This window comes from Delphinus delphis, chromosome 6 (genome assembly GCF_949987515.2).
Source record: "Delphinus delphis chromosome 6, mDelDel1.2, whole genome shotgun sequence".
NCBI classification, from domain to species: Eukaryota; Metazoa; Chordata; class Mammalia; order Artiodactyla; family Delphinidae; genus Delphinus; species Delphinus delphis.
In genome coordinates this window covers 66,475,228-66,763,585 of record NC_082688.1, presented here as the reverse complement: position 1 = coordinate 66,763,585, position 288,358 = coordinate 66,475,228, and the positions used below count along the sequence as shown (strand labels likewise).

Genomic DNA, 288,358 nt, shown 5'->3' with positions numbered 1-288,358 from the left:
GCATGAGATGCATATAAGACAGAAAAATATAGGGAACTGAGAAGTTCTTAGGCAATTCACAAAGTTGGCAACCAGAGTGAATACCTGAGCATGTACTGTACAGTGAGTCCCCTACATACGAACGAGTTCTGCTCTGAGAGCACTTTCCTAAGTGCATCCAATTTGTTCATAAGTCCAACAAAGTTAGCCTAGGTACCCAACTAACATAATTGGCTATAAAGTACTGTACTATAATAGGTTTATAATACTTTTCACACAAATAATACATAAAAAACAAACACAAAAAATAAAGAAAACATTTTTAATCTTATAGTACAGTACCTTGAAAAGTACAGTGTACAGCACAACAGCTGGCATACAGGGACTGGTATTGAGTGAACAGGCAAGAAGAGTCACTGACTGGAGGAGGGAGAGGAGGTGGCAGATGGTAGAGCTGGAGGATCATCAGCAATAGGAGACGGAGGGCAAGCTGCAGTTTCACTCATGCCTGACGTTGATGGCAGAGGTTCTGGTTCCTTGCTGGGTTCAATTCTATCTACCCCCTTGAAAAAACGATCCAGTGATGTCTGGGTAGTAGCTCTTTTTTTCTCATTGGGTCCCAGCCTCAAAAACTAACAATGCCTCCTCAAATAAAGAAAATCCCCTTGCCATTTCCTGCGTTGTGAATCTCTTTGGTTCTTCAGTTACTTCTTCTTCCTCTTGTCTCTCTTTGTTCTTTCTCTGGGCCTCCGATTCCATCAGGTCTTCATTAGTAAGTGCCTTGTGTTGCACAGCAAGGAGTTCAATGAAGTCCTCTTGCAGATCTAGTTCCACCTTCTTGCTGAAGGTCACCAAGTTGCTGAAGACCTCTTTGGACTCCTCATCCACCTTCTTAAATACACGAAAATTGTGAACAGACTGTGGGCACAGCTTCTTCCAAACTCCATTCATGGTGACAGCCGTAACCTCACACCAAGCGAAGTCAATGTTTTTTATGGCCTTGTAGATGTTATAGTCCTGCCAAAATTGTTGCAAGGTTGTTCCTGATTTGTCACTCACCTTTACTGCCTGATGAAAAGTGTGACATAAATAATATTTCTTGAAAGTCGCTATAACTCCCTGGTCCATAGGTTGGATGAGTGACATAGTATTCTGTGGCAGATGCACCATGCTGATGTTGGGATGAAACTCGTTCGTGAATGGGGAGTGGTTTGGAGCATTGTTGAGCAGCAAAAGAACGTTGAATGGGACATCCTTCTCCAAGCAATACTCCTCTACCTCTGGGATAAAGTGGTGGAAAAAACAGTCCTGGAAAATGGCCTGTGTAACCCAGGCTTTGGGGTTACTCTTCTACATAACAGGAAGAGAGCCCTTGGCTATGTTTTTAAGGGTTCTTGGGTTCTCTGACTGATAAACTAAGGGAGGCTTCAGCTTCATCTCGCTGGAAGCATTGCCACAAAACAACAGAGTTAGCCTATCCTTTGTTGCTTTATATCCTGGCATCAAGTTTTCCTCCTTACTGATGTAACTTCAGTCTGGCATCCTCTTCCAGTACAGTCCTGTCTTATCCACACTAAAAACCTGCTCAGGTAAATACACACCTTCATCAATAATTTCTCAGAGTGTTTCAGGAAATTCCCGAGCAGCTACCCTATCGGCACTTGCTGCCTCTCCACTTACTTTTATGTTGTGAAGGTTGGCTCTAGCTTTGAACAGATGAAACCAGCCATGGCTGGCATTAAAAGATGCATCCTCTGATTCTTTGCTGTGTTTCTTCTTCAAGTCTTCATAAAGCCTTTTAGCTTTCTCTTGAATCAACATTAAGCTGAGCAGGACTTGACGCTGATGCTGATCCTGCATCCACACACTGAGAAGGTTCTCATCTCCTCCATCGCTTTTCCACATTTCTTCAATATTATTGTTGACATCATTGGCACAGCAGACTTCACATGTTCTATGATCTTGACCTTGTTCTTTAGAATCATGCCGATGGTTGAATGATTCATGTTATAAGAATAAGCGACGTCTACCATCTTTTCACCTCCCTCCACTCTCACAGTTATTTTCACTTTTGTTTCCATCGTTATCACTTGATGCTTCTTAGCAGTACCAGCTACATCACCACTGCTTTTATGCTTACTTCCAGACATCCTGGGCTTGAAATAAAGGTACTGTACTCTATACAGTACTGTACAGTAAAGTACACAAAAGCACGGTCACTTGTAGAGGATGCATGCACATGACGATGTCTGCCAGACATGTGAACTAACTTACATGACTGGATATGTGAACTCAAGTTCACATCTTTGAAAGTTCACAACTTGAATGTTCATGCATAGGGAGCTTACTGTACTTTTAGAATCTGCACACACATACGGAAACAAGCATACACGTTCTAACTGCTACAAATGATTCCTGTGAGCACACTGTTTTAGTAACCGGCCACACAATCTTGAGGCCAACCCTGGTCTAATTAGCATTCTGTCATGTGTAATTCTCTACTAAGGGTTGTGTAAATGATGAAGTGCTAGTGAACAGATAGATGACTACCAACTTCTCGTTAGCACAACCCCAAGACCTAATTACTTTAATGCAGTTAGAAGTCAGCCTGCAGCCTCAGCAAAAAGACTTTTAAAGACATTTTAACAACCATGCAAAATCAATGGGATATAGCAAAAGCAGTCCTAGGAGGGAAGTTCACAGTGATACAAGCCTTCCTCAAAAAACAAGAAAAATCTCAAATAAACAGCCTAACCTACTACCTAAAAGAATTAGAAAAAGGAGAACAAACAAAACCTAAAGTGAGTAGAAGGAAGGAAATAATAATTATCAGGAAGGAAAGAAATAAAAGAGATGTAAAAAATATATAGAAAAAAATCAATAAAACTGAGAATAAACAAAATCAAAGTAGGACAAAGTAGGACCCAAATAAACAAAATAAGAAATGACAAAGAGAAATAACAACCAACACCACAGAAATACAAAAAACTGTAAAAGAATACTATGCATAATTATATTCCAACAAATTTGACAACCTAGAAGAAATGGACAAGTTTCTAGAAACATACAGCCCACCAAAATTGAATCAAGAAGAAAGAGATAATTTGAACAGACTGATCACCAGAAGTGAAATAGAATTTGTAGAAAAAAAACCAAAACCTCCCCACAACAAAAGTCCAGGATCGGATAGCTTCACTGGGGAATTCTACCTAACATACAACAAAGAATTTATACTGATCCTTCTAAAACTCTTCCAAAAGACTAAAGAGGAGGGAACGCTCCCAAAGTCATTCTATGAAGCACCATCACCCTGATACCAAAACCAGACAAAGACACTACCAATAAAGAAAATTACAGGCCAATATCTTTGATGAATATAGATGTAAAAATCCTCAACAAATTATTAGCAAACCAAATCCGGCAGTACATGAAAAGAATGATACACCACGATCAAGCTGGATTTATCCCAGGGTAGCAAGGATGTTTCAACGTATGTAAATCAATCAATGTGATACACAACATCAACGAAAGAAAAGACAAAAACCACATGATTATCTCAATAGATGCAGAAAAAGCATTTGATAAAATTCAACATCCACTCTTGATAAAAACTTGTACCAAAGTGGGTATAGAGGGAATATATCTCAGCATAAAAAAGTTACTTATGACAAACCCACCGTCTATATAATACTCAATGGTGAAAGCTGAAAGCCTTCCTGCTAAAATCTGGAACAAGACAAGGATGCCTCCTCTCACCACTTCTAATTAACCTAGTATTGGAAGTCCTAGACACAGCAATCAGAGAAGAAAAAGAAATTAAAGATATCCAAATTGGAAAGGAAGAGGTAAAATTGTCATTATATGTAGATGACATGATACTATGTATAGAAAATCCTAAACACTCCACACAAAAACTACTAGAACTGATAAAAAAATTCAGCAAGCTAGTAGGATACAAGATTAACATACAGAAATATGTTGCATTTCTTTACAATAACAGTGAAATGTAAGAAAGAGAAAGTAAAAAAAAAAAATCCCTTTTAAAACCACATAAAATAAAGTAAAATACTTAGGAATAAACCTGGCCAAAGAGGTGAAAGACTTATACATTAAGAACAATAAAAGAGTGATAAGTGAAATTGAAGATGATTCAAAGAAATGGAAAGATATCCTATGTTCTTGGATTGGAAGAATTAATTTTGTTTAAATGGCCATACTACCCAAAGCAATCTACAGATTTAATGTGATCCCTAACAAATTGTCCATGACATTTTTCACAAAACTAGAACAAATAATCCCAACATTTATATGGAGCCACAAAAGACCCAGAATTGCCAAAGCAATCCTGAGGATAAAGAACAAAGCTGGAAGCATAACCCTCTCAGACTTTAGACAATACTATAAAGTTACAGTAATCAAAACAGCATGATATTGACACAATATCCATATTGACATATGGATCAATGGAACAGAATAGAGAGCCCAGAAATAAACCCACACACCTACATCAATTAATCTTCAACAAAGGAAGCAAGAATATACAATGGAAAAAAGACAGTCTCTTCAGCAAATAGTGTTGGGAAATCTGGACAGCCACATGTAAATCAATGAAGTTAGAACACTCTCTCACACCATACACAAAAATAAACTCACAATGGCTTAAAGACTTAAATATAAGACAGGACACCATAAAACTCCTAGAAGAAAACATAGGCAAAATATTCTCTGACATAAGTCATAGCAACATTTTCTTAGGTCAGTCTCCCAAGGCAAAAGAAATTAAAGCAAAAATAAACAAATGTGACCTAATCAAACTTATAAGCTTTTGTAGAGCAAAGGAAACCATAAACAGAAGGAAAAGACAACCTATGGAATGGGAGAAAATATTTGCAAATGATGTGACCAACAGGGCTTAATTTCCAAAATATACAAACAGCTCATACAGCTCAATATCAAAAAAACAAATAAACCAATCAAAAACTAGGCAGAAGACCTAAATAGACTTTTTTACAAAGTAGACACACAGATGGCCAATAGGCACATGAAAAGATGCTCAACATTGCTAATTATTAGAGAAATGCAAATTAAAACTACAATGAGGTATCACCTCACACCAGTCAGAATGGCCATCATCAAAAAGTCTACAAATAATAAATGCTGGAGAGGGTGGGGGAAAAGGGAACCCTCCTACACTGTTGGTGGGAATGTAAACTGGTTCAGCCACTAAGGAGAATAGTATGGGGGTTCCTTAAAAAACTTAGAGTTACTATATGATCCAGCAATCCCACTCCTGGGCATATATCTGGAGAAAACTCTAATTCAAAAGATACATGCACTCCAATGTTCATAGCAGCACTATTTACAATAGCCAAGACATGGAAGCAACCTAAATGTCTATGACAAATAAATGGATAAAGAAGATGTGGTATATTTATACAATGGAATACTACTCAGCAATAAAAAAGAATGAAATAATGCCATTTGTAGCAACATGGATGGACCAAGAAATTAACATACTAAGTGAAGTAAGTCAGACAGAGACAAATATCATATGATATCACTTGTATGTGGAATCTAAAATATACAAATAAACTTATTTACAAAACAGAAACAGACTCACAGACATAGAAAACAAACTTATGATTACCAAAGGGGAAAGAGGGGGTGGACAAATTAGGAGCTTGGGATTAACAGATACACACTACTATATATAAAATAGATAAACAACAGGGTCCTACTGTATAGCACGGGGAATTATATTCAATTTCTTGTAATAACCTATAATGGAAAAGAATCTGAAATAGATGTGTGTGTGTGTGTGTGTGTGTGTGTGTGTATGAAACTGAATCACTTTGCTGTACACCAGAAATAGAACATTGTAAATCAACTATACTTCAACAACAACAAAGTATATGAAGAAAAAAAACATACATTTTATACTTTTTATTTGATCCTGCCTCTCAGCTGTTCTACTAAAACTACAAAGGACCTGGCTCAGAGCCCTTGAGTTCTGGTGAAAGAGAAGTAGGGCAATGAGAGGAAAGCCACTCACACATGCCTTTTTGTTCCACCCAACCGAATGCATCCTGAGGCCCTCACAAGAAATCACAAGTGTGTAGACAGTCCATCCAACAGAGTCTAGCCTGGCACTTGTTCAATTCGGGTTTTGTAAAGGGAGCTGCTAGGACTCTGCAGTTTTGGCCGCAGAACTGTGCCGGGCTTTAGCAGCTCAAATGTTGGAGCCCAAGCCCAGTTCCAGTGCCAAACATTTGTCCACACGCTGTTCCCGTGCAGCAAAGACTCTGCTCTGTCAACATCCCTGTGACTGGAGGAAGGCACCCCTCTCCCCATCCCGCAGTGGGACGTGTCCTGTGGCAGTGAAGTCAGTGAGGCTGGGCGCACATCTTGAAGTGAGCTTCAGGGCCGGTCCTCAGGGAGACAGGGAAATTGGTCCACAGCCAGCAGTAACAGACCCCTGAGCATGGAAAGCACAATCTCACAATCTGCTTTCAGGGCTCTGTGGATTTTCATTCAGGTGTTTCTAAGCTCTGCTATTAGATCATTAGAATTTACAGGATCTCTCCACATAAGGCGAACGGGTTAAAAGATCAGATGGTTTTATCAATGTAGGCTTTCTGTCAATGCAGTCTCCCCAGACAATGAGAAACTTTGTTACAGGAAACCTATTCCTCAATTAGAAGTCTCCCTGCCTTAGAGAACTTGTCTCAGCTGAATAGACCTTTCTGTCCTGTCAGGTACATGATGCTTTATCTACAAGGATATCAACATAACCATATTTTGGACTAAAGGGCTTTTGACTTTTAAGAAATGAAGCCTGGGAGAAAGTTGGGTTTAAAATGGCATCTGGCTTAGAGGCCCTTTTTCGGCCAGTCCCAACAGTTCAACAAAATACCTATAAAGACACAGAAAAAAATACAAACGTATGCCGCCACCAAAACTGGAACAAAATAACCTATTTTCAGAGTCTAGGATCAATTTCCATTAACCGCAAGACAGGCAAAGTGGGATTAAAACCACAATCCATGACTCCCTGTGCTGTAACCACGAGAAATAGAGCTAGCTTCCCCCTCCCACCCTGAAAATAGATGGGAGGAGGTAAATGCTGCCTGCCCCTTCTTGGCATCCGATCCCTGGCTCGGACATGCAAGAGATATGCTAATGGGATGACAGAGGCCATCTCTCTATGTGGTGATGCTCTCTGGGGACTCATGCCATCCTCATCTACCTCTCATCCTGGCCCAACTCTCTTTTTTATATTTAGTCAGAGATGGGAATTCCCAGCAAATGCATGGAAGGTACAATTCTCCAAAGTAAATCACAACAGGCAGCACTGCTTTCTGGAAGCACTCCCAGGAAGGGCACATAAGGAGGGATGATAGTTTTTTAGGATTTTCATCAGGGTCAGTGTCAGGAGGTGGGAGTGAGGTAGAATGAGATGTCCAGGAGCCCTTGAGACTTCTCAGCCTAGAGTCTGAGGAGGGTCTAGTAGCTGTGCATGTGAACATCCTCTTCAGCTGCTTATCTGAAGAATGAGATCAAACCACAAACTCTGTCTATGGAAAATATTGTATCTTCCCTTCTTTAAAAATAAGAAAAATGGAAAAAATACTAACATCAGGCCTATTTAAAATGCCAGACCAAAAAAACAAAACAAAAGAAAGAATCCTGACTCTGAAGACTTACAGGACGAACCAAAATTTGAAAATGATTTATTATAGTAACTAGTAGAAAATTTTAGAAAACCATCTTATCATCCTTAGTAAGCAGATAGAGGGGAGCAAAAATCCGCCTTGAAAACTGGCTAAAGTGATAAACCATAAGAGGAAAATGAATGAGAGTAGGGAAAACAGAGACTGCCAAGAAAGTAAACATTGAACAGCAGAATTTCAATCAGTAATAAAAATAAAGAAAACTTTGACACCTACCAAAAATTAAAACAGTTTAAGACAGTGTCATGTAATACGGGTTCAGTGGATGATGGTTAAATATGAAATGAAGAGGTCTAAAAGAATGCTGACAGAGCTATGACCTCTCCCAAAACACTAGTTTGTTCAGTGGAACTAAATGGAGGGAAAAAAATGAGCTCTTCCAAAGCTGCTGAGCTCGCCATTTTCCTTTGGGAAAGTTAAGTAAAAGGCTCACAGTGTGGGGAGGGAGAAAGTCAAGAAAGCACTGGGTCTGTAAACAGGACGACTAGAATGGACACACACCTCTCTAACTAGTGGGTATGAGGTGCCCCGAGACCAGGTCTGTGTGTACTTCCCAGGCCCAGGTGGAAATAAGGGTATGCTGCAATGGGAGTCTATTTTGCAATTCTATCAAGGAGTTGACAGCAGATCTCCTTATAACTCTCATAGCAAATATGGCGGGGGGGGGACCCAAATAGTGATTCCCACTTTCATGGTTCAACAGGAAAAAACTTATGGGATGTCGATGAACATCTGGAGAGTCAGCCAGCACAAGCAGCCTGCAGGAATTTGCAGGGATAGCTGTGTTCTTGGGTGGGCAACTGCACATTCCATGATGTGAAGCATCTAAATTTAGTTCCTGGTGTCATGTTAGATATGATTTATTCTGAATTCCTCATTATGCCTCTCCCACAAATCAAATCATGCTACAGTGCGCACTTAATTGGGGTTGAAATCCTTCCAAACACGTTGGGTGCTTGTTAACTTCCTCTTTCTTTGAGGTTAACCAAAAGACAACCATGAAAATCTTCACCACCAGCCATCTAAACCGAGATAGATGAATTGCTAAAACAATAACACCCAGCTTTAGAACCGTGACAAATATCCATCAAAGCGCTGCAGGCCAACCACACCTCTAGCTGTGAGGCTGGCAGGCCTCATCATCTCCGTAGGGCTGGGCTGGAGCAGCGGGTCAAAGGCAGGTTTCCCAAGACTGCCAACCCACTGACTCATAGGTTGGTCCTCTTCCCCTTCTATCAGACTCCAGCACATCCATGACCAGGAGGCTGGGGAGGCCTCCACCAGGGAGCTGACAGGCTGCCTGCACAGGGGAAAGGTTTCCGCGTCATGGGTGATGGTTGTGTGGGCATGTGTGTGGTGAAGTGGAAAGATGAAAGAACTGTAGACCCTTGGTCAATTCTAGCCTGCAACTTAAGAATTGTGTGATTTCATCTCCCTGAGCTTCTGTAAAAGGAGAATATTAGTAGTTACCTTGCAGAGTTGCTAAGAGGAACAAATAAGATTTTAAAAAACAAATAAGATTTTTTTTTAAAAGAGAATTGAAGCTGAAGAAGTAAGCAGGAGTTGGAGGCTGGGAAAGCCTTGAGGAACAATTAAGATAATCTACATAAAGTGATTAGCAAAATATCTGGTACTTAACAAGCATTCAATTCAAATGGTCTTTTATCATGAAACAAACAAACAAACATTTAAAGTTATAGTCAACATCAAAGCTCCTTGGAGGAGTGTAAAGCTTGTGAGTGGCAGCCTGGGGACTAGCCCAGCAAATAAATAACTAGTGACAGAAACAGTGGTTTTTACAGAATCTGGTCACTGGCTTCGAACTCTGACACACTTGAGTTCAAAGCCTGGCTTGTTCAATTAGTAGATCTGTGAGCACAGGGAAGATACTTAAGGCAAACACACACATACACACATACACACACACACACACACACACACACACACACACACACAGAGTCTATTGCCCTATCTATAAATCAGGAATAACTGTAGCACCTACTGTTGTTGTAGGATTAAATGAGATCATCTTTGTGAAGTGCTTTGTGTAACACCTGGTACATAGAGCTCCACAAAACAGCTATAATATTTAAAATGATTAGTAAACACAGCTTGTTTTCATTTACATATACTAATATATTATTAATTTTATTCTACACATGAATATAATAATAATATATATTTTATCCTGTGTATAATATTATATTTATTTCCTATGACTTGCTTAAAAATAGAAGCCTACGGGCTTCCCTGGTGGCGCAGTGGTTGAGAGTCCGCCTGCCGATGCAGGGGACACGGGTTCGTGCCCCGGTCCGGGAAGATCCCACATGCTGCGGAGCGGCTGGGCCCGTGAGCCATGGCCGCTGAGCCTGCGCGTCTGGAGCCTGCGCTCCACAACGGGAGAGGCCACAACAGTGAGAGGCTCGCGAACCGCAAAAACAAAAATTAAAAAAAAATAAATAGAAGCCTACATAGTGAGTTTAGGAAATCTTCCACCCATGTTTGATGTTGGCTAACTTGTTCAAATGTATGTGGGCTTACAGACACATGTATCTATTACAGTGAAGTTCCAAGAATCTTTGTTTATTTTTATTATTGAACACTTACTATGTGTCAGGAAGTGTGCTATGTGCTTTGTATAAATTATTTTAAATTAATCCTCACACAACCTGACTCATCGGGATATTTTACTGAAATAATAAAATTATTCGAATCATAGGGAGAATGGATCCAGACTTCAGGCTTGACCTAGTCTACCTCCATCCTGTCAAATAAATTACATCTGCTTAGAAATATCACCCATGGTGGGATGAGCTACTTAACTGGTGGTATGTACTAAGAGAATATGGAATTTTTTTCAGGAACTGTTTACTCAGACTCATAATCTTGTTGATGGTGTCTGGCAAGACACAAAACGATCTTTTAAGAGAAAGGAGTCTCAGATATGAAATGCGTGACTGGTAGTCCGTGAAAACCTGACCAGGCCACTAGATTTGCCTGAAAGGATTCTCAGAAAGCAGGTGAATTCTCAGAGGACAGGTGAGTGGCTAGATGCCCAAGGCCCTTCTTCTTACTGACCGCAAGCACCAATCAGGGGCTTCTAGCCCCCTATCACAAAGAGGCAAGAATGCTACTGAAGTTCAAGTTCTTGGCAGACTCAGTCTTTGGGGAGAAAAACAAACACAGTATTGCCTGTTCAGTCACCCAGGTCATCCAGGGGAAAGTCTCCAAGTGCAGTCAAGTGAAGTGATGAAGGGAACTCTGAAAGGCAGTCCCAGGGGACCAGATCTCATGGGCACCCCTCTGGCAAGCCCCAGCCAGAGCCAGCAGAGCAAGCCATGGGGGACCAGAAATTTTTCCCTTTGTCAGAGCTCTATCTGAATTTTGAGGACTCTGAATCTTTCCAGCATGTTCAAAATTCAGTAATTTATGACCCCAAAAGGTGAAGATAATTCAGATACGGTAGATCACTCAGGTAGAGTATAATTTTCCTCAAATATCAGAAAAGTTATTTTAACATTTCTTTCTGGATCAGTGTGAACATTTTGGTGCTCTTTGGTATTTGTGATATTTTAGTTGTAAGTGCTTGGGCTCTTCTGTGAATCAAAAGCACTTCCTTATTTTCTTGTTCACAAGACATACAGATCCAGATATCATGAATCATTTCAGATAGAAAGACAAGCCCTGTCGAGTGGTTAAAATAATTGATAAAAATGGGTATCTAATCACATACAAGTGTGACGATGCCGTGATGTTCAAAAGAGATCTATTCTATTTCTGCAGTGTACACTACTGTGACAAAACTTCTTGTGGAGTTGGGCCCAGACTGAGCAGGATGGAAGAGTACAGGAACGGAGGGCAAAAGCAGCAGAGGTAGATGTGAGAGGAGCAGGCAGGTAGGGGAGTAAAACAGAACACGGGCTGCAGAGAATCTAGCTTGCCCCACTCCCTCAGGAGCCAGAGCCCACAACACGCCCTCCTGCAGCCCCTCTCCTGCCGACCAGCCCCCAGGGGGCGGCTGCCCCACTCCTCAGCCAGAGAAATCATCTCCCACCTACTGCAGCTCCTCAGGCTGAATTTCCTCCTGACCTCACCTTCTCTTCAACTCTCCCCATCAATAGAAGAAGAAAATGGGGTTTCAGATATTGGCGAAGGAAAAAGGCCCTCTCAAATTCCACATCAAGCCCGAGAAGTTAGCATTTGAAATAAAAAAGACAGGGCCCTCTCTTGATCCATTGGTAGAAAGGTTCTAAGAGTATCTGAAATACACTAAGTGAAAAATATAAGGTCAGTGTAGCTGACACCAGTTCTAACAAACATCCCCTTGATGCCAAAGAACCACAAGCTTTGTTTCTTTTTAGAAGGCAGGTAAGGCTCTTCACAGCCCTGGAGCAGAAATTCCAAAGACATATTGAATTTCAGGAAAAGACAGCAAGACAAATCCTGATCAGAGTATCCTCTTCTTCTGGTACCTAAAAAAATGCATTAAAAATCATGGGGGGCTTCCCTGGTGGCGCAGTGGTTGAGAGTCCGCCTGCTGATGCAGGGGACACGGGTTCGTGCCCTGGTCCGGGTAGGTCCCACATGCCGCGGAGCGGCTGGGCCCGTGAGCCATGGCCGCTGAGCCTGCGCGTCCGGAGCCTGTGCTCCGCAACGGGAGAGGCCACAACAGTGAGAGGCCCGCGTACCGCAAAAAAAAAAAAAAAAAAAAAAAAAAAAAAAATCATGGGGACGCTCCTAGCAATGCCCCAATCCGCCTACACTAGCAGTAATTCTACATGAAAGTTATACCCTACAGAAATTGCTGTTTCAAAAATGACAGTAATATCTTTAAGACTGTCTAGAAAGTTGTATGTTTTAACAGTTGATAAATGTGGACTCTTAGCTGATAGAAAATTTAGTCTTTATATCAACTGCCCTTTCTTTTTTTTTTTAACAAATTTATTTATTTATTTATTAAAAGAAAAATCGTGGGGATGTAAAGGATAGCATGATGACTAAAGTTAATAATACCATATTGCATATTTGAAAGCTGCCAGAAGAGTAGATCTTAAAAGTCTTCATCACAAGAAATAAAAAATATTTTTAAACGGATGTATGGGGATGGATGTTAACTAGACTTGCTGTGGTGATTATTTTGCAACGTATACAAATATCAAATAATTAACTTGTACACCTGAAACTAATATCATGTTATATGTTGTTAATTATACCTCAATTTTTTAAAAAAATTAAACAAAACAAACAAAAAAACGAAAAGAGGTTAAGCTTCATGATATGAATGTTAAGAAAATGTCAAGGGAAGACAACAAAAGGTTCCTTTGTGGCTTTCTTTCTAACCCCACCCTTCTAAAAATTATACTACAGAAAGAATTAATAAAATACTTTCCAATTTGAATGGAGGCAGGTTATGGGAGAGAGTAGGCAGCTCAGGAAAAAGTATTAAAGGGTAGAAACTCCTACAAGCCTGAAGGATCCAAGTCAAGGGAAAAGATGCTGATTGGGGGAAACAACCCAAAGCAATGGGAGTGGGGTGGGTGTATTCCTGAAGAAATGGGTCATAATACATGGCGTTTAATGGACTCTTAAAACAGAGAATTCAAGTCCTTTGACAAAGATTGCATCCAGCCCCCAACTAATTTCTCCCTGCCTCCCTGCTGCAATTCCTTCAGGCTACAAATAAATGGACAGAAATCTACATTTATCCCTCAAAATGCAGCTGAGAAAAGAAAAACAGTAGGCATAGAAAAAGAAGGACGCATGACAAGGTGTATGTATCATAATCTCTCAGAGCAAAGAGAAGACTGGTTAGAGATGCCTGTATTATACATTAAATATAAACAAGAGGAGAAGTGGCATGGCAACTATATAAACATGCTAAAAAGAAAAAAAGAAAAGGAAAGGAAAATAGCAGGCAAAAGACATAATGAACCCAGTCGCAAAGAAAATCTGTCTCAAGGGACAGAATGATACTCCTTGGAAATGTTTTGAGGTATAACATTTTAAAAATATCTGAATTCAATAAAGGAGTATCAGAAAACTACAGAATGAGTTGAAAATGCATGATGCAAAGCTAAGGAAACTAACAAATCATCAGAACAAGAGCATAATATATCTAATAAGTATGTAACAATATATCTAATAAGTATCAATCTAGCTAAATTCTTTAATTTGAAAAATCTGAATTAATCACAAAGAATATAGGTAGGAGTAACAAAAAGATGATAGCAAATAGAGAAGAGATGATCTATATAGAGAATAGATCAAGAAGTGATCCTTATACGCATTAGGACGGCTATTATAAAACAAACCAACCAGAAAACGAGTGCTAGTGAGGAGAGGGAGAAATTGGAAACTTTGTGAATTGATGGTGGGAACGTAAAATGGTGCAGGCAGTATGGAAAATGTACGGCCGTTTCTCAAAAACTTAAAAGTAGAATTACCATATGATCCAATAATTCTACTTCTGAGTATATACCCAAAAGAGTTGAAAGTAGGGACTTGAACAGATATTTGTGTACCTATGTTCATAGCAGCATTATTCACAATAGCCAAAAGGTGGATGTGATCAAAGTGTTCATCAGCAAATGAATGGATAAACAAAATGTGGTATATCCATACAAATGAATATCATTCAGCCTTAAAAAGGAAGGTAATTCTGACACATGCTACAACATGGATGAACCTTGAAAACATTATGCTAAGTGAGATAAGCCAGTCACAAAAGGATGACTATTGTATGATTCCACTTGTATGAGATACCTAGAGTAGTGAAATTCCTAGAGATAGAAAGTAGAATGGTGGTTGCGAGGCGTAGGTGAAGCAGGGGATGAGGAGCTATTGTTTAATGGGTAGAGAGTTTTCGTTCTGCAAGATGAAAACTGTTCTGGAGTTGGATGGTGGTTACGGTCGTACAACAATGTGAATATACTTAATGCCACTGAAACCATACACTCAAAAATGGATAAAATGGTAAATTTTGTTATGTATCTTTTACCACTATTTTTAAAAATCCCAAAGAAAACATGTAGATGGCCAACAGACACATGAAAAGATGCTCAACATCACTAACCACCAGGGAAATGCAAATCAAAACCACAACGAGATATCAGCTCACACCTGTCATAATGGTTATTATCAAAAAGACAACAAATAAGTGTTGGCAAGGATACAGAGAAAAGAAACCTTATGCGCTGTTGGGAAAGTAAATGGGTGAGAATATTATACCTAGCTAAGTTGGTATTCAAGTAGACAAGGGCCACAAGAAGGTATTCACAAACTTGAAAAAACCCACAGAATAGGGCAATCTTGAACTGTTTTAGAAAAATGTGTGTTATGATAAAATCTACTCATCAAGATATGAATCAAAATAAATCATTCAGAAATGGAGATGCTTTAAGTACAAGAACTGGTGCTAAATACTAAATCCATTTAAATACAAAGCTAAGACTAAACAACCAGAACAAATTGTGTTTACAGGGCAGAATATAAATACATAAACTTTAAAAAATGTAGTTACTATTTTTGATGCTATAACTCACAAACTCAATATCCTACTGGCAAACATTTGTATCTTGCTCACATTAGATAAGGGCTGTGGATCAGCTGTGGCTCTGTTGGGTCCATCTCCACATGTTTTCTCCTTGCTAAAACCAGACTGAAAGAGTAGCGCCTCTTCAGAACATGCTGTTTGCATCGTGGAGGGCTAAAGCCAGATGTCTCAAGCCAAAACACACATTTGAATTAAAACTTTTTGCTCCGAAGAGGCAAATGTCACGCTCCATCGCAACTCATAGGCCAGAGTAGGTCACATGGCCAAGCCCAGAGTCATAGAGGTCAGACTTTAAACTAAATTTGGGGGCAGTAGAGTGGGAAGAAGTACAAAAACACTAATCTCAATTTTTCTATCAGGGAATCAATTAATATTTTATTAAATCAAAAGGTGCTGTTATAAACAAAACGTAATTATTTAAGCCTCATTTTCCTCCCTTAACTTTTAAGGAATCTTATGCAAACTAGTATCTCTTATGGTAAAGAAACAATTATGTGAAGAATAGCAATTCCTTTAGTTTTGCTTCAATACCGTTTTTCCTGTGTTAAATTCAAGTAAAGTATAATCCTTCTTATTTAAATATATATATATCATATATAGTATGATCCCACTTTAATAAAATTATTTCTCTCTCTCTTTTTCTCTCTCTATCCATCCTTTTACACCTGATTACCCATAGAAATGTATCTAGGCTGAGGTTTACCAACTGTCAATATAGGTTATCTCTAAGGGAAGGTATTTGGTAAGATTTTTTGCTTTTATTATTTATTTAATATTAAACATTTATTGCTATTTATCATTATTATTATTTTATGTTAAGGATTTATCACTTTTATAAATTAAAGTCACTGTTGTTAAATTGCAACAAAATGCCAAACATATGAATGTAGTAAGTATATGTCTTATCTACTTCTAAGATATTTTTAAAAAATATTTTAACCTTTTTTATCCAGCAAAATTTAATTTCATTCTCAGGCTCCCATAATTCCAGCACCATGTGCCAATACAATAAGGGAGGTCTTTGTACTGGGGGAGGGTGGGAACATTTGACCCTTGACTCATCTCTCTGTGCTGGTTGTCACCCAGGTCCACATGGCCCAGGCAGTCTGGAGGCTTTCTCCCCTTCTTCCACTCTGCATTCGAGGCACACAGACGTCAGTGAGGCTGACCACAGCATCATCTGCCTAAGTGCCTCAAGGAACAGTTCCCTCCCTGGTGTCTTGACAGCCTCCTGGGAGTCTACTCCAAAAACAGGGAAGTCAGCCTACAGAGAACCCCCAGCTTGTTCTGAGGGAGACGCAGCTAAACATAGGTAAGCGATAATGTGAGGCCTGAGTCCCCTCTTGCTCCAGGCCCCGAGCACAGATCAGGAAACTCCAGAGCTCTGGTAACAGCATGCCTCTGACTCCAGCCCCGCCCTAATGCATGGGAATATTTTCTTGCCTAGGGACACTGGGAAGACGGAAACTGCTCTCTGTTTCTTAAAGCAGATATCAGTAAAGTTACCATCTGACACTCCTGAACCATGTTCCTTCACTCTCTCTCAGAGGCACCTAAAGTAATCTTGTTAATGTGCCCAGGTGTTTGGAATTCATAGCCAGGGATGTCCCAGGGATGTAATGTACAGCATGAGAAATACAGTTAACACTGCTGTGTGTTACATATGAATGCTGTTGAGAGAGTAAACCCTAAGAGTTCTCACCGCAAGGAAAAAATATTTCCTATTACTGTAATTTAGTATCGATATGAGATGGTGGATGTTCACCAAACTTACTGTGGTGGTCATCATTTCATGATGTATGTAAGTCAAGTCATTACGCTGGGCACCTTAAACTCATACAGTGTTGTCTATCAATTACATCTCGATAAAACTGGAAGGAAAAGAAAGGATTGCTTTGCCATTTTAACATTGGATTCAAAAGCTTTGGAATCTCAACTTAGAAGGCAGTGTACCTGCCAGGTTAGGGGCTATTATTTTTGCTTTTGGAAAGGAGATGCTCACAGATGATGATGAAGAGGTTGAGAGTAAGAGTGATTTGCTGGAAGACCGTTCTCAGTTTACCTCCAAAACAAAGAGAAACACATTCTGTCTTCCTCTCCAACAAGCCAAGTGCTCCGCAGACCAAGAGAATGCTGGGGAAGGGTCTGAAATATTGAAGAGGGGAGTGAGCAGGATGTTTGAGCAGGCCAACAAGAGGATTTATGGCTCGTGGGATACCACAGCCAGCAAGACTCTCATTTAGAGGGAAGGGAAAAAGGAAGAAAAGAAAAGCAAAAACAACACAGCAAAAGGAAGAAAGGAAATGCGTTAATAAAGAGGAAGGAAGAAAAAAAGGCAATTAAAGGTCTGAACTGAACTTGAGAAAATCCTTCGGGACTAACACGTGTACATACTGCAGGTGAAATCAAATAATTTCCAGGTCTTTCCTGAGAATTAAAGGTACATGTGTACAGCGCATGCAGGATGACTCATCTAATGTGCATAAAATTTTGAAAACACCTTTACTTTCTACTGGTATATTAATCATAGGGCCATTTAAAATGAAGGGAACATCTGCTTAAAAACATGAGTATCCAAAATTGTCCACGGAGAGCATATATGCCCCAGATGATGCATCTTCCCTCCTAACTACTGAGGACATTTTTCTGTATTCCTACAGGGACTCGGTGGAGCATATCACATTTCCCAAACAAGTAATGTTGTTTTTAATGCAGCTAAAATAGGAAAGGTTGTAAAAAAAAAAAAAAAAAAAAAAAAAAAAACTCACAAGTAAACAAAGTTTATAAATAAGTAGAAATCTAGAAATACTGTCAGAGAGGAATATTTTCTGCAAACTAATTTTATGTGTGTGAAACAAGACTTTGCTCAATTACTCCTGAGTATTTTATTAAATTGTGTCTATGCTCCACCTCATTCCAAAAGAATGTGAGACATGTGATATGTGCAATGTAAGGAGTTGTGACATAAACACTGGCAACCTTCCATAATATAGGTCTCACTCTTTTCCTTGATATTCATATCCAGAGGATCAAGTTTCCAAAATCACTAACACCTACTAATTGAAATGAAGGAGGACTTTCCTTCTTGTCAGAGGAAAAACTGTTGAAATGTATCTTACCATTGATTTTAAGAACATCAATTATCAAACGGTTAGTGGCTAAACTATGTATGAAGAGTAAAATGAGTTATAGTTAAACTTTCCAACACCTTTGAAAGAGCTACTGCTGTATCCCCATTATCCCTAACGCTTTTCTTCCCCACGCTTCTTGTGGGTTCAGAACTACACTGATAATCTATGTTATAGGCCCTAATCCCTCAGGAACCTCTAGGCAAAAGAATTTTACTTATCACTTGGGACTAGCGTCATCTAAAGTTTACAAAGGACCAAATACCAACATTCCTGAATATATTTAATCTTGAAGCAGGAGCTCGTGGACTGTATTTAGAAAATTGTCACCAACATTATCAGCTACCTTGAAGGGTTTTTGACGTGTTTTTTAAATCTATGTCTAAAGGGGGCTCTTTTCTTTCACAGTCATTGCCATACCGTTTTATGCTTTATGTTATCCCCATTCTAAAGCTTAGGAGTTACTTGATTAAGAAACATGCATCATACAATGATCTTAGGGAATTTTAGAAAATGGAATGCTCAGAGTAAATACCCTGGACAGAATATAAGAATGTGTTTTCATAGTTACATTGTTCCTTGTTGGAGTTATGAAAATCTTCCAGTTTTTCTAGAGCTCCAAAAAGGATACAGTCTTTGGAGTTCATCTTGACATTTATAAAAGATTGGTACCTGGTTTATAATTGTGATCTTTACGGAGCATAAAATGCATATTTACCTGATTCTGCTCTTAAATGCATTTGAATTTTAAGTTAGACTCTAGTGCTATAAATAGCACTAGTTTCTCTTTTGAGGAGTTCACATCCTATGCTATAGAACTGCAATATTTCTTAACCAACCCTAAATTGTTCACTGGTTTTATACACTACGTAAGAATGAGAGTATATTTCTTGGTACATAGCTGTCCAACCTCCTGAACACATTTCCTAATCAAATCCTCATGTTCTGCTCATAGATACTCTTTATATGTGGGTGGGGACAATCTCCCCAAAGTTCAAGTCTGAGGTCACAGGCCTCTGTTTAAACCACAGGGACCGAGGGCCTGGCAGGAGTTGGGGAAACAGAGTAAGCCACAGGCATTTAGGGAGTTGTGGCTGCTTTCTTGCTCCCATGAATTTCATGATACATTTGATACTACAGAGAGCTTTTTAAAGAATGAACAATGTTAGCTCCCCGTATATATATCTGCTGCTGAGAATTCGCCATGATTCCTGGTTGAGAATGAAAACATGGATCTATAAGTGTGCAAGATTAATAGTAAAATTGGTTTTCCCAGGGGCTGGTGAAAGGAACACTGAAATTGGGAAATTGCAGGGGTATACAAGACCAGCATGCTACGCTGGAAAGTATTAAGAAAGGGGTTTTAGAGCATGTGAAAGTTAGCCCAGTTTTTAGTTTATGTTCCTTCATGGAGGAAAACACTGTTACATCATTTTCTCTGGGGACAAATCACCCATTTGGGCAGAAAGAGTCACAGCATGAGTGAGGGGCAAGAAAGCCTTCATCAACACGACGTCTTTTTTTTTAACTAGCGAAAGGGAAATGCTTTTTTTCAATAAAGTGCACTTTGAGATCTAATCTTTCAGAGGGTCATTTCTTAGGTGTAAATTGTATGACCCAAATAGCAACGAATTCTCACGTTAGAAAGGAACATTACCAAATGCATAGTTGAGTCTCCAGAAGATACAGGACACTGACATAAAATAAGTGAACAGAATTCCCTTCCCAGCCCATAGGCAAGAGAGAGGCTTGTTAATAATGCTGGGGCCATTGGAAGGCAGGTGTGAGCCAACTTCCCCTTGGGGAAGTTCCACATCAGAGACCACAGCATCACACCTGGAACTAACTGGCCTCCTTTTTGGCAAATTCAATAACTAGGCCAAAGATTAAATAGACCTTGGAGATTGTACAACCACTTCCGTTTCTATGTGCCGTCAACCCCAGGGCAGGAAGGAGGGATGCTGTCCCACTGGCCTCACACCTGCCCCAGGCATACACTAAACACACTTCAGTCTTCAAAGCCCCCGAATTAAATGCCTCTTCATCATGTTGACGATTTCTTTCAGGATGGCGAGTTATATTTTCCTGCATTATGTACTAGAAACATTCACTCTTAAGGGCAGGTATGGACACATATAGAGAATAACACCGGCAAGAACAGCACATACCCTGGAGCAGTAGCATGTAAAATATGAAATTGTTAATTAGGAAGGAAGTTATTTTTATCTAACTTAGTTTTTTTCCTATATGGTAAAAGATTATTGTATTTTCCTTCCAGTTTATATGAATGAAATCAATGTGTATGTTAAAGCTGTATTCATTCATCACCTTTTCAACCAACATTTCCTCTGTGGTCCCCATGTGCAAGCCTCCTTATGAGACTGAGCATATAAACCATACATAAAAAAGTGCACTGAGGGCTTCCCTGGTGGCGCAGTGGTTGAGAGTCCGCCTGCCGATGCAGGGGACACAGGTTCGTGCCCCGGTCCGGGACCCGCGTGCCACGGAGCAGCTGGGCCCGTGAGCCATGGCCGCTGAGCCTGCGCGTCCGGAGCCTGCGCTCCGCAACGGGAGAGGCCACAACAGTGAGAGGCCCGTGTACCGCAAAAAAAAAAAAAAAAAAAAAAAAGTGCACTGGAACTCACCATCTGATGGGCGAGAAAGATTAACAAGCAAACAACTAAAATGCAGTGTTATACTTGCATACGTGGCAGAGGGAAGCACCGAGCCCTTTTTGAATATAGAAGGGGGTAGGCTGAAGAAGCAGAAGCTTCAGGTGTTGTTTGTGGGCTTGGAGTCTGTGAAGACTCTCAGGTCAGAATAGCCTCTCCCAGTCCACACTCCCCTCTCTGTCTGGAATGTGCTGGTTGCTGAAGCAGGTGGAGGGGCTTGGGTGGCTGTGGAACACTGAGTCCAGGGGAAAAGCTGCGAGAGGCAGGGCTGCTCAGTGCCGTGGAAGCCAGATCTCAGGCGTTGTGTGTGCAGAAGAGGTTGGGTTTCCCCTGGAGGAAATGAGAAGACTTTGAAGTCTTTCAATCCAGGGAGTGCCATTAGCTGCTTTGGGTGTCGGCAGCACCCTCTGGCTAGGTGGGAAGGATTATTTGGAGGCGGGAGCTCTAAAGTCAGAGAAAACAGGCGTGACAGCTTGGCTGTAACTTGGTGAAAGATGATGTGGCTCTGGACTGGGAATGAGGGCAGAGAGATGGGACTAAGTTCAGGGACGTCCAATAGGCAGAACTGACTGAGTGATACTGAATGTTGGGGAGAAGAAAGAGCCGAGTGTGAACCCCAGGTTTCTGACTTGGTTTATCTGGAGCAGTTTAAAATCTACTGCTCTAAACTACTTATTCTCATGAGAAGAAATATCATGATTCATTCATTCATCCATTCATCCATTTATCTGAGCATGCCAGGCCCTGTCTGAGACAGGATACAGCATTGAACAAAGCTGTAAAAATCCCTGTATTGATGGAGGTTATATTCCGGTAGAGAGAGGAGGACAATAGACAAATAGATTAAAAGGTGTCAGATGGTGATAATTGCTAAGAAACAAAAGGCGGGACACCAGATAAGGGGAGGGAGAGGACTGAAGGGTGCTAGTTAACACAGGCGAGCCTTGAGCAGAGGCCTGCAGAAAGTTGGAAGAGGAAAGGAAAGAATGTTCCTGGCAAAGGGAACTGCTAGTACAAAGGTTTTGAGGCTAGATAGAGCTGGTGCTGTCAGGAAGAGTTACCCCACACAGAGGCTGCCATCACCCAAATGTGGTCAGTACTGTGTTCCCGTGACAAGGCCTCAATGAGGCAGTCTCCTGCCTCCACCCCTGGCCCCCCAGGCAAATCGTGCAATTCTCTCTGAAAGGGATGCTGAGACCTCAGAGAACAAAACATCTTCAGCTGGCTGGACAGGAGAACGCTCAAGCTGTCGGAAACGGCTGAGTTGTTACCATCAGGGAGTGGATAATGAATGAGACCACGTTTACTCTTGAGAGAAACAGTGGGATGGAAACAGCAGGATCCAAGGTGGGTTGATGACAAAGAGAGGCCTCCCAGAGCACAAAGAACACCCCTGCCAGCAGACCCCCGCGGCGCTGACGAGCTGGGCACTGACTGCCCAGAAGAGGGGCACGCCACCACATACACAACCTGCCTTCCATCAGAAGGTTAAGCTTGAGACATGTGTTCAGGAGCAAAGAAGAAACTCAAAGGGCTGGAAGACAGATGTGAAGGCTGTATCTGGTGGTCTCTAAGTCCTTGAGTGAGGATGTAAACAGAAAAAAGAGCCTTGGGCAGAACCCAGGCAACAGCAACCTCAAAAGCATGTGCAGAGGTGGAGGGACTCACTAGAGAGGCAGAGAAATGGCCAGAGACGTGGGAGGAACCCCAGGAGAGCCTGGGCCAGGGGAGGAGAGAGCTTTGAGAGGCCAGCGGTCAATGCGAGCAAATCCTGCAGAGAGGTCAAGGGAGATGAGGCTGACATGTGCCCACTGGACTCGGGAGCAAAAATGGAAGAGGATGGGAGTGAGGAATGGATGGTGAGCGTGCTCCCCTTTCAGAAAACCTGTGGAGGAGACAGACAGACAGGGACATACAGTAGGCAGGGAATTTTGTGGACTTTTTGTCTGTAGGTTTGTTGGAGGGGACTTTTTGTTTATAGGTTTTTGCAGGGGATGTTGAAAGATCAACTGAGGCGTATAGAAAACTTGAAGAGTTTATGTGAGCAGAAATCTATTTGAACTGGGAAGCCCCAAACCGGAAGTGGTTAGGAGTGCTCCACTGGCAACAGCTGGGTCAAGACTTTTATAGAGAAGATGACCGAAGCTAAACAAGGAAGTCATTTGATTGGCTCTAGCTTAAGCAGCCACCTTATTTGGGAAAGGCTCGTTGACTGTGCATGACGGGCTGTCCTTAGGTTTCATTTTCTTAACCTTGAGGCATTTCAGGCTTAGGTTTTGATTTGCTTACATAGGCTGCTAAGGCATGAGAAGCCCCTCAGTCTTACGGCCTCCCTGTTTAATTAATTTCACAGGGAAAATGTAAAGATGATGTAATGATGAAGACATAGGAAGCAGTAAAGAGGGAGATATTGCAGAAATGGGAAGGGAATGAGAGGCAAGGCCAGGCTGGGACCAGAGCTCTGATGGCAGATGAGGCAGGGCTGGGTATGGGTGCGCAGATGTAGGGGCGGGAGGTTGCAATGCTGAACAATGTTTTATTTTTTTAATGTTTTTTCTATTTCTCTTCCTCTACCTGCCAGGCAGGAGAGACGGCTTTCTTACTCACTGTCCTCAGTGGAAAAACTCAGCTTTCAGTTTCAAAATATAGCTCCTCAAGTCCTGGGCTAGTCTGAAGGCTGAGTATTTTTGATTTGTAAGAGCTGGGCTGGTTGAAAGAGAAAAGTTTGAACTGTTTACAATAGCCAAGACATGGAAACAACCTAAATGTCCATAAACAGATGAATGGATAAAGAAGATGCAGTCTATTTATACAATGGAATATTACTCAGCCATAAAAAAGAATTAAATAATGTCATTTGCAGCAACATGGTCGGACCTAGAGATTATCATACTAAGTGAAGTAAGTCAGACAGAGAAAGACAAATTTCACATGATATCACTTACATGTGGAATCTAAAAAATGATGCAAATGAAATTATTTACAAACTAGAAATAGACTCACAGACATAGAGAACAGACTGGTGGTTGCCAAGGGGGAGGGATGGAGTGGGAGGTTGGGATTAGCAGATCTAAGCTTTTATATATGGAATGGATAAACAACAAGGTCCTACTGTATAGCACAGGGAACTATATTCAATATCCTGTGATAAACCATAATGGAAAAGAATATGAAAAAGAATGTATATATATGTATAACTGAATCGCTTTGCTGTACAGCAGAAACTAACAGAACATTGTAAATGAACTATACTTCAATAAAATGGAAAAAAAAAGAAAGAGAAAAGATTGGGCTGGACAATGTGAGGCAGGCCTGAAAGGGGAGAGCACAGGCCTATAAAACCAGCCATAGCATGGCAGGAGGGCAGGAGGAGGCCATAGGAAGGAGACAGGATATGACGTCAAAGTAAGTTTTCCCATCACACAGGAAGGAGGTAAATGTCCTCTTTGGCTGAGAGGAAACCTTAGGATTAAGAGAAGAGAGCCTGAAGGTGGGCCAGAGGGCCTGCTCTTTGCCTCACTCCTCAAGGTCAAAACCAGCAGGGGCATGGAGACAGGATGGAAATACCCAGATAGGCTTAGGGAACTGAAGTGCCTCCGTCACCTGGGAACAGAGAAAGTATGGTAGCAATAATGGCACATTAGGCTGGGCAGGGGTGGGGAGGGCCTGAATAGCTCCCCTCCCCCAACCCTAGAAGTATTCCTGTCCTCCAGTGGGGCACGGGAAAAATGTGAAAAAAATTCCTATAACAAACAGCCCTGAAATCTAAGAAACTTAACAGACTTATTTTTTTTTTGTACATAATATACGACCATCACTAGTTGGCAGGGAAGTCAGTCTATTTCAACAGTCGGGGACGCAGAGTAATGACGCAATGGCCATCATGAATACAGACGATCACTCTGGAAGAGGAAGACGATTCAGGAGGGTCTTGTCCAGACAATTAGAGGTTCGTCTTGACTCACCTCATTTGTGCTTATTGTTCAAATGAATTACATGGCCCCAGCCACCTATCAGGGGCCCAGTGAGTATAATTCAGAGATTATTGGCGAGCAACACTAAGAATTACCACATTTTCCGTGGTAAAAGGGAGTCACTGTGCCAGCCAGAGCCCTGGGAAGACTGGGGAGAGGTGACAATCCAGAGAAGCCTCAGGAGGGCAGAGGTGAGTCTCGGGGCAGCAGCATTGCTAAGCTGAGGTGGAACTGAGCTGCAGGGGTACGTGAAGGCCAGGAGGAGATCCACACACCACACCAGCCACAGATGCTTCAGCAGAGGGTACGGAAAGCATGGAGGCCATGGCCATGGCTTGGAGGCATGGGGCAGCAGAGCCACGGTGAGTCAAGAACACACGTGGACAAGAGCAACTCCCCCAGGCAAAAGAGCCACCAGGAATTCAGATTGCATTGAAAGAACTAAATTCAGAATTGACTGTATGTAAAACTATAAGTGACTGAGTTATCCTGAAGTAACAAAAGAAGTGTATGTCACCATCAGAGGAAAAGGGGAGGCGGTGAGAAATTCCAGCCCAGTTTCGGAGTAATATATAACGAGAGCTATATGGCTGTACATCTAAGCTGTGACTGGAACCTTTCTGCTACGACGAGTAAGTGTGTGGTGGGAGTGAGGGGGATAGAGATTAGTGGCGCTATAAAGATCAGGACGTTCATGTAGATAGGCCTCTATTTTCTCTGTGAATGAAGAGGCATGGTCATCTAGGACTCTGCTCCAAGTAACCAAACCCTTGGAAACACGATCGTGGCCCAAGAGCCAGTAACTCAAAGTGCTGTCCAGCTCAGGGACCAGCAACATTAGTAGATACCCATGTTCCCGCCAGGGCAGGAACACAGCATCCTGGGTTTGGATACAGGGGAGACTAGAGTGTAGCACAAGCTCTTACCCGTGCAGCACACGTTTGGTTCAATGACAGCCATGCAATCCTGGAGACAAGTCAAAGAATGGCTCCTGCCTCAGGGAGGGGCAGAGGGAGGCGGCAAAGATCCATTCATATTGCTTTGACATCTGCACTGAAGTCACATCGGTTGGCTCTGTGTAGCTGATGCTAATGAGTAAAAAGAGAACAGACACTGGAATCAGACTGAATGTTCAAGTCCTAGCTCTTCCAGCGACCCCCGAATTACAACCTCTCTGAGTCAGTTTTCCCATCTGTAAAATGTGGAGAAGAGTAACTCCCTTAGGTGTTTGAATGAGGATCAAAGGAGATAACTCATGGACAGTCCCTGACCATAGGAAATATTTGCACACATAGGAAGCATTTGTAGAATATGATTTCCCACTCCCATTTTTGTCTACTAGTGATCTACTTGGTCATTCAGAGAATTTACACCCTGCCTTCCTTCATGATGTGAAGTACCCTTTAGCAGTCATGGTCAATCATTTGGAATGTCAAATTCACAGGCACATTGGACACGTTAGACGTATAAATGTCAAGTGATGAACTACCGAAACAGTAATTGAGCTTTGACAATCCTCTCTCCTCTCTTCCTCCCAGGCAAGACCTGTTCTGTTGCATTATGTGACAACATAGGAGTAAAAGGCTGTTACGGAATTTCTTAAAGCTCCAATCACTGCCCTTCAACCCAATGACAACAAAATTTAATTGAGTGGTCCTCTGTGGGTTTGGAACGTTTGGGGATTTTTTCTTTCTTTCTTTCTCCTTTTTTTTTTTTTTTATGTGGGAGGTTGGAGATATCTCTGCAAGATATTTCTGCATTAGACCGTAGGTACTATGGACCTTGAGTGAATTAGAGAGAAGACGGACTGATTCACTAACTGCAGTATTCTGGTTGTCTTTTTCTGCCATAACAAATTTCCCAACACTTTGTGGCTTAAAAGAAAAATTTAGTTTTCTTTCTCATGGTTCTGGGGTTGATGGGCTCGGATGGGCTCACTTGGGGTCTCTCCATGCAGTTGTGGTCAGATAGCGGGGCTGGGGTCCTCTGAAGGCTGGACAGATGCCTGGGTGGGGACGCTGGGGATTGGGTGAGCATCTCTCCACTGGTAGGGCCTCTCCTTTCTCAGAGAAAATGGTAGGACTTTCTTCTTAAGCTTGACAATTCATTTCACTGGAGCCAGCATTAGGTGATAGGGGATAATCCCAACACTTAATTTGGATGGGAGGCGGGTGGGCAGGGATAGGGCACAGGCGTGAGAAGGTCCCGTGGAGGCAGTGGGGCACAGCGGTTAAGAGAAAGGGCTTTAGAGATGGAGACCTTAGGCTCTGTTGGCTGCTTGGCCACTTTGTCAGCTCTCCTGCTGATGAGCTGCGTGTAAATGTAAAAGGCCTTGGAGCAGATCCTTCTCCTCTTTGAGCTCCATTTTTCCCATCTCTAAAAGAGGCTGACGATGCCTACGTTGCCTTGCAGACTGAATAAGACAGTGAAGTACAATAATGCCGCATGTTTAGAGGATGCTTAGTAAGTGTTCGATGATGGCAGGAGGAAGTATTTCAGGAGCCAAAAGTGGAGATGCAGCCCAAGAAATCCCAGTGCTAAGAAATTCAGTCGGTTCCAGGATCTCTGGCAATGACTAAAATCAAATATTCCCTGTACTACTTTAATCCAAGAAGGAAAACCACACTTTTGATGAGCTAACTTGGTTATGGTTACTTGTTTCTACCTGCATTCATGTCCTTATACGGTGTCCCCAAAAGAAAACCATGGTTGGGGCTATTCTGGTGCTTTATAAATGAGGGTTTATTGTTATTACTATTATTATTCTTAAATTATTATTATTCTTAAATTATTTAATTATTTAAATAATAAATTATTTAATTTATAAATTAAATATATAAATTTATAAATATATTTATAATTTATATTATTTATTATATTATATTATATTATATATATTTATATTTTATTACTATATTAAATATATAAATTTATAAATATATTAAATTTATAAATATATAAATTAAATATAATTATAAATTAAAATTATTTAATTCTTAAATTATTATTATTATTACTATTATTATTAAATTATTATTATTATTAAATAAGAGGTTGTGTTTGGCTCTGGGGAGAGGGGACCCTCAGATCACAGCATACTCTAAGTGGGTGTGTGCTGGGAATGCCCACTGCTGGTCCTTTGTACACAGCACCTTTCCCATAAACTGTCAGATCTCTCTGTGACAGCTAAATACATGCTTTAGACATGTTTTAAAAATCAGGCATGCCAGGCCCAGCTCGGATTTCATCTCACTGAATCACCTTCTGCGTTGGGCTGTAGGAAGAAGGCAACAACCTCAAATACACATTAAGTTGCTTTCAGGTAGAATTACAGGACAGGGGCTGGGCTGGGGAAATGTTCCTATGATTTAAGGACATCAGGGAGGACCCTACTGCTTGAGTGTTTCAAGAACTATAGAAATTGGCAAGCATTTTGCTTTTTTTTTTTTTTTTTAATCTTTGTAGGGCTTTAAAACTCCACTTCAAGTACCAGTTAATAACTAGATAGGCAGCAACAATTTATATCTCCATCAATATTAATGCTGGGGACAAGCCCTCCACCCAAGTGACAGGAAAGCATCCAGAACTAATTTGAGTCCCCAGGCAGATTTAGAAAATTATTATGCCTCAACAGGGGGTAGAATTGAATCTATCTGCTTTTGGCCCACTTTGGAAGATGATCTCTTCCCACTACAAATAAACAGATGATGGATAATGCAGGCCAGGGGTGGAGAGAGCCTGAGTGGGTAATTTTAGCCATTGACACATAGATATTTTTGCTGCTCAACAAGATCAAGGCTAAACTTAGAGTGGGCAGAGTTCCTCAGCATCTTCCGTGGTCAAATATGCAACTTGGCCATCAGTTGGGAGAGGAATGAGCACAGAGGATGCATCCCTGTCAGCTCAGCCACATGGCTCAGCCAGGCTCTTCACGAGAAGGAGCTGTTTGTTTTTTTCTTCTTCTAAGGGAAAGGGCATTTTTTAAAAAGACTGGCAAAAATCCTTGGCCAAATTTGGATTATGAGATCAAGGAATAAAATCATCAGCAAGATTAAGTGGAACTAGACATTAAGGCAATCAGTTAATCTAATTTAACAAGTATTTCTTGAAGCCTGAAGTATGTACTCATCTGTGATTTCTAAATCTATTTTATTTGAACCATGTAGAGATGGAAATGGATTTCCCAGGGTAATTAACCACCAAAATAATGTGACCATCAAAAATTAAGCAAGGCTTAGGCAGCATTAAAAGAAGTATAGAAACCAGAAAGGGGAAGGTGATGTCATTGCTCCTTCCTGTGCTGTGGGCTCCACACCACATTTTAAGAGGGAGGAGTGATAACCTGGGGCATGTGCAAAGGAGAGAAGCCAGGATGGTAGGGAGGTGCAAAACCCTGTCACATAGAGATTGTTCAAGAATGGGACTATTTGCGGGGGGGGGGGGGGGGCGGTGCTCAAGGGGCAAAGGGACATGATGCTTCTTCTTGTTTTATTTTTTTTTAATTTGAAAGTCAGTCATGTGGTTTTAACTTGTTTGTGTAGAAGTTCCAGGACAAATACTGAACATAAGCTGCAAAAAGTCCCTCAAGTACAGAATGGGGTGCCCCAGCGGCTGTGAGTTCCTTGCCATGGTGAGAATGGATGGTCCATTGACAGTGGTATGGTGGAGGGATTTGAGCAGTGGATGAAACTGGATTCAGATGAGATGGGATCCAGAGGCAGCGTGGTGCAGTTGTTACATTAAGAGCTCAGCTCTAGAAACAGACAGACTTGGGAGCCTCATCACTTATTTCACATGCCCCTGACCACTCTACCTATCTTCTCTGAGCTTCAGTTGCTTCATCAGGAAATGAAGAGTGCCTGTCTCATAAGGCTGTTTTGAGATGTAAACACATTAATGCATATAGAGAGCTTGACATGCTGCTTGGAACACAGTGTTTAACAAATGGCAGCTATTCTTACAATTAGTCATGAGTATTAGGCGTTTTACTACCCTGATAGTCAACTTTCCAAATTCTCTAGATTCAAGGAACTTAACCTACAACATTATGTTTCCAGCCACAAGGCAGCAGACAATTGATACCCTAATTCACCCTCTGGGATCTAGCTTGGAGGTGAGAAGCAGTAAGAAAGCAGTAAATGATGGAAGAGGAGAAAGAAATGAACCTGGACCCACATGCTCACAGCCAGAAACAAAGCAGGGTGGGACCCATGAAATCAGGCCATGAATTTACAGGGAGTTCACTATACTTTGACTTTTATGTGATTACTTTTTTGTCTGGCTTTTGTAGGAATAAAATATCTGTTGAATAACAAATAGGGGTTTTCCTGAAAGCTGATGCTTGTGGTGATTTTACTCAGTGACAGGGAGACTACTGGGGAAAAGGTGGTTAGAAAAGGGAAGAATGTGTTTACAGTTGTACAAGGAAGATACTAAACATATAAGCAACGCCCTTCACACCATCCTCAGACCCAGCCTCGCATCTATTTGCATGAAGGTATAACCCATACATACAGGCACCAAACAGTCCTTTCTCGCCTACTCTTCCTCCAAGCTCTGCTCCCCAGCTCTTAGTAAAATAAATGTAAAAGGACAGCTTTGCTCTGGGAAAGGACATTGGCTTTCCCTTGAGCAAGGACTTTGATTTGAGGCCCAGGTGAGTGGATTCTAGTCCCACTGGGCTGGTTTGACTTGAACAAGTCACTTAATGTGTCAGTGTTCTCATTTACATGGCAAAGGGGGTAACCTAGCCCTGACTGATCTTCAAGAGGTTCTCCCATCCTAATGGTCTCTTACTCTCTAAAGCAGAGCGTAACAGCTTTCTCTGAAGTCTAGCATCTAATCCTTAGTTACCTGGCCCATGAACCACAATTCACATGAAAGCACCCAGATACTTATGATGTTAGAACTGGAAGAAACCTTGGAAATCAAATAGCCTTGCCCCTTCAGTTTATAGGTGAAGAAACTGAGACTTGGAATGATAAAGAAATTTTACCAAAGATAGACAGCTAATTAGACATCAGGCCAGGACTAGGGCCTAAGTCCTTAGAAATTCAGATAATCATTCCCACACATGTGTATACACATACACCATACACCACACGGTGATATTTTAAGAGTGATATTCGTTGAATATAACTTAGATACCATAAAATTCACCCATATTAATTGTACAATTCAATAATTTTTGAGTAAATTTACAGAGCTGTGAAACCATCACCACAATTCAAATTTGGAATATTTTTATCACCCCATAAAGATTTCTTGTGCTTATTTGCAGTCATTCCCCATTCCCATCACAGGCAAACATTGATCCATCTTGTGTTTCTATAGATTTACTTCTCTGGACATTTTATACATATGGGGTCATACAATACATGGCCCTTTCCCCAATTTTAGAGGGAAAAGCAGTCAGTCTTTCACCAGTAAGTATGATTCTAGCTGTAGATTTTTCAGAGAATCCCTTTATCAAGTGGAGAAAAGTATTTTCCATTTCTAGTTTATTGGAAGTTTACATCATGAGTGGGTATTAGATGCTTTTTGTGCATCTATGGAGATGATCATATAGGTTTTGTCCTTTATTCATATCATCCTATTAATATGGTATTACATTAATTTTGAGATATTAAGCCAACCTTGTATTCCTGGGAGAAAACCTACTTGGTCAAGGTGTATAATATTTTTATATGTAGACAAATTCATTTTGCTAAGATTTTGTTGAGAATTTTTACATCGAGACTCGTAAAAGATATTGGTCTGTCGTTTTTTTGGTGATGTCTTTGTCTGGTTTTGGTATTAGGGTAATACTAGCTTTATGGAATTAGTTGGGAAGTGGAAGAGTCTGTGGAAGACTTTTTGGAAAATTGGTATTATTTTTCCATTGAATATTTTATACAATTTGCCAGTGAAGACATCTGGGTCTAGACTTTTCTTTGAGAGAATATTTTCAATTACTAATCAAACTCTTTGTTATGGGTCTATTCAGATTTTCAACTTCTTCTCCAGTCAGTTTCATTCATGTGTGTCTTTGTATGAACCTTCGTATTTCATCTAAATTGTCTTATTTGTTAGCATAAAGTTTTTTCATAGTATGCCCTTATAATCCTTTTAATTTCTATAAGCGTGGTAGTGATGTCTCCTTTTCCCTTCCTGGCTTTGATAATTTGTGTCTTCTCTGGTTTCTTTGTTTGTTTTTGGTTTGGGGTTTTTTTGGTTTTTGTCAGACTAAATCAGGTTTCTCGGTATCAATACTATTGATATTTGGGTCCAATAATTTGTATTACGGAGTGGGCTGTCATGCATCATAGGATGTTTAGCAGCATCTCTGGCATGGGCACGCACACATACACACACACCAAGGTATGACAATTAAAGATGTCTCCAGAAGTTGGAAAGTGTACCCTGTGGTGCAGAATTATCCTCTGTTTAGAACCACTGGTCTAGATAAAGTTTTAATTTTGTTGATCTTGTCAAATAATCAACTTTTGTTTTCATTGATTTTGTCTTTATTTTTTGGCTGGTTTTTCATTTCATTAGTGTCTGCTCTAATCTTTAATTTCCTACTTTCTACCTGCTTTGGGTTTAATTCACTCTTTTTTTCTAGTTTCTTAAATTAGAAACTAGGTTATTAGTTGGGGGTATTAATAAATCTAGCCTCTTAGCTTGAAGAACTGTTTGTATATTAATAAACAGAAAATGGTAAGGAAAAGCTTTTCCCCAGCCCTAAATCTTGCCTTCCCTAAGCAAAATATAAAGTAAAATGAACTTCGATATAGTGCATTTCTAACCAGCTCTCTTACCTAATAATGCTGGCTTCCCTAAATGACATGAATTGTCAGCTTTTTCTTGAAACTTCTTTTTCACCTCCCATCTACATCCTGACCTCTTTTCATTCACTTATGCTGATTAGCTAACCTGATTGAACAATTGCTGCTGATTATGTAAAAGGATATTATCTTTTCTAAGCGCTATAAATAATGAATGGGACATGCAAGTGATTAATAAACAGTGATTGCTAAAGTAATCACTATCATAGTGGTGGAGATGCAGGCAATGAAGGAAGTACCTTGTGGGACAATTAGACTTTGAAACAAGGACATTTTCAAATCATGAAAGGACAGAGGAGACAGCATCAGGCACATTAGAAAGGAAAACTTAGTTTAGTGGCCAGACTGATGGTCAACCTCCATTCCAAGAGCAGGTGCTAAAGCTGGGATGGAGTTACTGCCAAGAGCTAAAGGGAGAGATGACTTTAAGCCTCCTTAGCAAGCATCAGAGCCAAGCCATGGAAACTAAACATAGTCAATGAGCATCAAGGTCAGAGCAGAGCTGACAACAGGAAAGTGGATAAAGGTGAGGAACAGGAAAGAATGTGAATATCTGGGACAAAATAAAGAGGGCTCTGAGTAGAGGATACTTCCAGTTAGTTTGTAGGTTGCCATTCTGGTTCTCCAGGCGTGGAGGGTGTGTGGATGGACTGGCAGGCTCATAGGTTACAGGAAAGCTGCCATCGGTTAGCAGCCAGTTCTGCCTGTGTGCTCTTATGCTCTGTCTACCTGTGGGGCACACGCATGGTCTAAAGGGCCAGTCCCAGTGCCTCTCCCTCTCTCAACCCCTATCCTTGTCCTAGTCCTTTTACCACTCCCAAGTCATCTTCCTTTAAACTCCACCCTTTTAGTTCCTCTCCCTCTGTCCAGACCCAGCTTCTCTCTCACACACTGCATTACCCAGGCTAACTCCATGGCTTTAGGAAATATTCTTTCTCTACCTCAAACCCTGCTTATTTACACAAAACATCAATTCTTCCTGTTTCAGGACATCCAGGGTGTGGTGCCTCGCTGTTTACAGTACAAGAACATATCGTAGCATTATATAGCCACACAACTTGGAAAACGTGTGTTGGAGCTGAGATCTTGTAGGTACCCTTGCTTTGGGCTATGAGACGTGTCTGTGAGCTGGCCAATGAGACATGAAAATAGATCAATGTTAGCAGAACGAGGTTTAAAGAAAAGGGAGAAGGGAACCTACAAGGTACCACTTGCCTGTGTAGGGGCTTTGCATGTAATACCTGGTTTAGATTTTGCAATTCTGTAAAGGAGCTCTCATCTTCCTTATTCTATAGAGGGGGAAAGTGAGGCTAACAGACTCTAAATAACTTGCCAACTACGGGTATGTGGAAGAGCTGGGGTTCCAACCCAAGTCTGGATTACCCCAAAGCTCTCCCCTTACACCACACTGCTTCACACACCACTCGATGGGGAACATGATGGTTACCTCGGTAATCTCTGTGGTCAGTTTTCCTTTGTCTAACAATAGTCCCTAGAATAGAAAATTCCTGAAGAATGGCAGCTTGACTATGTTCTGACTCCCTTCACTCCAGTCCAGCTACTTCTACTGAGTCAAGCACTGCCATGACTGCAGTTGACAATGATATTGATAAAAGTAGAGATGACTAAGTGCACAGGACTTTTTCCACCTGAGCAAGGTGAGAACCTGGAAACAGCAATGGAGACCTTAAGGTCAAGGATTAGAATACTGTGGATCCATGAAGGGAACTCAGTCCACTGAGATCCATGGAACCCCACCTCTCACCCCAACGACACTACCAAGGGAACAGCCATTAGGCCTGGGCTCCTTGACTCTGAAATGCTGAGGAGGAGCTGAGAACAGGGATTTTCTTCTCTTTGCTCCTAAGACAGGAGAACCCAGAGAGGCTGAGAAACAGAACGGCTTCTTCCTGACACTGACACTTCAGTAGAGGATAATGAAGTGCCTGTTGTTCCACTACTGGCTCAAAGGAGCAGAGACCACCAAGTTTTTCATCACTCATAGGACAGCCCTACTTCAGGTGCGTCAGCAGCTGAATTTGAGCCTAAGTGAGCAGACCATCAACTCAATTACCAATTATATGTAATGGTGTCTGGCAGGCAGAGAGGGGAAGAACAAAAAGAACCATTCTGAACAGGCCCTAGTGAAACAGAGCTGCTGATGGAGACTAACAACAAATTGAACAGGACAGACAGTATTAAAGGTAGTCAAGGATAATACAGAGATGGCTGTTAGTACTAAAAAAAAACACTATTTAGAACTGAAAAAGTCAAAAAATGAATTGACAAAAGAATCACTATGAGATTCAAATCATAAGCCAGACAAATGGAAGAAATATTTCAAAGAACTGAGCAAAAATACAAACAGATAAAAGCCATGAGGTAAAAGATAAAAGGCTTGGAGAATATACTGAAGCAACCTGAAAAACAAATCAGTCCCAAAATAAGAAAAAATAAGAGAAAGAGGGGAGGCCATCATTAAACATAATTAAGTCATAGAAGAACACATTTCTGAGCTAAAAAATGAATATGTGTCTTCACAGTAAAAGGGTTCACATAATTATATGTATAAAATACAAATTAATGCAATGCATTGTGTGGTTTATACATACATAAAAGTAAAATGTTATACAACAACAGCACAAAGGAAAGAGGATGTACAGGGAAGTATGCTGTTAAGGATCTTAAGTTGTATATGAAGTGTTAAACATATTAATTCATGGTAGACTGTGATTAGTTGAGAATGGATGTTTTAATTCCTAAAGCAACGCCTAAAAAATAAAGCAAAGAGGTATAACTAAAATCCAACTGAGTATACAGAAAGAAACACTAAACAATATTCAATTAATCCAAAAGAAACCAGGAAAGAGAGAAAAGTAAACCAAAAATAGATAGGACAAATAAAACAAACAGCAAGACAGTGGACTTCAACCAAACCATGTCAATAATTACATTAAATTTAAGTGGACTAAAAACTCTAATTTTTGAAAGTGATTGTCATATTGGCATTCAAAAAAACCCAAAACAACCCAAAAAACAAAAACAACTATATGCTGTCCACAAGAAATGCACTTTAAATATAAATCCACAGACAGGTTAAAGGTAAAAGGATCAAAAAATATATATTGTGAAATCATTATTTATACTTTTTAAAAGATAGAGTGGCTATATGAATATCAAATTGGACTTCAAGACAAACTGCATTGACAGAGATAAAGAGGGACATATAAAAGGATCAAATCATTGAGAAACATAAATATCCTAAATGTGTATGCATGAAATAACAGAGCTCTAAAACATATGATGCAAAATCTGACAGCACCAAAGAAAAAAACCCTGTAATCAGACTTAGAAATTTCATACTCCTGATAGAAAAGATAGACAAAAAAATCAGTAAAGATATAAAGTACAGGATCTCAAAGTGTGTTCTGGTTATCACTGGGGGCTCCTGAGACCCTTTCAGGAAGTCTGTGAACTCAAAACTGATTTTATGATACTAAGAGGTTATGTGCCTTTTACTCTTACTCTATACTAGAATAAAGCACAAGAGGTTATCTTCATAATCAGACAAAGTTTCTTAGATGGGATACAGAAAGTACTAACACCACAAGAAAAAATAGATAAAGTCTAATTACCAGAATTTAAAAGCTTTACTAAAATTAGAAACACTACTAGAGGAATGAAAAGGGAACTCATAGACTAGAAAAAATATTTGCAACAAATATATCTGATATAGTACTTAAATGTAGAATATATAAAGAACTCCTACAAATTAAACAAAAGTCAATCAATTTTTTTAAATGGACAAATGACTTAAACAGATCCTTCACAAAAGCAGATATACAAATGGATAACAAGCATATAGAAAGGTAAAAAACACCATTAATCATCAGGGAAATGCAAACGTAACCCAAATGAAATACCATCTCACTACAATGACTAAAATGAAAGTCTGACAACCTCAAATGTTGGCAAGGATATGGAGTAACCTAAATTCTCATAGACCACTGGTGTGAGTAAAAAATCATACAAACACTTTAGAAAACAAATTGGCAGCTTCTTAGGAAGTCAAGCATATACCAGGTCACATCATCACACATGAATCCCAGTCCCAAAAGCATTATGGTAAGCAAAAAAGGCAAACACAAAAGAGTATATTCTGTTGTTTCTATTACTTCTAGAAGTTCTATAAAAGGAACAACTAATCTATGGTATATTTCAGTTTTATAAATTATGTTTCAATAACAAATTAAAAGGAAAATCATTTCATTATCTTCACCATCCAAAAAATCCAGGTAGTACGATCTCTAAATTCACTGAGCCAGGCACACCTGGATCACACTTGGTCAACTCTTTCCCAATTTGGAATTCTATCTCCTCCTTCAGACTCTTAAACCTATGGAAGGTTTGATGTCTTACTTTTAAGAAGTTCTAATATTTTTTCCTTGTAGTCCAATGGGTCATCCTGCACACACTCTAGACATGTGTCTGCCACTTAGGAAATCACTGGTTTAAGTCCTTTGCATCAGGATTTTCTGCCACTTAAAGCTGAAAGAATCTTAACTGATAAAGCTTGACATTGAAGAAGGGGCCAGATTGTGAAGGTGATTCTATCATGCCAAGGAAATAAGACTTTATCCTGACAACGAGTAGGTTCCAAAGTCTTTCAGAAAAGGGAGAGAAGTACCTAACAGTATTGTGCAGGGACTAAAGGCAGGGCCATCAGTTTTAAGTCTGGAAGAGGATGGTGGTCTGAATCAAGAGAGTGAGAATGGAGAGGAGATAAGGAGATGGAATTAAGAGGCACTCAGCAAGGAGAATCCAAAGATGTTCAGGTGAAAATACTGACAGAGCTTGATAGTGTATCAGATGTGGGAAGTGAGGGCATGAGAGGCACCAGGAATGATACCCAGATTCCTGGCTCAATATGTGGTAGAACCCTCACCAAGGAAGAAGCCTAGGAGGTAGAGAGGATGACAATGATTCCCAGCTTTGGGCATCCCGAACCTGCGGTGTCCAGGATATCGCCAGTGAGCAGCTGGGAAAACAGTTCTGGCGCTCAGCAGTAAAATCCTGGCTACAGAGTTGACCCCTCGGGTGTCCTCTCTAGGCTGAGGCTCCTGCCTTATTGGTCTCTGTGTTGCAGCTGTTCCTTAGCACACATTGGTGTCTGAGAAATGCCCCATCTTTCCTCCCTGGCATCATTGCTGGTCCCTCCCTGCCCCTCACTACACTTGAGGAAAGCTGACATGGATGGCATCTCCCTCTCCTGCTCCCATTTGTTCTGTCTCGAGGTTTGGTGTCACCCCACTTCCAGCGAGAGGGCCCTAATGGAGCCTTCAATTTTGTATGCCTGGTGACAGACTTCCCAGTTTCTTCATCAAGAGCACAGACCTGTATCCATTCAACATTTATTGGGCTTTGCAACGTGCCAGGCTTTGTGCTAGACATGAGATACACAGAAATGCAAGGGCATGGCTTCAGCCTTTAAGGAGCTTGCTTTGAAGAGACAGATATATTCAACTATAATGTGATATAGTGATTAGATTGACATGAGTATGGCTGAAATTCAGGAGGGCTTGAAGGAAGGGAGAATGAGTCAGGCTGCAGAAATCAGGGAAGGTGTCCAAGGGATGATAGTCTTTGGCCTGACATTGAAGAATGTGTAAGAATAGGCTGGATACAGCAAGATGTATTCTAAACAAAAGGCCTGTGTAAGGACCCGAGGTATGAGAGAGCCGGGTGTGAGAGAGCCTGGTGTATTGGAGAGCAGGTGGTTGCAGACAGCTCAGTGTGGCTGGAGGGGAATGGGCAAGGATGGGAAAGTTTGCAGTAGGTCTGGAAGGAGAGTAAGTGATTTGTGGAGCAAGTGCTAAGCCCTGCATGGTGTTTAAAGCTTCACAGAACAGTAGGGACAGGCTTTCTCTCATCAGGACTATCCTCTAGGAGAAGATCATTAACAGTCTAGAGTGGGAGAAACACAGCCTCCTCAGCATCATCATGGGGTGCTGGAGGAGGACACTTTGCTGGCTAGCCAGGGTATTGGTGGCTAGAGCAAAACAGGCTATGCGGTCAAGGTGGCGCATTACTGGGAGAGTCTGGCCAGGTGGCAACCAGAATTGGGCCCAGATACCAGCATCAGCTGGGGCTCCAAACAGCCAGACGACCTGCATCAGAGCTGTACCAGGGCTCAGGCTGAGATGAGGCCATCGGACCCAGATCCCAAGCTTTGGCCTAAGTGCGGTTCCTGCCTGGAATAGGGGTAATTAACTCTAGTGGACATGGCACGGAGACCAGGGTCCCAGGGGAAGCAGTAGTCATGGCAAGAGCCACGGGACCACCAGGACTCAGACAAGCAAAGAGACTTTGGCCCCAGGCATTGCAGCAGCAGTTACAATGGCCATAAGATGGGGGAGGAATACAGGACAAAGAGAGAGGGTCAAAAGTGATGGCCAAGGATGGACACAGCTCCCCCTATACACATGCAAATGGCATAAACTTGGCCCAACAGTGCCCACAAAGACATCCCGTGAGTTTCTGCATTAGTTTATTGGCTATGAGTGTTTTTATGACCATAGTCTTTGATTTTTACCCCATGTGTTAGTGGGGCTAGGAAGAAATCCTGTTAAAAGTCTCATACTATCCAAAAAGTAGCCATATTTCACAAAATTTGAGAGGGCACATATTGTAAGAAGCACCACTATTTTACCTACCACTAATACGGTAAAATATTATAAATATCAATTATAAGATACAACCAATTGTAAGGCATTTTGTTGTCATTAATCTTGTTGCCAAATATTTCCTGTTTTCCCCCCATTCTGGGTACATGAGGGGACACTTCCTGACAGCCTTGTCATTGGATGAAGTCATGTGACTAATTCTGGCTAATCAGTTGTGAGTGCAAGTGACCAACTAATTACTTGTGAGTTTGAGACCTTTTAGGCACCTTTTTCTAATCCATGCAAAGTTACCACATGGGCTAGAGGCAACAGTAGACACAGTACACAAGATGCGTGACTTGCTAAGATTACACTGAAATCCAGCCCTGAGCTGGAAGTCAGCTCTGACAAGTCCTCCTTTGTGCTTCCGCTTCCCCAGCATTAGAAAAGGCCATGGTTTCTGAGATTAATGAAAACTACTATGACTCCAGGAAGATGTTTCAGAATATACAACTAGCATCAACTAACACACATTTTTAAACAAAGACATGTGTTTTCAAATGAAATGATAACAAAGCACAACTTTAAGACATAATAAAAATGACAGACTTGACCAGGGAAAACTTTCAGGACTGGGAAAATAAAACATATATGTTATGTTAGTTACTTTTCCTGTCCACCATCACTCACTGTATTTGGTCTTCTTTTGGCGAGTTGATATTTAGAGCATTTGGGAATTCATATGGAGAGCAAATGCTTTGACAGGGTTCTAATTCAGTCCTGAGATACCCAAGATTAGAGACAGAAAAGGATTTATGAGCTTTAGTTCCAAGAATTAAAGAGGCATGACTGACAAAGACCCTCCCTGAAACTTCTCAGAAGAATAGTTGGGAAATATAGACCAGGGAACAGGCTACAGGTTCACAAATGACGTTTGGAAAGGTTGAGCTCTACCCACACTTACCAATTTTGTTTCCTCACATCTGTGCCCCTATTTGAAGAAGAAGAGGGAGGTCTTTGTACTTGTTGATGGATAGAATTTCCAGGACTTTCCAGATTTCAAAGGCCTTGTTCCATTCTATCCATAAGTATATTTAAGCTTGGGAGGTTGTGTGTTGAAATTTCCTAGTTTGGGGTTCAGAATACATGGTTGCTATAGGAATTGGTTGGACAGATGGGCTCTGGGAAGCTTGCATCCAAATTCACAGCCACTGGGAGAACAGATGTTACTAAGAATATGAGAACAAGCAGGTGAAAGCTTCTTCTTGGAAGACAGAAGGCAGCACCAGGACAGGCCTGGAAGTGGAAAATTGGACCCTGGGTCTTCTAGCAAAAAGGCCCAGCAACTTTCATAGAAGTGAAATGACGAAAATAGTGCTTGCAAAAGTGTCATTTGGGACATCCCAGTACAAATAAGCAAACTTAGCACCCAGATCTGGGATTCTAAATACCATGCTCCACTGAAAGGAATCAGTGTTCTTTGAAAAAATGGCTGCTTTTAGGGGTGGGATTGGGAAATTACTAGATGAACCTGGAACATCTTGCTGCACCAGAAAGTAGAGATGTGTTAAAAGAATATGGGGACATGTCAAAAGGAGAAGGAGTCAGTTTACAGGGACTCAACCTAGGACAATTTGAGCCTCAAAATAAATATTGACAGTACAGATTATAACCCACTGAATGCAATAAGACTCCATGTGTCTGTACTTATGTAAGTATATAAATAAATAATGAGAAAGAAGAAAAAAATCTCTTCCTTGCCTTAGAATGGTACCTAACAGATATAGATACAGATATAGAAGACATGATGGAAACAAATATGGAAGGAGTGGTGGAATTAGAAAATAATTAGCATTGGGCAGCAACCAAGAATCACCATGCTGCTAAAACCAATGAGTGAAACTTGGATAAGAAACATAATTTTTACATAGTCTGGAAGTATCTCCCACAAGACTCTTCTTAATTACAAATGGGGAAAAAAGTTACTTTACAGTGTACTAATGTCACAGACACCACTTTCCCCAATTGCTCAGTTATAACCCATAATGGGCAATAGGTATCATTTGCCTTTTGAGATAATGTACTGAGAAAAACACATCATTATTTCTGTGATGTTACTTCCAAAAAGGTATAAACTAAATCTAATTGTGGGAAACAATTTTTTTTTGCGGTACGCGAGCCTCTCACTGCTGTGGCCTCTCCCGTTGCGAAGCACAGGCTCTGGACGCGCAGGCTCAGCGGCCATGGCTCACGGGCCTAGCCGCTCTGCGGCATGTGGGATCTTCCCAGACCGGGGCACGAACCCATGTCCCCTGCATCGGCAGGTGGACTCTCAACCACTGCGCCAACATGAGATAAAGCAAAAATTAAAACATTCTACAAAGTAACCGGGCAGTAATCTTCAAAAACGTCTAGGTCATAAAAAAGACTGAGGAACTTGAAGATTACAGAGACATGACACCTAAATGTATCATGTGAGCCTAGACTGGATCCTAGATCACAAAAATACATTCACACATTAGTGTGACAATTGATGAAGTGTGAAAGTAGATTAGATAATAGCTGTATGAATGTTAATTTCCTGGTTTTGATAACTGTACTATAGTTTTATAAAAGAATATCATTGTTTAAAAAAATACACCTTGAAGAATTTAAGCATAAAGAGGCATTATATCTGCAATATACTTTCAAATGATTCTGAAAGAATGATAAGTCAAACTGGTAAAACATTAACATGTTGAGAATCTGGGTGAAGGGTATATAGGAATTCTTAACAATATTTTGGCAATCTTTCTACATGTCTGAAACTATTTCCTCAAAAAAAGTTTTTTTAAAAGAATGAATGAAAGAGAACCTTCTTACACTGTTGGTAGGAATGTAAACTGGTACAGCCACTATGGAGAACAATATGCAGGTTCCTTAAAAAGCTAAAAATAGAGCTACCATATGATCCAGCAATCGCACCCCTGGGCATATACCTGGAGAAAACCATAATTCAAAAAGATACATGCACCCCAATGTTCATTGCAGCACTATTTACAATAGCCAGGACATGGAAGCAACTTAAATGTCCATAAACAGAGGAATGGATAAAGAAGATGTGGTACATATATACAATGGAATATTACTCAGCCATAAAAAAGAATGAAATAATGTCATTTGCAGCAACATGGATGGACCTAGAGATTGTCATACTGAGCGAAGTAAGTCAGACGGAGAAAGACAAATATCATATGATGTCACTTCTATGTGGAATCTAAAAAATGAGTACAAATGAACTTATCTACAAAACAGAAATAGAGTTACAGGTGTAGAAAATAAACTTATGGTTACCAGGGGATAAGGGGGGGATGGTAAACTGGAAGGTTGGGATTGACATATACACACTACTATATGTTAAATAGATAACTAATAAAGACCTACTGTATAGCACAGAGAACTCTACTCAATACTTTGTAATGGCCTGTATGGGAAAAGAACCTAAAAAAGAGTGGGTATATGTATAAGAGATTCACTTTGCTGTACACCTGAAACCAACACAACACTGTAAATCAACTGTACCCCAATAAAAATTTAAAAAAATAAAAGAATGAATGAATAAAAAGAAGAATAGAATTTTCCAGGGAGTTTCTACAGAAGAAAAAAATTGTTGCAGAGCATCCCATGCAGGGGGGACTCAGCTAAAGCTGGAGGCAGGGAGATATTTCTATGCACACCTAGCTTGGGTCCTAGAGCCACCTTTCTTACTTTCTAATGTTTCCTAACTCCATCATGCTTAGTTCTCCACCTCACACAGGTACCTACACATACAATGCCGATGTAGCTCTTCAGATGGCACAGCTGGAATCATCTCTGAACATCCCCTGAGATTAGACCACCTAAAGGGCAACACCTGCCTCTAACTAGAGGCTCTGATTATTTTGCTGATTGTGTCCATACAATCTTCCAACTACAGTCTCCTCTTCACCTTTGAAAACCCAATCAAAGTTCTGCAAGGTCAATAAGGCCAACGCACAATCCTCTGAGTTTTAATCGTATTCTACTGAGTTCACATTTAATCATAAATCAATGAGGGAAAGAATCCTAAATTCATAGAAACCACATGCTATAGTGAGAAATGCACTGAACTTGGAGTCTTACCTCTATCACCAATTACCTATATGTGAGCTTGGGTAAATTACTTTTATAGTCCTCATCTATAAGATTGGGAATCTGAACTAAATCTTCTTAATGGTGGTCTCTTCCACTTCTAAAAAAGATGATGGTTATTCAAGAAAAGGTCCCTCTGACTTCAGATAGTTTGCATACCCATGAGAATGACCTTTCCCCCCCAAATTAATGACTTGAGATCTTACACCTGATTCTCAAGGTTGACCTTGGCCTGAGGGCATAGCATTGACATTTCTTTACCCAGGGGAAGGATTACAGCTAAGAGGCAGCATTCCCACAACCAAGTTCTATTTTATAACAACCTCTGCCAGCTATGCTGTGTTTAGCTTAAACCACAACTGGATGCACAACAGTTAATCACCTCTTCGAATGAAAAATTAAAGAGAAAAAAAAAACGCCAGAAGAAAGTCCTATAATCACGCCTAAATACCCTAACTCATCTCCTGGGTGCCCGACCCCCATGCCCTTCATCTCCGAGGTTTCCATGTAATCACTGCAACAGCGCACACACGAGCTGTCCCAGTGTGTGTTGTACTCAGATATCTATTTCCTTCAGGCCTGGCTCGGATTCAGCAGCTCTGAGTCAACAAGGAGTTGGGAGAGACAGATTCGCTGTGCCAAGTTTTTCACGAAAGCAGGACTCAGGCACACACATTGTACACTCATTCTCCTGGCTCTGCCTTCCCCCTTGGGCTGACCATCTGTGCTAAAGCCTTCGCTAAAGGCATAAAAAAATTTTCCCCCAAAGTCCCAAATGTCTAGAACACTGTCTCTCCTCCTGGTGAACATTAAGCATGACTCCACTTTTTCAGATTTTGCTCTGATCTGATTGTTCCTTTTCTCAAAGGAAAAAAAAAAAATCCAAGTAAGAGAGAAAGTTATGCTAAATTTCCCTTGTGGGGCCAGTCAAGGGAATACAATGGGAGCCTTATATCCTGAAGGAATGCAAGGAATCCTGAAGATGGGCACAGGCCTCCTGAGCGGAGAGCTTTTATAACAGGAGACACGAGAGCAATGAGATCGGACCGTGTCCACTTGGAGCAGGCAAGGATACATTGGCCCTGAGACCTGGTGGGGGGAGGAGGAGGGGTGGTCCCTAAAGTCAAGGAGTTTCTGTGAAAAAAAGCAGGTGAATAATATTTTAATTCCTCTTAAATGCCAATTTTGTAAAATTATAAAAATAAAATAGAAAAAAATGTCAAACATACAAAAAGTGAAAAGATTAGTACGATGAACATCCATAATATTTTGTTGTATTTGCTTTTACATATTTATAAATAAGTGTATAAATAAGTATATAAATGCTTTTATATACTTATATTCGCATTTCTATTTCCATATACATATATGTATATATATGCGCGCGTGTGTGTGTGTGTGTGTGTGTGTGTGTGTGTGTGTGTATACACGCATATGTAAAAGGCTGGAACATTTTAGAGGAATTACGCACATCAGGACATTTCACTTCTAAATATGTAAGTTTTTATAGTCCCCAAATAAGGACATTTTGCAATTTCACAGCAATAACATTACTACTCTTGAAAGTAACAATGACTCCATAATCTCATGTAATACCTTGTCTCTAGTAAGTGGCCCCAGTGGTACCAAAAATGTATTTTATAGTTGGTTTCTCCAAAATAGGATACAATCAGACCAGGCCAACTATCTGCTTGGTTGTAACATTTTGCATTTATCTAGTGGTTTCCTCATGGTGTCATTTAAATTATTTCTTTTGCCCTCCCTTGTGGAGTTTTTCTTTTTCTTTTTCTTTTTTTTTTTAACACTGGAGGTTAGATCTAAAGTCTTGACTAACTTCAGGCTCAAGACTTTTGGTAAGAAGTCTTCACAGGAGATGCTATATAGTGCATAATGCAACATATCAGGAGGCATATAATGTTTGGTTGTACTATCAGGGACAGGAAATTTCAGCACCTGGTAAAGTAACAGTCAGTTTTGCTATAATGCTACATATATATCCTTAAAAATCATGGTGTTATGCAAAATTACACAGTGAAAACCACAAGGCTTACGGGGAAAATAGGAATAAGGGTACAACATTCAAAAACTTTTGTTGGTGACACATAACAGAAAAAGAAAAAGATAGAAATCTGTTAAAAAACAGTAGCAGTTTTACACATGTGGAATGCTTAAGAAATGCATAAGTACTACAACAAACATGGCACTTTACCTTAAAAAAAGACCTGAAGCTTGCTTGTGGAAGCAGGCATCAGAAGGGTTGCAGTTTATGAGTTATGAAGTGATGGAAATAGTTTTCTAAAACTGAACAGGAAGATCCAACACCAGATGTGGATGGGTGTGGCCCATCACACGTGGTGAAACGAGGTAGCTGGTAGATGTCTGAGCTGTGCACAGATGTGCATATTGTGTATTCCTAGGTGACTTGGTTCATCTGGGTTCAGCATTCACCTATGTTTCTTGTGCACAGAAGAATCATGCACAAGTGAATGTGAAAGTGTGCTACACTCAAGGTGTTCCCTAGTTTACCAATTGTACTGGAAAGAATTCACGTCTCAAAACAAGTGTTATATCAAAAATGAATGTATTGGCAATTTACATCTTCTCTCTTTTTTATCCTTGATCAGTCTTGCTAAAGATTCCTCAATTTTGTTGATCTTGTCAAAGAAAGGGCTGCTGATTTCAATGATCTGATATATTTAGTATGCTTTTATCTTTATCAATTCCATCTTCTAGTTACTTTGAGTTTAATTTGGTCTCCTTTTTCTAGCTTTCTAAGGTGGAGGTTTAGATCACCAATTATAGATCATTTTTATTTTCTAATATAACTTTTTAGATTTATGTATTTCTTGCTAAATACTTTAGCTGCATCTTACTTTAGCTGCGTCTCACAAATTCTGATAGATTGAGTTTTCATTATCATTGCATTAGAAATATTTCCCAAGATTTCCACATCTGCAAATATGAAGTAGACATACTTTTCCCTATTCTTTTTATTCAGTACAGCTAAAAATATTGGACATTTTCTGATTAAGGAAACACAAGAAGACTCTGAAAGGTGGAAAGCAAAAGGCAGACAGGCTAGGGACCTTGTGACTAGAGTAATGACAGGGTACAAGGGGTGATATCAGCAGTAATAAGGGGCCATCCCCCCATCGAGTGTCATTGGATGCCAATTGGGGACCCTGGACTTCCAACCCCAACCTGTCAGTAATAAGCCATGGCTTCCTACTCTAAACAGAAAGAAATAAAAAAAGAAGGGATCTTGGAATATCAGGAAGGAAGAAAGAACAATGGAAAGAGGAGCAATACGAGTAAAGAAGATTTTACTTTTCCTCTTGAGTTTTTAAAATTACGTTTGACATTTGAAGCACAAATTATAACACTCTCTAATTTGGTTCTCAATATACATAGAGGAAATTCTTAAATTTAATATTTATTTAAGCCAATTATATTATAAATGGAAGAGGGCAAATGGATATAAAATGATATAAGTTTCTACATTTCATTCTAACTGGTAAAATGTTGATACCAGTAGACTATGCATCATACATATGATATATATAACATATATATATGTGTGTGTGTGTGTGTATATATATATATATATATAGTATATGTAATATAATACCTGAAGAAATTGATTAAAAAGCTATACAAAGTGGTATACTCAAAACCACTATAGTTAATAAGTAAAAATGATAAATGAAAATGGACTTCTAAAAATTTTTAAAGTAACATAGGAAGGCAGAAAAAAGAAAACAGAGAAACTAAAATCAGAAAGAACAGATAAAAACAAACCAAAACAAATGGTAGACTTAAGGCCTAACATTAGCTAACTAAATTGTCTAAATACATCAATTAAAAGACCGATTGGGGGCTTCCCTGGTGGCGCAGTGGTTGAGAGTCCGCCTGCCGATGCAGGGGACACGGGTTTGTGCCCCGGTCCGGGAAGATCCCACATGCTGCAGAGCAGCTAGGCCCGTAAGCCATGGCCGCTGAGCCTGCGCATCCGGAGCCTGTGCTCCGCAACGGGAGAGGCCACAACAGGGAGAGGCCTGCGTACCGCAAAAAATAATAATAATAATAATACTGATTGGTAGAGTGGATTTTTCAAAATGGGGAAATTTTAATATGTCATCTGGATAAACAGAACCAAAGCACTTGGTCCAATTGGTCCTCTAATAGCTAAGTCTTTTCACAATCTGTCACCTAAACCATGCCAGTTGCTCTTTGAATTAATTCAAATATCACAGCTCCTATGAGACTAATGCTGCCATTTTACAATGTTCAAAATTAACCATTGGGGTAGGGCATATTTATGACAGCTCTAAAGAATATATATGAAGAGAAAAATCACATTGGACCCAAATACAAAATATGCTTATAAAAATGCAAAATTTTCATCTTTTGTCTTATTATGCATTATTAATGTATTAAGTTACTGTTATTTATCTCTAATTATGGTCACAGAACATAGTGCATAATATTTCAATCTTTTGAAATGTAATATCCTAGCAAATAGTCTGTTTTGGTGGAAGTCCCATATGCACTGGGAATGAACATGTATTCTGCAGATGTTGTGGGTAGTGTTCTGGCAATGTTAGGTCAAGGTGTTGTTCACATCTTTACCTGTCCTGAATTTAACTAATTATTCTATCAATTACTGAGAAAAGGATATTAAAATCTCTAATGATAATTACTGATATTTCTAGTTCTCCTATCTCATGTATTTTGAAATTATTGAATATGTACACATTTATGATTATTTTGTATTATTGATGAATCAATCTTTTTATCATTATCAAGTGTCCCTCATTATCTCTGATAATCTCTTTGCTTGGTGTCTACTTTATTCCATATTAAAAAGTTTACCACCTTTCTTACAGTTCTATTTGTAGGAAATGTCTTCTTCTTTGCTTTTACCTTTATCTATGGGTGTCTTTATGTGAAATTGTGTCTTTTGTAATCAACATATAGTTGAAACTTGATTTCTGTCCAATCTGACAATCTCTGAATTTTAATTAAAGTGTTTAGCACATGTACACTTAATGTAATCACTGATATAGTTGACTTTATTACCTTGCTGCCATCTAAAAAGATGTTTTAGTTTCACTAGTTTTAATTTCCTACCTTCTTTTGAGTTAATCAAATAATTTTAAGTAATCTCTTTGAATTCTTCTATAAACCTTTTAGCTATACCTTTTCCATGTACCTTTTATTTATTTTTAAGTGTTTACTCTACACATTATAAGCATTCTTAATTTATAACAGTCTACTTTGAAATAATAAAGGCAGTCCTCACTTTGCATGGCAGTGCAAGACTGTAAAAATGACCCTGGAAGCTGAAACTGTGCAAAGTAATGTTAATAATCAATGGGGAAAATTACAGTTGCTCTGTGACCTTTAAAAATTTTTGTCAAAATATTAAAAACTCTCCTACTGTTGGTCATAAATGGATAGGGAAATGGAAAGAAATAGTAAAACTAATCTTTAGTTAGTACATTGTAATTTAGCACATTAGGAACATTGAACATTAAAATGTTTTATTTGTTCATTAAAAACCTGTCAAGAGTAGTTTGAACAGTGTTTGCCTTCTCCTTTTCATCATATAATTTATGGTATAGAATGAGCATTGTTTATATGTTGGTGAATTGTCATACTCCTTTCTGTGTTACGATCTACTTCCAATACTGTATCTTTTGCAATTTCAATGTCATGAAACAGCTCTGAAAGTTCACTTATTGGGGAATTCTTTACTAGATAGCCCCACTTCCTCTACGGTATCCTTTTTGTCACAACCACTTTCCTTGATTTAGATACATAATTTCACCTTCCCTAAGTTCCTCCAGCTGTATATGCCGAATCTTTCAAATAGCAGCCCTGTCAACATTCCATAGTGAGCAGTACTTCCATAACTCCATTTATATCTGATTCAAATTTCACTTCCAGGGTTATCACTTTTCATTTCATTTTTGCACTTTTATCTTTGTTGGCCAATTCCCTTTTTGATTATCCATTTTTATAAAATGTCATGTTGGTTTATCCCTGGGAGACAAGGAGGTAATACAACTACATGCTTTGCTGACTGTGCAAATTAAAAAAGGATGTGTGTAGACCAGTCACTCGCAGACTTTGAAATAAAGGGCATGACTGGTTACTGATCATGATTTGCATGTTATTTACATAGATATTTGTTGCCTGAAGAGCTAGGAACAAATTGTATGTTATGCAATTACTCACAGTAAGTATAACATGGTAATGAAATTTGAATCATATTTTTGTGGGACTAGTGTTATTTAACTAACTGAAATTCATGCATAGTGCAGCCATGCACAGGGAGGACTGTACTACTTCATGCAAGAACCTTAATATGGACCTTGTCATTCAACCCCTTAATTCACTTACTATCCCAGAGATTGGCTTGCCTTTGAGTTCTGAACAGAGAGCCCACAATGCCTTTCAGTGTTATCAAGACTTAGGATTGGAAGGTTTCTATTGTAAGAGAATCCCATCATTGACACTTACACCACCAATTTCACTGTAATTTCATGTTCTCTTTAGCAAAAAATTTCTAAGTAGGCTCAAAATTGAAGTATTTAGCATTCATCAGTTTAGGTTTAGAATTCTATTTTTTTTAATTGGCAAATGTACATTGAACATCTGTTTGTGTAGCCATTAATCTCTTAGAAGTCTTAAAGAGCTATACACTTGATTGCCCCCAGGTCTGAGAAGTCAGATTTACAGACCTCAAAAGATGACTAAGTATGTAAGGGGAGAAATATATTCTGTAAGTATTCAGATATTAGAGAGTATTTTGTTTAATCACATATTCAGAGAAGGTCTCATCAAAGATAAGAGACAAGAGAAGAGTTAGGGTTTAGAAAAAGAACATAGAGAAAAGCACTTAAGTTATGAGCATAAACAAAACACCTATTTGGGGAGACCACTAGGCATGGAGGCTAGATTGACAGTTCTAGGAGGCTAGAACTAGGAAGCTAGATTGACAGTTCTCAATCTTGGCTGACCATCAGAAAGACCTGGTAACTCTGAACTCTACAGATTTTTAAGGGCCAACCAGAAAGCTCCCACGGTGTCTCCAATGATGAGCTACAGGTGTGGGTAGCTACAGTAAAAACAAGTTTAACACGTGTTCAATGGATTAATAACTGTGAAACAACACTTGGCTGTTTCCATATAATTATTTGATCCCTATAAAGCAGATTTAGTCCAAAGACTACAAAGTCCATCATGAATACAACACTAAATTTGGACAGAAATGATTAGATGGTATGAGTCATTTCTCCATTTACAGCAAAGTAAGCCCAGGGACACCACCATGTTTATGAAAAAGTCTTATACAAAGACAGACAAAAAAATCTTTTTGGTTTGTTTTCTGGTGGCAGCTCTTGCTCCATTTTTTGTCACCATTAGCTCCCTCCACCTTGGCAACCCCGTGGAATTCCTAGATGGTGGACTGACTCAACAGCCTTCTTCAGGTGAATGGGGAGCTCGTGCTTTGAAAGCTTCCTGCAGCATTTGGCTCCTCCTCTTTCTTGGCATACTTTTCCTGGGCTTGCCCTTCCTCCCCCTTAAGGGTAACCTTCAGAGACCTGAGATTTCAGTGTGGACAGGGTTAAAGGGAGCTGAGGAAGCCTCCTCTTCTGCTGTGGAGCTGGACCTTCAGCCAGCACATTTCAGGCGAGAGAGACACTCAGTCCATGAGCTGGCCAAGCTCCACACCAGGTCAGGCCCCAACCAGCCCTTTGCTTGTCATCCTCATCTTCTCCCTCAGATTCCAGGGGGACTGGAGGTTGGGGCGAGATAGGTCCTGAACTTCTTGGGTCACCTAACCAACTATAAATCACTTTCCACACGATGCAAGTGCCACAGTATCTTGTAGAAGCTTAAATGTCAGAGACTTGCAAACCTTATAGAAATCTTAATCACCATAACTTAAATCATTCAAATCTAATTACTTTTAAATTAATTTAGCATAGTGGGGTAATTGTAAAGTGCAAAAACACAGCTGTGGACCAAAACAATTCCACCCCAGTACATTCTAAAATAAATGCACCATGATAAAATGTTCTCAGCCCTCTGGTATCACAAAAACTTGTCAACTAATTTATGATTATCCTAGAAACAAGAGTGAGTTTTTTGGTTTCTGTTTTGTTTTGTTTGTTTTCTGTTTTTGTTTTTTTGTTTTTCGCTACCAGAGGTTCAGCGACTCTTTATAGTCCATCCATAGAGGTAAGTTATTTCCAAGTTCTTCATAAAATACAAAGATGTTCATCATGAAAAGACTCATCTCTGAGTTCTCTTCATTTAGTGTTCATTCACACAGATTGGGTCTGAGAGGGTAACTATTTCCACCAACTTCCTGTTCTTCAATACACTTATGTGCTTGCCTGTATTTGTGGTTTGCTTATTTGAAACCTAAATTGCCCTCACAGGTGTTTGATGATGATGATAAGAAGCTTACAATAAAACAAAGCAAAGCAAGCAAACAAAAACAAAACAAACAATACCCTGGTAACTTGCTTAATCTGTACTGAATTTCATATAGACGCACATGGTTCCACACGGGAAGTTGTCACAGGGTCCCCACACATTCCTTCACAGCACCCTTTGGTCCACTCATCCCCAGAGCCTGAAAATCATTTCAACTATTGATGAAAGAATTGAATTAAAGGTGGATGGTGTTTTGGTCCAATATCTGAGCTGTGGGAAGCTGGGCTGAGTCTGTAGAGAGCATCTGGAGACACAAGTCAAAGAAAAGTCTTGTTTGTGCCTACTGAAGGGACCTGCAAACCATGAATCAGTTCTTTCCAGCCCTGTCTGCATAGATAAGCAATTGTTCTCAATCCTGCACCTTTAAAATGCAAAGGACTGTGCTAGTGGTAAACTTTCTCAGCAATCACGAAATACTTTTTAGGAAGCAGTATGTGGAGTCAGGCTTCAGGAGCAGAGAGAGGGCCAAACCATGTCCTCATCCATTCACTCAGTGATTCATTCAGAAATTCATTCATTCACCAGGATTTGTTGATCAACTGGCAGTGTCGTTTCTAAGTTAGGAACTAGAGGTACAAGAATGAATAATGCTTACTTCTTTCTCCCTAATAGTTTACAATCTTGCAAGAGAGACAGACACACAAATAACACATCATAGTACAACATAGCAAGAGCTGTAGGGAAATGCTTACAAGCTACACTTTCCCCCAGTGCATTCACACACCAGATTAGTCAGTATGAACTGTGTCTGGGCAAAATGGCTGGGCAGCGTACCTGATGGATATGTTTTTCTGTTGGACACCCAGTAAAATGAGTGGAAATCCAAGACCCCTGAGGTTACCCTTTTCCCAGGTTAGTCACATATTTCATTCCCCTAAAGTAGCCACTGAGGTTTTACCACTGCCATTGATGGTGCTCTTTTCTGCCCCCTGGGGGCTTCCTTTGTAACTACTGTCGATTCCCTTCCAGGACTATTTCCTTTTCTGGAGTTGATGAGGAAGGCTTCACTTTACACTAGTATTTGTAGCTCCTTATTAGGCTCCAGGATGGGAACATGCCCTGGTACTTTAGTCTCCAGTCTTGAGGAATTTAGGTCCAAGATTCTTGGGGTTGGTTTGAAAGACAGCTGAATGCCACCACCCAGGTTTACACTAAAAATTACTTTTCCCTTCTGACCCCAAACTAGATCATACCACTTTGGTTTTCAGTAGGTTATCTCTGCATATTCAGGGCACTCATCCCAGAGACAGGCATTAATTTTGGTCTCCATACCTTGTTTAAGAGTCTTAATCCAGACACGCAAGGGCCTGAATATACATCTATCGATCAGTCTGTCATCTAACTATCTCCATATTTTTCACCTACTCTTTCTCTCACAGGAAGAATAACCCTTCCCACCCCAGTTCCCATGAGACATTTAGATCGGCCTCTTCGCCCTGCAGTTACAAGAACAAACAGGTGTCTGCAGATGTTCTACCCTTCTCGGTCCAAAACAGCATGAGAAGAAAGTGAATCCGTATAATTCCCTGTATCTGTGATGTTCTTACATTCCAACAAACTGTACAGAAACTCCTAGTAACCCTTGAAACTTTTCAGAGTGAAGGGAAACATTTTCACTTGCTCTCTATTTTTGTACTAGAACTCCTAAAACATTTAAAATTACACAAGGGAGGAGGGGAAGGGAAGACAATAACTGAGTTATTCGTTTAGCGCACATGTGACTAGAACCTCACACTTTGGGTAACTTGATTACATTTCATCTTATTATCCAAAACATGTTAAATCTACAATGATTGTCAGAAAGTTGGAAATGCTCTTAATAAGAGAGAGGGGTGACCAGGTTTTCCCTCTGTGGTTTATAGCCCATGGTTTATAAAGTGAGGCATTCCCCAAACCTCATCCCAGTGAAAAGGTGCATATTTTAGTCTTCTCAGAATTCTTATGGGAACTCTTAAAAAATCTTACAGGAATTCTTAGAATCACCAGGTGGTGCTTGAGAACCCACAAGATCAAAACCAAAATCTTTGGGTCTTTAATCGATGGGAAATTTATAAGCATTTGCTGTGCCTCTGGTATATTAGTAAACTCTGAAAAGTTACAGAATGTAAGCAAACCTTGATCTTCAAGCCATCCTGCATGAGACATATATCCACGTTATTGTTAAGACAAAGGACCTTAAGGAGTCCCTGGCACATAGAAAGCCACCAACAAAAAGCAGCTTTGGTGATTAGCCTCTGCACTAGAATAGAGGCACAGGGGGTTGTAAAAACTGCTACGGCAGCAACAGGAGAGCTTATCATGAGCATGCTGTGTAAGATCTTACAGAGAAGGTGCTTTGAGCAGAGGCTTGCAGAATCAGTATGAAATTTCCAGGGAAAAAGGAAAGAGCATTCCAGGCAGAAGGAACAGCATGGAGAAAAGCAAAGGCTTGAATGTACATCTTACTAAAGGAACACAAGTGTGGCCAGTACCAAGAGAACATAGGGTTGAAAAGATGGGGTGGGAGAAGATGCAGATGTGAAGGTCAATTGGGCCAGATTATGAAGAGCTTGAAGTTCGGGATTTATTCTGTAGACAATGGGAGGCAAAGTGTTGAGGGGGAGAGTGATGAGATCAAACTTGTGATTTAGAGAGATCATTTTGGGGGTAAAAAATAAAAGACTGGGTAGGGTTGATGAGGGGCAGGGAATGCAATTAGGAGGTTGGTGATGTGGGAATTGGGGGAGACATGACATGATGAGGAGGGGACCTAAAACAGGCAGTGAGCTGCAGAGAAGGTGAGAGATGGGAAACATTTAAAAGATAGGCTTTTTCATTATGAATTATTGTGCTATTATTCTTTCCAAGTTATCGGGTATAATTTTAAATGAGGTTCATCTCTACAAATTGCAAGTTCTTGGGGAAAAAAAAAAGCCTGGAGTTTGCTCTCCATTCCTACCTGTACCCAGAGAGGCCTAGCCCATTAGACTTTGCGCCACTTGCTGGCAGCTCTCTGAATTACAGGCACAGAGCCCAGAAGAATTAAACTCTGCCCTGATCACGGAGATTCTCGCCAACCTGACTCGAAATAATGACAAATGCCACACTGAGGTTTCATTACACTTTTTCAGAAGGGATATAAAATGTTCTTTCTTGGGGTATAGGGATGAAACTTTTAAAGGTGGCTTTCTTCAGCTAACAAAATGAAATGCTTCATTCTAGATAAAAGCAGAAAGAGGATTGGGGGAAAGAGGCCACCAAGGGAAAAACCCTTGGTGCTCAGGTTACACCTCGCAGATCATCCAAACCTGATGAACAGACTGCTGTCAATCATAGAACAATGAAGGAAGCCCCTATGCTGAAGTCCTGTTATTTGAAATCAGAAATCCTCACTGTTGGGACTTCCCTGGTGGTCCAGTGGGTAAGACTCTGAGCTCCCAGTGCAGGGGGCCCAGGTTCGATCCCCTGGTCAGGGAACTATATCCCGCATGCATGTCGCAACTAAGAGTCCACATGCTACAACTAAAGATCCCACATGCTGCATTCAAGACCCAGTGCAGACAAAAGAAAGAAAAAAAAGAAATCCTCACTGTCAACGGCAGCATAAACAACAGCTGTTCAGTGCTAGGCTTGGTGTTAGGGAAACAAGGGCTTAAGATGGATGATGACTAGTTTGGCTTCAGTTTAAATGCATCCTCAGAAAAGAAAGGGGAGGGGCTTCCCTGGTGGCACAGTGGTTAAGAATCTGCCTGTGACACAGGTTTGAGCCCTGATCTGGGAAGATCCCACATGCTGCAGAGCAACTAAGTCTGTGCACCACAACTACTGAGCCTACTCTCTAGAGCCCGTGTGCCACAACTACTGAGCCTGTGTGCCACAACTACTGAAGCTCGTGCACCTAGAGCCTGTGTTCCGCAAGGAAGAGTAGCCCCCCTCTCCACAACTAGAGAAAGCCCGCATGCAGCAACAAAGACCCAACGCAGCCAAAAATAAATAAATAAAATAAATAAATTTATTTTTTCAAAAAAAGAAAGGAAAGAAAGGCGAGGGCTTCCCTGGTGGCGCAGTGGTTGAGAGTCCGCCTGCCGATGCAGGGGACACGGGTTCGTGCCCCGGTCCCGGAAGATCCCACATGCCGCGGAGCGGCTAGGCCTGTGAGCCATAGCCGCCGAGCCTGTGCGTCCGGAGCCTGTGCTCCGCAACGGGAGAGGCCGCAACAGTGAGAGGCCGCGTACCGCAAAAAAAAAAAAAAGAAAAGAGAGGGGAAAACGAGACCCTGGATTTGGCCACTCTCCCTCTTATATACATTTCATATAATCAATCTATCACAAATCTCAGGAACTCTGTCTTTAAAGTCTTTCAAATACAGCCTAATTTGACCACTACATACCACCTCTGCCACTGCCACCATGGTCCGGCCACCAGCACCTCTTGCCTGGACTCTGCATTAACCCCCAGGCTGTTCTCCCTGCTTCCACTATTGACCATCCGTCCCGTGGTTTCTCCTCACACTGCGAAGAACATCCCTCCTAACCATGCCCCCCAGCTCTCCCTGCCCCACCCCTGCTACCTCCCTGACCTCATCTCCCACCACCTTCACCACACAGCCCTGCTCCAGCTCCTCTGGCCTCTTTCCATCCCTTCAGCTCACCAGGCACTCTCTGCTTTGGGGCCTCTGCACTTGCTGAACTCTCTGTCTGGAATGTTCTCCCCTCTATGGCATACACCTAAAACGGCACCCTCTGTTTCCCTAACCCTTCAGTATGCTGTATTTCCCGCCCCCGCCGTGGGATTTTTCCTTATATTTTATTATATATTTTTTAAATTTAATTTTATATCCCTCCCTGGAACATAAGTTCCATGAGGTCAGGGACTTAATATGTTTTATTTATTGCTGTAGTCCAGTGATGAGAATAGCATTGGGTACATGGTAGGTTCTCAAATATTTATTAAACACGTGAAAGACTGACTGGATGAATGAACGACCCATTACCCTCACTTCCTAAACCAGAATCATTCCCCCTCCATTCCTCAAATAATATTCACTTTTACTATCACAACTCATCAAAACTACCCTAGGCCAATCCAGCCTCAGTGAGGGGTGGAGCAAGCTTTGGAGCCCTGAAAGGTTAGTACGTTTGCAAGACACCATATTATGCTCTTCAGACCCGTTCAGCTACTGTCAAGAACTCAACAGCTGCACCCACTCTGCCTAAGGAGGGGAATTTTCGAGCCTGCATGGATTCAGCAGTAAACCTCAGACGATTAAGTGAAGGTGTGTCATCACTCTCCACGACCCCAATATATTCTTTGGATGCATTATACAAACAAGATATAACTTTAAATATCTAATATATTTATATATTATTATATATATATATATATAGATATAGATATATATCTATATAGATATATCTATATATATATAGATATATATATCTATATATATATCTATATATATTATATCTAATATATATAAATATCTAATGTATGATTTCAGTCTCTTGATTAAGAAACTTCAAATCAGCACCTCTTTGGGGGAAAATGAAAATAAAAGCAAGCTGAATGCTGAAGGAATCAAACTACCACCAAAGGGCACTCTAGTCAAAGGCCAGAGTGCCCTCTACTGGCTATGGGCAGCTAACCAAACCATGGGGAAAAACCACAAAGAGGAAGCGGCTTTATATTCAAATCCACAAATGGGATTATTAAAAATACTTCAGCCCCTTCAAAGAAAATGCACTGTGGCTATAATAGGGGGAAAAGCCTCAGCCCCAGCTTTCAAGGGGGTTGAAGATTGCTATGAGGAATGGAAATTTGGAATTAGAGTAGGATAAATGATGTAATTCAGAACACACGCAGGACATATAATCCAGTGGGCAGGGGGGAGGAGTGATATCCGAGCGGAGGTTTGTAAGGGGCTAGGAGGCAGCCAGGGAAGGCAGTGGTGTGTACATACGGGGAGTTAGATTCCAGGTGATGGATCTATGAAGGCAGAGGCAGGGAGGTGACAGAGAACATGTTCAAGGGCTCTAGGAGTTGAAAGCTGTGACAACTGCTCTTTCTTTTAATTGAAGTACAGTTGATTTACAAGACTGTGTTAGTTTCAAGTACATAGCACAGCTATTCAGTATTTTTGCAGATTACACTCTGTTATAGGTTTTTACAAGAAAATGGGTATAATTCTCCAGGCTTTACAGTATATCCTTGTTGCTTATCTATTATATATACATAGTGGCTTGTGTCTGTTAATCCATGCATTTACATACACTAATAATGAAATATCAGAAAGAGAAAGTAAAAAAACAATCCTGTTTAAAATCACATCAAAACAAAAGATCTCTTGGGGAGATCTTCAAGATGGTGGAGGAGTAAGACGTGGAGATCAGCTTCCTCCCCACAAATACATCAGAAACACATCTACATGTGGAACAACCCGTATAGAACACCTACTGAATGCTGGCATAAGACCTCAGACCTCCCAAAAGGCAAGAAACTCCCCATGTACCTGGGTAGGGCAAAAGAAAAAAGAAAAAACAGAGACAAAAGAATAGGGACGGGACCTGCACCAGTGGGAGGGAGCTGTGAAGGAGTTTCCACACACTAGAAAGCCCCTGCACGGGTAGAGACTGTGGGTGGCGGAGGGGGGAAGCTTCGGAGCCGCGAAGGAGAGCACAGCAACAGGGGTGCAGACGGCAAAGCAGAGAGATCCCCGCACAGAGAATCAGTGCCGACCAGCACTCACCAGCCCGAGAGGCTTGTCTGCTCACCCGCCGGGGCGGGCGGGGCTGGGAGCTGAGGTTCGGGTTTCAGAGGTCAGATCCCAGGGAGAGGACTGGGGTCCGCTGCGTAAACACAGCCTGACGGGGGCTAGTGAGCCACAGCTAGCCGGGAGGTAGTCCAGGAAAAAGTCCAGAACTGCCTAAGAGGCAAGAGACCATTGTTTCGGGGTGCGCGAGGAGAGGGGATTCAGAGTACCGCCTAAACGAGCTCCAGAGACGGGCGCGAGCTGCGTCTATCAACACGGACCTCAGAGATGGGCATGAAACGCTAAGGCTGCTGCTGCAGCCACCAAGAAGCCTGTGTGCAAGCACAGGTCACTATCCACACCTCCCCTCCCGGGAGCCTGTGCAGCCCACTACTGCCAGGGTCCCAGGATACAGGGACAACTTCCCTGGGAGAACGCACAGCGCGCCTCAGGCTGGTGCGACGTCATGCCAGCCTCTGCCACTGCAGGCTCGCAGCGCATTCCACACCCCTCCCTCCCCCCGGCCTGAGTGAGCCAGAGCCCCTGAATCAGCTGCTCCTTTAACCCCGTCCTATCTGAGCGAAGAACAGCTGCCCTCAGGCGACCTACACGCAGAGGCGGGGCCAAATCCAAAGCTGAACCCCTGGGAGCTGTGCGAACAAAGAAGAGAAAGGGAAATCCCTCCCAGCAGCCTCAGAAACAGCAGATTAAATCTCCACAATCAACCTGATGTACCCTGCATCTCTGGAATACCTGAATAGACAATGAATCATCTCATAATTGAGGTGGTGGACTTTGGGAGCAACTGTAGACATGGGGTTTGCTTTCTGCATTGATTTATTTCTGGTTTTATGCCTACTGTAGTTTAGTATTTAGAGTTTATTATCATTGGTAGATTTGTTTATTGATTTGGTTGCTCTCTTCCTTTTTTATATATATATAGATTTTTTCTTCTCTTTTTGTGAGTGTTTATGTGTATGCTTCTTTGTGTGCTTTTGTCTGTAAAACTTTGCTTTCACCATTGGTCCTAGGGTTCTGTCTGTCAGTTTTGGTTTTTGTTTCTAGGGTTTTTTTAGTATAGTTTTTAGCACTTGTTATCATTGGTGGATTTGGTTTTTGGTTCGGTTGCTCTATTCTTTCTTTCTTCCTTTTTTAAAATTACTTTTTAATTTTTTTATTTTTAATAATTTAAAAAATTTTTTATTTTAATTATTTTATTTTACTTTTTCTTTCTTTTTTTCTCCTTTTCCTTCTGAGCTGTGTGGCTGACAGGGTCTTGGTACTCTGTCTAGGTGTCAGGCCTGTGCCTCTGAGGTGGGAGAGCCAAGTTCAGGACACTGGTCCACCAGAGACCTCCCAGCTCCACGTAATATCAAATGGCAAAAGCTCTCCCAGGGATCTCCATCTTAACATTAAGACCCATCTCCGATCAGTGACCAGCAAGCTACACTGCTGGACACCCTATGCCAAACAACTAGCAACACAGGAACACAACCCCACCCAATAGCAGAGAGGCTGCCTAAAATCATAATAAGGCCACAGACACCCCAAAACACACCACCGGACACAGTCCTGCCCACCAGAAAGACAAGATCCAGCCTCATCCACCAGAACAGAGGCACCAGTCCCCTAGACGAGGAAGCCTGCACAACCCACTGAACCAACCTTAACCACTGAGGGCAGACACCAAAAACAACAGGAACTACAAACCTGCAGCCTGCAAAAAGGAGACCCCAAACACAGTAACTTAAGCAAAATGAGAAGACAGAGGAACACACAACTGATGAAGGAGCAAGGTAAAAACCCACCAGACCAAACAAATGAAGAGGAAATAGGCAGTCTACGTGAAAAAGATATCAGAGTAATAATAGTAAAGATTATCCAAAATCTTGGAAAAAGAAGAGAGAAAATATAAGAAACGTTTAACAAGGACCTAGAAGAACTAAAGAACAAACAAACAATGATGAACAACACAATCAATGAAATTAAAAATTCTCTAAAAGGAATCAATAGCAGAATAACTGAGGCAGAAGAACGGATAAGTGGCCTGGAAGATAAAATAGTGGAAATAACTACTGCAGAGCAGTATAAAGAAAAAAGAATGAAAAGAATTGAGGACAGTCTGAGAGACCTCTGGGACAACATTAAAGACACCAACATTTGAATTATAGGGGTCCAAGAAGGAGAAGAGAAAAAGAAAAGGATTGAAAAAATATTTGAAGAGATTATAGTTGAAAACTTCCCTAATGTGGGAAAGGAAATAGTCAAGTCCAGGAAGCGCAGAGAGTCCCATACAGGATAAATCCAAGAAGAAACATGCCAAGACACATATTAATCAAACTATCAAAAATTAAATACAAAGAAAACATATTAAGAGCAGCAAGGGAAAAACAACAAATAACATACAAGGGAATCCCCATAAGGTTAACAGATGATATTTCAGCAGAAAGTCTGCAAGTTAGAAGGGAGAGGCAGGACACATTTAAAGTGATGAAAGGGAAAAACCTACAATCAAGATTACTCTACCCATCAATGATACCATTCAGATTTGATGGAGAAATCAAAAGCTTTTCAGACAAGCAAACGCTAAGAGAATTCAGTACCACCAAACCAGCTTTCCAACAAATGCTAAAGAAAATTCTCTAGGTGAGAAACACGAGAGAAGAAAAAAACCCACAGAAACAAACCCAAAACAATTAGGAAAATGGTAATAGGAATATGCATATTGATAATAACCTTCAATGTAAATGGATTAAATGCCCCAACCAAAAGACATAGACTGGCTGAATGGATACAAAAACAAGACCTGTATAAATGCTGTCTATAAGAGACCCACTTCAGACCTAGGGACACATACAGACTGAAAGGGAGGGGGTGGAAAAAGATATTCCATGCAAATGGAAACCAAAAGAAAGCTGGAGTAGCAATTCTCATATCAGACAAAATAGACTTTAAAATAAAGACTATTACAAGAGACAAAGAGCACACTACATAATGATCAAGGGATCAATCTAAGAAGAAACTATAACAATTGTAAATATTTATGCACCCAACATAGGAGCATCTCAATACATAAGGCAAATGCTAACAGCCATAAAAGGGGAAATCGACAGTAACACAATCATAGTAGGGGATTTTAACACCCCACTTTCACCAATGGACATATCAACCAAAATGAAAATAAATAAGGAAACACAAGCTTTAAATGATACATTAAACAAGATGGACTTAACTGATATTTACAGGACATTCCATCCAAAAACAACAGAATGCACTTTCTTCTCAAGTGCTCATGCAACATTCTTCAGGATAGATCATATCTTGGGTCACAAATCAAGCCCTGGTAAATTTAAGAAAGCTGAAATCATATCAAGTATCTTTTCCGACCACAACGCTATGAGACTAGATATCAATTACAGGAAAAATTCTGTAAAAAATACAAACACATGGAGGCTAAACAACACATTACTAAATAACCAAGAGATCACTGAATAAATCAGAGGAAATCAAAAAATACCTACAAACAAACGCCAATGGAAACACAACAACACAAAACATTTGGGATGCAGCAAAAGCACTTCTTAGAGAGAAGTTTATAGCAATACAATCTTACCTCAAGAAACAAGAAACATCTCAAATAAACAACCTAACCTTACACCTAAAGCAATTAGAGAAAGAAGAACAAAAAACCCCCAAAGTTAACAGAAGGAAAGAAATCATAAAGATCAGGTCAGAAACAAATGAAATACAAATGAAGGAAACAATAGCAAAGATCAATAAAACTAAAAGCTGGTTCTTTGAGAAGATAAACAAAATTGATAAACCATTAGCAAGACTCATCAAGAAAAAAAGGGAGAAGATTCAAATCAATAGAATTAGAAATGAAAAAGGAGAAGTAACAACTGATAGTGCAGAAACACCAAGGATCACGAGAGATTATTACAAGCAACTATATGCCAATAAAATGGACAACCACAAAAAAAAGGACAAACTCCTAGAAAAGCACAACCTTCTGAGACTGAACCAGGAAGAAATAGAAAATATAAACAGACCAATCACAAGCACTGAAATTGAGACTGTGATTAAAAATCTTCCAACAAACAAAAGTCCAGGACGAGATGGCTTCACAGGCAAATTCTATCAAATATTTAGAGAAGAGTTAACACCCATCCTTCGTATACTCTTCCAAAATATAGCAGAGGAACACTCCCAAACTCATTCTACGAGACCACCATCACCCTGATACTAAAACCAGACAAAGGTGTCACAAAGAAAGAAAACTATAGGCCAATATCACTGATGAACATACATGCAAAAATCCTCAACAAAATACTAGCAAACAGAATCCAACAGCACATTAAACGGATCATACACCATGATCAAGTGGGGTTTATCCCAGGAATGCAAGGATTCGTCAATATATACAAATCAATCAACATGATACACCATATTAACAAACTGAAGGAGAAAAACCATATGATCATTTCAATAGATGCAGAAAAAGCTTTCAACAAAATTCAACACCCATTTATGATAAAAACCCTCTAGAAAGTAGGCATAGAAGGAACTTACCTCAACATAATAAAGGCCATATATGACAAACCCACAGCCAACATCTTTCTCAATGGTGAAAAACTGAAACCATTTCCTCTAAGATCAGGAACAAGACAAGGTTGTCCACTCTCACCACTATTATTCAACATAGTTTTGGAATTTTTAGCCACAGCAATCAGAGAAGAAAAAGAAATAAAAGGAATCCATATCAGAAAAGGAGTAAAGCTGTCACTGTTTCCACATGACATGATAGTATACATAGAGAATCCTAAAGATGCTACCAGAAAACTACTAGAGCTAATCAATGAATTTGGTAAAGTTGCAGGATACAAAATTAATGCACAGAAACCTCTTGCATTCCTATACACTAATGATGAAAAATCTGAAAGAGAAATTAAGGAAACACGCCCATTGACCATTGCAACAAAAAGAATAAAATACCTAGGAATAAACCTACCTAAGGAGACAAAAGACCTGTATGCAGAAAACTATAAGACACTGAGGAAAGAAATAAAGATGATACAAATAGATGGAGAGATATACCATGTTCTTGGATTGGAAGAATCGACATTGTGTAAATGACTATACTACCCAAAGCAATCCACAGATTCAATGCAATCCCTATCAAATTACCAACGTCATTTTTTATGGAACTAGAACAAAAAATTTCACAATTTGTATGGAAACACAGAAGACCCTGAATAGCCAAAGCAATCTTGAGAAAGAAAAATGGAGCTGGAAGAATCAGGCTCCCTGATTTCAGACTATAATACAAAGCTACAGTAATCAAGACCGTATGGTACTGGCACAAAAACAGAAATATAGATCAATGGAACAGGATAGAAAGCCCAGAGATAAACCCACACACATATGGTCACCTTATTTTTGATAAAGGAGGCAAGAATATACAATGGAGAAAAGACAGCGTCTTCAATAAGTGATGCTGGGAAAACTGGGCAGCCACATGTAAAAGAATGAATTTAGAACACTCCCTAACACCATACATAAAAATAAACTCAAAATGGATTGAAGACCTAAATGTAAGGCCAGATACTATAAAACTCATAGAGGAAGACAGGCAGAACACTCTATGACATAAATCACAGCAAGATCCTTTTTGACCCACATCCTAGAGAAATGGAAATAAAAATAAACATAAACAAATGAGACCTAATGAAACTTCAAAGCTTTTGCACAGCAAAGGGAAACATAAACAAGATGGAAAAGACAACCCTCAGAATGGGAGAAAATATTTGCAAATGAAGCAACTGATAAAGGATTAATGTCCAAAATTTACAAGCAGCTCATGCAGCTCAATACCAAAAAAACAAACAATCTAATCCAAAAATGGGCAGAAGACCTAAACAGACATTTCTCCAAAGAAGATATACAGACTGCCAACAATTACATGAAAGAATGCTCAACATCACTAATCATTAGAGAAACGCAAATCAAAACTACAATGAGGTATCACCTCACACCAGTCAGAATGGCCATCATCAAAAAATCTACAAACAATAAATGCTGGAGAGGGTGTGGAGAAAAGGCAACCCTCTTGCGCTGTTGGTGGGAATGTAAACTGATACAGTCACTATGGAGAACAGTATGGAGGTTCCTTAAAACACTAAAAATAGAATTACCATATGACCCAGCAATCCCACTACTGGGCATATACCCTGAGAAAACTATAATTCAAAAAGAGTCATGTACCACAATGTTCATTGCAGCTCTATTTACAATAGCAGGACATGGAAGCAACTTAAGTGTCCATCGACAGATGAATGGATAAAGAAGATGTGGCACATATATACAATGGAATATTACTCAGCCATAAAAAGAAACGAAATTGAGTTATCTGTAGTGAGGTGGATAGATCTAGAGTCTGTCATACAGAGTGAAGTCAGAAAGAGAAAAACAAATGCTGTATGCTAACACATATATATGGAATCTAAAAAAAAAAGTGGTTCTGATGAACCTAGGGGCAGCCCTCTTATGCCCTTAGGGCTTAAGCCACTCCTGGTTACATATTGTTTTTTCTAACCAAAGTGTGCTCACTGATAACACTCATATTCTATGACATGAGGAATAATGGAAAGTTTTTAAGAAGGCTGATAAGTATCAGAGAACGAATGGAAGAGGACAAGATAAGAAGCCTGAGGGCAGTTAGGATACTTGTAAAAGTTCAAGTGTGGGGACTTCCCTGGTGGTGCACTGGTTAAGAATGTGCCTGTCAATGCAGGGGACATGGGTTCAAGCCCAGGTCTGGGAAGATCTCACATGCCATGGAGCAACTACACCCGTGAGCCACAACTACTGAAGTCCACGCACCTAGAGCTCATGCTCCACAACAAGAGAAGCCACCACAATGAGAAGCCCATGCACCACAACGAAGACCCAATGCAGCCAAAAATAAATTTAAAAAAAATAAGAAAAAAAGTGCAAGTGTGGATGGGGAGGGAGGCAGAGATTAGGACCTTGCCTCTGAACTGCTAAGAATGGAAGAGAAGGGAGAAAAAAAAAATGTTTAGAAAGTAAAATGGACAGTATTTGGTTATTTAGGGAGCTTGAAGATGAGATGAAGGGAGAAGTCAAGAGTGAATTCCAAGTAGGTAGGTCGCTCCTGGATATGCAGAATTTCGGAGAAGGAGCAGGTCATGGATGGGAGGGAAATGATGAATTCTGCTTGGGACACGCTGAGTTTCAGGAGTCAAGTGGAGCCCAGAGGGCAGTTGAATTTTATATCTGGAGCTCAGAAGATCTGGATTTAAGATAAAGATTTTCAACGTATCTCTAAGGACATGGTTATTGAAGCCATGGAAGCAGATCTGGTCACTCTCCTTGGAGCATATTTAGAGTAAGGGAGACAAGAGGAGAGGGTCAGGGAAGAAACACTGTGATGGTCAACATTCAGAGACAGATAGGAATGAAAGCTCCATTGATTCTAAGAATGCCAAAGGGAGAGAGTAAAGAGAATGAAGTGTTTCCCCAATGGCAAAGAAACAAAGGTTCCAGAAGGAAACATCCTACTTCAGAGGAGATAAGTGAAATGACACCCTTGGTGACCTTAACCCTTGGTGAGCACTGGGTAAGAAGCAAGTGTTGGTGACATTGAAAAGATGAAACAGATATGACCCAAGTAGATGTCCTTTCAGGAAGAAGCCTGTGAAAAGGAAGAGAGAGATGGAAGGATAATTAGGGAAGGCATCGGTCCCAGAGAAGGGTATCTTTTCAAGATGTGGGAGGTTTCAATGTGCTTACATACTGAGGGGAAGGAACCAGCAGAGGATGTGGGCAGAGGTATGAGAGAGGGGGTTGAGGTGTTAATTGAAGAGGTGAGACCCTGAAGTTTCTGGTGGGGGGAGTTGGAAGCGTAAACTTTACAAACCATTTCAGATCACAGTTCCTTCTAAAGCAAATTAACTCTTTGGTGGAAAATTCAATCCCAGTCAATAATGGGGTCCTCCTCCCTCCCCAAATCATGCAAGGTTCCTAGCATCAAAACATCTAGAAGCCATTCTGGTTGTTGACCACACTGGTTAGCATAGAGTGCAGAGATGCTCACTCTTCAAGCCTGCAGGGCCCAATCTGCTTTGAGGGAGACTGTGAGCCCACAGGCCTGGGGGTGGGCATCCTTAGATTTATCACATAGACAACCCACTATTCCCCAGGGCCCTACCACTGAGTCCCCATCATTCAGGGGAATTCTCCTCTCCTTTCTACCTTTAGGATCCTCCTGATCTGTGAGAAATCATTCTCCTCTCTTCTTGCCTTTACAGGCCAGCCCTTCTCTACCTGCCCCCTTTTCCATAAACTTGAGTATTTACAGAGAACAGGGATTCCAGCAACCTCTGTTCCTCCATTTGCCACAAACCATCCCTGAGATGGGGGGTCGTGGGCCTGGGGATGGGTGAGGAACATAGGGCAAGCACAAATTAACATCACAATAAATTATTCTGTCATGGAGGTAGAATCCAAAATTCAGGTTGAAAATGCATCAACCTTCACAAGAGAAGAAAATCTCTTTGAGGCAGGGCAGGAATTTAAGGATTTCTCCAGCTGAACAGAAAGAATGTCTACTAAAAATGATATAGATGGCATAAGGGAGGGACAGGTACCCTGAGGATTGTGGTACAAGTCCAAAACAGCTGTTGTGAGGAAGGGGAGAGGGAACAGAGAAGTACTCCTAGCAATGTTAAGTCCTTGGCTAGAGTTAGAAAACACTCACATAATGTTATGGCATGCATCCGTGTTATTTTTTCCAGTAAGCCTGGCGGCCCTAGGGCAGGGAAGAAAGCACACAGCTGCATCATGGGATGGAATGGGATGCTGCCAGAGACATGGCAGAAAGATAAAGGGATGAAGCAGACAAGGGTACTAGCTAGAGACCAGTTACAACGGGGACCATGGAATGTAGGTCAAGAGTAGACTACTGCTGTTCAAGATCTCTGAGGCAATGCAGTTCTAGGTGGTGGTCATGGAGGGGAAGTGAAAACACCAAGCAACTAGGCTAGAAAGTTGAACTGGCTAGCGTGAAAGTAACCAGGATGATCAGGAGACAGTGGAAAGAAGTCTCTGAGCCACTTGTCAAAATCATCAGTGAAGGTGGTGGGTGGTGACTGACAGAAAGGAACGATAAAGACAGGGAGAGACAGATACATGAGCCTCTCAGCCTCTCCTTACAAGAACACAGGAGAGCTGTGGTTTGAAAGCAGCAACAGAAAACTTGGAGGACACTGACCTTACTCCTCTCAGGAAGTGGTTCTCAAAATTGCCTCTCACCCATGGAGTGTCTACAAATGATTTCAGGATCACACACCAGAGATTCTGACTGGGACTCTTGGCCTAGCCTAACACATCATTTTAGATGAGGAATCAAGATCCAGGAGGAAGGAAGTGACATGCAAGCCCTCATCATTCAGACCCCACCTGGTGGCCTTTCCATTATGCCCCCCTGATGCTCTGTTTGGGCTCTCTTGTTTTAGAGTTGCCTTAACAGGAGGAGGGGGAGGATGGGGGGAAGTAACAAGAAGAGGGGGGAAGAGGGGGAGGAGGAGGAGAAGAGGACCAACCCACTTCAGAAAGTTACTCAGTTACAAAGTATTATTAGCAATAATAATAGCCCATCAGAAAGCACTGCAGGCTTTCTGGGTGACATGGTTTTCAAAGGGCTTGTTGCATGGAAATTGTCAGTGAGGCCTGAACCCAGAGCTGGGATTCTCCATGTGGCCCTCTTGGCACCCAGAGGGTGCGCTTCCAGCCACAGTGGGGCCATGTGGACCCTACAGAGCCAGGACAATGCCAATTCCTGCTTCTTTTGCCCTGAAACCTACCCTTGTTTTATAGGACTTTTTAAAGTTGATGTCCCCTCCTCTCAAACACAGCTGCTACATGAGAAATAAATCCTAAGAGACTAAAACAATCCCAAGAACAAATGGGCCCTTTAAGAGGGCTGGACTCTCTGCAGCTCAAATTCTAGCTCTGCTATTCACCCTGTGTGATCTTAGGGAAATAATTAAATCTCTGTGCCTTGGTTTCCTCATACATAAAATGGGGATTACTAATAGTTCTACTTTATCAGGTAATTGTAAGGAATTATGTGAAATAATCCAAGTAAACTATTTAGCACAGAAGACATGGAGTTCCCATCTCCCCACAACTAGTTCACCTGCCAGACACTGGTGAGGGACCTCGACGCCCAAGGAAACGGAAGGAAGCCCCAGGAGAATTGGTAGGATGTGGCTGGACTGAGCGGGGAGGAGAAGTGGAGGCTGGACAGGATCAGCACCCCTGAGGGTCGGCTGAGAAGGGGGAGGGGTTCCCATGCCTGGAGGGACCCTCGGGGTCTCAGATCAGGGGGGAGTATGCCCAGCATTTTCCCTGCCCGATCGGCTGGGGAAGTCTGCCCAGTTCTTGGGCCGGGTCCTATGCTCTCAGAGGGCCCCTCTGGGCCATGCTGGTCCTGGGGGCATAGGAGGGAGGCTGGGGGAGAAGAGGAAAGGCAGGCAGGAGGGGCCCCTCTGGACAGGAAGTGAGGGAGAGGAGTGAAGGACGTTTGCTCCACCCACTCGAGACTGGGAAACCTGCTGGGCTCCCAGGTGGGGTCCCCTGCCCTCTGAGACCAGAGGCAGGAGGCATGCCTGGGCCCCATCTGTTCTGTTGAGCCTAAGCCCTTCCACCCACAGCCCCCAGGGCCTTTTCCAGCCCTGTGAATCCTAAGCATAGGCACCACCCACCACCCCAAACCCCATCTCTGCTTAGGCCCTGCCCTCCACAGCCAAGGCCTTTTCCACCTTTTTTTTTTTCTCCTCCTCCTCTTTACTATTGTGGTTCTATTTTACCTTCTGGTTGTTGTTTTATCCATATATTTATTTTTATATTCTTTCTAACATAACTGTTAGTTTCCTAATTTTATTTTTTACTTTGCTATTGTTCTCCTTTTTTTTTTGTTTTTGCCACCCCAAGTGGCTTGCATGATTTTGGTTCACAAGATGGGGGTCCAGCCGAAGCTCCTGTGGTGGGATCTCCAACTCCGAACCACTGGACTAACAGAGAACCTCAGACCCCAGGGAATATTCATCGCGTGAGGTCTCCTGGAGGTCCTCATCTCGGCACCAAGACCCAGCTCTACCTGGCAGCCTACAAACTCCAGTGTTGGAAGCCTAAGGCCAAACAACCAGTAAGAGAGGAATGCAATCCCACTCATCAAAAAAAAAAAAAGAGTAAAAAATATGTCACAGATGAAGGAGCAAGGTAAAATCCTACAAGACCAAATAAATGAAGAGGAAATAGGCAATCTACCTGAAAAAGATTCAGAGTCATGACAGTAAAGATGATCCGTATCTCGGAAATAGAATGTAGGCACGGATTGAGAAAATACAAGAAATGTTTAACAAAGATCTAGAAGAACTAAAGAACAAACAAACAGAGATGAACAACACAATAACTGAAATGAAAAATACACTAGAAGGAATCAATAACTGAGGGAGAAGGACAAATAAGTGAGATGGAAGACAAAATGGTGGAAATAATTGCCAAGGAGCAAAATAAAGAATGAAAAGAATTGAACACAATCTCAGAGACCTCTGGGACAGCACTAAATGCACCAACATTGTAATTATAGGGGTCCCAGAAGAAGAAGAGAAAAAGAAATGGTCTGAGAAAATATTTGAAGAGATTATAGTGGAAAATTTCCCTAACATGGGAAAGGAAATATTCACCTAAGTCAGGAATCACAGAGAGTCCCATACAGGATAAACACTAGGAGAAATACACCAAGACACGTATTAATCAAACTAACAAAAATTAAATTAAAAAATATATTAAAAGCAGCAAGGGAAAAACAAAAAATAATATACAAAGGAATCCACATAAGGTTATCAGCTGATCTTTCAGCAGAAGCTCTGCAGGCCAGAAGGGAGTGGCAGGATATACTTAAAGTGATCAAAGAGAAAAACCTACAACCAAGATTACTCTACCCAGCAAGGATCTCATTCAGATTTGACAAAGAATCAAAAGCTTTTCAGACAAGCAAAAGCTAAGAGAATTCAGCAGCACCAAACCAGCTTTACAACAAATGCTAATGAAAATTCTCCAGGTGGGAAACATGAGAGAAGAAAAATACCCACAAAAACAAACCCAAAACAATTAAGAAAATGGTAATAGGAACATGCATATCGATAATAACCTTGAATGTAAATGGATTAAATGCCCCAACCAAAAGACACAGACTGGCTGAATGGATATAAAAACAAGACCCATGTATATGCTGTCTACAAGAGACCCACTTCAGACCTAGGGACACACACAGAGTGAAAGTGAAGGGATGGAAAAAGATATTCCATGCAAATGGAAATCAAAAGAAAGCTAGAGTAGCAATACTTATATCAGATAAAATAGACTTTAAAATAAAGACTGTTACAAGAGATAAGGAAGGACACTACATAATGATCAAGGGATCAATCCAAGAAGAAGATATAACAATTATAAATGTTTATGCACCCAACATGGGAGCACCTCAATACATAAGGCAAATGCTAACAACCATGAAAGGGGACATCAACAGTAACACAATCATAGTAGGGGGCTTTAACACCCCACTTACACCAATGGGCAGATCATCCAAACAGAAAATAAATAAGGAAACACAAGCTTTAAATGACACAACAGACCAGATAAATTTAATTGATATTTATAGAAGATTCCACCCAAAAGTGGCAGAATACACTTTCTTCTCAAGTGCACACGGAACATTCTCCAGGATAGATCACATCTTGGGTCACAAATCAAGCCTCAGAAAACTTAAGAAAATTGAAATCATATCAAGCATCTTTTCTGACCACAACGCTATGAGACTGGAAATCAATTACGGGAAAAAAAAACTGTAAAAAACACAAATACATGGAGCCTAAACAGTGTGCTACAAAATAACCAGGAGATCACTAAAGAAATCAAAGAAGAAATAAAAAATCAACATAGAAACAAACGACAACGAAACACGATGACCCAAACCTATGGGAGGCAGCAAAAGCAGTTCTAAGAGGGAAGTTTATAGCAATTCAAGCTCACCTCAAGAAACAAGAAAAATCTCAAATTAACACTCTAACCCTACACCTAAAGCAACTAGAGAAAGAAGAACAAAGAAAGTAGAAGGAAAGAAAACATAAAGATCAGAGCATAAATAAATGAAATAGAAATGAAGAAAACAATAGCAAAGTTCAATAAAACTAAAAGCTGGTTCTTTGAGAAGATAAACAAAATTGATAAACCCTTTCCCAGACTCATCAAGAAAAAAAGGGAGAGGATGCAAATCAATAAAATTAGAAAGGAAAAAGGAGAAATCACAACTGACACCACAGAAATACAAAGGATTTTAAGAGACTACTACAAAGAACTATATGCCAATAAAATGGACAACCACAAAGAAATGGACAAATTCTTGGAAAGGTACAATTTTCCAAGACTGAACCAGGAAGAAATAGAAAATATAAACAGACCTATCACAAGTAATGAAATTGAAACTGCAATTTAAAATCTTCCAAAAAACAAAAGCCCAGGACCAGATGGCCTCACAGGCAAATTCTAACAAACATTTAGAGAAGAGCTAACACTGATTCTTCTCAAACTCTTCCAAAAAAACTGCAGAGGGAGGAACACTCCCAAATTCATTCTACGAAGCCACCATCACCCTGATACCAAAACCAGACAAAGATATCACAAAAAAAGAAAATTACAGACCAATATCACTGATGAACATAGATGCAAAAATCCTGAACAAAATACTAGCAAACAGAATCCAACAACATATTAAAAGGATCATACACCTTGATCACGTGGGATTTATCCCAGGGATGCAAGGATTCTTCAATATACGCAAATCAATCAATGTGATACACCATATTAACAAATTAAGGAATAAAAACCATATGATCACCTCAGTAGATGCAGAAAAAGCTTTTGACAAAATTCAACACCCAATTATGATAAAAACCCTCCAGCAAATGGGCATAGAGGGAACCTACCTCAACATAATAAAGGCCATATATGACAAACCCACAGCAAACCTCATATTCAATGGTGAAAAACTGAAAGCATTTCCACTAAGAGCAGGAACAAGACAAGGATGTCCACTCTCGCCACTCTTATTCAACATAGTTTTGGAAGTCCTAGCCATGGCAATCAGAGAAGAAAAAGAAATAAAAGGAATACAAATTGGAAAAGAAGTAAAACTGCCACTGTTTGCAGATGACATGACATTATACATGGAAAATCCTAAAGATGCCACTAGAAAACTAGTAGAAGTAATCAATGAATTTGGTAAGGTTGCAGTATACAAAATTAATGCACAGAGATCTCTGGCATTCTTATACACTAACAATGAAAAATCAGAAAGAAATCAAGGAAACAATCCCATTTACCATTGCAACAAAAAGAATAAAATACCTAGGAATAAACTTACTCAAGGAGGCAAAAGACTTGTACTTAGAAAACTATAAAACACTGATGAAAGAAATCAAAGACGACATAAACATATGGAGAAATATACCCTGTTCTTGGATTGGAAGAGTCAATATTGTGAAAATGACTATACTACCCAAAGCAATCTACAGATTCAATGCAATCCCTATCAAACTACCAATGGCATTCTTCACAGAATTAGAAAAAAAATTTTACAATTTGTATGGAAACCTAAAAGACCCCGCATAGCCAAAGTAATCTTGAGAAAGAAAAATGGAGCTGGAGGAATCAAGTTCTCTGACTTCAAACTATACTACAAAGCTACAGTAATCAAGAGAGTATGGTACTGGCACAAAAACAGAAATATAGATCAATGGTAAAGGATAGAAAGCCCAGAGATAAACCCACGCACATACGGTCACCTAATTTATGACAAAGGAGGCAAAAACATACAATGGAGAAAAGACAGCCTCTTCAATAAGCAGTGCTGGAAAAACTGGACAGCTACATGTAAAAGAATGAAATTAGAACACTACCTAATAACATACACAAAAATAAACTCAAAATGGATTAAAGACCTAAATGTAAGGCCAGACACTATAAAACTCTTAGAGGAAAACATAGGAAGAACACTTTGACATAAACCACAGCAAAATCTTTTTTGACCCACCTCCTAGAGTAATGAAAATTAAAACAAAAAGAAAAAAATGGGACCTAATAAAACTTAAAAGCTTTTGCACAGCAAAGGAAATCATAAACAAGAAGAAAATACAACCCTCAGAATGGGAGAAAATATTTGCAAATGAAACAATGGACAAAGGATTAATCTCCAAAATATACATATAGCTCATGGAGCTCAATATCAAAAAAACAAACAATCCAATTAAAAAATCGGCAGCAGACCTAAATAGACATTTCACCAAAGAAGACATACAGATGGGCAAGAGGCACATGAAAAGATGCTCAACATCACTAATTCTTAGAGAAATGCAAATCAAAACTATAATGAGGTATCATCTCACACTAGTCAGAATGGCCATTACCAAAAACTCTAGAAACAATAAATGCTGGAAAGGGTGTGGTGAAAAGGGAACCCTCTTGCACTGTTGGTGGAAATGTAAATTGATACAAAAACAGAACTATCATATGACCCAGCAATCCCACTACTGGGCATATACCTTGAGAAAACCATAATTCAAAAAGAGTCATGTACCACAATGGTCATTGCAGCACTATTTACAATAGCCAGGACTTGGAAGCAACCTAAATGTCTGTCGACAGATGAATAAAGAAGATGTAGAACATACATACGATGAAATATTACTCAGCCATAAAAAGAAACAAAATTGAGTCATATGTAGTGAGGTGGATGGACCTAGAGTCTGTTATACAGAGTGAAGTAAGTCAGAAAGAGAAAAACAAATACGTATGCTAACACATATATATGGAATCTTAAAAAAAAAAAAAAGGTACTGATGAACCTAGTGGCAGGGCAGGAATAAAGACGTATACATAGAGAATGGGTTTGAGGACATGCCAGGGGAGAGGGGGGATGCTGGGGCGAAGTGAGAGTAGCAACGACATATATACACTACCAAATGAAAAATAGTTAGCTGGTGGGAAGCAGCAGCATAGCACAGGGAGGTCAGCTGGGTGTTTTGCGATGACCTAGAGGGGTGGGATAGGGAGGGTGGGAGGGAAGCTCAAGAGGGAGGGGATATAGGGATATATGTATGCATACAGTTGATTCACTTTGTTGTAAAACAGAACCTAACACAGTAATGTGAAGAAATTATACTCCAATAAAGATCTATTAGAAAATATATTTAGCAGTTTCTGGCAAACAACATGCACTCAGCATAACTTAATTCCTCTGGGCCTCAGTTTTCTCAGCTGCAAGACGGGGGTTGTTATGGATTGAATGTCTGCTTCCTCCCAAAATTCATATGTTGAAATCCTAACTTTCAGAGTGATAGCATTGGGCGGTGAGGCTTTTGGGAGGTGATTAGGTCACGAGGGTAGAGTCTTCATAAATGGAATTAATGCCTTTATAAAGGAAATTCCAGAGAGCTTTCTTGCCCCTTCTGCCCTGTGAGGACACAGTGAGAAGATATCCATCTCTATGAACCAGGAAGCAGCCTGTTACCAGACACCTCATCTGCTGGTGCCTTGGTCCTGGACTTCCCAGCCTCCAGAGCTGTGAGAAATAAATGTTTTTATTTAAGCCACCCAGTATGTGGCATGTTTGTTATAGCAGCCTGAATGGACAAAGACAAGGATCAACAACAGCTCTTACCTAACTGGGCTGTTATAAGGAAGTGTGAGAAACCATCCATGTAAAATACTAGAGCTGTTCCTGTCACATGATATGCTCTCAATCAATGTTGTTTATAATTCATTTATCTGCCCACCAGAAATTCTACTCTTACATATGCTTGTCTAACTGTGTCATTTTTTTGACCCAAATAAGCTCCCTCTCCTTCATAAATCGATGTAAGGCGAAGGTGAAAGTTCTGTGCTTACTCAGAAGTAAAAGCACTGTAGCCAACCTCCTCCATAAAAATACCACAGGAATATGCTTTCTCAGTATTGCACTAGCTAGGGAGGCTTTAAAACATGGCATAGGTACCACTTAAGAGTTGCATTATTGGGCTTCCCTGGTGGCGCAGTGGCTAAGAATCCGCCTGCCAATGCAAGGGACACGGGTTCAAGCCCTGGTCCGGGAAGATCCCACACGCTGCAGAGCAGCTAAGCCCGTGTGCCACAACTACTGAAGCCCACGTGCCTAGAGTCCATGCTCCACAACAAGAGAAGCCACCACAATGAGAAACCCGCGCACCACAACTAGAGAAAAGCCCACACGCAGCAAAGAAGACCCAACGCAGCCAAAAATAAAAATAAATAAATTTAAAGAAAAAAGAGTTACATTATTAATGTTAGCTGGACAATATGATGTCACACTATCTCAGGGTCTGACCATCAGTTGATTTTAGTCACTCCAAATCCTTAGTCTGACATTGGTGATAGCCCCAAACATACAACTGTACTTTGACATTCTCACCCAGAAGCCAATCAGCTCTGCAACTTAGATATGCCTTCTGAAAAGTCCACTGTCCATCTTCAGGTCCGAAGAATGAAGTGAATCATTTTTGGAAAGCAAAGTCAATGACCTCCTTCAGATGTACAGACAAGTGTCACTCAAAGTCTTCATGCACTTAACATGCTTAGTGCAAGGCCTAGAGTTCCCCCAGCTAACGATTCCAAAACTCTCTAGTTGACCTGCATCAGAAAACGCATATAAAATGCCATATTTTTAAGATAAAGGGGAGGTGGTGGTATGAACTCACTCATAAAGGGGAGTATGGCTCTTTACACAACTTGAACAGCCTCCAGCCATGTCCAGGGAAGGAACTTGACCAGTGAAAGGTACATTCCAGACCTCCTGCAGGAATGGCCGGCCAGCCCCATGGTGGAAATAATTGCAACAGGCTGTCAGAGCACGGTAGGCTGAACACTACCACCAACAACTAGCTGAACTCAGATGAAGTACACTGAGATTAAAATTTCGCTTTCTGCACGGTTCACCCATGTAAAACAAACAAACAAACAAAAAAACACGCACATGGACTGATATGGCCTATTCAGCCTGTGAGATAGCTTTCCCACTAGCGGGCATCCAGCATTGCTTGGGTGAATGTTTAACCGTTGTTAAAGAAATCCATCCAAGCTGCCAGTCCTCCTGAGACCAATTACATAGGGCTACCCCTGTGAAAAACAGCTTGCTCTTGCAAATCAATGCCTGCAATTTGAAGCATCTAGCCCAGTGACTTCAATTTTAGGCTTATACTTGAACCACAGTTTGACTTCTCTGTTCATTTAGTACATCTCATCCAGTCAGCAGTCCCAGGGGCCTCTCATCATACCTCAGCTTCAACCCTTCTGGAGGATAAGAGCCTGAATCTTTAAAAAGCCCCTGAAGACCTTCTTGAGATAATTAGGGGGCATTTCACAAAAGTATTTAAACACACCCATATTGTCAAACATACTCTCCGTGATGTTAATTTTTTGTGTCAACTTGACTGGGCCACAGGGCCAGATGAAACATTATTTCTGGGTGTGTCTGTAAGGGCGCTTCTGGATGAGATGAGCATTTGAATGTGTGCATTCATTACAATAGCTAGCCTTCCGCAGTGTGGGTGGTCATCATCTAATCCACTGAGCACCTGAATAGAACAAATAGCAGAGGCAGGAGGATTCATTTCCTTCCTGCCTATCCACTTAAACTGGACTTCAGTTTTCTCCTTCCCTTGGACTGGGATTTACACCATCAGCTTCCCTGGTTCTCAGGCCTTCAGACTGGGACTGGAATTACGTCACTGGTTTTCCTGGGTTTTTAGCTAGTGGACTGCAGACTGTGGGACTTAGCCTCCATAATCATATGAGCCAATTCCTCATTAAAAAATCTTCTTTATATATATGTGTAGATGGATAGATGGATGGATGGATGGATAGACAGATTATTGGTTCTATTTTCTATTTTTCTGGAGAGCCCTGACTAATATACTGTCCAAAATTTCTGAAAATCTATAGGGCCTTTTCGTAGAACTAGTAACCTTCAGAGCCTTGATGTTACTTAAGTAGATCGTAATTGAATAACTTTGCCTTCTTGTTAATTCAGAAGATAAAATAAGTCCCTAGCACTTCGGCTGTGGTCTTGAGATCTACTTTTCAAAGGAACCAGGGCTCCTTGAAGAAATGGCCGATTCCAGTTTTGGGGCAAGAAACCTGCCAGATGAGCCCATATATCTCATTTCACTAGAAAGCGCGGAAGTTAGCAGAGACTCCTAAGGTTGTATTAAAAGCACTCAGATGCCAACTTAAAGGGATTCACACTGGCCAAAAGAGGGGCAATCTGAGTATCAATAAGGATAACTTCAATGAACTGAAACATATTAAATATGTTTAGAGCCATGAGTTCATAACGATACTTACAAAATCTATTGGTCACTATTGGAAATGCTAATGAATTAACTATCTTGAAAACAGGAAAACAGAAAAAGGAATCAAGAATTTATCCTGCCTTTCCTGTATACAGTGTACCACTAGGAAAAAAAAATAGTTGATAAAAGGAAGTTTCTTTTTATAAAAGTATTCTAGAAAATAAGTGTAGAAGGAATAACAGAATTAGAATATCAGTACTTTGCAACTTCTATTCATGTATCTAAAGAATGATTTTCAATGACTGCCAAAATCACAAAAAGATATATATGATCAAAGATTAAATGCCTCCTAAAGAAAGAACACACTACCTACGAGGTAGTCTTGCTAAAAACTCAAGCTTGAATTTGATCAAGTCACTTGTCTAGATCCAAATACCAAATTACTGAGAACACTCTATAAAATGTATCATCCTGTGTCTTCAACAAATTGCAATAAAAGAAAGGAACAGAGAAGAAACCTTCAGTTTAAGTGAGTCTTAAGAGACATATCCACCCCTCCCCCCAGTAAAAGGAAGCTGTATTGATGTCCCCATGTTTCTTATCAACCCTGGAGTCAATCTGTTCCCTTTTAATCTCAAAGTCCCAGTTTTCCCAGGACCTATAGAAATGGTCCTGAGCTACAGAAATGCTCTTACTCTGATCCACTGTTAATCCTCAGATGCGTCCTACTCCAGTGTTCCTGAGATCCCAGCCCTCAGTGGGTTGTATAAACTGAAGGCTTACTACTTACTATCAGACACATGTGTTCTATGATTATTTATTTATCTATTTTTGGCTGCATTGGGTCTCTGTTGTTGCGTGCGTGGGCTACTCATCATTGCGGTGGCTTCCCTCATTGAGGAGCATGCGCTCTAGGCACGTGGGCTTCAGTAGGTGTGGCATGCGGGCTCAGTAGTTGTGGCTCGCGGGCTCTAGATCACAGGCTCTTGTAGTTGTGGTGCACGGGCTTAGCTGCTCCACGGCATGTGGGATCGTCCCGGACCAGGGATTGAACCTGTGTCCCCTGCATTGGCAGGCGGATTCTTAACCACTGTGCCACCAGGGAAGTCCTAATGCACTCTAAACATACTCTCATGTCACACAAAATCTCTAATTCTGGGAAGCTCAATGGAATTGGGAAGATGAAACTGGTGCTAGAATCTGGGCTCCATAGGATTTGCCAAGAAAGGAAATCTTACTTAAGGTTGTTGTCTAAAGCAGAAAGAGTGGAAGAACACATCTGAGCCATAATCCTTGAGGTGCAGACAGGAGTCAGGAGTCTGGGGTTCACATGTAAACATTAAGTCTAAGCGTGAGATTATGGAAGGTAAATTAAACCAACAGCCAGAAACCAGTTTGGAAATAGACTTGAGGAGAAAGGAGAAGAAAACAGTTGAGAAAACCTGAGACTGTATACAGAGGGCAGGAAACATTGATTGATTTTTGTTTGTCTAGTATTCCCCTTTTAACTGGAGAGCTATTTCTTCTCTAGCCCAAAGCCTTGACTCTCCTACTCCATGAGGGAGGGCAACGACCAAGGCTGGGACTCTCATGGGACCCTATCCAACTAACAATAGTGACCGGACCATAGTGACTGGTCCAAGGATGGACACAGATCCTAGCGGGGCCAATTGATGTTCTTCCATGAGATTTTTCTATTTGGATATTGAAGAGAAAGTGTTCTCCTTCCTGTAAGGATGAAGACATGGATGTGTCAGTAATCATTTTCCCCATGATGTACAAAGAGTTGTCTCTGGCAGTACAGAATGAAGCCAATAAATTATTAGGAAACAAGAAACAAGAAGAGATGAGGGGGCAAGAAAGGTGGGGTAAGTTCCAATGACATTGCTCAAGTCCCTAGATCTAGTCTTGCCTGAAGTGAGTGCTATCCTTGAACTTACCAATCACATGTACCAATTCCTTCCTCTCTTTGTTTTTGTTTTGGTTCACCTTAGGTTACTGTCACTTGCAGTGAAGACTTTCACCACTACAATGTGTAGGACAAATATGGCTTGTCTGGCCTGTTCAGCCTCCATTTACCTGGTCTCCCCAGTTTGCTACCTCCATTCTTTAAAGATCCATTAGCTCCAACCTTATGATCTCCTGCTCTCTCCCTGGCATGAACAATAAATGGTCTTCTAGTGAATGGATTTGAATTATTCTACACTGACTGCAGTGTCCAAATAACCAAAGACATAAATTGTCACTGTTTAATGTTGTAAATGTTTGCTGAATAAAGGTGCATAAAGCATTTGGAAAGTATAATGCATTTTCCCACTGACTTTAGTTACCATTTCAGAGAAGCTTCACAGAGGAAGACTTTGGGGCAGGAGTCAGAAGAATTGATTCTAGTCCCAGAACCTTGGTCTGGTTTTATTAAACCACATGGCATGCCCACTCTGTGTCGTTTTTCTATTTTACTTTTTAATTTGTCTGCATCATGCAGCTTATGGGATCTTAGTTCCCCAACCAGGGATCGAACCCATGCCCTCAGCAGTGAAAGCGCAGAGTCCTAACCACTGGACTGCCAGGGAGTTCCCTGTGTCACTCTATTTTAAACACTTCTCGTGTTAACTCATTTAATCCTCAACAACCTACCACAACAATGAAGCAGGTATTATTTTATCCCCGTTTTATAAAAAAAGAAATGAGGCACAGAGAGTTTAAGTAGTTTACCCAACATAACAAAACTCGTAAATGGAGGGGGTCGTGTGTTTTGAATCTGGGGGCTTGTGTTCCTCATCCACAAAATACAAGTTATGTGAAATGCCGTGTCCTATGGTACCAGAAGAGTATGGGCTTTGGAGTCAGAAAAACTTGAGTTAGAATTCTGAGTCCCAGTTCCTTCATATATAGAACTGGCTGACGACACCTTTCTCTTGGGTTTGTTGTGTGGATTAAATGAGATAATATATGTCAGGAGCTATGGGAAACCCTTGGAAAAATCCCTCCTGTGAAGCAGAAGGGATTGACAGACTATTGCCTGTGGATTTTTGAACAAGATACTTGAAACATTTGAGACCTTTCTTAGGAAACAGGCCACTCATACACAGCAATGAAAGAAAAAAATGTTTAAAAGTCTCTCTTTGGTTAGAAATCATGCTTGCTTGATTTTTATGTTTCTATAAAAGCACAGGGAGATATCTGCCACAAATGAGGTCAGAGAGTTGCAATTAGACATCACCGCGGGCCTATATTTTCTACCCTGAGGAAAAATAATAAAATATGTCAGAACATGTACTCCCCCCACTCCTAGGGAACACTCACCTGGGGGCTACCACGGAGGCTCGGCTGGCGTGCAGACAAAGTCCCACCGACCATCACCAAGGGACTCACACCAGCTCTGGAGCCAGGATTGTGAAGACAATTGAAACATCTTGCCTTCAGCAGGGGCTAAAATCAACAAGGTTAGTATCTAAGTAGTGTTTGGCCCTGCATGGATGGTAACACAGGAGAGCGTGAAACCTTCTACCTTGCCTCTCACTCAGGGACCTGACATTTCCATCTCTGTGTGATTAAAAGAATCAGAGTAGGACTTCCAGTATAAACATGGCAGCACGAGACAGAAATTTCCAGTTCTCCTCCATCATGTCACACAAAACAAGATTAATGGAAACAACAGCAGTACGGATAATGACATTTTGAGCAAAATTAGGAGGGGTATCTAATTCTCAGTCTCAGGAAACATCCAAGGGTCATCCAAAATAAAGAAATCGGGTGAGGAGACATTTAGGAAGAAGCTGTGCCAGGGGATATGCTTAATAAGCTGGTTCAGGGGTTCAAAAGATGCCAGCAAGAATATACTTCCTCCAGGTTAGGGGCTTATCCCAACGTGGTAGATAATCCCTTGGTTATAACAAGAGCTGCAAGATCTGAGGAGAGAAGGGCCAAAATGGATGGAGTAGAAGCTGCATGAGGTGTGGGGTAGGTATGGTGTGCACTTCAAAAGCCTCTTCCCCTACTTCTCACTGCAGCCAAAAAGCTGCAGCATCTACTTCCACGCAAGCTTTGACTAGCTTTGCACAGATGCAGGGAGATAGATAAGAGCCTTGCTTCGGGTTAAGGCTGCTTACCCCTCACCCCTTGGGAACCCACTCTTATCCTTGGCCATGAGAAACCCAAAAGTGTAGGGCATAGGGGCCAATAGATCAGTGCTTAGCCCTTTCATTCCCCAAGAGAATATTTCTCCTTGGTAGAATCCAGTGGGATCAAACTAATTGCAAAGCAGTAAAATAGCTCAAAAATGTATCTTTGTCTTTTGTGGATTCCCTATCCTGATTTCCTGCTTCCTGGAATTACAGTTCCCTCCAAACCCACCCGCATGCAAGCCTTCGTTTCAGTCTCTGGATATTGGGGTACCAGGCTAAGAAAGGTAGTACCAGAAATGGCCTGGAAAGCAAACTCTCGGAGGAGGATTCGGCAGCTGACTGCCTACCCACTGGTCAGATGGCAAGGGCCCCATTTACGGTGGCCGTTTGAGGGACAAAGCATCACAATGAACTCTTACCTTGGGGTAATAGGATTAGGCACTGGTGGAAGGTGAAGAACACTTGAACAGCACAGTGAAATGGTAATTATGACGGCTGTGGCTATGGTGTTCGTTGCTTTGGTAACTGTTTGAATATCTTGGGGGAAAAAAAAAAAAGATAGCTACAGGTCAACCAGCCATAAACTGTAAAAAACAGAGGGCCTCCAGGGAGGCGCTTAGGAAACCCTTATCTCCTGCAACTGTAGGGCGGACTTCACTGGAAATCAACTCAAAATCCGCCAAGGAGGCAAAGCTACAAAGAAAACTGATTATACAGCCTTGACAGTTCCCTTCTGTCAAAGTCAGGAGAGTGGGACCCAGAGGACTAGGATGGAGCCGTTCAGGTAGACAAGGCTCAGAACCCTAAACTCCCGAGCGCTCTGAATCATCCCATCTGCGAGAGGCCCATCCTCCCTCCACTCTGTCAGAGGAGAGCAGCCTCCCCTCCTTGGAGCCCCTACAAAGACTCCACCTGCAGAGCCTGCTGCTTCTCCCTGCTTCCAGGCTAATAAACAGCATCAGAGCTCAGCACACCCAGAACCCAGAAATCCAGTCCCTGGTCTGGGAGAAAGAGTCTCCACAGTGAAAGAAGAGGCGGCTGGTGTGAACTGGCAGGAACTAGGGGAAGACATGTGGGAGTGGATCTCTAGTGAGCGTGCTGAAGTGGGGGTGGGTGTGCAGAATGTAAGGCTGGCAGGTGGAGCGTTTACTGGCTTGGGAGGACTCTCTTGTGACCCTGCATTCAACACCTCGAGCCATCCTAACAGGTCACTGTGACAGCTCCTACCAGCTTAGATAGGATGATAGTCCACAGTAAGTGAGGTGAGAGGCCGGAGCTGCTCTGCAGAGTGTTAAGGAAGAGGTGACAAGATTCATGGCGGTGAGCAAGTGAGACGGGATATTCTTCCAGATGGATAGCCGACTATGCCAGTACCATTTATCAATTAAATCATTATCTTTTCCACTTAACTAAGATGTCTCAATTTTTATGCCTTAAAACAACCCTACTCACAGATTAGAGGTTGCCTGGAGGCGGGGGTAGAAGCGGAATTGACTGCAAATGGGCACGATCCCTTTGGGGTGATGGAAATGTTCTAAAACTAGATTTCAATGGCGGTACACGATTCTATAAATATACTAAAAATAATTAAACTGTATATCTCAAATAGGTAAATTTCACGGTATGTAAAATTATACCTCAGTAAATCGGCTTTAAAAATTACTCCAAGTACATTGTTTAGACTTTGTAACTTTTGTTATTGTTTCTGGAGATGGCATTTCTTGAAGGCTGTTGTTTAAGATGAGATACTATGACCTACAACTTCTTTTCAGCTTAGCTTCAGAAAGCTGGGGGCAGACCACAGTTTAATTCCCATACTGCACACATGCAGTCATTGTAAGTTGCTAATCACATGTGTCTTAACTGGATTATTATGCCGTACTTTTTACGACAAGAGCAGGAACTCAGGTCTCTCTCTGAACATCACACGTTATTTCACTAGGTATCCATTGGATACCCAGATATGCTAAAAATGACTAACTGATTAAAAGAGCAGTACCTTAAGCATCACGCCCCGAGAAAGAGCCAGATCTTAAGGTTTGTTTACACACGACGATTATAAAACAATCAGGAAATTTTGTCAGCTTTTTATCTGATTAAAAAAATTTTTTTTTTTTTTTGGCCAGCAGAGGGCAATCTAGGTCCCATAAAACCGAGGGAAAAAAGAGAAAACAAATCCCACATGCCACAGAGCGGCTAGGCCCGTGAGCCATGGCCGCTGAGCCTGCATGTCCACAGCCTGTGATCTGCAACGGGAGAGGCCACAACAGTGAGGGGCCCGCGTACCGCAAAAAAAAAAAAACAAAAATAAAAAGAGAAAACAAAAAGGGGGAAAAAGAACATAAAAGACAATATATAATAATCAGATGGCATCAGCATTTCGGTGATTAGGTGTGTTAAGGCAGTCAGTCTGGTTTCCTCAGACTCATGAACCACTTTCTTCCTTCCCGTTCTCCGCCCTTCTCCTCCCATCTGTATTTCCTACGTAATACATTTAGATGCTTTGATGTTCCTATTGATAAAAAGAAAAATCAAGGCAAGAAAAAGGCTGTGTCACTACTCCTGTCAGGGGTTAACCTGCGCATTATGCAATACTTCTCTCTCTTTTTTATGGGAAGAACTGGCACTACATGTGAAAGGAAGCTGGTTCCTCCCTCCTTTCCCCTTCTTAGTTGCCAACCCATGTCTGTTAAGGGATCCTCTTCCACGGTACTCACAAACCTAAGGAGTCCCAAGTCTGAACCAGGGTTTCTCCATGTGGCCTGAAGACTGCCTGCATAAGCTATGAGGTGGGACAGGATGCCTGACACACCTGCAGATACTGGGTTCCACTCTAGGAAACGGAATCAGAATCTCAGGCATCAGGACCCAGGAATCTGCCTTGGCTTTTATTTAGATCAATGGGTCACACCCTCCATTCCCATCAGAAGCAGGAAGAGGTGCGTGCTACAAGGCAGATTCCCGTGAAAAGAGAGTTAAAAGTACTGCAGAATGCACAGGTTAACTCCTGACAGGAGTGGCGACACAGCTGGCTCTTCCTAAGAAGTGTACCTCATAGAGCAGTACTACTCCAGGTGTGGTCCAGGGATCAGGAAACACATCATTTTGGAATCTATTAGAAGCGCACATTCTCACCCCACCCCAGACCTACTGAATCAATCTCTGGGGGGTGGGGCCCAAGCATCTGTTTTAACAAGCTCCAGGGGATTCTCATGCATGTTTCAGTTTTAGAAGCACTGTAGATGATTGTTTCCTAAACCTTTCTGAGGGTAAATATACCTTTCCAGGCCCTTCAATGGGCCGTTCTGATTAAGAGCAGCTGGAAGGAGAACCTGGAAATTTGTGCAAGTTCCCCCACGTGACTCTTAACCATTAGGTAAGTTTAGGAGGCTCTGTAGGTGCCTTCCTGATTTCTTCATCTTCACGAGCCCTGATGGAGGCAGATGTTTTGGTAAGAGATGCAGGTAAGAATCACTGTGGAGCTTTTTAAAAATACAGATTCTCTGGCCTTTTCCCCAAATCCAGTCAATCACTGTATCTAGGATAGGTGGTAAAGCAGTACATGGTGTATTTTGTTTTACTGGAGTAAGGGACTTAAATGAAGAAGGGGTAAATTTTCAGCGGGGGATGGCCCTGTGCTTAGGGCTGCTGGGTGCTGATGCTCCAGCTTGGGACTTTCAGCAAAGACCCAGCAGCAAGCTCAGGCAGACAGGGCTGGAGCTGTACTTTCTAGCAGACCACAAAGGCCCGGGCGAGAAAACCTGGCAGCAGTAGCATCACCTACGCTGAGGACCAGAGGCCCTTCCCCACAGACAGAAGCGAGAGAGCACTGCCTGCCAATTCTGGTGGGAGCGGGAAGAAAGCCATACTTAATTGGGTTTAGAAAAATAAAGAAATGTGATGTTTCTTTTACCAGTCACACACAGAAAGATTTAGAGGAAGCCGGAACACTAGCAGCGAGGTAAAGTGTGAAAAATGTTTCTTTTGAAACTTCTCTCTTTACTTTCTTCATCTCCTATGTCTGACATTCTATAAAACCAGCCTTTTATAAGACCTTATAGTCTCTTTATTTCACCATCAAGGAGCTCACCTTTTGTCTTGCTACTAAGATATTTCATAATGTTGATAGGTTCTTTTATCTTTTCTAAGCTCTAAATACCAGTAAGCCTGAGACTACATTGGGTCAACAATCAACCCTTTTACAAAGCTCTTTCTTCCAGTGTTTGACCCCAAAGAGCCAAGTGTTTAACACCTTAGTCTTCAATCAAAATCACATATATTGAGCTTAATGAAGTGCTCGATATGCCGTAATACAATTACAAGCAACAATTACAAGCATCATCTGATAAAAGCGTTGAATGTGTTTGATTCCCTGGTGTGAAAACAATGATACAGGAAATTCAAACACAGCTATAAATACACACCTATTTTTATTGCTTAAAGGCCCCTAAAAGCCTAGAATCAGGATAGACTCTGCCAGGTGAAGAAATCTACATTTTGCAAGCCTGGAATATAAAGAAAGGAAAATTCCTAATTTCGGGAATGCTGCAAACATTTTTCAGATGACATCCGAAAACAGATATGAAACCCTTGTTTCTGAGACCACACTCGTCATGCAGAAAAAAATTCAAGAACCCAGATTACACGAAGGTCTCCAAACATCTTCGAATTTTCCTGATATTCAAACTTTATTCTCCACCCCTCTACTGTGAAGCGTTGTTATTTCTTATCTGAAGGGACTCCCAAAATCTTGGCCTTGGTACGTATGGGTGAATAACCACATAAGGTAGTACAAAAAAAGTCCAGGGTTCCTTTCTGAGAAAATGGTATTGAGATGCTGCTCTCCACTCCTTTACCTCCAAAGCTGACAGCCTGCCTCACTCCTGTCAAGAATCACAGCTTCTCTGACCCAGATGGGAGGCCACCATCACTTAGACACACACGAGAAGTGAGTGACATTCAACACCCTGACCTTTAAGCGGCTAGCCTTCATCGGGTCCTTTCAAAAATAGGTTTGTTCTTTTCCTTGACATCTCCTCGGGCCCCAACAGCTGGGCCTAGAAATTGCTGGTGTAGCCACGTCTCCATGTAGCCCAGTAAGTCTTCACCAACCACCACACAGAGTTCCAAACGGTAGCTTCAAGATGTTGCTTTCTTTAGCATTAAGTCCTTCCTGTCACCATCACCACCCCTATGGGATGAAAGGCAGTCTGCAAAAGCAGTTGTTGTTTTTTTAACTTTATAACTATAAACCAGCTTTTACTACTGAGGCATGATTGTTTTTAACTGAAGTATAGTTGATTTACAGTGTTGTGTTAGTTTCTGGTTTACAGCAATTACTCAGTTTATAATATATATATTATATATATATCACACCTGACTGTGTAACATTAAAGACAACAGAAAGCTTTACTGGTTCAAATATGGTTGAATACATAGATGCCTCTTTCTGGACTTGCTCTTCTGTACGGATCATCTTTTGTCCTATCAATGAATCAACATCACACTTTCTGAATTACTATAGCTCTATGTTTTACATCTAGAGAAAGTCCTCCAACTAAGCTGTTCTTCTTTAAGAAGAAATATCCGTTTGCATTTCACATAACTTTCATAATGTGCTTGTCAATATTCAAACACACACAAAAAACTTCCTGAGATTTTGGTTGAAATTGCACTAAACCTATAGGCCAATTTGGGTAGAAATGACATATTTACAATGCTGAGTTTTCCAAGCCATAAATGTAAATATCTCTTCACTCATTAGGGTCTTCTTTATTTTTTCTCAAACATGTTTCATAATTTTCTATGTAGAGATCTTATATAATTCTTATCAGATTTATGTCTATAGACTTGAATTTTTGATGCCTTTGTAAATGATATACATTTTAATTACTTTTTTCTAATTGACTGTTACTGGTATATAAAAATTTTTTGGATATTGATTATATACTCAGTAATCCTATTAAATTTACTTATTGAGTCTAAGAGTTTATCTGTGACTTTTCTGGATTTTCTCCATTCACAATAATGTCATTGGTAATTTCTTCTTTAAATTGGTTTGAAGAATTGATCTATAATACTCTAACTCATAGCTAGCAAAAATATTATTTTCATGTTACAGCAGTTCACATACAGTATATATGTGAGCCTAATATATTTGATTAAAACAATTTGTTTCAGATTAGAACATTTGGACTATTGGCCTCGGCATGGAGGAATACAAAGGGCACCCAGTACATAAAGAACATGTTTGTTTTCTCAGGAGCTCAGGAAATACATATTCTGTATGCACTGCTCCCCTCCCCCCACCTACCTACCCCTCCCCCCATATATACACCAAGAGAAAAGGCGGCCACCTTTTGGCCAGTCTGTATTTCCACGTCTATTCCTTTCTCTTTAAGCATGAAAGAAAACAAAAGACTGATTGAAATGATACATTTTATTTGTTCCTCTGAATATTACACTCTTCTGATTATATCACCATGATGCTATGTCATTTAACTTCTAGAAGACCTCTTCTCTCCACTTTCTTATCTTCTTTTTCAAATCTCCTCCTTCCCTGGGTTACCAGTAAGTTACCAGTGTCCACGCTAAGTCGCTTCTTGATAATGGAACTTCCCTTGCTTACAGAGAAGTAGGTCTGAGGTTGGAACCAGGTCTGCTTTGGTTGTATCAGAAGGCAATGAAGACTAGTCCACCCACTGTCGGACCCAGAGAACTGACACAAAATAAAGGACCAGAGCCTTTGGTTCTGTCTTCAGCAATATTTATTGGAAACAGCGACGCTTCCCGCGGTTAAGAGTTTATACATTAAGCAGTAAGATTTGCCTGTCGCTCCACATGATCCACTACCGCAGGTGGCACATCCAAAGCAGCACATTAAACCTCTGAAAGAATCTGTACAGCTAGATAAATAGAGCTCTGGATGCCTAACAGGACTTTAACGACTGATACGAAAAAACCCGCAAGAAACAAATCAATGAAGAAAACCACTCATAAGTTTACACACAGCACTGTACACACAAAATGAAGAGGAGATAGAAGGGACAGAAATAAAAGTCATGACTGAATTGGGAAAGAGCTTTGCATATGCAGCCACACATCTTAAACTGCTAAGCACAGAAATCATCTTTATTTGGTCCTCATTGAGGGCAGAATATGCACAAATGATGTTCAAAGAACACAAGGTGAAAGTGGAGTGGGAAGATGGTTACTGTTTCTTGGTCTATGAACTAGTGGGAAAATGGTTTCTAGTGTTTTTCTTCTTGTGTCTCTATACCAAATGTATTCATGAAACACGTAATTCATAAATAAGACTGAAGTGAAGATATTTGTTCCTCTGTCCAGGTACCTTCAGAAATGCCCTGTATGTATACATGGTTTCTGTACAGCAAGAAATTTAAGCCTGGAAACCAGATCTCTTCCCATTTCCTCATAATGGAGAATCTCCTCTTCAGCTCCTCCCTCCATATGCTGACTGCTAACTGTCTTACTTAGAAATAAAATGGGAATCCCCCTCTGGCTTTAATAGCAGGGAGGGAAGAAAACCGGCTGTAACTCAGAAATAGGCATAAGCTGTGGAACAAAGGTGACTGTTCTCAGAGAAGGCTTTGAACCCACACTCAACACTTCTATATTGACAGCATCAAGGGACTCGCTCGTTCAGACCAGAAGACAATTTGCTGGTGAGGGAGGCTTCCTTTGACAACTCTGTGACCCACATGTTTGGGAGGGGTCACTGTGAAAACGAGAACTTTCTCCTCTATTTAAATGGAGAACCTGAGACCTTGAGATGGCCCCGGTGGTAGATAACATCTTCGCAGGATGGTTTATCTGTGATGTGGCTGATGGTCATATTCTAAGAAGCCACATCCTCCTGAGAACTGTGTCAACAGCAGTTCTGTGAATTCTGGCTGGTCTCAGATGGTATTTACAAAGCACATGCCATGCCCACCAGGCTAAGAAGATACCATCCATCACCATGACTCTCGTGGGATCACACAAGTCAACGAAACGTACTCAGTGGGGCTTGATGACTTGGACCACTGCAGCCTGCACTTGGGATGTGTTGTAAGCAGCATTACCAAAGCAGTGGTTAAACTTAACTATCTGGGTCAGGAAGAGGTGAGCCAGCCAGCATGACATCCTAATGGGGCAGAGCAACCAGAATCTCCACGTAATTGATGGGGAAGAAGCCTGACTGGCCATGGAGCATCCCCTCGTACCAGTTCTCATCAATCTGGTTAGTGAGTGTGATGATATCACCCTCTTTAAAACCCAACTCCCCTTCATTTTCAGGTTCAAAGTCGTACAGAGCTCGGCAGCAGGGCTGATCCATTGGGGCACCTGGGAGTAAGAGCAGGAGAGAAGAACACAGAAAGACAAGGGGAATTTAATGCACGTATCTACCTCCTGCTGCACCTGCCCAGCTTGCTGTCCCCCTTGGTTCCTCCCTCACTCCTCTTCCCGCTGACGCTTCCTCTTGCTACTGGTCCCCAGTGTCTGCTGCACGGCACCTTGCCCTCTAGCAGTCTTCAGAAGCTTTCTCATGTTCCTTGAAGTTGTTGAATTGCTGTTTCTATTTCCAGTATGAAAAATTGGCCACATCTGTCCTTGTGATATGTACAACACAATTCATCAAGGTTGGTCTTGCTAACAATGCCCAGAGATGGGAGACCCAATGACTTAAGGAGTATTAACGAGATTTAGGTTCAAAATGAAGCATGGCCAGAATTCCTTCCATGCTAGCACTTTAAGATCTCTGCACATGTGAAATAATAGTGTTTATTACACGGACAAAACTTTACAACTTCAGAATAACAATGCAGTTCTCACTTTTTAAAAATAAAGACCCCTCCCGACCCAGCCTCTGGAAACCGCTGTAATGTAGTAAAAATAAGACAATATAAAACACTGGGTCCAAGTTCTTACTCTCTGTGACCTTGCCTAAGGCACTTTGCTCTCAGGTTCTTTGTCTAAAATTGGAACTGACAGTAGAACTTACTTTTCACAGTACTACTCTGGCTATTAAATGAGATTATATAAAAATGATATAATTTACACCTTTGCGTTATATAGTGCATATATAAACATGAGGTGTGCATCAGAGCTACGGCATAGAAAAAATAATATATTCTTCCTTGAGTTAAATATTGAAGGATGGGATCATAGCTTAAAAGGGATCTATGTTAAATGAGCAAATATATTAACACAGCAGGCACACACATATGTATATCGACGCAGACAACTGCATACAGCTCCATGCCATCTAGATGGCTTTGAAGGGGAACAATGAATTTTTTTTTTTTTTTTTTTACTTAGAGAAAGCAAATTAATGAGTCTCCAAAAGAAAAGTGAAATATGGGATTGGTTTTTGAGCAGGGGGAAGCAGGTTACCTATAACTTATATGACTAGTCCTTGTAACCAGATAACTTCTAAAAACCACTGCTGTTTATCCGCACACTGAGGGCTCTGAGCAGCAGAGCTAAGCACAAGGGGCAGAGAACTCCAACTGTCGCCACACACCTCACTTTGTTCCTTCATGGTCTCCTGAGAGCACCTATGTTTCCTACTGTAGAACATCAGGCACTGGGGATGCAGGGAAAACAGGAGAAAGCTGTACATCCTTAAAATCCACATCCAGTATGAGATGTTCTTCAACCTGTTCTTCAACCAAGAGGATTACCAAGGTTGAATCTATTTCAAGCACAGGTTTTTATCTGATCTGTGTGTAGGGGGTGGAGAGCGGTGGTACCACCTAAAAGAATACATTACTGGGTATACATCAACATTACTGATGGAAAATAGGTTTTAGCTCCCATTGTATCAACCTCTTACCACAGCACGATGAACTGGCTGGAGGGTGGGGAAAGGAGGGAAGTCTAGCAGATGCTGAGACTCAGAATATACTCATCTACAAATATATTCACCCACATGCTACTGTGACTCAGGAAATCCAACTCAGCAAGTTCCTGGAGTGCCTGCTGTCTGTGGGTTATACGTGAGTGTACGTGGGCACGCACTGCCCAGAAGCATGATTCCTCATGCAGGCAGGAATCACGGAAGCAGAATAACAGGAAGAAAAGATGCCATCCCTACAACTAAACTCACATATTAAGGTAATTGTAAGACCACAAAGGAGGGTCAAAATCAAATGTGTTTGTTAGAACAGTTAAGTATATGCTGATGATGGACAGTGAGAGAAAAAAGGGACTTAACAAAGAAAGTTTTATAGAAGAGAGAGAGTAAAGGAGGGGAAGAGATAATCAATGAGACAAGAAGGAACTCCTTTAAGAGTTTCTACCTGACAAAACCATCCTGTAAGAAATATATTATAGTGGATTCCTTATGCACACAGATTGGACTGCTCCTAGCATTTCTGGAAGAGTGTCAGTGCAGTGTGCCCAGGCCCGGGGAATGGGTTCTGCAGGCCTCCGCTCCTTACCTGCAGGTTTGGGAGTGCTCGTGTGGGAGAGGCCCCCATTGGGCTGAGTGCTGTCCCCAGTTGTAAACTCCAGGCTCATTCGAGGTTTAGGCTGATATTCCCTTCTAGGCTGAGATGAAGCTTGTCTTATTCTGCATTAAAAAGAAAAAGGGGGGTAGAGTATGCAGCCAATTAAGAAGAAAAAGAAAAGCAATACAATCCTGAAAATGCTTAGGTCACCCACCAACCTACCATTGTGGAGTATGGGAAATCTGAAAAGGACCCTTAGTTTTCTTATCTGTGTCTGTCTCCACTTTAGTGCTGTGGTCACACCCGCTGTGGTTATACCCTCACTGCCTTCATCCTTCCTCTCACTTTCTCCCTCATTTACTCAGAGCTCACTTTGCAAGTATGCAGGGTGCTAGGTGCCAGGAACTCAAAGATGAATAAGTCACAGTTCCTACCCTCAAGCAGCTTATGGCCTGGAGGGGAGATAGAACATACACAACTGATTACTGTCAACTGTAGTAAGTGCTGCTATGGAGATAGGACAAAATGCCACAGGCACCCAGGGGTGGAGCTGGGGGTGGTGAGGAGTCTACCTGTCCATGGGGAAGTTGGAGAAGGTTTAAGGAGAAAAGGTACAAGATAGGTAGGAGTCATTTCTAGATGGACAGCTGTTTCCAGAAGAAAGTTATTTCTTGTAGAGCTTCAGATGGTATGGAGGGAGGAAAGGGGGAAGTACTGTGTGCTCTGGGAACAGCACAGAGGAAGGGGGAGAGAATCCAAGGGAGACAGGAGAGAGGTGGAAAGGTACAGGCAGTAAATGTATTCTGCACACCCCGAACTCTTTTCCACAGCTTCAGGTGTTCACGAAGCAAAGTGAACAGCACATTTGCAAGGGTGGGGGGAGTTTAGGGTATGGCGATTGTAGAATGACAGTGGCTTTGGACATATTTCAGAGGCAAAAAAGAAAAGTGGCCTTTGTGCTCAACAGATGTCACAAAGACATATAATATTTCTTTAGTACATGGAAGCGCATGGTTTTAAACCATTCTAGAGGCTTCAGAGTGTTACACATAATTCCACAAGGGTGCACTGAGGAAAGATGAACGATCCAAGCACTAGTCAAGGAAGATACTGAGGAGAGGAAGAGGCTGGCCAGATGGAAACGGGTGAGGTCGTTTCCCGTAACACAGCACCGTAACTGGAGGCTGCCTTGTGCACTTACATCAGCTATGAGAGTCGACTCTGGCCATGAGCTGAGAATAAAAGCTGCTGAGGCCATCCTTTGATGTACATGCATTTAGTTTAACTAAAATAACACATATGATATAGCACAGGGCTACCGTGTACAGCTGTGCAGGCTGTGTCCTGCAGCTCCAGGGAGACTCATTCATGAATTAAACCACCCAGCCTGGCTATGAGGCCCATCTGAGGAGGTGGAACAGACATAAGAAAACAGCTCCCTCTGACGGACCTTGTCACCATTCAGAGAAATACAAGGTATGGAACGACACAGGCTTTCCAATAGGTTATGCTTAAACCTGAACCCCTGTTGCACCACTGTGTGACCCTGAGCCCCAGTCTGCTCGTCTGTTAGGTGAGGCTAACAATACTTGGTTTAAAGGGCTCTTCTATGATTGATGATGATACACGTTCAGTACCCACACAGAATAGCTGCTCAGCAAATCACATCCATTATCATTAGTAGAGTCCTGGCGTCCCATCTGTGGCATCCAAAATACTCCTTAAGTATGTAGCTCTCGTAAACACAAGACTAGATTCAACCGAACAAGGTAAAACAAAGCCCAAGACAACATAAAATCAAAACAAATGGTCCATAAGGTGTCTTTGTAGGATCAGCAGGAATTTTGGTGGAAGTTTTTCTTCGAATGTATTCTAATATCTCCACTTCTTTATACACCATTTCATAGCAAGAAAATGGAATGGAAAATGCAGGGAGCTGTAAAATACCTTTCTTCCAGTCTGACTGTGACTTGCTGCAGGATCTGGACTGCCTGCTTATGGTACTCCAGCTGCGCCTGGATGAGCGCAGACAGCTGGCTCACCTGTTCGATCTGCAGATCAACAGGGGAATCACACCTTAGTTACCAGGTTACTGTCCTTAACCAGCTGCTAGTGCCCAGTCCACACGACACAGCTACCCCGAACACACGGACCAGTGCTCAGTGATGCCCATGACTGTGTGGTGAGCCAGGCTGACCGATAGATAGTTTTGCAAGTTACAAACTGATTAAGGATGAGAAAGCATCCCTGTGTTTGGAAACTCTAGTACTATGAGAAGAAACTTTAGTCAGAATCCTCCTGAAGATGACATAACTCTCATCAACCAGTCTCATGCTTAGCTACAACCTTCTGATTAGGATTTGGCTTATTTTATTGATTTCCTATAGGACAAAAGATGCACTGACTAGAACATTCTTTGCTCTCTATAACTTCATGCCAAGTCAGTATTAGTGCTGTTAATAAAAATGTGGGTATTGATTTCTCACATGAAGCACTATGGGAGACAGCGTGGTATGATGGAAAATCTTTTGTTCTCTCTGACCCTCATCTGCAATGTAGAAGGGTTGAGTCAAGTGACATCTTGGGTTCATTCCAGCTCTAATATTCTAAGCATCTTTGGTTACTCTTCATGTTGAGTCCTGTGTTGTGATCCAGCTGAATAATGGCCTCTGAGTTAACAGAGGCAATGCTGCCCCATGGGTTTTGGGGTGGGGTAGGGTTCTGGGTGAAGGGAAGGAACACTGTGATTCGGGTCACCCTCATCCCCACGGTGTTCCTCTTCAGTAGTTAGGTGGACACGTTGTTTTACATAAACACACACTCTGACACCGTCTCTGGATAGTGTGAAAGTCTGGATATGTTCAACTTGCCTCCCCTGTCACCAGTCTGGGGTGTGATAAGTACATAAACGCTCTGTAAATATCTTGGCAGAAGTTGGTCAGTAACTGATGGGGCCGGAGGTGGGGATAAGCAAGGACAGGAAAGCTGGTTAACGGGTTTTATGACATGACCGGTCGGAATGTAAGTTCTAAACCCGTGAATAGTAATTCAGCACTCTGGAAATGTGAAGGCAACTTTTAAACTATCTCCTCTATGTCCCAAATGTAGTATCTATGCTACAATCGTCAATCTCAATTGAAATCATCTTTGGAAAGAAAATGTCGACTTTACTTCAAAATACAGACCATCTTAACCTATGTTGGACACTCACTTCTGAATACATTTTACTTGACTGATAATCTTATCTAATCTGAAGTCAATCTGCCTTACATTTCACATTTCAACAGAGTATTTGCTTAAGCTACTGGACTTCTATAGATCATCAGAAACATTCTTTATCTCCCCACTATTTATAATACTTTAAGATCATTAGCAGACAAAAATCTAGTTAAATCAAACTATAGGAATAGAGAAAAAGCTTCACTATATCTCAGTCTACTTTACAATTTTAAATAATTTGAAAGAATAACCATCTACTGAAGTTCTCACCACATAGTACAGTCATTAACATTTTTAATTACATAACCCTTTAACACATTAATCTCGTGCCTCAAAGCCAAAGCTAAATTAAAAACCACAGGAGAGTCACTCACATCCATCTCTAAGAGATTGAACATGCTTGACTCAGCAATTTCTTTAGACTCATCAAATTTCTCCAGAGCCTGACGTAGCTCTTCATCTGGAATCTTGCCTTGTCGTTTCTTCTTGTAATCAAAGTCCAGGCGTCGACCCTCCAACTTCTTTAAATGATGCTGAAAAAGTCAAGGGTGGGAATATACTTTGAAAGGATGTACGGAAAAGGCCTATTTACAGCTCACTTCCCCATCATGCCTATTAGCTTCCAAAATAAGACAGGCTAAGTTCTAAAACATCATGTCACCAGAAAAATAAAGAAACCTGCATCACTGGGGCAAACGCTTCCAAATGCTAAAACATTTATGTTGGGAAACATCTTTAAAAATAATTAATAGCAAGAAAGAAATTGTGGGAAATACCAATACCCTTTACTTCTACCCCTGCTGGGTCAAAGCTAAAGTGGAATATATCCCTCTCCATCCCACGGCAGAAGCCAGGAATGTGTGTACACACCCTACACATCTGGAAAGCACAGGTATATGGGGCTCACAAGTCCCCATCTTCAAGGGAAGTGGTATCTCATGGGAAGGCAGAGGAAAAATGCTTTCCTTGAAATGAGTGAGATAGCATGGTATTCTTCCTTTTCATATCATAGAACATTAGTGCTGGAAAGGATTTATCTTTGAGGTAATCCGGTCTGTTAGAATCACCTAAGATGCTTATTAAACATATGGATTCTTGATCACCTGAATTAGAATATCCAGGGCTGAGGCCTAGGAATCTATGTCTCAGCACTTACCCTAGTTGACTGATGTATCTTTAGGAGAATCATGGTTAATTTAAGCCTCCCATCTAACAGATGATGGCACTTAGTCATCATCTAGACCTAACTTGGAAAGGACCTAACACCATACACTGCGCATCAATCCCTCTTTGCATCACCTCAGATGCACACATTCCTGGTGTGTGGCTGCCTAGCCTTGTCCAACACCTCCACTGACCAAGTAGGAAAGTAGTTTCTGAAAGCTACAAAGTATTTTTGTCCTATGAGCAGCAGTGTTTCACTACTAATGGGTGGGAGAAGATGCTAGACTTTCCTTGATCCTGGGTGTGCAAGGAGTAAAAGGGAAGGAAATGGAAACAGAGTTGGGAGTGGTGAAGAAATGAGAAGGAAGGAGGAAGGATATCCTCGACCTTCCCGCCCACGTTACACCCTGCCTCCAATCCATGCCCTGATCCAGACTAAATGTGTGTATCTTTGGAAGGAATATCCTTTTAGAACATCTGAACTTGCAGTCAGCTGCAGGGTAGAGTCCTGGAGGCAGGGTTACGTGTTAGATTTGGAGTGAGTCTGCCACATACTAACTGTGTGACCTTGAGCCGGTGGTAGGGCTGAAGGAGATTTAAGCTAGAATAAGATCAGGGAGACTACACAGTGTGGTACTTCATTTCACAGTCAAGGAAATCAAATTTCAGGCAAGTGCAACAAATATTTGTTAAAAGAATGAATGAGCGAACATCACACACCCAGTTCTAGGTAAAGCCGGTTGAAGTTTATTATTTGGAATAGCTAAACTCTTCCACATGTTTTAGAAAGAGGACAGTCGGGTTCTCCCTCAATCCTAGCAAACATTATGAGAATATGAAAACACGTGTTTACAGAGTAACAGAATAATTATGTATTTAAGCTAACAAATTTTCTTTATTATTCTGTGGTTTTCTGGGGGCGATTTCACACAGGGAAAGGATATCACCCTCATGGAGAAAAAAGCTTGAAAAAACTTGAAAATTGAACGTGGAGAAGTCAAATGTAATACTCAGGAGTGGCACAGTCATCATAACATTGGGGCTAAAAGTACTGCCTTTCTGGTTTCTCTCGATTTATCGTGCTGAATTGTTTTGCAATTCACATGCTCAGTGCTGACAACATGCACGGTAAGCTTTAAAAAAATGTTTCCTAAAGGAGAAGGGCACCTGCATCTGTACAATTCCAACTGCCCACTTCCCAAATAACTAGCTGCAGATACCTGAATTTCCCTCAGATCTTTGTCATGAAGATTCTGAAGGGGGTCAATGAAGTTCTGCTTCACTTCCATGTCCAAAGAGTCCTTCACCTCCGAGAGTTCCCGCATGGCCTCCCCCACCTCACCAAGCGCTGGGCCTGCAAGGGGATAACTAAGCACTTGTACTCGTTAAAGAACAAAGGTGAAGGTGAAATGCACTTGCAATAACAACACCCATCACAGACGAAAAACCGGGGATTACTGTCTGTCTTCTGAAGACAACCAAGACAACAGACAGCATATAATGCCCTCTGGAGATCAGTGTATTTTCCACCTGAGACAGTACATGAAAGTTCACTGAGTACAATAGACTCAATGCCCCCAATGGGTGGTAGAGGGACCCCTTATTATAAAGAACATAAAATTTTGCTTTTCCTTTAAAAAGCAATTTGGAAGCTCCCTACCCTCCTTTGTAAGTGCTTGCTTTCCTTTAGAGGAGACCTCTTTAAGGCCAGCGCATTGAGCAAAAGCAAATACCGGGAACAGAGCACAGGGCTCAATCAGGAAGGACAGTCATTTGCTGCGACCTCACATTGTGAAGGAGTGAAAACAGAAGGTGGTTACTATGGCGGCTGAGGGTCAAAGGAGGGAGGGGTGAAGGAATTCACCTGGGGCAGTCAAATTTGGTACCCTGGAGAGAAGAGCAGGGAGCAAAGAGAAAGCTCATGGGGTGGGGTGCTGACTCATGCTGAGTCAGCATGAGTCATGCTGACAGTTCCCTCTGTCCCAACACTAGTTACCGCCAGACACGTGCAATGGTAAATGTCCAGGCATCCGGATGCGTCACCCAGCTATTGTAATGATGGGATCTCATTAGGAAAAAAGAAAATACATAAAATTCCTAAGACAAATGATGAAACGGTCTGAAAAGAAATTTGGGGCCCATGTGGACAAGACCTAAAATTGAGAATCAAAATATAAAATGGTTTGGATGATTTCCTACAGAGTTTTCTTAGTGGAACTAAAATCCCACGGACGAATGAAAAATGAAAATGTGAGGAAGCATACATTACCGAAGTTGCAATCATCTCCAAGCTCTCTTCCAAACTTGAGCATGGCCTCTGCCAGCAGCGCTTCTGCCTGAGGGTAGCCTGGCCCTTTCTCCTGGCCACGGATTTTTGACATGGTGTTGATCATGCTGAGTTTAGCTCTGGAAGCTGAAGACAAAGAGATAAGAGACTTTCAAAGCAGGCAACGTGATGTAGGAGGGACAGGGCTGGGTGGGGAGTCAGGCCTTCACAGGTCTCTAAACCAGCTCAGCTACCGAAAATTGCCCCTCCACCAATGTCTTCATCTGCAATATGTGCAGCTTGGTCCACAGATAAACACACACCTGCTCTTTTAATCGCTAAACTCTCCCTTTCTCTCAAAATCTCAAGAGGAATTTAATAGAAAAGGCAAGCTCTTCCAGGTGAAGATCCCATCTTGCCCGTCTTCCTGTGCCTTTTCTTTTTTTATTTTCTTTTTTAAACATTTTTATTGGAGTATAATTGCTTTACAATGGTCTGTTAGTTTTTGTTGTATAACAAAGTGAATCAGCTATATATATACATACATCCCCATATCCCCTCCCTCTTGCATCTCCCTCCCGCCCTCCCTATCCCACCCCTCTAGGTGGTCACAAAGCACCGAGCTGATCTCCCTGTGCTATGCTGTTGCTTCCCACTAGCTATCTATTTGACATTTGGTAGTGTATATATGTCCATGCCACTCTCTCACTTCGTCCCAGCTTACCCTTCCCCCTCCCCGTGTCCTCAAGTCCATTCTCTACTCCTGTGCCTTTTCTGATACTCTCTTCATTGCTGTGGCCCTTCAGTCCCTCTGTGGATCTGGGTGGCCCACAGAAAGCACTTCAAAAACTACTGGATTATGTGATCTCGAAGTTTTAAGATTCTACCTTTTATTTCAATTCTAGGAGCCTATGGACTGAAGTAGAAAATTAACTGATAACTCCTGCAGTGTGGGCCTTATGCCATGTTTCACTCACACCATGTATAAAATAGAACTATTTTCAAAATCACCTCTCAACTAAGATTCTAACAGTAAACAGTCCCATGAAGAACAGAAATATTGTGTTCATTAAAAAGACTTAATTACTTTTCTCGCACATAACTGCTTCTGAAAATTAGTTTTGTGCCACAAAGACAGCATTTCAATTTCTTTTTTGCTTTTACTTTTATAAAAGAAGATGCCTAGAAGGCAAATCCAGCTTTCATGGAAGAAACAGCTTTATTAGCACACTGTTAAAGACAATGATTTACTTGATGTTAGGATACTACGGCTTCTCAGGTCCATTATCAGAGTTGGGAATGTACATTAACCTAGAATTATGCCCAGGATTCCATCTGTTTAGAAACCCCTGATAGAATCACAGCTAAAGCACACACTTCCAGCATTTAGTGGCTGCCATTTCATCTTGAACATTTCTTTTGAATAGGTTTTTATTTAAACTCTGGGCTTCAAAGGTCGAATCTGCAGACAAAGAGAATTATTATGAGAGGTCACCCTCCCAAGTTTGCCCAGGGATATTATAAAGAACAAGACAGCTATGGCCTCTGCCTTTATGAAGTTTATAGTGAACTGAGGGTAGCGTCTATTTTAAAAGCAATTAGAGTGAAGTGTATACACTAAGTGTCATGTGGGGAGATTACAGCAAGTCACGAAAGTATACAGCATCACCCTAGTCTGTAGGAGTGGGCATCGCAAAGAAGGTTTCGGGTGAGAAATATCTTTAAGCTTAGAATCACATAATGAGTAGCAATTAGTCATGCTAACAGATGTAAAGCCTGGCGGTACCTGGAAAAAATGTAAAATTCACATTTTCTTTACTTTGCTTCTCATAGAAAAGTGTATCATACACGTTAAATTTAAAAAATTGAAAATGTCACATGATGACACATTTTTGGGGGGGAATGATATAATTAGAGTATATATTCAAAGACTTTTCTACAATAAGCCATATCTGAAATCCAGGAAAGACACAGTCCCTGCCAAGGTGCTCACAGTAGAGTGAGGTGTCAGATACGGTAACAGTGGCAACAAATGTGATAAATGCAATAACAGCTAATACACACAAGGTACCAGGGAAACACAAAGAAGGAGTAACATTAGCACAAATACAACCGAAATAAGCAGACACCAGACAATAAGAGGTACCAAATGAACAGAAGGAAAGAAGATAAATGGAGATCAAAGAAACGGAGGAATGAAAACACACGGTGGTTAATCCCTTCAAGTTCTGTTTTTACACTCTAAAGATTTATTCCTTTTACGAATTTGGTTACTGATTTGTGCTTAGATCTTGGTTCTGCTAAGAGCTGTCTTCCGGTAAGCAATTACCTGAAATAACTGTAACAGTTTAATATACTGTGGCTGATTTTCAAATTTATCATTTTCACTGTTGTTCGATTATGTTGTTCAATTCTTCCATTAATTACTTAGGAACATCTTGAATATGTTCTATATTTTCACGAGAAGGGGGAAGAAAACCATATTCTATTAGCTTATTTCTTCAAATCATCTAAAATACTTATTGATTCATATATTTGAAGAGACCAGCTTTTAAATTTATTCACAGCTATTAACTATTTTTAAGACTCTTGGATTAGTAAAATTTCTGTTTTCTTGAAAAACATCATCAGATGTCTGAATTAACCATTTTTAAGTGTTAACATAATTATTTTTAAATGATTTTTAAAAGCAGTACTTGAAGGAACTTGCCTGGTGGTCCAGTGGTTAAGACTCCACGCTCCCAATGCAGGGGGCCTGGGTTCGATCCCTGGCCAGGGAACTAGATCCTGTGTGCGTGCTGCAACTAAGAGTCCGCATGCCGTAACTAAAAGACCCTACATGCCACAACTAAGACCCGGCACAGCCAAATAAATAAATAAATAAATAAATATATATATATATATATATATATATATATATATATATTTTTTTTTTTTAAAAAGCAGTACTTGAAGAAACAGAGAGGAAGCCTAGAAAAATACACATTTAAGACACTAGAATTCCTATAATATGATCTCGGGCTAGATAGCTTCACCAAGTTAGATGTGCCCTTAGGGACCCTTCTCTTCTCTTCTAAAGGGACCTAACTCCTCTCCTTCACATTATCTTTATATTTGCCATAGCTTTAGCCTTTCTTTCAAATTGTTACAATCTCTCTAAGCCCCCATCTTTACTTTCCCACCTTTGCTATTCTAGTTCAACCTGCCCCCACTGGGTTTACTGCAGAAACAGTTTCCTAATAGCAATCTCTCCTCTGGCCCATGAGAGCAGGATACTGGTATGCTGCTCTGCGTATCTCCCAGACAGGATTAGCATAAAGCTGTACACGCATTAGATGTTTAACCTGGACTGCTGAAGGAAAGAATAAACGAATAAATAGACTATCTTAGAAACTAGTAGATGGTCATGGAAGTGGTTTTCATAAGCAGACTCTGTCCATATCCTATGGCTCACGTGACTGACAGCCTTTTGAATCATAAAAGAGAATGGGAACTAGAAAACTTGTTTTTTTTATGAAGAATAAAAAGTGTAGCAATCTAATAGAGTTCTTTTGCAGAGAGAAGCTACCTGACCTATATTGAAAACAGGGCTTTAGGGCCAGTCCCGACTGTGAACTGTGAGACTTGCCAGCGCACTTCCCCTACTGGTCCCCTACAGCAGCGGTCCCCAACCTTTTTGGAACCAGGGACTGGTTTTGTGGAAGACAATTTTTCCACGGTTCGCCCACTGCTCACCTCCTGCTGATTCCTAACAGGCCGAGGACCTGTACTGGTCCGTGGCCCGGGGGTTGGGGAGCCCTGCCCTAGAGAACTGGCAGTCAGGTTTGAATCCTCTGGGCAGAAGACTGGAAGATTCTTCTCTGGGGAACACAACCGACTCAAGAGAAGAGACCTACAGATATTCACAGCTGGAAGCACCCAATGCAACGACTTCAGGCTGATTACCCTAGAATGAAGCTATAATAGTAAATAAGCACCCTCCCTTGACCCAGCTTTACTGTCCTACACCTAAGAGGAAAAGGTTAGCCACTAACATCACACTTTGAAGAAAGTTTCTAACATGAAAGAGGCAAAACCAACAAGGAAATTGTAAAAACCAAACAACTCAGGGAAAGAAAAATAACTATCATTAACATTCTTAGGTGTCTAAGATACTTTATCAATGAAATAAAAAAGAAACAGAGAACTCTTAGAAATTAAAATATAATTTAACTTTAAATATGAATTTCAATAAAACATAAAATTTAAAAAAATCAATAGAAGCACAGATGATGAGGTTGAGGCAAATCCCCCCAAAAGTAGAACAAAAAACCAGAGATTAAAAAAATCAGAAAGAAAACATAAAATCAGGATCAGTCCAGGAGGTCTAGCAGCTGAATAATAGAAGCTCCAAAAAGAAAGAACACAGAAATAGAAGGGGAAGAAATTCTTTGTAAAAGTTCAAGAAATCTCTGAACTAACAAACGTGTTCCCAGATTGAAAGGGTCGATCGAATGCCCAGGACAATGGATAAAAGGATCCTACCAAGGACTATTAACATGAAATTTCATAACACTGGAGACAAAAAGTCCTAAAACCTTTCAGAGAGGAAAAAATAGGCTACACACAAAGTATCAAGTATTAGAAGGTCACTGAACATGAGAAAACCATGAACAACATGAGAAATTTCCTCAGAAAACAATGAAGCAATGACTCCAACATTTTTGGAGGAAATAATCTATAATCCTAAATTCAAATTATCAATGAAGTATAAAAGTAACATATGACATTTTCAAATACACAAGGAAGATTTTAATTTGTCTTCCCAAGGTCAATGGAAGAGGCATTCTACCAAAACAAAGGTGTCAGTTGAGAAAAGGGACAGGTTAAGAGATCCAGAAAAAGGGATCCAGTGTAAGAAAAGAGGTAAAAACGATGATAAAGGGAGATCCCAAGATGGTCCTTGTGCATCAGGCATTGAGCACCAACTGTAGCTGACACTATACATGACCAGGTGCATGCAGCTCAGGGAGCCATGAGCTAAAGGGAACTATAGGCTCCCCATGATCCCCACTGGAATCAGGTTATAGTTGTCCACTACTGTACCTTGCTTTATAATGCACCCTTCATTGGCCTCCTCCCCTTTCCTAATCTCCTAACAGGATTTCCTGGAATCATCTTCTAAATCAACCACTTGTGCTTACACCCATGCACATGGTTTACTTCTGGGGGGACCCAAACTAAGACAGTAACCAATCTAGAATGCAGCATCAGATACATATCTGAAAGATGATTGACACCTGGCACGTTTCAATGTATTGACAGGAAATTCATATCTGTGGCAGAGGGTTAGGGAAAGAATCAGTGAAAGGTACACAAAAAGTTAAGAAACTGAAAGTTAAAACAATTATTAACTCCAGGAAAAACAAAAAGGTTGTATAAGAAAAGAAATATAACCATATTATTCTGTATGTCTCAGATCTGTACAAGTTTTACAAGGGTGTAAAATGTAAATACTGAATACTGATCCAACATAAATTATGCTATAAACATACTGGGAAAATGAGAGAGGGGAAAGATGTGTTGCTTCTGGGAAACGGAAATGGAGGAAGTAACTCCAGGAGGACTGCTGTTTTTTGTAAAAAGCTTTAAAAAATATTTTATTTTTTTATAATATGAGCATATATTACTTCCATTAGGAAGTACTAAATGTAACATATTTCCCACTTCTTTTTCCATCAGTAGACCTAATTTAGTGGCTGAACTGCATAAACTACTCACAGTATCTTCACAGTCTGGGCACTGCTCTAACCTCAAGGGTGTTTCCACCAAAAAGTTCTGCTGAAAAGTATGTTCAGTGGTATACAGAGAATTGCCTAGGAAGAGAAAAGTTCATAAGGATTAACAGGTGAAATGCCATCAAGGAAAAAACCATCAGAGGCAAGGTCTCGATGAGTCCACATCTAGGTGATTTCTGGAAGGAAAGGTATCTGGTGAACTGAAACAGCAGGAAGTAAAATTAGGATGACCAAGAAAGCTAATTTATTCCCCCAAAGGGCTTCCATTGTTTTGTCTTCTGTTAAAAAGGGGAGGGGGAGCAGTTTCTTTTTTGTCCTCAAAAATTTATACTATCTATTCAGGGAGAGAAACAGGGGCAGTCAGAGCTCAATCCGTATCAGCTCTGGACTCTAAAGCATAATCTGTACCACCCCTTGAAGAGCTTTCTAATTCTGGGCACAGCCGAAGGGAAGCCAAAGCTCTGCGGAGAGTAAAACAGAAGCTCTCCTCGCACTGCCAAATGGTGTTATTTTCCTCTGACCTAAAAGTGGTGTCCCTGTGAGTCACTGCTCAGTCTCTCCTAAGCAACTAGCATGGTAACTAACTGGGAATGTTGAAAACCCAGTATTTCTGCTAAATCTTAGTGTTAAAAAACATATATATATATATATATATATATATATATATATATATATATATATATATATATATATATATATATATTTCTTAATCCAAATGATGAAACAGGAAAACAGACCATTAGGTCTTGTCTGTCATGGAAAACAGCATAGAGCATTACAATAAACAATTGCTTTGGTTCATACAAACACAGGTCAAAATCCAGGCTCCAAATCTTGCTAGCTGTGTATCCCTGAAAAGTCATTTAATTCTGAAAGTTATTATCAGGATTCAGTGATAAACAGCAAGAAGAGCAACTAGCACAGACACACGCCATAGGCATAGGAGACAGGGGAAAGCACTCCTTTCTACCCTCCATGTTCTCTTTCTAGAAATGTGTGTGAAGTGTTCCACTGTCAACTTGGTTGTATGGGAAACTACATTTCCCAGAACCCTCCCCTGCGTGTTTCCAAGCTAGAACTGGTCCAAAGTGAGGCTGTGCACATTTGGGAGGCGAAGGTGAAGCAGCAGCCACACACTCGGAAGGCTGAGGTGAACACAGGTCCCAGTTTGTCCTCGATTTCATACTCTGTGCCCAGCTCTTCTTGAATGCTGATTCTGCTGACCAAGAGTGCCCCCAGGCCCACCACAGAGCTTCTGCTGCACACAGAGGTGGTAACCTTAAAGAGACAACAGTCTTCCGCAGCCTTCCATGTCAGCTGCCCTGTGCAGTGCTGCTCCAGCAGCTGGGCCTGCCTACCTGCCAGATTCCTGTAAGTTTGTTTACCTGGGTCAGGGCTGGTCAGTGAACTTTCTCTGGTCCTTAACTCTACTTTTTTGGCCTCTATTTACCCAGATCTTCCTACAACTGTACAAGCTCTAGTTCCTTCAATAAATCTCTTAGTCCATAGTGTCCACCATGTCTTTGCTTCCCTTATTGAACTCGGATTGACACAGTGGCTGATGGTCCAATATCTAAACTGATAAAAATTTATGATGGGAGAGGGGGAAGATGGCGGAAGAGTAAGACGCGGAGATCACCTTCCTCCCCACAGATACACCAGAAATACATCTACACGTGGAACAACTCCTACAGAACACCTAATGCTGGCAGAATACCTCAGACCTCCCAAAAGGCAAGAAACTCCCCACGTACCTGGGTAGGGCAAAAGAAAAAAGAATAAACAGACAAATAATAGGGATGGGACCTGCACCAGTGGGAGGGAGCTGTGAAGGAGGAAAGGTTTCCACACACTAGGAAGCCCCTTCGCAGGCGGAGACTGCGAGCGGCGGAGGGGAGAGCTTCGAAGCCACGGAGGAGAGCGCAGCCACAGAGGTGCAGAGGGCAAAGTGGAGAGGTTCCCGCACAGAGGATCGGTGCCGACCAGCACTCACCAGCCTGAGAGGCTTGTCTGCTCATCCGCCGGGGCGGGCGGGGCTGGGAGACGAGGCTCGGGCTTCGGTACGAGTGCAGGGAGAGGACTGGCAGCGTGAACACAGCCTGAAGGGGTTAGTGCGTCACGGCTAGCCGGGAGGGAGTCCGGGAAAAAGTGTGGACGGGTGGGAGAGTCAAGAGACTTTTTCTTCCCTTTATGTTTCCTGGTGCTCGAGGAGAGGGGATTAAAAGCGCTGCTTAAAGGAGCTCCAGAGACGGGCGTGAGCAGCGGCTAACAGCACGGACCCCAGAGACGGACATGAGACGCTAAGGCTGCTGCTGCCGCCACCAAGAAGCCTGTGTGCGAGCACAGCTCACTCTCCACACCTCCCGTCCGGGGAGCTGCGCAGCCCGTCACTGCCAGGGTCCCGGGATCCAGGGTCAACTTCCCCGGGAGAACGCATGGCACGCCTCAGGCTGGTGCAACGTCACGCCGGCCTCTGCCGCCGCAGGTTCGCCTCACACTCTGTGCCCCTCCCTCCCCCCAGCCTGAGTGATCCAGAGCCCCCGAATCAGCGGCTCCTTTAACCCCGTCCTGTCTGAAAGAAGAACAGACGCCCTCCGGCGACCTACATGCAGAGGCGGGGCCAAATCCAAAGCTGAGCCCCTGGGAGCTGTGAGAACAAAGAAGAGAAAGGGAACTCTCTCCCAGCAGCCTCAGGAGCAACGGATTAAACCTCCACAATCAACTTGATATACTCGGCATCTGTGGAATACATGAATAGACAACGAGTCATCCCAAATTGAGGAGGTGGACTTTGAGAGCAAGATTTATTATTTTTTCACCTTTTCCTCTTTTTGTGAGTGTGTATGTGTATGCTTCTGTGTGAGATATTGTCTGTATAGCTTTGCTTTCACCATTTGTCCTAGGGTTCTTATCCATCTGTTTTCTTGTTTGTTTTTCTATTAAAATTTTTTTTTCTTAATAATAATTTTTTTATTTTAATAACTTTATTTTATTTTACTGTACTTTATTTTATTTTCTTTTATCTTCTTTCTTTCTTTTCTTTGTTTCCTTCTTTCTTTCTTTATTTCTTTTCCTCCCTCCCTCCCTTCCTTCCTTTCTACTATTTCTCCCTTTTATTCTGAGCCATGTGGCTGAAAGGCTCTTGGCGCTGCAGCCAGGAGTCAGTGCTGTGCCTCTGAGGTGGGAGAGCCAACTTCAGGACACTGGTCCACAAGAGACCTCCCAGCTCCACAGAATATCAAATGGCGAAAATCTCCCAGAGATCTCCATCTCAATGCCAGCACCCAGCTTCACTCAACGACCAGCAAGCTACAGTGCTGGACATCCTAGGCCAAACAACTAGCAAGACAGGAACACAATCCCACCCATTAGCAGAAAGGCTGCCTAAAGTCATAAGTCCACAGACACCCCAAAACACACCACCAGATGTGGACCTGCCCACCAGAAAGACAAGATCCAGCCTCAGCCACCAGAACACAGGCACTAGTCCCCTCCACCAGGAAGCCTACACAACCCACTGAACCAACTTTAGCCACTGGGGACAGACACCAAAAACAACAGGAACTATGAACCTGTAGCCTGCAAAAAGGAGACCCCAAACACAGTAAGATAAGCAAAATGAGAAGACAGAGAAACACACAGCAGATGAAGGAGCAAGATAAAAACCCACCAGACCTAACAAATGAAGAGGAAACAGGCAGTCTACATGAAAAAGAATTCAGAATAATGATAGTAAAGATGATCCAAAATCTTGGAAATAGAATAGAGAAAATGCAAGAAACATTTAACAAGGACCTAGAAGAACTAAAGATGAAACAAACAACGATGAACAACACAATAAATGAAATGAAAAATACTCTAGATGGGATCAATAACAGAATAACTGAGGCAGAAGAATGGATAAGTGACCTGGAAGATAAAATAGTGGAAATAACTACTGCAGAGCAGAATAAAGAAAACAGAATGAAAAGAACTGAGGACAGTCTCAGAGACCTCTGGGACAACATTAAACGCACCAACATTCAAATTATAGGGGTTCCAGAAGAAGAAGAGAAAAAGAAAGGGACTGAGAAAATATTTGAAGAGATTATAGTGGAAAACTTCCCTAATATGGGAAAGGAAATAGTTAATCAAGTCCAGAAAGCACAGAGAGTCCCATACAGGATAAATCCAAGGACAAACAAGCCAAGAAATATATTAATCAAACTGTCAAAAATTAAATACAAATAAAACATATTAAAAGCAGCAAGGGAAAAACAACAATTAACACAGAAGGGAATCCACATAAGGTTAACAGCTGATCTTTCAGCAGAAACTCTGCAAGCCAGAGGGGAGTGGCAGGACATATTTAAAGTGATAAAGGAGAAAAACCTACAACCAAGATTACTCTACCCAGTAAGGATCTCATTCAGATTTGATGGAGAAATTAAAACCTTTACAGACAAGCAAAAGCTGAGAGAGTTCAGCACCACCAAACCAGTTTACAACAAATGCTAAAGGATCTTCTCTAGGCAAGAAACACAAGAGAAGGAAAAGACGTATAATAACAAACCCAAAACAATTAAGAATATGGAAATAGGAATATACATATCGATAATTACCTTAAATGTAAATGGATTAAATGCTCCCACCAAAAGACACAGACTGGCTGAATGGATACAAAAACAAGACCCATATATATGCTGTCTACAAGAGACCCACTTCAGACCTAGAGACACATACAGACTGAAAGTGAGGGGATGGAAAAAGATATTCCATGAAAATGGAAACCAAAAGAAAGCTGGAGTAGCAATTCTTATATCAGACAAAATGGACTTTAAAATAAAGACTATTAGAAGAGACAAAGAGGGCACTACATAATGATCAAGGGATCGATCCAAGAAGAAGATATAACAATTGTAAATATTTATGCACCTAACACAGGAGCACCTCAATACAAAAGGCAAATACTAACAGCCATAAAAGGGGAAATCGACAGTAACACTTTCATAGTAGGGGACTTCAACACCCCACTTTCACCAATGGACAGAGCATCCAAAATGAAAATCAATAAGGAAACACAAGCTTTAAATGACACATTAAACAAGATGGACTTAATTGATATATATAGGACATTCCATCCAAAAACAACAGAATAAACATTTTTCTCAAGTGCTCATGGAACATTCTCCAGGATAGATCATATCTTGGGTTACAAATCAAGCCTTGGTAAATTTAAGAAAATTGAAATTGTATCAAGTATCTTTTCTGACCACAACACTATGAGACTAGATATCAATTACAGGAAAAGATCTGTAAAAAATACAAACACATGGAAGCTAAACAATACACCACTAAATAACGAAGTGATCACTGAAGAAACCAAAGAGGAAATCAAAAAATTACTAGAAACAAATGACAATGGAGACACGACAACCCAAAACCTATAGGATGCAGTAAAAGCAGTTCTAAGAGGGAAGTTTACAGCAATACAATCCTACCTTAAGAAACAGGAAACATCTCGAATAAACAACCTAACCTCGCACCTAAAGCAATTAGAGAAAGAAGAACAAAAAAACTCCAAAGTTAGCAGAAGGAAAGAAATCATAAAGATCAGATGAGAAATAAATGAAAAAGAAATGAAGGAAACAATAGCAAAGATTAATAAAACTAAAAGCTGGTTCTTTGAGAAGATAAACAAAATTGATAAACCATTAGCCAGACTCATCAAGAAAAAAAGGGAGAAGACTCAAATCAATAGAATTAGAAATGAAAAAGGAGAAGTAACAACTGACACTGCAGAAATACAAAAGATCATGAGATTACTACAAGCAATTCTATGCCAATAAAATGGAAAACCTGGAAGAGATGGACAAATTCTTAGAAATGCACAATCTGCCTGCCAAGACTGAATCAGGAAGAAATAGAAAATATGAACAGACCAATCACAATCACTGAAATTGAAACTGTGATTAAAAATCTTCCAACAAACAAAAGCCCAGGACCAGATGGCTTCAAAGGCGAATTCTATCAAATTTAGAGAAGAGCTAACACCTATCCTTCTCAAACTCTTCCAAAATATAGCAGAGGGAGGAACACTCCCAAACTCATTCTATGAGGCCACCATCACGCTGATACCAAAACCAGACAAGGATGTCACAAAGAAAGAAAACTACAGGCCAGTATCACTGATGAACATAGATGCAAAAATCCTCAACAAAATACTAGCAAACAGAATCCAACAGCACATTAAAAGGATCATACACCATGATCAAGTGGGGTTTATTCCAGGAATGCAAGGATTCTTCAATATACACAAATCAATCAATGTGATACACCATATTAACAAATTGAAGGAGAAAAACCATATGGTCATCTCAATAGATGCAGAGAAAGCTTTTGACAAAATTCAACACCCATTTATGATAAAAACCCTGCAGAAAGTAGGCATAGAGGGAACTTTCCTCAACATAATAAAGGCCATATATGACAAACCCACAGCCAACATCGTCCTCAATGATGAAAAGCTGAAAACATTTCCACTAAGATCAGGAACAAGAAAAGGTTGCCCACCCTCACCACTCTTATTCAACATAGTTTTGGAAGTTTTAGCCACAGCAATCAGAGAAGAAAAGGAAATAAAAGGAATCCAAATAGGAAAGGTAGAAGTAAAGCTGTCACTGTTTGCAGATGACATGATCCTATACATAGAGAATCCTACAGATGCTACCAGAAAACTACTAGAGCTAATCAATGAATTTGGTAAAGTAGCAGGATACAAAATTAATGCACAGAAATCTCTAGCAATCCTATACACTAATGATGAAATATCTGAAAGTGAAATCAAGAAAACACTCCCATTTACCATTGCAACAAAAAGAATAAAATATCTAGGAATAAACCTACCTAAGGAGACAAAAGACCTGTATGCAGAAAATTATAAGACTGATGAAAGAAATTAAAGATGATACAAATAGATGGAGAGATATACCATGTTCTTGGATTGGAAGAATCAACATTGTGAAAATGATTCTACTACCCAAAGCAATCTACAGATTCAATGCAATCCCTATCAAACGACCACTGGCATTTTTCACAGAACTAGAACAAAAAATTTCACAATTTGTATGGAAACACAAAAGACCCAAACAGCCAAAGCAACCTTGAGAACGTAAAACGGAGCTGGAGGAATCAGACTCCCTGACTTCAGACTATACTACAAAGCTACAGTAATCAAGACAGTATGGTACTGGCACAGAAACAGAAATATAGATCAATGGAACAAGATAGAAAGCCCAGAGATAAACCCACACACATATGGTCACCTTATCTTTGATAAAGGAGGCAGGAATGTACAGTGGAGAAAGGACAGCCTCTTCAGTTAGTGGTGCTGGGAAAACTGGACAGGTACATGTAGAAGTATGAGATTAGATCACTCCCTAACACCATACACAAAAATAAGCTCAAAATGGATTAAAGAGACCTAAATGTAAGGCCAGACACTATCAAACTCTTAGAGGAAAACATAGGCAGAACACTCTATGACATAAATCACAGCAAGATCCTTTTTGACCCACCTCCTAGAGGAATGGAAATAAAAACAAAAATAAACAAATGGGACCTAATGAAAGTTCAAAGCTTTTGCACTGCCAAGGAAACCATAAACAAGACCAAAAGACAACCCTAGAATAGGAGAAAATATTTGCAAATGAAGCAACTGACAAAGGATTAATCTCCAAAATTTACAAGCAGCTCAATACCAAAAAAACAAACAACCCAATCCAAAATGGGCAGAAGACCTAAACAGACATTTCTCAAAGAAGATATACAGACTGCCAACAATTACATGAAACAAAGCTCAACATCATTAATCATTAGAGAAATGCAAATCAAAACTACAATGAGATATCATCTCACACCAGTCAGAATGGCCATCATCAAAAAATCTAAAAACAATAAATGCTGGAGGGGGTGTGGAGAAAAGGGGACACTCTTGCACTGCTGGTGGGAATGTGAATTGGTTCAGCCACTATGGAGAACAGTATGGAGGTTCCTTAAAAAACTACAAATAGAACTACCATATGACCCAGCAATCCCACTACTGGGCATATACCCTGAGAAAACCATAATTCAAAAAGAGTCACGTACCAAAATGTTCATTGCAACTCTATTTACAATAGCCAGGAGATGGAAACAACCTAAGTGTCCATCATTGGATGAACGGATAAAGAAGATGTGGCACATATATACAATGGAATATTACTCAGCCATAAAGGAAACGAAATTGAGCTATTTGTAATGAGGTGGATGGACCTAGAGTCTGTCATACAGAGTGAAGTATGTCAGAAAGAAAAAGACAAATACCGTATGCTAACACATATATATGGAATTTAAGAAAAAAAAAATGTCATGAACAACCTAGGTGTAAGACAGGAATAAAGACACAGACCTACTAGAGAACGGACTTGAGGATATGGGGAGGGGGAAGGGTAAGCTTTGACAAAGTGAGAGTGGCATGGACATATATACATTACCAAACGTAAAATAGATAGCTAGTGGGAAGCAGCCGCATAGCACAGGGAGATCAGCTCAGTGCTTTCTGACCACCTAGAGGGGTGGGATAGGGAGGGTGGGAGGGAGGGAGACGCAAGAGGGAAGAGATATGGGAACATATGTATATGTATAACTGATTCACTTTGTTATAAAGCACAAACTAACACACCATTGTAAAGCAATTATACTCCAGTAAAGATGTAAAAAAAAAATTATGATTTATCCTTGATAGAGCCCTGAAAATAAGTCAATAAAAATGATTGTAAATATTTCAATTGTGCAACTCTGTTTTCAGGATGGACATAAATTTCTGCTGCTCTGTAGGTAGGAGTTAGCTGCTAACTGTGGAAGGAAAACCAGAAAGGACAGCCAGTTTAACAAGGTGGGATTAAGACACAGACTTTGGAGTCAGACTGTCTGAGACCAAATCCTGGCAATACTTCCTGCTGGATGATTCTGGGCCTCAGTTTCCTCATTTGTAAAATGGTACCTCCCCCTCATTGTAAGGTTAGGATGATGCAAGGATTAGATGATAGAATGTATGTCACAATGTTGGTACATGGTAAACATTCAATAAGTGTTGGCTATTTCTATGAGTATCAGACATGCCAGCAAGTTCCCTGTGTGATTTTGTATGAGTTACTTGACCTCTCTGAGTCTCAGGTTCTTCACTGATAAAAAGTTGGAAAAAAAGGAAACAGTTGGATAATTCCAACTGTTCCCCTACTTAAGGTGGTTCTTCTTAGATAGAAGACTTCTCCAGGAAAGCATGCCTTGGCCTTCAGCCGTAGAAAACTTCAGCAGTTTCCTGAAGTTGCTAGAACTGTCCCTCTTCTTGGAATGACCCCATTCTCTGTCTACCTGCCCAACACAACACGAGGGACATCTTTTCTACAGTTCTTCCCAATTACCCTTTACCGCCTCCAAGTATACGTGACCCTTCCCTCATTTTATGTCTCCGCCATGCCCTGTACATACACTGATCATATCTCACATGATACTTTCTCTCTTTTCTGCATGCCTGTTTCCTGATACAAGTTAGGAAACTAACTTGTATCAAAGGGCCAAGCATACAGCAGGTGCTTACTTATTAACTGTGGGCTGAATGATTTCATTTAAAAGTTTTGGTTTTTTATACAATTTTCTGTATATATCATTTTTCTAATCCTTAGACAAGACTTCCCTGTTCAAAAGCACAACAATCTCTTATTGTGCTCTAAAACGGAGCAAGAGGCTGCTGATAAGATCTAATTACACACTAACTCTGCGATCTGATAGGATGATTTGGGAGAGCAGGTCATGCTGATGGCAATCTGGCTGGTGTTTCCCTTACATACACGAGATTTTAAGATTTCCGAGGATGCTGGGCCTTTTCATTTCTCCTGACTCCACTTCTTTAAAGTGCAGAAGGGTGAGACCCCATTTTCCATTCACTCATTATTAATGCTGGCTCTTTGGAAGCACGACATCTCTCAGTTATGCCATGAAAAAGTGCTTTATGGGAAAATGATAAGAAGCTGATCACACAATCTCCTGGAATCAGGATAGAGGCTCTCATTTCTCCCAACAAAAGAGGGCTCCTATGCTAAATTATAAGCCCTAAGGGGATAAAAAAAGATCAATAAAAATCAATACATAGGTGACACTGGAAACAATTATGTATCCCCCAATACAGAAAAATTATGAATTTGCACTCTCTGAATGAAGTGGTATTTACCAAAAAATCAGCTTTCTAAAGATTTTTTTAGAAATGAATTAAATGATTAAATGAATAAAATGAATGATTAAATGATTAAATGAATAATTAAATGAATAAAACATTCATTGCCTGAGGGGGACTATGCCAGAGAGACGCTGAGAGAAGCAAGGCCCAGTCTCTGTCCTCAATGAGCTTATTGTCTAGTTGGAGAGTCAGAGAGCGCCTCTACTCACTGTGATCTGAGGCAGCCTCAGGCCATACTGTGAATAAGGTTATAATGTATTCACACCACAGAATTGAGCAATGAATTCTGCTAGGAGAGTAAGGCCATGAAGGGTCATGAAACAGGTGACACTTGAGCTGGGTTTCTGGAAGAGTGAGCTGTAAAGGCAGAGGAGTAGGAAGGGCCATTCCAGGCATCTGGCGACTATGAGCAAAGGCACATAACAATGCCTGGTGCATTTGGAAACTTCAAAGTGTCTGTGGCTTAGGTGCAAGGCCAAACGGAACAATGTGAAGAGGCCACAGAGTTGGTACCAGGCTGTGAAGGGCCCTGAATTGCACGCTGAGGAGCTTAGAGTCTCCCATCAAAGGTTTCTGACAGAGAGTTATTTAACATCTAGACCTTCAAAAGGGCTTTAATTCAAATTATATCAGGTTTAGATTTTGGAAAAAAGATTCCTATCATCAACTTAGGGAAACTGAGAAGTGGATCTTCCTAAAATGGAAAGCCACTGGAGACAGAGAAACCAGTTATGAAAACACTGTAATAGATGAGTCCTGAGGAAATAGGAGAAGAGAGAAATTGTGGTGGGTAGCATTCATCAGGTGACTGATTAAACGTGAGGAGAAAGGAGAGGGGCATCTAGGATGGTGTCAGGGCAGTGGCTGGCTGCCCATTCATCACCTGGGGAGGTTTTAAAACTAATGATTCCTTCAAAGGTGGTACTGGGTCAACGAGATTCTATAAGAAAAAACATCGGCTCAACTCTACCTCACACTATACCTAAAATTGATTCTAAGTGGACTGCAGATCTAACTATGGAAGGAAACACAGTACACCTTTTAAAAAATAATATCGGAGAACACACTCATGACCTGTAGAATACGCAAATATTTCTTAAAATAGGGCACACAAACACTTATTCATTAAAAAAGCATTTCTAAATTGGACTGTGTTAAAATTAAGAACTTCTATCTTTCAAAAGAAATCATTAGAAAGAATTAAAAGGCAACCAAAAAAATGAGGCTTCCCTGGTGGCACAGTGGTTAAGAATCCGCCTGCCAATGCAGGGGACACGGGTTCGAGCCCTGGCCCGGGAGATCCCACATGCCACGGAGCAACTAAGTCCGTGCACCACAACTACTGAGCCTGCACTCTACAGCCTACAAGCCACAGCTACTGAGCCTGCATGCCACAACTACTGAAGCCCATGCACCTAGAGGCCGTGCTCTGCAACAAAAGAAACCACAACAATGAGAAGGCCATGCACCTCAGTGAAGGGCAGCCCCGTCGCAACTAGAGAAAGCCCGCACACAGCAACGAAGACCCAACACAGCCAAAAATAAAACAAACAAATAATAAAATAAAAGGCAACCAAAAAAATGTTAAGATACTCACAATACACATATCCAAAATAGGACTTGTATCCAAAATATTAAAAAGAAAAAACTCCTATAAACCATTAAGAAAAAGATGACCCAATTTTTTAAATGTGCAAGAGGGTTGAACAGACAGTTCACCAAATAAGATATTCAAATATCTAATCTGAAAGGGGCTCAATTTCATTATTTTGCCAATGCAAATGAAACCACATTGAAACACACCCACAGAAATGGTTAAAGTGGAAAAAAAAGAAAAGAAAAAAAATTCAGAAAATATCAAGTGTTCAGAGGGTGTAGAACAACCTGAACTCTCAAATTCTGCTGGTGGGGACCATCGGGGAAGATGATGGAAGAGTAAAACGCGGAGATCACCTTCCTCCCCACAGATACAGCAGAAATACATCTACACGTCCAATTCTGCTGGTGGGAGCAAGAACTGGTAGAACATTTTGGAAAACAACTTAGCAGTATCTATCTACAAAAGCTGAAAAGACTTACACCCTGTGCCCCAGCAATTCCACTTGTAGGCGTATATCCATCAGAAATGTGCATAAGACTCATATACAAAAATGGGCTGTTCAAAATAGCCAGAAAATAGAAACACCCAAATGTGTATCAGTGAGAAAACAGACAAATAAATTGTGCTCTATTCTCACAATGGAACGCTAGACAACGAGAATGAAAGGACTATACGTACACACAGCAAAAGAAATATAAAGTTGAGCAAAAGGAGGCAGATCTAAAGAGTACATGCTCTATGATTTCATTTAAGCAAAAGTCTAAATTAGACAGAACTATATGGCCTTAGAAATCAGGACAGCTTGCATCTGGAAGGGCAGCAATGGGCAATTTCTTAAACTAGGTACCTTTACATGACAGTATCAGTTTGTAATAATTCATTGAGCCATACATTTATGATTTGAGCACTATACTTTTTGTATATTATAGATCAATAAAAAGCTCAGAAAAAAAAAACAAAACCTGATGCCTGTGTGCCACTTCCAGATTTCCGAGTAACCTGTCTGCCTTGTGGTCTGGCCAGCTACAGTCTTTAAAGTCCCTTAGGTGATTCTAACATACACCAAGTTTGAGAACATTGCATTCCAATCTCTAGACTGAATACCTGGGTAGGTGATGATAAAAATCTGAGATGAAGAACACAGGAGGAAGAGACTTTGGGGAGGAAATATAGAGGTGTTTCAAATTCAGCAAATACAAAGTCTAACAGAATATCCACAAGGTTGGACTAAACATGTAACTAAATACATGGGTCTTGAGCCCAAAAGAGAGTAGATTATCTGATAACACCTGGAATCTTTTTTTTTTCTTTCCCAGTTTTACTGAGATATAATTGGCCTATAACACTGAATAAGTTTAAGGTGGACAACATAATGATTTGATATATGCATATATCATGAAATGATCACTATGGGAAGTTTAGTTAACATGCATCCTCACACAGTTACAATTTTTTTTTCTTCTGAGAAGAACTTTAAAGATCTTCTTTCTTACCAACTTTCAATATGGTATTGAAATATAGAAGTTAAACAATATGGTACTGTTAACTATAGTCGTCAAGCTATACATTACATCCTCAGAACTTACTTATCTTATAGCTGGAAGTTTGTACCTTTTGACCACTTTCACCCATTTCATGCACTCCCCCTACCCCCCAGCTCTGACAACCACCCATGTGGGCTCTGTTGCTATGAGTTTGGTTTTTTTACATTCCATGTAAGTGAGATCATACAATTTTTTGGTGTGTATACATACATTTATAAAATGGAATATTATTCAGCCATAATAAAGAAGGAAACACCTGGAATCTTGAAGTCTAGGCCATTAGATAAAAGGAAGAAGGGGAAGAAAATCCCCCCCAAATCAAGATAAAACAAAATTCCACAAGTTTTCTTTTTCTTCTGGTTTTATATTTGGTAGGTGGGAATTAGCTGTAATTAGTGTTACCATCAGCCAGGAGCTTTACATAAACTTTTTTTTTTTTTTTTTGTGGTATGGGGGCCTCTCACTGTTGTGGCCTCTCCCGTTGCGGAGCACAGGTTCCGGATGCGCAGCCTCAGCTGCCATGGCTCACGGGCCCAGCCGCTCCGCGGCATGTGGGATCTTCCCGGACCGGGGCATGAACCTGTGTCCCCTGCAACGGCAGGCGGACTCTCAACCACTGCGCCACCAGGGAAGCCCATACATAAACAGTTTTTTTAAAAAAAATTTTATTGAAGTATAGTTGATTTACAATGTTGTACTTGTAAATTTCTGTACAGTAAAGTGATTCCATTATATATATATATATATATATATATATATATTCAGTTTTATATATATATATATTCTTTTTCATATTCTTTTCCATTATGGTTTATCACAGAATATTGAATATATCAATAGTTCCCTGTGGTATACAGTAGGACCTTGTTGTTTATCCATTCTATATATAATAGTATGCCTCTGTTAATCCTAAACTCCCATTCCTTCCCTCCTCCACCACTCCCCCTTGGTAACCACAGTCTATTCTGTATATCTGTGAGTCTGTTTTCATTTTGTAGATATGCTGATTTGTATCACATTTTAGATTCCACATTTAAGTGATATCATATGGTATTTGTCTTTCTCTTTCTGACTTCACTTAGTATGATAATCTCTAGGTCCATCCATGTTGCTACAAATAGCATTATTTCATTCTTTTTGATGGCTGAGTAGTATTCCGCTGTATATAAACATATACCACACCTTCTTTATCCATTCATCTGTTGATAGACATTTAGGTTGTTTCCATGTCTTGGCTATTGTAAATAGTGCTGTTATGAACACAGGGGGTGCATGTATCTTTCTGAATTATAGTTTCATCTGGATATATGCCTAGGAGTGGGATTGCTGGATCATATGGCAACCCTATTTTTAGTTTTTTGAGGAACCTCCATACTGTCTGCCATAGTGGCTGCACCAATTTACATTTCCACCAACAGTGTAAGAGGATTCCCTTTTCTCCACACCCTCTCCAGCATTTGTTATTTGTACACTTTTTAATGATGGCCATTCTGACTGGTGTGAGGTGATACCTCATTGTAGTTCTGATTTGTATTTCTCTAATAAGTAGAGATGTTGAGCATCTTTTCATGTGATCCCTATCAAATTAACTATGACAGTTCCTACAGAACTAGAACAAATAATCCTAAAATTTATATGGAACCATAAAAGACCCAGAATTGCCAAAGGAATCCTGAGGAAAAAGAACAAAGCAGGAAGCATAACCCTCCCAGACTTCAGACAATACTACAAAGCTACAGTAATCAAAACAGTGTGGTGCTGGCACAAAAACAGACATTAATGGAACAGAACAGAGAGCCCAGAAAAAAAAAACACACATATCTATGATTAATTAATCTTCAACATAGGCGGCAAGAACATGAAATGGGAAAAAGTCTCTTCAGCAAGTGATGCTGGGAAAGTTGAACAGCCGCATGTAAATCAATGAAGTTAAAACACACCCTCACACCATACACAAAAATAAACTCAAAATGGCTTAAAGAATTAAACAAAGATATGACACCATAAAACTCCTGGAAGAAATCATAGGCAAAACATTCTCTGACATAAATCATACAAATGTTTTCTTAGGTCAGTCTCCCAAGGCAATAGAAATAAAAAGAAAAATAAACAAATGGGACCTAATCAAACTCACAAGCTTTTGCACAGCAAAGGAAACCCATAAACAAAATGAAAAGATAACCTATGGGAGAAAATAGCTGCAAACGAAGCTACTGACAAGGGCTTAATTTCCAAAATATACAAACAGTTCATACAACTCATCAACAAAAATACAAACAACCCAATCAGAAAATGGGCAGAAGACCTAAACAGACATTTCTCCAAAGATGACACACAGAAGGAGAGTTTATTAATGGCTTTTTAGCCGCACATTTTAGTTTTCTAGAAGGGTTTGTGTGTGACAGGCTTGTAAAAACCTTGAGGAAGATACGAGCTCAGATTTGGCATAATGAGGAATTAATTATGAGGGAAGCAGATTAGATGGGATATTCTGAGGGAAGAAGAGGCTAATTAAGGTCTGGTGGATAATTATTAAGAAGTTGGAAAGCATGCGACCTAAAGATTATAAAGATTTAAAAATCTTCATGTTTTGAAACCTTATATATTTAGAAATCACTAATTTGAGTTAGAAGCTTAAAGGGATGACAGAAAATAGCAAATGTGCATTAAGTTCCTAATGTTAGCTGGAGGTAGACCCTCCAGGGAGCCCCGGACCCCTCTTCTCTTTGGGGCCTGTCATCTGCAGCCCACAGTAGTTTTGTGATGCACATAAACATTTAAACTTAATCTTCACCAACACCACCACCAGCCTGTGGGTCTCACTGTGTCATTCCCACTGTGGAGAGAGGGCTGCATCCACAAGGTGAAGATGCAGAGGCTCAGGGAGACTGGAAAATCTGCCCAAGTTCTCAAAAGTTACTATGAGGGAAAAACTGAATTTAGACTCCCTTGGGGAGCCGGACATAACCCCTGACTGCTGTCGAGAGAACCCCCACTGAAGAAAATGCATGACATTGCCCTGCTGGCATGTTGTGCTTCCTACCTTAATATTCTCCTAAGTGAATGCTATGTCAGGGGACGCCTTATGGAGCCGTGTGGGACAAATTGGCTGGCTGGGCCAATGAAGACCCCCTGAAAATGAGTGTTGCAGGGACTTTGGAGCAATTTTAAATAAGTATTTTATTACTGCCTGTATTCTTTTCCTAGGGCTGCTGTAACAAAGTTATCATAAACTGGGTGACTTTCAACAATAGAAATGAATTCTCTCACATTTATGATAAACTGCTGTATAATGCTCTCAAGAGTAGCTTCCTTCTCTCTTCAACTGGGAAATTTCGAATAAAAAAACATAGTGGCAGGGCATCTGTCTGTCACAACAGGGAAGAATAAAAGCCACCCCGACCCTGGCCAGTGTTGATGAAGGCAGTTGACACACTCAGGCAGAAGACGTGGCCACAGCATTCCAAGTCACATCTTCATGTTCTGACTGAGAGGGGAAACCTAATGGACTTAGCATCCATCAGGGAAGGCCAAAGACAGGGAATAAATTTTTCAGAAACCTTTCACTTCTTTTAGGGACTTAATTCCTTTCTCGTCTCTACCTACCTTACAGAAAACAAACCTAGCTGCCTCCAAGAGCAGACAGCTTTAGCAGACAAATGCTTAATGATTTGTACTAGTCTTCATAAATGGTCTTCATCTGGTCTGAAATTTTAGAAAGAGCCCTGAAATACCTTTGAATAACTGAAGATCACGATGACATTTCATCTTATAGCTATCATTTCAGAAATATCTACTACGTGTAATTCACATACATCATCTCTTTAATCCTCCCCAAAATACAAGAGACAGTTTCAGCTTCTCCATTTTACAGATAAGGAAAATGAAGCAGAAGGAAATGACGTACTTGCTCAAGGACACACAGCAACAAGAAGCTGAGCAAAAACTGAATCCTAGCTGTGTCTCAAAAACCCGATTTCCTCCCAGGATGCCACTCTGACTCTGGCTGCTTTATTACTTCTTCATTAAAACGGGTCAAATTAAGACATGTCAGCAGCAAGATGTAGAGCTCTAGCTATACTTACACTTGTTAGGTGTTTGAAAATGCAGAGGTGAAGAAGTGTGATACATGCTGTGACTCAGGAAGCAGGATGAGTGCTACACCAGAGTCAGGAGACTGGAGGTCTCTCCATCTGCGCGACCTTGGGCGAGCCACCTAACCCTCTGCTTCCTCGCCTCAAACCTAAGAAGACCAGCTTACCTGACGTCTGTAATGCTTTTCAAATCTAACAACCTCTCATACATGCACTACAATCCACTAGGATAAGTGAACTAAGTCACCTACAAATGAGTACATGGTATCTATCCCAGTGTACACAGAACCTTAATGTAAATTTTCAGAACCAAAGAAACTCGTCCTTTGCAAAACCCTCTTGGAGATCAAAACCAATAGGTCTTACTTTAAACCTCCAATGTAAAGATTTTACCTTTATTCTTTTTTAATTCCTCCTTTATTCAGTTTTTTTCCTACAAGAATGAATACTACAGCCAGACTATTTCCTAATGATCTGGTTTCTGTATCTTTACAAAAACAAGAATTTTTTGAAAAGAGCAAATAGATATTTCAAGGAAAACAAGAAGGTAATTTACTCTCTCTTCTTGTAGAAAGTTATTAAATTTCAATAGGGAAGTTAATTACTAAACACAACAAATATTGTGAACAAGCATCGTTAAAATTGAGAGGACAAAAGTGATATTTAGATGGGAAAATATAGCCTCTTTTTGAAGATAAAAAAATTAGAACTGCGTTCTTCTGTGATGGAATCTATTATCATTCCCTACTAATTAATGCAAGGGCATGTGTTGTCAAAAGGATAAAAGGACAGGGTTCACTGTAGCTCTGCTGAGAAGAGAAGGTTTACCCCAATCTCACTGTTCCTGATTATAAGCAAGTGATACTAATACTTAGTTACAGAATTGTTGTGATGGTGAAATGAAGTGATACATGTAATCGAAGCAGGCAGTAAATAAATGTTAGTTCTTTTCTTCCCTTTCCCCCTTTTGACTGGAAAAAAAAAAAAAAAAACTGTAGTTCATGCCCATTTCATTGAAATAGTCACCAAGAGCTAAAAATCTACTTACCTCTTTATTATCTATCAAAGCTCAATGATATCTTTAGTTGGAGCAAAAAGTTAAGTCTGAATTACATCAACTAAATTTGTAAAGTCTTTTACAGAGATTATAATAGGGATATGAATACAAATCCCCAAATCACACTAAGTTAGATTTGGGGCTTAATACTTGCAACAAAATGTATGTAATAAGTAACATTTTAGCATATATTTCACACTGGCAACCTGTGATGATTGTGTATAATGGCCTAATTTTTCCAGATGAAATCTCAGAATATTTGCAAGTCTAAAATGATCTCTCTGATGCCTTGTACTGTGAGCAACATGTTTCCTGGCCTTGCACACTAACAATTATTAAAGGGTACAAAAGATTTATATGGTAATTAGGACTTAGGTAAATAACCTCAAACCTTTGCAGTTGTTCTTGAAGTTAAATATTAGAAGGGACTGAGGAAAGGGAAGAGGAAGTTTTGCCTGCTGACTTATACAAATATGTAGTTGTAGCAGGGAATCATACTACTCTCAACCCAAATAATGCTATTTATAAAACACTTCTCTCCAAGGTAGCAAAGCTCTTGTATGCCCCTGCTGAGTGGGAAATAGTGCGGAGGTATTTTAAGACACTCAGCCGTGATACAGTCAGCAGCCCTTAAGAACCCGTGAGATGGGACAGTAAACATCTCCTGCCTCCGCATGGGGTGTTATAAGACGCCAACACAGGTCTCACAGTATGCCCTGGGAAAGCAGGCAATTACATCACAGGAGCAGAGAATGGTTCCTGCCACTTGAAAAGTACACAATCCTCTGTGCACTAACATCATGAGCTTCTGCTTTGTCAGGTTTTTGCAGCAGATAGAACTATGATATTCTTGTGGGAGGGGTCCTATAGTGGGACTTTTCCCTGGAGGCCTTACCTGTGGAGGAATTGCTGGGTAAGCCCCTGAGATACCCTGAGGTAGGGCTGCAGACCACTGAGAAGAGAAGGTGAGTGACATTTCTTGAGCCCTTATAAAGTGCCCTGCACTATACCAAATGCTTTTCACTGTCACATGTTTTAAAGAGATCTTCAGGCTTAGCATAGAATGGACTTGTCCTACCACTCCCTCAGGGGTTCAGGAGACTTCATCCAAAGCTGAAAAGATATGACAGGTTTTCCCCATCGACTTCCTGCTTCCATATTAAGGAGCCCAACGTGATAAGGGCAAATGACCTGTTGGCCCCCGCAGACAGTGATATGCTTGAAATAGGAGCTCTGGTTGGGGAACAAACAGCCATACTGTATTAGTTTTCCATGCTGTGTAACAAAGTTCCACAAACTCAGTGGCTTCAAGCCACAGATTTATTACCCTACAGTTTCTGTAGGTTAGAAGTCCAGGCACAACTTAACTGAGTCCTCTGTTCGGGGTCTCACAAGGCTATATTCAATTCAAGGTGTCAGCCAGGCTGCCTTGTTATCAGGAAGCTTCAGTGGCAACGAATCTGCTTCCCAGCTCCCTTGGGTTACTGACAAAATTTGACTTCCCTGTGGTGGTTTTGACTGACAGCGCTGGCTTCTTACTGGTTGTTGGCTAGAGGCCATCCCCAGCTCTCTGGCACTCATCCCTCTTCTAAGACAGTCACAACATGGCTGTCTGCTTCTCGTAGGCCAGCAGGAGAATCCCTCTCACTCTAGTCTGCTAAGAAAGTTGTATATAATGTAATGTGATCATGGGAGCAACAGCCCACAATTTTGCCATGTAACGTAACCTAACCAAGGGAGTGGTGAGCGGTGATCCCATTACCTTTGCCATATTTTACTGGTTAAAAGTAAGTCACAGATCCCACCTACACTCAAAGGGAAGGGATTACAAAGGATGAGAATCATTAGGGGCCACTCGAGTGTATTCTGCAAACACACCAAGACTGAATGTGTCTTCATATTTTGTAGCATATGGCAATGAAGACAAAATGGACCAGGGAGACAGCCATATGTGAATATGAATTCTGGTTCTTTTGTTGCAAGACTTTGGGCAAATTATTTAATCTCTCTTGAAGCTTCAGCTCTCTAGTCTGAAAATAGGAACAACTATTATCTATGTAAATATGAATGTGCTGTCAATAGCTTCAACCCAATGATCTTAAACATGAGATTATGCACTTCCACACTTTTTCAAAAGCAATTGTGAAATGTATTAATTGCGCATGACACCAAGTAGGTATTATACAGAGTAACAGCTCTGATTCTGGCCTGTTCAGGTCTGCAGACAGTAACTCTATCTGAAACTTTAGCAACTCCTATACATGGAGCTCAAATATGATTAACATGATTTGATTCTCTCATTCAGCAAATTAAGCACCTAATAAGCACTACTGTGCTAGGTTATACACACACACACACACACACACACACACACACACACGAAAACAGCCATGTTCCTTGTCTTTGATGATTTTATGATACAGTGGGAGAGATAAACAGCATTCGTTCAATAAATAATGAGGGCACTATTTGTACATTAGGGATAATAAACAGGACAAAGTCCCTACTCCTGTGGACATTATATTCTAGATGGGAGATCTCGATGATGGGTAGATGATTTTTTAAAAAAAAAATATAAAATACAGGACAATTTAAAATGGTGACAGGATATTAGAAGGGGATATAAGAGTGGTAGGGAGAGGCTATTTCAGAAAGAGTGGCCAGGGAAGGACTCCATGGGGAGATGGAGTGACAAGAAAGCACAGCCATAATGGGAGCTAGGAGAAGAGTATTCCGGGCAGAGGAACTTCCTGTGCAAAGACCCTGAGGCAGAAACAAGCTGAGCACGGCTGAGGATCAGCAACAAATAAAAACACCTTATAAAAGGAAATATTGTGATAAGTACAATAAAAGGTGAGAAGAGGCTCTTTGACTACAATGTACAAACAGCAATCCTACACTCAGGCCACCTGCATTTTAGGGGCAGAGACAAGCCACACCTTACCAAGTAAATACAGAATAAAAGTTTAAGCAGTAACAAGTGCCACGAAGGAAAACAAAACAGGGAAATGGCTTAGAGGGTGGTGTTTTAAACAAGATGGTTGGAAAAGCCACACAAATAAGGTGACATTAGAGCAGAGACCTGAGTGAAGACCTGGGGGATACCTGGAGCCAAGTGGTTCAGGCAGACGGCCTGGCACAGTCCCAGGAATGAGGGTGCTGTGTGGGTGACAGGAGCAATGGGAAGGCCAGGGACACTGGTACAGATGGAGGGAGACTTGTAGGATTTCAGGAAATGAAGTCAGGTCATCGGACCTTGAGCGCTTTCAATGTTATTCTAAATGGGGAACCACTGGAGAGATTTATGGAGGGGACTCAAGTCAAGGTGTCATGAGGACAGTGGAGTGGACCTGATGAGACAGGGTGCCAGAGTATTTAAGCTGAGGTAGGAAGGATGACTAAGAAGGCAGGGGGTGACCTGCCAGGGCAGTTGGGGCACTTCAGGAAGAGGAAAGAGCCAGTGCCAAGTAATCTTCTGTAATCCGTCCTTATGCATTTTCATTACTTTTCAGTGTCAGGATTTAGAAAAGCAAAAGCCCTTGCTATTAGACGCAGTACAAATCCCTTATTCTTTAAGTAAAGGATGGATATATTCATTCGTGCACTTATTCAATAGACATACTGAGGGCAACCAATGCACCAGGCACAATGCTAAGAGCCCTGAAAGACAAGAAGATGAACACGACTCAGGTCCTGTCCTCCACGAAATACAGCGAAGTCAGCGTTTTGGAGGCAAGTATTTGAGACATGAATGCCGAACAATACATGCATTGATCTTCAGCTATGTTGCCACCAAATATCTTATTTATGCATCTTTGGAAGGGGCTGATTAAGAGGGCAGCCCATGAGAAAGAAATATAATAATTTTGATGTAATAGCTTTTCAGGGATTAATGAGATATTTTAAAATTAATAGAGCTAACTTTTATTTCTACAGGCAACATTCCACAAATGAGATTTTAAATTATTATTAAGAAGTTCTGAATAGACATTTAATGACCCTGACTTAATGTCCCAATCTCAGGCATGTGGAGAACCTCAGACTGTGCAGGCATTCAAGCGAAAAGCATTTCTTTAGAAAACCAAACCTTGACGCACGATGGTTTTCATGTTTAAACTGCTTTTCATTTACACATCGTGGAAGTTTATATAGGATGATGACACCATGATCAGAATAATTTTTCAGTGCCAACTAAGAAGGTCTCTGTCATCACCACTCTGATAAGGCTGGGAAGGAAACAGCCAGCCAATCCCACCATGCCTACAGTTCTATGTCAGGGGAAGGTCTCCACTACAGTGCCATGAAACGGATTTGCAGAATGCTGAAGGAAATGGACCAAAAAACAACTTAAAGATATCCTGAACCAAAAATCAAGAGTCCATCTTTCTACTGAAAAAATCAACCATCAATATAAATAAACCAAGAAGCTAAACATCAAACACATATCAAAATATAATACAGAGCTAGAATGGCAAACTATCTAGTCCTGTGCTGTCCATTATGGGAATCAATGGTCACATGGGGCTACTGAGCATTTGAAATGTGGCTAGTCCAAACAGATATGTACTGTATGCATAAAACACCAAATTTCAAAACTTAGTATAAGAAAAAAAAATGTAAAATTTATCAATGATTTTTAACATCAGTTAAACTTTTGGATATACAGGATTAAATATTATTAAAATCAATTTTACCTTTTTCTAAAATTTTTAAATTTAATTTTATTTATTTTATATACAGCAGGTTCTTATTAGTCATCAGTTTTATACACATCAGTGTATACATGTCAATTCCAATCGCCCAATTCTATTGATTTGAGTCTTCTCCCTCTTTTTCTTGATGAGTCTGGCTAATGGTTTATCAATTTTGTTTATCTTCCCAAAGAACCAGCTTTTAGTTTTACTGATCTTTGCTATTGTTTTCTTTGTTTCTATTTCATTTATATTTGCTCTTATCTTTATGATTTCTTTCCTTCTACTAACTTTGGGTTTTGTTTGTTCTTCTTTCTCTAGTTCCTTTAGGTGTAAGGTTAGATTGTTTATTTGAGATTTTTCTTGTTTCTTGAGGTAGGCTTGTATAGTTATAAACTTCTCTCTTAGAATTGCTTTTGCTGCATCCCATAGGTTTTGAATCGTCATGTTTTCATTGTCATTTGTCTCTAGGTATTTTTTGATTTCCTCTTTGATTTCTTCAGTGATCTCTTGGTTATTTAGTAACGTGCTGTTTAGCCTCCATGTGTTTGTGTTTGTTACGCTTTTTTCCCTGTAATTCATTTCTAATCTCATAACGTTGTGGTCAGAAACGATGATTGATATGATTTCAATTTTCTTAAATTTACTGAGGCTTCATTTGTGACCCAAGATATGATCTATCCTGGAGAATGTTCCGTGCGCACTTGAGAAGAAAGTGTAGTCTGCTGTTTTTGGATGGAATTCCTATAAATATCAATTAAATCTATCTGGTCTACTGTGTCACTTGAAGCTTCTGTTTCCTTATTTATTTTCATTTTCAATGACTTGTCCATTGGTGTAAGTGAGATGTTAAACTCTCCCACTATCATTTTGTTACTGTCGATTTCCTCTTTTATAGCTGTTAGCAGTTGCCTTATATATTGAGGTGCTCCGATGTTGGGTGTATATATACTTATAATTGTTATATCTTCTTCTTGGATTGATCCCTTGATCATTATGTAGTGTCCTTCCTTGTCTCTGGTAACATTCTTTATTTTAAAGTCTATTTTCTCTGATATCAGAATTGCTACTCCAGCTTTCTTTTGATTTCCATTTGCATGGAATATCTTTTTCCATCCCCTCACTTTCAGTCTGTATGCGTCCCTAGGTCTGAAGTGGGTCTCTTGTAGACAGCATATATATGGGTCTTGTTTTTCTATCCATTCAGCAAGCCTGTGTCTTTTGGTTGGAGCATTTAATCCATTCACGTTTAAGGTAATTATCGATATGTATGTTCCTATGACCATTTTCTTATTTGTTTTGGGTTTGTTTTTGTAGGTCCTTTTCTTCTCCTGTGTTTCCCACTTAGAGGAGTTCCTTTAGCATTTGTTGTAGAGCTGGTTTGGTGGTGCTGAATTCTCTTAGCTTTTGCTTGTCTGTAAAGCTTTTGACTTCTCCACTGAATCTGAATGAGATCCTTGCTGGGTAGAGTAATCTTGGTTGTAGGTTCTTCCCTTTCATCACTTTAAGTATATCATGCCACTCCCTTCTGGCTTGTAAAGTTTCTGCTGAGAAATCAGCTGTTAACCTTATGGGAGTTCCCTTGTATGTTATTTGTTGTTTTCCCTTGCTGCTTTCTTCTTTCAATTTTTTAAACATCTTTATTAGAGTGTAATTGCTTTACAATGGTGTGTCAGTTTCTGCTTTATAACAAAGTGAATCAGTTATACATATACATATATCCCCATATCTCTCCCCTCTTGCATCTCCCTCCCTCCCACCCTCCCTATGCCACCCTCCAGGTGGTCACAAAGCACCTAGCTGATCTCCCTGTGCTATGCGGCTGTTTCCCACTAGCTATCTACCTTACATTTGGTAGTGTATACATGTCCATGCCACTCTCTCACTTTGTCCCAGCTTACCCTTCCCCCTCCCCGTATCCTCAAGTACATTCTCTAGTAGGTCTGCATCTTTATTCCCGTCTTGCCCCTAGGTTCTTCTGACCATTTTTTTTTTTAGATTCCATATATACGTGTTAGCATACAGTATTTATTTTTCTCTTTCTGACTTACTTCACTCTGTATGAAAGACTCTAGGCCCATCCAGCTCACTACAAATAACTCACTTTTGTTCCTTTTTATGCCTGAGTAATATTTCATTGTATATATGTGCCACATCTTCTTTATCCATTCATCTGTTGATGGACACTTAGGTTGTTTCCATGTCCTGGCTATTGTAAATAGAGCGGCAATGAACATTTTGGTACATGACTCTTTTTGAATTATGGTTTTCTCAGGGTATATGCCCAGTAGTGGGATTGCTGGGTCATATGGTAGTTCTATTTGTAGTTTTTTAAGGAACCTCCATACTGTTCTCCATAGTGGCTGTATCAATTTACATTCCCATCAACAGTGCAAGAGGGTTCCCTTTTCTCCACACCCTCTCCAGTATTTACTGTTTGTTGATTTTTTGATGATGGCCATTCTGACTGGTGTGAGATGATATCTCATTGTAGTTTTGATTTGCATTTCTCTAATGATTAATGATGTTGAGCATTCTTTCATGTGTTTGTTGGCAATCTGTATATCTTCTTTGGAGAAATATCTATTTAGGTCTTCTGTGCATTTTTGGATTGGGTTGTTTGTTTTCTTGATATTGAGCTGCATGAGTTGATTGTAAATTTTGGAGATTAATCCTTTGTCAGTTGCTTCATTTGCAAATATTTTCTCTCATTCTGAGGGTTGTCTTTTTGTCTTGTTTATGGTGTCCTTTGCTGTGCAAAAGTTTTTAAGTTTCATTAGGTCCTATTTCTTTAATTTTGTTTTTATTTCCATTTCTCTAGGAGGTGGGTCAAAAAGGATCTTGCTGTGATTTATATCATAGAGTGTTCTGCCTGTTTTCCTCTAAGAGTTTGATGGTGTCGTGCCTTGCATTTAGGTCTTTAATCCATTTTGAGTTTATTTTTGTGTATGGTGTTAGGAAATGTTCTAATTTCATTATTTTACATGTAGCTGTCCAGTTTTCCCAGCACCACTTACTGAAGGGGCTGTCTTTTCTCCACTGTATATTCTTGCCTCCTTTATCAAAGATAAGGTGACCATATGTGCGTGGGTTTATCTCTGGGCTTTCTATCCTGTTCCATTAATCTATATTTCTGTTTTTGTACCAGTACAATACTGTCTTGATTACTGTAGCTCTGTAGTAGAGTCTGAAGTCAGGGAGCTTGATTCCTCCAGCTCCGTTTTGCTTTCTCAAGAATGCCTTGGCTATTCGGGGTCTTTTGTGTCTCCATACAAATTGTGAAATTTTTTGTTCTAGTTCTGTGAAAAATGTCAGTGGTAGTTTGATAGGGATTGCATTGAATCTGTAGATTGCTTTGGGTAGTAAAGTCATTTTCACAATGTTGATTCTTCCAATCCAAGAACATGGTATATCTCTCCATCTATTTGTATCACCTTTACTTTCTTTCATCAATGTCTTATAGTTTTCTGTGTACAGGTCTTTTGTCTCCTTAGGTAGGTTTATTCCTAGATATTTTATTCTTTTTTTTGCAGTGGTAAATCGGAGAGTTTTCTTAATTTCACTTTCAGATTTTTCATCATTAGTGTATAGGAATGCAAGAGATTTCTGTACCTTAATTTTGTATCCTGCTACTTTACTGAATGCATTGATTAGCTCTAGTAGCTTTCTGGTAGCATCTTTAGGAATCTGTATGTATAGTATCATGTCATCTGCAAACAGTGACAGCTTTACTTCTCTTCTGATTTGGATTCCTTTTATTTCTTTTTCTTCTCTGATTGCTGTGGCTAAAACTTCCAAACTATGTTGAATAAGAGTGGTGAGAGTGGGCAACCTTGTCTTCTTGCTGATCTTAGAGGAAATGGTTTCAGTTTTTCACCACTGAGGACGATGTTGGCTGTGGGTTTGTCATATATGGCCTTTATTATGTTGAGAAAAGTTCCCTCTATGCCTACTTTCTGGAGGGTTTTTATCATAAATTGGTGTTGAATTTTGTCAAAAGCTTTCTCTGCATCTATTGAGATGATCATATGGTTTTTCCGCTTCAATTTGTTAATATGGTGTATCATGTTGATTGATCTTGGTATATTGAAGAATCCTTGCATTCCTGGGATAAACCCCACTTGATCATGGTGTATGATCCTTTTAATGTGCTGTTGGATTCTGTTCGCTAGTATTTTGTTGAGGATTTTTGCATCTATGTTCATCAGTGATATTGGCCTGTAGTTTTCTTTCTTTGTGACATCTTTGTCTGGTTTTGGTATCAGCGTGATGGTGGCCTTGTAGAATGAGTTTGGGAGTGTTCCTCCTTCTGCTATATTTTGGAAGAGTTTGCGAAGGATAGGTGTTAGCTCTTCTCTAAATGATGGATAGAACTTGCCTGTGAAGCCATCTGGTCCTGGGCTTTTGTTTGTTGGAAGATTTCTAATCACAGTTTCAATTTCACTGCTTGTGACTGGTCTGTTTATATTTTCTATTTCTTCCTGGTTCAGTCTCGGAAGGTTGTGCTTTTCTAAGAATTTGTCCATTTTTTTGTGGGTATCCAATTTATTGGCATATAGTTGCTTGTAGTAATCTCTCATGATCCTTTGTATTTCTGCAGTGTCAGCTGTAACTTCTCCTTTTTCATTTCTAATTCTATTGATCTGAGTCTTCTCCCTTTTTTTCTTGATTAATCTGGCTAATGGTTTATCAATTTTGTTTATCTTCTCAGAGAACCAGATTTTAGTTTTATTGATCTTTGCTACTGTTTCCTTCATTTCTTTTTCATTTATTTCTCATCTGATCTTTATGATTTCTTTCCTTCTGCTATCTTTGGGGTTTTTTTGTTCTTCTTTCTCTAATTGCTTTAGGTGTAAAGTTAGGTTGTTTGAGATGTTTCTTGTTTCTTAAGGTGGGCTTGTATAGCTATAAACTTCCCTCTTAGAACTGCTTTTGCTGCATCCCATAGGTTTGGGGTCATTGTGTTTTCATTGTCACTTATTTCTTGGTATTTTTTGATTTCCTCTTTGATTTCTTCAGTGATCTCTTGGTTATTAAGTAGTGTGTTGTTTAGCCTCCATGTGTTTGTATTTCTTACATATATTTTCCTGTAATTGATAGCTGGTCTCATAGCGTTGTTGTCAGAAAAGATACTTGATACAACTTCAATTTCCTTAAGTTTACCAATGCTTGATTTGTGACCCAAGATATGATCTATCCTGGAGAATGTTCCATGAGCACTTGAGAAGAAAGTGTATTCTGTTGTTTTTGGATGGACTGTCCTATATATATCAATTAAGTCCATCTCGTTTAATGTATCATTTAAAGCTTGTGTTTCCTTATTGATTTTTATCTTGGATGATCTGTCCATTGGTGAAAGTGGTGTATTAAAGTCCCTGGCTATGATTGTGTTACTGTCGATTTCCCCTTTTATGGCTGTTAGTATTTGCCTTATGTATTAAGGTGCTCCTATGCTGGGTGCATAAATATTTACAATTGTTATCTCTTCTTCTTGGATTGATCCCTTGATCATTATGTAGTGTCCTTCTTTGTCTCTAGTAATAGTCTTTGTTTTAAAGTCTGTTTTGTCTGATATTAGAATTGCTACTCCAGCTTTCTTTTGATTTCCATTTGCATGGAATATCTTTTTCCATCCCCTCCCTTTCAGTCTGTATGTGTCCCTAGGTCTGAAGTGGGTCTCTTATAGACAGCATTTATATGGGTCTTGTTTTTGTATCCATTCAGCCAGTCTATGTCTTTTGGTTGGAGCATTTAATCCATTTACATTTAAGGTAATTATCGATATGTATGTTCCTATTACCATTTTCTTAATTGTTTTGGGATTATTATTGTAGGTCTTTTCCTTCTCTTGTGTTTCCTGCCTAGATAAGTTCCTTTAGCATTTGTTGTAAAACTGGTTTGTTGGTTCTGAATTCTCCTAGGTTTTGCTTGTCTGTAAAGCTTTTAATGTCTCCGTCAAATCTGAATGAGATCCTTGCTGGGTAGAGTAATCTTGGTTGTAGGTTTTTCTCCTTCATCACTCTAAATATGTCCTGCCACTCCCTTCTGGCTTACAGAGTTTGTGCTGAAAGATCAGCTGTTAACCTTATGGGGATTTCCTTATGTGTTACTTGCTGTTTTTCCCTTGCTGCTTTTAATATTTGTTCTTTGTATTTGATTTTTGATAGTTTGATTAATATGTGTCTTGCGTGTTTGTCCTTGGATTTATCCTGTATGGGACTCTCTGTGCTTCCTGGACATGATTATCTATTTCCTTTCCCATATTAGGGAAGTTTTCAACTATAATCTCTTCAAATATTTTCTCAGTCCCTTCCTTATTCTCTTCTTCTTCTGGGACCCCTATAATTCGAATGTTGGTGTGTTTAATGTTGTCCCAGAGGTCTCTTAGGCTGTCTTCATTTCTTTTCATTCTTTTTTCGTTATTCTGTTCTGCAGCAGTGAATTCCCCCATTCTCTCTTCTAGGTCACTTATCCGTTCTTCTGCCTCAATTATTCTGCTATTGGTTCCTTCTAGTGTAGTTTTCATTTTAGTTATTGTATTGTTCATCTCTGTTTGTTTTTTCTTTAATTCTTCTAGGTCTTTGTTAAACATTTCTTGCATCTTCTCGATCTTTGCCTCCTTTCTTTTTCTGAGGTTGTGGATCATCTTCACTATCATTATTCTGAATTCTGTTTCTGGAAGGTTGCCCATCTCCACTTCACTTAGTTGTTTTTCTGGGGTTTTATCTTGTTCCTTCATGTGGTACATAGCCCTCTGCCTTTTCATCTTGTCTATCTTTCTGTGAATGTGGTTTTTGTTCCACAGGCTGCAGGATTGTAGTTCTTCTTGCTTCTTCTCTACCTTTCTTTTTTACTTTCGTTAATATAGCTACTAGAAAATTCAAAATTACACATGTGCCTTGCATCTTATTTCTATTGTACACTGCTGATTTATTTGCTGATTTATTTTCCCCCCACAAGCATCAGAATACTCATATAAGAAGACTGATCCGGGGTTTCCCTGGTGGCACAGTGGTTAAGAATCTGCCTGCCAATGCAGGGGACACGGGTTTGAGCCCTGGTCCAGGAAGATCCCACATGCCACAGAGCAACTAAGCCCGTGCACCACAACTACTGAGCCCACGTCCTAGAGCCAGCGAGCCACAACTACTGAGCCCACGTGCCACAACTACTGAAGCCCGTGTGCCATGAGCCCATGCTCCACAACAAGAGAAGCCACTGCAATGAGAAGCCCACGCACCGCAACGTGAAGAGTAGTCCCTGCTCGTTACAACCAGAGAAAGCCTGCACACAGCAAGGAAGACCCAATGCAGCCAAAAATAAATAAATAAAATTTTAAAATTCATTTAAAAAAAAAAAGAAAACTGATTTATATCTTCTCTGATGATCTTTGCTCTTAGATACCATGAGAATAGGGGCTCACAATCAGTAGAAGTACACAGGACTTCTCACATTCAAATTGTTTCTTATCTAAGCAGCTTGGAAATCTGTACTGGTTTATGTTGTTCCTGTCAGAATCATTTCACAGTCCAAGCTGAAAGACTTTATACAGCTCTCTGCTCTATGTCCTCGAAAGCCCTGCCTTTGCAGGCCACACCTGCAGGCCTGTGACCCCACTCACCCCTCCTCACTTCATCAGTTAGCTGGAATTTCCAGAAGGAATTAGCCATGAAGGCCTCTGTACAGCTCTCCTCAGAGTATACATACTTTATGCTGTTAAGACTGTGAGGTCCCAAGGGGCAGGGGCCCAATCTTGGTTCTGTATCTACCCCCACTATATATAGAATTGCATAGGTCCTTGTATAAAAGTAAATGCATTTGATAAATGTTGGTTACATGGGTAGAGCTGATGGGTTAGGGGAAAGGAAGAGTTTCTCCTTCTCTCTTTTACATTATAGCAGTTTTATCACATTAGCCACTGAGTATCAACTGTGCTTCATAATCCACTTTTTCAAATATCCAAATGTCATGGGCTGCCTGGAACTGAGCTGGGGCCTGGGGGCATATGGGGGGATGGTGGGGAATAAGACAGGCAGAGCCCTGTCCTTACAGGGGAGGACAAACCGAAGCACACACACCATGCAATTACAGTAAGTGTGGCATGTGCCACCAGGGAAAAGCATCTGGGATCATGAGAGGGTAATTTTTTTTTTTTTTTTTTTTGTGGTACGCGGGCCTCTCACTGCTGTGGCCTCTCCCGTTGCGGAGCACAGGCTCCAGACGCGCAGGCTCAGCGGCCATGGCTCACGGGCCCAGCCGCTCCGCGGCATGTGGGATCTTCCTTGACCGGGGCACAAACCCGTGTCCTCTGCATCGGCAGGCGGACTCTCAACCACTGCACCACCAGGGAAGTCCATGAGAGGGTCATTGACGGTGGAACCTAATGCAGTCAGGGCTTCAGGAAGGCTTCTTTCTAAATGACCTTGATGCTGGACCTGAGGAGACTGTTTGTCTGGCAAGGTAGAGGGATAAGGGCAGGCTGATCATGTAGGGAGGGCCCTTCGAGCCTTGTTAAAAATGGTAAAACTTAATCCTAAAAGCAGTGAAAATCCATTGAAGGGTTTTGTGCAAGATGATGACATGATCAGGTCTGCCTTTTAAAATATCACTCCGGAGGTGGGCAAGAGCAGATGGGGGTGCCTACACAGAGCACAGCTACAGATTCAAGAAAAGTAATCCAACTCTCTTTGGTCATCATTTCAATAGGAATTGAGTTTCAAGACTATACAGATGTGTATGCTCCATAACCACAAGATGTGAAAGCCAGAATGCATCCTAGAGTATGAATCAAATACAAGATACTCTCAAAGTACCCTCAAAACATTCGTTTCCACAGATCCTACTGGCCTGTCCAGGTAAATTTGTTACTTTGCATAAGTCCCTATCCTGACCCTGGCCAGATCTTGCTTATTCGGGACCAGAAACCAGTGATCCATATTGGTTGACCCCGTTTCTGGGGTCACAGAGAGGCTGAGTGGTCAAAGCATTTATCAAACAGCATGAGTTTGGGAATATTCTGCTCTTTTGTGCCCAAGGACTGGGAGCCTCTGGGTGTTGGCTAGAATCTTGTGTCCTCTTCTCAAGGACACTTGCATTCTGAACAAGGGTACTGGATCAGCCACCTTTCAGGAGCTCTAGCCAGTGTCTGCTCTCAGGGCAAGAAATTCATGGAGGAACTAAGTCATATCTATTATAAGCCAATTAAACACAAATTATCTAAATTCTGAAGAGTGAGCATATGAAATTTTGTTTTACTCTGGACCCTTGTAGATGACACTTATTTGTATAAATATGTGCCCTGCCCACATATAACTGCTTTTCTGAAACCAACTTGTGATCGCCTGGTGACAGCCTTAATGGTTCTCCGTGGTGGCAGATGTTCATTCAATTTTTAAATAGCCAGAAAACCAATATGTTGGTAGCTAATAAGCACAGTCAGGATTCTGTTAAAAATACGTCATTTCTAAAACTTCAAATCTCCCCCAATTACCTCCTCCTGCTATCTTTTTTATTAAAATAAAAATAAGGCTCAACCCCACAATTTGTTCCCTTTCTGGATTTCTGTCATATCCACTCTGAAAGTAAAATACCCTTTGCACCTAAATGAAGAACCCATTCTTCTCAGAAGCAGGACTGTGCAATGGAAAGTTCCTGGGCCCGGGGGCATCAGACCTGGGTTCCCATCCTGGTTTCGTCCCTTCCTAGGTGTGTAACTTTGGGAAAGTTTCTTAAATTCTCTGGCCCTTGTTTTTTCCCGAGGAAAATTAGGCTAGCCTACTGTATCAGTTTTCTAGGTCTGCCATAACAAATTGCCACAGATTGTGTGGCTTAGAACAACAGAAATTTACTCTCTCACAGTTCAAGACACTTGAAATCAAGATGTCAGTAGGGTTGGTTCTTTCTGAGGCTCTCTGGGAGAATCCTTCCTCGCCTCTTCCAGCTCTGGTGGCTCCCGGCATTCCTTGGTTTGTGGCAGCATCACTCTAATCTTGGCCTCTGTCTTCAGGTGGCCTTCTGCCCTGTGTCTCTCTGTGTTTTCTCTTCTTCTTATAAGGACACCAGTTGTTGGATTTAGGGCCCACTCTAACTCCAGAATGAGTTCATCTCAAGATCATTAATGGATTACATCTCAAAAGATGTTATTTCCAAATAAAGTTACATTTGGAGGTTCTGGGTAGCCCTGGATTTTGAGGGACATCCTATTCAACACAGCATACCTCCATACACCTGAATTCCATTATACTCAGGAACACAGATGGGTCCCCACCAAAGATCTGTGTTCATGGATTTTTAGTTTCTTTGCTATACTATGAATTTTTCAACTGCGTTTTCTTTTTATAATCAGGAAAAAAACAGCTACTTTTAGAGAGAAGACAGTGTGTATAACTAGCGACATAATGAAAATGCATTAGTGCTCAGTAACTACTATATTTTCCCTCTCCTTCCATACACTTAATATTAGTCCTACAACATGGAAGCAATCTAAGTGTCCATCGACAGGTGAATGGATAAAAAAGATGTGGCACGTATGTACAATGGAATATTAATCAGCCAGAAAAAGAAACGAAATTGAGTTATTTGTAGTGAGGTGGATGGACCTAGAGTCTTTCATACAGAGTGAAGTAAGTCAGAAAGAGAAAAACAAATACTGCATGATAACACGTATATATATGGAATCTAAAAAAAAAATGGTTCTGATGAACCTAAGGGCAGGACAGGAATAAAGACACAGACATAGAGAATGGACTTGAGGACACAGGGAGGGGGAAGGGTAAGCTGTGACAAAGTGAGAGAGTGGCATGGACATATATACACTACCAAATGTAAAACAGACAGCTAGTGGGAAGCAGCTGCATAGCACAGGGAGTTTGTGACCACCTAGAGGGGTGGGATAGGGAGGGTGGGAGGGAGACGCAAGAGGGAAGGGATATAGGGATATATGTATTTGTATAGCTGATTCACTTTGTTATACAGCAGAAACTAACACAACATCGTAAAGAAATTATACTCCAATAAAGATGTTAAAAAATATATATTAGCCCTACAACAGCAGGGCTAAGTAATCCTAGCACCATCCATGCGTAAATCCCAGGAAATGAGGGAGCACTTCAAGATTCTACTCAAAGACAAAGACAAAAACATCCTTCCCTAAACAATGACTCCTTACCGTGAGACTTGGGGTGAGCAGTTCTCTTTTCAAAACTGACCTATCACAGTTGTTTAAATACTTAGGAACGGGTGAAGATCTCTTAGATAAGAGATCCTTGAATCTCTGTGGAATACAGAGGTCATGAAGAAGGCTGCAAGCAAAAATTGGAAACTTCATTTTTGCTATTCGTTGCCTAATTTGCCAGCAATTTGGTCTACTATCAGTTAAAGGCCTGGTTCCTATGGCTTATCACTTACTTCAATATTTTCCTTCCTCACATAATCCCATCTCTGATGCAGTTTTTAAAAAAACTGAGAATGTTATTCCCACAGTTTGGGCTGAGCGAAAGCTGCAGCCAGCAGCAGCAGAAGGCAGTAGGGAGCTGGTCAGCACTGACTGTGCTTGTCTGCCTCCTCTTACCCCACGTATTTCCTTTTCTTATCTCTCACCCATTAACGCTCAGAATCCAAACACAGTGGGGCTGACACAGTGCCTGAACCATCTCCCCTAGGACCACCAAAGACACAGGAATCTCAACCTGAAACTCCCAAAGAAACTGGTCTCAAGATACGCAGTTTTCCCAATATTCATACGTTTTACTTAAATATATTCAAACTTGCTTCAAGTTTCTACACTCTGCAATTAGGAACTGCTATTCAGGAAGAGTGCTGAGGAGGTCTAGAGTATCAGCTGCTTTGCTGTTACACCTTGTGCTCTTTGAGATCACCCCACTTCTGCCTGATTCTCTTTTCAAGGTACAGCTCCATTATCTCTATTGTAACTCCCTTCTCTTAAGAGCGTAACAGGTTAGCAAGAAAAGTGCTGATCTGTGATGTGCTTGGAGAAAAATCAGAACAAAGAACAACCCTCCAAAGACTTCAGAGATGCGTATGGACAGAAACCCTCTGTATTTCACAAAAACCATTCAACTTCCTACTTTTTCACACCTTTGGTGAATTACTATGTTTTATCTGAAAATTCTCCCAATTTACTTTCTTACAATCCCTTTCAAATGAGTGTTCAGTTCATAACAGCTTGCAGCTACCCTGACATCATGTGCCACCCACGCTGTCCACACAGTGCTGTTTGTTAATTACACTACAGTCAGATAAAATATCACAGAAGCCTCCAGTTACTTCAGTGTGAACCTAAAAAGTCCTCCCTTCCCGGTCGAAATGCTCCAACCGAAGCCACTGAACTTCCAGAAGGGAGGACAGAGCAAGCAGAAGCACACCAAACCTAGCCTGTCTACCAAAGAGAAACGAAAAGTTACCTGGAGGGATACCCCTGCAAGTATAAAACGAGCCCTTACCTGGATTGGGTTGAAGGTACTCAATTGTTTTAGTCATTATTTCCATCACAGCCCTGCTGGTGACATCCACTTTCTGAAATGAGAAAATAAATATTCTAAATGATGCAAATTATTAGCTTTAGAAACGGAGTTTTTGCTTGAGCATATATACAACCACTGGTGGTACAACCGAGCACGAAATCCTGTGGTGGAAGGTGAGGGGCTCACAGAGCTGCCAGAATTACCACTGGCTTTGCATTCAGCTGTGTTCCATCAAGACTTGGAAAGCCCATTTACCCAGAAAGGAACCTACTAATTTCCTAAAATGTGTTTCAAAATATACTTCCTTATCTCCTGGTAAAATAATGTGGATATAGCTTCCTCTCACTGGAAGTTGCCTGATGTGGTCTCGCATGCCACATCGACTCTGTTTGTTCAAGTAAGAGAGGGAAAGTTTTTATTTAACTTCTGAGAACATCCCGAGTACATAAAAATCTTGAGCAAACACTTCTAATCAGTTCTTGAACTTTTGGTTAACTCTAAATTAAAATCACGGTCCTAGAGTCTATCCTTGCAAAATTCTGAATGGTCAGTATTTGCACTCAGCAGGTCACCATGTCCTCTCTCTGTTGCACCCTTTTTACCACATGAAGAGGCCGTGCAATGAGGTCCTCTCTACATTCCCCCATGAAATCCTTTCCTTATCAACACGTGTGGTCCATTCATTCACTCTGCAGGGTAAATGACTACTGAAAATTAGTGCATCCTCCTATCCAAGATATGTACATGGAATACGTAAGTATGAATGAAGGGAATTAATTTTTGATGGCGGAATATCAGATCTCAATTAAGTTCAAGGAGACTTCGTTGTTTTCTTTAGAGTTCAAGGGCTCCTCCCTCAATTCCAATTTTTCTGTAACCTACTGCACCTACATACAAAATCAACCTTTTATGGATGGGGCAAGCCTCCTTCTCTTCCTTTTTTTTATTAATTTTTATTGGAATATGGTTGCTTTACAATGTCGTGTTAGCCTCCACTGCACAACAAAAGAATCAGCCATACACATATAGGTATCCTCTCCCTTTTGGACTTGCCTCCCACTTAGGTTACCACAGTGCATTAGGTAGAGTTCCCTGTGCTATTCAGTATGTGCCCATCAGTTGTCTATTTTATACATAGTATCAGTACTATATATGTGTCAATCCCAGTTCCCAGTTCCTCCCACCCCACCCCTTTCCCCCTTGGTATCCATATATTTGTTTTCTACCTCTGTGTAAGCCTTCTTCTCTTTCATAATCAGAAACCAAACCATAACCAGAAGATTTTATCTTTCAGCTTTGTTTTTCAATACTTAATCAGTTCCCCTTCCATGGCAGTCAGATTACTGTGTGTGTAAGGAGCTTGCTACTCCTGTGATTAATAGAGGAAACATTTTTTCTTATGAGGTCATCATGGTATAAAATTACCTTAAAAAGCATTCCTATTTATAAGAGATGCCTGCCCACATGTGAACCCTGTACCACATTCTTTTGGTTAACTTCAGTTTTCAATACATCTTAGATTTGAGTATGTGGCTAAGTAGTATTTAGTTCTGCAATGAATAGTGGTCCCCCAGAGTTTTACAGTGCAGAACTTGTGTGGCCATACACGGAGGTCCTGGAAGCATTACCAACATGCCAACCAACCACTATGCACTCAATGTAAATGAAGTCAAAGGGTGTGTGCAGAAAAAAACAGGCTGAAAGTCCAGGTTACATGTGTGATAGGACAAAAACACAGATCTTCTGCTGACTATATGACAGGGCTTAAAGCATTCAATGTCAAATGTATCCAAATGTCCTATGTGGCTATGACTGGAAGCAAAGTAGTTCCAAAGGTCAAAGTTTCTAAGGGAGAGTGCCAGAGGGACTGCATTGGCCAGTGACCACTTGGTATTCTGAACTCATCTGATGTGAGGAAGCGAACCAATTTCTAACTTTCCCCCCATCTCTACCCTCAGTAATAATCATGATCACCATCATCATAAACTGCTTCATATTTGTCAGAAATTGTTCCAAGGGCTTTAAATATCTTTACATACTAAATCCTCAGAAGCCTTATGAAACAGATACACAGAGGTTAAGAAACTTGCCCAATTCCGGCTCCAGCATATGTGTTGTTAACTACCACCCAATACTTCTTGAAAGCACGAAAAGGCAACAGGGACATCTCCTGACCTGAAGAGAGACACCAAGTCAGAGCTGCAAAGCTCTCTGTACCATCTCCTAGATGGAGCTGGAGACCTGGCAGAGGCCAACCACACAGGACCAGGAGGAAAGCACCTTCCAGCTCACCTTCTGGTTTTGTTCTGAAAGTCCTGAAAGTCTACAGAAACTCATTCACGAGAACTATTCTACCCTGGGCCTCTGCAAAAGGGAGGCTGTCCCAGGCTAAGTTGTTTGACCGCATGGCCTCAGTTACACTGGCTTCTCTACAGAGGCTGGGTGCTAGTAGTGTATATCTGGAGTGGTCCATGGGCAAGTCAGCAAGGAAAGCATGAAAAGTGGTTCTCATTTGCGAAATGAAACCCCCTTTCCCTTCTGGGTTCTGTAAATAGACCGCCCAAGTACTCAGGCTCTATACATAGAAGCTATCAGCTTGGCAAAAGCCAGTGGTCTTGGGGGAGGCACAGAGACGCTGGAGACAACAATATTAGAGCATTGCATTTGGTCCCCAAAGTGGGATTCAACCTTAGAAGAAGAATGAGAATAAAAACTACTCAGTGTCCCCCATGGTTTGGCCAAAGTCTCCCAGGGAAGAGCCCATACAACCCCAGATCTTGTGCCCACTGAGGCAGATTCCTTCAACACTTTCAGGTACCTGATCTAGATATCAATCTAGAGAAATTTCTAGCTAAACCCTTTTGATCAGAGCATAAAATAACCTTCACTTGCAATCCACCTCTGAAAACAACTTTATCCAATATAATAATTTGCGGAATGCATTTTCAGGACATACACCAAACAGGCAAGAGCTACTAGCAAATTCATTTACTAGGATCTTACTCCTGATTTTACACTTGACAGACTTAATAAACATAAGAGAACAAGGCCAGTAGAGCATCCAGTCCAAAGCCTTGATTTTTTAAATATGCCAGTCTGAACCTGGAGAAGGGAAATGAATTCTCTGAGGCCACACAACCCAAGCAGCTATCATGGGAAGAAATGTAGTTCCAAAGGTCATGGATCAGACACGGTTTCCAAGGAAGAATGCTGGAGGAACCGGATCGCCCGATGACATCAGCCAGTAGGAGGCTGACCACCGTCCAACTTCTCTCCATCTCTGTCCTCTTTTTGTCCAGAACTCTTTTTGCTAAACAAAACTATACTGTGTCAGCCATGGACAAGGTGAGGCCATCACCCGGTGAGAACCTTAAACGCTCCTTGTCAGGCTCTTGCTAGGAACACTATTTATACACCGCAACTGTCAATGTCCAACCATAAACCCTCTTATTAACAGGCCTAGTGTAACTACCATGAACTAAGAAGATTTCCACTTAAATAATTTATTATAACTGGCAAGAGCTTACTCCCGTTTGAGAACAGCACAGCTTAATTCTGAACTTATGACATTGTACCTAATGATTTCCTTAATGCCCAAATTTTCCTACTGCTTGAAAACAAGTTTTGATGTGTCCCAAACGGCAACTTCCATTTTTGTGAGCACCTGAGCCTCTGTTTCTTCAACCACCCTTGTCTGGATTGGGGCACGGAGTCATTAGGGAAGGCTGTTTAGTGGAGGTGAAGCTAACTATATAAGATACAGGCATGTTTGCAGGAAATAAAAACTTATCTGTACGAAATAAGTTCTGGGTTTTTTTCCTCAAAGAATACGCACATATTCCTCTGGTCTTTTTACTTCAATTTTCTCATTAGCAAGATTTTAGCAACTCAATACATTAGCAGGTTCTTCCTCCACTATCCAGTCTTGTAATTTACAACTATGAGTAGGGAGAGAAACGGCTCTCTCAACCCGCTTTACTCACTATAACATTTCCCTTCTTCATGCTAAGTCAAGGGTTGGCAAACCATGGCCGGTGGGCCAAATCTGGGCCACTGCCTGTTGTTAGATTTTTTCCTTTTTTAAAAAAAATATTTATTTATTTTTGGCTGCGCTGGGTCTTCGTTGCTGCACGGGTTTTCTCTAGTTGCCGCGAGCGGGGCTACTCTTTGTGGCAGTGGCTTCTCTTGTTGTGCAGCACGGGCTCTAGGTGCAAGGCTTCAGTAGTTGCAGCACCTGGGCTCAATAGTTGTGGCTCACGGGCTCTAGAGCACAGGCTCAGTAGTTGTGGTGCACGGGCTTAGTTGCTCCGCCACATGTGGGATCTTCCTGGACCAGGGCTCGAACCCGTGTCCCCTGCATTGGCAGGCGGATTCTTAACCACTGTGCTACCAGGGAAGCCCCCGTTGTTAGATTTTTAAATAGCTGGAACAATTCAAAAGAAGAAGACTATTTTGTTGCACATAATAACTATACAAAATGCAAATTTCAGTGTCCTTGGGTAAATTTTATTGGAACACAGCCATGCTCCTTCATTCAAATACCACTGATGCTTGCTTTTGCTCTTCGATAGCAGAGGTGAGGAGCTGCAACACAGACCACAGACGCCCTCTGGCCCACAAAGCCTAATATATTTACAGAAAAAGTTTGCTGCTCCCTGCGCTAAGGTTCTACTTTCATAAAGGCATGCCACGCTGAATCTACGGATGCCCATCATTTCACCAGCTGTCTCGGTCTTTAGAGACAAGATACAAGAGAACTGAAAGGCACCAGATTGACTAGAATGGGGCTATTGTTTTGAGGCATCTGAACATTACCCTTCCCCATTGGAAAAGGAGCAGTCACTGTTTCCTGAACACAGGAGGCAGCACAGGTGAAAAACACAGCATTCTTTGTGGACTAACAAAAGGACTGAAAGATATGACTTCACAACATCAGACACTGCATTATACCTGATGCTGTCACAGGTACACAGTAGCAGAGTTTAAGAAAAATAAAATGGACATCTTAAAACGGAGCACCGTTTGTGGGTTTAGTGATCAATACTAAATAGATGAATTAAGCACCCACTTAAATATAGGCTAACTTACAGTGGTTACGCAAAAGAGATGTTAAAATGTCATATGAAACATGAAAATCTTTCAAATTCTTAATTTTTCTGTCACTGAAATTAAGAAAATGTACCTATTAAGAATGAATGCGACCTGGAGTCTGTCATACAGAGTGAAGTAAGTCAGAAAGAGAAAAACAAGCACCGTATGCTAACACATATATATGGAATCTAAAAAAAAAAAAAAAGTTATGAAGAACATAGGGGGAGGAGGGGAATAAAGATGCAGACCTACTAGAGAATGGACTTGAGGACATGGGGATTGGGAAGGGTAAGGTGGGACAAAGTGAGAGAGTGGCATGGACATATATACACTACAAAATGTAAAATTGACAGCTAGTGGGAAGCAGCCACATAGCTCAGGGATATCAGCTCAGTGCTTTGTGACCACTTAGAAGGGTGGGATAGGGAGGGTGGGAGGGAGGGAGATGCAAGAGGGAAGAGATATGTGGATATATGTATATTTATAGCTGATTCACTTTGTTATAAAGCAGAAACTAACACACCATTGTAAAGCAATTTTACTCCAATAAAGATGTTAAAAAAAAAAAAAAAAAAAAAGAATGAATGCACACCCACTTAAAGGACAGGAGCTAAAGGAGAACACCTAACTAAACAAATCACAGAGACACGATGAAAACAGTATCCTGGGAAAGTCTGTCTGGCAGTGAGATACAGGCTGGTCCAATAAGGGGATGTTTTCATAGTCCCCTACTGATATGGAAGAATTAATGTACCTGTCCCCAGACTGCTCTGCTTTTCAGCAGTTACCTTATGTATTTGGAAAGCCTGATTAATGAACTGTGTGTTGAAAACAAAAATAAACAACACATTAGGCTGAGACTGCCCCAATGTATTTTTTTTGTTAATCTTCTTAGGCATTTACCTTCAATGAACATTGGCTTGGAAACACATTGCAAACACGTAACTGAGAAGAAGCTAGTCTTCACTAAATTTCAGGATCAGCAGAAAAATGTCTTTAAAGCTCATCTTGTTTGGGGCTCCCACCCATCCTACAGTTCCACACCAGCAAGTGAGTGTCTCAGTACCGTAATCCACAGCTTCTCTTTTACCACCACACCCATGAAGAAGACATTCACGTATATGACAGGTGCTCACGGTGCACTCGGGGATATGTGAAACTCTGAGCGTGCTGGCTGGGACTTTACTCCTTTCTCTCCCATTTGGGATAGATCACTAGAATCCAAGTGAGACTGACATTATGAAAAATGACATTAGTAACAGATTACTTGCCACAAAACTCGAAGGAGATGACAACTATTGTGCTTCACACAGAATGTGGGAACCGTGGGTTTACCCTCTCTTTAAACGTGGGCAGTGATGGGGAATTCAGTAATCCCCAAGGCTCTTTTTTATTTAAAAAGTTCCGACAACAAAAACTTCTTTTTTATGTTGAGTCTGAATCTATCTCCCCGTAGCTTCTACTCGTTGATTCTAGCCTACCACTTGGGCTTAAACAGAAGGATCTAGCTCCTCTCCACCCAATGACTAGTTAAGTATATGGAGATAATGACCATGGACATTCTCCTATAGCGCTTCCCCCACAGGCTGCTCTGCAAACAATACATTCCCTCACTCGTATAAGGAATGACGATCTTTCCATTCTTTCTCAACATCTGCTTGCCTTAAAACTTGAGGCTGCCCCTTCAGAAAAATTCCATTCTCATTAAAATGGTCTACAGCCATGCTTTCCGCTTGAGGACTCCTGGTTTCAACAGCAGGGATTTCCCATGATACTTTTCAGGCTCCTAAAAGAGACACGGTACCCCTTGGCTTGGACTTCTTTCTACATCACTCATATACACAGAAACAAGAGAACATTTCAGGATTTAGCTCAGGTGCCCTTTCTTCTAGGAAGCCTCCACTCGTCTACCCAACCTGAGTTAGGTCTTCCATGAAAATACTCCCCAAGGCATCAAGCACCATTGTCCCATAAGACACTAATCTATGTGTCTTATTTCTTCCATCAAAACTGGAAGCTCCTGTAGGCAGGAACTGTACCTTAATCATCTTTATATTCCTGGTGCCTAGCAGGATGCCTGCCACATGGACGCATTTACAGATATTCCATGTGAATTAATGAACATACCCACACACCACCCACACACACACACCCACACACCCACACACACACACACACACACACACAATCACTGCAGCAACTGATGTAAATTTCGAAGAAACCAGATCCCTCAAATTCTAGTGCTTCCTCTTGATAAAAAAATCTGCATCTTTTCAAAGAAAAAAAATCCACACAATGTCTGTACCACGGTAAGAAATTTCGGCTGTGAGGAAGCTTGTAAGCAACAAATACCACTTAAAATGAACAAAGAAACAATTCCATGCAGGCACTTAGGAGGAGGACAGAAATGGTTACACGCAGGGTTCCTGCAGCCACAACACAGCCGAAGGAGTCCACCCAGTCAGCTCCAGGACGGGAAGGCTACAAGGGCTAAGAGATGCACGTGGTGACTTTACTGTATCTCAGCAGGAGAGTGGATGTGGTGGCTGATTACGGAAGCAACCTCTAGGAATACCCACTTCTCTCTCCCAGTAGTGCTGTGTGATGCAAACCTCTAATTTATCTCATTTTGTTGTCTCACTGCACCTCTGAGAACACAGTGAACAAAGGTCTCTCTGCTCTAAATGCTTGATGAACAGGAAATTGACCATGGAAAGGTGATTCTTCTGCAGGTTTGGGAAAACCTGCAGAGCTAAAATGTTTGTGTGTGTAATAAACATATAAACAGAACAGATTTGGAGTCTAAATCTAAAGCATGTGCTTTCCAATTACCACAGAAACCTCTACCTTTAATGTGAATTTAACATGAGTAGAGATAAGGCAAAAGATGTGTGGGATGAAGCGGAATAAACAATTTCCACACCTCACTAAAACCTAAATCTCTCAGTCTACTTAGTTATAAACCCAAATACAAGACCACAAGTGTGTTCTTCAACCAGCAAAACCTTATTACGGTAATATCTAGATTTTGAAATAAAAGCTTCAGAAACTCATTATTTTCTAGGAAACAGGAGAAATAAACCTTACCAACAGACTCAGAGGGACATCTGCGGGTCTCTGCCTGAAGTAAAATGTTTGTAAGAGACTCCTGTCTCTCAGCAACTCATCTTTTATTCAGGAACTCAAATGTGTCCAGTTCTCTCTCTCTCTTTTTTTTTTAATATTTATTTATTTATTTGGCTGCACTGGGTCTTTGTTGCAGCATGTGGGATCTTTAGTTGTAGCTTGCAGCATCTTTTAGTTGCGGCATCGGGATCTTTAGCTGCGGCACATGGGATCTAGTTCCCTGACCACGGATTGAACCTGGGCCCCCTGCACTGGGAGCACGGAGTCTTAGCCACTGGACCACCACAGAAGTCCCTGTCCGGTTGTCTCTTGCTTGCTGTTTCCTTTACTAGAAACGCACTAGGCTCTGCTAACTCTTACTCATCCTTTATATCCTCACTTAAATATCAGGAAAGTCTTCCCTGACCACCCTATGTGGGTGAGTTTCCTCTGTTCCAAGCTTCTCTAGTGCCATGTTTCGTTACCCTTGCCACACTGGTCAGTATTTGTCCAATGTCTGTCTTCCCCACTAGATTATGAATTTAATGCAGTCAGAAATCTTATCTATCCTGTTCACTACTATATCCTACATGCCTGTCTCAGAGGAGGTACAGAACAAAAATTTGTTGTATTCATCAATGAACTCTTCAGAAGAAAAACTGAAAAAGACAGGGCAGAAAGTAAAAATGTGGTTTCTGGGTATCACAGGCTTTCGCCATCCTCTCTGTTCAAGTGCAGGGTTTGTATTCCCAGATCCTTTACTCATCCACAATTTAAAATCTAAAATAATTAATTGCACAATGCAATACCCACCCTCCATCATAAGCCTATGTATCTCTTTCCATGGACAGTCTCAAAGTGAAAGAAAAGTAAAAGAGAAAATACGGCATCTGTCACAAGAAAAATAAAAAGGCTTATTTTGTTCACCACCTCCACTCTCACTTGTTGAGAACCTGCTATCTTTTAAGGAAGAATGTTAAATGATTTACATTATTTTTAATCCTTAATAAAAGTCTCCGAAGAACGAATGTGTATTCTCCTTTTACATTTATGAAAATAGAGAAGCTCAGAGCAATATGCTGACTTGTGCAACAGGCAGTAGAAGTGGAGCTCAGGCCAAGGTCAGACCGGCTCACCACTGTGTTCACTACACATGCTGCCTCTGGCTGGCACAGTCCCCTCAGGAAAGTTCTCGAAAGCTAGAAAGTGACTCAAACTCTCCCCAAAACATTTGGTACATCATTCCCCACCTTATCCTCTTTTCGTCCCACGCCAGCACAATTCAAACACCAGCTCCATGTTGCCCCTATTTGGAAAAGTAATGATAAAATCCATTATGACATTTCACCTTCATGGAAGCTTTGTTCTTAGGATAGTAAAAAAAAAACCCAGATACTTTACATTTTCTGTTTTAAAATATACACTAAAAGGAGAGTACTTTTAAGAATAACAAAATGTATTCTCAGGTACCAGTGGAGAACGGTTTCCCCTTTCCTTTCTCTCTTCTCCACTTAGTATGCTGGGCAATTTTATGTCAAGGGAACTCTGAGTGATGAAGACTCACCCTTTCCATCTCTTTGAAGTCATCATCTAGCTTGGTTCCTTCAGCTCCTCCAACTTTCTCACTCACTTTCTGTAGAAAATAACCCAAAAAAGGAATTATAAATAAAATTTCTTTTAAACATGTGTCACAAGTTTTAAGCACTTTGACAAACATCATCTAATACAATCTCATAACTATTCTCTGATGTAGGTGGGCTGTCCCATTTTCATAGGAGACAGCTTTGGCTCAGCGGATATGAACAACTTACCAAAATCCATGCATCTGGTAGGTACTGAAGCAAGAATTCAAACTTATATCTTCTGATTTCAACCCTAGTGCTCTTTCTAGTATATAAATCATCACACAACTATCAAATCACTAACGTGTTCATTTTGAAAGTTCCTAGGGAAAAGAGCATCATACAATAATCATTTCCCTCTGATAATGGATCTAAAATGCTACCTAGGTAGAAAATTGCTACATCTTCAACCTATTCCTCAATGGGCTGTTGAACAGATAATCACAAGCATCTATCAAACTGGTATGAAAAATATCAGCCTAGCTGATCTTCAGATCTTATAAATCTCCCTGTAGCTGTCTACATCCTTATATACATAAGATAAACTATGTGGAAAGATGCTGAGGGTACTTCTTTGCTACCCAATCAATTCCCATTATCATACATTTTATTTTCATCAATTTACATATGCCAATGGTCATTTTCCACATGTAGAATTCATGTTCATTAAAAGATTAGATATTCTATTCTGTTTTGAAATAAAGACTCAAATTAAGTCTAATAAAAATTATGAAGGGATCCCAAGGAAGATACTTTAATTTCATCAAAGACAGGAAATATTAAATGCTAATGACACCAGAATTTCATTCCTCTTAAAATAACTGTAAAGGTAGTTAGATGCTTTTTACTAAGATGTCACTGTGCTACATAAAGTTATCATACACAGATACTGAAGTATAATTTTCCATTTCCTTTAATAGCCACTGTGTTGAGGGTCTTTGCAGAGGATCCCCATCATGGCCAGACCTGCAGCAACCTCAGTAACAACTTGGGTCATCCAAGTGAGCTTGGGTTACCTCCTTCTAAAAGGGTCCTGGGATACGTGGCTCCATCTTTCTGGCCGTGGGAGCTCTGGTATCCCCTTATAGGGGGCTGAGGTATAGTCCTTACACGCTCTTTCTTTAACTCCTGCATTCTGCCATCAGGAAAACCTTTAGAAGAGATCACTCTTGGGAAAACCAAGAGTCTGAATTCTATCACCACTCTGGCCCAGATTTCACCTCAGCAGCACTAACAGGAGGAATATGCTATGATGGAAGGGCATGGAATGGACTGCCATGGTACACAGAGTTGTTATGAAAATAAATGGCATAGTAAATATAAAAACCGGTGCGTGAACCTACAAGACATCCAATATATCCTAGTTCTGTTCTCTTACCAGTAAACTGTATATCTGATTAAATACCCTGGTCTTTCCCATCCGTTTATTTAACTGTTGTTTCATACTCTGAGAAGAATCTAGCAATTTTCATTAACATAATACAATGTTAGGCAGATAAAGGTCAATGATTAAAAATGAAATGTTAGTAAAAACAATATTCACATTTTTAATTTGTATAACTGGTACTTTCACTTGTAATTTATCATCCAGTATGCATACCGTAAGAACTATGTAGAGCAGACATTATTCCTATGTTGCAGATGAGAAAACTGAGGCTTGAGTAAATTAAACTGCCTGTCCATGGTAGGGATCTTTAGCTAGGAAGAGGCGGAACCAGGACCTGGAAGGCAATTTTCCCAAGTAAACCCTAGGTGGCTTTGCATTTGCACCACAGCACTAAAGAGCTGTCCGTGGTGCTGGCCACTTCTGCCTGAAGTTCCTTTAGATTCAAAGGGCCAGATGGCCAGAGTTAGATTCACTGCTTTAACCTTCGGTCCTTGACATCAGCACTCTCACTTAATCTGTATCCTAGGTGATGATGGCTATCAACTATTTCAACAGTCTGCACAGATCCAGGTTTTGTGTAGCATCACTATCACCAAATCTAAAAAGCCTGTATCAACTGTGATCTGGCCCAGAAGTCAGCTTCTTTACCTACTCTTAAAGATGTTTACCAACCCAGAAATGGGGATGGGAAGGCCTTAGGATTCAGTTTAGAACCTCCTAGTGGAATTCCAAGTGCCAGTAACTTAACCTGCATGTTGAGGTTTAAGTTATAGAAAAAGGGATAGAAGGGGACTTAAAGGTTATTAATACCGAATTTTCCCTATCACCAAACTAATTTTACTATGAGTTTTACACTGATTCCCTCCCTTTCACTTTGCTCAGTGATGGCAGTTTTAGCTCATACTTAAGCCCCTCTTGTGTCTTATTCTTGAAGTATGTGGTTTTCTGTTAAATTTGGGTTGGGAAACTCTAATCTTGGTGAACTCCTGCACAATAAAGAAATATAAGCTACACAACCCCGACTCAACTGTCTCAGTTCTACCTGTCTGTTTTCGATGTCACGGAACTCACTATATCACAAGGCCCCATTTTAGTTGAAGAGGATCATTATAGATATACCCCTCCCATGACCCGTGAATGAGATATTTAATTTTCATTTGCAAAACTGTCACAAAAACCAAGCAGCTGAGAAATGTCTCCATTTACAGTAACATTAGAGAATCCTGGTAACCTTGGGTTAATCACATTTTGGCCATCTCTCAGCCATAAAATATGACCTTCATCAAAAGCACAAGGGCTTATATAATACTTTCAATCCCATATTGCTCAACTGAGAGTAATTTTAATTTCCTCCCATTTTGCATCCATCAACAGGTTAGCACCACAATTGCTGGCTCTATAACAAATGGGATCACACTGGCCATTAGTAATTTAGAACTAGTCCTGGTAACTCACATGGAGGACAACTCATCAGTCCACTGGCTTTAACTATTTGGCTTAAGTACTGAGGGGGAGGCAGGGGAAGGCAGGAAGACAGAGAGGAAGGGAGAGAGAGAAAATATGAATCTATTCTCCACAAAAGCTGACATTTGAGCTGCTCTGAGAGAAACAGTTCACCAAATATACTGAATGAAGCTAACAGGTAGATACTGGTCCTGGTCTGATTATTTGGTTGATATAAATTTTCTTATCTAATTAGATTCACGGAAAAAGAAGAGTATTCAAAACGACATCCACATTGTTCTCTGGGCTATTTTTTTCCCCAAGTCACAAAGGATCTAAACATATCAAGGCATTGCATTAAACAATGTGTTAAATAACAATCTTCTCGCTCCTAAGGAGTATGCCAAACATTTTCTCCTCCTGTTCTTTACATAACATTACTAAAACTTCTATTGCCTTTGTGTGTAAGAGTCACGGTGAGGAAGACAGGCTCTCTGAGCTCATTTGGCCAACGATGAGTTTTGTTTTCCTCACCTAGCACCATTTATTTAAGAATAGTTTTGCCCTACTATTTCCCAGTGAGGTGGTTCCTAAAACCAAGATTTCATAGAATTGAATGATTTCCGATGCTGTTTAGTACACTTTAGCTAATATGCTTGCTTTTTGAGAAATTGATCCCCTATTTAAATAAATACCAGCAAAAGTTATGTGAATCAAACAAAACAGTATAAATGAGTCGATATGCCCACCTGTACTGTCTAAAAACAACTCTTCTGTTCAAAATCTTCAATTGTACCCATGCAGCACAACACTGAGAGCTTATACTCTTTTTTTTTTTTTTTTTGCGGTACGCCTCTCACTGTTGTGGCCTCTCCCGTTGCGGAGCACAGGCTCCGGACGCGCAAGCTCAACGGCCATGGCTCACGGGGCCCAGCCGCTCCACGGCATGTGGGATCTTCCTGGACCGGGGCACGAACCCGTGTCCCCTGCATCGGCAGGCGGACTCTCAACCACTGCACCACCAGGGAAGGCCTGAGAGCTTATACTTTTAATCTTATTTTCTATTACACTCTCCATATATTCTGTATTCCAACCAAACCGAAAATCTCACCTTCTTCTTATTCTTCATTGTATTCCTCACAACACATACTCAGGAAAGATTTGTGGACTGAACTACAGGGTAGTTTTGTAAATGTTAATGTTAAGATGACTGAAAGGAGGCATAGAGTAAGGCAAAGAAGACTGATTACCTCACTCAGGGATAGTTTTTCTCTTCAAAAAAAGAAAATAAATAATATAATCAACTCACGTTTTAAATTAAGTCTTAATTCTGAGTCTGCAGTAGTGTTGTCTCATGCTATTTTTTTCTATATGCCAAATAAGAAAAATGTCAAGGGAACCAGCAGCAGGAGACAGCTTAAATAAATGACCACTGTTCCCAGCCCAAAGGATGCCTCCCGCTTTCCAACAATGACTCATCCTCTCCCACATTAACTGTCAACTCTAGGCAAAAGACACTCCATTCTCTAGTGGCAGCTCTGATTCTTCCCCGCATTGCATTTCAATCAAACCCTGAAGATCCAACTACCATATCTCCAGCTACTTTTTATAAAGGCCTCCTTGAAAATCACATCAGTGAAATTCAATAGACTTAAGACCAAATTGATTCATACGTCACTGCCTAATGTCCCTGCAAAGTTATTTACTGCAATGTTATTTACTGCCTAATGTCCCTGTTTTTGTTTAGCTTTGTCTCATCATTCATTATACAAAGCCAGGTTTCCTTAGCATCCACCAAATATGCTGTGTTAATTCCTTCTGCCTTGTATCTGGACCTATTTCTCTTTTCTTATTTTCAAATCCTACCAATTCTCTAAGTTGTTCACCCAGATTTCACCTTCTCCATCTTCATCTTGATTGCCCTAGATGGAAGTTACTAGATTTCCTGTGAACTCTTAATGAAACACATCATCTGCTGGACTCCCTGGAACAAGCTACTTGATGAGTAAAATTGCTGAGAACTTCTGCTCGTCTTATTGTAGGATGCAAAAGGTGGGAATCATGTCACATGCTTCTTTATCTGAAAACATCTGAGACTGCAGCACCTAACACAGTGTTTGCAGAGCAGACAATTATCAGTTGAAAAAAAAATGTATCTCAGTGAATTATTCTAAGACAAAAATAAATTGAAGGAGGACCCTTCACTATGAGTGAGCACTGGTTCTCAGTCTTCTTTCTGAGACTCTTACCTCCCCTGTAAAGTGTCATATCTTCTTCGCTGTCAACAGGCAAAAAAATAGAAAATTCAAAATATTGTTTTCCCAATATTTGTAGAAAGGCATCACCTATGATGATCAATAAAAGAAGCCCATACTCTGAATCTTAATGAAAGTTCTTTAATTATTATTCATTGGTTAGGTCCTAAAAATTAAACGGTAATACTTGATGACATACCCAATATTCAGAAGGAAACAGAAAAGTCAAAATTACAGCAGTATTTTCTTGGTATCTGGCTAAATACAAGTAGATCTTGTTTTTCCAGATGGTGGTATTTCCATGTATGAAAGGCAGGGTGGATAACACTTTATGGGATATAGGTTTCACACTAGTTTTTCTTAGCTGTCATTAAATTGGAATGCTTAAATGCCATGATATTTTGAAAGTGAATTTCAAAAAATATATATTTATTTTTCCCGTCAAGAAACGTTGTATTCTTTCTTAGAAAATGAGTAAAGGCATTTTCATCTATCTAAATTGAGTTAATTGAGCTAACTGTGCTATTTCTCACTATATTGAAGAAAAATAGAAAGGTTCCTAAAAACCTAAAAACTAGTGATCCCCCCCCCCCCGCCCCAAGAATTCAATAGAATGGCGAATGATTTTCTTTGAATGTCTGGAGCCACAAACTTTAAAGTGAGTTTAGGTGAGCTAAGCTTTTGGCCTTTCCCCTAGCTTTCAGCCTATCTTGCTTCTTGTCAAATACTATATAGAAAATGCAGAAATTAATTTACATGATGTTCTCTGAGCTTCTGGTGTGGTTCACTGGACTTAAAAGCAGTAACTTTCTAAGCCCTGTTTCCCTAAAGTGAGAACCTCCCATGGACTACGTGGCTAATTACTTACACACACCCCTCAAAGGGAGTTGGTAGGAGAGGTATCATGCAAGTTTCAGTCCCTCCCTGGAAACATAGTTTATACTATCACCTACAGTTTCATTCACAAGTGATCCTATTTCTGTCCTTCAGAAAGAAAAAAAAAAGTTTTAAGTATATAAAATGTGCAGAATAAAAAACCAATAACCACTTCTGTATTTTTCAACTCCCCCGAATAATCTAGTTCCTCATCAGATAAGGGGTAATTTAGCAAGGGGGATTCACAGAGCGGGAGAGTATTTCCATAAAGTTTCCCATCCCTGGCAATAGGGGAAAAAAATACACATTTTCATAGTCTACTGCAATAAGCCACCCAAACTGAACAAAACATAAAAAGACAGTGTCTGCTAAAAATAGACACGAAGACTTGGGGCTAGAATTATGTCACACAGTATTTTTTTTTTTAAATTCTATTTAAAGCTCAGTCATAAAATCCCTTGAGAAAAAAGGAGAACTCAAAAAGAGAAAAAAAAGTACCAGTAGTCCATTTGGGATTTCAGTCCTGGTTAATGAATAGTCTAGAACCTAATGCCTGATGACTCAGCTGATAAGGCAAGGGGAAGTAGTACCAGACCTTCAATTGTTAAGAGAAACTGCTGGGAAGCCCTTTTGTGTGTGTGTGAACTGAAATCACAAACTTCCCTGGACCTCTGTTTCCTCATCCACTAAATGGGGCAGGGGTAGGGTGTGGTTAGATAACCAGGAGAGTTCTAAGATGTCTTCCAATTTAAAATTTGATGTCTATTTGTATAATGGTTAATTTGATGAGTCAATTTAGCTAGGCTATAGTACCCGGTTATTCAATCAAACACTGATCTAGCTGTTGCTATGAAGATATTCTGTAGATGTGTTAATTCCACAATCAGTTGAGTTTAACTAAATAAGATTATCCTTGAAAATGTGGGTGGGTTGCATCCAACCAACTGAAAGGCCTTAAGAACAAAAGTGAGGTTCCCTGGAGGAAGAAGAAATTCTGCCCCCGTATCCTACTGTTTCTGTTTCTCTGAAGAACCCTAACTGATGCAATTTCTACCTGCTGGAGTGCTGTTTATAGTACATCAAAGGTAGATAACAATTAGGAAAGGAAGGAGAAGAGAAAATGCCATGCAAAGTGTTTGAAGAGAAAATGCTATGGAACTCTCCCCCTTCCCACCCCCAGATTCTCAGATTAGAGTTATTTTGATGCAAATCTCCTTCTAAAATTAAAAAAAAAAAAAGACAATAAATCATCTTTAGTAGGAGATGCCCATAAAAAGTAGAGTAACTGACAGTTGCTGGGTCTCAGCTGCAGGGCAGGCAGCTCAGAATATGCTCCATTTCTATCACTAACGCTTGGACAGCCTCCATCCATCCATTCAAGGTAGATACCTCACCTTTGCAGAAAGCAAACATCAAGGACAAACTGCAAGCCAATGGGTATTTGAAGACACTTGAGAGACTTCCTGCAAGTATTTCACGCATCCACACTCAGCTCTCTATATAGCATTTTACATCACCAAATGTGGCAGCCAAGCTCTATCCTGAGAAAAATCCTCCTTTCTTCCTAAGCCAAAGAAAGCTAGCACCATGCTCTTAGCTGTAGTAAGCTTTACCTTAAATAACAATAAAGAGAAGATATGAAGAGACCTCAGAGATAGTCATGAAAGTGGACGGACAACCACTTGGCATTCAATAAAGAGACACCAGATCCACCACCTTATACAGAAAAATCACTGACGTGCTAATAGAGGGATTCAATTGGGAACACAGAATAACAACACAAAACTCAGAAAGATGGATCCCTGTCTGAGATATCAAGTTTGATAACTCATACCTACAGAAATTCCATCATCTGAACCAAAAATGTTAAAAGCACCTTAGTGACAAGGCAGATACAGATACAGATTTCATTTATAATCTGGGCAGAATTTCCTGAATGCTAAGCATCTTGTCACCACCTAAGAAGACTAAGCCCTGACGGGTGCACCACTCTGCTTCTACCTCAAGCTTCAAGGTCTGCTGCCTGCACTGCAGCCGACTGTGGAGATTCACACCTGGTAGGCTCATGCTGAAGTTGGAGAAGGAGATGTGGAGGAAGCTCCCCTCCCCGACAATCATACAAATTCCTGGTTTGCTTTTTACCCGTTATTTCTACTATTAGAACTTTGAGTGTCCTCTGCCCCTGCAGGGTATATTTCACAGGCAAGCCTGCTGCAACAGCTAGAGCATGTGTTCAGAGTAATGTCACTGCATCCCACATCATCTAAGAGTTAATTTGACCCCTTCTTTCCCAATACGCTTTTAAGGTGTGGAAAGAAACTACTCACTTCACTGTCCCATTTCCTATTGCCTCAGTCAATTCTGTACCAATAGTTATATTTCTCACACACACACAAACACTTATATAAACACAAACATATACGTAGGAAGTATTTGGCATTCCTCCAGGCTTAGAGTTGCTCAAAGTTATACATTAAATTGGGGACAGGGTCTAAATACAATTCCAGCACTCCAAACTGGCACTACTGGCTTCCTTTCCTTTCAAGTTTCTGCCCAGTGCTTTTCAACCAACCATGTGGGAGACTTGCTCTTGAATGAGTTGACTGATTGCAAAGCTCTGATAAAAATATGCCAAAAAATAAACTATGGAAAGGACACAAGAAAGAATACTGTCTTTTTAATTCTTCTCAGGCTTACTGATGTGCTAATGTCAGCTAGGGAGTGGTGGACACAGGGACCCTGAGAAGGCTGTCCTCTTATTTGTTCAATTGGGACACGAGAGAAGAGATGGAGGAATATTTGGAAGGGACTGACTTAAGAAGAGGCTGGGCATCTCTTTTCATGACAGGGAAATGTGAAGCCAAATATGTATCAAGAAGACACTTCCTAAAGTCACTTCCCTAAAGCTCTGGGGTGTAGGGAAAAGAAAACTGAATTAAAAATTTTAACAACTTTAGTGTGATATAATTTGCATGCCACAAAATTCACTCATTTAAAATATACAATTCAATGACTGTTAGTATATTTACAGAGCTGTGTGATCATCACCATAATCTAATTTTTGAACAGTTTCATCACACCAAAAAGAAATCTGGTACACATTAGCAGTCAGCCTCAACTCCATTCAAGGCCCCACCCCCTGGCAGCCACTAATCTACTTTCTGTCTCTATGGAAATATCTGTTTTGGATATTTCATAGAAATGGAATTATATAAGGACGTGGTCTTTTGTTTCTGGCTTCTTTCAGTTAGCATCACGTTTTCAAGGTTCATCCCTGTGTGGCAGGTATTAGTACCTCCTTCCTTTTATGGTTGCATAATATTTCATTGGATGAATATACCCTATTTTCTGTGTCCATCCATAAGGTGATGGACATTCTGTGTTATTTTCTAGGTTGATAACCTTGGGCAAATCATTTTACCTCTCAAGTTTTCTGACATGTGGATAATTCAAAGCTGTCATAATTCATAATTCATGACATAATTCATAACTGTCACAGGACAGTTATGAAGATTATATAAGATGACTGAGTAGGTGCTTTGTTGACTGTAAAGCACTTCACCAATGCAAAGGATTAGTGTCGTTACTCTCTAAGAACCACCACGTGACTCTGTTACCTAACAGTAACACAGTGACATCACAGACGTGGCGACTGTAAGGTTGAGACTTCCAAACTATGTCTACCCAGGACTAACTTGTGGTAGAAGGAAGACACAGACACGTCCCAAAATCCAGGCCAAATAAAGGCTTGAAGGCCATTAATACATACGGCATCGACCCAGATGAGGAACTTTAAAGAGCAAAATGGTGTTCCTGCGGGCACCCGTTACCCGTTAAAGAGGAGCTGGAGACTTACATTTCAGAATGCAATGCTATACTGAGAACCCATTTTTCAGAAGTGACCTCTTAAGTTTTCTCATCAAATCAACTCACGTAGCCAGAGTTCTGTGTTATAGCAGTTCATGGAGTTAGCAAGTAGAGGTTAAGCAGGAGAATGTGAGAGGAACGTGAATACATTCATGAGGGCATGCAGTATGTTTTTTCCTTTGGGGGGGGTTGGGGTTTTTCTGGCAAAATAAGGGATTCCAATTCTAATTGGAGGTGACGTTGCAGGAAGGAGGGAGTCTGGTCACCCCTCAGAATAGAAGCACTGCAGGAGTAAAACTGTGTTTTTGTTGGGACTACATCATCCCATGGGTACCTGCGTGTGCTGGAGGGTAGGGAGAGGAGCAGGGGTGGGGAGCACTGAGGACGACGTGGGGTTGAGATAAACAGATTCGTTATGGTCAGACAGCCAGGTCATACCAGAGATAGGACTGAAACCCAGGTCCCTTGATTCCCATACTCAATAAAAATCCTGTTTTCCAGGCTTCCCTGGTGGCACAGTGGTTGAGAGTCCGCATGCCGATGTAGGGGACATGGGTTCGTGCCCCAGTCTGGGAAGATCCCACATGCCGCGGAGCGGCTGGGCCCGTGAGCCATGGCCGCTGAGCCTGCGCGTCCGGAGCCTGTGCTCTGCAACGGGAGAGGCCACGACAGTGAGAGGCCCGCGTACCACAAAAAAAAAAAAAAAAAAAAAAAAAAGGAAAAATCCTGTTTTCCAGGAGAGAGTCTACTTGGGTTAGCGGTAATCAATAGATACCAATCTGCAACATCAGAGGATAGTTTAATGTACGAAAGTTCTTTAAAAAATTTACCTTGCTTTCCGTAACTGTCTATATTGCTAAAAATCATTGCTAAGCGTTTTCTTGGTAACTAACAAGACTTGATTAATATCAGTTAGGTTTTACTGTCCTTCAATAATAAATCTGTAACTCTCTTCCTGTGCCTATGTACCTACTGTGATCAAATCGTCACTAGGTCACCTGTACCTTCCCCTGTAAAGATGTCCAAATTCCTCTGTGCTCCCACAGCCCTGGTGACACTGAGCAAGACACTGTAGGGCCTTCCCAAGGACAGACTCCCCACCCCTCATATCCCCCACCTGCCTCTTGTTTGTAGAAAAGCTTTAGTCTCCTAGGCTTTCCCCGAGTTCCAAAGAACACATTTCATCAGAAAAGTGAGAAAATGCAGAAACAAAGGAAAACAGTCAAGCAAGACAAAATAAGAATAGGTTAGTCAAGAACCTTTAGTTCTTCCTCAGGGGCTACAGATAATGTCCTTAGCCATGTCCTTGAATTGTTTTGCAGATACTAAAACCTCCACCAGGTGGAAGAAGCTAACTACATGATGACCATGAGCATGTAGCCCCCAGACCAGCTGGAGCCTGAGGACTGATTAATGCTGATCCCTGTGACCTCACAGGATTACCTCACCACCCACCAATCAGAGAATTGTGCACGAGCTGATCACACAGGATTACCTCACCATCCACCAATCAGAGAACAGTGCACGAGCTGATCAGGTGCCCCACGATCCACTCCCTCACTCTGTCTTTAAAAACCGTTCCCTGAAAGCCATTGGGGAATTCAGGTCTTTTGAGCATAAGCTGCCCAGTCTCCTTAGCTGGCCCGGCAATAAACACTGTATGTCCTTCACCACAACCTGGCGTCAGCAGCTCGGCTTTGCTGCACATCAGGCGAGTGGACCCAAGTTTGGTTCGGTAACACTGGGTCAAACTCTATTCAGCACTTGTTAGGTTGTATTTTGTACTATCATCATCTACCTGAATGCCTCTCCAACGTTTTAGAGTTCCTAGAGGGCAGCGATCTTGGTCTTGTTCATCTCTGTTTCCTAGTGCTCAGCACTGCCCTGGCACAGGGTTGGCCTGCAGTGTATGTCAGTACACCAACCTATGCACTAATTGGGTCTGCTTATTTTTTTCCTATTTCAGTTCTATTTGGTATCATTCCCCTGAACAATCATTGTACTTATCTCTTCTTCCTTCCCTCAAAATACCCCTCTACTGGTGGCAAAGTCTGATGGCAAGAAGTGGATATGGATACAGGATAATCAGCAGCAGCTCTGGACACATTCTCCAACAGTAACCTAAACAGCTTTTAAAAAATTATTATTAAGATAATATGGTGGCATGACTGCTGATAAGACTACGATGAAAATAAGAAAGGAGAGTAAAAGGAAGAGTTGGCCTATTCCATACCCATTTAAAACACTGGTGATTAGACAGAAGTGGTGCCTTTTTTATATGCTTGTTGCCTGCCACAGCATCTCCACCACCACCACCATGTAAGATTCTGCTACTTTCTAACCTCTATCATTCATTTGGAAAGTATTTACTGAATGTTTTTTGTTTTTTGCGGTACGCGGGCCTCTCACTGCTGCGGCCTCTCCCGTTGCGGAGCACAGGCTCCAGACGCACAGGCTCAGCAGCCATGGCTCACGGGCCCAGCCGCTCCGCGGCACATGGGATCCTCCCAGACCGGGGCACGAACCCACGTCCCTCGCATCGGCAGGCGGACTCTCAACCACTGCGCCACCAGGGAAGCCCTGAATGCTTTTTATTTGTCAGGCAAGGAAGAGACCAGGAGGAGGATGTGCAAAGGTCCCGGGGTAAGCATGGCTCCTCCAAGAGCCCAGCATGAATGAAGATTAGAGAGGGAAGGAAAAGGCACCCAAGATGATGTTGGAGATGCTGGCAGGAGTCAGACACTGCAGGCCTTTTTGGGCCAAATGAAGGTCTTCATCCTAAGAGCAATGAGCGTAAAAGGAGAGGATTTATAATTTTAAAACCTTTTGCTAGATATACTTAGCGCAAAGCAGCTCAGTCAAATGAGAGCTGGGCATCACAAAAGGATGCTGCTTTAGGAAAAGGTTTCATCCCTGCTGGGAGGGCTACACAACATTTTGCTTTCATTTGCAAGACCACAGAATCGTGATTGTCACAAATCTGGCAGGCACAAGAGAACATATGGCTTCTTTCTGAAAGAAGTCTTGCCTGCATCAAATCCCAAATATGCTAATAAAAACATCCTGCTCTCTAAGGGGGCTTAGAGAACACAATTTTGTTGTTGTTGTCCTTTTGTTTTGGTTTTGTTTCCCTTTTCTACACTCTGCATGAAAACCCACAGTGGGACTTAATTTTCTGGAATCTAAAAGAAATGTTCCCAATGAGTTATTTTATAGTTCCTGTAAACTGTGTTTTTCTGGAGTGAATTACCTTCTGCTCTTACATAATACTTCCTAACGCAGAGCATGCTCAACCTGTCATTTAGAGCTCAGGAGCATATCTTGAACACAGCAGAAGGTTTTCGACATCACTACTACTAGAGGAGAAAGTTATCCTGTGAAGTATCTTTTTAAAAAATGAAGGGGAAGTCTCTTTCAATTGAATTACTCTGGTGCATTTTCTCTACTATTTAAATATGGGTGCCTTTCTTTTATTCTCATAATGAATTACTTTCACTCAAAAAGGTATGATCAACATGTCAAGGCAGAAGCTGGATTTTAAGCACCATGAGAAACAGGTTCCTGAAGAAAACTTAAGAGGAAGACTATTTTCACATAGAAATCTGGCACATGATTTCAAACTCTAAAATGTAAATACCCATCTGTACACAACTCAGCTTTTAAAAAGCTCACCTTCTGCCCTATTTGTTGTGGATACTTATGAATAAGTAAAATGTAAAAATATAATTAAAGCTCCTTTCATGCTCCCTGTGCTCCCCTCTGCTTCCACCACCCCCACAGTACCACTCTCCTTCCCAACGGCAGTTTTGTTCTTTTACTGTCTATGTGTCTGTCTTAGTTTGGAGCTTCCCCAAACAGAGTCTGGGTCATGCATGAAGTGGCAGCAGTTTATTTGCATGGTGGTCCCAGCAAGCAGAATGAGGGAGCAGGAAGAGTGGGGCAGAGAAAGGCAAAGCCCAGAAAAGTGTGTTCTGGAGCTGGTTACCACACTCCAGAATTGGGTAATGTGGCTTGCTCCTGCAGTGGTCCCAGTGAGGAACCATGTGGAACACACCTCAGTACTGTTCCTTGGATGAAGCTGGGGCAGTCATCTGATTCATGTTTCCACTGGTTGAAGGCTGCCTCCAGATAGGTCAGGCAATACCCAGAAAAAGCTAAAATTCCAAGACATAGAAGAAACTCCTGGGGCAGAAAGGCTGGAGGAAGGATGCTGGAACTATCCACCAGGCTATGCTGAGGGAATATGACTCTAGACACACAGAGCATATGTTTACCAGGGGGTAGCAAATTTTTAGTAAAGTGGCAAGCAGAACTAGGTTAGGACTTGACGGTCAGTGCTATAGACAGTGTTTTCATCCTCCCAAAATTCATATGTTGAAATTTTAACTTCCAGTGTTATAGTATTAGGAGGTGGGGCCCTTGGTAGGTGAATAGATCATAAGGGAGGAGTCCTCATGAATAAGATTAGTGCCCTTATAAAAGAGACCCCAGACAGCACCTTCTGCCATGTGGGGAAACAGTGAGAAGATGATAATCTATGAACTAGGAAGAGGATCCTCAACAGACACCAAATCTTAGACTGCCAGCCTCCAGAACTATGATAAATAAATTTCTGTTGTTTATAAATTACTCAGTCTATGGTATTTTGTTACAGCAGGCTTATAAGATAATCAGATACATTCTATGCCTCATACTTTTTTTTTAAATTAAAGCACACTCTCCCTATTATACAGTAAACTTTCTTTCAGCGCTCCAAGCTTCCCTTGGAGTGTCTATCTGACCTGCTACGGAGAAAAGCCATAGCTTGCTTGCTTTTTGTTTGTTTTTACAATCATTTGAAAATATGAACATCATTCTTAGCTAGTGAGTTGTTCTAACATAGGCCATGGGTCAGATTTGGCCCACAGATCATGGTATGCTGAAACCTGTGCTATAAAATCTGTAAACAGTGTAAAGGTTTATTTTCTGTTTTTAGCATATATAAATGGTATCATACTGCACCCATCCTTCCATAACTTGTCACACATCAAACCTACAGATGTCGCTGTAGGTAGAGGCAGACGATTCACTTGAACTGCTGTACAGTGTTCCTCTGTAAGACTACATAAAATTTATTTTTTTAGTGATGTATACTTGGGTCGTTTTATGCTTTTCACTATTACAAACAGTACAGCAATAAGCATCCCTCTGTGAGTGTCTCCTGCTGCATGAGTAGGAGTTTTCTCTAGGATATGTGCCCTGAAGTGAAATTACTGTGTCATAAGGTACACATGATACATGAATCTTCAGTTTATTTCATTACTGCCACATTACTCTCCCAAAAAGTTGTACCAATTTATAGCCCCCCTTCACTGTACCAAAATTCCCATTTCTCCACATCTTCCTCAATATTTAGTTTTGTCAGACTTCTTAATTTTTGCAAATCTGATAGTTATGGATGTATATTACAATACTGCTTTCAATTTCCATATTCCTGATTACTAGGGAAGGTGAACATCCTTTCACACTAACTGATCTACTGGGATACCTATTCTATGGGCTGCCTGTGCATAACATGTGCCTATTTTTTTGTTTTTTTGGTTGCTAGTGATGTTTGCTCTGCTATTGGGTTGTCTTTTCTTACTCACGTGCCACGTGGTAGTTCTTTATCCTCCTTTTATTTTGAAAGTTCTGACTGGCTATGACTGGCCTAGGTCAGCAGAGTGTAGACCTACTTCCACACCCAGCAGAGCTCACAAGTACTCAAAAGCCCCATTGTATACATCACCCACTCTGAGTAAAAATAAACACATCACTTGAAAAATATGGTATTCATCCACTCATTCATCCAGGGACATTTACTGAGTACTTCCTATGACGTTAATGGTACTAGCAACAGAGAGAGACATAAAGATGTAAGAAACCACAACCTAAGAAGCACATTCAACTACAAGGGATTAATCGCCAGATGAGTAAAATATCACTTAGCCTACAGCAAAGCCTTGAAAAAAATCAGGAAAAGGGGAGGTGATGGAAGCTCTAATCTGGGTAGATTAGCCAAGAACAGACAGGACAGCCAAGAACAGGGTTCTATCTCTCCCCAGCTCCTAGTCTAGGGCTATGGTTTCATCTGAGAGAGGCAGGCTAGGCTGCCAGTGTCTCCCATTCCTCCACTCCTAACCCTCCAATGCAGAAGCACAAATCTGGGCAGGTGCTGCTGAGAGGACTACATCCTCTTCCCCGACTCCTTTTCTACTTGCAGGGCAGGGCTTGGCCCCAGGAGCAACAGGCTGAGAACATTAGGGCTCCAATCACCAAGTGAGCAATCCTAGCTCACGCATCAGGCAAAGATTCCACACTGAGAGAAGCAAGCTAAAAAACCATGCAGTGCCTGCTTGTAGAGAGGGGCTGTCACTCAGGGAGAAGGGGGCTACTGTTCCCGCCCAAAGAGCTGATGTAATGGCACAGAGGTTCTGCCCAGGAGAAGAGGGAAGCCCTAATGACAGAGAGCTCTAGGATGCTGCCTGAATCGACTGTTTTTTGGGGGGACACAGCAGGGAGAAGTTCATGCCTAAGGACACTGTCAAAAACAATGGAGATTCCGGTGGTAAGCAAATAATTACATGCGCCTAGTAGCTTCATGATGTAAGTATCATGATGTATCACACGTATTACAAAATGATGGACCAGCCATAAATTTAACAAAGCCTAAGAGACATCCAAGAAGAGTGCTCCTGGGATCACACTCATCCCTGAGGGTCCTAAAGAGGGAGAACATATCCTAGGCTGTACCCACTCAGGAGTAACCAGAGTGGGACTTGGGGCAGTCATGAAAACTCCCCAAGCCATACATAGATCCATCAGCAAAATGTGGAAGCCTTACTGACTTAAAAGGTTTAAGCAAAACCTTTGACCAAAACACTGGCTAAACAATAAGCCACTCTAACCTAGAAGGAAGTCAGGAAGTTGGGCTTAAAAATAAAATCATATTTATCCCTTGCGGTCTGGAAGACGTTGTGCCTAGCCAGTGCTGAACCCTCCCTGGAGAGATTGGAGAGAAGACCTCTGAACTACTGGACCCTGGCTAAAAATGGGTAGAAACTGTAAACTCCCTGACGTGTGAAAGCAGTCTGCAAACCACACACACACATCTAAGTAGCTAGGGCGGCTTAAGCACAAACTGTGATCAATAAATGGTTGATAAAGACCCACAGAAAACCCTTCAGAATTCAGGCCAAAAATAAAAACAAGAAAAAAAATCCTAAGCAAGAAAGTCACAGAGGACATAACGTGGGGAAAAACAGACTACAGAATTAGTCCAGCCAAGTCACTAAACAGATAAATAAATGACCTAACACCAACTTCAACAAACTTCCTCCAAAAAGGAAGGGGAAAGGAGTGTCAATATTCAGAGGTGCTACCATATTTTACCTAAAATGTGCAGTTTTCAACAAAAAAATTATGAAACACCCAAAAAACAGAAAAAAACAAAACTCAGAAAAGTTTGACCCATACACAGGCAAAAAAACAGGCAATAGAAACTTACAGGTGCCCAGAAGTTAACAAGACTTGAAAGCAGCCATTTTAAGTATATTCAGAGAACAAAAGGAAGCCAAGCTTACAGAAGTGAAGGAAGGTATGATGACAATGTCTTATCAAACAGAGAATATCAACAAAATGATAGAAAATACAACAAAGAACCACATGGAAACTCTGGAGTTAAAAAGTACAGTAACTGAAATGAAGAATTCAGTACAGTGGCTCTGCAGGTTTGAACTGGAAACTTATTAACAGATGAATAGAGACTATATAATCCAAAGAAAAGAAAGAAAAAAGAAGAAAAAAATAAAAAGAGCTTCAGAAAGGTTGGACACCATTAACTGTAGAACATACGCACACTGAAAGTATCAGAAGGAAAGGAGAGAGAATGGAACAGAAATATATTCAAAGAAATAATGGCTGAGAATGTTCCAAATTTGATTTTTAAAAAACATACTAATCTATATTTCTAAGAAGCTCTATGAACTCCAAGTAGGATGAATTCAAAGAGAACCACACCCAAACTCATCAAAATGTTGAAAGCCAAAGATATATTGTTGAAATCAACCAGAGGAAAACAACTTGTTCCACTGTGGAACATAAAATTAACAGCTGACTTCTCATCAAAAACAATGGAGGCCAGAGCGCTTAAAGAAAAATCAGGAAAAGACATATAAGTTTTGACTGTGGGAGAGAGAAAATCCCAGAAAATACATTTGGAAAGGGTCTTCGTAGGTAGCAGAAATCCTCCGGCAAAGAGAGGAAGAACGCAGAATTACCTCAGGAAGGTAGTGCTGAGAGAAAATATGAAGAGAATACTGATCTCAGGTGTTAAAAGATATTACCTAAAACCTACCTTTTCATTACAGTCAATTTTTAAAAAAACTCTCATCTACATGATTTGAAAGTTTATGAGAAGTTAACAACTCTTTCATCTCACGGATTGTTGAGATACATTTCTCAACCAGACCTGTCATCAAGGCATTTTGTATTTAAGTTGGTGTATGAAATTCATATAGACTCATTTGTTAATATTCAGAAAGAAGTGACTCAATTATTAACTACTTATAAGCATGTACCATGTGGGTGATAATAAAGGCAAAAGTTAGGTGAGATTAATTACACCACACAATCAGAGAATTTACTCATTCATACTTTTTAATTAAAAATTTAAGATTTCAATGTTTGTAAAAAATAAAAGTGGGCAGTCAGGAGAAACGCCAGAAGACTCCTCGAACACTGATTATTGATGCTACAAAAAAGTAAGAAATATACTCTGGTTTCTCTTCAGATCATATAAATCTTTCACCTTTTACTAAAGATTTCCCTGGAGAGGAACAATTCTGAGTCTTTCCCCAATTTTTTGAGGCCTTGCTCTCGCAAGGCTTGTAAGCATGTACAAAAAGCATATGATGTTTTACTTTTCAAAAATATATCGTTGTTGGTAGTTTTCTTTATGTTAAAAAAAAGAAGTAAGAAATATATAATGTGAGATTTTGAGGGTACATTAGGAAAACTCTGGTACAGAAATAATGCAAATGAAATCCACAAAGACCATTTATTTATACCACAGCAGTAAGCTTGCTTCGTCTCTCAGAAAACGTTGCGGTGGGTTTTTTTTTTTCTGCTTTCTGTGTATTTTAAATGTGCTTTTACTATAGAGTACTGTCTATCTTTTACAATTGAAGCAAGTTTACTAATCAGGTACTGGTGATTTAGCTAAAGACATCTGTGAAAGAAAGGGGTATGGGGCACCATGAAGCCGAAATAATGAGCTAGCTCAAAGAACCCAGTAATTATATTTAGAGTGCCCTGGATACACCTACACCTACCACTTCCTAGTGGAAGCCCAGTTGGTATAATCAGATTTGAACAGAAATTACTGACAGAAGAAAACGGCTAATTTACAAAGACAATAAGTGGTGGTGGTAGCAGCCCTAGCAGACTCTGAAGGGAAGTGGCCCAGAGAAGTCTAAATCCTGATGAGCCATTTGGTAACAGAAGGAACTTTTGTAACCCAACATTTTACAGCACACTCAAAGGCCAAATAGTTAAATTACAACTATAAAACGAAACAAAACAAAAGTACGTCCAAAAGGAAATGAATGCTCAAGATGGCATGGAGAAATGTTTTCTCTTGAATAATGGATATCAGCTATACTCAATCAGTTCTTGTCCAGCTTACGGAAGATAATAGTCTTCCTATTAACCTTTAATCAGTTTTCCTAAAAATCCTGAAGAAAAGGTAGATTGTATTATCCAGGTTATATCACTAAGCTTAAAAGTAACCCACTCCAAGTCATGTAGTTACTAAACCAGGATCTACAGACATCTTAAGGCTATACTGAAGATTCTTTGAGAATGGGACTATCTGACTCATCTTGCTGACTCCTCACAATATAAACTCCTGATAAAAAGGAGACCCTCCAAAGTTAGTGGAGGCAAGAACAAATACAGAGTCAGAGGCGGGACAAGATTTACTGCCCTCATATCACAGGCGCACTCCGCCCCCAGTGTTTCTCAATGCAGCGCCCACCTGTACTAGAATTATCCAGAAACGAATTTCAAGTACACTGCAGCAGCTCTCCCCCTCTCCCAACACCCACCAGATAGCTAAATCCGAGTATTTGGAGGTAGGGTCTGGGAATCTGCATTTTTAAGTTCCCCAAGTGTAAGAAATGCTGCCATATTGTGGCAATCCCTAACCTCAGCATCATGTCACATCAATATATAGTTCTTCCTCTTACTTACATTTACGATATGCTTGGCAAAGTAAACAGATGCTTGAAAAATCACCATGAGAACCTCAAACACCCTGTGAGGGAGACACAGAGTGACCTAGTGTTACAAAATGACGATATCTGAATTTTGCCACTGCTTTCTTCCGAAAGCTGTCTTCTGTTTCTCCATATGGAGAAAAGCTGAAGTATTACCATCACCATCTGGAGTTTTAAACAATAAAGCATCAGCAGAGATTTACAGTGTCCCTAGCTTATAAGATCTGAATTCACTTAAAAAAATCACTGAGTACAATTGTCTTTTACAAGCCCTGAACCCAAACAACCTGCAAGAGCAGGAGGAAAGATAAACTTATTGGCATGTTTCTAGCCCCCTGTGGGCACCATCACCTATCCAAACTCATTAATGATGTGGAACTCAGAGGTTTCAAACAGAAGCTTCAAACTGAAAAGGTCAGAGGCATAACAGGCTTCAGAAAAAATAATGGGGACAGATCAGCTATTGGTACATCTCTGACTACCGCTAATAGTAATACCAAACACACTTACAGTTTTTTATAGGGTATAGACTATACTTGCAATATCTTAATTAATTTAATCTTCTCTAAAATCTTGTGAAGGGTCCAGCACACTTTGCACACTTCTATTAAGAGGGCTTTTCATCTCTCCGCTGCATCATTTGACTTCTCTTCCCTGGTGAGTTTCTGGGAGGCAGAGACAGTATATTCTCTTCTGTATCCTTAGCATCTAGCATGGAATCTCACTCACGAAGGCACTCACAGATGCAGGAATCCTTTTTGTAACTACATTCAAGAGATAAGACAATTGAGGTTCAGAGATCAAGATATTTATCCTGGAGATGCCCTGGGAAGAAAGCAGGCACTTGGCCCTCAAATGTAAGGGGGGCTATTGTGTGGAAAAGGGATTAGAGTAATTTCACATGACTTCACTAGACAAATCTAGATGGGAGTTAGTGGGAGAAAGATTTTAGCTCATGTAAGTTAAGAAGTTTCTAACCATGAGAAACATCTAAATAGGGAATGTGTCCTTTAAAAGGCAAGTTGCCCAACATGGGAGAGTATAGGAGAGACTGTACAGAAAGGGTTTTAGGCATCAGCTGGAGGATCAGCCACATAACCTGTAGAGTCCCATCCAACCAGGAGACTCCATGAGTCTATCCCTTGATAAAACTTATACAGATGGTCATTGGTAGAAAGGATGAGGCTCTCACAGCCTTATATCACTGTTCCCATCGCACCACAATGGATGCCTTTGAAAAACATTCATCTAACAGGTTCTAACAATTCAAAAAGCATCCTATCAGAAATGGGAGTTGAATTTTGTCAAAAGCTTTTCCTGCATCTACTGAGATAATCAGATAAAAACTCTCCAGAAAATGGGCATAGAGGGAACCTACCTCAGCATAATAAAGGCCATATATGACAAATCCACAGCAAACATCATATTCAATGGTGAAAAACTGAAAGCATTTCCACTAAGAGCAGGAACAAGACAAGGACGTCCACTCTCACCACCCTTATTCAACACAGTTTTGGAAGTCCTAGCCACGGCAATCAGAGAAGAAAAAGGAATAAAAGGAATCCAAATCGGAAAAGAAGTAAAACTGTCACTGTTTGCAGATGACATGATACTATACATAGAAAATCCTGAAGATGCCATCAGAAAACTACTAGAGCTAATCAATGAATTTGGTAAGGTTGCAGGATACCAAATTAATGCACAGAAATCTCTGGCATTCCTAAACACTAACAAAGAAAAATCAGAAAGAGAAATCAAGGAAACAATCCCATTTACCACTGCAACAAAAAGAATAAAATACCTAGGAATAAACTTAAGTAGGCAAAAGACTTGTACCTAGAAAACTATAAAACACAGATGAAAGAAATTAAAAATGACATAAGCAGATGGAGAAATATAACATGTTCTTGGATTGGAAGAGTCAATATTGTGAAAATGACTTTACTACCCAAAGCAATCTATAGAGTCAATGCAACCCCTATCAAACTACCACTGGCATTCTTCACAGAATTAGAAAAAAAAATTACTATTTGTATGGAAACACAAAAGACCCCGAATAGCCAAAGCAATCTTGAGAAAGAAAAACGGAGATGGAGGAATCAGGCTCCCTGACTTCACACTATACTACAAAGCTACAGTAATCAAGACAGTCTGGTATTGGCACAAAAACAGAAATATAGATCAATGGTACAGGACAGAAAGCCCAGAAGTAAACCCGCGCACATATGGTCACCTAATTTATGACAAAGGAGGCAAGAACATACAATGGAGAAAAGACAGCCTCTTCAATAAATGGTGCTAGGAAAACTGGACAGCTACATGTAAAAGAATGAAATTAGAACACTACCTAATATCATACACAGAAATAAACTCCAAATGGATTAAAGACCTAAATGTAAGGCCAGACACTATAAAACTCTTAGAGGAAAACATAGGAAGAACACTCTGACATAAACCACAGTAAGGTCTTTTTTGACCCACCTCCTAGAGTAATGAAAATACAAACAAAAATAAAAAATTGGGACCTAATTAAACATAAAAGCTTTTGCACAGCAAAGGAAACAAGACGAAAACACAACCCTCAGAATGGGAGAAAATATTTGCAAATGAAGCAACGGACAAAGGATTAATCTCCAAAATATACAGACAGCTCATACAGCTCAATATCAAAAAAAAAATTAAAAATTTTAAAATGGGCAGAAGACCTAAATAGACATTTCACCAAAGAAGACATACAGATGGCCAAGAGGCACATGAAAAGATGCTCAACATCACTAATTATTAGAGAACTGCAAGTCAAAACTATCACCTCACACCAGTCAGAATGGCCATCATCAAAAATCTACAAACAATAAATGCTAGAGAGGGTGTGGAGAAAAGGGAAACCCTTTTGCACCGTTGGTGGGAACGTAAATTGATACAGCCACTAAGGAGAACAGTATGGGGTTTCCTTAAAAAACTAAAAATAGAACTACCGTATAATCCAGCAATCCCACTACTGGGCGTATACCCTGAGAAAACCATAATTCAAAAAGACACATGTACCCCAATGTTCACTGCAGCACTATTTACAATAGCCAGGACATGGAAACAACCTAAATGTCCAATGATAGATGAATGGATAAAGAAGATGGGGTAGGGCTTCCCTGGTGGTGCAGTAGTTGAGTGTCCGCCTGCCGATGCAGGGGACACAGGTTCATGCCCCGGTCCGGGAGGATCCCACATGCCGCGGAGCGGCTGGGCCTGTGGGCCGTGGCCACTGAGCCTGTGCTTCCAGAGCCTGTGCTCTGCAATGGGAGAGGCCACAACAGCGAGAGGCCCGCGTACCACAAAAAAAAAAAAGAAGAAGAAGATGGCGTACATATATACAATGGAATATTACTCAGCCATAAAAAGGAATGAAATTAGGTCATATGTAGAGATGTGGATGGACCTAGAGTCTGTCATACAGAGTGAAGTAATCTAGAAAAGAGAAAAACAAATATCATATATTAACATATATATGTGGAATCTAGAAAAATGGTACAGATGAACCTATTTGTAGGGCAGGAATACAGACGTGGACGTAGAGAACAGACATGTGGACACGGGGGGTAAGGGGAGGGTGGGACAAACTGGGAGATTAGGTTTGACATAAATATACTACTATGTGTAAAACAGATAGCTAGTGGGAACCTGCTTTATAGCACAGGGAGTTCAGCTCGGTGCTCTGTGATGACCTAGATGGGGGGGGGGTGAAGGGGGGGAGGGAGGTCCAAAAGGGAGGGGATATAGGCATACATATAGCTGATTCACTTCACTGTACAGCAGAAACTAATATATCAGAGTTAGTTCCAGAGCAAGATGGAGTAAGAAAGACTGATTTATCCCCCTGCCTGAAATTAACGAACAAACCATATGATATGTATGTATGCCTGTGCACATGTGTGTGCATATGTGTGTACATGTGTATAAGAAACAACAGTTTTCAAGACTGGGTATCAGGAAATGAGACACTGATCCCTGACTGGCAGGATACAAATGAGATGGGCCCTACAACTGCCCCAACTTACTGTTTTGAGAGATTTTACAGGCCACAATGCAAGGAGGAAAAACACAGGTGAAGTCTCAGAGATTAGAGTCTGAGGAGAACAAGGAGGCTAGAATTTGTAGGGCAGAGTACTGGAGTGGAGAGAGCTGCACAGTTGCAGAGAGAGAGAACCATGGAGATCTGTAGAGGGTCCCCTTGACTATTCAGCAGAGAACTGATCAACGCAAGCATGTAAGGAAACTAACCAAGAGTGCTGAAAGAATCATCCAAGAAGATTAAAGGGAACAGCATTCAAGACTCACATGGAGAGAGGAACAGAGTATATTCCCATCAGAAATATTGGAAAACCATAACTGACTCAGCACTGAGTAGAGAACTTAGAGAGTTCTTGCCTCAGGAGTGCGAAATAAGGTGCTGTAACACCTGCTCTGGTCCTCCCCAGCAAATCTTAAATGAAAGACTCAAAAGATGAAAACTGTTTCCAAGTCATTTAGCTGTGTCCCAGAACTCAGGTCCAGAAGTCTTACAGAATATAAAAACAACCAATAAGATAAAATTCACAACATCTCACAACCAAAAATTATCAAAAATGGAAACAAACAAAAAAATCTATAATACAAAAAAACAACTAGTTAACTCTAACTCAGAATTGATGCATGATATAATTAATTGACAAGAGCATTGAAACAATTGTATTCCGTATGTTCAATAATAAACATTAGTTTCATATATAGAGATATAGATATAATGCTAATCAAACTCCCAGAGATGAAATCTACAATGTCTGAAATGAAAAACATACTGGATGACATTAACAGGAAATATTGCAGGAAATTGCTGAATTTAAAATATAGCAATAGAGACTACTCAAAAATGAAACAGAGAAAAATGAATCTAAAAAAGTAAATAAATGAGCACCAATGAGCTGGGTGACAACTTCAAGTGAGCTAATATAAGGATAATGAGTTTGTGGAGGGGAGGAGAGTGGTGGGGGGCAAAAAAAAGATTTGAAGAATGGTTGAGATTTTTCCAAACTTGAGGAAGCCACAAATCTGAGAAGCTCAAAAAGCCCTAAACATAAGAAATATGAAGAAAACCACACCAAAGCAAATCACAATCAAGTTGCTCAAAACCAATGATCAAGAAAAAAAATCTTGAGACTTCCCTGGTGGCGCAGTGGTTAAGAATCCGCCTGCGAATGCAGGGGACATAGGTTCAAGCCCTGGTCCGGGAAGATCTCACATGCCGTGGAGCAACTAAGCCTGTGCGCCACAACTACTGAGGCTGTGCTCTAGAGCCCATAAGCCACAGCAACTGAGCCCGTGTGCCAAAACTACTGAAGCCTGTGCATCTAGAGCCCATGCTCTGCAAAAAGAGAAGCCACTACAAAGAGAAGCCCGTGCACCGCAACGAAGAGTAGTCCCTGCTCGCCGGAACTAGAGAAAGCCCAAGCACAGCAACAAAGACCCAACACAACCAAAGATAAATAAATAAATTTATTAAAAATAAATAAGTAAATGTGTGAGTCTGTTTCTGTTTAAAAAAAGAAAGAAAAAATCTTAAGAGTGGGCCAGAGGAAAAAAGACATGCTACATACAGAGGATTAAAGGAATAAAGATTCTGGTTGACAGCATAAACAATATAAAACAAACAAACAAAAAAAATGTGGAGCAACATCTTTAAAAGTACTAAAAGAAAAAAGTGTCAACCAAAAATTCTATATTCAGTGAAAACACCTTTCAAATGCAAAGGCAACATAAAGACATATTCAGAAATACAAAAACTAAAATAATCCATCACCACAAGAACCACCCTAGAAGAAATGTTAAAGGAAGCTCTTCAGGGAAAAGATAAATGATATCAGATGGAAATCTAGATGTACACAAAAAATGAAGAGCACAGAAAATGCTACATGGTTAAACATATTATATATGTGTATACACACACATATATAAATGTATGTACACATGGTTAAATAACATATTTTTATATATAAAGTTCAAAGCAAGTATCAATGAAATAAAAAGCAGAAAAACAATAGAGAAAAATCAATAAAACAAAAAACAGGTTCTTTGAGAAGATCAATAAAACTGATAACCCTCTAGGCAGGTTAATCAGGAAAAAAGAAAGAGAACACGAATTACCAATATTTGGAATGAGAGAGGTGATATCACTACATATTCTACAAATTTTAAAGGACTAATAAGTGACGTTTATCCCAGGAATATAAGGCTAGATTAACATTCCAAACATCAATCACCATATAAGAAGCTAAAAAGGGAAGATAATATAATCATCTCAATAAGATACAGAAAATGCATTTGACAAAACCCAACATCTACAAACCCTCAGCCAACTAGGAGTGGAAAGGAACACCCTCAAATTGAACACTTCATGTACAGGTAAGATCATACTTAATGATCAATAAAACGAAGTCATTCTTCCCATGATCAGGAACAAAGCAAGAATAGTCGCAAGGATGTTCAGGCTTAACATTTCTATTCAACACTGTAATGAAGGTTCTAGCCACTGAGATATTTATTATTATATAATAAAATGAGAAAGAGAAGAAAAAGAATTCAAATTAAGAAGAAAACAGGTAACAAAATTTTCTGTGTAGAAACTGAAATGTAATCTACCAAAAAGGCTACTAGAACTAATAAGTGAGTTTAGCAAGGTTGTAGGATCTCAGGTCAACCTACAAAAATCAACTGTATTTCTATATACTAACCATGAATGAAAATACCATTTAAGATGGCACCAAAAACGTAAAACATTTGGGGATGAATCTGACAAAAAAAAATACCTGTACAGTGGAAACTATGTCATTGCTGAGAATTTTTAAAAGACCTAAATAAATGGAGACCTAAATAAAAACCTTGTTCATAGGTTAGAAGACTCAATACTGTTAAGATCTCTATCACTCCAAATTGACCTATAGACTCAACTCAATCTCAATCAAAATTCTAACAATCTTTTTTGTATGTGTAGAAATTGACAAGCAGATTCTAAAATCCAAATGGAAATATGAATAACACAGATGGCCAAAACAACTTAGAAAAAGAAGAACAGAGTTGAAGGGCTTACACTATCTGATTTCAAGATTTATTATAAAGCTACAGTAATCAAGGCAGTATGGTACTGGCATCAAACAGACAAAGAGATTAGTGTAACAGAATAGAGAGTCCAGAAATTAATAAAGATATACAGGACAACACATTGTTTTAAACAGAGGTGGAGAGACAATTCAGTGAAGAAAGAATAGTTTTCAACCAATGGTGCTATCACAATTGTATATCCATGCACAAAAACAAACAAAAAAACTTCAATCCATATCTTCCACCATATACAAAAATTAACTTGAACTGTTCGGAGATCTAACTCTAATACCTACAACAATAAAACTTCTAAAACTAAACATAAGACAAAATCTTTGTAATACTGGATTAGGTAATGATTTTTTTAGATATGTCATCAAAAGCACAAATTTTAAAAGAAAAGAATGATGAATTAGATCTTCAAAATTAACATCTGCTGCTGCTCCAAAGACAGTGCTAGGAAAATGAAAAGTCAAGCCATAGACAGAGACAAAATATTTACAAAGCATATATCTGATAAAGGACTTGTATCCATATATAAAACAGAACTGAACAAGAAAATGAACAACCCAATAAATGGGTAAAAGATGTGAAAATACACATCATCAAGGAAAATACAGGAATGGCAAATAAACACATTAAAAGATACTTAGCATCATTAGTCATTAGGGAAATACAAATTAAAACCACAATTAAGGGCTTCCCTGGTGGCGCAGTGGTTGAGAGTCCGCCTGCCGATGCAGGGGACGCGGGTTCGTGCCCCGGTCCGGGAGGATCCCACATGCCGCGGAGCGGCTGGGCCCGTGAGCCATGGCCGCTGAGCCTGCGTGTCCGGAGCCTGTGCCCCGCAACGGGAGAGGCCGCAGCGGTGAGAGGCGCGCGTACCGCAAAACAAACAAACAAAAAAACCCCACACAGTTAAATACCACTGTACACGGTATACCTATTAGAGTGGCTAAAATTTAAAAGCCTGCCATACCAAGCGCTGGTGAGAATGTGGAGCAACAGAAGCTCTCCTGTACTACCGCTAGGATGTAAAATGGGACAACCACTTTGAAAATTGGTTTGGGAGTTTGCTGAAAACCTAAGTATAAAACTGCTATATGATTCAGCCATTCCACTCCTTGACTTACCCAAGAGAAAAGAAAGCATATCTCTGCCCGTAGAAAACCTTATAGATGAATATTCACAGAAGCTTTATCTGTAATACCCCCAAACTGGAAGCACTCCAAATATCCATCAACAGGTGCATATGTGTAAACAAACTGTGCTATATCCATACAATGGAATACTATCTGGCAGTATGAAGGAATGAACTATTCATATGTGAATATGGATGAATCCCAATAATTATGCTGATTAAAATAAGTCAGATGACAAAAGAGTACATACTGTATGACCATTTTTATATAAAACTCTAGAAAATGCAAATTAAGCACAGCAAGAGAAAGAACAGCAGTGGTTGCCTGGAAAGATAAAGCCAGACGTGAAAGGGAGTGATTACCAAGGGGCCTGAGAAAAATCTGAGGGGCAATGGATACTCTCACTTTCGGTATTTCATGAATGGTTTCATGGATGTATACATATGTCAAACATTTGCAAACTGTGCACTTTAAATAGGTGCGCTCATTGTATGTCACCTGTACCTCAATAAAACTGTTAAAAATAGGACATCCCATCAAAGTCAAAGAACCCAGATTAATATGCTGTATCTATCCTCTTACTGCTTCAAATAAAGTAGGAGTAGTAATAGTAGCAGCAAAAGCAGCACCAGTAGCAGCTAATATCTGAGGAGTTACCGTGTATCAGGCATCCTTTGAAGCACTTTATATGAGCTGACTCATTTATCACTCAGGACTGCCCTGTTGTTTTATGAAGCAGGTGCTATTATCACACTTCACAGACGAAGACTGGCTTATTTCACTTAGCGTTATATCTTCGGGGTTCATCATGTTGCGGCATGTGTCAGAATGCCCTTCCTTTTTAAGGCTGAATAATATTCTGTGGTATCTATAGACCACATTTTGTTTATCTGTCCATCTTTCCATGGACCTTTGGGTTGCTTCCACCTCTTGGCTATTGTGAATTGTACTGCTGTGAATATGGGTGTACCTGACTTTCAGTTCTTTTGGGAATTTACTCAGAAGAGGACTTGCTGGATCACATGGTAATTTTATGTTTAATTTTTTGAGGAATAACCTTACCCTCTCATTCTTAAATTGTAGTTCACAGAGTGAACTTCCTAGAAGGCAAATCTGACCATGTCATTCTGAGGGATAAAATTCACTAACGGTTCCCTAACTGACTTTAGGGTGAAGTTCAGATTCCTCAACACAGCGGGTCTTTCCCAGAAAATTCCATCTTACCCTGAGATCCCCACCCAAGGACTTCACTCCTTCCTCTAAGGTTCCAAAGCACCTTTTACATATAGTATCTCTATTAGCACATCCCTCAACTCTATATTAATGGTTCTACCTCTCCCAGGAGGCTGTAAGCTACTTGACAACAAGATTCATATTTTTATTCTTCCATAGTGCTTAGACCATTAGTAGAAACTTAATACATATATGAATGAATGCCAGTTCAGCTATCCAAAGAATAAAAATATTGCCGTTTTGTAAAGTAAGCACTGTAACAGAGGAGACAGAATATAGGTTAAACATATGTGTGCGTGTGTATGTATAATGCACATAGGTTAGACACACACATACCTATATGTGTAATGAGAAAACCTCTTTTTTTATATGTTACATGTAGGCATTCACATGTTAGTTTCCATTTTCATTCTTAAGTTCTTTCTGATGCAGTCTGGGGGCCCTGCTAAGCACAGTGGGGGAAAAGAGGCCAATGATACACAGCTCCCTTGAATGACAGGCACAGTACCAGATACAGGCTAATATCTAAGGTGTCTCTCTGCTGAGGAGTAACATGCATCTGTGCATGGACTGGGCCTTTGATTTTATGAACACACCACACAAGTAATATGTTCTTCCATGTGGGACTAGGAATCTGGGATGACTTCTTGATTAAATGTTTAACAAGGTTCTGCTTTATACTCATACACAGAGCAAAAATGGTTTCACTGTCTAAGAATAAGATATTAGAAGAGTACTTCGGCATGCAGCTAAACCTGATAAAAGATTATGGATAATCGTTTTCCTGAAGCAACAATTCAAACTAAAATAAATGACAGTTTCGAACTGTGCACACTAGACGACTGCAGGATTTTTTTCCTTTAATTCTGTGAATCTTTCTGGTAAAGAAAAAACATCAGATTTTCCAAAAAGATTCTGGCTTTCCACACTGCACTGCCACAGGAAAAATAATAGTCACAAACCACATTGCTGGGCTTTCTACTGATGAGCTGGGCCTAAAAGGGGAGTCGTGCCCTCGGCCCATGCCAGGTCACTATAAAGGAGTGACCTCTCTCACAAGATATATGTAAACAAAACGAGCTTCTTCCAGGCCAAATGCATTCTCCGTGGACCCTAAATGAGCAAGCCTTGGGACATTTCAACCTGCACAATTAGGAACATTACAGATCAGCAGAATCTCTGGGCTTAGCACTTTACCTGCATTAGAAACAAGTGTTTCGATAGGAGTAAGAATCATGGCAGCAGGAAATAAACTGATAAACAAAAGTATATCAAGGCCACAGAATCAATTTCTGAATATAGAGAAAAATTATAGCCTGGTCAGTTAGGTTTCAAAATTAAAGAAAACATACTGGTGCCAGAAGTGGAATTCTTGCATCAAACTTAAAAAGCCTAAAATTCAGTTTTTCAATTCCAGTAAAATCTAAAAGCTATGGTAACCAGGAACCTCAAATGAACTTCGAAGTTCCTTAGACCTGAATCATGTAATCAGGTTGGATTTGCATAGCCTAATTTCTTAAGTGGGGCCATGCAGACAGCCTTGAAACAACACTTTTAAAACCGATCTCAGAAGTGGACCTCCTTCACATAGCAAACTGGAAGCACAACAAAGGGCATTCATTATCTGAGTTACAAGAGGGTAAGTAAAGTGGTCTGTTTAAGCCACCAGAGAGACCTGACCACTGTGCTCGTGGTTAGGGAACATTTAATTTATGAGTGCAATGTAATACAATCATATATATTTGCTAACTATATACACGATGAGGTTCTAAGGAAGTCAAGATCTAACAGGGTCCATCCTCAAATTTTACATGTTTAAAAGCCCAAGTGAGAATATGTTCTACTCCAGGGTTCCTAAATTACTCAAGGTAGAGTTTCTCTAGAAACAAATATCTGACATGAAACAGGACCAAGAAGGGTGAAGCTCAAATAATCAAATGTATGACATACGGCAATCAATTAAGCTGAAGCAAAATTCAGCATCGCTGAATATGAAAAACAAACTGAAGTGTAAGGGAAATTGTAGGAGGGAAAAAAAAAGAACAAAGGGGTAGAGGTGGTGATAAGAATGTCAAGAAGAAGGCACAGCAACTGCAAAGAGCAAAGATGACCATGAGGGGAAGAAAGAGGACAAGACAATAAGAATAGTCCAGAATCCAGGGACAGACCCTTTTTGAGCCATCTCAGAGGCCCTGAGGGCACCCCTGAATCACAGACCATTCAGAATTGAGATGCCCAGAGATAAAGTTCTGCTGAATTATCTTTGTACACTCTACTTAACACGATGGGGACAGCATGCATAAAAGCCACATGCTTCTAAGAGCACAAACGTGAAAATGTGTCTCTCCAGGTCTCACCCTGTATTTGGAATGTAAAGAGTAAATACATGTGATGGGTATGTGTGAGATCATATATGTCTATGGGGTTACTTTATCACCTGTTGTGTTGGGACAGGATTTCGATGATCAATAGCAAGTGGAAAAGACTTATGTATAGGCTGTGCTTTATATCTTAGGGATAAGGATTTAGGGTTAAGTTCTAACAGCTGTAAAGTAAATGTTTGATGCCAATGATAGCTCTCACTCTCCTCTGACTGAACATATGTATACAGTATATTCTCCAGAAAGTGAACAATTTTCCACATCAGTAGATGACTGAAACAGTTAAATTTAACTTAAGCTTCTGTTCATAAACACACCAAGTTCACAAATGAGACTGTCTGTGTAGCATAAACTCAGCATAACGCAGTAGGATATAGGTAGATCACAGAGAATGCTCTAAGGTGCCACCTGCTTACCAATGTTTTGTGTGCATTTGTCCTTCAATTACACAGCTTTCCAATACACAAAGGACAACAAACAGCCCTAGGGAGAGGTGAGATCTGAAATTATTAAATTAAACCATAGAGGTTAGGTCCTGAGATTACAAACACGTTCTGCATAGCCCCAAGAGGTACACTCAGAACCAAGAGATGAGAACGAGAAGATATCTTCAGCTCTGCTTCTGAGTACGGACTAGCTGAGAATAATAGTTATTGTGATCTCACTGAATTCTCGTAACAGCCTAATGAGATTACAATAAAGAAATTGAGGATGAGAGACGGTTTTGCCCAAGGTAACAGAGCACATGTGTTGCAGTCAGGATGCAGAGACCTACCAAAAGCCAAGGTTCTTTCTGTCATTCTAGCTGTACTCACAAGTTTCTGGTCTTCAGCGTGGGTCAAACGGTTGGCTGACCACTGGTCAGCAGTTGGGGGGGCTTTACACGTCACATTGTTATACACAGATGTTGCCTAAAAGTCCCTTGTTACCCTGACATGCTACAATTCTCTTACCAAAGCACACTGCTTGCATTTCCTTTCAACACTTACTACTTTGTTGAGGCAAAACCCTACAGCAGCTTTCTCTAGCCTTCTCTGGCTCTTAATTAAGTCTCTCCTATATAGGAAGCGGGATTCTATTTTTTATGTCATTATTCATTTTAACAGTATAAGATTAGCCTTAGACATCAGGAAGAGAGGGACAAATGAGGAAGATCCTAGTGACTTGAGCTGCCCATCTATGAGACATCTGAAGCTGGGAGGGGGAAAGATGCAGCTCTTCCTTCATAAATAAAACTTTCCATTCACACACACACACAAAAAAAAACTGGAATGAAGACACAAACAGTGTGGATCATATAACTGAACACAGGAAAGATTAAACTCACTGCATCCTTTCATTCTTATGACAGAGCTAAATGACCATGAAAGTTTACCAGGGTAAGAAAAGGTAAGAGGAAAATAAAGTGAGCTATGGGTTTCCTTAGGAATAGCAATTGTTCCTGCTGCATCTGGCAGCAACTTAGAGCATAGGAAAGTTCATGAAAAAGTGCTAGCATCACAGGCAATGTGGAGAAAACATTTACATTAAGACACCATAAAACTACATTCACGTCTATCATGCCCTTCTGAAAACTTCAGCACACATTCTAAGGAAATGAACATAACTAATTTAAAGGTGTGAAAAGAAGTATGATCCTATAGAAAGGGCACAAGCATGGGGATTGGGAGACCTGGAATCCAGGCCCTACTGAGTGGCCCAGAGTCCCTTAACTCCAAAATAAAAAGGTGTAAATTCTCAAATAATACAATTCTAAGCTTTACTTAAAATCTGAAATTTACAAATTGGATGAAACCAGCACATGTTATTCTAAACAGTCACACTCATTTTAAAAGTCACATTTATCATTATGAGTATCAAGATTCAACCTTGATCAATCTCATAATTAGTTGGTCTCACAGCATCTTAAATATCTTCATGAAAAGAGGTTCACTTAGTCTAGTTGTTTAAAAAAATGTTTTTTTTTCTGAGCCACAAAATCCTTAAAAAATTTCCCTACGCATAGAATGTAGCTGATTTTCATCTGGCAAAGGATCAGGAATTCTGGACACACCCAGGCTACCTCCACATTTCATCTGGGTTGAGTCTTCTTTGAAGAGCTTGAGGTTCCTGCCAATGTCTAATGTATACACACCTTGAAGGATTTAGTAAAGACGGCTGGGTTGTCTTCTGTCCCAGTCCTAAGCGATTTCTAAGGGCAGGATAAAGTAACTGGCTTCGTTCAGGTCAGAGCAAGAGCCAGGATTAACAAAAGGATAATCAAGTGACATAACCAGCTGACTGCAAGGCATTAACAGATTCAAGAGCATTTGGAACACTGCAAGGGGCAAGTGTCTAAATTTAGTTTAATAGGATTTTCTGCAGCATATTCCCTGTCTTTCTAATTTATTTTTTTTCTAATATTTTCAAAGTCACAGAACCAGTAACACACTGTTTTAAATACTAAAGATTTTTAAATGTGTTTAATATCTGTCAGGGCTAACTACCTTATGATCCTTCTTTATATTTTTTAAAGCTATACTTGATTATTTCTCCATAAAAAATTCATGATAATTTTACATAGCATTTTTTACAAGTATCACGTTACATTTATAGTTTAATTCAGGTAAAACTGATACCTTTATGATGCTGAGTCTCCTTATCTAAAAAGGAACATGGTATGCTTTTCTATTTCTTATGCCTCCTTCTAAGGAAGAATTTTACTTTATTTTTTTTAATTTAAGATAAAAAAAAATTTATTCCTAGCCATTTTTTTTAATGCTACTGCAAATGAGGTCTTTTCTTCCACTCTATCTTCTAACTGGTAGTTGTTTTTATCTATGTAAGCTATTTCTGTATGTTAATATGTCTGTATGTTAAAATGAGTGTGCTGGGCTTCCCTGGTGGCGCAGTGGTTGAGCGTGCGCCTGCCGATGCAGGGGACACGGGTTCGTGCCCTGGTCTGGGAAGATCCCACATGCCGCGGAGCGGCTGGACCCGTGAGCCATGGCCGCTGAGCCTGCGCGTCCGGAGCCTGTGCTCCGCAATGGGAGAGGCCACAATAGTGAGAGGCCCGCGTACCAGAAAGAAAAAAAAAAAAAAAAAAGAGTGTGCTCATTGTTTGTCATGTTATTCTCTATTTGATCCCATAAAGCTTTCTAGGTACACAGTCATATCATCTAATAATAGCGATGATTTTACTGCCTCTTCCAGTTTCTATACTCCCACTCTTTTTTCCTTGTTGAACTGTGTTGATGACAAAGTACCTCCAGAATAAAGTTAAGCAACAGTCTTATTCCTGACTCTAATGGGAGTATTTTAAAATTTTGGCATGATGCTGGTTGGTGAGAATGAGGCAGATTAAGGAAGCATTAATCTATTCCTATAAGGAATTACTGGAATGAATACTCAATTGTATCAAATGCCTTTATCACTTTTGGAGATAATTATATACGTCTCCTTGCACCTAACATGGCAAAATGTGTTAGCAGCCTCCCTCATAGTAAGCCATCATCGAGCCTGAATAAGACCAACTGGATTTCTCCCCCAACATTTTGTTATTTAAAAAACTTGAAAACAACAGTGCAAGAATAATCTATATATGTACTATTTCAATTTTTTAAATTAACAATTTTGTATATTTGTTTTTGACGTGTATATACATATTACATACAGATTTATATATATATTTTTTGCTTAACCACGTGAAAGCAAATTCCAACTTTATGACACTTCATCCCCAAATATTTTATTAAGCAACTCCTAAGAATAAGCACATTGTCTCAAATAACCACATGCCAATACCACACTTTAAAACAATAATTTCCTAATATCCGTATCTTATCCATGTGTGATTTGCTTAGATCTTCAGAACATCTTTTAAACTCACTTTTCCAGAACATCAATCATGGTTCATGAATGACATTTAGTTTTTATATCCTTCTAGTCTTTCAGTTCTGAAATGTTTCCCCTACCCCTTCTTCTTTTTCTTCCATGACACTGGTATTTCAACAGACCAGCTCAACTGTTTTGGAGAATGTTACAAACTTCAGATTCATCCCATTGTTTTCTGATGGCGTCACTTAACTTGGTCCTCTATGTATTTTTTTGAAATCTCAAAGATAGGTGCACAAGGCTTAATTAGGTTCAGGTTAATTATTTGGCTGAAGACTGCTTCCTAAGGTGAGGATATGTGCTTCAGGTTACATCACATCAGGAGGCACACATGTCAGGTTGTCCCACTACTATCAATGCTCAGTTTGATCACTTGGTTAAAGTGGTCACCTCCAGGTTTCCCCTTGATAAAGTTAGATTTCCACCTTTTCAATTAGGAATAATTTTGTGGTGTGACAACCTAGTACCATACAAACATATTAATGACTCTAACATCATTTATCAAAATCATTTTTCAATTGGGGGTTAGAGAATTGTGATTTTCTAACTCTATCATTCCTTACACATTTACTGGGTGTCATTCTTCTGTAAAAAGCAAGCTATTTTTTGCTTCATTTAATTCTTTCCTTTCTACCCTTAATTTAATTATGTCTGATAGTAGGTTCAGACATAATCCTGCTTTTTAAAAATGTTGGTCTGCCTCTTCTTGGTATACCATCACAGACGTAATCATATTAAAATGAGGTCATACTGCATTAGGGTGGACCCTTAATCCAATATGACTGATGGTCTTATAAAAAGAGAAGAAACAAGGAAACAGAAACATAGGGAAAACACCTTGTGATGACAGAGGCACAGATGGAGCGATGTGTCTATAAGACAAGGAACACCAACGATTGCCAGGAGTACCAGAAGCTAGGAGAAACATGGAACAGACTCTCCTCTAGAGCCTTCAGACAGATCATGGCCCTGCCAACACCTTGACTTTGGACTTCTAGTCTCCAGAACTGTGAGAGAAAAAATTTCTATTGTTCTAAGCCACTTAGTTTGTGGTTGTTACAGCAGCCCTGGGATACACACTGCTTTGGTCTTAATTCTGTCATATTTTAGGTAATATTTTGTCTTTAAGCATTTACATGTTTTTCAACATTTGGATATTTTCCTTTGTATTGTTAGGACATGGATATGTGAATTTAAAAAATTATTTGAGTGTCCTGAGTTTCTGAGAGGATGACTCACTTCCAACTTCTCAAAGAGAAGATAAAACTCAAGCCCCACCCTCATTCCCCATCTCCTGTGGTCTCATCCCCCCTCACCCGGCCCCTACTCCGACTTCTCCCAGGACAGATCAGGTCTTCAGTTACCTCCTCATGTTTGGTCCCTGATATTTCCTTTATTTTCTGGTTATCCCTGATATTCATTAAAACATATAATTGTTATATTTTATCCAGCATTCCTAAGTTTTGTAGCAAGACATTTTTTTTTCAAGTTTTCCGGTCTTATTCCTCTGTGCACAGACTTCTCCTGTGTACAGATTGTGTTCATTCAGACCTCAGAGGGGGTCTTCCTTGATGTATTAGACACTCCGTTTTCACTGCCTCCCTCTCTGCTTCTGTGGGCCCACTTCAAGGGGAGGGGTTACGAAATGGTGGAACGTTACAGCTCATTTTACCCATGAGGAACGAAGGCCCAACAGGAAAGGACTTGCCCCAAGGGCAGGCACACTGCACATGAGCACAACGAGACACAGCTGCAAGCTCCATCCCTCTCTTTAAGCAAGTCTTAGAGATGAGTTCATCTGCCACTCTGCTGGATATGGTTCTAATATTAAAAGCCATTTGCCTAGCATCTTTATACCATATGTTTAAGTCCTCAGAGTTGGATTCAAAATATTGGAATAAGTGTTTTCTTTAGTCTGTGGAACATCTAGGAAACCATATGGCCTCACTGCTGACAAAATTTTAACATAGGCCTTTGTAATATTTAGGAGACCATTCAAATCAAAAGCATAGAATATAGGACATTTTCCAAAGAAGAAGGGTAAAATAAAGGGAAAAGATGAAAAATTTTTAATGGCAAGTGAATCTGGCTAAAGAACAAAAGACAGACAATAACGGGTAATCTTCAGAAAAACAACAGAGACAGACTCAGAAATGAATACTGGCTAACCTAACGTAACCTAGCCATCAGGAAACCACAGAAAAAGAGGGCTAAGGGAGAGATCTCTAACAACTTCACAGTTCTGCTGAGTTTTCAAGCTCACAGCTGGCTTTTAGGATACCACTTAAGGAAATTTTAATTGGACTTCCTGGACTTAAATTTATTCTACTGGGTAAATCATATGTATATGGAAAAACATAATAAAAAAGTCATAAATGCCCAGCAGGTTGAGAGAAATCTGGCCACATCTTCATATATGATTTAAAGAATATGAGGTAAACAGCCCATCCTCTGATTCCAAATGGGTAGACACAATCAATTCAAAACAAACTAATAAAAAAAAAAAAAAACGGAAAAACAATAAGTCCCTAACAGATGGATCCTGAACACACAGAGGAGCTCAAGTTCTCTAAATATAATTTTGCCCACGTGTGGGACCATATGTTCTCCTTTGGAGATTGTGGTAGCCAGAACTATTTTCTTTTTTCAGAGAGATCACCAGCAAGCGTGACAATGCAGGGCACTCTCATGCACTCTCACTGGGAGAGTAAATTGATGCATCTATCCTGGGATGCAAATTTGCAATAGGGGTAGATATTTAACAGGTATATTTTTTGATCCATCAACATGACCCCTGGGTATTAAGTCTAAAGACATGATTGAATAGGGTTTTCACCATGACATAATTATGACAAATACTGACAATGACGTAAACATTCACCATTAGATGACTGGCTAAACAAATGATGGTACAAGTCATCAATGAAATTCTATGTAACACGTAAAATGGATGGGGCACTAAACCAGTGGAGCTGGCCTTATTCGAAGAGCCACGTGGTCTTTCCTGGGAGTTTAAGCTCAGGACATAACACAGTGAAACAGGCAAGCACTGCTGGTCAGCCACGTGGGGCCAGTGTTCAGCATGGCAGGAGGGCTAAGGGGCAGGGAGAGCCGCAGGAGACAGACTAAGGCTCTTCTTGCTTGAATGCCAATCTCAGTGAATTTCCTCTTTGGACTGTGTAAACTTGGGGTGGGAGAGACAGGAGAGGACATCCCTGGAGGGTAATACTGAAACTCCTGTCAATTTGGCAAGTATATATTTCAGTGGGTTTTAACTTAGTTTGGAGAAATATAAGATGTGACCATTTGTTTCCTTCACCTTGAATGATATGAAAGAGTTTATGCTGGTTGCACAGAAGTCTAATAATATCTTCACCAAATGATTGACGGTAAACCCATTAGGATTATATAGATGGAGATATTTCAGGGAATTTTGGCTTTTTTCCCACATGCTATTCTGTCATTTTATTTTTTACAGTTTGCATATACTATGCCTTCAGGAAAAGAATAAAAACTGAATGAAAAAAATTGATGAAACATCTAACTTCTCTTCAAGGTCAGAAACATCTTCCACTGTACTTGTAACCTACACAGAACAGGAGCTTAAAGTCTAATTTGGTCCAACTCCTCTACATATGCAGAAACAATGCCAGAGAGTTTGCTAAATGACCTGCCCAGCATCATTTTCTCCATCTAGTTTCATCTTTTATTTCCTTTTCTTCTTTCTCAGTTATTTAATACTTCTCAGCTCTGGCTGATAAAATTTTACCTCTTGATACTATGTCCTACTACCTTAGGTTATCTAAAGCCTGGGATTCAGAACCATTCCAATACAAACATATTCACACAGATGAAAAAATAAAAATAAAAACTTCCCAAGGACTTTCTGCTGGTTCTCTCCCATTCATGAAGACTTTCCAGATATCGATCTACCTCTTCTGCTCTCTGTCTCCCTCTCTCCCTCCCTCTCTCTCTCTCATACACACACACACCTGTGAGCACAAGTCTTCTCTTTCATTAATCCCCTAGAACTGTACACCATTAAGGTTCTTCAACAACCACACTGCATTCCCCACAGAGATTTCCCCACCTCTCCCCATAACTATTGTCAAATGTTCTACCTTAAGGCTCAATGACCTCAAGGCCTTTGCTTCTCTGTCCAACATAAAGGGTAAAGGAGTACACAGCACAGAGATGAGGCTGCTTTTCAATCCGAGTCCATTTCTATGTGGACCAAAAATAGAAGCCAGTTCAAACAAAGTTCAAAAAAATGCCACCAGCTATATTTTACTTTCCTGGGGCCACTGGATACAGAAAAGCTCATGTATTTGTAGAGTCCAGAACTTAGAGCAGGTCTGGAAAGCTCTATCTCCAAGGCTGATATGAAGAGCAGTAATCATTGACAATATGGCTTGGATTATTTCACGAGGCAGAAATTCAGAGTCAGAAGGCACCATGCTTTATTAGACCAGACAATGGAACCCTGGGGAGGTTAAGGTGTTGACCAAAGCCATAAGTGAATAGCTGTGTCTGGAGTTGAGTCCAGGTCTCCAAGTCTTCCTACCCAGGAGTCTATTAAAGCACATAATATTCATCCTTAAGTTTTTCTAGGGTAGTACCTGGTCAAATATATTTAAGGCTGATGATAGAATCCTACACACCAGCTACAGAACAAGATTAGGGGCGAACAGGAGTAAGTACAGAGAGACAGAAAGCAGAAAATGAATATGCTTTTCAAATTCTAATAGCCCACTTCCAGATTCTGGAGATTCAATGCCAATCTGGTATTTGTTTTTCCTTTCAAGCAACATCATGATGATAGAGCAGATGAGAAGACAAGAAGAATGCAGGAGAAGCAACCCAGGCCACATAGTGAGGAGACATGGCTTACAACTCCTAGCAGTTTCTGTAACTGCAAAACTGTGGGATATTTAAACCTTCCTTGATTCACTTCAAGCTCAGTAGTCAAAAAGGCTGTTTGGGAAGCAATGATGGGGATTCCTTGATGAAGTCATTAACAGAAATTATGCACCAGGGGATTTCTAATGAAGTTGCTAATACAAGAACTGTTTATGCCAGATGACTAAAAATGTTGCTTTGAATTCCTCAGGTTATATTATGAACACAAAAGCTGGGACTGGCTACTACTCTGATTGGAGTTTATACAGGAATACATTTGAGGATGAGCTCAAGCTGAAAATGGAAAGCCAGCTATGAACATGGAAGAGAGCGGACTGTCTCTGCATCTGTTAGCAATATATCTGCCCACGCCTAAGTGTTCATCTCCCAGTTTTCACATCCCATGTGGACTCTAGTACCTGTGTGGGGTCAGTGACCCCTGAGGAGGAGCTGTCAGCCTGTGACAGCATCAAAGTTCCAACTAGACTTTTAGTCCACTCCCCAGTGGTGTGTCCGTTCTTTCCATACACACATACACACACACACTTTTTTTTTAAATCAACTACTGTACTGTATCTGTAAAAGACACTGGTTTCTACATGTTCTGTCTCTCAAAACCACCGTAAAATGAGCACAAGTCCAAGAAAGTAAAGGAATGTCAGAGGGTCACAGAGATACACTGCAAAGGTATGCATGGAAGTCAATTTAAGTTTTAGTACCTACACGAAAGATGTGGGCAGTTAGAAGAACCCAAAAAAGCAGGTGAGGCGCCACATCCCTGAGAGTCAAGTGATCTCTTTTCTGCTGTGATACATGCAAGCATTCTTCCTTTTTTCTTTTGTTTTCTTCACAATCAGTTAGCTTCAGGGCACAAGCATAAATCTGAAATCATCATCATAAAATACAAATGTAACAGCAATTTGTGGCTAAAATATCCTTCCCTGAGTTCCAACACTAGCTTTCAAAGATATCCTCTTTAAAAGAAAAAAAAAAGGTGTCTTCTTTTTTTTTTTTTTTTTTGCGGTACGCAGGCCTCTCACCGTTGTGGCCTCTCCCGTTGCGGAGCACAGGCTCCGGACGCGCACGCTCAGTGGCCATGGCTCACGGGCCTAGCTGCTCTGCAGCATGTGGGATCTTCCCGGACCGGGGCCCGAACCCGTGTCCCCTGCATCGGCCGGCGGACTCTCAACCACTGCGCTACCAGGGAAGCCTCCCCCCCCCAAAAAAAGGTGTCTTCTTAATGTTAATAACGAGGGCCTCCTGAGTCCTCAAGCTGCCCCTAATTAAAACACCAAGCTTCAGAACTGCGAGGACCTTGGGATTACACAGGGCCTCCATGAATCAGACGGCTAAACAAGTGAGACCACAACACAGCCTGGACTAGAACTAGTGGCCTTGTCTCCTCCTGATCTAGGGTCCCCCCACACCGGACCCCAACCCCCAGTATGTCAAGATGCCTTTTAAAAATGCAACGTCAGGGGCTTCCCTGGTGGCGCAGTGGTTGAGAGTCCGCCTGCCGATTCAGGGGACACGGGTTCGTGCCCCGGTACGGGAGGATCCCACATGCCGCGGAGCGGCTAGGCCCGTGAGCCATGGCCGCTGAGCCTGCGCGTCCGGAGCCTGTGCACCGCAACGGGAGAGGCCACAACAGCGAGAGGCCTGCGTACCGCAAAAACAAAAAAAAAAAAAAAAAAAATGCAACGTCAATACAAAAAGGCCCCTATTACTTACAAAGATCAGATCTAAGAAATGACCCTGATATTCCCCACCAATTCCTTCAGATAAAATACCATCCTCAAATTTCAGAGCCATTCAGATACTTTGTTTTTCATAATGTTTCCATTAACAAAAAAAATCTGAATAGCTTTTTCTTTGTTTATTTCTGCCAAGAAGAAATCCCGTACTAGCTCTCTGAATAAAGGCCAGCCTGACTGCAAAAGGGACTGTGGTTATGTAACTGCCATCGGACCCACGACCGTCACCAGGAACGTCAGGACAGAAAAGGCTTTTGACAGAGAAGGTCAGAAGGCTCCAGGCGAGCACACAAGGAGTTCACATACCTCCTGGTTAGAGAAAGTTTCGATCTGCAGGAGTACATTGACTGAGACTCAAGCAATCACATTTCTTTCACTGATGTTACGTGACACCAAAATCCTGACTGACTCCGTGAAAATAATCCAATTACTCCGTATGTGTGCAAAGGAGAGGCGGTACGTAAAGTTTCTAACCATTTGGAAATAAAATCTCCGATATTTACTGACACCTCAGGCATCTCATCTGCTGTGTATCAAGCAGAAACAAGATCCTGGGGTCCTTGAATTCCTTTCCCATCATTCATCATGTGCCCGTCACCATAAGAAGGGAGAGGGATTGCATTTCATTACGAGAAAATGAAAAGATCTTGATAAAATGCTGAGCTAAGAGATATCACTGAACATTTTCACCCAATGAATAAAGCCATAAAAAAACAGCCAGGGGAGAGAATAAGATGATATTTCTTATGACCTGTTTTCTAATTATCTTCTTCCTCTGTATTCCCTCTAGTAGTTTTTGCCTCTTTCCCCTGTAGCAATCTCTGGATATTTTCTATTTTTTTCTTATTTATTTATTCTATAGCACTCTATAATTTTTATTGGATTTTCTCAAAACTCAACATCATGATTGCTGTGAAAGATATCACTGAAGTGCTTTCTCTCTTACTCCATCCCCTACCAAAAAAAAAAAAGATTAGTCCAGTCCGTAACCCCTATTTGCAAAAATTTTAGTGGGATCTATGAATATGAAGTTTGGCGTTTAACCCAATTATTTTAATACCTCAGAGCAACTCTTTAGGGAATTACTCATCCCCATTTTACTGGCACATAGAAATCTAAAAAGAATATGCTCAGTTTACCTAGAGACGGATATTTTCATTTCTACCCGTCACACACTTATAATATTCACACTCTCAAATATTTGCTTTTTCCTCTCTTGGCTTCAGCTCTACTGTCTCAGCTGATAGAAAGAAAAAAAAATGACATTTTATAAATTGAATTCTGAAGGCTAAATGATAGTCAATACTGTTAAGCTGGTAGGGACATGCCTAGCATACAGCAAATCCAGGATTATGGTATAAAAAAGCAATAGTTCCTTTTAGAATAAAACACTTGAGAAACTCCCCTGAAAAAAAGTACTAATGTTTTCTTATTAGCATAAAAAATGGGCGGTCAACACCAGACTCTTGGTACATTCCAAGATCTGCTCTTGTCTCCAACTTCCTTACCAGGATTTTTCCTTTCTGAATAATATGAAAGTTTCCAACTAGCTAAAAGAGAGAACCATTGCCAATGAATATCTTGAGAAATAGTAGGCATGGAAGAAAGTAGTAAAATGAAAGTTAACATATACTTCATATAAATTCAGATCATTAATAATTATCCTAAATTTCCATTATACATTCAATAATAAACTCTTCTATCAACAGGAATTAAATTATCATAAATTTCCAACCAAGAAATAAGTAGTTAATATTATTCCAAATATACTGAAGTTCAGTGCCTATCCTGAGAGCCAAATGAGATCCCTCTCCCATCAATGGCTTTTCCATGCATTCGGCTCACTGCCTGCTTATTTTAACCAGTAGGGAATGAATCAAGTTCTTAGCAATTTCAACTCAATTCTTACAAAACAATATTAGAGAGAAAATTATAAATGTTCACGCAGCAATTCTGCTGTCCTCTTTCATGTGTATGGAAAGGCTCTTGTACAAAACAGTAGAATAAAAAGCAAACTTTCTTTTTTTATTTCTTTAAAGAGCCTTTATACCACTTAAATTGTACCAAACAAAATAAAAACAAAAATATTACCTCTATCCCCATTTTACAAAGAAGCAATGACAACTCCTAAAAAATGAAAATTGTGTAGTTAGTTCATCTCTTTGTTTTTTTCATGCATCTAATGCAACCAAAAGAGTATCCACTAGGTTTCTTACTGCAGGGATTTCTGTTCCAGGAACCAGAGCTCAGGTGCTTGCCAAAGGACAAAAGATCGCCAGCAATCAAAAATCTCAAAAGACGACCCCAATCCAGTGTACAAACATCACTTTTTCTTTGCTCACAGAGATACCCAGCAAATTTACAAAACTCGTTATCAATAGTGGTATACATGCAAGGTCCCAAGTGGCCAAGACTTTTTAAAAACTTTTTAATTTTAGTGGGCAATACAGTGACATGGTTGAAAAACACCAACAGTACTAAAAAGTATACAGTCCTCATGAACATCAACACAAAACTCCTCAACAATGTATCAGCAAATTGAATCCACCAATGTATAGACTATATATATATATATATATATATATATATACACCACAGCCAAGTGTGATTTATCTTAGGAATGCAAGGCTGGTTCAACACTCAAAAATAAACTAATATAATACATCACAACAATAAGCTAAAGAAAAAATCACATGATCATATCAATAAATGCAGAAAAAGCATTTGACAAAATGCAACACCAACTGAAAACTCTTAGCAGACTAGGAATGGAGAGGGACTACCTGGATAAAGCATATCCACAAAAATCCCTACAGCTAACATCATACTTAAGGTGAGAAACTACAAGTGTTTCCACTAAAATTAAGTACAAAGCAAGGATGTGCCCACTCACCACTCCTTTTCAACAATGTATGGATAGTCCTAGCTAATACAATAAGACAAAAAAAGTAATAAAAAGGAAATAAAAGGTATATAAATCAGCAAGGAAAAAAATAAAACTGTCTTTATTTTTGCAGATGACATGATTGTCTCTGCAGAAAATTGAAAAGAATCAACAAAGAAACTCCTGGAACTAATAAGCAATTATACCAAGGTTGCAGGATACAAGGTTATTAAACAAAATCAATTGCTTCCTTATTTACCAGCAATAATCAAGTGGATTTTGAAATTAAAAACACAACGTCACTTACATTAGCCCACCCCAAAAAAGAAATACTTATGTATTAATTATAACAAAATATGTAGAAGATTTTTATGAGGAAAACTGCAAAACTCTTGATAAAAGAAACCAAGAAGAACTAAATAAATGAAGAGATAGTCCTAAATAATGTAGACTCAATACTTTCAAAACATCAGTTCTCCCCAACTTGATCAACAGATTCAATCCAATCAAAATCCCAGGATGTTATTTTTGTGATGTCAACAAATTGGTTCTAAAGTTTAAATGAAGAGGCAAAAGACCCAGAATAGCTAAGACAATACTGAAGGAGAAAACAAAGAGGACGGACACTACTCAATGGCAAGTTACCATAAAGTTAAGTAAACAACACAATGCGGTACTGGTAAAAGAATAAACAAGGAGAGCAGAGGGCCCAGAAACACACCCACGTAAATACAGTCACCTTAATCTTTGACAAAGGCGCAAACAAAAAAAAAAATCAAATGGAGTAAAGACAATTTTTTCAACAAATGGGAGGGAACAACCAGACATTCACATGCAAAAAAATGAATCTAAACACAGATCTTAAACCCTTTACAAAAATCACCTCTAACGAACCACAGGTCTGAATACAAAATGCAAAAACTATACAACTCCTTGATGAAAACATAGAAATTCTAGAAAACCTTGAGTACAGCAATGACTTTTTCATATTAGTTGTTTTGAGACATCTGATCCAGGACTGTGAGTGTCTTAGTGTGATAAATTAAGAGTGTTACCTTAGATAAGGAATTTGTTTGGTAATGTCTGCAGGGAGGCTTCACCGGGACAGAAGGAGCAAACATAGAGACAAGACAGCTTGGAGTGCAACTGTTAACACCCTACTGATGGACTGCTTAAAATGAGACAACTGGGCCAAAGGACTTGGCTCTTCGCTGGAAGACATGACTCCACACTGCTGAGAGCTCTTCCAGGGACACTGCACTAGCAGCTCGGTTGGAGCAGAAGGCAACTTCCCGCTCACACTTGTCAAGAGGCCCATTGCTGGACCAGGGGTCACTGCTCCTGCTAAGAGGCCTCCTTCCCGGACTTCTTGGAGGGGCTCGTGACCCTCTTTTCTACTTTCACTACTTGACTAACTTGTGTGGTAATGGGGTGAAATAAACCACGTGATTCTCGAACTGAATATTGGCTACCTTTCATCAATCTCCAATCCCGTGATTCTTACCCAGCCTTACTGTTGCAACAGAACCACCACCCCTCTTCCTACAGAAAGCCTGTCATGATGAGTGTTCCGCACCTTGCTTTCCTCCATATGAATACATAGCAAGCTCCCTCTGTGTTTTCAACACTCACACAGTATTCCACTACTGATGTACCGTCATCATCTATACCGTTAATATACAATTACATGGTCTCTCTCCAATACTCTGCCATTTCAAAAATGTACCTTTGCACATGTTACTTCACATATAAGTATACCTCAGAATAAATGCTCAGAAATTGATTGCATTTGTAATTTTGATAGGTATTTCCTAATTGAGCCATTTCTTCTAATGACTAAAATACATAGCCTCTTCAGCACATACCCTCAAAGAATATCAGGCAATTTATATGGAGTATGTAGTACTTTACAGTAACTGCCAAAAGCATTTAAAATAATTCATTTTAAAGTCAAAATAATACTGACAAAATGACAAATGATGATCAGAAAAAAATCTAAATAATGTTCAAGAATGAAAAAAAGTCTATAATCCTTATAGTTACTAGAACAGCACATTTGTTTTTTTAATCAAATACCAACTATGTTGGTGTAAAAATCTTCTGTAATTACAAATCCCATCGATTTTTGTCTGAAAACAAAAACAGCAAATTAAGAAGAAAGCAATTCAGTTTATGTGTAGATTTAAACAAATCCAGTCATGCTTCATATGTTCAATAAACAAAGTACTTTCGCTTTTCCACATAGGAATCACATGAAAACGAATGGAAAAACAGGCTTAAGATGTAATAAACTGACGAAAACCAATTATACAAGGGACTCATTCGTAGATTACCCTGAAAAATCAAAGTTACTAAGAAATGCACTAAGTACTCATATTTTTCTAAGCAATGTATTATTAATCAATTGTATATGATCTGTCCAAGAAGTAAATAAAACGTCTTTAATGTTTTTATTGATAATGATGGTAATTCTTCTGACTAACAAGGTAAAACGCTAGTGGACTTAGGGTTAGAAAGGAAGTAAAAGGGCAATTTAGGTCTCAAAAGAAAGTTTCAAAACTGGTAAAAACCTATAAAGCAACAACTAGAACAACGAATAAAGACAACTGAAGAAATACCTGGACATGATTCTACTGGCAGAGCGCTTACCAATCCACAGCTCTATCCAATGGAGTGTGTACAGCAGAACAATTAATATCAAGGTGCAAAACTACTGGGGAAGAAAGGGGAGCAGCATGAATCTTGGGCCACATTATTAAGAACTTTAAGGCATTCTCCTGGAACTAGCCTCTTCTCCAAATCGCCTCCTCTAGTGCTCAAGTCCCATGAGGTCTAAGAGTTTTGTTTTCTTCATGGCATATGCTCAGCATCTGGAACAGTACCTGGCACACAGCAGGTGCTCAAGGCATAATTGCTGAATGAATAACTGAGTCTTCTTAGACCATTCAGGCTGCCCACGACAGCACCCTCACAGATCTTTCTCCATAAGCATTATTTTACAGCCCCAAATTATACTTTTGTGTTCTCCCTCATTAGAACTTTACCATATCAATGCCCAGTCAATGCAAACGATAAATCTGAACAATTCATGCAAAACTGCAAATGACTACCAGCAGTTTAAAGTCTTGTCCCTATATACTCAAATAAGGAGATTCGTCAATCCTAGAAAATAAAATTCAAAAGCTGATAATTCAAGTACCTGGGAGGAAACTGTAGGGGCCTAGTGACCAAAAATGCCTATTTTGACTTACCTACCCAAAGAGCCTTCAATTTTGTCTTAAAGGAGATGGACTATAAATAGATTCTTTAAGCTCTAGATCTGTTTTGCCATAAGTTACCAGAGGAAAATAGTTTCATCGTTCATTAAATGAGAATAGAAGAAATGAGAAATGTGACAAAAGGAAAACGAGTTTTGTTTCTTTGCTGAAGGTATGAGGAGAGGGGAAACTGCTTTCTTTTCAAGGTCAAATTTGCCATCTCTATACTTTGGATAAAGAATTTAGTCCATGAGAAATTAAGAACTGAGACCATAAACTGGGAATAAGTACTCCAACAAAGAAATCATCTAGAAAAGAAATTAGCTGAACAGAATCAAGGGCATTGCCACAAGCGTGATTCCCTGCTTTAAAAAAAATGCAGTTATGTTCAACTGAACCAGCTTTTCACAACTGCAAAAATTATTCTGAACCAACCTTGACACCTAAGTCATAAAAACAGTCTTAAAACACAGACATGGCTTTAACTACAGAGACTCTCTTAGTTCAAAGGATCACTTAATAAACTGTTCTCTAAAACTCCTGGGTCCTGAGGTTATGAAAAACACAGTGCTTAAGTTTACTCAGACTCTGGAATGAGACTCCTAAAGGAAATTCTTCCCAAAGTAAAGAAGATAAATGCATAGAAACCTTAGTCATTTGGTCACTACTACTCCCTTGAAAACCTAAAAAAAAAAAAAAAAAAAGTAGTTAATTCTTGGCAGAGTAAGGTGAAAACAGAAATATACATGTTACAAACGTAAACAGCAGAAACCTAGCGTGTTGCACCTACAAGGGACAAACCCATCACTGACTTAAGTAGTACGATAAGACTCTGATGGGTTATGAAGTACTGCAGAAGTCTCCACTCTGCAAAACATGCCCTTTCCTTCATAGGGTGAGCTTATTTAAAAGTATATTTGCCACTGCTTTGGGAGCAAATGTTGGGAGGCTACATCGCAGAAGTCTGTTTGCTTCTAGCTAATCCTTATGCCTACAATTCATTCATGGAAGCTGTACCAAGTGAACAGGGGACCCTGGCTTAAGCATCATGAACAAATGACCTGGCTTTCCATAGGTGTCGTGATTCAACTATATGAAGACCACTTATCTGTATTATAAGTTCTTCAAAGTCTTTGTAGTTTACTCATCTAGGTGTACCCAGTACTTGGCACTTTGCCTGTCATTCTTAATAAAAGTGAGGAGCTAGGAAAGGAGTGGGGAGCGAGTCGATCTCCCATTGAGCAGACTGCCTGCCTCCTGCAAGCCACAGGATACATTCACAGTGTTGACTTTCCTCCCCAGATGCCCTCACATCTGTCTTGGTCTTTAGCTGGCCACAGGAGCCAGATGCCTCACAACCACAATTACTGGGCAAGATGAGATGTCATCCTACAGGATTTCTATGTCATGGCCTTGGTAAAAAATTAAAGTGATGTCTCCAATTCTAAAGAGCATATATGATGCAGGAGAAACCAAGACCAAAGTCAAAGAGGTCAAAATCCAGGGAGCTAAAGCATGAAGTTCAGAATAATAGTAGGGATGTAAGATGTAATGTCCCCAAGAAAAGCAGACGTATCTAACTTTTGATACAGTGCCTGTGGCATCCCACTGGGCTATGCTGAGAGCAGTTATAAGACAGATGCAATGCAGACACAAATATTTATCCCATAAATAGCTTTTGAGCAGTAATGCCCTGCCAGGCAACAAGCTAGACACCATGGGCACAGGAGATAAATGAGAGATACACAACTGCTGCTGTGTAGCAATCTAGAAGGGAAACAGTGTCTCATACATACAAAACCATAATGCACAGCAGAGCACAGTTGTTATGAGAGGCACAGGAGATATGGTGTAAGCATTAATAGAAAAGAGCAGAATTCGGGAATTCTTTCATTCACCTGATATTTATCAATACTAGGTGCCTACCTACCATGTACCAAGGACTGGTCCAGTAGCTACAGATGCAGGAGTAAATATGACCAGCCAAGTTCCTGACCAAATGTGACCTAAGTTCTAGTGGGGTGGATAGAAAACTTTAAAAATAAATAAATTCAGGAAATACTGAGTACCATGAAGAAAAAGAACACAGGTTTTGTAGTTACAGACTCCAAGAGACACACCTTTAAGTAGGATGGTCAGTAAAGGGCTTTCGAATGATGTAATATTTGCCAAAAGACCAGAACGCAGTGAATAGTATATGTGAACATCCGGGGGAAAACACTTCCGGTAGAGGAAATGGCCAATGAAAACCAGGAAGAACCTTGACGTGCTCAAGGAAGACCAACAAAGCCAATGAAGCTGGAGCAGTGCTAAAGTGGGCAGTGCTAACACTTGGAGCTGAGAAAAGAAGGCCAGACCACGTGGGGCCTCACAGTCTGTGGTCAGGATAGTCTAAAGGAGGGTCCAGGGGCCTCCTCTTTGTCTCCTCTTATTGACACCTTACCTTAGCATGCTACGTTTGTTACAATTAATGAACCAATATCGATACATTATTATTAACCAAAGTGCATAGTTTATTCAGATTTCCTTCCTTCTTTTATTAACCTAGTAACATGTTTTTCTGTTCTAGCATGCATCCAGGACACCACATAATCGCATCAGTTTTCACATCCCCTTAGGCTCCCCTTGGCTGTGACAGTTTCTCAGACTTTTCTTTGGTTTCGATGACCTTGACAGTCATAAGGATTGCTGGTCAGGCATATGACAGAATGCCCCTCTACTAGGGTCTGTCTGATGGTTTTCATAATTAGACTGCATGTGTGGGTTTACCACAGAGGTAAGGTGCCATTTTCATCATAACACATCCAGGGTACATACTATCAATACGACTTGTTACTGTTAATAGGAACCTAGATCACCTGGCTCAGACAGCGTTTGTCAGGTTTCCCCACTGTAAAGTTACCCTTTTCCCCAAAACCCTTTGTCATACTGTAGCCTTCGGAAGAAAGGCTCTATGAGCAGCCCACACCGAAGGAGTGAGGAGTTACATGCCCCCTCCTTTACAGCAGAGTACATAAATTATTTGGAATTCTTCTGCATGAGATATTTGTCTCTACTCCCCCATTTATTAATTTATTCAGTTATTTACTTATATTATTTAATATAAATAATAAATTTATTCAGTTACTTACTTATATGAGTATGGACTCGTGAATTAATTTGTGTTATGATCCAATCTCTGATGGATTCAAGAAAAGTTGTGACTTTTGTAGATCATCTGGCTTTTTACTGTTGTAAGCATAGGGGCAATACTCTTTCCAGCTTCCCACATCCTAGCAGTAGCTTGTTCCTGTGAGTTTTTGTCTGTGTGTTTGTTTTTATTAACATGAAAGATTCTGGTGTTTGAAATACACAAATGCACATACATCATGTCAACTTGCTAAGGAGAATTATATCACCAAGTGCTTGAGACTCAAATTAAAATGCTATCTCGTAGAACTGATCCAACGCAGATGGGTTTTGCAAAGGACGAACATTTCATTTCCAATTTGATACCAAGTTTCCTTAATTCAAGAGTCAGGAGGCTTTCCGGTGACACAGACATGTATCACAGGAAAGCCTACAGCAGGTGTAGAAATATGCTTTCATTTTTTCAGGTAAGTTGTGAGAGGACAACACAAGGGGAGCAAAGAAACAGAGAACAAAAGCATGAACTGATAATATTACCAGGGTGTCACTTGCTGTTCCTACAGCACAGGCTTCCAATCCTGTACTGATTACACTAAGACATTTTTTGCCACTTCTCTCTTCCCCCTTATGTTTAAGAATAATACAGCATTCCTAAAAATGATTTGTGGTACTTTTCATCATAAGTTTCTACCTATTTTTTTTTTTTTTTTGCTCATTTTAATGTAGCTACTGTCAGACTCCTCAGAGCTTGTAGAAGCAGAGGTGGCTAAAAGATCTGGTGTGAGTTGTGTGAAATAATAACTTGTTCATTTAACATATTAAGGGAACCATTGTAGATCCCAAAATAAGAGCTTGGTGAAAGGTTAGAAACTGCTAAATGCTTCTAATTGATAATATTTCAAAGCACTCACTAGAAAAATCAATATTGAAATATCACCTGTACAACGTCAGAGCACTGCATCACTGGAAAATTATCCAATCCATGTTATATGCATAAAGGCCAAACATAAGCCGAAACCAAGATTATTTAGTGAATGAGAACATGTGGATAGGCAAAAAAGGAAACAATGAAGAGACTCCATTGTTTGCACAAATGGGCACAGATGTAGATTTTCATGGAAAAAAAAAATGTTTTTGAAATCTTCACAGAGAACAAGTCAGAATATAATTGTGGGTACTTTGAAGCCAGAAGCTCATGCTCACCCCTGCAGAAATCCCTAAGTCCACAGGGATGACTGAAGGCAAATGAGGAAGGGGGAGGCCTCTCTGGTTGCTTTTCCTTGGTTACTGGCCGGTGACCCCTCTGAGCAGCCCTGGTGCTGCAATGGCTTCCATCAGTCACTTCAGGAAGAAACCAAGACAGAGGAGTTAAGATATTTGGCACACAAGGTGGAAATGCCAATAAGAGAACTCAGGGCAGAAACAGGGAGGCAGAAATATGGGGAAAAAAAAAGAAATAGAGAAAAAAGACATAAAGGAAACCAGGAACAGATGGAAAAGCAAGCTGGGGAAACACCTGTTATGTCTCAGACCTACTTAGCCACAACCCCATTGACTCAATGAAGGTGGAATCATCGTTCTCATTTTAAGAGGACAAATCTGAGTTGTGAAAACTATACTGAGACTATGTAGGAAAATGTCATTTTTAGAGACGCACCATTATTTATCAAGGAAGAAAATGTAATGAGGTCTGCGATATACTTTTCAAACTTTTGGCAAAAATAATTCTAAATACTTAATTATTTTTATAGTAAAGTTGGGGGAGGTAGGAAAAAAGGGGGAGACATCAGAGACTAAGATGAGGAATTAAGATTAACTGCAGGGATTTATGTTTTCCAGACATAACACAGGGCACAGTGAACTAAACAGTATGCACCGTCCCTAAACTAGAAAGTATGTCTCTCCCTTTTTCTAACCTGCTGTATTCTGTCACTCTCCAGGTCACTATGGTGTACACATAGCTTCCAAGCACTCTGGGAAAAGCCATCCATGAAATGAATCCAACATGCAAGTAAAAGCCTTAGGATTTTTACTGGGTTCTGCTGGTCATCTGTGAAGCAAATCCAATATGCAATTAGAGCTTTAGATTTTTAGCAGGGTATTCCTGACAACAAAGAACAGTACTAGACACAGCATGTCTACACCCTTAAAGCACCTCTATCTACTCCTCAGTCTCTTGTAGCAAAGAATTTTGAAGTTCCAAGGAAAACAATTACCTCTGTACAACTTAAAAGAATTCGGTAATTATTCAGATAGATACTGACATTATCCAAATGCTTATAATATTCACATGCAGGGGTAGCTCCTTGGCTTTGAAAGCGGTCCCCAAGTTACGACTCAACTAAATTTGCAAGGCAGAGTGCTTGAATTCATTCTCCCTTTGAAACAAGGTCATAAATGGTTGTTAAAAGCTCAAGTCAGCCAACAACAGCTTATTATAAGTCACATGTAACTGCACAGGCAATGCTATTTTAGCTATTGGTTCACAGCACTATTTCTATCTCAGGAAAGATGTTCTGAGTGTAGGTAGACAGCTATATATTATATTATTCTCTTACTTCTCGGTATCCTTGAAATATTTCTTAACTGAAAAAAATAATTCACTCCCTAAGTGTTTACTGAAAGCCTGCCAAATGAAAAAATCTGGTATGCACTATGAAATCTGTTTTTATTATACTCTTCCTAAATGCAAGAAAAAGATCACTTAATTAAAGAAGGAAGTAAAACATACAAGCTGTAAAGCATGTAAGATGACTACCATGGAAGTAATACAATGTGCAAAAAGAACTCAAAAAGTAGAGAAGTCAATCCAGTATTAACAAGGAATATTGAAGGTTTTAAAAAAAAGTCACAAAACTCCTCCCATCCCTTTATGCACTCCTTTGCAATGCGACATGACTGCTCTTCTCCATGCCTTGAATCTGGGCCAGCCTGTTGACTTGCTCTAACCTAAAAATGTGACAGAGGTGCCACCATGTGACTTCTAGACCTGCATCCTCCACCCTCACTTTGTTGTAGCCCTGAGACCACCATGTAAAGAAGCCCAGGCCAGCTCTTTTGAGGATGAGAGAGAGGCAGAGCTGAGAGCTAACACCAAACTGTCAAGACATGTGAGTGAGATCGTTCTAAACCATCCAGCCTCAGTTAAGCCATCAGATGAATGAAGACACCTGAGTGAGCCCAGACAGGACCAAAAGAAGAAACATCCAACCAAGCCCAGCCCAATTAGGTGTCCAAAGTGTTCTAAGAAAATCATGAATAAATAAAACGTTTGTTGTTTTAAACACTAAAGTTTTAGAGTGTTTTGGTATGCAGCAATAGACACCCTAAATAAATACCCCCAAAATGTCACTACGTCAAATTGTCACTGAAAAGGCAAAGATACTCCTTGCTACCACTATGCAGTTAATTCTGCACGTCTTCATAAGCAAATGTGTAGATCAATTTATAATGATTTCAGGAGCCTTATTAGGCAAGAGGAATACAAGGAGAAGCAAAACAGAGACCCTCCACTCAAGGAACTTAAAAATGAATGCAATAAAGTAGACAAGATTCTACCATAGAAATATGCATAGAGTACCCCATGGAGACCATAGAGAAAAATCAACAGACAATCTGAGATGGTAGTAGGTGAGTGAGCAAGAGAAATTAAGGAAGGCATCCTAGAGCAGACAGAGCAAAGTCTTAAAAGCAAAAGAATTACAAGGGGCAGAAAGGTTAGTAAAGAGAGACTAGCACAATCACAAGTGAGGATGTGTGAAACATCACGGTATTTTCAGGGAACTAAAAGCAGTTCTGAATTGCTGCATTCTGAGGGATGTGTGGAGAACGGCAAGACGTCTAGCTGGAGAAGTAGAGTGAGATCACAGTGGGCTATAAGGAGTCTGGGCTTTATCCTGCTGGTGATCAAGCACCATCCAAGTGTTCGAAGGGGAGTACTATGGTTAGAATTATGTTTCTGAAAGATTATGGTTGCAGTAAATAAGATGTAGAAGATTGAGAAGGCCACACCCAGTGACAGGTAGAACAGTCAAGGTCAAGGTGAGAGACCATAGGAGAAGAGAGCGTATACTAATTGGGGAGAACTACTGATAAAGAATTGGCAAGCCATGGCAAATGACTGGATGTAAAGGGTAATAAGGGAGAAATCAAAGAGCCCAATACCATTCCCAGGTATCACCTCCAAATAGGACAGAGCAGAGCAGGCACAGTAGTCTTCTCTGGAGAAGGTAGATTCGAGATAAATTCCTTCTCGGACCTTTTGAGTTTGACTTACAAATGGAACAGTTAAGATGCACAGCATGTACTGGAATATACAAGTCTGAATTATCAACAAAATATAGCTAGAGGTACATATGGAAGTCATCTATGTAAGTACAAGAATTAAAACCATGAGTATAGATGAAATCAACCAGGGAAAGCTTCTAGAGTGAAAAGAGAGATATCAGAGGGAGAATTAGAAGTGAAAGTTATTATAGGATTTGATGAATGTAAGGCATATTACACTTTGCATCGTTTATAGCAATAATCACTCCTTAGGCCCTCTGTATTGAGGGATGTGAAGGGAGAGCCCAAGGCTCTGTTGCAGCTCTTTCACCTCCTGATGGGTTATAGCTCAGGATTCCCACGTTCACAAAACCAAAGATTGGAAACTAAATGCTTATTTAAGTCCATCAACTCTTCAAAATCCATGTATATGCCTTGACTCAGGTCAAGGAGTTTAGAATTCAGCTGACTATAATGGCTGTTTTCATCTCTGTTCAATTATTTACACTTCAGGAATCTTAACATTAAGCAAATGGTACACGGATCTGATATTATATGTTCAGTTGCTTGGAAACAAAGATTTCTCAAATTTTCCTTCTCTACTCCCAATTTTAACTATTGCCAAACCAGAAATGTCTGTGTATCACCTTCACAACAAAATAAGAAAATTCAATATCTGCATTTTTACATATAACTGTATTTCACATGGCAGAGTAGATTCAGGGCAAAATAAAACACCAGGTTGCAGAGGTCAGTTTCCTATTAGGTGTCCTGTGACATACTAGGCTCTGAAACTACTCCGTGAGTACCTCCCAGTCAATTCTACACTGATTTAAATGGGATTAACTGGCTGGTATAGTTTCATTTGAGTCAGGGTATGGGTACAATCTTTGATGAGGTATCACAGCTGTTATGTGTCAAGATAAACACCTAAAGTCATAGTGTTTCAACCAACGGCCACATCATCTCAAGGTAATCAAGGTGTCATTATCAGCTCTGAAGGCCATTATTAAGTTTGTGGAATTAGACTTCAGCTTTAACTTTCAGCTCCACTGCAATAAAATCAATTATGTGCACAGAGAGGCACAGAACTGCTGAGGTTATTCAGAAGGTCCTGAGGTCAAGGGCTTTGTTTTTTTAAATGTAGGATCTTAGAAAATACATGTAACTTTCCTTAAATAAAAGCCTTCAATATGTAAAACAGAAGCACTTGCACTTTCTAGCAAATACAGTTCAAAGCCAATAAATGTGATTGATAAATGTATGATTCAATAAATGGATGACCTAAAGCTTGACTATTCTATCGCCTTTCAGTACTAAGATTTAAAGGTCTGTTAGATAGCTTGCCTTTTCAGCAGAATAGACATGAGGACATCTGTCCTATACAATCACTCAAATACAGTATCAATCATAAGATCTACCAGCTTCCTTGAGATACTCCATAAACCATTGTATTAATATAGACTACTGGTTCTTTTTTTTTTTTTTAATTTATTTTTGGCTGCACTGGGTCTTCATTGCTGTGTGCGGACTTTCTCTAGCTGCGGCGAGCAGGGGCTACTCTTCGTTGCGGTGCGCAGGCTTCTCATTGCGGTGGCTTCTCTTGTTGCGGAGCACGGGCTCTAGATGCGCGGGCTTCAGTAGTTGTGGCGCACGGGCTTACTTGCTCCACGGCATGTGGGGTCTTCCCGGACCAGGGCTCGAACCTGTGTCCCCTGCATTAGCAGGCGGATTCTTAACCACTGCGCCACCAGGGAAGTCCTAGACTTAAAGTGCAGTCCCCGGACCAGCAGCATCAGTATCACCGGAGATTACAGAAATGCAAATAATCTGGCCTCACCCCAGACCTACTGACTGAATCAACCCCTGGGGGTGGAGCCACCACTCTGTGTTCCAGGTGATTGTGATGCCCACTCAAGTTTGAGAACCACTGAAGTATCGTACATAAAATCCTACTGCTTTGAATAGATAAAAGAGGGATAAAACCTGATTCTGCCACTTTATTTTCCAAGCTAAATTGGACCAAAAATAGCACTGAAGTTGGGAAAACAGAGGGCATGCTACTTGATGGCCCATTTACAATTCAATAAGCAGGTTAAATGAGACAAAATCATGTCACTGACAAAAAACAACTGTTTCTCCCGATTCACGCTAGAAAATCACTGAGAAAGAAAAGTTACCAAGGGGTATTAGCCAAGACTGTGAAGAAAGGCCCTCTCATAGCTTACTGTTAGGAATGAAAACTGGTACAGCCAAGGGGAATTTGGCAATATCTAACAAAATTAACTTATGTGTTTACCTTTTGACTTAGCAATCCCACTTCCAGGAATCTACCCTAAATATACACCTCTAACATTATGAAATTATACATACATAAAGTTATCCACTGCAGCACTGTTTCTGATTGCAAAGTACCAGAAACAACCTACATGGGAACATTTAGAAAACTGGCTAAATAAACCACGTGATATCGAGACAAAGGACACTATGCTGCTGTAAAAGAACCCAGAATATACTGTTAAGTGAAAACAGCAAAGTCCATAAACATATACCATACGTCACCTCGTGTGTATGAAAGAATGGGAAAAGAAAATATACCAACTGTATCTGCATATTTTTGCAAAAGAAATAAAAGAAAGATAAACCAGAAACTGACACTTGTAGTTACTTATAGGTACTAGGAGCTAGGATGTGAACTGGGGTGGGCGGGGGGGGGGCTGTGGACATTTCTGGGTACAACTTTCACTTTCACTTTCTGGGTACATATTAATGTTTTACATATTCAAATAAATAAAAACAACAAGCATGAGTAAAGGGATTCTAAAATGGAACACAACAGAAACATGGGACCCAACCGTATTTCGAATAAAGAACATAATCCCATTGAAGAAAGGAAAAAGGGAATTAGCTCAAGCAACTTTTGAATGCAGTACTTTCACTACATACCCTCAATCTAAGGACAAAAGGAACCATAAATAAATATTGAACTCTAGTGATTAGGTTTCTTTTTCACAGTAGTACAGGTAAAAAAATTCTAAAAGAATTTTTAGGATTGAGCAAGTAAGTAGGTATATTGAGAACACTGGAAGTCAGGTTTTTCACAGATGGTGAATGAGTTACAAATATGGAAAGGAACGAATGCCAGAAAGAGCTCTGTGGTACTAGACTGAAAGTGGTGGTACCAGTAAGAATTCATGGTTTTTAATGGATGGATGGATGGATGGATGGATAGCTGTATACATACACATTATGTATACATGTATGTATATATGTATACACACATTATATGTAACGTGTCTGTCTATAGATCTTTTTTTTCTTTCTTTCTAGCTTGGAATTCCAAGAGGGCCTAACAGTTACGACACCCTGGTAGCAATGAACACACCTAGCACCAAGATCTAAATACCATTCTCCCCTAAAAGGAACTAGGGTTCCTTGGTGAATTGGCTGATTTCAGGACTGAAGCAGAGAAAGTATACAATACAAAATGAGCTTGGAACATCATGCTGTGCTGGAAAGTAAGTAAATAACTCAAATTATGATGAGGGCATGTTCTAAAGGCTAAGGAGCCAGCTTGAAGGAGCTCCCATTGGCCGAATTTGGGAGAATTTGAGCATCAAAGTAAGTACTGGTAGTAACAGTTTATAAACCACTGACTAATAATCCATGAGTTCATAGAAATACAAATAAGTAAAAGAAGAAATAAACAAGCAAACAAATATCTGAATACAATATGAAGAAATATAAGACAAATCTAAGTTTAGGTACATTCTAAAAAATACTCTGCCTGTACTCTTCAAAAATACGAAGGTCATGAAAGGACAAGTAAGGATAAAGAATGGTTCCAAATTAAAAGAAACTAAAGAGACATGACAATTAAATACTATCCATACAAATGGATCCTGGACCCAGTATAAGGGGAAAATGCTAAAAAAGTCGTTATTAGGACAATAGATAAAATTTTCAAAGTATTCATTCTTATCAATGTAATAAGGTTATGCAAGAAAATGTCTTTTTCTTAGGATATATGTATTGAAATACGTAAGGGTTAGTCTACAACTAACTCAAACAGTTCAGAAAAAAACAGTATGTATGCAAGAGGGAAAGAGCTAATGAAAAAACCAGTGAAGCACATGGTCAAACCTTGGCGAATTTGGGTAATGTTTATGTTTGGTAGTTTTTTAAGCAAATCATGAATTCTCTGTAAATTTGACATCATTTTAAAATAAAAAGTTACTCAAAAGCCATCAGTTTCTTTAAAATATAATCAAAGCAAAGAAATAGAAACAGTTTTTTCAAGCAAAGAAAACCTTCTTAAACCTCCCTCTGTGTTTTGTATGAATCTCCCCGTGAAATGTCACTGTTCTCCAGAGAGTTGAGAGAATTAAAAGGAAAAGAAGGTCTAGGAAAGAAAGGTTATGCATGGAAGTAGTTGGAAAATATTTCTCGACTCTTTCCAAAGGTACTTTTGAATTTTCTATACAATCATAGAGTCAGTCACTTTCCCTGTCTTTGTCAAATAAGTTTGTTTCTCATAAATTTGACACTAATATATTTCCATTACAATGTATTTAAATGCAAAATTTTGCCTCTTTCAGAGCCTCAACTGCCTCACGATCACGTGAGTTCAAACTCATTATAATTTTCATTTTTAAAGAGTAAAATACTAAAGCAAAGACCTACAGTGTTGTGCATGCATCTCAGGATCAATAACGCAAGGCAAGCCAGGAACGGAAAACTCCACAAGTCTGACCCAATTTCCACATCACAAGCGCCTTGATTTGATTTGTTTTGGAGCACACATTTCCGGATACTACATATGGTAAGAGAAATAGTAATGGGAAGCCCATTTTCTAACGTATTCATGGGAATTCATTTTTGCTTCAAAGAGATGAAAAAACCAGTATCAATGTTTTAACCAGAGATTTAAGCCTAATAGCATTCCCAACAGCTGCTCCTCAGCTGCTACCAACTTCATTTAGACGTAAATGAAAGCTTTTGTGTATGAATACAGGAAAGCTAAAACTAAAGACCATTTCCAAAGGACATTTTTTTTAATGATAGCAATATTTCTGTTTCAGAATTTTTCTCCCTTGGCATTCTTGCATTTAAAACTGCCACAGGTGGTGACTATAACCAAGATGACTGGTACAGCACCTCTTTCCATACCTGAAAAAAAAAGTTCATTTCACTAATGAAATGGTGAGTCTTTAATTCATGCTATTCCAATAGATATTTTTTAGTTTCATAAGAGAGGTTTATTTATTTATTTATTTATTTTTTTGCGGTACGCGGGCCTCTCACTGTTGTGGCCTCTCCCGTTGCGGAGCACAGGCTCTGGACGCGCAGGCTGAGCAGCCATGGCTCACGGGCCCAGCCGCTCTGCGGCATGTGGGATCTTCCTGGACCGGGGCACGAACCCGTGTCCCCTGCATCGGCAGGCGGACTCTCAACCACTGCGCCACCAGGGAAGTCCCAGAGAGGTTTATTTTTGCTTTTTAACTGTTATTTCATTTCCTAACTCAGGTTCAGCCACTGGCAGCAACCTCACTTTAATTACAGATGCATGAACAGTAAGTCTGCAGTGCCGAGGCACAGATTAAATCATCTCACGGTAGATTTACATCAGCCTTCACATCTCTATGATGGATCATTCCCCAGAATCATTAATAAGAATATAATTAACAAGTAACTACTAAATGTCAGACTGCAGTCACAGAACAACAACAAATCCATATTTCAGAACTTAGTGCTCATGTTTTTTGATACCATAATAAATTCCTACTTACTTGATTCACAACTTTGCTAAAAGCCAGATTTATCTTTTGTAAAATGAACCAGAGCATACAGGTTAAAATTTAAGCCTAACAGAAATAAAATGCATAACATTCCAAACCAGTGGAAGGGAAATCATGAAAACGTTTAATCCATATAATAAATAAGGGTAAAGCAATAAAAAAGAAAAAGCATTACAGGGACTTTCCTCGTGGTGCAGTGGTTAAGAATCTGCCTGCCAATGCAGGGGACATGGGTTTGAGCCCTGGTCTGGGAAGATCCCACGTGCCGTGAAGCAACTAAGCCCATGAGCCACAACTACTGAGCCTGTGCTCTACAGCCTGTGAGCCACAACTGCTGAGCCCACGTGCCACAACTACTGAAGCCTGTGCTCTATAGCCTCTGAGCCACAACTGCTGAGCCCAGGTGCCACAACTACTGAAGCCTGCGTGCCTAGAGCCTGTGCTCGGCAACAAGAGAAGCCACCGCAATGAGAAGCCTCCGCACCGCAACGAAGAGTAGCCCCTGCTCGCCACAACTAAAGAAAGCCCGCGTGCAGCAACAAACACCCAATGCAGCCAAAAATAAATAAATTAATTAATTTTTTAAAAAAGCGAAAGCATTAGTGCATAGTAAAAAAAAAAAAGCAAAAGTAAATAGAAAATGGAGGAAAAAACTGAGGAAATAAATAAATCTCAATATAACAGCCATCACAGTTGATATATCTGTTCTACATAAAAATCACCAGCTAACAGATCAATTCTCAGTTGGACTTTTTTTTAATTCCAGCAATATGCTATTTAAGAGACACATCTGAAATATAGTGGCACTGCTCTGCTACGGTTATTACTAAATACTTGATGCTTCAGCAGTCACATTTATGTGTCCTTTTTTGACACCAATAGATGCTGCTTTAGTTTCTCTCAATTCCAAGGGGAAAAATGCCCCCAAAGAAGTGGACAGCTTTCTCCAGAAAATGAGGCACAAAGAAACAAAATGTTACTGTGATGAATGACTGCTTTGTTAAGATATAAAGCCTGTGGCTATTTTTTGTCACTTAACATGTAACTCCTTTCTTCTGCATTAGAATATGTCCTCCCCAAGAGGTTTATTAAGAAAGGATTTGGCCAAAGAACAGAAAGCATATAATTTTACATATGTTACTGTGAAATGTGAAAACATGTTAATTCTATGTGCTACATGTCAAAAGAAAGGGCCAAATATTTGAAACTGTATCTAAGAGTCATTAAAAACTAAAAGAATAACTTATCCAACTCATTTTATAGAGAGGAAATTGGAGGTTCTGGTGTTCAAGGTTGCTCAACAACCATGAAGGGTACAAAGGCAGGACAGTATTTCTATAAACCTAGAGAGCTAATAGTGACAGAATCAGATATTGAATTCATGGGAAGCCATAAGATGAGAACACTTCCCTTGCATGGTACTGAAAACTCTATGCCTGTGGTTTTTTTGCATTTGTTCAGAGGGGCAGCCTCTGTTTTCCATTAAGCAGTCCTGTGAATATCTGAAGATCTAATATTATGCAGGTACTAAGTCTTCTCTTCTCTGAGGTATACCATGCTCACTACTCCGGGCATACCGGGCAGGCACTTTACAAAAAATCATCTCACTATGAGACTACAACATCCCACTCTCAGCAACTGATACAACTATTAGATAGAAGATTAGCAGAGACAGAGAACTGAACAGCACATCAACCAATGAGATCTAACCGACATTTATAGAACACAGCACCTAACAACAGCAGAATACACATCCTTATCAAGTGCCCAAGGAATATTCACCAAGAAAAATCACATCCTGGGTCATAAAACAAACCTCAACAGGTTGAAAAGAACTAAAATTATCCAGAGTATATTCTCCAACCGTAATGGTATCAAACTAGAAACCAACAGCTGAAAGATGGTAAGAAAATTATCTCATTGTAACCATCCCAACATACTTTTGAGAAAGGTACTGTAACACATGTTGTACACTTGATGAAAGAGTGAGACTCAAAGAAGCTATGCTACCTATGTAAGGTCATAAGCATTAAGTGTTAAAGCTAAAAAGTTTATTCAAGAATATCTGACTCCAAAGTCTACAGTTTCCACAGTACTATGTTACCTCTCAACAAGCAGAGGTTCCAATCCAGTAATTGCCAAACTTGATCACACCCTCCCATATTATTGTTTTTGAAAGCCTGTGTTCCAAACGTTTTTATTCATGTACTACCATCCTACTACATAAGTCAACATACAAAAAGTAGGTATTTTGAAAAGATGCTCGTCTAAATAAATATGAACAGAGGTCCTAATGTTTTCTTTATGTAACACAGTGATGGTCATGGATATCCCTCAAGGTTGAGCATTCTTTTTCACCTGCTCTTAAGATATTTTCTTCCCCATCTTTACTTATACAGTTCATTCTTCACACCCAAATTATCGCACTGCCCATTTATCCTTGCTCAATTACGGTCCACTGCTCCATTCTATCCGAGGCCTGTCATCCATCATTGACTGTCACTCCCAGCTTCACATGAGCTGCGACATTGATGGACCTGCCCTCAACAGCTTTATTCAATCAAGAATGAAAATTTCAACAGCACAGGTTTAATTCTTCAGCTTGTCAGACTGGGATTACCAACAACTTGGAACACATTTTTTCAGCCACTTTTTTTTTTTTTTTTTACGGTACGCGGGCCTCTCCCGCTGCGGAGCACAGGCTCCGGACGCACAGGCTCAGCGGCCATGGCTCACGGGCCCAGTTGCTCCGCGGCATGTGGGATCTTCCCGGACCGGGGCACGAACCCGTGTCCCCTGCATCGGCAGGCGGACTCTCAACCACCAGGGCCACCAGAGAAGCCCTCAGCCACTTTTTAATTCACTTAATTGGTCTCACAATCCATACTTCACCATTTTCTTTTTAGAATATCATACAAGATTTCTGCAAACACCCTGTGGAAGTTTAAGTGTGGTATATACCACTTTTCAGACAAGTTCACTACTTGAAGACGCCCTGAGAACCAACCAGTCCAAATGCTCCAGTTTACCTGAAAAAAAAACACTGCGATTCAGAGAAGTTAAGTGGTTCTCTCAGGTCACCCAGTCAACTGAGACAGAATCTAGTTCAGGGCTGAAATCATCTGGATTAAACCTGCGTTCTCACTACATCATCAGTGGCCTAACAGAGAAAAAGGGAAACACTGACTGAGCATGGTGATGGAGGCCAAGTGTCACAGCCAGTGCTGCATACTTCCTAACCAAAACCTCCATTTATTGGCAAAATAATAAATGCCTACAGGATCAGCCAGACAGCATGAGTGAATGAGCAGGCAAGGTATAGCCAGCTGGGAGCAGTGGTCCCACCCAAAGAGGACCCCACAGGCACACAGCTCAAGCAGGCAGCCAGAGACACCGGTGCAAGGCGGCCAGATCTTCTGATTTCTTCTGAGGCTTAAATGTCAGCAACGATTTCAAATTTGACACAGTCCCCAGCAAAGAAACCACATCCAACTGGCAAACCACTCAATATATGCCAGGCATCTTGCATACTTTCTTTCTTTCCACAACCAGGGTTTTAATGGATGAGGCACTTGTAGCTCAGAGAGATTAAGTAAGGTTGCCCACATAGCTAAGAAGTAGCAGAGTCATAATTCAAGCCTGTTTAATTAAACACCTGCACTATACTGCCTCATTTAATCCTTATAGCCACCCTCAGAGGCAGTTACGATTATCCACGTTTACAGATTGGGGGAAGTAAGTCACAAAGATTAGTAGATTCTCCCCTGACACACCAAAACCCCAGTTTTATGTCTTCCAGTTTTAATAGGGACGAAAGACTCTGAAGCAGTGAGTGTTAAAACTAGAAGATACTTCTTGACTTGCACTTTTTATTTAGCTTGGAGGTCACTGTCCAGATTCTTGTGCCTCTAAAGTAAGCCAATTTCAACTTTAATGGAACAAATAAATAACACTGACTATGAACTGTTATCTGATGAAATAATCAGGAAACCCTGAGAGTACACTCATTTCTGTGTTTTAGCACCAGTTCCTAACTTGAATTCAAGAGGACATGTAAATACAATATTCTGTGTAAATAGGATTAAGTGTTCTCTCCCTGAATCTAAATACTGGCACCCAAAGATTAACTATTCTATTTTCTTAACCTCTACTCATTCATAAACCTCTCTCTAGCCCAGGGACATACAGAATATATTGGTGTGAAAACATACACACACCACACTTACTTCAAGGGCTGACATTCCAGGGACAACTTCTATGTCTCTGTCCCCACACCTACCAGGCATCTCAAAACTGGATTTGCTGGCTCCTATCCTACAGCTGTATTATCTGCTGCTGAGCCTGCGCATGGGGCTGAGAGTCATGCCAGGAACACACAATAGCGGACCAAAGAGAACCAAAGCATTGTCTGAGGGAGGGATCAGAGCCAAACAGAGACTTCCTTCATAACTTGGGATCCCCATGTAAGTACAGGGAGGTGCCTCACGCTCTCTCCCCTTTCCCGTTCTTCCTCCCCACTCCGTATTTCCTCCCTAGGTCCCCCGTTCTCCCGTCAGTTAATTCCCTAGGAACTACCGCTAGCAAGAAAATTTCCGTCGCCGTTTCTCCATGTCCCATTAAAAGTCACTTGAGCCTTTGTTCAGCTCCATTTTTGCTCAGAGGAGGATAATTTCATGACTGATTTCCTATTTAATCAGTAACCTCTGAGGGACATTTGCATTTTAAGCGGGGGCTCCCAAAGATGGGAAGACTTCATCTAAAGGACTCATTTCTCACGGTAGATTTTCTGGTCCCTTGGTAGGGCGAGAGGTGTTGACCTCAAGGTACAGCTTGGAGGACTTCAGTCACACTCCTCCCCGCAATTTCCAACAGTTCCCCTCCCAGTAAATACACTACAGAGTTCCTGCTATGTAAATGCAGCTTCAAGCCACCTTCAAATAAACATCCAGTTTTTTTAAAAAAATTACTGCGGGGGATATCTCCCAATGTTCTTAAATGATTTTTAAATGAGGTTATGTATTAAAATGCCTAGCACTGTGGATGGTATAGATAGTAAACATTTAATAAGCAATGTTGTTTGGTACTGTTTTTTATTAACTGTTACTATAAACCCATTTTCTTTCACACATCTAGTGAAATTCAGATGAAATAAAGCCTTTTTAGACATCCCAAGGGGAGGGGAATTAAAACATGCCTTAAGAAGAAATCAAACAAAAGGGAAGTATTATGACTTACTACTAAAAAAAGAAAAGTTATCAGAAATGGCTACTCACCTTGCTGTAGTTGTATAAACAAAATAGATCTATTATAGATTTTGTTTTGCTAGGAAAGAAGAAAGTATCAAGAGGAAAAAGACACCAACCACCAACACTACATAGCCCTCACAAGAAAAGGAAAAGGGTTTTTCCTTATAAGTGGCCTACTGAAGGTACAGCATCAGACACTCCAGACTGAAGTTTTTTTGTTTTGTTTGTGGTACGCGGGCCTCTCACTGTTGTGGCCTCTCCTGCTGCGGACCACAGGCTCCAGATGCGTAGGCTCAGCGGCCATGGCTCACGGGCCCAGCCGCTCTGCGGCACGTGGGATCTTCCCGGACCGGGACACGAACCGGTGTCCCCTGCATCGGCAGGCGGACTCGCAACCACTGCGCCACCAGGGAAGCCCCAGACTGAAGTTTTTAATTAACAATTTATTAAAGACTGTTAAAAAGAGCAGCATCTTATTCACTGTTCATTAAACCAACTTTCTGCAGCCAGAGTAGAGTATATGATACGAATACCAGAAAGAAGCATTTCCGAACAATTCGGCCTCAAGAGTGATCTAATATGGAGCACCTCCTACGATCCTACCTGCAGCTAATCAGTTAATCCAATTCTGGATGCTCATCTATAACAGCAGTCCAAAAACACAAAATTTTTATTAAGCCATTAAAACTACATGGAATCAGGGCTTCCCTGGCGGCGCAGTGGTTGAGAGTCCGCCTGCCGATGCAGGGGACGCGGGTTCGTGCCCCGGTCCGGGAAGATCCCACATGCCGCGGAGCGGCTGGGCCCATGAGCCATGGCCGCTGAGCCTGCGCATCCGGAGTCTGTGCTCCGCAACGGGAGAGGCCACGACAGTGAGGGGCCTGCCTACCGGAAAAAAAAAAAAAAAAAAAATACATGGAATCTTTATGCTGAGAGCACTGTAAACTGAGTATGCTGAAAATCCTCCATCAGAATCACTGAGAGGTAGGGTCAACCTCTTCTGTTGCAATAATAATTAAAATAACCAATTTCTACTGTGTGCTAGACACTGTCTTAAGGGCTTTACATATTTTAACTCATTAATCCTTACAATTAACCCTACAAAGAAACTACTATTTTACACCTAAGTACAAAGTATAGACAGATTAAGTAATTAGCTCAAGTGACAAGGTGAGTGCCAAGAATGTCAACTAATAGCACGCATATGCCGTTTCCCTGTTTACAAAGCACAGTAAGGCACATTATCTCTCTGGTCCTCATAACTGCCTTGTGAGGCACGTAGTTTTACTTCTGTCCCTAATTTATAGATGAAGAAACCAACCAGAGAGGTAAGTAACTTGCCTAAAGGCACAAGTAGTTAGAGGCGCTGACATAAGAAACCAAGTCAACCATAAGAGCCGACCCACGTAGGGCGTGTAAGGACCTACTGCCACAGGTCTCACCTCTACGTAGGATGACACAGGGAGACCTCGAGGACCATCTGCCCCTTAAATCTCTCTGCTTTCCTGCCCCAAATTCTCCAAGTGGTCACGTGTACATACCTTTATCACAGTGTTTACTGCAGTATATTAAAATGGCCTGTTCATGCATTTTTTACTCCTCTTAGACAAGAAGCTCCTGGAAGGCAAGATGATGAGGTATTCATCACATAATTATTCATCACATAATATACTAATTCTTAATATAAAGTGGCTGGCAACTAGTAGGGACTAAAAAAAAGCAGAAATGAAGTACTAGTTCAATGTGCTTAAGTCTATTAGATTATATTCCTCTTTGAGGTCGATGACTAAACTCTATTTCAAGACCATTCCCTAGGAACAGTCACATTTTGTTAATAATTTAAAATGTTTTTGACCGACAAAAGATTAATCTCCAAAATATACAAACAACTCATGCAGCTCTATATCAAAAAAACAAACAACCCAGTCAAAAAATGAGCAGAAAATCTAAATAGACATTTCTCCAAAGAAGACGTACAGATGGCCAAAAAGCACATGAAAAGATGCTCAACATCACTAATTATCAGAGAAATGCAAATCAAAACTACAATGAGGGGACTTCCCTGGTGGCACAGTGGTTAAGAATCCACCTGCCCATGCAGGGGACACGGGTTCGAGCCCTGGTCAGGGAAGATCCCACATGCCGTGGGGCAACTAAGCCCGTGCGCCACAACTACTGAGGGTGCACTCTAGAGCCCTCGAGCCACAACTACTGAGCCCACGCGCCACGACTACTGAAGCCCCCGTGCCTAGAGACCGTGCTCCTCAACAAGAGAAGCCACCGCAATTAGAAGTCCACGCACCGCAACGAAGAGTAGCCCCTGCTCACCTAGAGAAAGCCTGCGCACAGCAACGAAGACCCAATGCAGCCAAAACTAAATAAATAAATAAATTTATTTAAAAACAGAATTAGTTTCCTTTGTACTAAGCAGTCCATTTGCCCATGAAGTTAAGGCTAATGTTACCTCAAAGCCACTGCTGAAATTTAAAGTATTGCTCTGGTATTTTTACTGCTTTTGAAATTAAGCTGAGCGTATAACTAATAGAGTATCTGCAGATACTCCAAACCAATTCAAAGTTCTATATGGTGAATACAACACTTTTAGTTCTGGTCCGAGCATGAATATATTTTATATATGGCATCTAAACCAAAACTCTGTCGGCATATGACTCAATAGCAGCACATGAACGTGGTAGAGGAAAGAGCTTATTTATACGTATCCACAGTTCATTCCAAGTACGATTCAGGGCACTGAGACAGAACAGAAGGGGTGAACCAACCTCAGATCTCATCCTAACTTAAAATGTAACACATTAGGCCTTAACAGTACTTTCCTTCAGCTTCAAGAAGCACAGGTCTCTGTGCAGAGCCACCTGGACCCCCTTCTCCCCTCTTCCTGGGACACAGCAGGTGGGGTTGACTCAGGAGGCTCTGGCTGAAGGCAAGCAGGCAGGAAGGGTATGGTGACCCTAGAGATGATCCGGTTTAGACCACATGGACTGGCTCTGTTCAGTGCGCTAAAGAACATTACTGGGGCTAGAAGTCCAGAGGAGGTAGACCCAGAAGATGTGACAGCAACTAGGTCAGCTGATGTGAAAAATAAAGGAAAAGTGCTTCAATCAGCATTTCAAAACATTTAGGTTTTAAGTGGTATGTTTAAATAAACACTATTTTGGGTTTTTTTAAAGGTTTTAGGTAATCAAGGTGTAATGTAAAACAAATTTCTTTGTAAATGATTTTTGAAAATGGACTATTCAGACTCAACTTACAAGGCGCATAAATCGATCCATTATACAAAACATACTGTGAAATATTAAGCCATGCTGCTATGTGCATTATTAGCATGGACTCAGTTCACGTCACCAGCTTCCCAAGCTGTATGATCAGGGAGGCAGAGCCAGAGCGTGTAGTAAAACACCCAATCTCCCTATTACAGAGTTGAACCTGGGGAGAGGGATGGAAAAGAGACTGCAGTGTGTTCCTTGTTGTCATATTCCCACAGTTACATGAAAAAGCAAGTGCTATGCGAATTCAGAAAGATGAAACAACGAAATGTCCATCTAGGTACTTATTTTATAATAAATTACTGTCTTCTGACCTGCTGGATTGTGATTTTCTTTTCCCCTTTACAGCTTCCCATTCATGGACCCTGGCTCAAAGCCTCTTAGGGGTCCAGAGCATTTCCAGAGAAAAAGAAAAATGCACGCTGATCCAGTTCCTCTCTTCATCACCGCCCTCTGCTGAGGGATATTTCACAGAAAGGCAAAGAACTGTTTGATGTCTGAACATCTGCAGAACACTGAACCATGGTTTCTTCCGGGACCTATTTAATCTCACTGCAGACCTCCAATCACATCCTCCTGGAGCAGCATGTCTCTGTCATTAAAAGGAACAATTTAGATGGAAAATGTCCACATGTTACCACACCCAGTTATTTTTCACTTTTTACCATTACCTCATTTTCTCTACTTATTATACTCCTGAAGTTGCAACAGAGTGTTACACTTCTGTCACAAAACAATGTGTTCTCTTATCTTTCAGCACACTATTTCTTATCCACAGTAATTACTGATTAATACAGTCAGTGGTGATTAAATTCATTTTTACCCACAACTTCATTTTCATAAATGTTCTCTTTAAACATTTTCTTATTTTCTCTTATGAGATTCCTGGACATTCCTGGACATGGAATATATCACTTTCATCATTAAATTCCGTTGATTCTGGGCCCTAATCTACTCTTCTGGGCTAGCCTTTCAGACAGGCATACTGACTCAGAGACAGAGCTCTCCTAGAAACAAATCAAGACCCTCATTTCTTAGCAGAAAGGCAAGATTCATATCTACTGCTACATTTTCCATGACTGCTTATCCACTCATTTGTATAACAAAACTTCAGTGAACAAATACGAAAAAACACAACAGTCCCCCTTCTCTCCTGGACTGCAGTTATTCAGGGGAAACAGCACAGAAATCCATCAGAGAAATAAGTCACAATCACCAGAGAAAGGAAAGATCGTGAATCATTTATGAACAAAGACACAGAGAAGGGAAGAGAAGGGGGCAGCCAGAGACGTATTAACTTTTGCAGCCTGGTTTTCCTTTGACTGGGAAAAGGATTCTCTTGATTTCTTGTCCTCCCACCACCTGCCAGCTCTCTCCTTGGCTTGACACCTTCTAGCAGCTCGTCACTAATTAGAGTCAAGGAAAAGTCAAAGCTTAAAATGTAGACTGAATAATGACAGAAGCCTGGCTGTGTAAATATACTGTACAACTGCTTTTGCCAGGGTTAAAAAAAAAACCTTTCTCGTCATTCCTTTTGTTATGAACTTGATGTTTTCTACCTACTTGAAGCTAAGCTATCCCGTGCCCTCCATGTTGGCGTCTTATGAAGGTCTCCGTGAACATTCATCAAGGAAACGTCTCTCCTCTTCTTTCGTAGGACCAGCCCAATTCAGCTGCCCACCGAATGAACTGCTTTCACCCTTCCAGCTTCCGTGAAAAAGTTAACTTCCTCTAGGCAACACATCATTTCAACACATTGGTCTTTCCCTACCCCTTCCCACACATCATCACACAGTGAATGCATAATCTCAAACATTATGACTTTTTCCATGCTCCTCTTTTCATGGCTGTGGCTTCGGGGTATCTAAAGCTGGTGGCTCTCCTAAAGACTCTGCTCCACCTCTGCTCTTTACCTCCTTCTGTCAGTTACTCCCTCTAGGTCTGTTTGTAAAATGGGAATGGTAGCTACTTACCCCTCTGAGGATTTCTGTTGGAATTAAATGAGAATACTGTGGGACAGTGCCTGGCATAGAGGTTAATACATGAAAGAACTCAATTATTGAGAATTCTTTTTATTCCTTTCTTTTCCTACTGGGAAAACCTAAGTCCAAACAAGTTATCCCATAAGGTCACACAACTCTTGCTTCAGAGAGAGTCTTAAACTCTCACTTAGAGAAAGGTTCTTCCTCCCTTTTTTTCCTATCAAAGTTTTCTAGTCTCAGGCAGACATCATTACCAAGACAGGTGATAATTCCAGGGGAATTAAAATGAGTCCAGAGAAGATATTAAGGCAGCTGAGGAACACAAGCACTAGGAATGAAAGACAACAATCTATATCCTCTGAGGAAACCAGGTCAAGAAACTCTCCAGATGAGTCTCATGAGGATACAGAAATGTAAACAGATGGGAAAAAAACAGCTGAAAAGCTAACAGGCAAGAATTTCCAAGAACTGAGGCGGGGGGGTGGGGCTAAAACGTCCAGTTGAAAGAGTTTCCAGTGGAAGATGGGAAAGCAAGCAAGTAGGCAGGCAAAAAACAAGCATATGAAGACAAAACACAAAATAAGGTGGCATAAATAAGGCAGACAGAACAGCAATAAAGTAAATGGACGAAACTGAATACCCAAAAGACTCTCAGATTGAATTTTTTAAAAATCGTGACTCAAAGAATCAACATTAAAGGTATGGAAAATATAAGTCAGAGGAGCATAAAATGGAAGAAAACCAATATAGCAATTTTACTATCAGATAGAATAGACTTTAAAGCCAAAACATCATCAAGGACAAAGAGAGAATCTGCCTACTAAGAAAAGGAATGAAACAGAACAAGACTACAATAATCACAGAAGTATTATGTACCTAAAAATTGGACCACAAAATATATAAGTAAACAAGTGACAGATCTACTGGGATAAATAGACAAATCAACTATTTTCATCAGTTACTTTAATATGCTCCCCATAGAAACTGACAGGATATTTAAATAAATGATTAATAATATTATATATATTACATATAATATTAAGATACTCCTCTCAGAAATGATAGAGAAAATGTAAATATACTAATTAATAGTAGCACATAGAACTTTAGAAACACAGACTATGTGTTCTTCTTAAGCACTCACGGAATATTCACAGAAACTGACCACTTCATAAACGACAATGGAATCCTCAAAAAGTTACCAAAAAGTTCATCAGATTATGTTCTTACCTCAATATAATAATAGGCAGAAACAAATAATAAAAGGATAACTAGAAGATATCCTATCTGAAATATATGTAAAAGTAATAATGAAAAATAATATGTGATTTCAAGAAGAAACAGCAAGGAGAACTCACAATCCTTACGGCGTAATGACAAGGGAAGAGCTCATGCCAAAATCTGTGGACTGTGCCTGAAACAGTAATAGCAGGAGACTCTGAGCCAATAAGTTAATTCATTAAGGAAGACAAAGCCAAGGGAATAAAGTCAGAAATAAGAAGGCAGCGAATAAAGATATGGGCAGAAATCAATGAACTAGAAGAAGACCAAAAGATAAAAAAAGAGAGAGATTAAGAAACAACCACGTGGTGTTTTTTAAAGGCTAATGATTTAGAATAGCCTTAGGCAAGACTGACAAGAGAGAAGGCAAAGAAATGGCAAAGATCCCTCCCTCACACCATAAGAAAAACCAAAATCCAAGGAGTTTAAGGGCAGAATAGAGAGGAAATAACTACTGAAATAACGAGTGAGGGAACAAAGAGAATAAGAATTTAAAACAGTTAAGTAACATCAATATTAACGATAAGAAAATCCTGGAAATATGAAAATGATATGATGAACATGTTGACAGCAAAAACCATCAACCATCTTTACCCAGCAAAACTATCATGTGAAATACTTTTTAAGAAAGACAAAAGCCAAAAGAATTAATCACCTCACCCACAGACCACTAAAAATAAAACAAAGAGGTGTATGATAAGGGAATGGAGAACTAATGGGAGAGTTTTACAAAATTGTCAAGTACAAAACCAATATACATAAAATCAATAATATTCCTCTCCACTGTAATAAGGACAACAAACAATATACAACAACAAAAGCATTATATCTAGGAATTAACCTAACAAAGGCTGCACGAGATTCTCAAGGAGAAAACCTTAAAGCACATTTAAAAATCTCTGTATAGGAATAAAGACGCAGACATAGAGAATGGACTTGAGGACATGAGGGGCGGAAGGGTAAGCTGGGACGAAGTGAGAAAGTAGCACTGACATATATACACTACCAAATGTAAAACCAGTAGCTAGTGGGAAGCAGTCGCACAGCCCGGGGAGATCAGCTCAGTGCTTTGTGACCACCTAGAGGGGTGGGATAGGGACAGTGGGAGGGAGATGTAAGAGGGAGGGGATATGGGGATACATGTATACATATAGCTGATTCACTCTGTTATACAGCAGAAACTAACACAACATTATAAAGCAATTATACTCCAATAAAGATGTCAAAAAAAAATCTGTATATATAGAGAGAGGAGATGCTCATGGGCAGGATGAGTTAACATTTTTAAAGATATCAAGTTTCTCTAAAATTAACTTATAACATCACTGCATTTCATATAAAATCCCATCAGGAATTGGAGGGAGCTTGACAAATTAATTCTAAAAACATATATGGAAGAAAAAAAGAAAAATAACAGCTAAGACATTTTTTGGAAGAAACTAAAGCAAAAGCTGAAGGGGCTTATCCTGCCAGATATTAAAATTAATCATGTAATAGTAATTGAGAATGGTAAAAACTAATGAAAAAGAATCAAGAAGAAAAGTCATGAAACAGAATATGTTTTCTTTCTTTCTAGCTATCATACACGCGCACACGCGCGCACACACACACACACAAATGGGGGAAAGAAGGGACTCAGAGAAAAGGTCTGGGGTCAGTGATAGGGTGTCATAATTCAGATTTGGGGAAATTCTATGGCTCTATAATTAGGATATGAGGGTGACCAGTGAAGGGAAGAAAACCATGTATTCCATAGAATAAGAAACACACCTATGCAGTAGAGGAAAGGCTCTAGATGCTCTAAAACAAAGAATTACCATGAGCAATCTCATGTATTTATATATTCCAAATATGACAAGATTCTATAATGTACTAAGATCTGCTTTATCCTTAATATTACCATTTACAGACAGTTTTACAAAAATATACTTCAGTTAGTTAACTGAAAACATCATGTGGATATCACCTCAAACACAATTCAACCACAGATTTCCACGGATGTGCAACCCAGAGGCAGTGGAGGGTTGACCATAAGGGACTTGAGCTTTGGTGGATTTTGGTATCCACAGGGGTCCTGGATCGTTCCCACGGACACCAAGGGATGACTGCAACATGATTATTAAGCCTTGGGGAACACACAAACCAGAGTTCATGTTCTTTTGTGTACTTCAAATGATTACAAGAATGGCACTTATTTCTAGTTTAAGTAAAATCCTGGCAGTAACCACATCTTACTTATTTTATATTGATACACATGTGCAATATTTTATTCCATAACTGAGTTGAGAATCTGAATGAAAATTACATCATCTGAACTGTTGTTTTTAGTTAAAATTCTAATCAGAGCTCGTATGAAGTCAACTTTACTCTCTACAGGGAAGATGTTATTGTCAGTATATTAGAAATGTGTGGGACTCCAAATAAAAACTGGTGAATATGAAGGCTTTTCTTTTAGATTAAGTTAAACTATGAGTCATTCTACATTTTTTTCTGGGTAGAACATCTGGATTTATTAAATACCATTTTGGTACAAACCTGTCAAAACTGTTAACTGTGATTTTTCTTCCTCATTTCTCTGTTATAACAGATGTATGACAAATTGGTTTGAAACATTTATCTGTTCAAAACTTAGGCATAGCAGAAAAAGCACCTACATTGCTCTAAGTAAAACAGTGTTACACATTTTTTATTCAAAATAACTAAAAACATTCATTATTTTCCTCATGGCTGAAATGATGCCTTGCATAGGTTTTTATTAAAAGAAAACTGTGCTGCCTCATTGAGCTAAGTCTAATAAAGCAAACTCACTTGTATTAATTAATAGGCACAGAGAAAACTAATTTATTTTTCATTTGAAATAGAAAAAAGTAAAGTTTTATGGCATCCCCCCTGCCCTTTTAAATATCATACCATTTGGTAACATAGATTTATCTTTATCATACCATTATTAATTATTTTTTCATTTAAATCATACTGAAAACATAGACCTTTTGGCCATATCAGAATGCAGTATTTGTGAGGTAAAGTGAGTTGTTAAATACAAAATATAGTTGTTTTCTCTCTTTAAAAATGTATACTGTACACCCCAATGTTCATTTCAGCACTATTTACAATAGCTAAGACATGGAAGCAACCTAAATGTCCATAGACAGATGAGTGGATAAAGAAGATGTGGTATATATATATACAATGGAATACTACTCAGCCATAAAAAAGAATGAAATAATGCCATTTACAGCAACATAGATTGACCCAGAGATTAACCTAGCAAGTGAAGTAAGTCAGACAGAGAAAGACAAATATCATACGATATCACTTATATGTGGAATCTAAAAATTATACAAAGGAACTTATTTACAAAACAGAAACAGACTCACAGATTTAGAAAACAAACTCATGATTACCAAAGGGGAAAGGTTGGGGGGGATAGGTTAGGAATTTGGGAGTAACAGCTACACACTATTGTATATAAAATAGATAAAGAACAAGGACCTACTGTACAGCACAGGGAACTCTACTCAGTATTTTGTAATAACCTATATGGGAAAAGAATTTGAAAAAGAATATATGTGTGTGTGTATATATATATATATATATTTGCTTTGCTGTATACCGGAAACTAACACAATATTGTAAATCAACTATACTTTAATAAAAAAGTAAATGTTTTAAAAATATATACTGTAGAACCTTATAATGAATATGTGAGTTAAGAGAAAAAGGCATAAAAGCCCACACTAACAGATTTATACACACACACAATGAATGTCACACAGGAAACACATTTATACTCAGAATAAAATAATATACTTGATGAAGCAGTGCTTCTTCTACCTGGATTTCATTGTAATAATTTGAAAAGAAAATCAGTTGTTGATGTGATGAACAGCCCACAGTACTTTGCTTCCAGGTTTTCAATTGTAACCTACATTGTCAGCTTTCTCTAGGAGCTATCTTCATCATTTCAACCTGAATGAACCAAACTATCACAGAAAACTCTTTTGAATACATCAGATATAACAAAAGACGGACTTGAGACAGCATCTGGGACCTGACAACACAATAGTTTAGAACCCTAAGAAGCTACCTGAAAGAAGCCAATGGTTCATTTTCTGAGCAGCTTTGATTCTATCAGGGCACCATCTCAGGACATTTTGGAAAATTAATGTATTAAATGATATGATAATAAGAAAATAATCCAAGGGAACTCTCCTTCTCAAGTGTCTAAATCATTAATTTACTAATGCTAAGGAAAAATACAGCACATTTTTGAACAAGTTAAATCGGCATACTAGCTTTCCAAACGAAGGATAAAGCCAAACTTGGTTGCCTGACATTCACCTATAATGATTTGGCCCCAAATTACCTTTGCTATCCAGCTTCCTACTCTTCCTAGGTACCTGAATGTAGCTAGGCTGACTACTTAACAGTCCTCAATCCCATCTCAGTGCCTTTGTACATGCAGTTCCCTAATATTGGTCATGGTTTTTCCCCCAAGCACTGATCTACATATGTAAAAACCCTGTCAGTTTTTAAGGTCCAATCCAAAGGATGTCTCTTCGTGCCACTGAGTACCTAGGTGCCACACTCTGCTAACTGCATTACATACATTTTATTTATTTTAATCTTTACAATCCCTTTCCAATGACTGCCATAATAGCTACTACCATTAAGTATACTACCAAGTGTTTTTCAGCCTGACTATATTTAACCCTCATGACAAGCTTGTTTGTTATCCCCATTCTACAGATGAGGAAGGTGAGGCTTTGGATGTTAATCATGGGAGTTAAGAACACTAGCTAGCTCTGTGGTCTGAATTAGCATCCCAGTTCTATCATTTGCATTTTCCTAAAGCAGCAGTTTCCTCAAATGTGTGTGTGTGTGTGTGTGTGTGTGTGTGTGTGTGTGTGTGTGTGTGTGTGTGTAACTAACAAGAGCTCTTTCACAGAGCTGTTGTAGGCATTAAATGAAATCACCCACATGAAGCATTTAGTGTAGCATCTGGCACACAATGAGCTCTTGCTGAGTGTTAGCTATTATTCATTTTAGTCTTTTCCCACAATATACAGCATAGTGTTTTTATACACTGGAGAAACAAACAATATATGTGTGATTAGAGAATATTCCATCTTTCCTTAAAATAAATTTCTTTTACAAGTCAGTCAGTTTAGAGAAGCAGTTTGTGCCTTGTCAATTTCATATCCATAGAAATCTGAGAAGAATCTGAGTTCAAAATATTTATGGATTGATCTCATTGGTGCACCTTTGCTCTCATCTGTTACCAGAAGCAGTGCGTACTCTAGGAGCAGTAGGGAGACAGCGACTGGGCCTAATGTCAGACCACTGGAAAAGCTACTTGCTTGGAAACACTACTGAGTGTCGGAGGTGAAAATATAAACTTCAACTTAAGCACAGAGTCTAGAATATTAGAAAACTGATAAAAGAGTCAGCATCTACCCACCCAAAGAGGCTCCTTTTAAAAGCTTGAAAATAAGTTTTACGAAGGAACTCATCCAGGTAAAAACCAAAAAAACTTTTCAATTTCATTATAATCACAAGGATTATGTAATTCTGTATCCACATACACTGCCAGTATTTTACTTAGAATTTATACATAAATTTAGGTAATGTCTAAAGGCAAGCTTTTCTATATTTACATTCTTCCTTGGAATTAATTTAGAAACTTGAAATCCTATGCTATTATGCTACATTAGGTAACATGTTGAAAGAAAAGAATATTCTCTTAGGCCTGAATGATATGTTAAATCTGATCGGAATATTTGTATAATACAGCCTTCATTTTAAGGACACAGGAATAGTAAGTAAACGAATAAATAAAACACAGTCACAGAAAATAAACATTTCAAGTAAACCTTTTAAAACATTCCCAGGCCTTGGCTCTGAGAAAACTGAACCAAGTGTCATGGAAAAGCACAGGAAAGCCACTGGCCCTGCTGAGGGCCAAGCCCTGGGCATATAGTACAACCACAGCAAACAGGTGGTCTCAGTTCACCTTCACAGCAGCCCTGCAAGGGGCAGTATTCGGGCTCCTTCCCAGTAAGAAAACAGGTTGAGAGAGGCCCTTTTAAAATACAAATGTTATTGGTTTTCTTTACTATTATGAAGTACAAGCTGTCTAGTACAAAACAGAATATGTGTCCCATCAACCTGTCCAGTCTTTTTAATAGTAAGTGGAAAAAATGCTCTTGGGAAAAAAATAATAAAGGACCAGCAAATTGGATTAATATGGTTTAAAAAAACATAGAATAAGAAAGGGAAAAAGTAACCTCCTTCCAAATTCTCCACTCACATAATGACTAGTAAAAGACTAAGAGTATAAAATGCTTAGAAGAATGACTCTTTACTACCACATTTAATTAAGAAACACTGCAGAATGCTTCACTGGTAGAAGCTAGTAAGATAAACTGGCAGAGGCTATATATATTTTAAACGTTTTCACTTTATGAGGTAAAATTTATCATTTCACTGATTAATTAGAATTAAAATAATAAATTACAATAAGAGCCACCCATTTTAATTGTACAGTGTGATAAATTTTGTAATTATACACAACCTTGTAACCTCCACTACCTCCATTCAAGTTCTCACAATCCCATCGCCCTGAAATGCTTCCTGGTGCTCCTGGGCAGTCTATATGCACAGGCAACTTCCAGCGCGGGCAATCACTGACCTGCTTTCTATCACTAGTTTCTCCAGTTATAAAATTTCATACAAATAGAATTAGATAATATTTATTCTTTTGAGTTTGACCTCTTTCACGTAGCATAATTTTTTAAGATTCATTAAAAGTCAACATGTACCAGCATGTATTAATATTTTGTTCCTTTGTGAGTAGTATTCCAGAGCACAGGTATGCCACCCTTCGGTTGTGTCCCGTTTGGGACTGTTATGAATAACGCTGCTATGAACATCCACATAAAAGTCTATACGGACATATGTTTTCATTTCTCCTTGTCAAATACCAAAAAGTTGGAGTGCTGAGTTATACGGCAAATTTATGTTTAACTATATAAGATCCTGCCATACTGGTTTCTAATTTGGATCCCCACCAGCAGCATATAAAGGTTCCAGTTGCTCCACACCCTAACCAACATTTGGCATTGTTAGTCTTTTAAACTTTAGTCATTTTTGTGGGTATGTAATAGTATCTCACGGAGGTTTTAATATGCATTTCCCTGACAACTAGTGATGGTGAGCATCCTTTCATGTGTTTATTGGTTATTTATGTACCTTTTTAATGAACTGTTTATTCACATCTTTCGCCCAAATTTTAATTGGGCTGCCTCTTTTATTATTATTATTGTGAGAGTTCTTTATATGTTCTGAACAGAAGCCCTTTACCAGATTTATGTTTTACAAATATTTTCTCCCAGTCTACGGCTTGCCTTTCTATCCCCAGGTGTTCTTTGAAAAATACAAAAGTTTTGAATTTTGACGGAGTCCATTTTACCAGTTTTTTCTTTTGTACTTCGTGCTTTTTGTGTCCTGTTTAAGAAATCTTAGATTAGAAATCTAATCCAGTGTCACAAGAGAAAACGGCAATGGTTTCACAATAATTCGGACAATTCAGAATTCACATATTCATTCAACATGCCTTTATAGAGCAACTGCGACACAAACTACACTTGGCTAGTTGCCTCTCCTGCCAAAAGTCACTTTCTGGTCAGTGTTTTAACATACCACAGGGCTTAACAGCTGGAAAATTAGACTTTATTTTTACATGTGGAATAAGAATAAGGCAAGGAGACTTTAAACACACACATGTGCCAGCCCACTGCAAAGGTTATCTCGTATGATCGTCACAGAAAACCCTAGGAGGTAGATACTGTCACTACCTTTGTTTTCACCTAGTGGTTAAGAACATGGACTCTGTAGCCAGACTGCCTGTGTTCAAATACCAGCTCCAACATTTCCTGGTTAAGGGAACTTAATGCCATCCAACCTCTCTGTACCTTCATTTCCTCATGTGTAATACAGAGAAAAATAGTAACACCTACCTCAAAGGATCACTAGAGATATTAATGACATAACATGTCCAAAGCACTCAGTTCAGTGCCCAGCATGGAGTAAGCACTATGTAAGCATATGTTCTCCCACATTTGTATTTGCTTTATAGATAGATCAAAGGGATGAGACACACAAACTGACTTCTCTGAGGGCAAAAAGGTATTAGCGGCTCTCCAAGTGTGAGCACTGACCTCACCTTGGAACTTGGTAAAAATGAAAATTCTCAGGCCTCCTTGAATCAGGAACTCTGGAGGTGGAGCCCAGCAATGCAGCTCTGAGAAACCCCAGTGATTCTGACGTCCATTAAAGTCTGAGAACCCGGGAATGAGAGAAGCCAGGCCCCAATGGGCTCATTGCACTCAGTAGAGACTTAGCTTCATGTCTTGATTCTGCTACTAACTTTTGTTACCTGGGCAAATGTCTTAAATGTTTCTAGGTGTTTTTTTAAAGCTAAAAACTAAGGTTAGGCTGGCTCTGTCATTCTCTCTTCTCCATTTTGCATTATTGTCAAAAAACTTCTTCTAAAAACTATAAAACAAACTTTTATTTCAGGACCATGAAAGTAACACTGACCCAGAAACTCCAAATGTAAAGTCCAAATTTAATTTAAAGAAGTAATCCCCAAAAAGGAAAACACTACAGGCAAAAATACTTTTCCAACAATATTGTCTACAGGGTCAAAAAACTGGACACAATGTAATTTTTAACAATATGAGACTGATTATAGTAAATCAACTGGATAACCCATTATGTAGCTATTTCAGTAATATTTGTACAGTAAATGGAAAAACTAAAAGAGTGATCATATATAAATTGCAGATAAAAATCAAAAATACAAACTGAGGGAGGGAGACACAAGAGGGAAGAGATATGGGGACATATGTATATGTATAACTGATTCACTTTGTTATAAAGCAGAAACTAACACACCATTGTAAAGCAATTATACCCCAATAAAGATGTTAAAAAATATATACAAACTAATTGCTCCAGATCAAATAAGTGATTTATAACTATATGGACAAAAATAAAAACAACATGCATAACTATCAATAAAAATAGTTGAGCTAGGGACAGTGAATTTTTTATATTATTTTTCCTTGCTGTTACAGATAGTTTGTTTTTATAGTGAAAGACTTATTTGTTTGTAATATTTTTTTATTTCTGGTGCTAAGCTTTGATCAATTTTTCAAACTCCTTCTGCATGCAAAGACAATTTTAGGCCAGCTTTAGAGAAAATGACATTCACTAATTAGTGTTATGCTAACCCTTTCATTGATCCTCTTTCCCATAAATTTATAGAAAAAATAATGTTGTATGTGGTTAAGGAAGTCCTTAAGCTCTGTTAAAATCTTCCCAAAAATATCCATTAAAAAGAAGATGCTCAACCCTAGAAAGAAAATGCTTTTGCCAAGAAACAATATTTTCACATGCCTAGAAAGGAATTATCATATAAATTTCAAAACTAAAGCAAAGCATTGATGTTTTAGGTCAATTTAAAAAAAAAAATGTAAACATGAACACCTAGGGAGAAGCCCTAAACCCATCAATAAGCCAACCTCTCTACTTTTCAAAGTATGTCTTCTCCAGGTACATGATTGGGATATAAAAAAAGCTCATTTTCAGAAAGAGTATAGAAAATTATAAAATGTCTGCAGAGGTCAGTGAAAAGTGGGATAGAATAAAGGATGTTTTAAAGCCCCACAGAACCCAAGATCTTATTGCTTAGGGTGGTATTCAAAACATTTAACCCTAGTGCCTTCAAAGCACCCCCTCACCAGCACTGTAACCCAGCCCAGCTGATGTGAACATCCAGTATGGTGGGGCTTCATTTTCTCCAGGATGTCAAATTAAGTCTTCATATTTTCCAACTAAAGGGCTTCCAGAAGTCTTGTTTGGTCAGTTTACATTACAATAAACCCAGAAAAGAATAGCAAGAGAGAGGGCAGCAGGAATAGTTAGAAGGGCCAAGGTTCACCAAATACATCCCATACCCAGGTGAGCATAAGAATTGAACAAGAGGGTATTAGAACACATAAGCTGTTGTTTTTATTTTAATTATATGCTATGAAGGCAAGAATTGCCTGCTTAAAACTACTCCCCTCTCAACACACCCCAAGATACATAGTAGTCAGTAAAGGTTTGCTGAATTGGACACACTCAAACAATAATTCTTTATCATAATCTTTCCCAAGGAAAGGCAGAAGATCCTAATTGCTTAACAATCAGACACTGGAATGTCCTAATGAAATACATTCTTTTGGGCGAAAGAGACCTATAATCTGTTCTCGTGGTCTTCTAACCCCAAATACAAACCCCAATCAGTAAAAATTCAGCATGCAGGGCCCTGATATTTTTATTTAGAAACAATATGCATCCTACATTAGTTCAAAATATAAAAACAACTTTTAAGTTGGAGAAAACTGTAGAAATATTAAGTTCTACTATTTTTTCCTACATCTCCACATACCATCTTACACACCCAGTGTGAAACCACCCATTCTATTCTATTCCATATTTACATGACTAATATTTGGTGAATTAGAACGTAAGTGTGTGTTACACTCAAACTATAACTAGCGTAATTTCTCTGACGACTTAAAAGACACTTTGGTAATCTGAAGCATTCCGTCAGTATTAGGTCATCTACTTCGACGCCTGTCTACTATAACCCTCTCACTTTACTGCTGAGCAAAGGCAAAGACACAACCAGTGGCCTCTCCCCACCGATGTCACGCAGGCCATGCACGGCACAACCAGGACTACGCTATGGCCAGGGTTCCCAGAAACCTCGTGTGCACACACTCCTGGTTCTCTTTGCTTCTTGTCCACACAAGCAGGGCCTCTTGTCACAGTCATCATCACTGCACTGAAACCTGAGAGGGAATTTGGCCAATAGAGTCCCGGGGAAGGCACAGCAGAGAAACCCACCAGCGGCAGTTTTCACGGAACTGAGGAAACTGCAGCTCATCCTTGGAATACAAACGGTTTATTTAAAATCTAAGTTCAACCTTTCTATTGCAAATTAATCAAACTATAGAATACATTCTCAATAAATCTAGGAAAGGGAGGATGGAGGAAGAAAAAAAATTTTTAAGGAAAGATATTAGGACTAGATTACAAATATTAAGAGACCTAAAATGTTGCAAGTAAAGTGTGATCTTAGTTAAACTTATTATCCATTTAGAAAAAAACCGTCTCTTACCCAGAATCTAACTATTAGAGCTGAAAGAGGCGTCCAAGATCATTTGTGATACAAAACTCTCATTTTAGACGTGAGAAAACAGACTCAGGAGACTAGGAAGAAAAATTTCATCTTAGAAGACTAGAAAGATATTTCACACCAACAGGGATTGTGTGAAGGAGGCTATGAATTCTAAAGGGAATAAAGATGGATAGTATCCACCTCGCTCTCTGAAAAATGAATTACTACACTTTTGTATTTTCTAAGAACAAAATGTACTGCCAAAACAGAATTACTTAGAAGAAATGTGACAACAGTGGGGAGTCTGCTATGCTTACATTATTAGCTATTAACTGTACGCTTCACCTTTTTAGGCTGGTTTTATTAACAGAAAAGTTTCTAAGAATTAAGAAGCCTAGAGGTCAGTTCAATTCTTCCTCTCAACCACACCTCTAGAGAATCACCATCTCTATGCCGTTACTCAAACTAAAACTATACTATCAAGCCATCGCAGTGTTCACAGGCTCTGGATACTTTTTTATCTCTATCAAAGACCACATAATAAATCAATTGCTACCTACCTTTCCTTCCCATCATTCTGATTGCATCTATCTGCTGAATAACCGAGTTCCTCAACAATTAAAGGGTCCTAACCATCTACTGTCATTATGGGAGAAAGGGGCCATGACTGAAGAAATTACCACTGATCAAGCCTTGCCCTGACCATAAAGAGCAGGCAGAGATTGGGCCTCAGAACCAAAATCCACTTCCCACCCCCCAGCAGCCAAATGCGCTTTGGAAGCCCCTCAGGCTACATCATCAACATAAAATGAAGTAAGGAAATAGGCCGTTTCCAGATTAACTGCTAATCAGCAGTAGTTTCTTTAATCAGTGCATTTTGGCCTTGCCTAGTCTCTAGTTTTAGGGGTGTTATGTAACAACCACAAAGCTCTAAAACAACAAGCAAAAGCAAGGAGCCAGAGCATGTTTACCCACCCTCCACATCCCGCCCTTTAGTCAGTCCACTTGATGGCCTTCCTACACTGCAACCCGGTGCCTATGTTCTCCTACAAGCTTCTCACCAAGGGAGTAGTGTGCTTCTGAACACAAGGTCAAAGACACCTGTGCACAAGCAGAGCCGCCTCCAGTAACATTCAGTACACACTCAATAATATTCTAACACAGATATATTGTTTGAGGAAGACTTATGAAATCAATGTTTGAGGAACACTTATGAAATGAAAGGTGGTAGGTTAGAAATTGATCGATGAAAATACTACTTCCATCACCTTGTTATCAGCACCATTCATTCATTCAATAAATATCTCAGAGCCTTCAATACAAATGGGCAGGTAAAGGTATTTTATAGCTTTCCAATAAACTACTACATATTCACCCATTCATGCACTGATTCATTTACTCAAAAAATAATCATTGAACTCCAGTTATGTTAGATCCTGAGAACATGAACAAAGGTATAGCCTCAGTTCCCAAAGACAGTGATTCTGAGGCCGATTTAAATTTCAGAGTCACTTGGGAAGCTTGCTATAAAAAATTAGGATTTTTATGTCTTATCCCAAGACACTCGGCTCTGGGTAAGAATCGGATGTGAACAGGGAACCACACTTTTATCAAGAACCTCCAAGTAATTCTATTGCAGGTGGCCTGGGAACTAGACTTCAATCAGTGGCCTAAGAGAGGTCAGAATATATACAGAAAGAAATATTCAAGGAATCATCTGAGAGTCCAAGTCGGTATCAATGAACAGCACTACAGGACTTCACTGAACCGAGAAACCTGATCACAGGTGTACGCAGAAGGTGGGCCTTACAGTGGCCAATCACAAAACGCGAAACCTGGGTAAATGGGAAAGTAATAGGTCTAAGGTAAGCTGAACATGCTCTTCAAATACAGAACAAGAGAATCTACTTAATATGGCGAGGATGTAGTGCCAGACTGCTAAAAACCAATATCTTGCTTCTTTAAATCTCATTTTTCCCAAACTATTCTTCAGAACCACCCAAGCTACATGGTTCTAAAGGACATAATATCACAATTTTAGGACAGAGACTTACAAACACTGTATTTCATTTCTATCATGCAGTTATAATAATAATTTATTGAAATGAAAACATGATCGAAGTTTAGAGATCATAAAATCCCCAAGATCATAAAATCCCCTTATTTAACAACTGCACAATCTGAGGGCCACAATGGCCTTGTGATCAAGCCCAGATCACACATTTCATGAAAGGCAGAACTGGGGCTACAGCCCAGGTCTCCTGGCCCCAGCTATCCCAATACCATACTATCCACATGTCCTACAAGTCAACATCCAAATTCACCTCTAAATTCTCTGCAAAGGCCATTTCCTGAACCCTGATGCAGTTTCATACAGTTTGGACAGAAGGCATCGGAGAGAAAAAAAAGGAAATTTAATTTTCTAGAAATTAATTAAAACATGGATTTTTATAAACAGCTGGTATTCCATATCACCGTCTGCTGTGCTTGGGTGAGCATTACTTCTAAAAATATTAAAACTGCTCTGATGGAATTGGATCCAAGATCGATTCTTAGCTGGCAACCTATATGAAGCCCTGTTTCACAATGAAGATCTATAAAAGGGTAGCTGTCAGGATTTCATCCATTAATAGTTAGTGCCCGATATGCAATTCTCCTGTTAGCTAGACAAAACCTACCCAGAACTTTTTGCTGGAAATTTAAGCTATCCATTAAAAAACAAATCCTCCAAACAAGCCACTGAGTCTTCTAGCTTCAAATATATGTTGTTACTCTATCTTTCTTCACCTTAAGATCTTCAAATCAGAGTAAAAAGAACTGAAGTCACCAAGGCAAGCTTCCTCTCGTTAGGTGAGACCCTGACTTATGCATCCTTACTCACATAGATTAATACACACACACCCCATAATAAAGTTCCCTGGCCATCTCCAGAGCTAGAGATTTTGTTTTTTTGGCTGTATTGGGTCTTTGTTGCTGCACGCGGGCTTTCTCTAGTTGCAGCACGTGGGTTTCTCATTGCAGTGGCTTCTCTTGTGGCGGAGCACAGGCCCTAGGCGCGCGGGCTTCAGTAGTTGTGGCTCACGGGCTCTAGAGCGCAGGCTCAGTAGTTGTGGCGCATGGGATTAGTTGTTCCGTGGCATGTGTGATCTTCCCGGAGCAGGGCTCGAACCCTTGTCCCCTGCATTGGCAGGCAGATTCTTAACCACTGGGCCAACAGGGAAGCCCTAGAGATGTATTTTTAAGCTTGGCACTGTGTCTGAGAAATAGATTAATGCTCCTACTCTAGGTTCTCCTTGGGTTGGGGACACACAGGGAGGTGAGGGGGCAGGGAGAAGAGTCACCTTCTCCCCCAGTGCCCATGTACCAGTGACAATGCTAAGTGCTTGATCTATTTGGGCTCACTTGCACAACGATCACCCATGATTTTGAATGATGGAATCATATTCAAAAGAGGAAACTGAGGCTCAGGGGAGCTTAAGTAACTTTCCCACGGCCACAGCATCAGTCTCCGATGTGCACTGACTTCTGCTTTGTACTGCAAAACACTCCTCAGAGGGACAGCACTCCTTTGACCCAAGAGAGCTTAGGGCGCTTGTATCTCTTGTACACTTATCTTCACAATCAGCCTGTGTGATGGCTGGAAAAAAGGAAGAAATGTGAGGTATGGAGAGGTTAAATACAGCAGAGGAGAGGCTAAAAGCCAAACTTCGCAGATCACCACTGTGTGCCTGAGTCACTAGAGCGGTGAAAAAAAAAAAAAAAAAATTCCCCATGGTTCATGTATGAAGAGCCACATGGCCACGCTGGACGCCAGGTGTCTTTTCAGCTAAGGCCATCTGGAGCCTCTATCTCAGGAGCTTTACCTGGGTTTACCCTTTGTTTACATGGTCAGCACGACAGACGAAGGGGCATGGCAAGATAATAAATACCTTTACCTTCTCAGAGTGCCATCAGAGCACAGCCACAGCAATTTGTTTTTTTAATTGACCATGTTCATAGCATTACACACAAATTACACTCCCAGAGTTAAAATCCCTGAGCTTCGGGTTTATATTTGTCATGCCAATGTGACTACATTAAAAAACACCTTGTAATTATGATTACTTTAATTATTTCTAATTTTAAAAGTCAGATAACGGATGGTGTCTGCTTGCTAATGGTTCATTTGTGTTACTTGTCTTTTTCCAGCAGAATCACTGTAGGCAAGAAGGCCACAGTTTCCGGTCTTCGTTTTGAGAAGAGCCTTCATCTGGGCCAGGAATGAAGAATCCAGCCAAGTGGCTGAGGATGGAGGAGCTTCCGAGAGCTCTGCCACTGTTCTGCAAAGAGCAGGCTAGTCCTCTGCCTCTCACAGGAAGCAGGGCTGCAAGGCGGCCCCCAGGACTCTCTGTGCAGTGGGGTGCCTTGCAGCACCGCAGGATGGCTGTGAGGGAGCACACTAGAGGGTGTCTCGTTGGTGGGTGCTCAGACAATGACAGCTGGCATTTTTGTGGAGTGTATTGGAAGAACACTGGCTTTGGAACTGGCAAATGTGACTGGTAGTCCCAGTTCCTCTATTTAATAGCTTGAAAGTGTTATTGAATGTTTACCACCTCCCTTAAAGGGGAATCTTGGTATTAAATGAGGGGAGGTGCACACAGCATGTAGTCCAGGGCCTGACACTAAGTCCAGAAGAAAGAAAGTCATCCCAGCTCAGAATGGTGCTCAAGGCACCAGGAGGAGGCAGGGGAGGGCAAGACTCGCAATGTTGTAGTAAGGAGAGACCATGTTCAAGGCCTCCTCTCCCTGGACTCTTCCACAAATTAAAGGGCTCAGGGACTTCCCTGGTGGTGCAGTGGTTAAGAATCCGTCTGCCAATGCAGGGGTCACAGGTTCAAGCCCTGGTCAGGGAATATCCCACGTGCCGCGGAGCAACTAAGCCTGTGCGCCACAACTACTGAGCCTGCGCTCTAGAGCCCGCGAGCCACAGCTACTGAGCCTGTGTGCCACAACTACTGAAGCCCGTGCGCCTAGAGCCCATGCTCCGCAACAAGAGAAACCACCACAATGAGAAGCCCGCGCACCGCAACAAAGAGTAGCCCCCTCTCACCACAACTAGAGAAAGCCGACATGCAGCAACAAAGACCCAATGCAGACAGATAAATAATTAATTTAAAAATTTTTTTAAAATTGTTTTTTAAGTAGAGGGCTCAGAAACCTCTGAGGGACACAACAGGCAAAGCCAAGGGAAGGTGGGAAAGATATTGGAGGCCATGCATTGGAGAAGGGCTGTCAAATACCTGTGCAAATCTGCAGAAAAACATATTCATGCACACATGTAACATTCTGCATTTCATCTCAGGGGGTCCACAGACTCCCTAAGAACTACTAATTTGACGGCCTTCAATTTACTGGTGAAGGGTAGCTGGTGTGTGTCTTGAAGTAACTGCACTAGATCGCCATTGTTTTACTCTTTTTTAAAAAACAAGAAAAGTATCATCGCTGCCACTTGAAAAAGCCAAGCTCACGAGCCTGTAACAAAACAATGAAAACATAACTGGAGCGGGAAATACGAGAGATGAGAACACAGCCTAACTACAGCCATTCTGAAGCTAAGCCTCAGGCTCAGCTCCCTTGGGAAGCTACAGCTCCGTGGAGACAGCTCAGCTCGGAAGGGGCAGCTCGGTGGTTTTCTAACCTCAGGCTATCTCAAGGGCCCCTCACAAAGGCCCCCCTCAGCATCACTGCTGGTGTTCCCAAACCTGGCCCCAGGCCAGAGGAAATCTGGAAATACTCATATGGGGTGAGATCCTCCTGACATACAGTACCAGGCAGAGGTCAGAACCCATCAGACTGCACCTGCTGAGGCATACAAATACAGGCTCCCACTGGCTCCATCTGCTGTGTGCTACGGCCAGGGAGACAAGCGGATACCTCTCCCAGCCCAGCAAGACAGCCAGCCCATCAGGTCAGACAAGGAGGATCAGGGGAGGAAGCGCACACTAAAGCCAAGGAGAAAAGAACAGCTTTTCTGCTCTGCTTCATCAACCGCAAAGCAGTGAGGCTGCTTTATACTGTTTCCCCTAATTACCTCGGGGTAGCCCTGGGGTTTGGACATACTTCCTGGGTCTGGTTCTCCATGAGGACATGGAGTGACCTTGGCCTCTCTTTCACTTGGAAAAATTATACCCTCGATATGTGAAGTCCCATACAGGAAGCTGATTGAGAAGGATGTCATCTAACCCACGTCCTGCCCCCACCAATTTCCATGCCTAGGTCATTTCTAGAGGGCTCACTTACCTTCCTTAGTCTTCAAATCTCCAAAACCAAGGTGAAAGAGCGTGGAATGGAGAGACAGAAAAGCTGGACTGAAGTCCTGGTTCTGCCACTTACTAGCCGTTTCACCTTTGGAAGGGTCATCTCTCTCTGCCTAGCTTCCTCACCTGTAAGACAGAATTAATCTTTCCCTGATCACTACACAAGGCTACTGTCGAGAGGATCCCATGATGGGACAGGTAGGAATACGTTTTAAATAGCTCCAGTGGTCAGAAGCCGTGGGTTGTATGGGGGAAATTAGGAGGGGTAGACTATAAAAGGAACCATGCGTCCGCACAGCCCTGCAATTATGATTCTGCTCCTTCTGCACAGCAGTACAAGGTGGGGCTCCCAGACAGGACCCAGGCAACAACAGACAGACGTGGACTCAATGGCACCTGCAGACTGCTCTCGCCGAGGAGCCAGACACCCTCCCCTCCCCTCCCCTCCTCTGCCCGTCCATTCATACACAATGATCCAGTGTTAAAGGATAGTCTATAAAGCTTGGTAACAAAGGGACACCTAAAAATGCAGGTATGGGAGAGGACCAGAATACGCACTGCACGTTCATTAAAATGCAGGCCAGACCCTTTCCAAAAAGGTATGGCCAGAGGCAAAGGGATACCATCTGCCGGGCTAACTCCAGCCAAGGCTTACAAATAAATTAAATGCAAGAACAATCCTCATCTCAGACGTACTCTGAATATATATTCTTTCTTTAACAACTGAAAATCAGCTGCCCTTCCTCATTACCACAAGGTTTCTACCTGATCCAAAATTCATCAACCAAGAAATTGGCAGTTTTCCCAATCCTTATACAGCAGAGAGGATCACCGAAAACACGGACCTTCAGGTACTGTATCCTTTCTCTACTAAAAGAAACCTGGGCTCCTCAAAGAAATGGCTGGCTTCAGGGGTGGGGTGGAGTAGGGACAAGGTGATCCCAAAACATCTCTTTATGCCAGAAAGTAAGAAAAGGTCTCAAAAAAATGATGGGGAAATACCACATGACCACAAGAGCCACCTTGAAGGGGCTCCCACTGGCCAAGTCTGGGAGAATTTGAGCACCAAATAATTAAATTCAACTGTGACTTATAAAGCACTGGAAAACAGAATTCATGAGTCTATACCAATAACCTATTGATTGATTGATTGATAGAGAGATAGAAAGACAAGAATGAATGGCAGGCTCTTGCTTATAGTAGAATGCTGAAAGCTGATTGGTAAATATGGAAGGAGTACTGAGTTGGAATTCTGTGATTTTGTACCCATCCCAGGAAAGATTAGATCTAGTAAGAATCACCAATGGATGCTAAACATTACTTGGATTTTTATGAGAAGCAGGATATTTTCATAATCTTAAAGTGTCTCCTCATTGATTTATTTTCCCTCTCCTACAACTAGTAAGCAAACAGTAATCATACAGTCAAGAAACTGGACCACATCTTGGCAGAGTGATCAAAGTTATCGCCACCAATAGGCCTTATTCGCCTCCACATGTGATATTCTGAGAAGGATACAACATCACCTCTGCAATATTCCAACTGAGATTATATAACCAGAATCCATCCATGAGGAAACATCAAACAACTCCAAACTTAAGGCCATTCTATTTTTTTTTCAGAGGGGAGGGATACAGTCTTAAAAACTGTCAATGTCATAAAAGATAAAACAAGGCTATGGAAGTGTTTCAGATGAAAGAAAGCTAATGAATGAAATAAAAGTAAGTACCTGAGCATAGACTAGATCCTGTATTGGAGGGGAAAATATTTAAAAAGACATCATTGAGTTAACTGACCAAGTTAGAATATGAATGTTAGATATGACTTTAAAAACTGTATTAATGTTCAATTTCCTGAAGTTGATAATCTGTACTGTGGTTATATGAGAGACTATCCCAATTCTTATGAAATATTTAGGAATTTTGAGGTAAAAGGCCATGATGTATGTAACATATCTTCAAAATGAAAAATGTATTGTGTGGGTGTGTAGAGGTGTATAGTGGTGCATGTGTGTATATAGAAAACAAGGCAAATAGTGTTAAATTTTAATAGCAGTTGAATCTGCAGAAAGGGTAGACAGTTATTGTTTGTACTTGTTTTCCTGTAAGTTGAAATTATTTACAAGTAAAAACATAACAAGCGGGCTTCCCTGGTGGCGCAGTGCTTGAGAATCTGCCTGCCAATGCAGGGGACACAGGTTTGAGCCCTGGTCTGGGAAGGTCACACATGCCGCGGAGCAACTAGGCCCGTGAGCCACAACTACTGAGCCTGCGCGTCTGGGGCCTGTGCTCCGCCACAAGAGAGGCCGCGATAGTGAGAAGTCCGTGCATTGCGATGAAGAGTGGCCCCCGCTCGCCACAACTAGAGAAAGCCCTCGCACAGAAACAAAGACCCAACACAGTAAAAATAAATAAATTAATAAACTCCTACCCCCAACATCTTAAAAAAATAAATAACAAACAAACAAACAAAAAAACCACACGTGCTCTCATCCTCTGATTATATTCTTCTTGAATCATTGTCATGTCTTAGCTTCCCTGACATTGTTCTCTTCTGGATTTCCCACTTCCTCTCTGACTTCCTATTCATAGGCAACTTTCCTTCAATTCATTCCCTAAAATTGGTAGGTCCCTAGCTCTCAGTCTACACAGTGTCATATATAAACTCCCACCCAAAGTTTGAACTACACATGGACACACCACCACCTAAGTCCATATTCCCAAACACTCTACTTACTGGACCTCTCCATCTAGATTCCCATGAGCTCCGTACACGCCACTCAGCACTGACAGGGCACAGATTCCAGATCTGGAAAACATTCAGACACAGCCTGGGGCCTGATAAAGCAACACCACCGGACACCAGCCTCTCACCCCTCACTCTTGATCACCACTAATGGGGCCACTCAGATGGAAGAGAACCATGCTCTATTTCACGCCTTCCAACAACAGCAAGCTAAGGAGAATGACGACCCAAAAGCTCAAGAGAAAGGGAGGAACTGAGAAGAGAGCAGGTATCATTTTACTCTGTGATATGACACCAAGTATAGTCCTCATTCTCTAAAACTACAGCACCAGTTGTCACAATTTTAAGTCTTTGTTCTCATGTCCCGAACACATACCTTTCCAAAAGAAGAACCTGCAGGTCAGGTTCAGGATCCATTTTTCTTGACCTGCCATGGCTGCCTCTCACCTTCCTCATTTTGAACATCAGGGCATCAAGGGTACCCACTTTCTCAGAGAACAACACAGGCCCAGGACTGCACCAGAAAACCAAAGGTATTATTTAACCTGAACTAGTATTCTTTCATTTTTTTTAGCTGGTATCACTTTTTTTGGGGGGGGTGGGAGGAGTCTTTGTAGAGGGATAAAAAAATTAAGTTGAGAACACCTATGATGAAACATAGGCATCCCACAGTTATAGGCTGAATCTGGAAATAGGAGATTTTTAACTCACAAGTGGCCTGGGCACTCACATCCAAATGTCCTTATTATCACTACTATGGGAACATTTTTAATCAAGCTACTTCCTAAGAGATCCCCACCCTCTTAAGAAAACTACTGAAATTACTACCCAGCTTCTGACACATCTCTGACTGAGAACTGGAAGCTATCCTCCCATTTGGACATTGCAGATGGCTTATTTGCATATTATTATTCTCCCCGTTGATGACTGTTTGGGGGGATATGGGAAGAGGCAGATGGGTAGACAAACTTCTTTTTTTTAATGTGTCACTCTGACAAGTAACCAGGCTAATAAGTAATCCCTGAATAATAAACCTTCATCACAACTCATGCAAGTTCATTAAAAGGTTATAAGAAGGTCAGTTTATAAATGCAGAAAATTCTAACATGACAAATAGCCTGATTCTACTTTTCTCAAAATTTCACTCGAGAATAATCAAAAGAAGCCAAATACCATGGCTCTGGAGGCAGGCATTAGTAACTTCAAGAAAATTACACAAAATAGGGATACTGGTGGTGGAAAAATTATAGAAATTAAAGTTTGGAGAGCAAAGTTTTTACTGAGCAAAGTGGAAAACAAAGTACAAAACTGAGGCCATTACTGGCATAATTCCAGTCAACACGTTATCTTAATTTGCCCCAGATAACCAGATAACTTATAGTAAAATTTGGTTTTGTCCTGAATTATCCATAAAATGGCTTTAATTCTCCACTTATCACATAGAGACAGGCAAACCACACACTGAAGAACAGGCATCTTTTGCTGAATTCCAGGTGTTTATGCCATCATCAGCCAGACTTTGGCAGACAATCTCAAATGACTTTAAATATCATGCTGGTAATACTTTAGACAGAGTTAAAGAACAATGATGATAATCTCCACATCCTTATCAGATGAGATTTGTAAACATTCTTGTGAATATGTGAATCAGCTATTGATCAAAATGAAATAAAGACAGAATATACAAGTCATCATATGATTGTGATTATAGGATATGTTATAAAAAGTAGGAAGTGAATGATGGCGTCACAAAAATCAAGACAACATTCAACCCACTGGCTGATCAAGAGGTAAGTCCTGCACATATTTGGTGGATGTAAATTAGCACAAGAAAGTAATTTTGCAATATGTACTAATATCTAGTAGCTCTCATTCTGATCGACCTCCAAAGAAATAATCCCGAATGATGGAAGTGTTTTATGAACAAAGACACTAAGTATAAAATTATATCTACAATCTATCTAAAGAAAAAATGCCAATAACCTATCCCTTCAAACCTAATAACTCTCAAATATTTTAGAGATAATGGCCTTCCGGGCATCTCCATCTTTTAGACCCCTTCAATATAACCAATCCAAAAACTAGTCATCTCTACCTCCCCAAAACATGCTCCTCTTCCTACCCTGGTCTTCCCCAATCCACTGATGGTACCACCATCCAGCAAGTCTCTCAGGCCAGAAAACCTAGGCGTGGCCCTCTTCCTTCACAGCCAATCTGATGAATTTACCAAGTCTGATGAATTGTGCCTTGAAAAAACTTTCTGATCTTTCCATTTCTCTCCAACCCCACTGCTGGATCATCAGCTAAGACTGTCATTTTCTCATGCCCAGATTACTGCGCTAAGACGCTTATGCCTACTCCTCAAACTCATAGAATCAGGCTTTGCCTGGGTTCAGACGTTGACTCTGCCCCTTAGCCACTGTATGTCTGTGATCATGTTACTTACCTTCCCTGTGATTCAACCTCATCAATTAACTGGAGATAATAATAATACCTACCTCATAACATTGCTGTGAGGGTTAAATGAGTTAATATATGTAAGCAGTTAGGACAGTGCCTGATACCTAAGAAGCACTACAAGCATTTGCTTTTGTTATTCCTTTTTCTTCACTTGCATCTCCAACACAAAGTGCAGTGTTTGACACATAGAAAATGCTCCGTGAATATTTAGTGAAGGGTTATTTTAGTCATACACTGATCACATACCAATTAGATTCTGACCAAAATATTCCTTAATGCTGGATATCCTTATTTCTGCCAACTCTGCATAATAATTTGAAATGGAGCCTCAATTTAACTTCAGGAATCAACCTGAAAAGAAAGTGGCTATACATTTTAATTTTTTGAAATGTAAAGTTTTAAAATTCAGTTGTTCCAACTACTTGAGTGTTTTTTCTTGGGAAATTTTAATTTTTAACTCTGGTATCCTGAAAAATTAAAAAATCATGCTAAATGTCCAGCCATCTGTCCCATCTTCTCAGAAAACACCAAGATACTATACATCCCAGAATCAGAAAAAAAACTTGAACACTCAGTGCTGATGAGGGTGAAGTGCTCGTGGGAGTCTCACAGCACATATGAAGCGTTTGTAAAAAGTTATGCACTCTAAGGGTTCCCTTCAAAAATATTCCCTAAAGAAATAATCAGAGATGTGAACAAACATTTAAAGACAAACATGCTCATGTCAATGTTCTATTGTGAAAAAGTGAAAACAGTCTAAATGCCCAGCAATAGAAGACTGTTTAAATAAATTACGGTTCAGTCAGCTACCCTTTAACCTCTCTAGCTGTTCAGACTATGGATGATTTCCTTCTTTGTTGCTGAGTTCAGAAAGGCTCAGCTCTGCCATTTATTAGGCATGGGATCTCGGGCAAGTTACTATGCCACAGTTTCTTCACTTGTAAACATCAACAACAGAATTCTGAAGACTGAATTAGTTAATTCGTGTAAACTGAGAACAGCCCCTGACACACAGTAAGCCCTGCACAGGTGGTTAATCATATTATTTCCTTTATGTACTTATCAAATTCTTTACAAGGATCCTATGTCATTTTTGAAGTAAAAAAAAAAAAAAATCAGTAAATATCCACTAATAATTCCTAATTTCTTAAAAGAAACCAAATTAGGCAAAACTTCAGCTCAATATATAAATCTACAATCCTTTATCAGAAACCTTTGGGGCTCGAAGTGTTTTCAAATACAGAATTTTTCGTATTTTAGAAAGACGATACAGTGTGCACTGACCATTCGATATAAAACCCCAAGCCAGGTGTGGGCCAGCACCCTACTATCAAAACACTAACTAACATTCACACAGAATCAAATAAAAACCAAGACAACTCAGTACAGGTGAGATTTTACTGCTAAATAAATTATGCAGAAACTTTACATTTTCAGAGCTTTTTAAATGTAGAACTGTGAATGAAAGTCCTGAACCTGTATTATCAAATGCTAGCATCACAGCAGCAGCAACATTCCAAAAAGGCACATGGCTGATCTATGCTATTTCAGATGCTTAGAAAAAAATAAAATAAATTTACTAAGTCCCCAACCCCGGCAGGATCCCACTAGAGCAGGCTTATCAATGGAGTGCTACTGACCTTTTGGACTGAATCATTTGTTGTTGTGGTGTTTTGTCCTGTATAATTGTAGGCTGTTTAGCATAATTGTATATATAATTATTATATATAATTGTATATATATACAATTATATAATTGTATATATATACAATTATATATATAATTGTGTATATAATTGTATATATAATTGTATATATAATTATATAATTGTATAATTGTAAATGTTTAGCAGCATCCCTGGTCACTACTAGATGGCAAAAGCACCTTTCTAGTCATGATAACCAAAAATGTCTCTAGACGTTGCCAAATGTCCCCTGGTTGAGGGGGCGTAAATCATCCCTCCTTGAGAACCAGGGCAGGACAGAAAAAAAAAACTACCCCTTTCCTCTCCATATTCCACAGCAGAAACTCCAAACTGCAACTTCTGCTGGAGTGCTGCTTATTTTACGAAGTCTCACCACTCTCCTTCACCCCCTACAATACCCTGAATCCCAGTCAAAATGAACTCCTTGCTTTTGTCTCCAAGTAATACATGATTTCACAACTCAAGGCTTTAGTCCACACTGGGCTCCACCCAGAATACCGGATCCACCTGTCTTCATGCCCACCAACAGAAGATGGTCCTGACATACAGCTTTCCCAAGAAGGCACTTCTCACATTAAGCATTATGACCAGAGAGGTAAGCAAGCTACAGGTGTCAAGAAACATGACTCCAAAGGCAAGCAATTTCTCAGCTGAAAAATCTATTGTTTAGCTAGTTTTCACTGTCTACGGAAGTGGGGAGGCAGGGAAGAATCACACAGGTCAGCATTTCCCGAACTGGTTTTTCCCAGAAACCATCCTGACAGATGTTAATATGCATCTTGAGATTTGTGATGCTCAAATAAGTTTGAAAAATTATCTTGGCCTTTTTTTTTTTGGTTGTTGTTAGCACCATGTGATCACTTTAATTCTTTAATATGCTAATTTGCTTATGAAGCTCCGAGAGAAAATAGAGAACCATACATCCCCCAAGCCTATTTGGCCATTAAATACTTTCCTTATACTCCAAAAACGTCTACTTCCCTGATGAGGGTTCCAAGGAGCACCAGTCTGAGAAACAATGACAGAGACCCAACTTCCAGAGACAATCCTAAAACCGTCATTCAGTTGTTGATTTCCACTTCCTTCCTCACAAACGTACCTATGTTTACAATTTCATGAATTACAGCATTATTCAAAAGATCAAATTGAAAACATTCACCAAAAGCACAAAGGTTAAGTAAGTGATGGCGCAATACTAGTACAACAGAACACTACCCTGTCTAATCTTTTGTACTATACTGACTGCATTATATACTCAGAAAAAAAAATAAAGTTAAAAATAACTACTTAGGGCTTCCCTGGTGGCGCAGTGGTTGAGAGTCCGCCTGCCGATGCAGGGGACACGGGTTCGTGCCCCGGTCTGGGAAGATCCCACATGCCGCGGAGCGGCTGGGCCCGTGAGCCATGGCCGCTGAGCCTGCGCGTCCGGATCCTGTGTTCCGCGACGGGAGAGGCCACAGCAGTGAGAGGCCTGCGTATCGCAAAAAAAAAAAAAAAAAAATAACTACTTAAACTAATTTTGCCAGTCTCTTTCAAACAGAAATTAAAGAAGTTATTAAAACTGCAGGCTCTATTAGTAAAGAGGCAAAACAAGAAAGAACCTATCATTGATATGATTCTAAAGGCTGATACCTTCTTGTTTTTAAAATAATAAAGGAGAAAATACTTTTTGATAGAACAGTAACAATATTTTATTCCCCCTCATGATTTCCTCAAGATTCATCATCTAGTTATTCACTCTGCTCTATCATTTGCAGCCTCCTCCAACTCCCAGGCCCTTCTCTCTCCCTCTTGCACACCCTTCACAAAAAGAAAAAAAAAACCACCACCTCCACACACAAAAAAATACAGCAGCTTCTTTTATTAGCTTAGTGCATATGGAATTCATTTTGGCAGATTTCTCCTTGTTGATTCCAATTTTTAAAAAGTATCACTACAACCAACTAACTACAGTTGAAGTTGTACCCATATATTATGTTTTCCCCACAATGGAACAAAATGTAGCCGCTACCTTCCTGAAAAATGGATCACTGATTCACTGTATATCCTAGAAAGTCATCACACCATTAATTAAGGAGGCCTGGAGAAGGCAGAATGCCGACTGTCTCAGAACCTCCGTTCCCATAAACACCTTTCTGGATCCTACCAACAAGCACAAATTTTAACTTTCTTATTCAACGGTGTGAAACTATTTTTTAAACTACTAGAGCGAATTATTAACTGATTAAAATGATTGTGCTGCCATTTAACTGAGTTCTACAAGGCTAGTGTTAACATTTTTCTATAGGAAAGAAATATAGAATTCTTTAATAAGGATTTCTTCATAATGGGGTAGGGTTTTTTTAATTTAACTTTTGTTCTAAGTTTTTTACAATGAGCATGTATTAATAGAGGGAAATAAAAAATAAGGTGTTATGGGGAAATTTTGAAGATGGAAAGATTATACATTTTTCAAAAGTCCAAATTTATTAATAGAAAATACAGGTGGTCAATTACATGACTTTATTTGAGAACTGCTGAAAGGTCCCAGAAAACACTTCCTACAAAACAGACTTTGGGCGGGTCCGTAGCCTCAGCCCATTAGAGGGTACTCACCAGGAGGTCAACCTTTGATTCACCAAATTGTTTTAAGAAACACTCAACAGGGCTTCCCTGGTGGCGCAGTGGTTGAGAGTCCGCCTGCTGATGTAGGGGACGTGGGTTCGTGCCACGATCCGGGAGGATCCCACATGCCGTGGAGAGGCTGGGCCCGTGAGCCATGGCGGCCGGGCTTGCGCATCCGGAGCCTTGCTCTGCGGCGGGAGGGGCCACAGGGATGAGAGACCCGCGAACCGCAAAATAAATAAATAAATAAATAAATAAATAAAAGAAACACTCAACAATGAGTTGCTACTAGTCACTTAGCACCTGTGAGCAAGAAGCACACAGCCAAAATGTCCAATATAGTTGGGAGGGGCCACAAGGAGAGAGGACCCTCAGAGGAGGGAGGATAGGGCATTCTCAGATGGAGCTAAGGGGGCGCTTACACTAATGAGGGGGTGTCACGGGCTGCTGGGCCCCTCTGTGGGTCCCTGGAGGCCAGGGAAGCTTTCCCCTGTCTTGGAAATGCTGCTTATAGTTATGTGGAAGCAGGGAAATTTGAATCTTAACCTTTCTGGTCCTCAGTTTTTCCATTTATAAAGCAACAGTGGTAACAACAACAATAGTAATACAAAAGCTCACAAGGTTGCTACAATGTTGGTCGCCAGCCCCTTTCCCCAGAGTCTGACCTACTATAAAACAATAGCTATCCTGGGCCAATTCCAAGGCTACTAAAGATCCTGACACAAATCTTTAGTGGCGCAGCCCAGCTTGCTCCCTGAAATCCAGCCAAGTCAACTTCCTTGACATAAGGGTTCAATCCAATCCTTCCTATTTCGTCCAACAGAGGAATCTGGTTAACCCAGTCGCGTTCATTTCCAAGACAAAAAGAGGCAAGGATCTTTATCTTTTTTCCTCTTCTTGGAAACCAAGCGTTTTCAGCATTACACACACACAAATGCACATCCACAAGACAGCAACTTTGCTGGGATGCTGAGGAAGAACAGAACGCTTGTGATTTGCTGAGAACGATCAGCACTGAAAAAATAGTAGTTAGGTTAAAGAAAGAAACTTACTTCCCAAAGAGATCCGTTAAGAAAGCATGTCCCCAAAAGTTGAAAAGATAGATAAATGGCATTTTGCCCAGAGCCTTCTCAAACAGAGCCAAATAATTGACTCTACCCACCAAAGAAGGAGAGGGAGACAGAGTCCAAAAGAAGTACAAAACCCTTTAGAAAGTGGCCACACAAGATCTCCAGTACGGTCAGTCATTTGATTTACCAGGCAGCCAGCCAAATAAGGCGCTGGTAATTTAGTGGCATTAAGATGAGCTTAGTCAGGGAGGAGAGCCGAGGGAAAGGGAAACCTCACACTGCTAAAACCAGAGTAAGCATCTCCAAATGACTGTGTAACACCATCAGAGCAATGAAATGCTAAAATGACTTCTGTGCAGGTATAAAAATATCTTGCTACCATTCTTTTCCTTTTCATCACACATTACAATGCATTATGAAATGATCTTCAGAAAGCCCAAGGGCCGGGGCTTCCCTGGTGGCACAGTGGTTGAGAATCCGCCTGCCGATGCTGGGGACACGGCTTCGAGCTCTGGTCCGGGAAGATCCCACATGCCACGGAGCAACACAGCCCGTGAGCCACAACTACTGAGCCTGCGCTCTAGAGCCTGCGAGCCACAACTACTGAAGCCTGTGCGCCTAGAGCCCGTGCTCCACAACGAGAGGCCACCGCAATGAGAAGCCCGCGCACCACAATGAAGAGTAGCCCCCCACTCGCTGCAACTAGAGAAAAGCCCGCGCGCAGCAACGAAGACCCAACACAGCCAAAAATAAATAAATAAATAAAATAAACCTATAAAGAGAAAGAAAGCCCAAGGGCCAAGCAAACATCTTCCTCCATCAGTAAGGTATTCTGCATGACAGATTTCTTAAAGGTCTTTAAACATCTAGAGGAAAATTTGTCCTTTATTTGACAAATAAAAATTTCAGAGCTTAGCACAGACAGCAAAGGAAAGAATGCAGTCTTCCTTTGGGAAGCTTAAAATTACTAACATTCAGAACCACGGGGAACAGACTGCTTGGAGGAGGGACAATCGTGGTTTCTTGCCAAAAATACAGCTATTGTTGTTATTTATCTGAAAACAGTATTTTGTCATTTTAATTTTCACCAACATCAGCTGGATATTTTGTAAAGACAGGCAGAGTTTTCAGCAGAACATGGATGGCATACCACTGCTTTCATAGAAAAAGTGGATGAAAATTAAGGAATCAAAACTTCACTTGGAAAGAAAATGGAAAATAATACTTTATTCTTTTCAATTGAAAGCATGTAACAATGCTCCATTTCACTGTCACACAGCTCTCAGATCCTAGAGTTCGTGGCATTAGAAAGCAACAACTGCACTAAGAAATTAAATTACACTTGTTGACTCCTACTGTACTGTGAAAAGACTGTCTCAACTTCATCAAGGCTAAGAAAAAAGGCAGCATCTCCTGACTCCTGTTCAAAATAACTCACGACAAGTACAATGACAGTAAAAGAAAGCAATGAAGTACTGAGACATGCTACAACGTGGATGAAGCTTGAAAACACCATGCTAGGTGAGAAAATTCAGACACAAAGGACCACATGTTATAAGAGTTCTTTCATATATGAAATGTACAGAATAGGCAAATCCAAAAAGGCAGAAGTACATTAGTGATTGTCAGGGGCTTCTAGGAAGGCAGGTGGGCTTCGAGGGGAAATGGCCAGTGCACGTTAATGGGTACAGAGTTTCTTTTAGGGTGGTGAACAATTTTTAAATTGGTTGTGTTTACGATTGCGCAAGTCTGTAGATATACTAACCACTCAATTGTATCCTTTAAATAAGCAAATTACATGGTCCATGAATTATATCTCATTAAACTTGTTATTTTTTAAAAAGTTACATGAGATAAACACACATATGCAAAATGAAGTATCATCTCAATCACACACACTCACACTCTCCCCTCCTCACTTTATTCTCAACTGGAGGATCTCTTGTCCTCTGTATTCTAGAGCTGGTGCTTTGCAAACTTAAGGTACATGAGAATCACTGCAGACCTTGTGAAAGAGCAGATTATGATTCCTCAGGTCTGGGGTGGAGCCTGAGATTCTGCATTTCTAGCAAGCTCTCAGGTATGGCAATGTTAAGAGGGTCATGTGCTTCTCACACCACAGAGGTTGTATCACATATATGGACTCATCATATCCTAAAGCACTGAGCACTGACAAGAGTTACTGTCCCAGGGCTTCCCTGGTGGTGCAGTGGTTGAGAGTCCGCCTGCCGATGCAGGGGACACGGGTTCGTGCCCCGGTCCGGGAAGATCCCACATGCCGCAGAGCAGCTGGGCCCGTGAGCCATGGCCGCTGAGCCTGCGCGTCCGGAGCCTGCGCTCCGCAACGGGAGAGGCCACAACAGTGAGAGGTCTGCGTACCACAAAAACAAAAACAAACAAACAAAAAAAAAGTTACTGTCCCAAGTCCGGCCACAAGCCACACCAAGGAGTATCCCAGGAAGGGTGCTTCCTCCCTGACCTTCCCAGGCACAGTACTGTAGTACTGTAGTACAGACAGGACGAGAGGCAACTCCACCGCTGAACCCTTGGACTTCTTTACACATAGACGGGGCACGGGCTTGCCTTCTCTGCCAGCTCTACTGCTGCAAGACCTTCCCCCAGCACCCTCACCTCCGAGACAACTTTCTCATATGTACAACTGGACCCAATACCACTAGCTGAGGACTTCACAGGGCTGTTTCCAGGGTGAAATAAAAAAATGCTTGCAAAAAGAGCCTAAAGAACCATAAGGTATCATATTATTGTATGATGGGGAAAAGTGTTCAGATAGGCAAGTTCTCGTTCCAATTCCCCTGATGGACCCGAAAGACAAGAGAAGCTGGTTAGACTCTGGGGGGATGGGAAATTCCTGCTGCCCCCTCCTGGGAGCTCTGCAGACAGAGCACTGCCCTCTCTGATCCCTCCGAAGGGGTTTAGCGAGGGCAGCGCTGATTCCCAGAGAAGAAAGGCTTCAACGACCAAAGTGAAACAAGACATGTTCTGAGAGGCACTAAAAGCCTTAGTCCATGTCTTTGGGATCCACCAGCTTCCTATGAGAATATCAGTGTGAGATCACAAACTTAATAATGGTTACCAGTCATGGAGTCTCAGGTATAACGTCCCATACTCAATTCATGCGCCTCTCGAACATACCACTGCAGTGCCATGAAAATTCAACGTCTCTGATTTTGCTGTAGCTAGATGGAACTGAAGCCAATAAAGTTCTAAATGAGCTTTCCTTTCTATGAAATTGCTGTGCCCTGAGGATAAGAGAAAACTTGTTTCACTGTAGAATATATTTTAGTTTTCATGATAAATTTCAATCAAAAGCAAAAATGAAAAGATGAAAAAAAGAACCAAAAATGTACTATATGTCTATTGTGGATGCATATTTATCCCATAAAAATTAATCTTGCTTTCATAATCATGAAAATAATAAATATTTATGATGTATTTCTCTAAAAACGGCTTCAAAAACAAGTTTAGAAGACTTGTAAAAAGCGAGTCATCCACTTACTTATTACAAGACTGTCTTAAAATCAGATGGAATTACTATACCTGTGTATTTCTTTATAGCAAAATAATTGTTAAACTTTATGAAATAAAAGACTAATAAAGCATATCTTCCTATTTGCAAGTTATATTCATATATAATGTCTATACCATAAACAACAAAAACTAATTAAAGAAGTTATTCACATCTTTCATAAAATGAAATTTGTCAGAATGATTCAGTACAGTCTTAGAGAAACGGGGGAAAACATTAATTGCCGATTCAAAACAAGATGCTTCACTGAAGAGAAATGAGAGTTTTATTTAACACCCTGGCATTATTAACAACTTTTCTTCATCCAGACAGTAATGTTTTAACTGTATTAACTTTAGTGTAAGGAGCCTACGACCTAAAGAAAGGGATCAGTAAATATAAATTATTCATTTAAAAAAGTGTTCCTATAACATAATAAAAGGCCTTATTTTAAGGGGTCATTGCCCTATTTTTATTACAGTTCTCCAGTGGATCAGCTAACAAGCTTACAGAATACAGAAGACAATCTAAGTGCTTTTTTTCTTTTTTTTTTTTGCTGTACGCGGGCCTCCCACTGTTGTGGCCTCTCCCGTTGCGGGGCACAGGCTCCGGACACGCAGGCTCAGCGGCCATGGCTCATGGGCCCAGCCGCTCCGCGGCATGTGAGATCTTCCCGGACCGGGGCACGAACCCGTGTCCCCTGCACCGGCAGGCGGACTCTCAACCACTGCGCCACCAGGGAAGCCCCCTTAAGTATATGTTTTAACAGTTGCGAGGGTCTCCCTAAATTCTCAGTTCCCACTGCAGGGTGCACTCACCCCATTAAAGTCATTGTAGCCATTCCAAAGGTATCCAAACACTGAAACCAATCCCACCATCAAACTTCCGACTTTACGTGTCTCTCACCCTAAATCAAAAACCTGAGAATAGAAACAGGCCTTTCACTCCCATCTTTGTCTCCTAATGCCCAAGCCAGCCTGTCAGCCAGAACAGACTGCAAACAGAATCAGAGCCCTCAAAACACTGGTGGTTGCCAAGGGGGGGGGGGGGGGGGATGGAGCCAGAGGCTGGGGTGAGCAGCTGTACGCGTTTATAAACAGAATGGATAAACAACAAGGTCCTACTGTATAGCACAGACAACTATATTCAGTATCCTGTGATAAACCATAATGAAAACAAATATTTTTTAAAATATATATATATGTATGTATGTATAACTGAATCACTTTGCTGTACAGCAGAAATTAACACAACACTGTCAATCAACTATACTTCAATAAAAAATAAAATAATATTTTAAAACATCAGAGCCCTTGGCTTACACACAGCACTGATCAGAAAAGCTCATTTGATATCCCTTCCATAAATCAAGTGATCAATGAAAAGGATGAAAAGAAAGGAAACTACCATTTGCCATATGTCAGAGCCCTATGTGTATTTTGGTATTTCATCCTTCCAGTACCCTGAGGAAGCGGAATCTTGAGAAGGCAGAACTGGTCCACGGTTGCCAAGTTCCAGTAAGATGGGGCCTCAAACCTAATCCAGGCCCAGAGAGTTAACACTGCATAACACACTGACCAAATTAGGAAAAATCGGATTGAATGGTACCAAGGGCTCCACCTAACTTAGCAAAGAAGTACTTGAGCCGTACACTTGCATCAGAAGGTACGCTTGTTAGTGGCCTGGAGATCTCGGGGCAGCATAATGACGCTTTGAGAAGCCCAAGTGTGGTGCATCTTGTTGTAACTTCCAAGAGCCTCCCACCCACCAATGAGAGCCCAGGCCCTTCTCAGGGGCAGCCTCACAGAGCTCAGCCATAGCTCTGTAATGTGATCTGTATAAATTTCTTTTAGAGAACGAAGTGTTTTTCCCACATTCTCAAAAATTCTCCCCAACCGCCTTTCAAGTACACGTCCAGCGTTGCACACTCGAGACTCACAAACTTGTCATGGCCCACAGATGTTTTTCAGACCTTTAATTAGCTGCCCTTCCGAAGAGCAGTCATACAGAGCTCACCTTCCCGTGGCTACAGCTGCACCTCGAGGCTGCCCCGTGGAGAGGCTCTCCAGCTCGCCACAGCCCCACCTGGCAGGCTTCACTCTACCCACGGGGCTCCTGCAGGCATTCGAGTTGTAACCCCCGCTACCCGTCAGAGTTTCATAGGTACAAAGGCCATGACCCAAAAAGTGCTCAATGGATCTGCCTGAACACAAGGTTGGGCATCTTTGCTTCTTCTCTTCAGTCTCAATCCTCCTTTGCAAAATCCCAGAAAAATTTCACCTAAACTACTTATTTGGTTCTTGGGCTGTACATCCCCGACTACCTGGGTGGAAACTCTAATTCTCTCTCATATAAACTGTGATCCTGAGCAAGCTATTATCTCTCTGCATGTCACTGCTATACCTATAAAAGGGGGTGCCACTAGGCTATTTGAATTATTTTTCATTAAGGGCTGGATAATATTGATTACTAGCACTGTCACCTGCTGGACTAAAGCCCACTGAGGGCAAGACCACGTCTTCATCAGCTCTGCATCCCCCATGACACCAACAGTGTGATGCAGAAGCAGAAGACGCTCGCATCAGTTCGCCATTATTGATAAGGATAGTGAAAGAACAGATCACCTTTATGTGTCAGTGGGTCACCTAGATCTCCATCCACCAAAACAGAGCCAATTTACTAAAAAGTTGTTATTTTTGAAATTATTATGAATTATGGGACTTTAAGTGCCTTATATTCACTAGAAGTAAAAAGGATTGGTTAAACTGTATTTCCACATTTATGTTACTGAATTTTAACCTCAAATCCAGATGACAACTCCTGTGCTTTGAGCCTTGAGTCATTTTATTTTCTGTCTCAAAATGTCTTATGTAAGGAGAGACAGTGAAGAATCATGAAAACTTGAGCAAATCTCAAACTGCAGGAAACAATGCTTTCCTAGGGAATGTCAAAGCAGCTGAAATATCACTGTGCTTCATCCATCAACAAATTGTCATGTCACTTGATAAATGATGAGTCAAAGAAAAATAACTGTTGTTTCCAACCTGGGTGGGTGAGAACTGGCTGAGAGAGAACCTAATGTGTTTACCAACGTTTCCTTTAACAGGTTTCTCTGATAAGGGCTGACCATAAAGAAGGCTGCTTCCAAATTCAAAAAAGGTGTTATTTCTAAATATATAATTTCCTCAGTTGTTGATATACAAGTGCAACTCAGCCCCCCAAACACCAGGATTCTGTTTTAATTTCAACAGGTGAGCTGAGGGGAAAGAAAAATCCTGAATTTCTTCAGGGTAAAAAAATTTCACATCATCAATACGTCCAGCACTGAACACAGATATTTGGGACAGAAAAGTATTCAATAAATAATAAAACAAAATAAACTGTTAATAATAAAATTGTTAATAATAATAATAAACTCATTTAATCCATGAGTCTGAATAATCAGTTTGTGATGGTATCATGTTTCACACAATTATTTTCATGTAATTTCAATTCAGGCAATTCTGCTATGGGCTGAAACAAACAACAGACTACTCTTGGAGGCTGCTAGAAGTATTATCCATTCAAATTTTGAAGAAGCAGGTCATATTATGCACATCCCAGAATATGATGTAAATATATACGGACTATGAATAGTAAGCCTGTAAAAAATGCTTTGGAAAAGGCCTTATATGATTTATTTCACTTAATCCTTCAGCTAAACGTGTCACCGTTTCAAAGAGCCATAGTAAAGTAGTCCTTTCCCTGGCACACAAACTCTCTTCCTCTATATCTATAAGAGGAGAAGGAAGAAAGGGCAACAGCTAATGAACGTGCTCCTCTGAAGCTCAGTGTGCTTGTGGGGTGCTCCCATCTTTCACATGAACTCATGGGAAATCACAGCAAGGCCCCGTTTTCAACTGCTCACGCTCTAATTTGCCATTTCACAACCAGAGAAGAAGCTGCCTAGACAAGAAGTGAAGCTGGTCAAAATATATCTTGAATTCCATACTTTTACTTATCCGTTGTGGTAGCTTTCAGCATTGATGGACAGAGAACAGGGAACACTAAATTCCTTCTTTACTCACCTAAAGGAGAGAAAGTAAAACGTCAAACAGAAAATGTTAGGCAGCTCAGACTTCAGGAAAATATCAAGCTTTCCCTTCACTAGAGAGCATCAATTAAATCTGACATAAACTTCTTAAACTAATTTTAGCTTTTTGTTTCCTATATCAAACCTCTAGGATGGGACTTCCCTGGTGGTGCAGTGGTTAAGAATCTGCCTGCCAATGCAGGGGACGTGGGTTCGAGCCCTGGTCCGGGAAAATCCCACATGCCGCAGAGCAACTAAGCCCATGCGCCACAACTGCTGAGCCTGCACTCCAGAGCCCGAGCCATAACTACTGAGCCCACGTACCACAACTACTGAAGCCCAGGTGCCTAGAAACCCGTGCTCCGCAACAAGAGAAGCCACTGCAATGAGAAGCCTGCGCACCGCAACGAAGAGTAGCCTCCGCTCACCACAACTAGAGAAAAGCCCGTGCCCGGCAACAAAGACGCAACACAGCCAAAAATAAATAAATAAATTTATTAAAAGAAAAAAAAAACCTCTAGGATGGCTAACAAGAAAAAACCCAACTGGCATAGCCATGCCATTAAAGCAAGAAGACTAGCATAGCTCACATCAAAAGGGAAAGGAGATGCTATGCAAGTAAAGGGTAGGCTAACAGTTCTCAACTCAGGCTGCACGGTAATATCACTTGAGTTTAATTGGTCTGGGGAAGGTTGGGGTCTGAGCATTTTTTTAAAAGCTAACCCAAGTGATCCTAACCCAGCAGTGAGGGTTGAGAACCACTGGATTAGACTACTGAAAAAAATAAGCCATTAGTGACAGTGATCTTGTGGACAAGTGCAGAAATTTTAGAGCAGATAAAATAATTAGTTGACTTATTGCCTGACCCTGATCTGGGTGAGTGTGCACGCACCCGGACAGGAAGCCACGTCCTCTGTCCACTCTGGCGCCGGAGTTTTAAAGTCATTCAGGATTCATCTGGTTTGGAGGTCAACAATATTAGGAGATTCTTTAACCAGGAATGTCAGAGACTATGACAAACCTCACACCATGAATTTTTTTTTAAATTTATTTTTTTGCTGTGTTGGGTCTTCGTTTCTGTGTGAGGGCTTTCTCTAGTTGTGGCAAGCAGGGGCCACTCATCATCGCTGTGCGCGGGCCTCTCACTAACGCGGCCTCTCGTTGTGGAGCGCAGGCTCAGTAGTTGTGGCTCATGGGCCTAGTTGCTCCGCGGCATGTGGGATCCTCCCAGACCAGGGCTCGAACCCGTGTCCCCTGCATTAGCAGGCAGATTCTCAACCACTGCGCCACCAGGGAAGCCCCACACCATGAATTTTTTGATAGGAAGTTTACCATATATATTTCACCTACACATGAACGTTTATATATACACTGAACACAAACTCACACACACACTTGTAATACATGGTAAGACTGCAATGTTGGCCCCAATCCTCCTCACCGAGATGCTATCTGGGCTAAGATGAACATCTCTACCCAGTTCTTCTCAGGTCTCAGGGGCGAGGACTGTATACTGACTGTAGAGTGCTGAGCCTCGCCAGGGCAAGATCATTTCATTTCTCTTTGTAGCTCCCCAGCCTCTTATCCCCGGCTAGGCACACAGGCGCTCCATACCTATGTGTTACATGAATTTGCCTTGAGCACAAATGACCTCCCTGGTAAGCTTAATTTTGGATGAAGTCTTCCACCATAAACTGGTGGAAGAGCTAAAAAAGGGCTGACGAGACAATGAGTCGGTAGTGAGGGGTGCTTAGCACCTGGATCAGAAACAGAAGTACTTGTGAGAAAACACTTAACACCTCTGCCCTGCCCTGAACTAAGCCGAGTCCTACCTGCAGGCCTACCTCGGGCCAACTGCTAGGGACACCCGACCCAGAGGAGTCCAGGAGCCCTCCCTCAGGAGGCCCCGGAAAACAGGCCCACGAGAACACACCTGCAGCCTCGGGCCTTGACAAGAGCCGAGCACGTCTACTCTCGGCACTGCTCTTGACGACCACGGCTGCAGGGCTGCAGAGCTGCAGCCGCGAGGCCTGCTGCCCGCGGCGACCTCCGCTTAACCGCTACGACTGACCCAGCTCATAACCATGAACCAAGCTCTGTCAGGCTCCGCATTGCTTCCTTCACAGCCACACCACGACAGGCACTTCCTCTGCCCCGCTCACACACCGGTTGACAAGGACACGCTAAGCAGTTCAGCTCAGAACAGAGAACTAAGACGTAATTACCGCTGAGCCTCGATCCCAACACCTTGGTCTCCAAATCCTCCTTGCAGAAGCTATTAACAGCAACAAGACAAGAACAATAATAATTTTTTTTTTTTGGCCGCACTGTGCGGCTTGTGGGATTGTAGTTCCCTGACCAGGGATCGAACCCGGGCCCCAGCAGTGAAAGCACCAAGTCCTAACCCATGGACCACCAGGTTTTAAACAGCTACCATTCATTTGTCACTTACTGTATGGAAAAACACTATGCTAAGTGTTAAGTGCTAATATGGATCAGCTCATAACAACCTCATGGGATACTACTATGTTTTCCACTTGATAGATTCAGAAACAGGATAGGAGAATTGAACCATCTGTGTCAATTTGAGTTAAGTAGCAGAGGCAGAGTGAAGCCCAGTACTAGGACCCCACAGCCAGCCTCTTAATATTCTCTATACTGCCTCCACAGAAAACTGGGTGAGCCGTACCTTGGAGGACTATGCCCACCAATGAAGCGGGGAAATCTCCTCACTTGAGAGCCGGCTTTCTCACCTGCAAAATGAGTGTCGGAGCTGAGGAAGTCTAAGGTCCTTTCCAGCCGACAGTTTCCATCAACAATCATAGGACGGGGAGAGCCACACCCCCACGGTGCCCCGAAGCCAAAACAAAGCAGAATGATCCACTCTGGATTTTTTTAAATTGTGATAAAATAGGCATAAAATTTACCACACTAACCATTTTCAAGTGCATAGTTCAGTGGCATTAAGTATATTTACGCTGTTGTACAACCATCACCACCATCCATCCCCAGAACTTCCATCTTCGCCAACTGAAACTCTACCCACTGAACACTAACTCCCCATTCCCCCTCCCCCCAGTCCCTGGTAACCACCATGCTACTTTCTGTCTCAGTGAATCTGACTACTCTAGGTATAAGTGGGATCATACGGTATTTGTCTTTTTGTGACTGGCCTATTTCACTTAGCATAATGTCCCCAAGGATCATCGTATAACATGTGACAGGAACTCCTTCCTTTTTAAGGCAGAACGATATTCCACTGTATGGATAGACCACATTTTGTGTATCCCTTCCTTTGTCAAGGGACACTTGGCTGCTTCCACCTTTTGGCTCTTGTGACTCATGTTCCTATGAACATGGTTATACAGGTAACTCTGGGGTGTTAATGAACAGGATTGGATTCAAATAACGTTCAGAAAAATTTTAACAAATCAGGAGATCTCTCATAAACAAATCTTCCTGAACGGAGCCAAGCTCTCAACACAGGCCCAAGCATGTGTAGCATATCTCAAGAATCAGAGTCACACACACCACTGCTCCATCACGGGATCCAGGCCCCCTTCATTAATATGGCTCTTTGCCTATAACTGAAAAATAAAACAAACACTTGCTACCCAAGGGAAATAATCTCCCAAAAAAATACCACAATAGGAGCATCTGAATGCACTCCAAAGGGGATTTAAGGCAGTTTTCCTGACAGCACATCAATTTCTAGAATAACTGTAGGATTTCTTTTTATGTTGAACACCCTGCAGTTAGTTCAAACATTAAAAAAAAAACATTCAGTAATAGAAGTCCTTTGTTATTCTTACAAGAAAATTTTCCATTCTGGTACAGGTGTTTCCTATCTGTGCCCACTCCATTTTCCCAAAAAATGGATGAATAAAGAGGAAGATATCATAATCAACTGTCTTGCTACCATTGTTGGTAATCCTTCTTTCTCAAATCAGTAATATTTGTTATTTTTATACTGCTACGGCCCTAGGAGACCAGGCTACTCCTCCCTATACAAGGGGTCAAGTCTCACCTGGAGGGCGAGATCCACCCTTTTGACAGTAATCAGACCTGTCAATCTCCTGGAGGCAAGGGTGAAAGAGATAAGCAGCTGGTGGCCTCTACAGCAGAAGCCACTACAAAACACTTGGAAAGAGAGAAGACAAAGTCGCACAAAAATGTTTTGGATGAAATGTACTGAATCAGAGATAGTTCTGAATGCCTCATCATAACCCAGCCATAAAATTAATTGACTTCAAATGTGACCTACCACAAACGACCTAAGTAAAACTAAAAGAGTTCAGATGACAGCAATCAAACCGACACCACTGAGTAGGTTTTTGAGGTAAATAAGCTGAAGTAATGTCCTTACATGTGACGATGCATCTTGGGGGAGTCAAGTGGGCTGAGGTGCAGTCTGCCCTCCGTATCCACGGATGCAGAACCTGTGAATATGGAGAACCAACTGCACTGGGCCATTTTATATAAGGGACTTGTGCATCCGTGGATTTTGGTATCTGGGCGGGGTCCTGGAACTAATCCCCCTGGGATACCAAGGGACTACTGCAGTGTGTAAGAAGCCAAGCCTCAGGGCAAAAGAGAGGCAGGACAGACCTGGCTTGTTAGACAATGCACTGAGAGCGAACTCAAAGGTTATTGCAAGCGTTTTTTAAAAAAAAAACCAGGAGCCCCGCAGCCCCACTTCAAGTCATGGTCCCATGATTTAAGATCATTTCTGTCCCTAGCTAACCTGATCCTGATAAGGGGTGCTGGGACACCAAGAGCATTCTGCCTCATGTCCAGAGGAGAATTCAAGGATATCTGATTGTCATTCTTCAGTCTTTTCCTCTTTTAAGTCTTACCACCAATAAACAGAGTTCTGCATTTTTTTAGCACTTTATATGAAGAATGTCAGTTTGGTTTTCAAAAGGAGGAAGAGAATCTGGGAAGAAAGAGTTAGGTTTCATCAAGTTAAGCCAGAAGGCTTTCTCAAATGCCCTTAAAATGGTGAGGTTTCAGTTTCACTTATGTCAAATGATCTGTAAAATCCCCAGCTTAAAAATACAATTCATGATTCCCAAGCTTGACCATTTCTCTTTTGTAACTACTAGAACTAGAATTACTCATAACTATTTGACAGAATCAAACCTACTCTGGATTCCCACAATGAGACTCTCTCCTGCAATGACCACATCCAAATTCTGAGGATTCAACAGTCCCAAATAAACTCAAATGATCTAAAAAAATTACTTCTGGCTGTACCTAAGCATTCTAGAGAACCTGAAAATTAACAATGTCATTTAACCACTCACTGGGTTTCTCCTCTATACCTATTTTTTTTTTAATTTACTCAGTCATGGTTTATTTTTATATACCACTTCACCTTTTCTGAAGCTAATGTAGGAAAAAGACTTGATTTCTGTAACAACTAAAAAGGATACTTTACAAGAGCTAAAAGGAAATACTATCCACATAGCCATTAGACAAAATAACCACACTCCTTTCCATGAACCTGGAGAACCAAATACACACACAGACACACACAGACATACACACAAGCGCACACATGCAGTTAAAAATCAGCATTTCGGGACTTCCCTGGTGGTGCAGTGGTTGGGAGTCCGCCTGCCGATGCAGGGGACACGGGTTCGTGCCCCAGTCCGGGAGGATCCCACATGCCGCGGAGCGGCTGGGCCCGTGGGCCATGGCCACTGAGCCTGCGCGTCCGGAGCCTGTGCTCAGCAACGGGAGAGGCCACAACAGTGAGAGGCCCGCGTACCGCCAAAAAAAGAAAAAAAAAATCAGCATTTCATCCGTTAAAGAAAAACGGCTGGCCAAAGACGGAAACATGAGCCATTAATTACACTCGACCATTTCATGGAAAGCAGAGAGCTCTAAAAATATCCTCTGAGGGCTTCCCTGGGGGCGCAGTGGTTGAGAGTCTGCCTGCTGATTCAGGAGACACGGGTTCGTGCCCCGGTCCGGGAAGATCCCACATGCCACGGAGCGGCTGCGCCCGTGAGCCATGGCCGCTGAGCCTGCGCGTGCGGAGCCTGTGCTCCGCAACGGAAGAGGCCGCAGCAGTGAGAGGCCCGCGTACTGCAAAAAAAAAAAAAAAAAAAATCCTCTGAATATTAAGTCCTGTGTTTATTTTTTCCACCTTTCACCCATTTTGCTATATGTCCTTTGGTAACAGACTGGTTCAGAGTAAAGAGTATGATCTCACTTAAGACAACAGGAGCTTCACCAACCAAACAACAACAAAAACCACCAAACAGGACCTAAATGGGATGAAGATGCCAAGTGCTGTGATAAAGATGAAGATATGACAACACGCAGAAGGCATCCAAGAAAAAGAAAAGCTCGGGTGATGCGTGCATACAATGGTTTAAAAGGCTGAGGAACACACTGATTAAAGGGGGAAAAAATCACAGTGTTCTATCATAGAGCTAACGAAAAAGAAAAAAATTTGTAGAGATCTGTTACCTACTGCAGCTCCATCAACGTATTACAATCTCCATATCCTAAGCCCTAAACCCTAAATTCACGTGGCATTTTTCACCTATGTAGACAATTTATCCCGTCCTTCCCTATGCTCTGCCTTCCAATCTTCCTCACCTAGGACAATGAGTAAAAATTATTTTAAAAATCCTCAATTTGTCCACACATTGCATATTATCTTAAAAGCATTCTTAGAAGTCCATTCCCCACAAAATCTAAATTAGTGGTACATATAGCCATTGAAGCAGATAGAGTGTTGAATATCAAATGCTGCTTGTGGTTCTAAAATAAGCCTACCCCTAGTCACTAAAGAACAGATATATTAGGATAGAAATAGCATCCTATAGATGTATCATTAGCAAAATTATGCAGCGAGATTATCCCTGTCTACAGTGTGTGTAGGGCTGCTACATAATTAATGCTTTATTAAACTGTTCTCTGAAGATCTAACTGAAAAAAGATCAGAATCTGAACGAGCTGTGCTGTTTGATATTATCTCTGAGGGAGCGGTGTGTGTGGGTGCTTTATTTGAAATTCTCCCTTCGACATTATACTCCTATCTTTGACGCTGATGCTTTTTTTCCCTTCCTTTGTGTTAGTTACTCCATCTTTTAAGGCTAAAGAACATAGTATGTTTAATTAAAAACAGAGAGTTTAAGAATGCTTAAAAGGCTGTTTCCATTAAACATTGATCCAGCTCATGCAGTAAGGCTTTGTGCTGTGGAATAAACTTCAGTATTCATGCAATTTTAATGAAAATGCTTCTGAACCCCATTTCCTTCCTTGGGTTTGACCTTCTGTTCAGTACCCTGAATACTTCAAACATCCCTAATACAGTGGCTAGGAAGAACAAAAGTGGGAATAGCATTTATAGGAGCCAAAAATAAGTGATATAAGAATTTAAATACTATGGTTACCAAAGGGGAAAGGAGGGGAGGGATAAATTAGGAGTTTGGGATTAACATATACACACTACTGTATATAAAATACATAACCAACAAGGACCTACTGTACAGCACAGAGAACTATACTCAATATTTTGCAATAACCTATAAGGGAAAAGAATCTGAAAGAGAATATATATATATATATACACACATATATATGTGTATATATATGTATATATATAAAACTGAATCACTTTGCTGTATACCTGAAACTAACACAACACTGTAAATCAACTATACTTCCATAAAAATTCTTTAAATAATAAAAAATTTTAATAAATATTTACAAAAGGATAAAAAAAGTCTTAATTTTATTTTATTTCATAAGCTGGAAAATTGTTCAGATTGGAAAAAAATACACCTTAGATATTTATTCTCATTTCCGGATAGTTTTGTTATTATTAAAAACAAAATACAAACAATGAGCATATACCTTTGAAAGAAATAACATCCAAAAAAATTTAAGAGAAAACTTTTAAAAGACATATCTAGAGATAATTATTAACATTGTAAACCTTATTCCGGACATGCACCCAGCCACATGTTCGGATACAGGTCCTGCCTACAATTTTACATATAGGTTCACACTATACAGATCTTGCTAAAATCTACCCCCTGGCCCCGGTGATATCAAGGAAAGGTGTTCTCGTGAATTAATCTAGATTACGTCATTTTCATTAGCCACACAGAAATCCACTGGATGACCACACCAATATTTCACTACCATTAACACAGTGATGAATTCTGAACATCTCTCTTTGACCACACCTCCTACTTTCCTATCTGTGATAAATTCTAAGAAATGCCTTAATCAAAGGGAACTTACATATCAACACATTGCCTAAGTGGCTCCCAAAAAGGAGGAACCTGCAGGACATAAGAGTAACCCCTGACCCCACACACCTGCCAAAGCTGTTGTATGCTGCATATCTTAATCCCACTAGTCATTACAGCCATATTTAGGATGCTTTTGCTACTCAGAAGCTCTTCATTTTTATGTAGCAAAAAATCGCCCACCTTTACTGTACAGTCTCTGCACCTTATCAATCACGTTCAGAAAGTTTTTCTCCAGTTCAAGAGAACCCATATTTTCCTTTTACTACTTTATATTCTTTTACCTTTATACATTCCAACCACTTAAAATCCATTTCAGTATAAAGTGTGATAAAAGGATCCAGTTTTCCGAATGGACAGATAACTATCCAAACATCATTTACTGAACAACCCATTCTTTTCTCTACTGATCTGAAATGCTGCCTTTATTGTATACCAAATTACCACAATACACCTGCACTACTTATCACCAGACCTTCTATTCTGCTCCACTGACTGAATAAATGAAACACTAAGTGATTGATTTAAAGTCTACTCCAGTTTCCAAAGGATGGACTGCCAGGGTCAAATTCTGCCTCCACCATCAACAGCTGTGTTACTGTGTTTTTTGTTTGCTTTTCTTTTGTTTTGTTTTTATTTATTTTACTGAGGCATTGTTGATGTACAATATTATATAAGTTTCACGTGTATAGCCCAGTGATTCACAATTTTTTTTTTTTTTTTTTGCCTGCATTGGGTCTTAACTGTGGCACGTGGGATCTTTCACTGTGGCGCACAGGCTTTTCGCTGTGGTGCGCAGGCTCCAGAGCACGGGGGCTCTGTAGTTCCGGCACTCAGGCTCTCTAGTTGTGGCATGCAGGCTTAGTTGCCCCGCAGCAGGTGGGATCTTAGTTCCCCGACCAGGGATCGAATAGGCGTCCCCTGCATTGCAAGACAGATTCTTAACCATGGGACCACCAAGGAAGTCCCTGATTCACAATTTTGAAAGGTTACATTTTATGTATAGTTATTATAAAATATTGGCTGCATTCCCTATGTTGTACTATATATCTTTGTATCTTATTTATTTTTTTAAATTTTTTTACTAGATCTTTATTGGAGTATAATTGCTTCTTGTACAACAAAATGAAGCAGCTATATGTACACATATACACACGTCTCCCTCCCACCCTCCTTATCCCACCCCTCTAGGTCGCAAAGCACCAAGCTGATCTCTCTGTGCTATGCTGCTGCTGCCCACTAGCTATCTATTTTACATTTGGTAGTGTATATATGTCCATGCCACTCTCACTTCGCCCCAGCTTACCTTTCCCCCTCCCCGTGTTCTCAAGTCCATTCTCTATGTCTACGTCTTTATTCCTGCCCTGCCACTAGGTTCATCAGTACCATTTTTTGTTTAGATTCCATATATATATATATATATATATATATATATATATGCATTAGCATACGGTATTTGTTTTTCTCTTTCTGACTTACTTCATTCTGTATGACAGACTCTAGGTCCATCTACCTCATTACAAATAACTCAATTTCATTTCTTTTTATGGTTGAGTAATATTCCATTGCATATATGTGCCACATCTTCTTTATGCATTCATCTGTAGATGGACTCTTAGGTTGCTTCCATGCCCTGGCTATTGTAAATAGTGCTGCAATGAACACTGTGGTACATGACTCTTTTTGCATTATGGTTTTCTCAGGGTATATGCCCAGTAGTGGGATTGCTTGGACATATGGTAGTTCTGGTTTTAGTTTTTCAAGGAACCTCCATACTGTTCTCCATAGTGACTATCAATTTACATTCCCACCAATAGTGCAAGAGGGTTCCCTTTTCTCCACACCCTCTCCAGCATTTATTGTTTGTAGATTTTTTGATAATGGCCATTCTGACCAGTGTGAAGTGATAACCTCACTGTAGTTTTGATTTGCATTTCTCTAATAATTAGTGATGTTGAGCATCTTTTCATGTGCCTCTTGGCCATCTGTATGTCTTCTTTGGTGAAATGTCTATTTAGGTCTTCTGCCCATTTTTTAATTGGATTGTTTGTTTTTTGATGGAGCTCTTATTTATTTCATACATAGTAGTTTGTACCTCTTAATCTTCTACCCTTACCTTGCCTCTCACTCCTTCCCTCTGCCCACTGGTAACCACTAGTCTGTTCTCTATATCTGTGAGTCTGTTTCTTTTTTGTTATATTCACTAGTTTGTTTTATTTTTTAGATTCCGTATATAAGTGATATTATACAGTATTTGTCTTTTTCTGTCTGACTTATTTCACTTAATAGCTGCCTTACTTCGGGAAAGACACTTAACCTCTCTGTGCCTCAGTTTCCTCATCAGTAAAATGGGTGTAATAGTACCTACCCCATAGGTTTTTTATGGGGTTAAGCTAAATGGTAAGCACTATTTTTATGTTACTTATCCTTATCACCATCCCCAAAAGTAAGCAAAGAGAAACTTGATCCCTACCTTCAGGAATTTAGAGACCAGTGAAGGAGATAAACATTTAATCAAATGGCCACAATATTAATGCACAGTATCAAACCACAGTAAACGGATTAAAGGGGAACCTCATCTAATCTATCAGATCCAAGAAGGGGCTTCCAAGAAGTAACACTTGCATTAAGGGCTAAAGGATGAGTAGGACTGAAGTGTCCCCAGGGTGAGGGGAGGACAGGCACACACAATCCAGCCACAAAGGCCTGGCTGCAGAGTCCCACATCTGCCTGTTCTACTGGCAACTTCACAAAGGGCTGGTTTCTTCTCAGTTTAAATTCCCATCCTCAGAGAGACCCTCTATGATCATCCACTCTGAAAAGCCAGAGATATGGTCTTTGATAAGAAAGCTATTGCTGTAGATCAGATCATACAATCTTTCTTATTCAACAGAAACTACTCCAGCTAGATATGTTCCAAGATCCTAGCTTCAGTAAAATACAAGAAGTAGTATCTATCCTCAAGGCTATCCTTTCTGAATTAACATATGCAGGTATCTCTGAAACCATCATCTGCTCTTTATGTGCAAATAATGGTCCCTTTCTCACATTTGGAATTGTCTCTGCTGGTAAGAGCTTCCCCTACTGCCCCTGATAAGCACCCTGAACCTTCTTCCTAGGCGTGAAGGGAGTGTGGTCTCTCTCCACAGCACGACGTCAGGTATGACCTCACGTCATGGCACCCCAGCATTTCTTTGTTGCATTTGTAACAATGTCTAACCATACATTTGCAGGATTATCGGTCTGTCTCCCACACTACGCTGCCAGTTCCACGAAGGCAGGGAAGGAGTATTTTATTCACCTCCCTACACTCAGAACTTAGCACAGAACCCGGCAGGTAATCGATTTAACGCCTACTGTTTGTAAGACAGATGGATGACCAGAGCACAGTGCGAGTGGAAACCTGGCACTAAATCAGGGTGGAGAGGCAAGGGTCAGATCAGGCAGGCCCTTGCAGCTCGTGATTTAGGATTTTAGTCTGTGCAACCAGAAGCCATTGAAAGGTTTTAAGCACGTAAGTGTCAAAGATATAGTCAGCTTTGGATCCCTCTGGCTAAAATGTGACCTGACTGGAGGCAGGAGAGATGCTGGGTCACAGCTTGAACCACGATGGTGGGGGGTGAGGGAGGGTGAGCAGTGGACTGAGGGACTTCCACAGCATTTCAAAATGGACATTACAGGGACTTCCCTGGCGGTCCAGTGGTTAAGACTCCACGCTTCCACTGCAGGGGGCGCAGGTTTGATCCCTGGCCAGGGAATTAAGATCCCACATGCCACAGGGCGCGGTCAAAACAAAAAAAAGAAAAAAACCCGACATTACAACAACTGCCAACGTTTGACGGAAGAGGTTTGGCATCAGAAAAGAAAATTCTAGGACTTCCCTGGTGGCGCAGTGGTTGGGAATCCGCCTGCCAATGCAGGGGACACAGGTACAAGCCCTGGTCCGGGAAGATCCCACCTGCTGCGGTGCAACTAAGCCCATGCGCCACAACTACTGAAGCCCGCGCGCCTAGAGCCCGTGCCCCGCAACAAGAGAAGCCACTGCAGTGAGAAGCCCACGCACCACAACGAAGAGTAGCCCCTGCTCGCCACAAGCAGAGAGAGCCCGCGCACAGCAACGAAGACCCAACCAGCCCAAAATGAATAAATTAATTTTTTTAAAAAAGAGAAATGAATGAGGGAAAAAAGGAAAAGAAGAATAGAAGGGGAGCGGGGAGGAAACAGGCAGGAGGATGAGTAAATCAACTGTACGTAGTCAAACCCTGCTTTAAGGACTCTGAACATTTTGTGATGGTTAGGCTCAGCAAAGCCCTGCGGTACAGACACATGCTTACCCTGGTTTCCAATACTTCTCAGACTTATTTGGTCTTGGTAGGTATCTCTCCCCCTTGTTGTATTAATAGAAGATCCTTTGGACAGCAGTCCCTAAAGCTGAGGAGCTGTTTTAGGGGTTTTGAGTTTTCTAATGGCGATGTCTGTGCCCCTCCTCACATCTATTTCAGACTCCCATGCAGTAGCAACCAAGTGTGACTGACGCACACCCAGGTTTGGGAACCACTGCGTAAGTGTAAGTGGCCTTAAACTACCTGCAGAGATGGTAGGCTGGGGTGAGAATCACTACGAAATGAAGCATGAGGCAAAGGGAAAGCATCTTCAGAAGTATAATGAAAAAGTGTAGTAATTTAATCTACAGGAACAGAATTGTACACCTTTTCCCAGTCCATGGGTACTCCATAACCAAGACTTCAGGATTCCAACGGTCCATTCAGGAACAAAAAGAGACTAAAATACTGATACAAGTAAGAATCTATCTTGCATGGAGATAGTTTTTAAATCAAGATAATTCACTGAATAGCTTTAAAAGCATATTTTAATAACCTGCTCTAAAAATCTTACAAATCAAATAGACTCACACCCCACCTTCCACCAGTAATGCCCAATTATGAGAGAAATGTCCTGCAAAACTCTTGCACTCTTCAGAGAACCACCTAAGAAGGGCACAGACCAGAATGCATAGGTAACAAAGTTCTATCATGCTACATATACCTCAATTCAAAAATCACTCTTTCTCAGGGATCTATTTAAATATTCAAGTCTCAAAACACTTAAGAGGACCAAAATCTGAAGTTCTGCAGCAAGTAAAAGCGTCCGTTTAGTATATGCAGGATTACTATGCTGGAAAACAAATTTCTTGAGGCAGAGTCTTCAACTCCTATTTCTCAACTTACAAATATTGGCTCCAGAAATTTAAAGGGATTCTGCAAAGGCTGGAAAAACAAGCTTTAATCCAGAAATGACTTCACAGCCTATTCGTCTTAAGAGCTTGAAGCACTTTTCACTGAAGCCATTAAAGAGCGCCAGGCCCCAGAGAAAGCCAAACTATCCATAAAGGCACACTGGTACCCAACCCGCAGCCACCCTCAGTGCTCGGGTTGATCCCGCCAGACGTGTCCTCTTTGGGAGGAAGCTGAAGGTGGCCGGCCCATCTCATGACTGAGGCTGCGTTTCCTGGTCATGGTTCTTCCACTCTGTTCTATTTTGCTTGGGGTGCAAAGAAGGTATAATTTTTCTATTTATGCCCTAAGCTCTGCATTTTCTATCCTCAATAGAAGGAAGCCCACGAGAGGCTGTTAACAGAATTCTGCATTCATGTTCAAAGGCAATCACTTGGGATGTCTCCTATCTTGTTAGAGAGTCTCCACCATGCTTCATTCTTCTTTGCTGGGATGCACTGCCTACGGGCCTTTTGCTGAGAAGCTAAGAAGTGACAGATGCCCAGGAGACTCCTGGTACAGGGGCTGAAGAATGAGGCTGGACAGTATACACCAAATGACAGAGAGCATCTTGCAGAAGCACTCTTTTATACCATACATGTCCTAGCTACCCTCTTTCCCTTTATGCAAAACAGAGTCAAAGCCATGACACTGTCTTTCCTAAGGATAAGACTAGGGATCTGGAAGAAGAAAACATCATTCAAGAGAAATGGCAGCAAAAGTCATTAGCAGCGTTCTTATTCATGAGGCCTCTACAGTTCTTGAAGAAACAGGAAAAGCAGCCACGCCTTCAGAAAGAACCCAAGCAGCACAATTTAATCCAGGGCTCTATGGAGGGCGAGGTAGGTGTTCTAATGCTGTGAAGCCAAACGCCTAGAGGAGCAGACCTACATTGATTGACAGTTCTAGAACTTCGCTGGAAATGGGGTTTGCTCCCAATCCCAGAGATGGCTTGCAAGATTCTTCTATTCCTTGCTTTCAATTTAACCTGAGGAAGTGGGGATGGGAATAAGAAGTGAGGATGATGGAGTGGAAAGAAAATTTAGTGATAGATAAAATTTAATTACAAAAGATTAAGAAATGCAGAAACACCGACTGCTCATCCATAAGCCCAACTGACCAGGAAAAACCACTGTTTAAATGTTAATTTTAAAAATGATCTTATAGCAAAGTGCCTGACATATAAATTCTCAGTGTCTTTTACCTACTACTGTAGCTCTTTACCCTTTATTAGGCCTACTGCATATCTGTTTTATGACCTGTTCTTTTCACTTAGCAATCATCGTGAATACTTCCCTGCACTGATAAATCCTCCCCTATGGACAAAATAGCTGTAGATATTCCACGATACAGACATACCACGATTTACCTCCCTATCCCCTATCATTTGACATTTAGGTTCTTTACAACTTTTCACTACAATAACTACTAAAATGAACAACTGTGTACACAAGTTTTGCAAGCTCATACATTTATTTTCTGTAAATAGAGTCCTAAAAACAGAATTACAAGGAAGAAAACTGCTGACATCTATACTCCCACCATCAAACGAGAGCCCACATACTTACCTTTGCTGACTCAGAACGTTATCATCCCTTTAATCCACGCCGATGTAAATAATGAGAAATGTCATATATTGCTGTTTGATTTCCATGATTTTTATATTTGCATCCTGACCACTTGTAGTCCTTTCCTATAACGTCAGCCCTCTGTAACCACAGATGCAGAACCTGAAGACACAGAGGGCCAACTGTACTACACCATTTTATATAAGGGACTTGAGCAACCACGGATTCTGGTATCCGTGGAGGTCCTGGAACCAATCCCCTGTGGACAACAAGGGAAAGCTGAATTGCCTTTCCATATTCTTTTCTAATTTTTCTATTAAGATGTTCATCTTTATCTTACTGATTACTAAACCCTTTCAGATATTTCTTAGTTTGACATTTAAGGCTGGAATAGGACGCGTAGTTGAGAATTATTGGCAGTTATCAGCTCTGAAACTAGCCAGTTTGGACGAAAATCCTAACTCTGCCACCAAACCTGCGTAATCTTAGGCAACTTACTTAACCACTCTGTGCTTCAGTTTTCTCATCTGTGAAATGGGGATAATAATGCCCTTATGGGGTTGGTTTGGGTTATTAATGAGTTAACAACCATGTTAGCCATTTTTATAATTAAGGAAGTTTATTTTAAATTTAAAAATTTACAATTTTATAAGAGCATGTTTTAATTCAACTTCTAAATTAACTCAAAATATGTGATGTATCTTTAAGCAGAAATAAAGTAAAAAATACATACACAGGGCTTCCCTGGTGGCGCAGTGGTTGAGAGCCCACCTGCCGATGCAGGGGACATGGGTTCGTGCCCCGTTCCGGGAGGATCCCACATGCCGCGGAGAGGCTGGGCCCGTGAGCCATGGCCGCTGAGCCTGCGCGTCCGGAGCCTGTGCTCCGCAACGGGAGAGGCCACAACAGTGAGAGGCCCGCGTACCGCAAAAAAACCAAACAAAAAAAATACATACACAAGAGAACCCCTTTTAAACATACATAAATATGGATAAGTAGAAGAGAAACAGGAAGGATGTATTCATTCAACAAATGTCTATTGAGTACCCACTAAGGAACAGGCATTAGGGAAACAATGAAGAGCAAAACAGAGTCCCTTTCTTTATACCCACACTGGGGGATACCAACAGGGAAATAAACCAACAAGCAGTGCAGTGGGCCAAGCCCCATACTTAAGAGAAGCACTATGGGCAGTTTTCATTGCACATGGAACGGCATTTAACCCATACCAAATGAGGGAAGGGTACCTAAGAAATTATCAAGCTGAGGCCTGAAAGAGAGGCAGTGATTAGTCAAGTATAAAGTGGAAGAGAGGGAAGGGGAATTTCCACAAAGAGGCCAGTATGGTGCAAAGGCCCAAAAGCAGGTAAGTGTGTACAGTATGGGGTAAAAGATAATCTCACACTTACACAGCTGTGAGAGATGAGACTAAGTAGGTAAAAAGCGTCCGACCACACTCCAAACTCTCTCATGGGACTGACAAGGGCTTTATATTGGGAGCCATAAGGACCACTGATGAGTTTTAAGCAGAGGAGCAACGTTAGATTTGCTCTTTAGAAAGATGATTATAGCTCCACTCAGATATGAATCAGAGGCGAACAAGAGCAGAAGCATGAACGTCAGAACCTACACGCACGTCCAAGTCCATCTTGCCTCGGCTGTGGAACTTAGGGACTGGGGGTTGTGGGGGTGGAGATGAAATCAAGTGACTAGTGACTCGTCCGAGGTCTCACAGGCCCTCAGAATGGGAAAACCAGGAGGATGTCGGAGGTCTCTGAGTTTCTAATCCTGAGGTTCCTACTGCTCATGTTTTACACTATCCTAATGATGGACAGGCTTTTACCGTATTTTACAGGATGTCAAGAGCTTCTCCTGAAGCACGCCTGGGGCACCCTTCTGAACATTAAGCACAGAACAGATGACTCAGTGCTGCTCTAAACAAATGACCTTGGCTTTTATGATACATAATCAAATTACATCATGGGCAGAAAATTCCCTGACAGTCAGAGAAGAGCCGACCATTTACACAGTGCAACTGTGGGAGGGGGCAAGTTTTGAACAACACAGTTGGTGCAGACTTGTATCCTCAATTACACTGATTCCCTCAATGAAGATATCATTTGCTTTAGTCTTCTTACAATCGTTCTGATTTAGTGAGGGAAAAAGGCTTCAGTGTATTGTTAGGGTATTTACTGCTTGTCTAACATTTGTTACTCTCCTGTTTTAACAAAAGCAGAATAAACTTCAAGCTCACAGATTTCCTCAAGCAAGAGTATGTAGGACTTGACTCTCTTTTTTGTATAATTTCCTATACGTCTATTTATGATAAGTGATAGTGGTTTTTCCATTTATCAAAGGATAACGATTCCTTGTTTAAGTCAGTAAATTAAAGATGAATGCAGATGTCCAAAAGTCATGAAGATAAAGCTGAATGCCAAATATGGGAAACAGTCAAATTACTCCACCATAATCATATGGAAAGAGCCTACAGAAATCAAAAGAGCCTACAGAAATTCACTTGAATCACTCACGGCAGCAACCAGCAGACACAGCGACGTAAGACAGCAATAATTTAAATGTTATAAAAGGCAAGCCAATACGTATCACATGATAGCAGTATAACTCATTGCCTCATAAAAGCAGAGTAACAGTAATCAAATTTCGACAAATGCATTGCTATAGAGATTTTATGATAAACTTTCTGTTTAGGACACATCCTTTCACATAAGGTGGTTTACGGTGAAAATGGATCAAAATGATTTCAGTGTGCATATCTTGAGACATAGAAAGTAGCTGAAAGAGCTTATAAAAATGAATTAGATGCATCTTAATGATCACAAAATACTTGCTGAACAATTTAAATTTTGTAAACAATGATAAGCTTTCCAAGCTTCTGCTGGAGCTAAGAAAAAGGAGTTTTCCACGTCTGTATCCAAAAATTTAGAAAAGAGGTGGGTGATGAGCATTATAAGTATCTCTTTGGAAATTCTGGATTGGGTTTAAGGTAAAGGTAACGGGCAAAAAAAGTAGAAAATCTAAAGATTCTGTATCTGTGAGCTTCAAAGGGACCAAAGTCACACAGAGAGTAGTGGATGAGATGGACAGAAAAGAGCTTAATGAAAAACAATTTTGTTAAACTTAATTAGAAAGTGGAATAGGAGACAGCACTCAAGTGAAAAGCTGAGTGTTAAGAAGCAGAATAGAATCTCTGGGTAACAAGATATTAACTTGCATGAGTAAAATCTTGGGAACAGTAATGAAGAGAACATCTCCAGAAAGCACTTCACTCAGTCAGTCTACAAACGTGAAGGAGGGCAGCCACGGCCAAGGGTTTGGGTTTGCAGGTCCCTGTTGCCCAGAAGTAGCCACTTAAGCAGTTTAATGAATACTATAAACATGGCCAACATTCATGCAACATAAAGAAGCACTCCAGGGTCACTTCAGTGAGCAGTAAATGCAGGGAATGACAAGGGTGAAAGCTGTACTCATTGTGTAATCAATTCCTACGGGATACATCACCTTTAGGTTACTTCACTCAGAAACAGAACGTTGTCTGACTAGTCTCTCCCTGGCCAAGCTGTCAAATGACACCAAGCCCGCACAGGACATCTCAGGGTGCAAGACCTCATCCTTTCCAAAAGAGGTCTGGCACTGCCCACCAGCTACACCTAGAAAACCACTCAGGGCTTTGGATCCAGGAATCATGTCAAAGAACGTGAAGCTAACACATCACTCACAAACAACACAACGTGTGCCACAGTCATCTGGAACCCTCGACAACTACTTAATGAACAACTTCAAATTACCATGTAGCTGTCTAATGTGCCCATACAAGATAAGGGCATTTCACTGTACCTGTGGTGGCATCAGCCTTCCACAAGCACAGAAACAGATGTGGGATGAACAGTCAACCACTCTGCTCTCACTGGTAAAGATCCCTGAAGCCTTGTTGGAAACTAACAATTCAAAAAACTGTTCAATGTTCCACATTCTCCCCATTCCAAGGTTAATGAAGCTGTCACTGCACTAGCAGCCTACCAAGCTAAGAGGATGCTCAGAAAGTAATTAACAGCTTCACTGTTTAAAACTGATCAGGGACTACAAAAAGAAACTTGTGTTTCACCAGAGAAAAATACCAAACAAATTAACCATGGGGAAAAAACTGTAAAATATAACATGTATTAAAAGAGGCATATGTAATATTGAACCTTATGCAATAAGACTGACAGCAAATGAGACTTAAATTTTATGTGTGCGTGTTTACGTTGTATGTATATGTGTGTGTACACATATACACACACAAGCACCCATACAAATGAATGTGTTATAGACACAAGGCATCGCAAAGGCTTCTAGATTTTTACCAACACCCACTTCTACATTCTGGGTACACTCGATAGACCACAGTTCCCAGCCTCCTCCCTTCTTCCCTTGCATTTAGGTATTCCATGGTTACAAGTTCCAGCAAACTGAACCTAAACGTAACTGATTGTTCCTTCTATTAGTTTTCTGTTGTCGCACTACCACAAACTTAGCAGCTTAAAACAACAGCCATTTATTTTGCTCAGACTTCTACAGGTCATAAGACTGAGCCAGCTCGCCTGGGTCTCTGCTGAGTCTCACGAGGCCACAGGGTGTCACCTAGACTGGGCTCCTATCTGCTGACTCCGGGGAAGAAATCTCTTCTATTCACATGGTTGGCAAAAGCCAGTTCTTAAAAGCTGTGGACCTTAGAAGGTCCCTGTTTCCTTGCAGGTTGCCATCCAAGAGCTGCTCTCTGCTCCTAGAGTTAAGTACACTCCTTGTCACATGGCCCCTTCATCTTTGAACAGCAACAGCATGTCCAGTCCTCTCTGACCTCCCTTTCTGCTACCAGCCAGAAAAAAATGCTCTTCTTTTAAAGGGCTCATGTGATTAGATTAAGCCCAATCGTATAATCTCCCTTTTGCCTTATAAAGTAATAATCTCAGGAGGGACATCTTTTCATAGTGACAGGCTGACCCACACTCAAAGGGGAGGGGACCATACAAGAGGGAGGGTCACTGAAGGTCTTAATGTCCTGCCGGCCACATTCCTCTTCCAGGTCTGGCCCGTGAAAATCTCCCATGCTTGATCCGACACACTCTTTCCCTTTGGCGATCTTGAAAACCATGTGTTAAAGATGGCGGGGGTTTCCCTGGTGGCGCAGTGGTTGAGAGTCCGCCTGCCGATACAGGGAACACGGGTTCGTGCCCCGGTCCGGGAAGATCCCACATGCCGCGGACTGCCTGGGCCTGTGAGCTATGGCCGCTGAGCCTGCGCGTCCGGAGCCCGTGCTCCGCAACGGGAGGGGCCACAACAGTGAGAGGCCCGCGTACCGCAAAAAAAAAAAAAAAAAAAAAAAAAAAAAAAAAAAAAAGATGGCGGAACCCTAGTCATCCTGGATCCCTGAAGCAAATAACAGGAAATAAGAATGGAAAGAAGTTTGAGCAACAAAGATCCCTTAAGACCCCTTGGTTAAACCAAAGCATTAGGACTTCATGCAAAGTTCAGATTAACAAAACCAAATGTCCTGGTTGAAAATGAGATCTAAAAAAGGTCAAACGGATCCAGCGGGGAACAAAAAGATTCCACTGTGGTAAGTGGCAAGTGGAACGACAAGAATAAAACATATCAGAAGTCTTCTAAGTTTTTGAAGAAATGTTATTGGTCAAATCAACCATGAGCCAGGAGTAGTTAAAAGCCTGTGACTGTAAAGTGACCCCCAAATTTACATAAACAGGAAGCCACCTAAAGAAGCTCTGCAGCTCCCAGAGGCCACACTCCTTGTCACTCTCTTTAGACTTGGCCAAATAAAAGAAAGAACCAAAGAGTTCTTCCCAGATTGCAGAAACAGGGTAAAACCAAGGAACTTCCTCTACTGTAGGGGCGGGGGACTTCACCTTACTCAGCAGATGGCATCACTGTTATGGACCATAACTGCCATGATTCCCATTCTTTCTTTTCCCAAGTGGGAGTGTTCACTGTGGGTGATCTTTCCTGTACACTGAAAAGCAAAGGCAAACTACCCGTATGTGCCTAACAAGAACTGTACCTTGATACTGAGATACTGCTTAAGCTGCTCCAGTTAGGATCTATTTGTAAATTCAGTTTGAATTATAAGAAAGATACTTCTGTTTCTTTCAGATATCACAAGTCAGAAGAGGCTAGAAAGTAATCTGAGCAAACCTCCAAGGAGCTGAGTGGCTCTAGAGAATGACAGATAGCTTCTTCACAGTCATATACCATATATGATTTGACCCAGGGCTAGAGGAGAAAGGTGAGAGCAAAGCACGAGAACATCATATTCTGAATTTAGAAGTTGTACTAAATGTAAAATCTTCATAAATAGTAATTTCCCAAAGCATCAGACTCAGCTGAAGTTTCAATATCATTTGAAAATATTTCGTTGATAGTCTGCAAGAATACTTGACAGGGTCTCACAACATGACATTTTAATAGGTACAGCTATACACAGCTCTCTTCTTAGTCTTTATTATCCATTATAGACCATATAAATCACTCAAACATTTTGGCTCCAAACTGGTCAGGGAAATAAAGAAAATCTAAACCAAGAAAAAGAGTGCGAGAGAGAGAAAGGCTGTACTGTAAAGTTTTTAAAACTTCCTATTTTGTTTCCTGCTCCCTCAACATCCCCACACACTCAAGCTGTGAGTACCCCACCCAGCTGACTAAGTGCACCTGTGTGATAAGGTGGGCCACACCACAAGGTTTGTTTTTCTGCCTGCCCCTGACCGTGACCTAGTAACATTCTCATGCACAAAGGAAATTCCCTCATCCCTTTTCTTGCATACTCCACCCTGACCTTCCATAAAGGTGGCTTGTCCACGGGTCTTCGTCCTCTCTCTTGGCTCCCACCTGCTTGGTTGAGCCCACTTTCCTGGCCCTCCTCCCCTGTGACCTCTCTCAGTGTGCAGTGACTCTGTCTCTCTAGGACCTGTGAGTATAATAAACTTTGTTTTCCTAAACCTCTGTGTTCCCCACTTGTGGCCACACCCGACGGGTCATCACATAAAAGAACACAAACAAGGGTACAAAGGATTAAAAGAACAGAAAGGGGGAAAAAGGAAAGCCAAGGAAATCCTTTAATTTCCTAACCCCCAGAATCTTGCCCATCCGGCCTTAACTTGTGAAGGACCGCTCATCCCTAGGAAAGCCCCACCACTTTAAACCCTGGAGCTGTTCTTCAACTCACACAATTCTCATTATTTACTTACCTGTGGCCTTACCCTTCTTGCTCACCTCCTCAAACCACCCACTGTAAAGAAAGCCCAGGGCTCCTGACGCCCTTATGCAGCCAGGCTCAGCAGAGTGGAATCTGCTCTGCCAGCTTAAGCATCCCAATGTTAAGCCCTCCTTCCACAATGACATTTCTTCCCAAAACAGTCACCATTTTCCCCAACCAAGCCTTGCCATTTTCAAGGGTATTTCCAATTAATCTGGGAGGTACTTTAAATGTTCCAAGTAGACTGGCACCAAAATTCATATAAACTCAATTTAAAGCATTAAAGAATCACTGTGAGGGGAGAGCCCTTGCAAAAATATAACCGTGTCCACGAAAAAAACTTCAATCAAGAAGAATCTCAGTCGCAAGGGAAATGATTCTCAGTCACCACTTTCAGTTTAAACACCCCACAGGTCCATTTGCCAAGTGTATCAGAAGGTTATTATATAAATTATCACAAACATCCCATTCAATTCTGACACCTTTGGAAACTTTTTTTTTTTAATATTTGATTGCCCCTAAAATTCATTCAGAGAAGGCTGCATTCTGAGCAGACATTGTAAAGCCCAGTAAAGAATGGAGGGAGTCGGGCTTCCCTGGTGGCGCAGTGGTTGCGAGTCCGCCTGCTGATGCAGGGGACGCGGGTTCGTGCCCCGGTCCGGGAAGATGCCACATACCGTGGAGCGGCTGGGCCCGTGAACTGTGGCCGCTGAGCCTGCACGTCCAGAGCCCGTGCTCCGCAACGGGAGAGGCCACAACAGTGAGAGGCCCGCGTACCGAAATAAATAAATAAATAAATAAATAAAAAGAATGGAGGGAGTGATCACTATTATAAGGACCATCTCATTCTCTCCTGATGACATGATCAACTTCTTATAATGTATTTTTACTTTGTTGAGAAGAGAGGTAGGGATTAGGAATTCCTTTAAAAATCTGGTGATAGGCTAAGGACACTCTCCCACAGAAAACTGCACATATAAAATGTGGCATAATTTTAACAAATAAATAGGCCCTCTGCAGTCTATTATGGACCCCAGGCTAAGAACCTGCAGGGATAGAGGTAAGTCATACTCAAAATTGTGAAGGCAGCAGAGATTTTACTGCTTAGAGCAGGCAATTAAGGAACTGAGAACCTCACTCAGAGTCATAACTAATTATATATTTAATTAAATACCTCAACCAGTTTTAAGTCTCACCGAATCAACAAATGCATAAACAGATTCATGTAACATTCTCCAGAGCAAAACATCTATATAAAACACAGCGTTTTAAATGTGAGGAAAGCATGAAGAAATTAGTTAAAACAGAAAAGCATAAAATACCAATGTAATTAAATGTTTCCAGTTGAAGAATCTGAGTGTGACAATAATTACATACCAGACTATATCATAATTAACACAGGCTAACCAAATATGTTTTATCCTTTAAAAAAATCAGAAGGTATAGTCTATAATAGGTATATAGTCTAACCAAACTCATTGAAAAGACGAAAGCATTTCTCATTTTATGCAATAAAAAGTTACTATTTACAGACTGAGTTGTCCCTTTACATTGAATCGAACACAATGTTTAGAAGAACACTGTGGTGAATGATTTTAGGAAAATAAGGATTGTTATAGGCTGATTAGTCCCCCCTCCAAATTCGTATGCCAAAGTCCTATCCTCCAGTACCTCAGAATGTGACCTTATTTAGAAATGGGGTCACGCAGATATAGTTACTTAAGATGAGGTCATACTCATCAGGTATGTTGGGCCCCCAATCTGCCCTTGTCCTGGTGTCCGTACAAAAGGGGGAAATTTGGACATAGACAGACAGGGAAAACACCATGTGAACATGAAGGCAGATACCGGGGTGACGTGTCCACAAACCAAGAAAGGCCAAAGATTGCCAACAAAGCACGAGAAGCTACGAAAGAGGCCTGGAACAGATCCTTGCCTAGTACCTTCAGCGGAAGCATAGCCCTACCAACACCTTGTCTCCAGAAGTGTGAGACAATAAATTCATGTTGTTTAAGGCACTCAGTTTGTGATACTTTGTTGCAACTCTACCAAACTAATACAGGGACCTAACAAATAATACTCTGAAGAACCTTTCACTCTACAGCAAGGTGTGTCCATATTAAATGCTTGATAAAGTTTTTTTAAAAGTATAGATTTTGTAAGAACAGCTTGTTAACTGGAACCGGAGAGCTATTTTTACCTAATCTGCTGCTGGTTTAAACCAACAAATGAAAAAAAATGGCATTACTCTTGCTAAAATGAAATCTCAATATACATGAAACTCACTAAAGTAGAATAATGCATGCTCATTTGCCCTATTTTATAGTTTAAAAAACTGTATCTTATTTATTCTAATTGCATGATAAATTACATCTTTATGAGCAATTAAGTAATAAATTATATTCAAGTAAAAAAGATGATCAATTTTTGCTATTTTAACATGTTCTCAAGCTTGAAGGATTTTCCCCTTTAATAAAATTTATTTGGCAAAGGCATTTTTTAACCTCCAAAGAGCAGAGATGTTGAAAATAATTGTCAGCAACAAGGCAGAAATAATCACTTCCAAACCAAGAGAACAGTGGTGACACATCTAATTCAGAGATTTCCAATCAGTGGGTAAACACTGAAAATAAACTGCTTTATTAGTACAAATACCATCCCTCACAAACATAAGCAAAACACTGAATTTCACAGAGACCAGAGAAATGTTCCTGAAGCAGAGCCTTCCACTTATAAACACAGTGTACCTAATCTAGCATATCCATTCTCAAAACGGAGTAATTCTAGGTCTAAAGTTTCCTCTGTAGATAAGATCAAGTTCATGGAACTGTATGGGGGAAAATGGCTTAAAAAGTAGGACATGGCTATTTCCCCTAATATCTTCGTCACATGCAAACATTAGCGCTGGCTTTACACACCCTTGAAAATGCCCACACATGCACAGGGAGAATAACATTTGCCTTGGGCTTTCTAAGATTGTGCTACGTTAAGTTATGGATAAGGGATTGCGCGTCACTTCCCCTTTAAAATGAAAGGCTTTTCAGTAAAAAAATGAAAATGACACAGTGGTTCTGCATCTGGATTTAGTGTGATAAATACTAATCTCATCTCATCACAAGCAGACCTCCTCCAAGGCTCTGAGAAGTTCTTTCATACCACAATTCAAGTTTTTATTCTGAACTTCAAAGTTGCATGTAACTTCACAATTTAGCTAAAATGGAGTGGTTTGATTAATTTTTTAAGGTAGCAAAGCTAGAAATTCCAGCTTCTATAATTTCCTCATGTCTCATTATTACTAATATAAAGGACAGTATTTTATACTAAAAAAATTATTTTAATGTTAATACCATTTATTGAACATTTTAAAATGTGTGTTCTAAAAACTCATTTATCTTTACATCAATTTTAAGAAATGGTTATTATGCTCATTCTAGCAAGGAGAGATTCAAAAGTTAAATAACTTGCTCAAGGTCATAGACAGCAGAGATGGGTCAATCCTTAGCCTTTCCCACTCCAAAGCCAAGGTTCCCAACTGCCTTGTAGGACACCAGGGTTTGCAAAGGAAGTCTTCAGAATCAAAGTGGAAAAAGGATGTGGTGTTAGTCAATTTGGTGCTGGGGGTGGGGTGAGGCTTTATAGAAGTGACAAGTACCAGAAATAAAAAAGGTTAGTGACATCAAAGAAATCCTGCCTGACAATTTCTGGATAGCACATATGCTGCTTCTGTAAACCTGAAGGAATGTGAAGTATAAAGTTATTAGAGGCCTTCCAAATTACACCAACAATGCACTTATACTTACAAATATTTCTTCTGGCAGAGAAGTCTCAGAAAGATCCAAGGTGAAAAGCAAAAATACATTAATGGGAATTTTTACCGAAATAGTCTTAGTTTTTCTCCATTTCCCAAGTTGACAAATATAACTGATTCTATAAAGGCAGGTCTGTGGTGATAGAGATGGCACGTGGGCACACGGGATGAACTTCATGCTGCATCTCTAACCCTAACTTAACCAAAATTCTGTAAAACATAAACCTCACCTTCTCTGGAGGTGGTTTATAATAGGACTTATTGTGGTAGCCTGGGAAAAAACCTCACTACCTCTGAGAAATTATGAGAAAGCTCAGCATTAATTATGGGCAAATCTATGAAAAAAATATTTAAGGCTAAATTAGGTGAAATATTTAAAGAAGTCAACAAAGTCCTTGGCTTAAGACCTCTTATTTTAAACTAGAACTGTTTCAGAAGGGTAAAAAAAAAAAAAAAAGGAACCATACTCATTATATAAGAAATAGGTCACATTATAAGTATTCACTTATTTTTCCCTATGTAAAATTCTTCAACCCAGCCCAGCAAGATTTAAATTATTAAAATCTGAATTAAAGAAGTTTTATTATAATCACAGCTTATTAACCCCATAAAGATGGGCACATCCAAGATGTAAAAGGTTCACTAAAAATAATACTTTGAAATACATGATGAGTTGGTAATGTTAAGGCTGCAAAACCCATGGGAAATTTTTATAGGCATGCAGACTGCCGGTCGAGCCTTGGCCTCAAAGGAGTTTCACGACCGAGTTCTGCAAGGAAAAGTTAACGCACGAGCTTCCCAGAAGGAAGCCCCATCCTCCCATTCCTAGGGAGCCTGCGGATGCCTTGGAAGGCGGAATTCGGAGACCACACGGGAAGAGCGCAGACCGCGGGCATCTCCGCAGCCACCCCCAGGGCGCGCCACCTCCCCAGGCAGCACATCCCGGGACAGCCGGGCGCACCAACACCGCAAGGTCACCAGGGAAAAGGCGACTTTACATAATCTCCCACCGGGCCGCCCGGGCACCTGCGCGCCGAGGCGAAGCTGCCCCGGGGCCCCCTCCCTGTCGCGCCCGCGCTGGGCGATACGGGGGCGACACTCGGAGCGACTAGGCTGGACGCCTGGGACCCGTGGATGCCCGCAGCGCCGCCCTGAGCCGGGGGTGCGGGACGCAAGGCGGGCTCCCAGCCCCGGGATGCCCGGGCCGCCGCCGCGGCGGTCTGGGCGAGCAATGCGGGGAGCGGCCGGGCCCGGCTCGCTGCTGGCCGTAATCCCCACGCTCCCTGCCCGCTGCCGGCGTCCAGCGCGCCCTCCGCTCCCGGGACCGCCCCGCGGCGCACCTGTCACGCGCCTTACCTGAGTGGCTTTGTGGAACTGCTTCTTGAGCCCGGCCACCGACATGGCGCAGGAGGACCCGCGGGACTGCTGCGGTGCGGGGAGCGGGCGGCGGCGGAGCCAGGAGGGAGGACCGAGCGGTGCGGCGCGCTGGCCGAGCCGCAGCTCTTCGTGCAGCCGCCGGGGCAGTGGGCGCGGGGGCGCGGAGAGGCGCGGGACGCGGGCTCGTGCGGAGAGACACCCTGACGTCAGGGGCGAGCGATACGCACTCTTAAAGGGGACGCGAGAAGCCCCGCCCCGGGCGCGGGGTTGGTGCGGCAGGTGCCGGGCCACGCGCTACCTGGGTACCGGCACCTGGCGCCGCCGCACCCGTGGGTCGGCTGCCTGATTAAGAGGACCAAGGGGGTCCTCCCGCCCCGGGAGTGTCCTCCTGCCCCCGCAGACTGCGGCCCGGTGGCTGCAGGTTGGCAGCCCAGGCACCGGCACGACTCAGGTGACTTGCTCGGCTTCCAGGTAGCCTCAGAGGCGCTGCCTAAACCAGCCCGCCTGCCCTTTGA

At 40.6% G+C, this 288,358-nt stretch overlaps 1 protein-coding gene and 1 non-coding gene across 2 annotated transcripts; one reads left to right on the top strand and one right to left on the bottom strand.

The window, feature by feature from the left end:
* Nucleotides 1-89,235: 89,235 nt before the first annotated feature.
* Nucleotides 89,236-288,000, bottom strand: SH3GL2 (SH3 domain containing GRB2 like 2, endophilin A1). Its single transcript, XM_060013469.1, has 9 exons — nucleotides 287,823-288,000; nucleotides 150,849-150,917; nucleotides 141,068-141,140; nucleotides 99,592-99,735; nucleotides 98,543-98,676; nucleotides 96,533-96,691; nucleotides 94,887-94,990; nucleotides 92,931-93,061; nucleotides 89,236-90,831 (listed from the first exon to the last, which is right to left on the bottom strand). Exons 1-9 carry the CDS (start codon nucleotides 287,865-287,867, stop codon nucleotides 90,632-90,634), a joined length of 1,059 nt encoding a protein of 352 aa, XP_059869452.1. The 5' UTR covers nucleotides 287,868-288,000; the 3' UTR covers nucleotides 89,236-90,631.
* On the top strand, nucleotides 169,524-169,639 carry LOC132427768 (U5 spliceosomal RNA). The gene has a single exon (XR_009519976.1). It is a non-coding gene; the product is annotated as a U5 spliceosomal RNA (small nuclear RNA).
* Nucleotides 288,001-288,358: the final 358 nt, after the last annotated feature.

Coding starts and splice junctions, on each gene's coding strand:
- SH3GL2 (XM_060013469.1), bottom strand. CDS start 287,867: ATGTCGGTGGCCGGGCTCAAGAAGCAGTTCCACAAAGCCACTCAG. Junction 96,692..98,542: donor AAGATCTGAGGGAAATTCAG/GTATCTGCAGCT, acceptor TGACTTTTTCAG/CATCATTTAAAGAAGTTGGA. Junction 94,991..96,532: donor TCAATCTCTTAGAGATGGAT/GTGAGTGACTCT, acceptor GTTGATCTGCAG/ATCGAACAGGTGAGCCAGCT.